The sequence below is a fragment of the Anomaloglossus baeobatrachus genome, chromosome 6 (assembly GCF_048569485.1).
Source record: "Anomaloglossus baeobatrachus isolate aAnoBae1 chromosome 6, aAnoBae1.hap1, whole genome shotgun sequence".
NCBI classification, from domain to species: domain Eukaryota; kingdom Metazoa; phylum Chordata; class Amphibia; order Anura; family Aromobatidae; genus Anomaloglossus; species Anomaloglossus baeobatrachus.
In genome coordinates this window covers 507,989,478-508,277,835 of record NC_134358.1, presented here as the reverse complement: position 1 = coordinate 508,277,835, position 288,358 = coordinate 507,989,478, and the positions used below count along the sequence as shown (strand labels likewise).

Here is a 288,358-nt window from a genome sequence, read left to right as displayed (position 1 = left end):
AAGCTAAATGGGCGGCACGGTGGCTCAGTGGTTAGCACTGCAGTCTTGCAGCGCTGAGTTCCTGGGTTCAATTCCCACCAAGGACACCATCTGCAAGGAGTTTGTATGTTCTCCCTGTGTTTGCGTGGGTTTCCTCCGGGTACTCTGGTTTCCTCCCACACTCCAAAGACATACAGATAGGGAATTTAGATTCTGAGCCCCAATGGCGACAGTGTTCCCAATGTATGCAAAGCGCTATGGAATTAATAACGCTATATAAATGAATAAATTATTATTATTACTGCAATGCCCTGCTCATGAAGTAAGGAACATAATTGATCAGGAGAGCTATATACTACATTTCCAAATGGAGGGATTTACTTTTATAGTTTCGCTGCTGAACGACTAGCAAACATGAGAGTCCGTTATACGCCACAAGAAAACACAACTAAATAGCGAGCTCTGTTGTTAAGTATTCATTCAGCTGGATAACTGGACTTAAAGGGGTATTCCATCTCCAAGATCCTATCCCCAATATATAGTAGGTGGAATAGCAATAATATCAGCAAATACCAATATTTGGAAATGTAGAATAGTTCTCCTGATTAGGCATGCCCTTACCTCATGAGCAGGGCATTAAAGCTTTGGTAGCAACCGTTACGACATGAACTCTGCTGCTGTGGACCCGGGGAGAGTGAGTGCAGATTCATTGCACCCACACTCCTCACATGAAGGGTCTGCACTCCTACAAAATGGGGGATACGTTCCCTGAGTGTCTCCCCCCATATTCTAGTCGGTCCAGAGTCGTCGTGGGACCCCTTTATTTTTTTTCTTACAATAAATTGGTGAAAGAGGGAATGTTTTGGGGAGTGTTTTTTCAAATACATTTTTTTTGTCTATTTTTTTTGTTAGTACTGACAGTTTAGGATGTTGGGTATCTAATAGACACCATGACATCACAAACTGCTGGGCTTGATGTCAGGTGACTTCACAGCTAGTATCAACCCGATTTATTACCCCGTGTGCCACTGCACCAGGGCACGGGATGAGCTGGAGTGAAGCGCCAGGATTGGCGCATCTAGTGGATGCGCCACGTCTGGGGTGCCTGCGGCCTGCTATTTTTAGGCTGTGAAGGCCCAATAACTATGGACCTTCCCACCCTGAGAATACCAGACCACAGCTGTCCGCTTTACTTTGGCTGGTGATCCAATTTGGGGGGACCCTACTTTTTTTTTGTAATTATTAATATTTATAAAATAATTATAAAAAAAAAGAGCCTGGGGTGACCTCCACATTGGATCCCCAACCACGGTAAAGCTGCCAGCTGTGGTATTCAGGCTACAGCCGTCTGCTTTACCCTAGCTGGCTATCAAAAATGGGGGGACCCAACGTCATTTTTTTTTTAACTATTTTTTAAATAGAAAAAAATAATGGGCTTCCCTGTATTTTGATTGCCAGCAAAGGTAACGCCAAGCAGATGGGGGTGGCAACCCATAGCTGTCTGCTTTATCTGTGCTGAGAATCAAAAATACCGCGGAGCGCTACGTCATTTTTTTTAAAGATTTATTTTTACAGCACTGTGATGTCCAGCAATCAAAATACAGGGAAGCCCATTTTGTTTTTAGTTATTTAAATAAATAATTAAAAAAATATATATGGGCTCCCGCTGCATTTTTTGTATTGCTAGCTAAGGGTAATCCAAGCAGCTACTGGCTGCTAACCCCCACTGCTTGGTGTTACCTTCACTGGCAATGGAAAATCCAGGGAAGCATTTTTTATTTTTTTTGCCGAAAAACTTGAGCTTCGCCATAATTTTGTATGCTAGCCAGGTACAGCAGGCAGGTATGGGCTGCCCCCATCCTCCAGCTGCCTATTTGTGCCCGGCTGGGAACTAAAAATATAGGGAAGCCCTTTTTTTAATTATTTATTGAATTTCATGAAATAATAATAAAAAAAAATGATGTAGGCTTCGCCTTATTTTTGTGTCTAGCCGGGTACAACTAGGCAGCTGGGGATTGGACCCGCAGCACAGGTTAGCCCGAGCTTTCTGGCCCCTCTGCTGCGAATTGCAGTCCGCAGCCGCCCCAGAAAATGGCGCTCTCCTAGAAGCGCCATCATCTGGCGCTGTATCCAACTCTTCCAGCTGCCCTGATGCCGGTGGCTCGCTGGGTATTAATGATTTCAGTTGATAATATACAGCTAGCCCTAACCCCATTATTACCCAGCGAACCACCCTTCACCAGGTCAGCTGGAAGAGTTGGATACAGCGCCAGAAGATGGCGCTTCTATGAAAGTGCCATTTTCTGAGGCGGCTGCAGACTGCGATTCGCAGCAGAGGGGCCCAGAAAGCTCAGGCCAACCTGTGCTGCGGATTCCAATCCCCAGCTGCCTAGTTGTACCTGGCTGGACACAAAAATGGGGCGAAGCCTACCTCATTTGTTTTCTAATTATTTCATGAAATTCATGAAATAATAAAAAAAGGGCTTCCCTTTGTTTTTGGTTCCCAGCCGGGTACAAATAGGCAGCTGGGGGTTGGGGGCAGCCCGTAGCTGCCTGCTGTACCTGGCTAGCATACAAAAATATGGCGAAGCCCACATCATTTTTTCAGGGGGGCAAAAAACTCCTGCATACAGTCCTGGATGGAGTATGCTGAGCCTTGTAGTTCTGCAGCTGCTGTCTGTCTGTATGGAGGAGAGCAGACAGCAGCTGCAGAACGACAAGGCTCAGTATGCTCCATTCACTAGTGTATGCAGGAGAGCAGACAGCAGCTGCAGAACTACAAGGCTCAGCATACTCCATCCAGGACTGTATGCAGGAGTTTTTTGCAGACCAAAAAAATGACGTGGGCTTCGCCATATTTTTGTATGCTAGGCAGGTACAGCAGGCAGGAACGACTGCCCCCAACCCCCAGTTGCCTATTTGTACCCGGCTGGGAACCAGAAATATAGGGAAGCCCGTTTTTTTTAATTATTTCACTTATTTCATGAAATAATTAAAAAACAAATGACGTGGGCTTCGCCCCATTTTTGTGTCCAGCCACGTACAACTAGGCAGCTGGGGATTGGAATCCGCAGCACAGGTTAGCCCGAGGTTTCTGGGCACCTCTGCTGTGAATTGCAGTCTGCAGCCGCCCCAGAAAATGGCGCTTTCATAGAAGCGCCATCATCTGGCGCTGTATCCAACTCTTCCAACAGCCCTGGTGACGGTTGCTTTGCTGGGTAATAATGAGTTAATACTGGCTTTGTTTTACTAGCTAGTATTAAGCCAGAGATTCTTAATGTCAGGCACGTTTGACCCGGCCATTAAGAATCTCCAATAAAGGGTTAAAAAAAAGACACCACACAGAGAAAAAATACTTTAATAGAAATAAATACATAGACACATTAGAGACTCCATGTTTATTACTCACTGTTAGCCCTCCACGATCTATGGTCTTCTGTCTTTCTCGTTCAACAAATGCAGCTCTGCTCCATCACTGCTACATGGGGGAAGACGCTGCTTCCGGTGCAGCCTTCACTCCGTGAGTGATCAGTGCTGCTGGCTGTTAGCGGTAACAGCGGTAACGCTGACAGACGCGTTACCATAGCAAAGGTGCTCCGATCATGTGATTCCCGGAGCCGCAGTTAGCGGTGACGTCACCGCTAACTGCGTTGCTATGGCAACTGTGATCTCCGTTAATGACCGGCTGTGTCAGCCGGTCCCTAATGGAACGGGGAATCAGAACGGGGAGTCGACCGTGTGCTAGAGCATGTCACCGGTACACGGCGATACACAAACGTGCACCATGTACCGGAGAGTGCAATGACAGGACCTAGGACAGGACATAACGTCAAAGCCATGTGATCAGTCTGTAGCCAATGAGATAATAGCCACGTGACTGGTCACATGGCTATTTTGACGACGTCACGGAAGGTCCTGTCAGTGCTGGTTATCGGGAGGACGCAGCGATCATTGGAAGGAATAGTGACAGGAGACAGAGTGCAGAACGCATCGTGGGCACCGGTAAGTGTTATGGCAATATTTATTAACTGTATGTGTACATTTATAATGCGTTTTTATGTGTTTGTGTTTGCCTCCCATTGTTTCCTATTGGTTCGTGTAGTTCGCCGAACTGGTTTGCCAAACCGAACTCGAACGGGACCTCGGTTCGGTGAACCGAGCTCGAGCCGAACCGCGGCTGGTTCGCTCATCTCTACTCCAGACTTGTCTCCCATCAAGCACATCTGGGACTTCATTGGTCGGCAATTGCAAAGGGAGCTGCCAGCAGTGGATCTTGATGATGTGCCCAAGGGCATTCAGTGTAGCAGAACAATCCTCAGACAGCCATTATTAGGGCTCGTTTACACTAGCGTTTTAATCGGACTAGGACAAGGTTAGAAAATAGTCAACGTTACAGGTCAGATCTGTAAGTTTTTCCTCAGCTCTAAACAGACTGAGTAACAAATTGCAGCATACTGCATTTGGCAGAGTGCCACAGATCACGCGCAACCGTTCAAGTCTATGGGTGTGTAAGATGGTAGTCGAGTTCCTACCCCTGAAGACAACAAATGTGTTCTGATATATATATATATATATATATATATATATATATATGAGATATAAAGTAATGTTATGTAGGAATGTATAGTGTAAGGTATTGTAATTCATAAGATGTAGCAGAGTTAAGAGTGTTACTATGTAATGTATGTATATTGGTATTACGGTAGGTGTAATGTTATGTAGTATATAATGTAGGATGCTTAATAAGGTAGTAATAGGTGCAGGTGAAGGGTTAAATCTGCCCGGCAACAGACAGGTGATAGTTGGGATTCTTGGATTAGCCTATACGGCAGGAGCTAGTGCTGAGGGAGAGAAACAGTTTCTGTGGGAACGTCAGTTAGGGCCCAGCCTGTGACAGGAACAGACCTCAGTCCTGAGGAGCAGGGAGTCCTGAAGAGAGGGAGACCATTACATAGAATAGTGTGACTGAGGAAAAGACGGAATAACTGAGAAAGACAGGGAGGTGACTGTGACATGGAGTGATCTAGTGCAGCGGACTGACTGAAGGAACAAGTGACCGAAAGAGACGAGTCCTGGTGCAAGACAGAGCAGGACAAGGAATGAATTGACTGTCTTGAGCGAGTGTCCCTGAGACGTCTTCAGTAGCTTATAGCTCTATGCAGACATGTTGGCAACATCCCTTTAAGATGGAAAAGATGTGGAACTGCTTGAGGAGGAGAATGACCTCCCAGGACTGTGATGTAGTATTAGACTGTGGAGTGTTGGGAAGAAAAGGACTTATGGATGTTGGAACAACTGAAGTAAAGAATCTGTGCTTAGTGTATGTTCACACATCAAGTTTTTGCTGTGCGGCACAATCTGGCGCTTTGCGGGAAAAACGTATCCGGTTTTTTTTTTGCCGCCGGGTGCGGTTTTTCCTCATAGACTTTTATTAGCGCCGGATGGTTGTGCCGCATGTACTTGCGTTTGATCCGGTGTTTGCCGGATGCGTCAAAAATCGTCACTCCGGCGGCCGCACAAACTGCATACCGCCGGGTGCGGCGCTGTGCGGCATGGTGCATAATGAAAGTCTATGCGAGCCGGTCATGCTTCAAACGCCGGAAGCATGTACCATATCCGGTTTTTACTTCTGAGCATGCCCAGAAGTGATATAAATTCATTGCTTATCAGAAAATCAATCAATCACTCACTCACTCTCTCTCATTCACTAACTCACTCACTCACTGTCTGACTCACTGACTCATTCACTCACTCTCACCAACTCACCGAGCACCGGCGCGACGCTGAACGGCTGCCATAAAGCTCTGGCGGCTTCTCCTGATTTGAAAATGCCGGTCACCCATTTTTCAATCTCGTATTCACTGCTTTCCCCGCCCACCGGCGCCTATGATTGGTTGCAGTCAGACACGCCCCCACGCTGAGTGACAGTTGTCTCACTGCAACCAATCACAGCCGCCGGTGGGCGGGTCTATATCGTGTAGTAAAATAAATAAATAAATAATTAAAAAAAACCGGCATGCGGTCCCGTCCAATTTTGATACCAGCCAAGATAAAGCCACACGGCTGAAGGCTGGTATTCTCAGGATGGGGAGTTCCACGTTATGGAGAGCCCCCCAGCCTAACAATATCAGCCAGCAGCCGCCCGATATTGCCACATCCATTAGATGCGACAGTCCCGGGACTCTACCCGGCTCATCCCAAATTGCCCTGCTGTGGTGGCAATAGGGGTAATAAGGGGTTAATCATGGCAGGCTTCTATGAGACACCCCCAATGATTAACCTGTAAGTGAAAGTAAATAAACACATACACCCAAAAAAATACTTTATTTGGAATAAAAGACAAAAAAACACCCTCTTTCACCACTTTATTAAAATCCCCAAATACCCCTCCAGGTCCGACGTAATCCACAGAGGTCCCACGACGATTTCAGCTCTGCTACATGAAGCTGACAGGAGAGGCAGTAGAACACCGCTAGTGTCAGCAGGGATGTCACTGAGGTAATGCCGGGGTGTGTGCGGTGATGATGCGTGCGGTAGTGCCTGCGTGTGTGGTGATGATGCATGCGGGATAGTGCCTGCTTGTGCGGTGATGAAGAGTGTGGTAGTGCCTGCGTGTGCGGTGATGATGCGTGCAGAGTAGTGCCTGCTTGTGCCGTGATGATTAGTGTGGTAGTGCCTGCGTGCACGGTGATGATGCTTGGGGGAGTGGCTGCGTGTGCGGTGATGATGTGTGTGGTAGTGCCGGCGTGTGCGGTGATGATGCGTGTGGGGTAGTGCCGGCGTGTGCGGTGATGATGCATGCGGGGTAGTGCCAGCGTGTGTGGTGATGATGCGTGCGGTAGTGCCTGCGTGTGCAGTGATGATGCGTGCGGGGTAGTGCCTGCGTGTGCGGTGATGATGCGTGCGGTAGTGTCGGGGTGTTTGCAGTGATGATGTGTGCGGTAGTGCCGGGGTGAGTGCGGTGATGATGCGGGGTAGTGCCTGCATGTGCGGTGATTATGCGTGCGGTAGTGCCTGCGTGTGCGGTGATGGTGGGGGTGATAGTGCCGGTGTTTGTGCGGTGATGATGGGGTCTCTCCCTCTCTCTGTGCATAAAAAAAACAACCAAAAAAAAAAAAAGGATCTGTTTTTTAGCGGATCCGCCGCATCAGTTTTTTCACAATCTGAGACGGATCCGTTGCATCAGGCACAAACCAGATTGTGCCTGATTGGAAAAAACTGATGTGTGAACTAAAGCGGGCTTTACACGCTACGAGATCGCTACAGCGATCTCGTTGGGGTCACGGATTTTTGTGACGCACATCCGGCCGCTGTAGCGATGCCGTTGCGTGTGACACCTATGAGCGATTTTGCATCGTTGCAAAAACGTGCAAAATCGCTCATCGGTGACATGGGGGTCCATTCTCAAATATCGTTACTGCAGCAGTAACAAAGTTGTCCCTCGTTCCTGCGGCAGCACACATCGCTCCGTGTGACACCGCAGGAACGAGGAAGCTCTCCTTACCTGCCTCCCGGCCACAATGCGGAAGGAAGGAGGTGGGCGGGATGTTCGTCCCGCTCATCTCCGCCCCTCCGCTTCTAAAGGGCGGTGGTTCAGTGACGCTGCTGTGACCTCGCTGTGCCGCTGAACGAACCGCCCCCCTTTGAAAGGAGGCGGTTCGCCGGTCACAGCGACGTCGCAGGGCAGGTAAATAGTGTGACGGGTCTGGGCGATGTTGTGCGACACGGGCAGAGATTTGCCCGTGTCGCACAACCGATGGGGGCGGGTACGCACGCTGGCGATATCGGTACCGATATCACAGTGTGTAAAGCGGCCTTTACCCTTAATGATCCTCTGTGACACTGAAACATTTAAAATGATTTGTGTTCGCTATCTAACATACATTGTTATTAACAGGTTTATGTTCAGTAAAACAACGTTTTTTATGGAATTGTGGTCTCCCTCAATGAGTTGTGTATCATCTGGTCCTGGCCGGCCAAAACAACTGGCAACATGCGGCCTGCCAATGCATATAGCCTCCAGAGTGCAACACCACACACCCAGGCAGGACCTCCATATTTATGTAGTGTGCCGGGATGTGGCAGACGATTACTTCACCCTAGACTACCAGCCCGCGTCACGTTACAGGTGCATGTGAAACATCGGACTGCATTGGGATGCTATCAGTATGCACAGAGACAGACAATGGAGAAGATGAAGAAATTAATCTCTCCATCTCCTCCGCATCTATCATCCCACTCTCTTATGTAAGAGAATCAGATCACAGTGAATGACTGTTGGCTCACACTCGCAGCAGAGTCTGAGCCTATTGTCATTATCATGTCACATCCGATTCTCGCACATTGGATCCTATACATCAGTGTGACCCTGGCATTAACCTAGTTGATAGCAGCTAAGGAATGAAAATGTGGGGATTTCTGCGCTAAATCAAGACGATTTTCATATTCTGTTTCCATTTTTTCATCATTTACAAATCCTAAAAATATACTGTATGCCCCCTTCCAGGATTATTTGTCTCCTTCCTAGAATATATCTCCTCCTCCTGGTATATATGTCTCCTTCCTTGACACCCTCTGATATATATATATATATGTCCCCATCCTTGTTTATTTCTTCTTTTTCTGGTATATACAGTATGTCCTTCTCCTGGTATACATGTCCCATCCTGAGCCCCTCCTGGTCTATATATCACCCTCCTGGGCACATTCTTGTATATATGACCCCATCCTGGTTTCTGTCCCCTTCCTGGTATATATGTCCTCTTCCTGTAAAAAAACCCCAAACATATATCTACTGAACCTGTGAATTTCATAATGCCATGCCTTTTCTTTCTTAGCGTTGCAGTTTCAAAATTTAGAGCTCAAATAGGTGGAATACTTTATTGTTAATAGGTCACAAAAAAGTGGATATAAAGGGAGTCAAGCCACTAGGTGAAAAGATTTAGCATTTTATATCAAAGATGTAATACACATCTAATAGTCTGTACATATTGATTTTAACACATTGATATAATTTAAGGCATGAAGCAATTACATTCGGCCCTTCAATGTGTTTGGTTCCTTCTGATCATTACCGGAGCCTGCTACCTTGCTCACTGAACTATGCTCCAGGCTTGAAATTGTACAGTTTTAGTTAGGCCATGCAAAGTTCATTGAGAATCGTCTGTCCGTGCTAGTGGCCTGCAGATGACCTTCTGTGCACAGCAGATATACTCGTATTTTCCCGAACATGCTAATGATGCTCAAGTTCAGTGAGCAGAGAACACAGGACAAGTGTAGGTGGCCAATTTAATCTGCGTTGTCAACAGACAAATTGGAGTCGGCTTATTCATGTGAAGCACAATGTCACCCATTACGGTTACTCAGCATGAATAAAATAGTCACACCGCAGATTAATTATTCAGCAAATTATTAATTATGGAATTCCAGTCATGTAACATCTTCATTTTCGTTGCAAACAATTTGTTAATTACCATAACAGCAAATACAGTGTATTTAATGTTATGTAATTATGACTCAACCCCTCTGAAACAGGTATCACAGCAGTGCTGATCCATAAATCCAACTTCTAACATTAAAGGGAACCTGTCAGGTGCAATATGGACCCAGAACCATGAGCAGTTCTGGGTGCATATTGCTAATCCCTGCCTAACCGTCCCTGTATCTAGTAGCATAGATAAAAAGATCTTTATAAAAAGTATTTCTAAAGATCGTTTCTTATATGGTAATGAGACCTTGGACTAGTCACAAGGGCGTTAGTTCCCTTGGCTATAAATGCATACAGTTGCACACTGAAAAAATGTACAAGGGAAAATATGGCACTGCATTACTGCAAAAGAGAGATGTTTACTTTATGTATTGGCCAATGCATGTAAGCCCGGAAACCAACGGCAAGGTATATCTCTATAATCCGGGAACCTAACTTAAATGCCACTATCTGGGTTAAAAACCTCCATGTATGGGCAGCTAGGCTCCTGCTATAATGGTTATGAACACAGCCAGGTCTTAGGGCGGAGTGCCCAGTCAGAAAGAGACTCACTAGAAATATCAAAAAACTGACCCGCACATCCAACAAATGTGAACAGGTGCTAACTGAAAAAAACATAGTAACTATAAATGCATACAGTTGCACACTGAAAAAGCCAAAAATGTACAAGGGAAAATATGGCACTGCATTACTGTTTTTAATCTAGATAGTGGCATTTAAGTTAGGTTCCCGGATTATAGAAATATACCTTGCCGTTGGTTTCCAGGCTTACATGCATTGGCCAATACATAAACTAAATATCTCTCTTTTGCAGTAATGCAGTGCCATATTTTCCCTTGTACATTTTTGTCTTTTTCAGTGTGCAACTGTATGCATTTATAGTTACTATGTTTTTTTCAGTTAGCACCTGTTCACATTTGTTGGATGTGCGGGTCAGTTTTTTTCTAGTTCCCTTGGCCAGTCAGCCCCCTTAGTATGTAAGTGTGCCGCCCCCGCGACAGCCGACAGGCTGCTTGGATCTGGATCCGCAGTGGCTCGAGGGGTCTCCGGACCCGAGGCGGGGCCGCGCAGCCTCTCAAAATAAAAAGAGGGATTTTTTTGGATATGGTGGATTGGATAGTGTTTGTGACGCCATCCACGGTGTGTGGTAATGCAGGATACCACCGCTGCTGTGTTTGGAGAGAGAGAGGGAGTGCCCAGGAGCGATGGACTGACAGCTTAAGGTGTTAATCCCTCCGTGGGCAGGGGGGAAGGTGTCCCAGGGCTCGGTGATAGGAATGGCTGGGCACCCATTGGGGCAAAGGGGCACAACGTACTCACACAGTCCAGATACGCTGACACAGACACCGGGTAAACCAAAGTCCTGGAATGTCCTGCTGCTGTTGTCAGAGCACGCTGGGTCCGTGCCCTTTTGGCATTGCTGGTTGGTCTGAAGCCTTGTCCCTTGGCACAGTGTTTAACTCTTTGTGGATCCCTTTTGCCTATGACTACTCGGGTCCCGCTCACGTGTGTGGCTAGCAGGGTGAACTTGCTCTCAGGGTTCACGCTTGGGATTTTCTGGACGGTTTTGGGAAGTCCTATCCCCCTCGTTGCGCTAGTACCCCGATTCTGGAGCGGGTGGAGAACGGCTTGTGAAGACTCCGTCCTCGTCGGGTGAATTACTGGGCTGCGTGAAGCTACTTCCCAGCCTAGGGTCCACGTACCCAGTCGTGCCCTGGCCCCTTGCCCGGTTGTAGCACAAGGCTGCCGAACTGCCCTCCTTGGCAGTACTGTGCCCCTTGCCACTAGCCCCTGCGACCGGGTTTCCAGCTCCTTCTGGCTACGCCAACGTCTGGCACCTGAGACGGGTGCGGGAGCCCAGCTCCACAGCGTGACCACTGTGGGCCATGCCAACATGCTAACGAATGGGCAGAGTCAGAGGCATGGTCGCGCTCACCTCTCTGCTGCCACCGTGCCTAACGCTGGATTTTGGCTCAGTGTGCATGATTCCCGGACTCCCAGTGAGCAGTGATGCTCATGCGACTGCTTTGCATACATAAACCACACAAACTCCGAACCCGAGCTCTGATTTTTTGTAAAGTCTGTGTTTGTTATAAACACTGTACACCAAACCTTGGATTCACTCATCTGTATACACTAGGTTTTTTTTGGTGTGTTTTTTTTTTTTTTTTATAAATGAAGCTAAAGTGTTTTAGTCAAAATAGTGGATGGCATCAACATTGAAATATCTAAAGTTTTTCGGCATTTAAGAACACAGCCATCACAGGCCTGGAGAGTAGATTAGCCTTTATTGAGGAGCTGTATCCCCTGTAGATTTCAGGCACAGTTCATCTCTATAGAAATACTGAATGATTCCCATTGCAGCTCGATAAACTGAATAAAAGTTGTGTTTTTTTAGTATTTTGCATTTTAACTTCCGGCAGAATACAAATAAATGAATATCAATAATAACCCCATGGTATAATGTTCACCTGGTGACCTTTTCTCAAGAATAAACAAGAATTCTCAATACTAGTGAAAAAATCTGGTGTTCCCATGACAACAGGAACTTGTAACTTCCTGACATTTTTTTCTTTTTTGGTATAAATAAACCTTTCAGTTACATCATGTGCGTATTTCTTTAAATTCATAAATAAATTGGGTACGGAAAGCATTCAGACCCCTTTACATTTTTCACTCAATGTTTCATTGCAGCCATTTGGTAGATTCAAAAAGTTCATTTTTTATCTCATTAATGTACACTCTGCACCCCATCTTGAGAGAAAAAAAACAGAAATGTAGAAATTTTTGCAAATTTCTTAAACAAGAAAAATTGAAATATCCCATGGTCATAAGTATTCAGACCCTTTGCTCAGTATTGAGTAGAAGCACCCTCTTGAGCTACCGTGTTTCCCCGAAAATAAGACCTTCTCCGTAAATAAGACCTAGCAGGAGTTTTAAGGGATGCTTAAATATAAGACATCTGTCGTGGGCGGAGGGGACGCGCTCGCCACGCTCGGGTCTGGGGCTTCTACTGCTGCTGCTCGGTGGCTCGAGCGGTGGACCGGACCCGGGGACTCGAGCAGTGCTCCTCACCCGTGAGTGAAAAGGGGGTGGATTGGTTAGTGAGATTGTTCGTGACGCCACCCACGGGTTGTGGTGATAATGGCCCTACCGCTGCTGGTAACGGGGATCCCGGGAGAGATGGTAGGGTGCAGCTGAGATGTTGTCCCCTCCGTGGGTAGGGGAGTTTGGCGTTCCCGGGGCCCGGTGGTGGTGACGGGGAGGCTGGGCGGCTGGGGTGCAGGGTTGTAGAGACAGAGCGGCGCGGTGCCGGACGGCACTGGTGTACTCACTCAGACAATCACTGACAAAGTCTCTGGTAAACCAAAACAGCCGGATGGACGGGTCCCACCGCCGGCTGCAGTGTTGTTGCTTTGCTCTCCCCGGACGGCTGATGGTGGCTGTCTTTCCCTGCACCTTTGAAAATGTTCTTGACTCCTGTGGTTGCCCACCGGTAGTCCGCTCCCCGGCGTATAGGTGCCGTAGGAGCCCGTTTTGCCCGCAGGCGCTGGCCCTTGGATCTCTAGCCTGTGGCGGTGGCTGTATATCCTCTCTGGGTGGACGGTTGCCTTCAATCGGGACTTGGTAGTTGGGAAACCCCTGGGGTTCCTGTCACATTCGGATTTGATTATTGACGGCGGCTCCAAGCCTGGTCGGGGTCCGATGGCCCTGCCTGTGTGCTTAGCTTCACTCCGTTCCCCGGTCCGGTACCAGCGGGCCGACGCCCGACCCCGGTCCTTACGGCTCTGCGGAGTTCCACTAACTCCCGCAGACGGCCACCACCGTCTGCCAACCTTGCTGTCAGTGTCTGGGCTCCAACCCAGACACCCAAGTGTTCACTCCTCTCACTTTCACCTCCAAGACTGAACTGCACTTTTCTCGCCTCCAGGCCTGTGAACTCCTCGGTGGGTGGGGCCAACCGCCTGGCTCCGCCCCACCTGGTGTGGACATCAGACTCTGGAGGGAGGCAACAAGGGTTTTGTGTTTGGCTGCTGTAACTGCCTAGGGTGGGGGTGTGTATGTTGGTATGTTTGTGACTACCTGGCTAGTCCAGGGCGTCACACTCCCCCTTGGTAAAATGCAGACCGTCCGCGGGCTGCCCGTCCATCACCGCTTTTATTTTTGTTCAAAAACTGTAAAGGATAAATAACACATTAAAACTTTCAACATATGCATATTTTTCAAATCTTCCCTGACGGGAGGTGCATTGCTTTAACATTTCAAACATTTTTATTAAACGGACGGGTTCACGGTCATCCGCTCTCCCACCCAAATAACCTGATCCTTGATGCTGCCCCTAAGAAACGGGCAGCACCCCTTTACCCCAGTCCAGATCCAGGTTACCCGAGCGGGAACGGGTATGGTGTCTCTCACCCGGCTGTCACTTCAGGGGACCCCGCGTCCAGGGGCACCCCTGACCCCCGGAGGATGGCCACCGGTCCTGGTGGTGGCCGGGCCCCAGCCTCCTCTGCTGCGGGCCCTTCCTCCAATCTGCCTCTCCGGAGGCGGCACGGACGGAAACCAGCCCACTAAATTATTTACAAGCCCACAAGTTCGTGGGTGGCCTGCCAGTTCTCGGCCATGTCCATGAGCAGTTTCTCATGCATACGGTAAACACATAGGGTCCCACCGGGGACAACTTGCCGGCAACGGCCGGAATAATCAAGTAGACAATCAGATGAAGCTTCGGTTGGATTATTTTTCATTCATTCAGCTATTTACACGTTTAACATACGGCACCCCTAAATGGTAGTTTCCCTGTACCTAAGTGGGGGTCGACCTAGGTTGGGGCGTGTGGACCTTCTGGGCCCAATGTCATCAGTGGAGGGCAAGGGGACAGAGGAAACAGTCAATTCCTCTTCCCTTGGGGCAGGTATGGCAAGTGGAGACCCAAGGGGAGGGGGTATAGGTGCATCCCTGGGCGCTTGTTCGAGCGGCTCACTGACGGGCGTTTCCGTCTCCATTTCTTCCACGTGTTGTGGGAACATTATCACCGGAACAATCACCGCACCGTTTTGCATAGGCCAATCTGCTGGAAAATCACCCATCACCGTGTGGATCACCTTCTTCTCCTCTTCTCCGCTCGGCGTAGGGACTGGAACTTCGTTGGTCACTCTCAAGGGGTGAGGACACTTCTTCAGATGGTCCCGGGAAACCGTAGCGGCAGTCCTCTCCTGGATCGCGACTGATCACATAAGCCTTCTCATTCTCCCACTCAGTGGGCTGTATGACATACGGGGTCTTTTCCCACTGGTCATCCAGCTTATGGGTCCTTCTATTCCGTTTCAGCACGACATCTCCCAGCCCAAAGGGGACAGCTGACGCTCGCTTATTGAAGCGTTGCGCTTGTTTCTCTCGGCTCTGACCGAGATTCTTCTCCACATACTCCTGGACTTGTCGGTATTGGATTTGCCGCCGAGTATCCCAGCCAGCAGTCGAAGGAAGGGCCTCAGGAGCTTCCAAGCCCATTTCTAGGTCCACCAGCAGCCGGCCCGGTCGGGCTCTCATCAGATACGCCGGGGTGTATTTGGTAGAACTACTGGGGATGTTGTTGTACATGTCGACCAGGTCGGGCAGCTTGTCTGGCCACAGGTTCCGCTCTTCCAACGGTATCACTTTGAGGAGGTCTAGGACCAGATGGTTCATCCCATTAGTTCGGGCATGGTATGGCGTGGTCCTGATCTTACAACCGTACAATTGGCAGAACTCCTGAAACACCTCCGCTTCAAAGGCTGAACCCTAGTCCGTGAGCACCCTCTCCGGGTACCCGTGCGGTCGACAGAAGTAGGCCTGGAATGCCGTGGCTGCGGTACGGCCGGTCAAATCTTTGACTGGAACAACCACCATGAACCTGGAGTAGTGGTCCACGATGGTCAAGGCATAGGTATACCCATTCCGGCTGGGTGTAAGCTTGACGTGGTCCAAGGCAACCAACTCCAGCGGTTGGTGGGTGATGATTGGCTGTAGAGGGGCTCTTTGGCTGACTTTATCCTTTCTTCTCAGCGCACAGGGGCCGCACTCTCGGCACCAAGCCTCCACAGATTCTCGCATCCCACTCCAATAGAACCGCTTTCTCAACAACACCTCCAGCTTCTTCCAGCCGAAATGCCCAGCGCCATCATGATATGCCCAGAGAACTTTGGGCACGCTGACCTGAGGGACCACCAGCTGACGAACCTTTTCATGGGTCTTCGGGTTGATCAGCCCTCGATACAGCTTCCCCTCGTGCAGGTACAGCCGGGCTCGTTCCTTCCACAGCCGCTGGGCCTCAGGAGGCGCTGCCGGATCCATTCCGGAGGAGCCTTGCTCAATCATGGTCTTGACCAACTGGACGACAGGCACTTGGTCTTGGGCTTCTCGCCACCCCTGACTGGGTAGCGGGTCCAGGTTCGCCTGCTGTTGTTTGACATGGAATTTTTCGACCGGTGGCTGATGGAACGCGGGCAACTCAATTTCTTCGAGGTCATCGTCTTCTGACCCCCCATCCGGCAGGTGGGGCATCCGAGACAACGCATCCGCGTTGGTGTTCTTGCGGCCGGCTCTGTATTTGATAGTGAAGTCATAATTAGATAGCCTGGCCACCCACCGCTGCTCCAGGGCACCCTGTTTGGCCGTGTCCAGGTGAGTTAACGGATTATTATCCGTGTAGGTTGTGAATTTTGCCGCTGCGAGATAGTGTCAGAACCTCTCGGTGATTGCCCACACCAGGGCCAGGAACTCAAGCTTGAAGGAGCTGTAATTTTTGGGGTTCCTTTCCGTGGGCCAGAGTTTTCTGCTAGCATAGGCGATCACCTTCTCTCGCCCATCCTGGACCTGGGACAGGACCGCTCCCAAGCCCACATTGCTGGCGTCGGTGTAGAGGACGAACGGGAGGCTGTAATCAGGATATGCCAGGATTTCCTCTCCCGTCAAGGCCGTCTTCAGCTGGTGAAAGGATTCCTCATGCTTCTTCTCCCACACGAACAGAGACCCAGGAGACCTGCCACCCCTAGTCTGCCCCACAAGGAGGTCTTGCATGGGGGCGGCCATCTTCGTGTACCCCTTGATGAAGCGACGCTATTAGCCCACCAGGCCCAGGAACTGTCTCACCTCCCTCACTATGGTCGGTCTCGGCCAATCTTAAATAGCAGTAATCTTCTCGGGGTCTGGGGCGACACCTTCTGCGCTCACCACGTGTCCGAGGTACTGCACCCTGGGCTTTAATAGGTGGCACTTGGAGGGCTTCAGTTTCATCCCATACTTGGCTAGGAACGCAAACACTTCAGCCAGATGTTCCAGATGGGCCTCGTACGTCTGGGAGTATACGATCACATCGTCCAGGTACAGTAGGACCGTTTCGAAATTGAGATGTCCCAGGCAACACTCCATGAGCCGTTGGAAGGTTCCGTGGGCATTGCACAGCCCGAACGGCATACTGTTAAACTCACAGAGTCCCATGGCAGTTGCGAATGCAGTCTTCTCACGGTCCTCCGGTGCGACCGCTACCTGCCAGTACCTGCTGGTAAGGTCAAGGATAGAGAAGAAGTTAGCAGTCCTCAGCGCAGCCAGCAACTCTTTGATACGGGGGAGAGGATAGGCATCTTTATGCGTGATCTGGTTGATCTTCCGGTAATCCACACACATTCTCATGGTGCTGTCCTTCTTCTTTACAAGAACCAGTGGGGCTGCCCAGCAACTACAACTATCCTGAATGACCCCTGCCTCCTTCATGGTCCTCAACATGTCTTTGGCGCATTGATAATGTGCTGGCGGGATGGGCCTATATCTTTCTTTAATGGGTGGATGTACGCCCGTAAGTATATGGTGTTGAACCCCCTTAATCCTCCCGAAATCTAATGGGTGCTTGCTGAAAACCTGTTCATATGCCTGCACCACCCTGTATATCCCCTCTTTGTGATGCGTGGGTGTGGCGTCAGTGCCTACGTGTAATTCCTGGCACCACTCCTCTAACTGTTCAGGGGGTGTATGGTTACTGGCAGGAGATGCTGAGGTAGGAGGGACGGCATCGTGGATGGTGTGAGGGTCTAGGGTGAGCAACTTGGCAAGGATAGTGACTCGCCCACCCCAGGGCTATGGGACATCCGGTGCCGGGCCGGACTAGTCCTGGGGTTGTCAGTGGTGGCGGGGCCCGACTCCGTGGCCCTGGTGGGTGTCAGTTTAAATATGGCTGGTGACTTGGGAGCAATTAAAGTATTTGTTTCGTGACGCCACCTGTGGTTTGCGGCTATTAAGCCGCCGCTGCTGTATGAGGCCTCCGGGGTGATGATACGGCAACAATGGTGGTACTGCTCCCCACAGGTGGAGCGATGCCCCGGGGACACTGTTGGTGCTCGTGAAAGTCTATGGTGTTGTGTGGATAACACGGTGCAGGGCCGACAGGCAATGAAAGAACCAGGCACAAACAACAGTCTCTTTACCTTCTCCTCTTTTACTTTAAGAACAGTCCAGTCCTGGGAGACCGTCACAGGTGGTGAAGGGGATCCGGTCGGCCTGGAAGTACTTGGGGTGATCTTTTTGGCCAGCTGAGTATGAGGCCTACTCCTGTTCTTTTCTTTACTATTATAGGACCCTGCTCTTTGGATCTAGCAATGGCCCTCTTGCTGCTGGGACCGGTGGTACGTCCCTTTCCCTCTGTGGTAGGCTGCACAGGCCCTCTCTGGTGCTTCTCTGCTGGAGTCCACACCGGGCCCTGATGATGCAGCTGTACCTTCGGGCTTTTTATGGGCCAGGTGCTTGCAGCTCTCCTGCCCTTCGGATATGGCTACCAGGGAGTATTTTAAGCCCTGGTGGCCACAGACTCCGATGTCCGAGTCTCTTCTCTGCCTCTCTGCTACTCCTGCTTCCCTGGGCCAAGCTGCTCCAGCTCTAGGCCCCAGATCCACAGGACAGCACACTCTGCGTCTGCTTGCTATCACTTCTCTCTACAGACTGAACACTACTTCCTCCCTCAGGTCAGACTTAAGGAATGCTCCCTGGAATTCCAGGTTCAGAGCTCCCCCTGCTGGCCGGAGGGAGAACTGAGTTGAATGTTAAACTTACTGGCCAATAGATCTCCCAATTACCTCCAGGCTCAGCATTAACCCTTTGGGAGGGCAATGCTGTTGTGGCGACCAGGTCCTGGGGCGCCACACTCCCCCTTAGTTAAATTCAGTACTCCCGGACTGTAGAAACAAACATAACATGTTAGAACATTTCAACCCATTATGGGAGGCGCATTACTTAAACGTTACAAACTTAAACACTACTATAAGAGTCCAGTGTGGCTCCCTGCCGGGTGTCCATTACACTGCTCCATGGGGGACCCGCCGCGATCAAACCCCCAATGTAGGCTCTGGGCGTGCGTCAGAGCATTGATGACCCCACTCTATGCACGCCGGACGGGTTTTTCTTCAGGGGTGTTGAGCACACTAGTGCTAACTATGTACAATTAGAGTGTTGGCCACCCATAGTCCAGTGGCCCAACTGTCCATTTACTTACCACCTAAAACAAAACATTACATACAAGACATTTTCACATAACTATTTACACTCTGTTAGGTATTTTACTTTTTATGTTCTATACCTTGGAGGGGGCTGTCCCCGAGTGCTACGTTGGGACCGGCGTAGCTCTGGGGTTTGTCCCTGACTACTTGGAGTGTCTGCCCCACCCCGTGTTATTGGTAGGCCTAACCCTGACAGGGATGCATGTTGGTTGCCTACGGGGTCTCAGATTCGCCAAGGGTACAGCAGGTTCACCACTGGCAGGGGGTTGAGCCTCCTGTTCTACTGCTGGTGTGTCATCTTGTGTTGGAGCGGACGGTTCTTTAGGTGGATCTGGAACCTCTTCTGTTTCTGGCTCGACCAACTGCGGGAACGTCAACACTGGTACCACTATGGCATTGTTTATTCGGGTCCAAGTTTTGGGGAATTTTCCAAGGATTGTTTGGATCATCTCTTCCTCTTTTTCTTGACTTTGGGGACTTTCTTGTACTTCTTCTACTTCTTTTTGGATTCTGCACCATTCAGGGCACGCTTTCAGGCGGTCTCGAGAAACTGCTTGATAGGTCTTGCCTTCATCTTTGCTTATGAGGCATACCTTACTATTGTCAAAGTTGGAGGGAATAATGGTGTAGGGTTCATTCTCCCACTGATCATCTAATTTATGCGCCCTCCGCTTTTTCTTGAGGACCTGTTCTCCAGGTGCTAAGGAAGTTGCTGGGGCTGTTTGATTGTAGTTTTGCTCTTGTCTCGTTCTTGCTTGGGACAGGCTCCTTTCTACGCATTCCTGGACTTTGCAGTACTGCTGTTGTCGTTCCGTATCCCAATCTTCTATCTCCTGAACCGCTTCAGGTGACACAGTCCCCATCTCAAAGTCTACAGGTAACTTGCCAGGTCTTGCTCGCATCAGGTAAGCAGGGCTGCAGTTGGTCGAATTTACTGGGATATGGTTGTACAGGTCTACCAGATCTGGTAACTTCTCTGGCCATTGGTTTCTTTCTTCCAGAGGTAGAGTCTTCATCATATCAATAACCACATGGTTCATCTTCTCACACAATCCATTGGTTTGGGGGTGGTACGGTGTTGTTCGGATTTTCTTACAGCCGTACATGTTACAGAACTTTTGGAACACTTCGGCCTCGAATGCAGGACCTTGATCAGTCAGTACCCTTTCCGGATAACCGTGAGGCCGACAAAAGTATGCCTGGAATGCTCTAGCTGCTGTTCTGGCTGTCTGGTCCTTCACAGGCACTACTACCAGGAAACGAGAGTAATGGTCCACAATGGTGAGGGCGTACACATAGCCTGACCGGCTTGGTGTTAACTTCACGTGGTCCAGGGCCACCAACTCCAGGGGCTGCTTCGTGACAATTGGCTGTAGGGGAGACCTCTGGCTGGCATCATCCTTCCGCCTCAGGTTACACGGACCACAGTCTCGGCACCACTTCTCGATCGTCTTTCTCATGTGCACCCAGTAGAACTGATCGCGGAGTAGGGTCTCCAACTTCTTCCACCCGAAGTGTCCTGCTTTATCATGGTAAGCTGCTAGGACCATTGGAGCATCCCTCTGTGGGACCACTATCTGCCAGACGAGTTCATTCGTTCGCCAGTTGACATATCTCTTGCAGAGCTTGCCTTGGTAGGTGAACAGTCGTCCCCTCTCCTTCCACAACTGCTGGGCTTCTTGTGGAGCGTCTGGACCGAGATGGGTCTCAGCTTGTGCTAGCTTTTCTTTGACCAATCGCACGGCCGGGTCACCGTTCTGTGTCTCTTCCCAATTATGGTGGAGTAATGGGTTGACCGAGACCTCGTGCTGGCTCGAGCGCTTCACTCCTACAGCATGCTCACACTGGGAAACACCTTGGTGATGGAAAGCCGGTAACTCTATCTCTTCGAGTTCATCCAGGTCTTCTCCAGACTCGGGTAAGTGAGGCATTCTGGACAGCGCATCAGCATTGTTATTCTTCTTGCCAGCCCGGTACTTGATGGTAAAGTCAAAGTTAGACAGCCGGGCCATTCATCGCTGTTCCAACGCACTTAACTTGGCTGTTGCCAGATGTGTCAACGGATTGTTGTCCGTGAAGATGGTGAACTTGGCCGATGCCAGATAGTGCTTGAAGCGTTCAGTCACTGCCCAAACAATAGCGAGGAACTCCAGCTTGAAGGAACTGTAGTTTTCTGGATTCCTTTCTGTGGGCCGAAGCTTCCTACTGGCGTAAGCTATCACCTTCTCTCTGCCTCCCTGCACCTGTGACAGAACTGCTCCCAGTCCCACGTTGCTGGCGTCTGTATACAGTACAAACGGCTGGCTGTAGTCAGGGTAGGCCAGAATTTCTTCTCCCGTGAGAGCCCCTCTCAGCCGGAAAAAAGATGTTTCTATTTGGCTGTTCCATTCAAATGGAGGGCTCTGCTTCTTAGCCTGCTTCGGCTGGCCCACCAGGAGATCTTGAAGAGGCGCTGCTATCTTTGTGAAACCATCAATGAACCTTCGGTAGTAGCCCACCAGCCCAAGGAACTGCCGCACCTCCTTTACTGTGGTGGGTCTTGGCCAGTCCTTGATTACGGTGACTTTCTCCGGATCAGGTGCCACACCTTCTGCGCTGACCACATGACCCAGGTACTGTACCTTTGGCTTCAAGAGGTGACATTTGGACGGCTTTATCTTCAGGCCATACTCCGACAGGGACTCAAACACTTCTGCTAAGTGCCTCAGGTGATCTTCGTAGGTCTTGGAGTAGACTATGACGTCATCCAGGTACAATAGCACGGTTTCAAAGTTGTGATGGCCCAAGCAGCGCTCCATCAATCTCTGAAATGTCCCTGGGACATTGCAGAGCCCGAACGGCATACAATTGAACTCGCAGAGACCCATTGGTGTCGTGAATGCAGTCTTCTCTTTGTCCGCCTCTGCCACGGGAACCTGCCAATACCCACTGGTGAGATCCAGGGTGGAGAAATAATTAGCTGATTTTAAGGCCGTTAGTGACTCTTCTATTCTGGGTAGTGGATAAGCATCTTTATGTGTAATGCGGTTAATTTGTCTGTAATCTACGCACATTCTCATTGTACCATCTTTTTTCTTTACGAGCACTAGTGGAGCTGCCCAAGGGCTACAGCTATCTCTGATAACCCCAGCCTCCTTCATTTCCCGTAACATTTCTTTGGCACGCTGATACTGTGCTGGGGGTACAAGGCGGTATCTCTCTTTAATGGGGTGATGATCACCCGTGGGGATTTGATGTTTAACCCCTTTTACCTGCCCAAAATCTAGGGGGTGTTTGCTGAAGACCCGCTCGTACTCCTGTACCACCCGGTAAACCCCATGCTTTTGGTGTGAGGGGGTGGAGTCGGTGCCCACATGTAATTTTTGGCACCAGTCTTCCAGCTGTCCCTTGGAGCCATTGTCTTCCGCCTGGTCGGACGGGATCAAGGGTTCCACTGCTTTGATGGTATTGTTACTGACAGTGTACAGTTTTGCTACAGTGGCGTACCGGGGCAATTTGGCTTCCTCCTCCCCACAATTCAGGACACATACGGGCACTCTTCCCTTGCGGACGTGTGTCACCCCTCTGGCTATCAGGACTCCAGGCCTACTGTCTGAATACACCGGTTCTACCGAGGCCTGGTAATCCTGACCCTTGAGGCCTATTGCTGCCCGACACCATATCAACATTTCACTTCTTGGGGGTATTGCAATGGGGAGGGGGTCACTTACCCTCACACTGCCAATTTCTCCTCCGGCCAGCTCTACCTGCTGCCTCCTCATCAGGGCTCTGATCTCCCTCTGTAGGGCACGCTGCTGCCCGGAGCTGGCAGTTTCAGACGCCTGTTGCAACAAAATTATCAGTTCGGCAATACAATTTTCTATCACATTTGTACCAATGGTTAGCAGTGGGTCAGATTCTTTGCGATCAATATCTACAATTATCATCCCCTGACATGGCAATTCTACCCGCCCCACTTTAATGGTTACTTCTTTATACCCAATTTGAGGCAAGGGCTGACCATTACTGGCCACAATTGTTAAATCATCATCTGGGCCATGGTCAATGTCTGAATCAGCCCAATATCTTTTGTACAGTTTATAAGGGATGGTTGTTACCTGGGACCCCGTATCCAGGAGGGCATTCAAAGGGATCCCATCCAGCACAATAGGAAGGACCGGGCATCCTCCCACATACTTGCTGCGACTGGGGGTTGAGCCGGGCTTCCTTACACCCCAGGCTCGGCCCATTTAAAGGACAGTGTCTTGCTATATGGCCTGCCTGGCTGCAGCGGCGGCAGATTGGTTGTCCCGTTGAATCATACCGGTCTGTGTCTTTTCCTCGGGTCGGCGGAATCCTCCTCTGTCGCATCCATGGGACGTCATCTGGGCTGGAGGCCAACTCGATTCTTGCAGGCGATGGGGTCACTTGTAGAGACTGCACGGTCTTGGCAAGGGCAGCTACAGTCTTGGTCAGCTCCTGGACCTGCTGTCTGAGCTCTGCAGCGGGATCCTTATCCAGGGACTGCGCCTCAGCCCCTGCAGCAGCTCGTGTTGCAGGCACCACCCCGGGGTACGTGATAGCAAGAGGCCGGAGGGGTACTGGGTCATTCGGTGTAGATTCCCTCAGTACCCGGATGGCCTGGTCCTTAAACTTTGCAAAGTCCAGAGCAGGGTTCTGCAGGACCATGATACGCAGCTGGGTCCTGTGGGCATCTGACAGGAACCCCTCTATGAACTGCTCAGTTAGGAGTTTGTCTTCTTCACGTACACTCTCTGGGTCCACCTGTTTAATTGCTCTCAGGGCCTCCTGCAAGTTTAAGGCATAGTCCCGTATGCTGTCTGTGGCCCGTTGTTTGCACCCAAAGAATCTCATCTTTATTTCTGCTGCGGTGCGGGTGTCGAAAGTACTCTTTAGCTTGGCCAGTATCTGGGTTTCTGTCCCTTTATCTGTATCAGGCCAGGACTTCACTTCACGCTGGGCCGCGCCGGCTAGCTGCCCCATTAGTATGCCCACCTTCTGGCTCTCAGTCAGCGGATACAACCGGAACAAGCTGTGCAGCCTTTCTCTGAAGTCGCTCAGGGTATGTGACTCCCCGGAGTACTGCGGCAGCCATTCTGCTCCCGGGATGTACGGCATTGTGATCGGCATTACCGGCGCTACCGCGGGGGCTGGGGCGACGGCGACTGGGATTACATCGGCCGGTGCTGCTGCGTCTTGAACTACTACAGCCACCGGCTCTCCCTCGGTGTCGGACATCTTCCTCCCCCTTAGTGAACCTTACCAGGCTCCGCTTTCTTTTTACAATCTCTTCCGGGTAGTGCGGGGTTAACGACCCTCCGCTCTGATGGCGCGCTCCCTTCGCGCTCTTTTTCGGGCACGCCCCCCTTCTTCCTGCACTCAGCGAAGCTAATGGCGGCGGCAGTCTTCAAACAGTAAACACACAGTCTTTTCAAAGGCGCACAGTACCCGGTGGGCGCCGGGCACGAAATCCTGTTCGTGACGCCAAAATTGACTCGCCCACCCCAGGGCTATGGGACACCCGGTGCTGGGCCGGACTAGTCCGGGGGTAGTCAGTGGTGGCGGGGCCCGACTCCGTGGCCCTGGTGGGTGTCAGTTTAAATATGGCTGGTGACTTGGGAGCAATTAAAGTATTTGTTTTGTGACGCCAACTGTGGTTTGCGGCTATTAAGCCGCCGCTGTTGTGTGAGGCCTCCGGGGTGGTGATACGGCAGCAATGGTGGTACTGCTCCCCACAGGTGGAGCGGTGCCCCGGGGACACTATTGGTGCTCGTGAAAGTCTATGGTGTTGTGTGGATAACACGGTCAGGGCCGACAGGCAATGAAAGAACCAGGCACAAACAACAGTCTCTTTACCTTCTCCTCTTTTACTTTAAGAACAGTCCAGTCCTGGGAGACCGTCACAGGTGGTGAAGGGGATCCGGTCGGCCTGGAAGTACTTGGGGTGATCTTTTTGGCCAGCTGAGTATGAGGCCTACTCCTGTTCTTTTCTTTACTATTATAGGACCCTGCTCTCTGGATCTAGCAATGGCCCTCTTGCTGCTGGGACCGGTGGTACGTCCCTTTCCCTCTGTGGTAGGCTGCGCAGGCCCTCTCTGGTGCTTCTCTGCTGGAGTCCACACCGGGCCCTGATGATGCAGCTGTACCTTCGGGCTGTTTATGGGCCAGGTGCTTGCAGCTCTCCTGCCCTTCGGATACGGCTACCAGGGAGTATTTTAAGCCCTGGTGGCCACAGACTCCGATGTCCGAGTCTCTTCTCTGCCTCTCTGCTACTCCTGCATCCCTGGGCCAAGCTGCTCCAGCTCTAGGCCCCAGATCCACAGGACAGCACACTCTGCGTCTGCTTGCTATCACTTCTCTCTACAGACTGAACACTACTTCCTCCCTCAGGTCAGACTTAAGGAATGCTCCCTGGAATTCCAGGTTCAGAGCACCCCCTGCTGGCCGGAGGGAGAACTGCGTTGGATGTTAAACTTACTGGCCAATAGATCTCCCAATTACCTCTAGGTTCAGCATTAACCCTTTGGGAGGGCAATGCTGTTGCGGCGACCAGGTCCTGGGGCGCCACAGTAGCGTAACGGGGCAGCCTAACTTCTTCCTCCCCCCAATTCAGCACTCTCACAGGCACTCTCCCCTTTTTGACGTCAACCACCCCTCTGGCCGCCATCACCGTGGGCCAGTGTTTGGAAAGCGTGGGCTCCATCATCGCCGGATAGTCGCACCCCTGGGGGCCTACTGCTGACCTTCACCAAATCATCATCTCACTTTGGAGTGGCACTACCAAGGGGGCCACATCCATCACACTCACTCAACCAATCTCTCCACCAGTTGAGTTCACTTGCTGCCGATACAGAAGGGCCCGGATCTCATGCTGCACAGCCCTCTGTCGGCCTCCTCCTGCTGTGGCGGCCAACTGCAACAGATTCAGCACCTCACTCATACAATGCTCCATCACATTGGTCCCTAAGATTACTTTCGGGGTATGATCACTGGGTTCATTCATCACCACAATCATCCCTTGATTCTTTAACTCCGCACGTCCCACAGTCAGGGTCACTTGCTTGTATCCCACCTGGGTTAGCGGGAGTCCATTAGCTGCGACAAGGGTCAGGCTATCATCAGAGGGGGCCAGTTCGTCAGTACCCAAATACTGCTGGTACAGTGTATATGGTATAGTGGTTACCTGTGATCCTGTGTCCAAGAGGGCCATGAGCGGGATGCCGTCCACTGCCAGGGGGATGATGGGGTGAGCTCCGACGTACCAGTCTCGCCAATCGGGGGGGGGGGGGGGCGTTGGTGTCTACTCCTGAGGATTTGCCTTTGGCCCCTGGGGTTGCTCGTTTAACGGACACCGCCTAGAGTAGTGGCCAGGTTTGCTGCACCTGTAACAAATAGGAGGCCCATACCATGAGTCATTGGTCCGCTGCATCCAGGGAACGTCCTCCGGGCTGTCGGCAAGCTGGATCCTCCCTGGGGGCTTGACTGAAGCTGGAGTGCAGCGAGGATCTTGGCTAGGTCTCCATCCATGCGGCGGACCTGGGCAGCTAGCTCCTCCATCATCCCGATGGGCGCTGCAGGGGCCGGGAGAGCCTGGAGAGGAGGTGCCACCGTAATGGGAGCGGTTTCAGCCGGCCATGGGGCCGCCTCAGGAGCGTCTGGCGTTGGGGCCTGCAGGGCCTTGATGGCCCGCACCTTCAGCACTGCAAAGTCCAGATTGGGGTGTTCTAGGGCCCATAGCTGTAGCTGCTTGCGGTCTTCCGCAGACCCCAGCCCTTGCAGGAATTGTTCCACTAGCATCTTATTGCTGTCCGCATCGTTAATAGTGCCCACCCACTTCAGCGTACGGAGGGCGGTTTGCAGGCGCAGGGCATAGTCTCTTATATTATCCGCAGGCCGCTGTCGACACTGATAGAACTGATAGAACTGCATCCGCAATTCCGCTTCCGTGCGGGTCTCAAAAGCGATTTGGAGTTTCTCAAAAATGGTTGTCACTGAGGCCCGATCCGCGTCTGTCCAGGTCTCCGTCTCCTGCTCAGCCGCGCCGGTTAGCTGCCCTAGTACTACCGCTGCCCGTTGCCTGTCAGTCAAGGGATATAAATCGAGGACCGGGCTAATCTTTTTCCGGAACACCTGCAAAGCATCAGGCTTCCCATCGTACTGTGGTAGCCAGGTAGTACCGGGTACATAGGGCAGTGAGAACGGCATTACCTGGGCGACCACTGGGCCCGCGGCCTCTCCAGATCTTGCGGCCGGAGCACGGGCTATCCTGTTTCCATCTACGGGCGCTGCTGCAGCTGCGACCGCCGCTCCTCCAACGGCTCCGTCGGGCGCAGACATCTTTTTCCCGTCCCCCTTGGTTTTTTCTACCACTTCCGCTTGTTGGGGGCGGGACTTCGCTCGGGGAAGACGCTCGAGCGGGAGATTTTTGCGCCAAAGATGGCAGCGCTTTCAATAATTCGGCCGGACGCCGCCGGCGGAGACTGCAAGGCGCACTTCTACTGGTAAGTAGATCATCTCGATCCTGTTCGCAGACGCCAAGTTGTCGTGGGTGGAGGGGACGCGCTCGCCACGCTCGGGTCCATGGCTTCTGCTGCTGCTGCTCGGTGGCTCGAGCGGTGGACCGGACCTGGGGACTCGAGCAGCGCTCCTCACCCGTGAGTGAAAAGGGGGTGGTTTGGTTAGGGATATTTTTCGTGACGCCACCCACGGGTCGTGGTGATAATGGCACCACCGCTGCTGGTAACGGGGATCCCGGGAGAGATGGTAGGGTGCAGCTGAGATGTTGTCCCCTCCGTGGGTAGGGGGGTTTGGCGTTCCCGGGGCCCAGTGGTGGTGACGGGGAGGCTGGACGGCTGGGGTGCAGGGTTGCAGGGACAGCGCGGCGTGGTCCCGGATGGCACTGGTGTACTCACTCAGACAATCACTGACAAAGTCTCTGGTAAACCAAAATGGCCGGATGGACGGGTCCCGCCGCCGGCTGCAGTGTTGTTGTTTTGCTCTCCCCGGACGGCTGATGGTGGCTGTCTTTCCCTGCACTTTTAAAAAATGTTCTTGACTCCTGTGGTTGCCCACCGGTATTCCGCTCCCCGGCGTATAGGTGCCGTAGGAGCCCGTTTTGTCCGCAGGCGCTGGCCCTTGGATCTCTATCCTGTGGCGGTGGCTGTATATCCTCTCTGGGTGGACGGTTGCCTTCAATCAGGACTTGGTAGTTGGGAAACCCCTGGGGTTCCTGTCACATTTGGATTTGACTATTGACGGCGGCTCCAAATCTGGTCGGGGTCCAATGGCCCTGCCTGTGTGCTTAGCTTCACTCTGTTCCCCGGTCCGGTACCGGCGGGCCGACGCCCGACCCAGGTCCTTATGGCTCTGCGGAGTTCCACTAACTCCCGCAGACGGCCACCACCATCTGCCAACCTTGCTGTCAGTGTCTGGGCTCCAACCCAGACACCCAAGTGTTCACTCCTCTCACTTTCACCTCCAAGACTGAACTGCACTTTTCCCGCCTCCAGGCCTGTGAACTCCTCGGTGGGTGGGGCCAACTGCCTGGCTCCGCCCCACCTGGTGTGGACATCAGACTCTGGAGGGAGGCAACAAGGGTTTTGTGCTTGGCTGCTGTAACTGCCTAGGGTGGGGGTGTGTATGTTGGTATGTTTGTGACTACCTGGCTAGTCCAGGGCGTCACACATTCTCTGAAAATAAGACCTAGCCACGGTCAATAATGAAGTGTCATGCAACGGTGAAAAAGTTAAAGACACTGCAGGACACTTCATTATAGACAGTGAGCACGCCTTAAAGAAAGAAGAGATGAGACCCCCCAATCATACTCACCAGACGCCGAAGCAGGTGAGCGCATCAAGGTCCTGCAGCGGAACACACACGCACACAAACGCACACACACGCACACACATGCACACACATGCACACACACGCACACACACGCACGCACACACACTACAGATTGCATCCACACACACACCACATCCAGCAATAACGCTTGCTTCTCGGCGGCGATACTGTGCAGGGCAGTGACCTTCCAGGACCTGCCGGAGGATCACATGGCCGGAAGCATGTGGTACCGTGTTTTTCCAAAAATAAGACACTGTCTTATATTTGTTTTTCCCCCCAAAAAAGCACTAGGGCTTATTTTTGGAGGAGGTCTTATTCTTGGAGAAACACGGTTGGGGGGTAAGTTTACCCCCCAAAAAAGCAGACCCCCCCACTTCCCAGGAGACTCATACTCACCAGACCAGGACGTATGCGTGGTTCCAAGGTCCTCCTGTGATCTCTGGTCGGTGCTGCACGCCGTCCTACCCTGCTGCTAGCTGACACGCTGACACACACAGAAGATCCCAGACACACACAGCAGATCACACACACAGCAGATCACACACACACACACACAGCAGATCACACACACACACACACACAGCAGATCACAGATATACACAGCAGATCACACACAGCAGATCGCAGGCACATACAGCCATCACCGATACACACAGCCGATCACAGATACACACAGCCGATCACAGATACACACAGCTGATCACAGGCACACACACACAGCAGAACGCAGATATACACAGCAGTTCACACACATCCGATCGCAGGCACACACAGCCGATCGCAGGCACACACAGCCGATCAGATACACACATCCTATCACAGGCACACACAGCCGATCACAGATACACACATCCGATCGCAGGCACACAGCCGATCACAGATACACACATCCGATCACAGGCACACACAGCCGATCACAGATACACACATCCGATTACAGACACACACAGCCGATCACAGATACACACAGCTGAACGCAGACACACACAGCCGATCGCAGACACACACACAGCCGATAGCAGAGACACACAGCAGATCACACACACACACGCACACACACACACACACACACCACACCACATCCAGCACTTACGGCAGCAGGGAATGAAGCAAGTCACGTATCTGGCCGCAGGTCCTGTTCGTTGCGCTGCACTGCACTGCCTCTCAGGATTCTCCCAGCGAGAAGAGATCGGTGTCACCGGATGAGGTGAGTGTGTATGCGATCCGATGTGTGTACGATCCGATGTTTGCGTGTGTGATTTGATGCTTGCGTGTGCGATCTGATTATGTGTGCGATCTGACTGTGTGTGATCCGATGTTTGTGTGTGAGATCTGGTGTGTGTGTGATCTGATTGTGTGTGTATGTGTGTGTGTGTGTGAGAGAGCTGATGTGTGTGGGTGTGTGATCACTGCAGGTCCTGCTGTTCGGCGTCTGGTGAATGTGATTGCCGGGTGCCGCTGTGTATAATGAAGTGTTCTGCAGTATCTCTAACTTGTTTAGCTGCACGGACACTTCATTATTGACCTGGGACTAGGGCTTATTTTCGGGGGAGGGCTTATATTTAAGCCTTTCTCCGAAAATGCTAAAAATCCCTGCTAGGGCTTATTTTTGGGGGAGGTCTTATTTTTGGAAAAACACGGTATCTCCGGATGTTGTGAGTGTGTGTGCGCAATTGTAATGGTATGTGCGATATCGTGAGTGTATGCGATCGGATGTGTGAGTGTATGCTTTCTGATGTGTGCGTGTATGCTGTCTGATGTGTGCGTGTATGCTGTCTGATGTATGAGTGTGTGTGTGTGTGAGTGTATGCGATCGGATCTGTGAGTGTCGGCAGGAGGCAGAGGAGGACGGCGTGCAGCACAGCTACTGAGACCGCCCATCGGAGAGCACAGGAATGAATGATGTGAAAGGTGTGTGTTTATGTGTATGCTGTCTGATGTGTGACTGTGCTCTGATGTGTGAGTGTCAGCTAGACGCAGGGGAGCACAGCTGCTGGGAGATCACAGGGAGAATGATGTGGAATGTGATATTGTGTGTGTGTGTGTGTGTGTTATGTGTGTGTGTGTGTGTGTGAGATCTGATGTATGCGAGTGTCAGTCAGATGTAGGGGAGCACAGCTGCTGGGAGATCACAGGGAGGAATGATGTGGAATGTGATGTGTGTGTGTCTATATTAGTATGAGTGTGTGTGTGTGTGTGTGTGTGTGTGTGATGTGAGGTGCGAGTGTCAGCCAGACGCAGGGGAGGCGTGCAGCATACCTGCTGGGAGATCACAGGGAGATCTGGGGGCCATACAGACGTCCGGGGCTGGTAAGTATGACGTTCCTGGGAAGGGGGTCTGCTTTTTGTGGGGGGTAAACTTACCTCCAACGATGTCTCCTCAAGAATAAGACACCCCCTGAAAATAAGACCTAGTGCTTTTTTCAGGACAAAAAAAAATAAAAGACAGTGTCTTATTTTCGGGGAAACAGAGTACTACAGCCATGAGTCATCTTGGGAATGATGCAAAAAGTTTTTTACACCTGGATTTGGGGATCCTCTGCCATTCTTCCTTACAGATCCTCTACAGTTCTGTGAGGTTGGATGGTGAACGTTGGTGGACAGCCATTTTCAAGTCTCTCCAGAGATGCTCAATTGGGTTTAGGTCAAGGCATTCGCAGTTGCTCTAATTGAAAGTAACCTATGTGATTAGTTTAGGCGTTTTCAGATATCACCGTAGAACTCTATGCCATTCAGGCTATGTTTACATGGAGTTTTGATAGTATTTTGGAGCGAACTCCAAAAATCCTCCACAAAAACTGCTTCAAAAACCTTTTGAAATTGCATGTTAGGGAGGGCATGTGGACACGTTTTTAAAACAGCAGCAAAGCTGTCAAGTTTTTCAAGGTGTAGATGTTTCAGAAAAACACCAGGAATCTTTATTCTGAAGCTTCTTTAGTGATTTCACTCATTCTTGAGGTAGCTCCAGTATATTTTTTTGTAGTTTAAAACTTAAATACCAAGTGGTCTTCCAAGAAGAAGCTTCCCAAAGAATGAACATGCTACTTTTAACTGCTTCCCAAGCCTTAAAGGGAATCTGTGATGTCCTCAAATGCTATTAACCTGCAGATATGGGGTTAATCTGCAGATTAATATTGTTCCAATGAACTATATTCCTCCTGGCACCCTCCATCTTTCAGTCATAGGGGCGCAGCCAGTGCAGCTTTAGTCACCTCTCAGTACATAGGGAGTGACAGCTGTAACCACCCCCTGGCACTGACTGACAGCCGGCTCTGTACCAATGCCAAAGGATGCCAAAACAACTCTGCAAGAAAAACATTACAATCAGTTTCCTGAAGTATCTTCTGCTTGAGTTTAAAAGACATTGGGTCTGACTCATGAAGACCAGCTTTGTTCACACTGGTCAAGATTAGGGGCGAGAACTGTAGTCAGAGCCTCGTGATTTATGAAGAGTTGCACACCTCTTCATGAATCTGGAGAATCTGAAAAGTGGCATGCACCTCCGTGCGGTACATTGCAAATTTCATTCCAGCCAGGTACTGAAGTGAGAGTTCTGGTGTAGGGAACACCACAGCTCTTTATGCTGCTTTCACACATCAGTTTATTGCCATCAGGCACAATCCGGCGAAAAAACTGATGCGACGGATCCGGCGAAAAAACGGATCAGTTGCATCAGTGTTTTCCATCAGTTCCTTCAGTTTTTTGACAGATCCGGTGTGATACTGAGCCTGCTCAGTTCAAAAAAACGGATGCGGAGGCCGGATCCGTTTTTTGCCGCATTACGCCGATCCGGCGTCCATAGGTTTCCATTATAAAACGTGCTGTACGGTGCAATCTGTTTTTTTTTGCCGGACACAAAAACGTTCACTTCAACGTTTCATTCGGCTGACGGACAAGTAAATTTTGCCGGATCCGGTAAAAAATGGTTGAAACGCAAGGCCATCCGGCACAATCCGGCGCTAATGAAAGTCTATGGGGGAAAAAACGGATCCAGCGGCAACAGACGCCGGATCCGTTTTTTCATGTTTTTGCCGGATTGTGCCTGATGGCAACAAACTGATGTGTGAAAGCAGCCTAAATTAGCCAGACTGTGACGTCCTGCCCCCACTGCACCAACGTACCTCTCATTTTGTCAGAGCTGGGAAAGATTCATGTCACATTGTGAGTGGGTGTTCGTATTCTTATCCCTGAAGACATCAACGCTGTGTATATAATGTGTAGTGTGATAAGGATGTAGAAATTTAAATATAAAAGGACTGTTATGTCTCAATGTATATTATGAATATTATGTAGGATGTGGTTTAGAAAGGATTTTCCTGGCAACAAGGTGATTGCAGGGGCAGAGAGCGTTAAGTGTGGGACTAGCTCACCAGGGGAGGAACCAGTCACTAGGGACACAACTGCCTCCATCATAAATGTTAGATAGGGTTTTGATTGGAGCTTAGTTTGGACGTGTAGGTCAAGTTAAATAGCTTAGGCTGGTGTTAGTGACTGTGTAACTCCGAAGCAGCAGAATGACTGTGGGGTAGCATTTGTGACGCCCTGGACTAGCCAGGTAGTCACAAACACAACATCACACACACACCCTCCGCTGGATAGCTAACAACAGTCAAACAAAATCCTTGTTGCCTCCTCCAGGGTCTGATGTCCACACCAGGTGGGGCGGAACCAAGCAGTAGGCCCCACCCACCGAGGAGTTCACAGGTCTGGAGGCGGGAGTGAAGCAGTTAGTTCAGTTTGGAGTTCAGTTTTGGAGTTGAAAGTGACAGGAGCAAAACTGTTAGTGTCTGGGTCGGAGCCCAGGCACTGTCAGCAAGGTTGGCAGACGGTGGTGGCCGTCTGCAGGAGTTGGCGCAGGTCAGCGGAACCGTAGGACCGGGGACGGGCGGTATCCCGCCGGTACCGAGCCGGGGAGCAGATCTGTACCAAGCACAAAGGCAGGGCCATCAGACCCCGATCAGGCTAGGAGCCGCCGACAACGGTCAAATCAGATAGTGACCGGGACCTCAGGGGTTCCCTCACACCTAAGACCCGACAGAAGGCAACCGTTAACACAGTGAGGATAAAAAGCCACCGCCATAGGCTAGAGATCCAAAGGCCAGCGCCTGTGGGCAAAAAGGGCTCCTTCGGTACATACACGCCGGGGAGCGGACTACCAGTGGGAAACCATCGGAGTCAATGCATTCTACAACGGTGCAGGGAAAGACAGCCACCATCAACCTGTCCGGGGAGAGCAAAGACACTGCAGCCGGCTGCGGGACCCGTCCATCCAGCTGTTTGGTTTACCAGAGACTCTGTGAATCTGTGCCTGAGTGAGTACAACAGTGCCATCCGGCACCGCGCCGCACTGCCCCGCAACCCTGCACCCCAGCTATCCTGCCTCCCTGTACCACCACCATGCCCCGGGATCACCAACCCCTACCCACGGAGGGGGAACCAACATCCTAGCTGCTCCCTGCCATCGCTCCCGGGATCCCTGTCACCAGCAGCGGTGGTGCCCATTATTACCACGACCCGTGGGTGGCGTCATGAACTATCTCCCCAAACAAACCATCCCTTTTCACTCGTGGGCGAGGAGCGTTGCTCGAGTCCCCGGGTCCGGCTCACCGCTCGAGCCACCAAGCAGCAGCAGCCCAGGACCCGAGCGTAGCGAGCGCGGCCCCTCCGCCCGCGACACATTAAGTCCTCCAAAAGACTGCAACCTTAGAAGGGAGAAGAGACGATTAAATAGCCCCAATATTAGAGACTGAGCAAGTGGCTTACTGCAGGTTGGGCCCTTGACCCTTCATGGCAGGGGTAAGCAACAACTCACGATCCACCTTTCAGTGTGGAACCTTAGGTAGCGACTGCGAGCAGAGAGCTCTTTGCTGGAGCTATGGTGACCCGCTTACCCCCCTCTTGTCTGAAGAGGATAGAGCTTCCAGAGGAACTACCTGAGAAGCTAGAATTTCATTTATATGGGGGCCTGGGTCTTGATACCTGCCATAGTAAGTGGACCCCTTGAAGATCCTTGGGAGAAAGGGAAAGCGAAGGTAGTCCGTTGGGTAGGGAAATTAACTTAAGAGACTTTATTGCTGAGTATCTGAAGTTGTATGAAGAAAATGTACTTAAGCTATGTACGCATTACTTCACATGTCAAATTGAATGCTTTGAACTAAAGAAACTGTTGGTTGAGAACTGTTGGCCTCCATCTCTGTCTTAATTGTGGGTCGGACCTGGTATCAGTGATATGCAACTGCATAAATGGTATGACCTGCATCACACAAAACCTCACACCCAACCAGATCCATCATAACACCAAATTTAGACTTAAGGCCAAAGTGCGTCAAAGCTTTTACTTCAGAATTCTTGCAGGCAAGCTTTGATAAGTCAGGTCCAATGTGTGCACATGTGACGCCCTGGACTAGTCAGGTTGTCCCAGGTAGTCACACACAACACCACACCCCCTCCCGATTAGGTGACATCAGTCAAACTAAAAACCTTGTCACCACCCTCCAGGTTTGATGTCCACACCAGGGGGGCGGAGCAATGTGGTTGGCTCCGCCCACCGATGAGTTCACAGGCCTGGAGGTGGGAAAACAGAGAGTCAGGTTCAAGTTGACGGAGAAAGTAGTCTAGAGGAGGGAGAGAGTAGTCTAGAGGAGGGAGAGAGCAGTCAAGTTCACGGGCAGTCCTGTATCCAGGCCTTCCAAGAGACTACCAAGTGGCTGGGTCAGAGCCCAGTCGCCATTGGCAAGGAGGCAGACGGTGGTGGCCGCCTGCAGGAGACCGGGAAGACGACAGGTGGAACCGTAAGGGATCGGGACAGGGTAGTGGCCCGCCGGAACCGAACAGGGGAGCCAACTGGATACCAGAGCACCAGGCAGGGTACTCAGACCCAGTACAAAGCCCTGAACGGACAGGGCCGAGTCAAATCAACTGATTGCGGACTGGACTTAAGGACCTATCCCACATAAGACCCGTTAGAAGACAACAGCCCAACCATACAGGGTAAAGTCACCGCCAAGGCATAGAGACCCAAATGGCCAGCGTCTGCGGGCAAACAGGCTCCTACATTATATACAAGTCGGGGAGCAGACTACCGGTGTCTAGGCATAGGAGTCAAACATTTACACCCAGAGGTGCAGGAGAAAGGTGGAAACCACCAACCTATTCTGGGAGAAGCTGCAGCCGGCTGTGGGCCCCGTTCAACACTCCGTTTGGTTTACCAGAGACTCCAGTGTGTTGCGTCAGAGTGAGTACACCAGTGCCATCAGGCACCGCACCGCACCGCAACACTCCGCCCTGCGCCTTGGCCCTCGCCAACCGGGCCCCGGGACCAACATCCCCTACCCACAGAGGGGTCAACACCTAGCTGCGCCATTACACCGCTCCCGGGAGCCCCATACCTTCACCGCAGTGGTGGTGTCTACAATCACCACGACCCGTGGGTGGCGTCACAAACTTACATCCCAAACCAAACCACCGCGGTCCCGGCCGTGGAACTCCTCACCCAAGTCCCCGCGTGTAGCGCCAACTCCCTTGCAGAGCGACGTGATCCCCGGGTCCGTGAGAGGCTCAAGCCACCACCCGCAGAACGAGCACGGATCAGAGCGGCTCGGCGGTCGCAGCCGAGCCCGCGGGGCTGTACACATCGACTCTTCTGGCGTCATGAACAGGATAGAACCGTCCACTTACCTGTGGAAGTGTGCCTTGAGATCATCGCTAGAGGCGTCCCGCTGAAAAATTGGAGAATCCGCCATCTTGGGTGCGAAAAGTTCCCGCCCGCGCCGTCTTCCCTGAACAGAAAGGCCGCGAAGGCGAAGCCCCGCCCCCCGAGAGCGGAGTGGAGCAAAAAGCAAGCGAAGTGCTCGGAAAACACCAAGGGGGGCGGGTGAAGATCCGGCCTCATGTGACTGAGGAGATAAAAGGCAGGGATGCCAGGACTCTGCTACTCGTTTGGTTCCTGGACATCCACCGAGCAGCATGTCTGTCCCGTCCGGCAAACCCGAAATCCCGGAGCCCACGCCAGGAACAGTGGCGTGAGTGGAAGCCCGGATGGCGCAGATGTGTCGCCGTCTACAGGCTCAAGTCTGGTTCCTCATGGAAAGGTGGGTGGCCGAAATGGAGGAAGTAGCTGCGGCCGTGCGGATACGCGAGATGGAGGCAGTGTTGGAGGAGCGGGTAGGCGACCCACGTCCCTGTGTCCCCGAGGGAACGGCGGTTGCGGCTGAGGGGCCCGGTCTGCTCCCGCTCACCCTGCTGCTTCCCCCGCCGTCCGTATCATTTGCCGCTGCCCCGCCAATCGGTCCGCTGCCCTCAACACCGGCCGCGAAGTCCACTCCATCTGCCCATGAGGACAAGCTTGTAGACGCCGCCCGTGTACGGCCCTTTGTGCAGCCTGCACCAATCCCGTTGCTGTGGAAGGTTCCCCGGGAGGTGCCCGCCCGCGAGGTGAAGCCGCCGGTCCCAGAAGTGACCGTGCCCAAAGAGGCCCCGGCAGTCCTCCCGGCCACGGAGAAGGTGGAAGCTGCCCGGAAGAAGGCCCGGCAGGTGAGGCCCATCGCTCCCGAACCCCAGGCCTCGGCTGAGGCAGCGCAGGGTTGCCACTGCAGAGCAGCGATACAGGCTACGTCACTGCAGGGCTCCCCAGCCGCAAAGGTATCGGTCGTAGCTGGTATGGGGGATGTCTGGCAGGGCCCGACCCACGCGCAGCGGGAGCAGGCGGATTATTGGGAGTGGCAGCCGAACCAGCTGGGCAGGGAAATAGCAACCCATGAGAAGCGAAGAGCAGAGGTGCTGGCCCGCACCATCCGCGAAAAGGAGAATTTGTGGAGTGCCACCTTCCGGGTGCGGGGCCAGACCTACGAGGGCCAAGTCCAGCAGTTTGACCCCCAGCGTGGATGGGGGTTCGTCTTTGAACCGGGCCTGGAGGCCGAAATCTTCGTATCCCGTCGAGACGTTAACTCCCACCTCCCGATGGGTCACCCGGACCGTGACCTGCTACCCGGTGATCTGGTGACATACACCCGTCATTGTGGGGAGAGGGGCTGGTTTGCCCTCAATGTGAAGAGGTAGGAGAGCCGTAATGTCCCAAGGCGGCCCCAGTCCCCTCCCCCACCGTACAGCTCTGAAGTCACGGTGGACGAAGAGTACGAAGAGGATGATCTGAAGTAAGGCAGCGGAAACCGGTTGCCAAAGTGACACATTTTCCGTTGGGACCCTTACTGTCCATCCCCGTTGGGACTTTTGTTGCCCCTGTTTTAACAAAAGACAAGGCCGAGAACTTGCAGGCTACCCAAAAACTATTGGGTTTGTAAATAATACCTCCCTTAACCGGCCGTCCGGTTTCACCGCCTCCGGAGAGGCAGACTGGAGGATGGGCCTGCAGGAAGCTGTTGGCCAAGGCCCGCCACCACTATAACCGGTGGCCATCTCCGAGTCAGGGGTCCCCTGGACGTGGGGCCTCTGAAAGGACTGTGAAATCATCATCCATCCCGTTGAACAACACCTGGGCCCGTTCCTGGACTGGGGAAAAGGGATGCTGCCCACTTCTTAGGGGCAGTATCAAGGCTAGGTTGTTTAGGTGGGTGACTGACGACCTGGTTCCCATATTATTAATAATAGTGTTTGACGTTCGTAACGTTCAAGTATGTGCCTCCCGTAAGGGAAGATCCAAAAAGTTGAAAATGTTGAAGCTTTGTACAAATGGTAGTATAATTGTATTATGTTCCTGTTTTCTATTTTTCAGAAGCAAAAAAAAATAAACCGGTGATGGACGGGCAGCCCGCGGATGGTCTGCATTAAACCAAGGGGGAATGTGACACCCTGGACTAGTCAGGTCGTCCCAGGTAGTCACACACAACACCACACCCCCTCCCGATTAGGTGACATCAGTCAAACTAAAAGCCTTGTCACCACCCTCCAGATTTGATGTCCACACCAGGGGGACGGAGCCAAGTGGTTGGCTCCGCCCACCGAGGAGTTCACAGGCCTGGAGGCGGGAAAACAGAGAGTCAGATTCAAGTTGACGGAGAGAGTACTCTAGAGGAGGGAGAGAGCAGTCAAGTTCACGGGCACTCCTGTGTCCAGGCCTGCCAAGAGACTACCAGGTGGCTGGGTCGCAGCTCAGTCGCCATTGGTAAGGAGGCAGACGGTGGTGGCCGCCTGCAGGAGACCGAGAAGACAACCAGTGGAACCGTAAGGGACCGGGACAGGGTAGTGGCCCGCCGGAACCGAACAGGGGAGCCAACTGGATACCGGAACACCAGGCAGGGTAGTCAGACCCAGTACAAAGCCCTGAACCGACAGGGCCGAGTCAAATCAACTGATTGCGGACTGGACTTAAGGACTTATCCCACACAAGCCCCGTTAGAAGCCAACAGCCCAACCATACAGGGTAAAGCCACCGCCAAGGCATAGAGACCCAAAGGGCCAGCGTCTGCAGGCAAATGGGCTCCTACGGCATATATAAGTCAGGGAGCGGACTACCGGTGTCTAGGCATAGGAGTCAAACATTTACAGACAGAGGTGCATGAGAAAGGCGGAAACCACCAACCTATTCTGGGAGAAGCTGCAGCCGGCTGCGGGCCCCGTTCATCACTCCGTTTGGTTTACCAGAGACTCCAGTGTGTTGTGTCAGAGTGAGTACACCAGTGCCATCAGGCACCGCACCGCACCGCAACACTCCGCCCCGACCCTCGCCAACCGGGCCCCGGGACCAACATCCCCTACCCACGGAGGGGTCAACACCTAGCTGCACCATTACACCGCTCCCGGGAGCCCCATACCTTCACCGCAGCGGTGGTGTCTACAATCACCACGACCCGTGGGTGGCGTCACGAACTTACATCCCAAACCAAATCACCGCGGTCCCGGCCGTGGAACTCCTCACCCAAGTCCCCGCGTGTAGCGCCAACTCCCTTGCAGAGCGACGTGACCCCCGGGTCAGTGAGAGGCTTGAGCCACCACCCGCAGTACGAGCACGGATCCGAGCGGCTCGGCGGTACACACATACTCTAAAAGTAACTCTTTCTACATCTGTGGTATGTACAATATAGTGTGGATTTATCCTTGTTTAATAGTATTTATATAGAAATTAAACAGTTTTATTTAATTCATTACTTTCTATAATATTACATGGGATCATTCTTTCTTTTTACAGAATGCACAGCCCTGCAGATGGAAATTGCACAATATTTCAACCTGCATGATTAGTAATGTTCTCTATACCAGCTGAGAGTTTGATGCATGTACAGCACTTACATCCACTTAGTGCTCGGACGTCACAGACACTTATGCAAGAAGTCTGCCTGGCAGTACACACGGGCCAGTCACCTCCCTAGCACAGAGTCACACAGCCCCTGTGTGCTGTCATACAGCCCTCTGTTGTGTGCCGTACATACATCGATATCAACTAGAAGGTATTTTCGGGAAAATATTATGGCATGAATCACTGAACTCTGTATCCTCTACTGTATGAGATATTTCTGGACAAACAAAGCCCTACGAAGCCTGTACAGCAATGTATAATTTCTATTAGGTGAGCATTCACTGCTTCTGCAAAAAAATTAAAATATCCCTGACAACCCAATCAATCCTTTACAGAAGTCTTTTATGCGGTAACGTTAACGGGGTTGTCTCATCTTCTTAAATGGGGAAAATTAAAATGTGCTTGTAAAAACAAAGAACAATTATTCGATCTGTTCCTTGCCTGGAGTAAAGGCTGATTTACACGCAGCGACATCGCTAGCAATGTCGCTCATGAAAGAACCCACCCCCGTCGTTTGTGCGTCACGGGCAAATCGCTGCCCGTGGCACACAATATCACTAGGACGTGTAACATGTACTTACCTTCCTAGCGACGTCGCTGTGGGCGGCTGTAACGTTCAGTCAAGATGTGGATCCACAGGACCATGCATCGGACTCCCCCAGAGAGACAACCAGGAGCGAACCCCTATACCCCTATACAGTGACTGTCTGGTGGCCCCCCCCAGAGGGCCTAGATGCACAGCAGCCGTGACACAAGTGAGTTCGGGTTCCGCGTCCTTCAGATGTCCGTATGGGATACGGCTACTAGTCCAACGGTAGTCCTGGGCAGGACGGATGACTGGAACCGGGTACAGGTGCCGAGTGGTAACAACAGATGGAGTCTGGGTCCAGCGAGGAGTGCAGGCTGATGTTGCCAGATGGAATCCAGAACCGGCGACGGGTACAGGCTGGTGGAAGATGATGGGAACCACAGCTGATAGTCGCCAGGGCAACTCCTGGGAAACTGGCAGGCTGGACACACTCAGGTTGGCAGTCGGACACTGTGGGTAGAGACAGGGTTAACCTGGGTACGAAGCACAGAGGGACCTGAATACCTAGCGCAAGAGACAAACTATAAGAACACTTTGAACAGGCACCGCCCACAAGAAAAAGGAAGTCTTATATACCCTATACCTGTAATCAGCCATATCCTGTTTCAGCGACGCTGGCCCTTTAAGAAGAGGTGAGTGAGCGTGCCCACGCCCTAGTGCGCATGCGCGAGGCCCGAGCAATGGAAACCAGTGCAGGACACAGAGGAGAAGGAGGAGATGCAAGGGAGCCAGAAGCAGAGTCCCGGACAGCAGCGGGACGCCAGGACCGACGGGCAGGGAGCACGGAGCACGCACAGGAGGGAAAGCGGGAGTAGCAGCCATGGCCAGAGCGCCCAGGGACCGGATCGGCGAGTGACGGGCGGCGACGGGATCCTGGGAGCGTGACAGCGGTGAACAACCTCTTTTTTAAGGGGGAGGTTCGTGTGCCATCACAGCGACGTCACATAGCGGCCCACCAATAGAAGCGGAGGGGCGGAGATGAGCCGCATTAACGACATGCTCACCTCATTGCCGGAGGACGCAGGAACGCTGCTGTTCGTTGTTCCCGGGGTGTCACACGTAGCGATGTGTGCTGCCTCAGGAACGACGAACAACCTGCGTAAAGCACCAGCAATGATTTTTTGAAAATGAACGACATGTCAACGATTAGGTGAGTATTTTTGATCGTTAGCGGTCGCTCTTAAGTGTCACACGCAACGACGTCGCTAACGAGGCCGGATGTGCGTCACAAATTCCGTGACCCCAGCGATATCTCGTTAGCAATGTCGCTGCATGTAAAGCGACCTTTAGAGTTTGTTCTGACATATGTATTCTCGTTTGGTGTGGTCTACACAGGGACAGCTCACCACCGGCCAATGTTTTTTGTGTATGTGACTGGTCCGAGAAGGGCAGTAATCTTCTGACCATAGTCTAAAACTTTATGGAGTGCATGAACAGCTGAAAAATGTAAATATTGAGGAATATTGGAATAGAGTCAGGAGGTAAAATGTGACAGCCTGCTAGTAATAATACATTAAACACAATATCCACAAGCTGTTAACAGTGCACAATCCATTTTCTACTCCTGAAAGCAGACAGTGAAAAAACAGAAGTGGAGAATCAGTGTCGGAGATTTCCTGAGAGGTGAAAGTGTTTATTGAGAATGTGTTATTTTTAGCAAGGTCACATTCCACTAATAAGCACATAATGTGTAGTTTTCTTAGAACAATTCTCCATGTAACCTAATAAAAAAGAAAGTTCCCAAATGGACTTCAGAAGGTTGGCATTATTCATGAGCAAGCACGCTCACCACTGCTCGATACTCGATCGGGTATTACTGTGAATGGCTAGATGCTTAGTGTCATCAGATCTTAGATAAGACCCAGGGGTGCGATGCTTGGCACAATCGTCTGTGGAATCAGCTCAGGGAGACTTGATCTAGGAGGTAGGGCTTAGATTAGAGCAGGCATAGGCAGGCAGTGTTTACAACCTTCACCACCCAGCGATTATCAATTTTTTGTTTTCATTTTTCCTCTTTTTCTTCCAAGAGTCATTACTAGAGCTGGTCGGACTGGCGGGTCCCTGTTCTCATTTTAAAAAAAATCCGGATCCAGTCGGGAATCCAGCCCCCATATAAGCCTATGGGGATCAGAATCTGAGGATTAAAAATGGTGGTAGAATGAATTGAAGAATGGGAGCGCAAGCAGTGGACTTACCATGGCTGTGGCATGGCTGTACGCTGCTTCCATGCCTTGCATTCACTTCCTGGGGTGCTAATTACAGTCAGATGTGCAGTCAGAAGTGCCCCCAACCTGAGTGTCAGCTGATTGCATCCAATCACAAATGCCAGGACGGCTGGTGGGCGGGGAAAGTAGTGTAACTGAAGGCAGCCATACACTCTAGCATCTACCATGAGCCTAGAATGTATAGGCTCATTTCAGGTTAGTGACTCACTTGGTTGGTGGGCATCGTGATGCTTACTCTCGTCCACCATAATCATGCAAGGGGGTTCTTCACCCCCTGCCCCCTCCATATCTGAGGATCTTACCTCCGCTTATATTCTAAACAGCTCCAAGCAACTTTGAAACCGCGTAGATCCAGACTTTTACAACCGTGGTCTGCCTATCCCTAGCCATTACTTATTTATATTTCCATCAACATACTAAATGAGGGCTTGTTTTTTGCAGGACCAGTTGTACTTTTGAATGAAACCATTAATTTTACCACATAGTGTACTAGAAAACAAGAAAAGAAAATCCAAGTTTGGTCCACAACAGTTTTGTTTTTTACTTTTTATTTAACATGTTTACTATATGGTAAAACTGACCTGGGAATATCATTCTCCATGTTAGTATCAATATGCAGAGACCAAACATGCATAGTTCTTCTTTCAGTTAACTGGTGACAAGAAATTCAGAAGTCTGTAAAAAAATAAATAAATTGCCTTTGGTGCTATTGTCCAGGACCTGTAACGTTTTCATTTTGAATATAAGTTTGTGAACTATTGTGCTGCCTCGCAGGCGAGCCTTTATTTCGCACGCATAAAATTGTTCCAGATCCAAGGGTAACTGATGGCTGGTTTAGACTGCTTCAGTAGGTAAATTTATAGTAAACATAGTATTTACATACTTTGGGGGCACTCAGCTGTGCAGCACAAGGGTCACAGCCTCCCAGCTGAGTGTTTGTAAAGTATTTTGAGTATTTTTTGGAGGGCGCACATTCTAGCAACTTAAGTAAAGTATATTTACTAAGGGGAGTGGTGTTGGAGTCGTATTTCTTGTTTGAGACTTTGCTGTATCCTGAAGATTCCCCTCCCCCTTGGTCCATGGCTTACAACTTGATATAGATGTCAGCATAGAGCTACTGTTATGGACAGTAAGATGGAGGGATGCAATTTCCCAGTATCGGCTCAGGGTACAGTCCAAGGTTCCCTCAGCAGAGCCAACCTGTCCTGGCACAGCTGACGCAACCGGCCCCAGAATTGCCAGAACATCCTGCCCCTGCTGTACTGGACCAGGTAGGGTACTTTCATCAAGGACCCTGCTTCATCACTTGGTTAAGTTTGACGATAACAACATGGGTTTTCAGGATTGGCTAGAGAGCGTTTGGAGTGCAGTTAAGATGTGTAACCTGACTCCAGAGCTGCAAGCAGAGGTAGTTCTGAATTCACTACAGGGTGATGCCAGATGGACATTGATGGTGTGTTCTGAATTTGAGAGACACACAATGGGGCAGATATAACCCCCTGGGAAGGGTTCATGGGACCCGTGTGCAGGTGGTGTAGCTGAGGAGTAGGTTCTTCAACCAGCCGCAGCGCAAAGGGGAGACGCTTATGCAGTACGTGAACACTTCAGGAGGTAATGGAGGAGATATGAAGATGTAATCCAGCAAGCATGAGCGCCTTTCAAAAACTGTACCGGTTCCTAAAGGATCAGTTGTGTTTACTAATAAGTCTTTACAAAACTAGTCTGGATGCATATTTGATTATTTAGGCAGGACATTGGCAACAAGGGGTAGAGCACGTGGTCCATCTGTCCTGGAAAAGATTGTATGTGTTGAGAGACTTAGACCACCCCCTCTATACCAAAGCAGGGCCTAAGTATTGGCAAAGGGCCACCACGTATCAGCTGACCCAGAAGGTTCTGCAACAAATGGTGAGGAGCTATAGATTGCAAAAGAGCACAAGGTGCGGTCAGCCTATCGGATGAGTGAGGGTGCTGCTGAAGGCTCCAGAGAAGATCCTGCCATGACAGGTGATTGGGTGAGATCCTTCCTTGTATTTTGCTAACCAATACACATGTTTTTGCTTGTATGTGGGATATGTATAAATGACGGTATGATTTTTTGTTAAGTCATTTGAATAATTAAGGTTATTTCCTCCCCTGTTTTTGCATACATATGGCATAGCTCAGGACCACTGTCCTTATTCTATGTATGTGGACCACACATTTGATGGTCCTTCTATACTTGGGTTAGCGATTGTCTTTTGTCTTAATACTCTCTTTTACGGTCCAGCCACAGTGTGTGCCAGCTAGGTCCAAATTGTTTGGGCAATTTTGTGTTCACAAGGTTAATCCGGTGGTAATCCTTTTTTTGTTTAGGTACCCTTTTCCAGGTGTTTATTGTTAATTATTAAAAGTTATATTTTAACTACATGTCACACTATTTTCTCTGTAACCTAATCTTATGTTTAGTGTTGTCCAGGAATTCGTTTTCCTTGCTTTTTGAGCTATAGATTGCAAAAGAGCACAAGGTGCGGTCAGCCTATCGGATGAGTGAGGGTGCTGCTGAAGGCTCCAGTGAACACCTGCCATGACAGGAACAAATATTGATACTGCTTAGGGAGGCTCAGCATTGACTGAGTAAGCTGGAAGTCTCTATTGAGCCAGTTACCTAGGGAGAAACGTTGACCCGATCACTGAATACCAGGCTCTCATCACTGTGAAGAATGTGTGTGTACCTGTATGATGCATTAATGTCCTAGACAGTGAGTTAACCATTACTGAAAGTACCTCGACGGAGAGGCTTCACACTACAGCCAGATAGGAGGTTGGCCTGGACCTATGCTGTAGCTGTCCAGCAAAGATAGATACCAAAGGCAGAGTGGAATGGCCAAGTGATCATGGCCCTGATGGGGGTGGACTGCCAGACTCTAAAGCGGGCTTTACATGCTGCGATATATCTAACGAGATGTCGGCAGGGTCACGTCGTAAGTGACGCACATCCGGCATCGTTAGTGATATCGTAGCGTGTGACAGCTATGAACGATCAGAAATACTCACCTTCTCGTTCATCGCTGACACGTCGCTCATTTTCTAAAAATCGCACGTCCTGTTGTTCATCGTACCCGGGCCAGCACACATCGCTCCGAGTGACACCCCGGGAACGATGAACTGCAGCTTACCTGCGGCCACTGGCAATGCTGAAGGAAGGAGGTGGGTGGGATGTTTACGTCCCGCTCATCTCCGCCCCTCCGCTTCTATTGGCCGGCTGCTGTGTGACGTCGCTGTGACGCCGAACGTCCCTCCCCCATCAGGAAGTGGATGTTCGCCGCCCACAGCGAGGTCGTTTGGAAGGTAAGTACGTGTGACAGGGGCTTACAGCATTGTGCGACACGGGCAAGAAATTGCCCATGCCGCACAAACGATGGGGGCGGGTGCGATCGCAAATGCAATCACACAATTAATTGTAACGTGTAAAGCAGGCTTAACTCTGAGGTAACAAAAGCTTCTGGATTATACCTTCTGGTAATTCCGGGAGGCCTTCTTGAGACATGACGAAGACTTCAGGTTTGCTTCTGCTAATGAGAACAAAATCTCTACCAACAATGCAACACTAATCCGGGAACACTACTGGGTTCCCGTCCAAGATGTACCAGGAGGTGAAAGACATGGTGGCCAGCATGTTGGAGAATTATATGATCCAGGAGAGTCAAAGTCTTTGGGCTGCTCCAGTGGTTTTGGTGCAAAAAAAAAGGATGGTCCCTTCGGATGTTGTGTAGACTACCAGAAACAGAAAACTCGGACCGTCCAGATTGCCTATCCTTTTCCAAGAATCGTAGAGTTGTTATCTGCCCTTCTGCAAATTTTTTTCAACTCTTGATCTGGCCACAGGGTTCTGGCAAGTACTGGTGGCGGAGAAGGCAAGGCGAACATGGACTTCATCCTACCAATGAGACGCTACAAGGTTAACATGATGCCATTTGGCCTGTCCAATGCTCTGTGGACATTTCAGCGGCTGATGACGCACTGTCTGGGTGATCGTAACTTTGAATTGGCATCGATATACATGGATTATGTGGTAGTGTTTGGGACCTGTTTCGAGGATCACCTTCAGAAGCTGCAGAAGGTTCTAAGGTAGTTACAAAACCATGGCCTCAAGAGCAAGCCCAGCTATTTCAACACCGATGTTAAGACTTGTGGGATGTCTACATCTGCATGTCACCCCGTGTGATTGATCAGGTGCTCACTTAGTAAGGCTCTTGAATGGGATGCAGGTTTACCTCCATTCTAGTTGCTGTGGTGCAGTGCTCTGGCATTAGCATTTGCCACACCACGTGGATTACGTGTTCTGGGAGGAATCATATGATCTGCTGGGTGGGCTATTTTAGTTTGGAGTTCAATATTAATTTTGCCTGTTATCAGTGTCCTTACCTGACTCAAGCTTCCCTACTCTCTGGTATCAGGTTTGATTTTCCTCCTAGTTCTATTACCTCAGCTTGTTTGACTACCCTTCTGGTGCTAAACCCCAGGCTGGTTTTCCTTCCTTCCAGTTCTGGTACAAGGTGTCTACTCTCAGCCTCCTAGTGTTTGCGTCTGTTTTGTCACTATTAGTTTTTTCTTATTTTCTGTTTCTGTATGACCCAGCACTTAATAAGAGCAGAGACCAACGCCAAGTTGTGGACCTATGTTTAGGGTGGTTCGTGCAAGTAGGCAGGGACAGAGGGTGGTTGGAGACTAACTGTTGCACCTTTCCCTGACTGTAACAACTGGATAGAGTACTTAAGCACTTGGGACATATGATCACCCAAGAGGGGGTATAACCAGCTGTCAACAAGGTGGAGGCTGTCCAGAAGTAGCCCAGACCAAATATCCTCTGGGAGGTGCAGATCTTTTTAGATCTGGTGGAGTATTACCAAAAGGTTCATGCCTAATTTTCTTATCTGGCCGGCCCGATAAACGAGTTACTGATGGGCATGGCTGGAGGTCCAAGACTAGACCAAGGACTAAATGAAGCCCCAACCAGTGCTCTAGTGCTAGCATATGAGCGGTTTGATGCCCTATTCTTGTTGTACACAGATAGGAACAATTTCTTATATTTTTTAATCAGGTCCTACCTTTGCCTGGTGGTCATAGGACTCTTGTTATGCCACTGTATCTGCTCCTTTGTCTTAGCAATCAATGTGGTTCTCTGTACCCACATCCCCATCAAAGACTTTTGTGGCGTGATAGTTTCTTTTTAAAGGAAATTTGTTAATAGGATCCACCATCCTAAGGCATCCACATGGGCATCTAGATCATATAGACCATAGATAGTTGAATAAAATTATATCTTGATATCTGTGATCCAATGTCTTATTTGAAAGAAATCCACGTTTCTCTTAACATGTAAATTAGCGGTTAAGATCTATAGACTGGACATAGATCTCTCTAAAAATCTGCCTCCACATCTTATTTTATATGAAAGGGGGCCATTACCAGTGTAAGACATGTAGCTGAGGAGTGCAGACTGTCAGTCATTACATGTCTCACACTGGTAATGCCCCATATTATTTAAAAAAAAAAAAAAAGCTCTGAGGGCAGATTCTCAGGGACAACCTAGGTGACCAGGTGGTATCTTAACTGCAACAGGTCAAATGTTTAGCCATACCAGTGACACGGAAAATGATAGTCCATGTCAGTCTGAAGCATACGGTAATAGTTGGGTACTTGTGGCACAATCTTTACATTTTGTAAGACATAGGTCTGCTCACTTTAAACCCTCTTTTATTTATAGATATATATATATATATATATATATATATATATATATATATATATATATACATAATAATTTATTCTTCAAAAAGGACAGATACAATACAAGTTTATTGTTCTGTTGACAGAATATTTTCTATTTATTCTCTGAATAGCATTACAAATCCTTTCAGCTATTTTTTTGTGTATTATCACTCATGGATTTAAATAAAAATGACTAATCCCTCGTTTGCTGATTATCTAGAGTATATGCATACTATATATGAAAGCACTTTCATTATACCCAATTCTTTTTTGCTTCTCTCCTACATCCTCCCGAATACAGCTTGATTATGTACTTACTACAATTTTCTTACTGCCGTCTGACTAATCTCCAGGTCTGACCTAAAAGAAACCTTGGCTTCTTTATGTACATTTGCTGGTATTGCTTTACATTTCTTCCTGTACTCTTATCTCAGAAAAACCTGTTCTCTACAATTGATGGTGCACAAAATGTGATCTGAGTACCCCTGAAAATGAAAATCTATTTACTAAATAAATGGAACTATTGTTAATTTTTTAACATTTGTGATAAACAAGAAATCACAGATTTGTTATTTCTTTCTTTACTTTCTTAGATTGTATAAATATTGGAGCAAAGCGAGAAGTGTAACAAACAAATATGTTCCCATGACGTCCATTTGCATCCTGTTGAAAGGAAAAGGTTTTTTTTATGAAAATTAGGATAAAGGTCCTTATAAAAGGGTTATCATTTTGCTTCCCATTGAAATTGATATTTATTCAATTTGGATCCTTTTTCCTTCAATTGGACAGAAAATAATTTTTGTAAAATGTAACATAACAGAATGCAAAAAAGTGGTGTGAACCTAACTAAGCAGTCATTAAATCCATTGGCCACTATATAGATAGCACATGAATCTCGCAGATTTTGATTAGCCAGGATGGTGCAATGTCATCATTGCAGAGTGATGCAAAGATGATATCGCACCATCCTGGCTAATCAAAAGCTGAGCCAAGAAGCTTTAATAGATATTTATTAGAAGCAGTAGCAGTATCTACAGTATATGTATTTGTGTGGATCTTACTGGCTCTGCATCAACTCTGTCTGCCCTTTCCTCATCTTTCTCCTCTCCTCTGCCTGGACAGTTATGAGCATGAACTGTAACCTGATCTCTCAGTGAGATGAATCCTTCTACGCTCTATAGGCAGGTTTTACCAGTAAATTTAGAGTGATGGCTTGTTCAGACGAGTGGATATGTGCAGTCTGAGTAACAATTGGACAGCACGTTGACCAATGTAAGGCTATGTTCACATGTCCTCTAATTGTTTCCATTTTTTGCATCCATTTGGAAAATGTAAAAATGGATTAATTAAGAGATTCATTGACTATAATGATGTCGGATCCGCTAATGGATTGGTGGAAACTTGTCATCCATTAGGTGCAATCCATCAGTCATTCGTTGTTTTGGATGGACGAAAAGTCCTGCATGGAGAACTTTTCTTGTGCGCATCCAAATACGGATCACTAACGAATCCATTAAAGCATAATGGCAGTCTATGGGCAACGGATCCATTAGTAAAGCATCCGTTTACCTATCAGCCAACAGATCTATTGCCCATAACTCCCATTATGCTGTAACGAATCCGTTGACCTTAAATACTAGTTAGATTAGAATAGGATAGGATAAGATAGAGATAGATTGAGAAGATAGATAGATAGATGTGCAACACATATATAAAATTCTGCCCCACTGCATATTGTAAGCATGCACCCTTTAGTGCCTTTCATGTTGCACTAAAGAGTGTTTAGCCTAGTTTTTAGCCCCAAATTCAATAATCATATATATAAAAAAAAAAAAAAGCGTGGGCACCCCTTGTTTTTGGTAGCCAACTAAGGTAAAGCAGACATCTGCCAGCCAGCAGACCGCAGCAGGCAGTTTCACCTTGGCTGGTAATCCATAACAGAGGTCACCCGACGCTGTTACTTTAAATTATTTATTTAAAATTAAACAAAAAGTGGGGTCCCCCCAAATTGGATCACCAGCCAAGGTAAAGCGGGTAGCTGGGGTGTGGTATTCTCAGGCTGGGCAGGCCCATGGTTATGTAGCAAGCTACAGCCATTCCAAGAAGTGGCGCATTCATTAGATGTGCCGAACCTGGTGTTTTACTTTGGCTCATCCCGTTGCTCTGGTGCGGTGGCAATGAGGGTAAGATATGGGGTTGATGCCAGCTGTGAATTGCCAGCTGGCGTCAAGCCCTGGTGTTAGTAACAGGTGGACATCTATCAGACACCCCCTTTACTAATCCAATATTTGTAAATGGTAAAAAAAAACAAAATTTATTTTTAATAAAATCTCCAGACAGAAGCTCTCATTCTCCAATTTAGCAGAAAAAAAATCTATTTAGGTTCGCTTCCATCGCAAGATCCCATGATTTTCCTCCAAAGCGAACCTGAAATACATAAAGAGAGAGAAATATTAAAGAAAAAAGACAAGATACACCCTCATTCACCAATTTATTACCCTTCAAAACCATAATCCAGGTCCACCATAATCCATTTAAAGCCATTTAAAGGTTCCACGGCGTCTACAAACTCACTGTTCAAGCCTATGAAGGACAGAATGTTTCCTATAAGTTGGAATAGCAGCTACTGCCAGCTCTCACACACTGCTGTGAGAACCACAGCTGTGAACTCATGAGGTCCAGTAGTGGATCACACATTAACGTGAGAGCTGCTGGCATTGGCGTGCAGGGACGTCATGGGTTCACCACAGGTCAGTGCCCCCGGCGAACCACACACAAAGTAACGCGAGAGCCATTGGGACTGACCGGCAGTGAACTCATGATGTTACTACATGTCACAGCCCGCTTGCCACTGCACCAGGGCAATGGGATGACCTGAAGCACAGCGCCATCTAATGGATGCACTACTTCTGTGGCAGCTGTGACCTGCTGTTTTTAGGCTGGGGAGGGCCCAATAACCATGGGCCTCCCCAGCCTGAGAATATCAGACCCCAGCTTTCCGTTTTACTTTGGCTGGTATATACAATTTGGGTTGCACCCCAATTTTTTATGTATTTATTTAACTTTAAATAAATAATTGAAAGCAACAGTATGGTGTGACCTCTGTTTTAGATTTCAAGCAAAGGTAAAGCAACAGCTATCTCCTTTACCTTAGCTGGCTACCAAAAATAAGGAAGACAACATGTCAGTTTTTTTTAATTATTGAATTTGGGGCTAAAAACAAAGCTAAACGCCCTTTAGTGCCACCTGAAATGCAGTAAAAGGTGCAAGCTTACAGTATGCAGGGGGGTGGGACATTATATATGTGTTGCACGTCTATTTTTTTCTGTATCTAGACAGCTATATAAAATGATAAAGTATCTGTTATCAGTTCCATTGACTGTAATGATAATGGCTTCTTTAAGGGATTGGTTAAAAAAAAGTGATCCGTTTCTACGGTCTGTTAATGGATCCGTTAACCTCTTCACGACACATGACATACTGGGTACGTCATGGATTGTGTCCGGTTAACCGCTGCCAGCTGCCGCCGGCAGCGATCACTGCACATGTCAGCTGATTTGAACAGCTGACATGTGCGGCTATCAGGCATGAGTGGATTTGCTACCCACTCGCACCTGTTAACCCCTTAGATCGCGCTGTGAAAATGTCACAGCGTGATGTAACAGCGGGCCACGGTAAGCATTCACTTACCTGGCTCCATCGGAAGTCACGTGATGTGATCACATGGATCCGATGGTTGCCATGGTAGCACAGGGTCATGTGATGATTCCTGTAGCTATCATGAGTCACTTCCTCTTAGAGCCAGCAGAGGGCCGTCTGTGAGAGGAGAGCTGCTTTTGTGCAGATCAGAACAATGCTGCTCTGATCTACAAGAAAGAATGAGCGATCAGACTGCTGATTGTTATAGTCCGCTATGGGGCCTAGTAAAGTTAAAAAAAAAGTTAAAAAAAAGTTTTAGTTTTACAAAATTTAAAAAATAAAAAAACCTAAAAGTTCAAATCACCCCCCATTCGTCCCATTGAAAATTAAAGAGTTAAAAAAATAAAAAATATACACATATTTGGTATCGCTGTGTTCAGAAATACCCGATGTATGAAAATATAAAATCAATTAATCTGATCGGTAAGTGGCGTAGCGGCAAAAACAATTCTAAACGCCAAAATTACGTTTTTTGGTCTCCGCAAATTTTACGTATCATCTGCACAAAAATGGAACCGTTAAAAACATCAGCTCAAGACGCAAAAAATAAGCTGTCACTGAGCCATAGATCCCGAAAAATGAGAATGCTACGGACCACAGAAAATGGCGCAAAACGTGCGGCATTTTTTTTGGGACAAACTTCTGAATTTCTTAGTTGAAAGTAAATCTATACATGTTTAGAGTCTACAAACTCGCACCGACCTGAGGCACATCAGTTTTACCATATAGAGAACACAGGGAATAAAATATCTCAAAAACAATCATGCAATCACACTTTTTTTGCAATTTTTTTGCACTTGGAATTTGTTTGCTGTTTTCCAGTACACTATATGGTAAAACTTATGGTTTCGTTTAAAGTAGAACTTGTCCTGCAAAAATCAAGCCCTGATATGGCAAGATTGACAGAAAATTAAAAAAGTTATGGCTCTCGGAAGAAGGGGAGCGAAAAAAAAAAATGGAAAATAGCCCTGAGTGAAGGGGTTAATAGTTCTCCGTCAGATCCGCTACAACCTGATCATTACAGGACATGTGAGCACAGCCTAATTCAATAAAACTGTTCAGATGACAGGATTTTTCATGTGTAAAAAATTGTAATGCACTTATCTCTTCCGTATCTCGGATGAGTCTCGCCTGTTCAAGTCTATAAGTGCACAAAAAAAAATCGGATCCCATATGGAACATTCATATCGCATTCGAGGCAACCTATTCAGAAAATATTCACGAAACCGAATATTTGAGGTATTCGATCATCCCTAATTTTCACAGAGCATCTTCCCTTTTAACTATAAGTTTAAAGATGACCTGTCAGCTTTCTAGTTTTGATAAAAATGTAATTATGAAACAATAATTCTGGATGATCATTTCATAGAACTCTACATTGTGCCGATCCTCAGTTATTTCTCCTAGAAATTTATGAATAAAATGACACCGTGAACCCAAGATTAATTTATTTATTATTACCTATTTCAACTTTTTAGTTTCATCCCGAATCTAATTGAAAAGAAAACTTCTGAAAGGTTTTGTATGAAATTGGGGCACATGGAGAAATACTATGGCATTATTATTATTATTATTATTATTATTTTATATGGGCACTACTAGTGTCATCTCATAGTGCCCTACAACTTTAAAAAAATCATAGTTACATAGGTTAAAAAAACCCCTCGGTCCATCTAGTTCAATCTTCCTCCACCATTTTGTCACTAAGTCACTTATAACCGACAATGTTGTGTGTACTGAGGAAATAATCCAGCCCTTTTTTAAAAGCTGTTATAGTATCTGCCATTACTATAGCTTGCAGTAGGGCATTCCACAGTCTGACTGCTCTAACTGTAAAGAACCCTTTCCTATTTAGCTGCCGGAATCTTCTTTCTTCCACTTGCAGTGAGTCCCTCTGGTCCTTAATATTGTCTTTGGAAGGAATAAGTCATGTGCCAGTCCTTTATATTGACCACACATGTATTTATACATATAAATGAGACCTCCTCTGAGACGTCTTTTTTTCTGCGTTAAACAAATCCAACTATTCCAACCTCTCATCATATGGGCGGCCTTCATACCTTGTAATAATCTAGTTACCCACTTTTGAATTGACTCATTATGCATCGGTGTGCATAAGTCTTGAATACATTTAAAGAGGTTGTCCACTACTTTAACACTGATGGTCTATCTTTAGGATAGGTCATCAATGTCTGATTGGCCAGGGTCTGACACCCGGCACCCTTGCTGATCAGCCATTCTCAGTTAGCAGGAAATGCTCAGTTCCGGAGCTGCCCCGTCTTATGATAGCGGTACTGCATATTTGCCTTCTATTCAAATCAATGGGGGGCGGATGTGCAGTACCCGGCCGCGGCTACTATCAGAAGAAGGAGTAGCTCCGGAACTCAGCATTTCCTGCCGCCATTGGCACAAAAAGCAGTTGATCAGGTGTCGGACCCCGGCCGATCAGACATAGATAACCTATCCTAAGGATAGTCCATCATTGTTAAAGTAGTGGACAACCTCTTTAACACTAGAAGTCCCAGAGAGGGGTCATTTAACATTTCTATCTTTGGAACCCAGAAAAAGGCCGAATGACCTGAAGGATTTTCGCTAAGATCCTATAGTCACCATCCTTTGTTCTGCAATTAAGGCCATTACAATCACACCACAGGAGGTTGTTGTTTTCCAACCTCCTGTGGTGCGACAGTAATGGCCTTAATTACAGTTTGGACCAAGGGTCATTTGACCCTCTTTCGGGACTTCAGGGGGAGCTCGAAATTTCTGGGACTTCTAGTGTTAATACCCCAGTAAGAAAAATAACCTGTGCAATAAAAAGAAAAAAACTAGGAATAGTTCTGCTATAATTTCATTAAAAGAGATCAGACAGTATACTGTAGGTCAAGCGTCATAACTTTGTATTCAGTTTTAATCTTCAATAGTTACAAATTAGGCTTTCAGCTAAAATATTGCACAATATAAACAAGGATTACAAATACAGATACATTCAGAGCCGGTTTCTGCTCCAAGGTTTTGCTACTTAATAGGAGTCCATCAAAGCTATTTTGTTTCTGATCCTGTTCCTGCCCACTCAGGCATTAAAATATGTAATGCATTAGAAAATGAAATCCCCCTACTGCCTGTAAGGATTTTTTTTTCTGATACAGAAGCTTCTGTAATGCTTCAAGTTGAGTTACTAAGTGCAAGGAGAGCCTCGAATCAACAGCTCTAGTGGAGTAGAGGGGAGTTGGTTCTTCTTACATGTGCTGCCTCAATTCACTTAGTCTGCATAGGTGCTGGTGAAGCTTTTACGCCCTGACTACCCAGGATCCGACCTGTGGAAATCATCACTTTTAAGACTTTTTCTTTATTCTTTGCTATAGAGGACAATCTCACTGTTTTGCTATATCATATCCATTGTGATATACAGACTGGACCTCATGCTTTTGGATCTAATGTATACCAATGACCACCCAGGAATCTTCCTAACTTGAACTACTCTATAAAATGAAGAATACTATATCATCTGTGCTCCTTGCAACTTTTCCTCTTCTGGTCTTTGTAAGTATCTGGATTGTATAATCTGTTGTGAATATCTCTTTAATATGATCTTCTTCTGCCTCGTGCCTTTCCAAATATTCTCACATGTTGGATTTCCTCTAGGTATCAGTTTACAATTTAATTAAAAGGATTCAATTAATAGAACCTTAGAATTAAGGGGATACTTGTGTTTTAAGAGCCTTAGAATTGAGGGGATACCCAGGTGGTAATTGTTTATACAATGTTTTAGTTATATATTCAAATTTTATTTCTTACCTTTTTTTTACCCTATTTACTAATATTTTCCCACAATATTTACTCATAACTTATTAGATCTATAAAGTATCAAACTGATTACATTTCAACCTTAAAACAGAAATACTCAATACTAATATATTTTATTTGTATTGCTATCATCAATATTATATAGTATAATATAATATATTCTATATGTATATATATTTTATATATATATATATATATATATATATATATATATATATATATAAAAAAACTATATATATATATATATATATATATATATATATATAGTTAAAATATATAATATATTATTGTTGTGATTACTTCTATTATGTTTACCTGCCCACCTAGTTGTGCCAAGATACAAACCCTTTGCTGATAATTAGTGTCAATGCCAATATATCTACAACTCTTTACAAAGAGTTAATCCATTTATGAGTTTCATTCAGTAAAATTGGAATCATATATTTCCTTTCTATGTAATTTTGGTGTTTAAAGTATAAAGAAAAGACAGACCCATTCCTGACTTAGAATCACTTTGTCCTTAACTCCCAAAACTTGCAACCAGATCTTCAAACTACACTTACAAAAGTGCAAAAGGTTTTTCTGAATTGATTTATCCATATTTGTATAATAAAAACTATACAAATTCATAAAAAAAAACAGCATATTTTCCTTTCTGTTATTAATAGTTTGTTCTACAGACATTATTTATAGAATTCATAGGATTATATACATCATCAGCTTCTATGAAATATAATCTTGTAATATTTGTGAGGGTTTATATCCACATATTCATCTCTAACATCAGTTTGTAAAAAGTTGTGGCTATTCCAGCAGTTTGTCTGTCATGGCCACATGCAGAGGATAGAGGGCGCTATTGCACTTCAATGAATGGAGCATAAAGGTGATCTGGGTAGTGTACTTTGCAATGTTTTATTTCATCATTGTGTCAATTTTACTATAATTGTCACTTTGTTATTCCTGTAATATTCTGTAATCACCTCTCTAGTGTTTGCAGTACAATCTCTTTTTCCTACATTTACTTCCTTATAAATATTGCAGTTTCTGATAAGACAAATGTTACCTGTTTACATAAACAAGGTAATTGGTGTTTTATTAATTTTGATATTTTAGAAAAACTTCCTTTACACAAGTAATTGACTCTTGCAATGCTGGCTCCCAGAGAAGCGAGCGTTCCTCTCTGCAGTGTATTACTCATGCATATAACCTGCTGTCTATCATCTTGTTTCTACAGAGCCAGGCAGTGAAATATACATTCTGGCAGGTTTGCTAAACATAGAATAATCCAGATATGAAAACATTTATGTTTCAGATACATTTGAGTCAGTGGAAGTTTAGAGTCCCGGGTGCTGAGCTCTTAGGCTACGTTCCCACGATCAGTATGTGTTGAGTTTTTGACGCTGCAGAATTTCTGCACCATCTCCGCACCTTAGTATTCTTGCGTTTTTGATGCTGCATTTGTATTTTGTTTTTGACGCTGAATTTTTACCTTGTTTTTGATGGTTCGTTTTTATTTAATTATTGACGCTGCGTTTTAATGTTGTTTTTGACGCTGAATTTTTTATCTTATTTTTGATGCTGCGTTTTTATCCTGTTTTTGACCTCGCGTTTTTATCTTGTTTTTTGATGCTGAATTTTTTATCTTATTTTTGATGCTGCATTTTTATCTTGTTTTTGACGCTACATTTTTATTCTAATTTTGACGCTGCGTTTTTATCCTGCTTTTGACCTTGCGTGTTTATCTTGTTTTTTGATGCTGAGTTTTTTATTGTTCTTGATGCTGCATTTCTATCTTGTTTTTGATGCTGAATTTTTATCATGTTTTTGATGCTGTGTTTTTATCTTGTTTTTGATGCTGCTTTTTTATCTTGCTTTTGACGCTGCGCTTTTACCTTATTTTTGACATTGATTTTTTATCTTGTTTTTGACGCTGAGTTTTTATCTTGTTTTTGACGCTGAATTTTTATTTTGTTTTTGACACTGTTTTTATCTTGTTTTTGATGCTAAGTTTTTATCTTGTTTTTGACACTGCATGTTTTGTCTCTATTTGGTGTGTCATCCTTTAAATAAAGCAGTTTTGTTTTTGAATCATTCTAATATTGACATCATTAGATGCGGATTACATGCATTTTTGATGTGTGAGTTTTACATCCGGAATTTCCGCATCTATTGAAAGCCTATATGGAAATTCCGCACAGGAGACTCAGCGCACCAGCAAGAAAAACTGACATGCTGCGGCTTGGATAAAAGCACCACACACTTTAAAAAAAAAGTAGAAGCAAAAAAAAGAAAGAAAAAAAATTCAGCCTACCATAGAGCCATAATGATCATGTCCTGTGTAGAGGTGGCGCGTGGATGTTGTCCGGGTCAATGAATCCAGAAAGGTAAAGCTTGTAGAAAAAAATCCAGCAACCATGGAAATACTGCAAGAAAAATATTATTTTAAAATACAAAATATATAAATATATTCATCCATTTAAAAGTGTAGGTTTAAAATCAACCAGTGCAGATAATCATAGAGCAGTATTATGATTGTCTGTATTGGTTGTTTTTAAATCTACACTTTTAACTGGATGAATAAATTTTGTATTTTAAAATAATATTTTTCTTGCGGTATTTCCATGGTTGCTGATTTTTTTTTCCTGCTTTTCTACAAGTGTAAAAAAGAAGCACAGTGGGCAGGCGATTTCTATTAATCCCATCCACTTTGCTTGCACCGGAAAATGCTGTGATTATGACGCAGAAAACATATGCAACGTCAAAAACACGAGTAAAGCTCATCATGGGCACTTACCCCTACTGTCAATATACAGCTCTAGAGATGGTTTTCTTTAGTATAGGAGGAATACTATTTATGCTCACTGGAGATTAGATATTATTTAGCCTGAGTTTAAATTTGCATTGGAACATCCATTAAGAGGCTTTGTTGCGAGCTTGTTATATGGCAAAAAAGCATTAAAATCATGACATCCAGAATGTAAACCAAATAAACCCTATTATACTGAAAAAGTCCATCTGACGCCATTTGTATCTGTCATAGGACAAATATGTTTTTTTACACAAGTTCTGTTTTTTATTAAAAGGAGCAAAAAGGAGACAGCTGCACTCTGTAGTGCTATGTAAACAATGAATATGGGAATATAGACAGGCATTGCTGCTATGAAAAACATATACAAATTTTGATACTTAGCATAAAAAAGGCCAGTTTTATGTGAGCCCAACAGCCAAAGTGACCTCTGATTATTGGGTCCCTGCCTATTCTATTGCATCTCTTCGGATTAAAAAACCCTCCAATTTATGGGTGGACAGGAACCTGCGAATAAAGAATTAAAATCGCCTAAGGCTGAAGAGCAGGTTTATTTGCAGGTTCCTGTCCAGCCATAAATTGGAGTTTTTTTTAAACCCAAAGAGAGACAGAAGAGGCAGGACCCAACATTAAGAGGTCACCTTGGTGTTGGCTATTGGGTTCACATAAACTAGGCCATTTTTGTGTGCTAAGTATCTAAATTTGTATGTTTTTCATACCAGTATTACATGTCTATATTCCTACATTCATTGTTCCACATGTCTTAGCACTACAGAGTGCAACAGTCTCCTTTTTGTTACTATGTTTCATGCTCAATAAGCACCTGTTCAATTAGAAAGTTAGGAACTGCCTTTAGCATTTTTCTTATTTTATTAACAGGGACTCTTATCATCCAAAAGCAGCATAATGTAGGGACAGAGATCCTGATTCCAATAATGTGTCACTTAAGCTGGTGTCACACACAGCGACAACGACAACGACGTCGCTGCTACTTCACCATTTTCTGTGACGTTGCAGCGACGTCCCGTCGCTGTTGCTGTGTGTGACGTCCAGCAACGACCTGGCCCCTGCTGTGAGGTCGCCGGTCGTTGCTGAATGTCCAGCTTCATTTTTTGGTCGTCACTCTCCCGCTGTGACACACACATCGCTGTGTGTGACAGCGAGAGAGCGACGAAATGAAGCGAGCAGGGAGCAGGAGCCGGCATCTGGCAGCTGCGGTAAGCTGTAACCAGCGTAAACATCGGGTAACCAAGGGAAGCCCTTTCCCTGGTTACCCGATATTTACCTTCGTTACCAGCCTCCGCTCTTGCTGCCAGTGCCGGCTCCTGCTCTGTGCACATGTGGCTGCAGTACGCATCGGGTAATTAACCCGATGTATACTGTAGCAAGGAGAGCAAGGAGCCAGCGCTAATCAGTGTGCGCGGCTCCCTGCTCTCTGCACTGTGACATGTAGCTGCAGCACACATCGGGTAATTAACCCGATGTGTACTGTACCTAGGAGAGCAAGGAGCCAGCGCTAAGCGCGGCTCCCTGCTCTCTGCACATGTAGCATAGCGACGTTATGATCGCTGCTGCGTCGCTGTGTTTGACAGCTAAGCAGCGATCATAACAGCGACTTACAAGGTCGCTGTTACGTCACAGTAAATGGTGACGTAACAGCGACGTCGTTGTCGCTGTCGCTTAGTGTGAACCCAGCTTTACTAAGCTGCTTGCTGTTATTTAGATAAAATACCTGTGTTATCTCCTACAGTTCTGCCAGTTCTCTGAATAATGTGTATAATCCCGCCCATACCCCTGAGTAGCAGCTTATAGGCAGAAAGACGCCAATCAGTGATGAGGGTGGTGTTATGACAGCTTTTTTGTACACTGTGCATAGGCAAAAAGCTGCAAATCAGTGATAGGAGTGGGGTTATATAAAGCTTATGAATATGGAGGACTACCTGGCAGCAGGTTTACTAGTCATTTAGTGATAAATTCCCGCTGATAAAACGGTGATTTTATCAAAACTGCACTAAGCAGCCCAGTAAGTGACACATCACTGGAATCAGGGTCTCTGTCTCTACATAATACTGCTCTCAGATTAGGTGGCAAAAAGCAATTAACAGATTCACTTTAATAATAGTAACATTGATCTTGACTGTGAGCCTTTGCTAAAGCTGGTATGATCAGACCATATCCCTGTACAGTCAGACACAGCCATTACACAGTACACAGCAGGGGCACAAATATACGATTATCTCAGAACACGGAAATTTTTTTATAAATACATCCAATTGTGGAAATGATTATTATTCCAAGATCAATTAAATAAAATTAACTTTGTTCCTGGGAAAGCCTCTCTAATGATGGCTGTAACATCTCCTGGATACCCCATTACTTTGTAACTAATTATTGTATGTATTTATAAACCAGTGTACAAAATAATTTTGGGGTGGTTTATCTTTAAAATACAATTTTGGTTTTTAATGGATATTTATAAGGATTGTGATTTAGGTATATACAGTATATATATAAATATATGTATAATATATGTATATATTATATATATACAATTTTCAGAGCAGCACTTAAAAATAACTTGGGTGCAAAATCCTACACAACAGCATCCTACCATCCCTTCAATATTTCAAAAAAATCAGAGGGCAGCACTCCACTTATCTTTCAAATAAAATCTTCTTTAATGGCCCATATCACAGGACCGAAACATCCTGTGATATGGGCCATTAAAGAAGATTTTATTTGAAAGAGAAGTGGAGTGCTGCCTTCTGATTTTTTGGAACTGTATATATATATATATATATATATATATACACACACATGTATATATATAAATATATATATATATAGTTATCTATATATATATATATATATATATATATATAAAAGAAATATATCTCTGTGATATTGTGAGCTGTCTAGATATTTAGATATCGCATATACTGTGAATTTCTTCATCTGAGTGACTTTGACATGGATCAAATATTGATGGCTAGAGGATGGTCAGATTCTTGTCTTGTGGGGTGTTTCCAATATGCAGTAATTTTACTAAAGGTGTTTCAATGAAGCATACCCTTAGAGTCCTAGGCGCCTGAGGTTCATTGACACACTCGGGAAGTGGAGACTACCCTGTCTTTTTAAGCCCATTGATTTAGTACAGAAGTACAGTTGCTGAAAAAGTTAATTTGGCTTTGCAGCTGGTGCCATCAGCTTGGGTAGAGCTTCTGAAGTCAATGATTGACTGTAGAACTATACACACATGAGAAGTGCAGAGACTCATCGATAGACCAGGGGAGAGAGAGTAAAGGACAATTAATTTTGTTTTGTGTTTTTTTTTTTAAACTAACTACAGACAAGGAACAAGGGTTATCGAAACCCCCTACCTCCCTAGACATTTTTATAGACCAGGGACATCCCTTCACCACAACTCCATTTCTCAAAAGCCTCTTTCAGCAATAAAATGCACCCTGACATATTACAATGTCAAAGGGAACCTGTCATCATGAAAGTACACAAGACCAATGACAAAGTTTTGTGAAAAAAGTTTCAATATCACCTGGGTTTAACCCTTATTGACCAGGCCAAATTTTGGAAATATTGGCAAGAGTTCTGGAACGCTTCAACAAATCCCAGTGATTTTGAGACTGTATTTTTGTGACGCATTGTACTTTATCTTAGTGGTAAATTTTGGTAATAACTTTGGAGCGCTTCAATGAATCCCAGTAATTCTGAGATTGATTTTTGGTGACACATTGTACTTTGTTAGTGGTAAATTTAGGACGATATTTTTTGCTTTCATTTGTGAAAATATTGCAATTTTGGCAATTTTTTTTTAAACTGTCTCAATTTTCAAACTTTCAATTTTTACGCCCGTAAACCAAAGAGTTATATCACACAAAATAATCAATAAACATATTGCACATGTATACTTTACATCTGCATCACTTTTTTTACGTCATTTTATTTTCTTAGGATGTTAGAAGGGTTAAAAGTGTAACAGCAATTTCTCAATTTTTTCAAGAAAGTTACAAAACCTGTTTTTTTAGGGACCTATTCAGATTCAAATGAACTTTGAGGGGCCTATATATTGAAAACTCCACAAAAATGATACCATTTTCAAAACGTCACCCCTCAAATGCTGCAAAACTATCAAAACTGCTGTTAGGAATTTCTTTTAACCCTTTAGGCATTAAACCGGAATTAATGAAAAATGGAATGAAAGAAAAGAATTTAATTTCCCCTCTAAAATGTTGCATAAGCCCCAATTTTCTCACTTTTACAAGGGATAACACAACAAAATGAATCCCACAATTTGTTTCCCAGTTTCTTCTGACCGTGATGATACCCCACATGTGGCCAGAAACCTCTGTTTGGACAAATAGGAGAGACAAATTTGGCTGAAATAGATTGTGGGCACTATGTTGCATTTGCAGAGCCCCGATGTGTCTAAACAGCAGAAACCCCCCACAAGTGACCTCCTTTTTTAAACTACACTCCCCCACAAGTGACCCCCTTTTGTAAACTACACTCCTCAATGTTTTTATCTTGGGGTGTAGTGAGCATTTTGAACCACAGGTACTACACAGAATTTGGTAACATTAGGTTGTCCTATTGGAAATTTTAAGTTTTTTCATGTTGCTTTTTCCCCAAATTTGTAATTTTCACAAATGTAATAATAGGAGAACGCAGAACCCATAATTATGCAATTTGTCCAGAAGGTGATGTTATCCTTTATGTGGTCAAAAACTGCTGTTTTGGCATATGGCAGGGCTCAGAAGGGAAGGAGCGCTACCGTATATGATTTTCAGTGCCTTAATTTGTCTAGAATAGATTGCGGATGCCATGTCGCATTTTCAGTGCTCCCTCAAGGAGTTCATCTAGTGGTGCACTGTGAATTTTTAGCCTACAGGTGATTCACAAAACTCTGTAACATTTATATGATAGCTTACAGAAGGGATATTAGAAAAAAATGAACAGGGCTATTTGTTCTGCTGTTTTTACTAAACATAGCAGTACCCCATATATGGTTGTACACTCACTACTATTTGAGTACAAGGAGGGGATCAGATGGGAAGGAGCGCTACTTGGCTTTTAGGCTATGTTCACACATTGCATCTTTTACTGCGTTTTTTGCGTGTTTTTGAGGTCACCAAGATGCACCTAAATGCATGAATTTCCTTCCCCCAGCAAAGTCTATGACATTTCTATTATGCTGTCCACATAGTGCATCTTTTTTTGGCTGCATTTTTGAAGATGAAGAATCTCAATTCTTTTTGCATTTTTACCAGTGTTTTTAAGCCTTTCCAGTCAATAGAATTGACTTAAAAAACAAATTGGGTAAAACGCAGTGAAACGTGTAAAAAAATGCTGCATCTTTGTTGTCAAGAAAGATCCAGTGTGTGAACATAGCCTTAGAACGCAGATTCCATTATAGATGTGGCCTCCATTAATAGAGCCCCTGAGGTGCCAGATCAGCAGAAACTCCACCAGTAACCCCATATTGTAAAGTTTACTGCTTATGGAATTCATCTAGGGGTGTAGTGAGTATTTTGATCCCACAGGTGCCTCACAGAATTGTATTAAACATTGAGACGTGAAAATATAACATTTTAGTGGTAAAAGTGATTTTTTTTTTATTAACTGCAAATTTGTATCAGCCCCGAGGAAGGCGCTATCACCGAAACGCGTTGTTGTGCCTCTGAGTCATACTGTATCGTCAGCACTACATGTCAATGCTGTTATGGACTTTTGATATTATTAAATAAAAGCTACATTTTATTTTTTTTTTATCCGTGGATGCCTAGCTGGATTTTTTCTGCATTTTTTGGGTCGATTTTATCTTTGGGTCAATACGGTTACAGCGATACCAGATTTCTATCGCTTTTTTTATCTTTTGCTACTTTTACACACTAAAAACAATATTTTACAAAAATTAATTTGTTTTTGCATCGCCATATTCTGAGAGTTGTAACTTTTTTATTTTTTTTCTGAATGAGCCTTATTAGGGCTTGTTTTTTGCTGGACGTTTTGGCATTGTCATTTCTACAATTTTTTTTATGTTTGACTTTTTGATCTCTTTCAATTTTTGCGGTGTCAGTATGATGAAAAATCAAGTTGTTCACCATTTGGAACTAATATTCTGACAGTTTTATAGATTGGGTTGTTGCGACGTGGCGATACCAGTTATTTGTACTTTTTTTGTTTATTTTTGCTTTAACACTGGATTTTTTAGTGGTGAAACAGGTTTTCCTGATTTTTATTTGCTTTTTTGTGTTGTTTGTTTTTTTACTTTTCTTTTTAGATATTTTTTCTTTTTATTTTTTCACTTAGTCACACTGTGGGACATGAATATTTTTTAGTTTGATCATTAGTTTCTTGCACGGCTGTATTCTTGTATGGCAGTACATGAGACCTGTCAATGATCACTGAAGTCTGTAAGACCCTGCTTATAGCTGGATCTTACCATGGCTTCATCAGATGACATCACTGTACAATAGCAACAATCGACACTCACGATTACCATTAGAGGAGGTCGTTCCCAGCCAAAGGGGGTCTTTTAGCTCCTTTTTAACCACATAGATACAGCTGTCGCGATTGACAGTGGTGTTTAAGGGGCTAATCGGCCGCGATCAGTTCCGATACAAGTGAATGGGGTCCCATTGCAAACCCAAGGGTATTGCGACTGCTACAAGGAAGTCTTAAATATCCTATCTGGTTGTATTTTTTTAGACTTGCTGGCCACAATTTCGGTATCCTAGGGGTCACATTAGGACTCTATGCACTCGTATTGCACTGCAATGATGCAGCTACACATAGACCTGTGTCACGGCCAAAGTCGCTGTGTAGCCTTAGGCTAAGACCGCACTTTGCGTTTCCACCTGCTTTTCAGCTGCTTTTCAGGTCCGTTTTGAACTGCAGCATTTTCATGCCAAAAGGCATGCGTTTTGATTTTCCAGCAAAGTCTATGGAAAATGGGGATTTCTAGTCCGGACTTTGCGTTTCCAAACGCAACGTTTAATTTGCATATTTTGTGGCAAAAACCATGCATTCAAAGAAGCAGCATGTCAGTTGTTTTTGCCATTTTGGCTGCGTTCTACACCCATTGAAATCAATGAGTTGTAGAAAATCGCTGCCAAAATGTTAAGCAGAGCATTTGCACTGCATTATTATTGCGATCCACATGTTTTTTTTAACATAACAAAGGCAGTTCTCTTGTCTTTCTCTCTCTCTGTCAGTCGGTCTCTCTCTCTATGTCTCTATCTCTCTCTCTGTCCATGTCAGTCTCTCCCTCCCACCCGCCTCTCATACTCACCGATCCACTATCACCGGCGCGGCGCTGCACGGCGTTCACACTGTGGCGGCTTCTTCTCTTTTGAAAATGCCGACCGCTCATTAATCCATCACGTATTCCCTGCTTTTCCCGCCCACCGGCGCCTATGATTGGTTGCAGTCAGACACGCCCCCACGCTGAGTGACAGCTGTCTCACTGCAACCAATCACAGCCGCCGGTGGGCGTGTCTATATCGAGCAGTAAAATAAATAAATAAATAAATTAAACAAAACGACGTGCGGTCCCCCTGATTTGGATACCAGCCAGGGTAAAGCCACACGGCTGAAGACTGGTATTCTCAGGATGGGGAGCTCCACGTTATGGGGAGCTCCCCAGCCTAACAATATCAGCCAGCAGCCACCCGGAATTGCCGCATGCATTAGATGCGACAGTGCCGGGACTTTACCGGCTCATCCCGACGAATTGCCCTGGTGCAGTGGCAAATGGGGTAATAAGGAGTTAATGGCAGCAGCCCATAGCTGCCACTAAGTCCTAGATTAATCATGGCAGGCGTCTCCCCGAGATACCTTCCATGATGAACCTTTAAGTTAAAGTAAATAAACACACACATCCAAAAAAATCATTTATTTGTAATGAAAGACAAAAAAACACCCTCTTTAACCACTTTATTAACCCCTCAAAAAACACCTCCAGGTCCGACGTATTCCACGCAAGGTCCCCCGACGCTTCCAGCTCTGATACATCGGAAGCTGACAGGAGCGGCAGTAGAACACCGCTGCTCCGGTGAGCTCCATGCAGCAACTGAAGTGAGTCGCAAGATCAGCTGTGATGTCACTGAGGTTACTCGCGGCCACCGCTTTCCGGTGGAGGACTGCAGCTGTGGCCGCGAGTAACCTGAGTGAAAGCACAGCTGATCGTGTGGCTCACTGCAGTCACTCAGGGGATTTGCGATCACAGGTGAGTCCTTCACTTGTGACCGCAAATCAAGCCGCGGCACACGCACAGAGCCGCACGATCACAATGAAGTCGGGTGAAGTTCATCCGAATTCATTCTGATCGCGTGGCACTGTCCGCAGCCAGCCATGACAGTGACAGTGCAGTCCCACTCGGCTCTGCTGCAAGATTATGGGGATGCTGCAGAGCCGAGTGGGTGCATTCTGTGAAAAATGTGCATTCTGGATTCTTTTCCCACTCTGTCTATGGCAGAGAAAGCATCCAGAACGCATGAATTCTCACCAGGAATGTCCATTTGCGTTCTGCCGAATGCGTCTCAGAACGCAGCTTTTTCGGCTGCGTTCTGAGACGCACACGCAGTGACTTACACGCTGCAGAATTCAACTGCAAAGTGCGGTCTTAGCCTAAGGGTAAGAACGCACTTTGCGTTTCCACCTGCGTTTCAGTTGCTTTTTAGGTCCTGACTCGCCCACCCCAGGGCTATGGGACACCCGGTGCCGGGCCGGACTAGTCCGGTGGTAGTCAGTGGTGGCTGGGCCCGGCTCCGTGGCCCTGGTGGGTGTTAGTAGAATATGTGGCTTGATGAATAAAGTTTGTGTTCGTGACGCCACCTGTGGTCTGCGGCTATTAAGCCGCCGCTGCTGTGTGAGGCCTCCGGGGTGATGTTATAGCAGCAATGGTGGTACTGCTCCCCACAGGTGGAGCGGAGCCCCCGGGACACTGTTAGTGCTTGTGAATGTCTATGCAGCTGAAATAACAGAGACCACTCCAAGGGTGCAGTTCAAGTTCTTTACTCACACTTCTTGTCACAGCGCTGTGGGGACCCTTGGACTGCTGGGACCACTGTCAGGGACCTCCGCCGTTTCTGGGTGATTCTGAGAGTGAAAGCCGGTACCCTTCTCTTAGTGTCTCTTTCTTCTGCTGTCTTCCTTAGCCTTGCCTTTGATAGGATAAACCTGGCTTGGCCTCCACTACAGCCTCCAGGCTGGGGGGTCACCTGTCGGCTGATTACCCCTTTTCTGGAAGTTCTGCTATGGGTTCTGGCCCTGGGAGTCTACAACCTTCCCTGGGCCTCAGTTTTTACTGTTTGGAGATGATCTTTGCACTCCTCCAGTCTCTAGGGACCGTCCCCTGTCGCAGCTTGATCCCTCCACCGATGTTCTTGTGGAACAGGCCACCGTAGCTCTAAACTGCCCCGACAGCTATACAGACTACCCGTGGCCCTGCGACTCCTTCTGTCTCCTACGTGGTGTCACCTGGACCTCTGGGTCCCAGGATCTTCACCAGGAAGCGTCTCCTTCTGTTTCTCTGCTCCTGACTGACTTGGAGCGTTCTTTCTTTCTTTCTTTCTTTCCTCCTCCTTGCCTGCCTCCAGCAGGCCTCCTCCTCCCTCCTTTCTCTCGTTCTTCTTCTCCAACTACATGCTGGCTCCTCACTCTCTCACTCCCTGAGGTAGACCAACTAAACTTGACCTTCCTCTCAGTGTCTGCTCTCAGATGGCTCCTCCCACCTCCCCAGTTGCTAAGCTGTAACCTATAGGAGCAGGGATGGGTCTTACGGCCCCTCCCAGCATGCAGCATGGGGGGGTAACTGCCACTTTCCCTGGTCCCAGTATGTACCTAACAATGGGTGTAGTGTGGATTTACCAGGGGACCGGAGTTCACTCTCTTCCTCTCCCAGAATGGGGCATCACACCGCTGGATGGGGTGCAATGACCTGTGGCGACGGAAGCCTCAGGGGCGCCACACTCCCCCACAGCAAATCCCAGCACGTCCTCGGGCTGAAAAACAACAAAACATGTGGAAGAACTGCAAAACATTTTTGTATGAATAACATAAAACAATAAAACATTTCTTCCCTTTATGGGAGGCATAGGTACTTTAACGTTGCAAACTTCTTATAAAGAAACTATGTGTGCACTTCCAGTTCATTGCACAGTTTGGGCACATCCCCCATAATTCTGGTAGGGGGCACAACGGGTGCAACTATATACATTTCTGGCTACAACAAGTCCAGTAGCCTGGCAGTTCGTTCAGCTTCATTTTAAACGTAAGACACATAAACAACATACTAGCCACTAAGTCCAGTGGCCTGGTAAGACATGACACAAAAACATTCACCGGGGACCACATTCCAGTTCCGTGGCCCGGTACACATACACATGGGGGTGACATCTTCGAAAAGCATGAGGGGCAGTACAGCAGGAAAGGGTGTCATCTTCGAAAAGAACATTAGGGCAGCACAAAAGGGACATCTTCACAAAGAATGAGGGGCAGAAAGGGGCTATTTACAGTTCAGCTGCTTCTTACTTCTTTACTCTTCATTGCTGGAGTCCTTCTTTGGCAGGGCCCTGGGCAGCATGTAGGCCATAGAGATTCTGGTCTGCGTTTCTTGCGTGGCTGTCGCAGGACCTCTGCTCAGTTCTGTGGCCTGGGTTTGCCTTGAGGTAGTGCTGCTGCTAGGGGAGAGGCTGCGCGCTTGCATCGTGCGGCGCCACTCTGGTTCTTCTAGGGCTGTTTCTTCCTTCAGGATTCGCACATGCAGCGCATACCACCCACGGTTCCCCATCAGCCGTGTGTATTCTACCACATCACCCAGCTTCGCATCTCTCCCTGGGTGGCCTCTGGGCAGGTGCTCCTCGATGTCTCGTCGGGCCACAAACACGTCCTTGCCCAGGCCGGGCTCCCTTATGAAGCCCCAGCCGCCAGCTTGTCGGAAGTCAACTACTAGGCCCCGTCTCACTGGGCCCTCGGATCCCTTCAGGGCCTTCCTGACTTCTTCTTTGGAGGCCAGATTAGCGGCTTCTCTGGCCTTCCGTTTCTCCTCCCGGAGTTCCCGCTCCCTCTGGTACTCTACCACCAGCCTCCGGCACGTCAGCTCGTTGGCCAGGGGAGTCTCCTTGGGGAGCAGCGGCCGCTGCAGTCCCCCGCTTTCAATGGGCGCTGCGTCCCAATTCACTCCCGGGGATGCCATTCCCAGGAGGCTCACAGGGGGACTCGGTAGGGGGCCCGCTAGCTGTTCGGGGTCCACCCCTCCCCAGGCTCCGTCTGTGGGGGTCTCAGGCAGGCCTCCGGTGCCCCACCGGGCGTCAGCGGGGCTAGCAGGGCAGGCCAGGGGGTCGGTGAAGGGGCTGGTCGGTGGCGCGTGGCGGGGCCATGGGTCCGGACGGGTCGGGGGTTCATTTAGCTCACCCTGCTGCTGCTCCGCAGCATCCATCCACTGGCCCAGGCCCTCCGGTATCAGCGGTGTTTCTCTCTGCCGGTCCGCTTCCACTTCCACGCTGCTCAGCCTCCGGGCCAGGACTCGCATCTCCTCCTGGAGCAAGTTCAGCTCAGGATCCATTCTTCCGGTCCCTGGTGCACTTTGCTGCAGCTCCTCCGCCATGCTGCCGACCTGGGGAATGCTGACTGGAACACTGCTCGGGTGCTCGACCACGCCACTCGGCTGCTCCCTTTCCCTTCTCGGAGGCGGGGCCGGAAGCTGCACTAGCATCTGGCGCCAGACTGGCGCCCAGCCCATCACGACCAGCATCACTCCGTTTGCGATAAGGTACATTTTCTTTATCTGCTGATCTGGCATTTAGACTCTTTCTGCCAGCCGGCCAGCTTATCTAGTCGCCACTTCTTCTTCCTCCGCCTTCTATGGCGGGCACTGCTTCGCGCTCTTTTCTTGGACAAGGGGGCGGGGCTTCTCTTCGCGCCCTTTCTGCTAGCACGCCCCCCTTCTTCCCGCGCTCAGTGTCTTCAATGGCGGCAGTTTCTCACAGTAAACTCAGGCTATTTCACGATTCTTCAGGCGCACAGTACCCGGTGTGACCGGGCACGAAATCCTGTTCGTGACGCCAAAATTTGACTCGCTCACCCCAGGGTCATGGGACACCCGTTGCTGGGCCGGACTAGTCCGGTGGTAGTCAGTGGTGGCTGGGCCCGGCTCCGTGGCCCTGGTGGGTGTCAGTAGAATATGTGGCTTGATGAATAAAGTTTGTGTTCGTGACGCCACCTGTGGTCTGCGGCTATTAAGCCGCCGCTGCTGTGTGAGGCCTCCGGGGTGATGTTATAGCAGCAATGGTGGTACTGCTCCCCACAGGTGGAGCGGAGCCCCGGGGACACTGTTAGTGCTTGTGAATGTCTATGCAGCTGAAATAACAGAGACCACTCCAAGGGTGCAGTTCAAGTTCTTTACTCACACTTCTTGTCACAGCGCTGTGGGGACCCTTGGACTGCTGGGACCACTGTCAGGGACCTCCGCCGTTTCTGGGTGATTCTGAGAGTGAAAGCCGGTACCCTTCTCTTAGTGTCTCTTTCTTCTGCTGTCTTCCTTAGCCTTGCCTTTGATAGGATAAACCTGGCTTGGCCTCCACTGCAGCCTCCAGGCTGGGGGGTCACCTGTCGGCTGATTACCCCTTTTCTGGAAGTTCTGCTATGGGTTCTGTCCCTGGGAGTCTACAACCTTCCCTGGGCCTCGGTTTTTACTGTTTGGAGATGATCTTTGCACTCCTCCAGTCTCTAGGGACCATCCCCTGTCGCAGCTTGATCCCTCCACCGATGTTCTTGTGGAACAGGCCACCGTAGCTCTAAACTGCCCCGACAGCTATACAGACTACCCGTGGCATGGGGGGGTAACTGCCACTTTCCCTGGTCCCAGTATGTACCTAACAATGGGTGTAGTGTGGATTTACCAGGAGACCGGAGTTCACTCTCTTCCTCTCCCAGAATGGGGCATCACACCGCTGGATGGGGTGCAATGACCTGTGGCGACGGAAGCCTCAGGGGCGCCACAGGTCCGTTTTGAGAAGCACCTTTTTCATGCCAAAAGGCATGTGTTTTGATTTTCCAGCAAAGTCAATGGAAAATGGTGATTTCCTGTCCGCAATTTGTTTAATTTGTATATTTTGTGGCAAAAACCATGCGTTCAAAGAAGCAGCATGTCAGTTGTTTTTGCCATTTTGGATGCGTTTTGCTAACATTGAAGTCAATGAGAAATGGCAAAAACCAAGAATCCTTCAAATTCCTGCGTTTTACCTGCTTTTTATGTGCAGAAAACATGCGTTTTGGACTACCAAAACGCATGCTTTTTGGACATTAAAATAATGATTTCATATGTCCCTTTACACACACACATAGTCTGACAAATTAAATTAAAGAAAAATACTAATTTATTGCTATCTTTCCAATAAATAGTATACTACCGCTATAATTTTATTAAATATTTCAATTTCTGTAATTATTTCTAAAATTCTATATGTGTTCTTTTTTTTGCTCTTTTTTCATTTTGTTTGACTATTTAATCTTTATTTAGCAGTGTCTTGATATTCAAAACGCATCTGTCAATACGCAGGTGGAAAAGCATGTAAAAAGCGCTGAAAACGCATCTAAAACGCGGTAAATACGCATGCGTTTTCAGCACTAAATTTCTGAAAAAGGCAACTTTGGTCAAATCAATTAAGCCCAAAATGTGCGTTTAGAACTGCAAGTAGGAGAACGCAAAGTGCGTTCTTAGCCTAAGTCTAGTTTTTTATTTTTGTTGGTTCCTGTTTATATAAAGCACATACCTTATTAAATATAACTTTCTAAATACTAATCCTGAATTGCAATGTTTTATGATAAGAGTTCACTTCTGATCCAGAGCAGCATTCAGAATTCTGTTCTCAAAAGCCTTGTACAGGACGTTTCGGGGCTCCTTTTTAGCAATGTGTTGCAGCTGTAAACATTTTTTTTTTAAAACTCAGATATACTCATCCTTCCAAAGTCCTGTATTTCTCCTCCAGCACTGTCCTAGTCTTTGTTGACAAGCTGCAGTGGTGACATAATTGACTACAGTGCGCAGGACCACTGCAGACAATCACTGGGCTGAGCGACGTGGGCTCTACATCGGCAGAACATAAAACAAATTTCCAGTACAATACAGAAAAATTCCCCCAACTTGATATTATGCAATAAATTACCGTACACCATGGCAACTAAAATAATTCTGGTGTTCTTGTGTACCTTGTAGTAAATAAACCATAGCAAACTACAGATTTGCTATTTCATGGTTTACTGCATATTCTACTCTGTTAGTAAATAAAAACCAGACATTCATTTAGGAGAATGTGGCCCCCCGAGCAACCCACTCCACATTCTGGCAGATTGTCTTCTTTTAAATTTTATTTTTCATTTTTTTACCTAAACAATGAAGCTTAAACTTAGGAAACCTGTCAGCACGTTTTTACTTATGGAAGTAGTGGTATGTATGTGTATAAGCACTTGCCCCTCAATAAAAAGGATACTTTTTTTTGTAAAGATCTAATGTTACAGTCATGAGAAATCTAGTGTAGAAGCCATATGCAAATCAGGCTGAAAGTGCATTGGGGGAGTGTCAGTCCATTCAAAAGAAGCCGTTTGAGTGCAGTGACACGCCCCCAGAGCACTCACAGTCTGATTTGCATATGCATCAGAGCTAGATTTCTCTTGTCTGGCACATTGGATATATATATATATAAAAAAAGTATAATTTTAATTAGAGAACAAGCACCTGTATACAGCAATACCACTTCCATATATAAAAATGTTCTGGCAGAATAATTCTTAGGCCGGGATCATGCAAGCATACAGCATCGGATGCGATCTGCTAACGACCCTTGGCTCAATCTCTTCTACGAGCGTGAGCCGAACATCATTCACTGGGCTCCGAATCTCACATGTGAGAATACAATCACAGGTGTTTAGTTTGATTCATTAATTGCGGCTTTTTAAAAATTTGCAAAATTTGGAGCTCTACTGCTGTCCACCCGAAGTGATTTTCTGCACTTAAATAAAAAGTCACATCTTGTTGCAAAAAAAGTCCATTAAATATAAACTTGCAAAAATGATAAGTCACAAGAAAAAAGCCCATTTTTTAGTTTGAGATGAATTTCTGAACCAATTGCGTAATTGTGACGCCCCTGGCCTATCAGGTCGTCACAGGGTATTGCACAATCTGCCCTCCCGTGCAGTATCCACCTCCCTCTTGGTTATAGGTCCCTACACCACACCCACCAGACACCCCAGTGGACGGCTTGAGTGGAATAGAGTCGCCCACTTGGCGGGGTCAGGGAGGGAAGGTGAGGAGTGTAGTGAGTTGGTAGTGAGTCAGTTAGTGAGTGGTGGTTGGAGAGTAGCCCTCGAGCTGTGAGGATCTCTGAGGAGGTCAGGAACGGGGACTCCCATAAGGAGACTGTCTAGGTGGCAGATGCTGCTCTGGGCCTAGAGGTGTTGGACCCCCGGTCGCAGGGGATCGTGGCAAGGGGCTCGGGTCTGTCGAGCAGGACAGCTGGCGGCCTTGCACCATCATCGTCCTGGGACCAAGGCATGACGGGGTACGTGGACCCTAGGTCGGGGAGTAGCTGCATGCAACCCGATAATTATCCGTGGAGAACGGAGCCTTCAAGATTCGTTCCCAACCACTCCAAAATCGGGGCACTAGCGCAACGAGGGGATAGAACTTTCCATTCAAAATGGTCCAGAAAATCCCAAGCATGAGCCCTGAGAGCAAGCTCCCACACTTAGCCACAGTAGGGAGCGGGACCCGGCAAGTTTCACACTACCAGGACCACCAGAGAAGTAAATTTAGTGCCAGGAGGCAGGTCACGGATTATCAGGCAGCACCATTGGGGACGGGACCCGAACTAGTGACTCGCCCGCCCCAGGGCCTTAAGTGACTCGGTGTCGGGCCGGACTAGTCCGGGGTAGTCAGCGGTGGCGGGGCCCGACTCCGTGACCCTGGCGGAGTCAATTAAAGTGGCTGATGGGGCAGATGATGATGGGAGTTGTAGTTTATTGAAATTCGTGACGCCACCTGTGGAATTGTGCGGCTATGAAGCTGAAGCTGCTGGAAGGGACCTCCGGGGCTGATGTTGTGGCAGCTGAGGTGTTTCTTGCTCTCCACAGGTGGAGCGGGTACCCCGGGGCAACCTTTGGAAAAGTCTGTGGTGTTTGTTGATGAGGTACGAGACAAAGCAGACGACACGGAACTTGCAGTCAAAATGTTTACTCACTGTTAGTTTCAACACTGTAGCTGACCGGTTGCCCGCGGTATGCCAGGATCCACCGTCATGGGCCTCCGCCGATCCCGAATAGTTCAAGGGTCAGTACCGGTGCACCCCTTAATGTGTCCTTTCTGGCTGTCTCGCTAGCGCCGAACTATACTAGGCTGTCCTGCGCCTCCGCCACTGAGCCTGTCCAAAGGGTGGCTGACCTAGGTCTTTTATTGCTCCCCCTTGCAGGTGATCTGTGGCAGGTTGTGGTCTTGGGCGCCTAAAGAGATCTCCCGGGCCATCGGTTTCGCTAAAAGTAATGTCTTCCTTCTTTCAGCCTAGGGACCGTGGCTGTGTTGCAGCTTGATTCCCCCACCCGATATTTCTAATGGAACAAATCCACGGGGCAGCCGCACATCTGTGGCACTCTGGAATCCCTTCCTTCGGTGTTACCTGGGCCTAGCAAGACCCCAGGATCTTCACCAAGAAAACCTCCTTCTGACTAGGTCTTTCTGTCCGCTGTCGCTTTCCTGACAGCCCACCTCACACACTCTTTGACTCCCTCTCTCTCTTCTGTCTCTCTCTGACTGACTTTCAACTTGAACTGACTGGTTCCTCTCATCACTCCCCTGACTCCTCCCACACTCCCCCTTGCTAGGCTCCACCCCCCAAACCAGTGGATGGGACTTACGGCCCCATGACCAGGTATACTGGCCACTACTCTCAGCATTAATGGGGTCCTGCCTTAAACCCTGACCCGGTGTGTGACCTACCAATTGGTGTGTGCAGATTTTGTCTGTGAGCTGGTAGATGACCCCCTTCCTACTCAGGATGGGATACCACACCTCTGGCTGAGGTGCAGTACCTCTGTGGCGACGGAAGCCTCAGGGGCGCCACACTAGCTCCCCTTGGCGGCAGCGGTGTCTAGAGACTTGGTCTGCCCAGTTGTCGGTGTTTGCTTAATGGACTGAGTGAGTACAAGAGTGATCCCTGCATCCCACAGCCTCTTTCCCCCACACCGAGACCCGGGGCATTCCCCCTACCCGTGGAGGGTTCTAACACCTTTCTGCCCCGTTCCATCATCCCTGGGTACTCCCAACTGCAGCGGTGGTACTCTTAATCACCACACACCATGGGTGGCGTCACGAACTCTATAATCCCTTGTAAATACCCCCTTCATTTGAGTGGCCTCTAGACCCCCGGGTCTGGAGACCCTCGAGCCACTGAGAACCCGGATCCGAGCAGCTCGGCTGCTTCCACGGGGGCGGCACACATGCAGTCTGTGTATTATTTACAGGTGGTTAAAGGTGGGGTAACAGACATCACGACTGGAGAATCGTTCCTCAATGGTCATGCTGCTGCACAATCCATTGCCATAATTACAATGTACAGCAATGGTTAATTGAAATGGAATAGTATGAGCAGTATATTGTTATAGTGGAAAATGTAGCATTAGAGCTGACCAGCCAGTGGAACTTATCTTGGGCACAGCTATTATAGGGGTTTTCTGGTTTCAGTGCTTTCCTTGCTGTAGTTTGTTTAAAAAACAAACAAAACTGTCTTTACTCACCTTCCACAGAACCAGCGCTGAGTCTGCACTGCGCCACGTGTTTGTTATTGCAGCTCAGAGCCGCTGAGCTCACTGATTGACTGACTGCATGGCTGCCGACATGATAGTGCTGCAGGCAATAACAGTCCTCAGGAGCAGCAGGGAAAACTCAGCTCTGGAACCAAGGAGGGTGAGTTGTTTGTTTTTTTTTTCCAAAAGTGAAAACCCTTTAGACGCCCCTTCACACATCTGTATTTCTGGAATGTGTGGCATCCGTTTTCACAAATACCGGAGACACGTTTACACTGATCCTCATTAAAATCTATCTATTAGGCCTAAAACACACTTCCGCAAAAAAAACGTCCGTATGATACGGTCCGTTTTTCGGGTCCGTGTTCCGTATTTTTGGGGCGTTTCTCCGGTACGTATGGCATCCGTGTGATGGCGTATGCGAGCCTTGTGTGCATGTGGAATGTCCGTTTTGACATAAAATACGTACGTGTGCTGTCCGTTTTTAAAGGCCCGCATTCTTACCCAATTAACGATTGTAATCATTCATCATGAGATCCTGGTGTTGTTGTTTGCTTTCAAATGACCTGATAGATTGGAAACAAGTGTTTCAAATTTTGTGATTAAAAACGGACATGGACGATACGTGCTGAACACGGACATACTCCGTGTGCGGTCCGTGCAGGCACGGACCCATAGACTAAAACGGATCCGTGCCTGCGTGTTGCCGGCAAAAAACGGACATGTCGTCCGTGTAGAAAAGCGCACACACGTACTTACGACACGGACACACGTTCCGGGTGATTTTACGTGTGTGTGCCATCTACTATTGAATAACATGGGTCTTCGTGTGTACGTGTATCCGGTACGTGCAAATACGTACCGCACACTACAAAGAAAACGGATGTGTGTTGCGGGTCTTAGCCAAATAAGTACATAATTAAATGAGACGTGGGGCCTCCCTCATTTTTCATAACGAGCAAAGGTAAAGAAGGCAGATATTATCAGGCTGGGAAAGTCCATGGTTATTGAGCTCTTCTCAACCTAAAAATACTAGCCTGCAGCCACCCCAGAAGTGACACATCACATTACATACAGCAATTTTGGTGCTTTACCCCGGCTCTTCCCGATTGCCCTGGTGCATTGGCAATTGGGATAATATTTTGGGGGGTTGATGTCAGTTCTTTAGTGTCAGCTGGCATCAAACTCAGTATTAGTAATGGAGAGATGTGTATCAGACACCCCCATTACTAACCCAGTAAGTGTAAGGCTATGTGCCCACGTTGCGTTCTGTCCCTGCAGAAATTTCTGCAGCGTTTTGAGCACACGTGCGCTTCAAATCGCTGCAGAAACAGTCCATAATGAAAAGCCGATTTCATGCGCTCTGGATGCAGCCTTTCCTATAGACAGAGCGGGGCCTGCATCCAAAGCGCATGAAAGAAGTAACATGTTGCTTTTTAGAACGCAGTGCTTCGGCAGTATAATACGCAACGTGGGCATGGATTAGGCACAATCTTCATAGATTGTGCTGGGGACGCAGGACGCATGCAGTTACGCTGCGGTGTAGAATGCAGCGTAACTGCATGAAAATACGCTACGTGGGCACATAGCCTTAAAAGGAAAAAACAGCCCAAAATATTTTATTTGAAAAAATACTTGCCGAATCTTTCCCTGTTTTATCAGTGATATATAAAAAAATGTAAAAAAAAAAGCTATGCTGGTCTGAAGTAGTCCAAGCATTTTAACTTAGTCCACAAATGGTAATCTGAAAGACATAAAAAGAGAGAATTAAAGAAATAAAGACAGGAGACTGTCCCTCATTCACCAATTTGTTGGAAAGCAAAGTTCCCTGCTCTGATATAGTCCAGCGGTTCCCACAACGTTCCTCGATTGCGACTCTTAAAGGCAATGAAACCTCATTACGAGACTCCATAGCTGTTGATCAGCAATGCATCCTCCAGTCTCCATGCGCACGCTGAATTCTGCATGACCCAGCGACTGTGATGAGAAATTACGTCACCACTCATCAGAATCGTCGGGTCACGCTGCACTCTTTTATTCTTTCAGGTTTTGGTGGTCTTACAATTATGTTTTTTCATTTTATATATTTCTCGCTGTATACATATATATATATATATATATATATATATATATATATATATATATATATATATATATATTATACCAAAATGCTATGTGTAATGAACTTCATTGCATTTGACAATTGCTATTTTGGACACACATCCTTTTTTTAATATGTTTGGTATTTAAACATAAGTATATATTGTAAGTTTTTATTGTGACTGGATTCTGAGGAAGAAGTCAGATTAGTGATGACGAGTGAGCACTAAAATGCTCGGGTACTCGTTATTTGAAACAAGCAGATCGGACTGCTCAGTTGCTTGACTCAAGTAACGAATATAATGGAAGACAATGGGAAAGTCGAGCATTTCTCTGCAAGGCCCACCCAGGAGGTCTGGGGGCTGGCAGGAAAATCGCTGAAATGGGTGGAAACAGTGCTCAAATGGAATGGGAACGGCATGGGGAAGACGTCTGGATGCATCTCTGACTTCGAGCTCATTGTTAGGGATAATGTTGTTAGAGTATTACGACAATTTTACAGAGCGACAATAAAACTTTCAAAACCAGAGATAAAATAGATTGTACAAGAAAAAATGTTATGCAACATTTGTTCCTGTGTAATCACGGGGGAACACTATTCTCCTTATGGAGACTTTGCAAGCCAGTCTGGCTGCTTTCAAGTAAGGGGACTTATAGCTGCCTTGCCCCTCTGCAAAATATTCAAATTGTCTCTCCAGGACAGGAGACAAACTCTAGCGCAGCGCCACCTATTGGAAGTAGCGATCCTAGTTAAATGTGGATTTTTAACAATCCTTTACATATAACTTAAGATATATATGCCAGATCAGAATCCCAATTTGCAGACATGGTGTTTCGGGTGCTTGCCCCTCGTCAGTGCAAAGTATGGGGTGTCTGATCTGGCTCATGACATGTCTGTGTAATGACATGCATAGAAAGCAAATTTAAAAAAGAAAGAATAAAAACGACTTCCTCCACCCCTCAGACTATGTTCACATGTAGTGATTTTGCTGCATTTTTTCACTTTCTCATTGCTTTCAACGGAGAAAAAAAAACATTCACTGGTAAATGTAATTTTAACATTTTACTACCTTATCTAAGCATGTGGTATGCATGACATGGTCAGACACTTCCAGTGTAATTTAGGAGGAACTCTGAACCTCACAAAACCTATGTGGACAATGCAAGAACTGCCAAAATTTTGAATCTCAGAGTCTCATACACATTCTATTAAAATTGTTATGTAGTGGGACTCGTAGACTCATAAAGCCTGGGAAATAAGTTCAAGGGCTGCCAAAAATTTGAAGGCAGGACTAAAATACACCCTGGAAGATATGTAGAGGATGACCTCAGATTATTATTTTTTTACAATTTAGAGGAGGGACTCTGACTACACTTTTAAAAAGACTCTGCCTCCTACCCTGGTAAAGACTATGCACTCAGTGCAACGCCTAGGTAAAATTCAAAGGTGGGATTGCAATACACACAAAAAAAAGACAGACGAGGGACTCTGACTACATTTTGGGGCAATTTTACTATTATTGTAATTGTCAGTAGAATTCTATTAGTCTCTTACTAGTGATGAGCGAGTATGCTTGTTACTACTCGGTACTCGCACGAGTATCACTGTACTCGGGCTACTCGGCGGGGACCGAGTAATCTCGCAATACTCGTGCTGTACTCGTGGTCTTCATCCCTGCATGTTGGCGCTCATTTGAGAGCCAGCCCTCATGCAGGGATTGGCTGGCAGACCACTGCAATGCCACAGCCCTGTTAGTTGTGGAATTGCAGTGATTGGCCGGCCTGCAAAGCGTGACCGAGCCTTTATACCGGCGGGCGCGCTGTGCTCTGCTCACAGCCATCCAGACAGTCAGTGCAGGGAGAGTGTTGCTGCTTCAGGGAAAGGTTTGCGGCCCTTTATAGTTATTTCCGTAGCAGGGCTGCAAACAGTGTGACCAGAAGTCCTTCTCAGGACTATTATAGTTGTATACAGGCAGGCAGGGTATAGCCAGGTCGGAGTACAGTAGAAGAGTCCTTCTCAGGACTATTGTTGCTGCATACAGGCAGGGTATAGCCAGGTCGGAATACAGGCTACTGACCAGAAGAGTCCTTGTCAGGACTATTGTAGCAGTATACAGGCAGGCAGGCAGGCAGGCAGGGTATATAGCCATTCCTAGTGGTGACCGTATACCAGCCTTCATCATATCTGGGGCTGGTGTACACAGTCTAAAACAGTCCTGATAGTGTCAGACTTCTCAGTAATTGTCGCTCCTAAAAACCTGTTAGGTTCTTAGTGCGTCCGTGCTTGCATTTAAAAACCGCACGTGTGTGCCTGTCGGTGGCAGCGTACAGGTGCACGTTTTGCACAAACTATTATATAACGCACAAGTCTAGTGAATAATACACGTCAGTCAGCAGTGTCTGATAGTGTCAGACTTCTCAGTAATTGTCGCTCCTAAAAACCTGTTAGGCTCTTAGTGCGTCCGTGCTTGCATTTAAAAACCGCACGTGTGTGCCTGTCGGTGGCAGCGTACAGGTGCACTTGTGTGCGTTTTGCACAAACTTGGATATAACGCACAAGTCTAGTGAATACACGTCAGCACAGCATTGCAAAATGCGCAAGGGCGTTGGCAACGAACAAGGAAGTGGACGTGATGGTGGTGCAGGCAGAGGCCGAGGTCGTGGGCAAGCTCTAATTTCGCCACAACAAAGGGCCACATCTACTCGCTCGCACGTCCTGTCCCAAATTCTTGGGGACCACAGCAGTACACCGCTCTTGAACCAAGACCAGTGTCAACAGGTTGTTAGTTGGATAGCGGATAATGCTTCCAGTTAGATTGGCACCACCACAAACACTCTGTCTTCCACACGGTCAAGTGTCAGTAGCCGTGATACTGCACCGCACATTTCAGAACCTGATCCTCCTTCCTACCACCAAGCAGAGTACACGTCCTCGGACATTACTGATCCCACACTTGGACACTCGGAAGAGCTGTTCACGTTTCCATTCGCACATTCTGGCCTCTCGCCAGCTCATGTTGAAGTGGGTCATGAGGAGATCGTATGTACAGAGGCCCAAATATTTGAGCAGCCACGTTCTCACGAAGTTGGCAACGTGTCTCAACAAGGGGTGGACGATGATGAGACACAATTGTCAGGAAGTCAGGAGGAGGAGCAGGGTGCGAAAGAGGAAGACGACGTGGTGGATGATCCAGTAACTGACCCAACCTGGCAGGAGGATATGCAGAGTGAGGACAGCAGTGCACAGGGGGAGGGAGGCGTAGCATCCCAACAGGCAGTAAGAAGCAGGGTGGTGGCTCCAGGCAGAAGTCAGGCAACCGTTCCCCGGAACAACAACACGACACAAGGTGCCTGTACAAATGTTAGTTCTTCCCGAGTCTGGCAGTTTTTTAAGTTGGCTCCAGATGATTCTAAAAAGGCCATTTGCAACACCTGCCGTGCCAGCATCAGCAGGGGTACCAAAACTAGCAGCCTGACCACCACCAGCATGATCAGGCACATGTCAGCCAAGCACCCGACTTTGTGGGAAGTACAACAGAGTTGAGGAGCGGTGCTTGCTGATGTCACTGCTACGTCTTCGCTTGTTGTGCATGCGAGCCAATCCCCTGTCCATGCTGCCTGCGAACAAGCCTCCTCCGGTCCTGCACCTGCAGTTGCCTACGCAGAAATAACACCATCATCAAGCACATCCTTGTCCCAGCGCAGCGTTCAGTTATCCATTCAGCAAACCTTTGAACGCAGGCGCAAATACACTGCCAACGCCCCACATGCCACAGTTCTAAATGCTAACATTTCGCGACTGCTTGCGCTGGAAATGTTGCCTTTTAGGCTGGTGGAGACAGAAGCATTCCGCGACCTGATGGCGGCAGCTGTCCCACGTTACTCGATCCCCAGCCGCCACTATTTCTCCCGGTGTGCCGTCCCCGCATTGCATAACCACGTGTCACAAAACATCACACGTGCCCTGAACAACGCTGTTTCACCCAAAGTCCACCTAACCACAGACACGTGGACAAGTGCTTGTGGGCAAGGCCACTACATCTCGTTGACGACACACTGGGTTAATATTGTGCAAGCTGGGACCCAGTCTGAGCGAGGGACGGAACACGTCCTTCCCACACCAAGGTTTGCAGGCCCTACCTCAGTCAGGGTTTCACCCACACTCTACAGCTCCGGAATGTCATGCTCTTCAGCCTCCTCCTCCTGCGCATCCTCATCCACTTTACCCTCCACACCAGTCCCAAGCTGGAAGCACTGCAGCACTGCCTCGGCGAAGCGGCAACAGGCTGTGCTGAAGCTAATCTGCATAGGTGACAAACCCCACAATGCAGAAGAGGTGTGGACAGCTCTGAAACAGCAGGCAGATCACTGGCTCACACCTCTGAACCTAAAGCCAGGAAAGGTCGTGTGTGACAATGGCCGGAACCTGGTGGCGGCTTTGAGGCGAGGCCAGCTGACACATGTTCCATGCGTGGCCCATGTGCTCAACCTCGTGGCTCAGCGGTTTCTAAAGTCATACCCAGAGCTGTCTGATCTGCTGGTAAAAGTTCGCCGCCTGTCTGCACATTTTCGAAAGTCACCTACTGCTTCAGCCGGCCTTGCCGGCTTTCAGCGCCGTTTGCATCTTCCGGCTCACAGACTGGTGTGTGATGTCCCCGCGCGTTGGAATTCAACTCTGCACATGTTGGTCAGGATATGTGAGCAGAAGAGGGCAGTTGTTGAGTACCTGCATCACCTAAGCCGTCGGGAAATGGGTCAAACTCCACACATAACACCTGAGGAGTGGAGATGGATGTCCGACCTATGTACCATCCTCCAAAAGTTTGAGGACTCCACCAAGATGGTGAGTGGTGATGACGCCATTATTAGCGTCACGATACCGCTTCTCTGCCTTCTAAAACGGTCTCTGCTCAAAAACAAACATGATGCATTGCAGGCGGAGCGCGATGAGTTGGAGCAAGAAACAGTAGTGGGTGTGGGTGATAACACACAGCCCAGCCTCGTCTCATCACAACGTGCAGTGGAGGACTATGACGAGGATGAGGATGAAATCATGGAGCAACTCTCCAGCCAAATTGAGGATATGACATGCACACCAGTCATAGCCTCGGTTCAGCGTGGCTGGCCAGAGGACAGGGTAGATGAGGAGGAGGAGGAGGAGGAGGACAGCATGTTCAGTCATCGTGTTGGTCAGGATACTGAAGTACTGGCTGTTAAGAGTCTGGCGCACATGGCTGACTTTATGGTAAGCTGCCTGTCTCGTGACCCTCGCGTTAAGAACATCTTGGCCGACAATCAATACTGGTTGGTAACACTGTTAGACCCACGCTACAAGGAGAACATTATGTCTCTTATTCCCGAGGCGGAGAGGTCAGCCAAAATGCAGCAGTTCCGGAAGGCCATAGTCACGGAAGTAGGCAAAGCATTCCCCTCACAAAACGCTAGCGGCATAGGTCAGGAATCAGTGGACAACCAAGGCGTACAGCCGAGAGGGGCACAAGTCCAATCCGCCAGAGGTAGGGGAACAGTCTTTAAGATGTGGGACAGTTTTCTCAGCCCCTCACGTACCACAGCCCCTGAGGTGCGGGGTAGTGCCACAAGAAATCCTAAGTTTGCCCAGATGCTCAAGGAGTACCTTGCAGATCGAACAACTGTACTCCGACATTCCTCTGTGCCTTACAATTATCCAAGGTGGACACGTGGCATGAATTGGCTCTCTACGCCTTGGAAGTCCTGGCCTGCCCTGCCGCTAGCGTTTTGCCAGTGCGTGTTTTTAGTGCCGCAGGTGGAATCATTACAGATAAACGCACCCGCCTGTCAACTGAAAATGCTGACAGGCTGACTCTGATCAAGATGAACAAGGGTTGGATTGGACCAGACTTCACCACACCACCAGCAAATGAGAGCGGAATTTAAAGTTTGTAACGGGAATTTGCCATGTACCTCCACTCACCCATGGGTACACACTTCTGGACTTTGGATAATCGCTGGATTGCTCCTCCTTCTCCTCATGCGCCACCATGATGACCGTTACAATAGTTAGGCCTTTGTTTCAGGTATACCCCCAGTGGTAAATTTTTTCGCCCATTCTTTCAGAATGGACATTACAACGACAGGAGACCTGCTCCTTTGCAATGGGAACAATGTTTTGAGGCCCTCATGCACGTCTATATCCAGGGACAATGTGGAGCCTCCCAATTTTTGGCTGCCCTGCCTAAGGGCTATACTACAATAGACCCACTTCCTGACAATGGACACTTCAGGTTTACAGGCCCTCATGCACGTCTCTATCCAGGGACAATGTGGAGCCTCCCAATTTTTGGCTGCCCTGCCTAAGGGCTATACTACAATAGACCCACTTCCTGACAATGGACACTTCAGGTTTACAGGCCCTCATGCACATCTCTATCCAGGGACAATGTGGAGCCTCCCAATTTTTGGCTGCCCTGCCAAAGGGCTATACTACAATAGACCCACTTCCTTACAATGGGCACTTCAGGTTTACAGGCCATCATGCACGTCTCTATCCAGGGACAATGTGGAGCCTCCCAATTTTTGGCTGCCCTGCCAAAGGGCTATACTACAATAGACCCACTTCCTTACAATGGGCACTTCAGGTTTACAGGCCCTCATGCACGTCTCTATCCAGGGACAATGTGGAGCCTCCCAATTTGTGGCTGCCCTGCCAAAGGGCTATACTACAATAGACCCACTTCCTCAAAATGGGCACATTAGACTCAAGAGGCCTTCATGTACGTCTCTTCTCAGGGACATCGAAGTGCCACACAATGTTTTCACGTAAAATCTTTCATGTAATCTCCAAAAGTAACATACATTAGCTCTATCTCACTATTGGGTATGTGCCCTTAACATTTCCGCCATGAAAATTCATTTTGGTGTCATTTTGGAAGGTTTTCTGGTGAGTCCGTAAAAATGGCGTAAAACGTGGACAAAATTGTTCACAGCTGTGACTTTTGAGTGATAAATGCTTCAAGGGATCTTCCCCATGCTGTTGCCATGTCATTTGAGCACTCTTCTGAGACTTTTGTGACATTTTTAGGGTTTCTACATGCTGCCGGGGGTGATTTCATAAAAATACTCGGGTCTCCCATAGGATAATATTGGGCTCGGTGCTCAGGCCAAGTACACGAGTATCTTGGGATGCTCAGCCCGAGCCTCGAGCACCCGAGCTTTTTAGTGCTCGCTCATCACTATCTCTTACCAATTAAAAATAGTCGACATCTGAATTCCGTATATACGTATATTTATTTCATGCTATAGCAAGGAGACAAGCATGCCAGAATGTTAGCAAATGTCTGAGTCAATACAATTTTTGATCAGGTTTATATAGAACAAATGTAAGCGTATCTTAAAATAAAACCACATACGGAAAGTCCAAAGCCGGACTTTTCAAAAGACGCTATTTCTTAGAATTATATTGCAAGACATGATAACGGTTTATGCATATTTAGTTGAAATTTAACCACAGTTTTTAACATCTTTTCTCTGTAATTAGACATTGTTACTAAACACAAAATATATCTACAATATCAACTAAAAACAAGTTGAATGTTTACTAAAAGTATAAGGTCATAAGGTCACAAGATTTGCAATGTTATATTAACTGAATAAATTCATAGACATTTAATTAGGATTATTACATCATTACCATTACTACTATATTAATGAATACATTCCTTAAAGAAGTGGTTCACTCATATTTATTATTGGCCACAATTATATTATGTTGAGAAACAAGGTTTCTCTCATATACCTTGTGTTGCCAATAGTGCTTGTGAGCGGAGCTATTGCAGTCCGCTCTTACCCAACGCCTGACTCCTGGGCTCGATGACCTCGGGGATCCGGTGATGTCACGTCAACTTCCTGCTCATCTCACATCACCATAGCCGGCCCCAGTCTCTGTGAGTCACTGGGCTGTGGGCAGAGTTTCACCGCTCATCACAGCGCAGCATCCCTCCTGCTTGTGTGCTCTGCAAGCAAAGGATGAGTGAGCATAGGAATGCTGCACTGTGACTAGCGGGGAAACTCCGTCCACAGCCCATTGACTCACGGAGACCGGCACCGGCCGCGGTGATGTCAGGTGAACAGGAAGTTGACATGATATCACCGGACATCAGAGGTCATGGAGCCCGGGGGTCAGGCGATGGGGAAGAGCGGACTGCAATAGCGCCGCTCACAGGGACTATTGGCAACACAAGGTATTTGAGAGAAACATTTTTCTCAACATAATATCGTTGTGGCCAATAATGAATATGGGTGAACTACCCCTTTAACATATGAAATTATTATGAGAGTAAAGACTACGCATTTAGTTGAAGGTTTAGCTCAAATTCAAATAAGGGATTTAAATACACACAGTAAGAGACGTAGAAGAGGGACAGAATTTTGGGGCGATTTTAAAAAAGATTCTGACTCTTAACCTTGTAAAGACTATGCACTTAGTTCAAGACCTGGCTTAAATTTAATGGAGGGATTGCAATCCACGCAGAAACAAGACGAAGAGGACGGACTCTGACTACATTTTTTCGTATTATTAAGGATTGGAACACCTGGAGTAGTAAAGCCTATGCACTTTTCATGATGATAGGGGAGAGCAGGGGATCGGGGCTCCTAGACTGGCCCTCAGACAATGGGGGCCCTAGCTATCACATATCTCATAGCTACTTCTAAAAGTGAGGATATCTGAGCCACTAGCCTGACCCTGCTCCTGACCAGGCCTACTCTTATACTCCCTTCCTCCCTACCCCAGGGGAGGGCCGGCACAGGAGTGTGATAACACCAACAGAAATAGGCAAACAAACAGGGAAAACCAAAACTCTATCTCACAGCACACTCCCACAAAGGTAAAAGACAATAAGTGGTAAGTAGGAAAATAGAAACAAGGAGGAAACAATTAGAGGACAAGAGAATTCTACAGCAACTCCAAGCACCATGCAATAGGATCACAAGCAAGACTGGGACACATCAGCACACATACCAACACAGCAATAGACTATAGTCAGTATGGGAAGACAGATTCCATCTTTAAAAGACAGGAGTTAAATGTGATAGGTTTCCCACAACATGGGATTCTAGAGGTAACTAGCAGGCGGCTAGCAGAGATTAACTTTGCTAGCCTAATTATTAATGAGCACATAGCTGATTGACGTCTGAGCCTGCCTGTGTAATTCACAAACACCAGAGAAACCATAGTCTGGAGTGTCAGAATCTGAAATGTGAACAGCGTCTGATGCCACCATGACACACGATGGATTTTAAGCAAAACTCTGTTACAGCCCTATGTGGAAGGTCTGCCAAAATGTAGAAGGGGGAACTCCAGTATACCTTGATAGACATGTAGAGGAGGGCCTCAGAAAACATTTTCTTCCCATTATTAAGGAGTGGGACACCTGGAGTAGAAATGCCTATGCACTATTTCCAAGGTGTGCCAAATATTAGAATGACGGAGTACTCCAAAAGACCCCGGAAGAGATGTAGAGCAGGGCCTGAAAAAACATTTTTGCTCCATTTGGAAGGAGTGGAACTCCTAGACTGCTAATAAATCCGATGCACGGGCTGAAAAACATTTACCCCTGTGGAGTGTGTATGTGTATATATAAATGAGTTGCATAATGAATAGAAAATATCGTCCAGACATTGCCTAAGTTAGAAATAATGATTTTTACTTTAAATAATAGTTTTCACCTTCAAACTTTGCTTTCGTCACAGAATTCTCCTTTGCAGCAATTCCAGCTTTGCAGACCTTTGGCATGCTAGCTGTTAATTTGATGAGGTAATCTGGAGATATTTCACGCCATGCTTCCAGAAGCCCCTCCCACAAGTTGGATTGGCTTGATGGGCACTTTTTGCGCACCATACGGTCAAGCTGCTCCCACAACAGCTCAATAGAGTTGAGATCTGATGACTGGGCTGGCCACTCCATTAACAGATAGAATACCAGCTGCCTGCTTCTTCTCTAAATAGTTCATGCATAATTTGGAGGTGTGCTTTGGGTCATTTTCCTTTTGTAGGATGAAATTGGCTCCAATCAAGCACTGTCCACAGGGTATAGCATGGCATTGCAAAATGGAGTGATAGCCTTCCTTAGTCAAAATCCCTTTTACCTTGTACAAATCTCCCACTTTACCAGCACCAAAGCAACCTCAGACCATCACATTACCTCCACCATGCTTGACAGATGGCGTCAGGCACTCTCTTGCATCTTATCAGTTGTTCTGCATCTCACAAATGTTCTTCTTTGTGATCCAAACACCTCAAACTTCGATTTGTCTGTCCATAACAGTTTTTTTCCAATCTTCCTCTGTCCAATGTCTGTGTTCTTTTGCTCATATTAATCTTTTCCTTTTATTAGCTAGTCTCAGATATGGCTTTTACTTTGCCACTCTGCCCTGAAGGCTAGCATCCCGCAGTCGCCTCTTCAGTGTAGACGTTGACACTGACGTTTAGCGGGTACTCTTTAATGAAGCTGCCAGTTGAGGACCTGTGAGGTGTCGATTTCTCAAACTAGGCACTCTAATGTACTTGTCTTGTTGCTCAGTTGTGCAGCGGGGCCTCCCACTTCTCTTTCTACTCTGTTTAGAGCCTGTTTGTGCTCTCTTCTGAAGGGAGTAGCACACACCATTGTAGGAAATCTTCAGTTTCTTGGCAATTTCTCATATGGAATAGCCTTCATTTCTAAGAACAAGAATAGACTGTTCAGTTTCACATGAAAGTTCTTTTTCTGGCCAGTTTGAGAGTTTAATGGAACCAACAAATGTAATGCTCCAGATTCTCAAATAGCTCAAGGAAAGTCAGTTTTATAGCTTCTCTAATCAGCAAAACTGTTTTCACCTGTGCTAATATACTTGCACAAGGGTTTTCAAGGGATTTTTAAACATCCATTAGCCTTCTAACACAGTTAGCAAACACAATGTACAATTAGAACACTGGAGTGGTGGTTGTTGGAAATGGGCCTCTATACACCTATGTAGATATTGCATTAAAAAACAAACTTTTGCAGCTAGAATAGTAATTTTGAACATTAACAATGTATAAAGTGTATTTCTGTTTAATTTAATGTTAGCTTTATTGAAAAAAAAATGTGCTTTTCTTTCAAAAATAAGGAAATATCTAAGTGACCCTAAACCTTTGAACTGTAGAATATATATGAGAATATTGGAGGTAGGCCTCTAAAAATTATGTAGGAAGGCATCATACACACCCTGGAAAAATTAACAGCAAAGGTCGCATCTTGACCCTGTTGATATGGTAGAGGAGGAGGACACAAAACAGAAGAAAACAAGAACTGCATACCCTTGGCAACATGGCGACAACATTATCATGACTGACAGGCGATCCCCGCATGTTTAGTGGATGAAAACTAGATGCAAAACATGTGGGACGGCGACTCGAGCATGTCCTCCGAGCAGAAGGATACTCAATCGAGAATCGAGAGTGCCAAGCACCCCGAAACCCGATCAACTATTGAACTGGGCCAAGCGTGCTGCTCACCTATTACTAACGTAGATCAATAAAACCACAGTTCTATCTTTATCCTGTATTCATTGTTGAGCTACATCACCAGTACTTTAGCATCTCAGGAAAACTACCTTCCCTTACTACACCTTGTACTGTAGAAATTGATGTAATAACTACAGCACATTATGGAAAAGCTCCTTTGACCTCATCCAAGGTCATATAATCCTTCTCTGACTAATGCAGTCTTCTGCAATGTGTAAAATGATAGTGGCTGTATAAGGGAATTTGTGCAAAGTGAATCTCTTATTCAAATATGTCGGCTTTGTAAAATTCACCAGAAAATCAACACAGATTTTAATCAATAAGTATCAATTTATTACTCTGTAATGGATGCTCGAGTTTTCCTTTATTAAGCTACAAATTACTTTTCAAAGCTCTCCTGCTACCGATGTAAGGAACCAAGTTTAGTAAAAGGAAGAGGGTCCAAAATTATATTGAAAATAAATCAATCTGGTAGTTTTAAGGGGGCTTTACACGCAACAACATCGTCGTCGTTACGTGTGAAACGACCGAACGACCGTTAACAATCAAAATTACTCACCTAATCGTTGATCGTTGACACGTCGTTCTAATCCCAAATGTCGTTGCTGTTGCAGGACGCAGGTTGTTCGTCATTCCTGCGGCAGCACACATCGCTATGTGTGACACCACAGGAACGAGGAACATCACCGTACCTGCGGCTGCCCGCAATGTGGAAGGAAGGAGGTGGGCGGGATGTTATGGCCGCTCATCTCCGCCCCTCCGCTTCTATTGGGTGGCCGCTTAGTGACGCCGCTGTGATGCCGAACGAACCGCCCCCTTAGAAAGGAGGCGGTTCGCCGGCCACAGCGACGTTGCTAGGCAGGTAAGTATGTGTGACGGGTCCTTGCGATGTTGTGCGCCACAGGCAGCGATTTGCCCATGACGCACAACCGACGGGGGCGGGTGCTTTCACCAGCGATATTGCTAACGATGTCGCTGCGTGTAAAGCAGCCTTAATTCCTTCATCTTTAATGCATTTGCTGCTCAGTGGTTGTGTAATTTAGAAATTATATAAATGTATTAGGTGATTCTAAGTTAAAGAGATCCTGTCATCAGATTCATGGTGCCCAAACAACAGGCAACATAAATCATAAACCGGGTGCACAATTGCAATTGTGTAAGTTTTACTCTGAAACCCTGCTGCATTTGAAAAAAAAAAAAAAAAATACTGTGAAAAGCCACTCAAGGTCTACGTGTCTAGACTGGATAATCTCAGTTGGATCCCATTGACTTCTTCCTGCTCCAATCCACTTAATTGACAAGTCTCTTCATATGTATAGACCTAACAGCCAACTAGAGCTGGGCAGAGAGAAGTCGGACAGGTCCCCACCTCATTGTAGTCCTGAGAAGCACAGACATTGCTTTTCAAAGTACAGTATGTTTAATTTGAAATGAAACATTGTTTCAGAGTAAATCATACCCGGCAGTATATGGTGTGGGGTAGCATGAATCTGATGAGTCCATTTAAAGAGAGCCAACCACCAGGATTTTCCTATATAAACTAAAGCCAGTGCTATACTAGTGCTATCATGCTGATTCTTTATATACCTTTAGTTGTAAGATCGGATGTATAGTTTCTGAAATACAGGCAAGTAAAGTTTGTGAAATGCACTGTTATTTGATTGATAGGTGCTGCAGAATATCTAATAGATGGTTCAGGTTTTGCTGGTTATTCCCGCCCCTGTCCTGTTATTCTTTTCCCTTTGTTATTTCCAGGGGAGGAAGGAGGGAGGAAGGACAGGCAGGCAGACAGGGGCAGAAAAACTTTACTTGCTTGTATTTCAGAAAGTATACATCTGATCTCACAACTAAAGGCATGTTTAGAATCAGCATGATAGCACCAGTATAGTACTGGCTTTAGTTTATATAGGAAAATCCTGGTGGTTGGTCCTCTTTAATGGCGTACAATCTTGTACAGACTAGAGTGGTTCTCCTCCAGATGTCAGGGAGTGCTGGCAGTAGTACCAAATTAATATAAAGGGATTCTTTTCATCCCCTATACAATTCTCCTATATAGATATTCCAAAATAACTATTAAGAGCAGACCCTTACATATGATGACTGTGTAATTGTGAAACCAGATAACTTTACAAATATTAACAAAATTTAGCAAAATATCAGTGCATTAATGAATGATCATTGATTATCATAGACAACAAGGATGAAAGAAGGATAAAACCAAAAAAAAAAATGCTTTAGATATTTAATCTATGCTTTGATGAGTTTCTTGCGAGTATCAGAATCCTATAAAATATACATTTTGTTCTTATACCAACATCTTGGGGTTTTTTCCTTTTGATTGATTACTTATGACTTTGTGGGCCTCAAAATAGAGAAGGTTGTTAATCTTAAAGATGTGACATAAAAGTAACAGACATGTATACCACACCAACTTCACAACACAGAGATCTCCAGTATTCCTTTTTCCTTTTTGGTTTGCTTCTTAATTCTTTTCATCAGGCATTTATCGGCGTGGACCTGTCTTCAAAAACCAAGATGAAAGTAAACTAAGACCCACTGATTTCCTTGAAAGCTTTACAGAGTTCTAAGTGGAAAGTGTAGAGGACATGTACCTGGCTCTAACTTCAGTTTTCAGATTTCAACAAACAACTGAAGATCATTTAAAGGGATCAAAAACACAGAAGCTTATGATACCTTGTAACAAGTGTTGTATTATGTTAGAAATGTAGCCAGGAATAACATCAAACATGTAGAGAATTACATAAATAACATAAAACTGGCATTCTTTACTTTTCTTCTTGACTCCACTTATCCTGATATATGTAGTTCAAGATGATCAGCTTCGAAAAAAAAACTAATGGGTTGATACTCTGTTGGGAGATGTTTATTCTAAAGCTATCCGACCCTGATTGTCACATTAGGTCTGATAATACACCCAGTGAGCGGCGTAATACAGAGGGAACACCAGAGTAACAATACAAAGGAAGACATTGGCACTAGAGAGAGGGAACCGGGGTCACTCAACTGAGGCTGATCACTGTACTCCCTAACATCCCTAGATGGGTCCTTCCCCCCATACGCCGATCCTGTGCCTAGATCCGCACTGGCCTTGTACTTACCCTGACTAGTAAAGGCCAGCACGATGCTAGTCTCACTACTGCAAAAAGACAACATGAGGTAGGAAAGACAAACAGATGGTGAAAGACACAACAAATAATACTCCAGCAGGAACTTTTCAGTTGCAACTGAAGCAAGATCTCAGCTTCTCCAGAGACTGGCTCCTTCCAAGTGGACAGCATGGTATGAGCTATAGCCGGCATAGAAGGGAGTGAGTAGTGGATGCTTATAGCAGAATGGAGTGGCCACAGCTGATATTACAACTACCTGTTAGATCACAGCAGGATAGAAATAAACCTTAACCTCTTCTGTACTGGAAGGGCTTAAATACGCTCCAACTCAGGGTAAATGACAAGCAGACACTAAAACAGATCTGCGATCGACAACACAATGTGACCTTCTGATCCCAGATCCTCCCAAGATCACATCAGGCCATGACACACTCATGAGTTAACTGTAGGAGATTAGTACAGGAATTCCAAATATAAAGTTAACAAAAACAAAATATTTCTAAAATCACAATTTTATTCAATATTCTTAATAACCATTAAAGAACATAAACACACAAACACTCCCATTAAAATGGTACCCCCCAGTGGGAGCGGGGCTAACGGAGGGGGTAAATGACAGTACTACAGGTTCGGATCAATAATAGGCCTCAAATGTCCTGCCACTGTCCCTAATAAACCACCCTACCTGGGTGCGGAGGTCTGCATCCTATATAACGTAAATGGTGCCCCTGCTCACCATCGACTCACCCTTGGAGTCCCTGAACCTGTCCCTACCTCACCGTATGGCTATCAAACCACCACCAATCCACTAAATAAATACAAAAACCATCATGAACATCTCAGTATGGTGCCAAACGAAATTGCCTGGCCATCACTTAGCAAATAGGTCCCTGACCCTGGTGTAACAGTGTTATTATGCTAATGACCGTTTTACAAAGAGCCAGAGTCTCCACCAGTAACCACCAATAATGTTAAAGTACTTGGTCCATTATACTCTTGAAATAAATATTACTGTATGTGATTCCAAATAATGTAAAACATATGATAATGTCAGATATGTTCAAAAATAGCTACTTCCCTTTAGAAGCCTGATATCATATCTTGGCCAAGATATGATATCAGAAATCTAAAGGGAAGTGGCTATTTTTGAACAACTCTGGCCAAGATATGATATCAGACTTCTAAAGGGAAGTAGCTATTTCATGGTTATCGTGACACTAATTCACCAAATAGTTATTTATAATTTTCTTGAGCAAAACTGCTTAAAATGTCACAAAATTTTGACAACTTTTGTCATTTTTATTTTTATGCCAGATCCTGTAAAACTCTGCCAAAGTTTTGAAAAATGGATAGAACTTAGTTGAGAGGGTACCAAGCACAGCGCTCAAAATTCATCATAACTTAGACTAAAAAAGTGTTGGAAATTACAACAAAATGTATTCCAGTCCCTGAATGGAGTAAATGTTTGCACAGCAGCTGAAAGATGAGACAAATTTATTAAAAAATGTACTCTTCATCAAAACCAGTGTACAAAACACCAGTCTTGTGTCATGCGATGTTCGGTTCCAAACTCATTAGGTATCATGGCGGCATCAGGCTCTGTTCACACTGAAGAGTCTTACCGGCAACCTGATGTCTCCTAGTTGTTTAGCCAGAGCTGGGCGTCGGCTGTTTCATGTGCTCTGTTCCTCAGTCTGGCAAGAGTTAATTACTGCTGACCTGGGGATCTCTGCTAGGAGATCAGGTTGCTAATTAGGCTGGTTTCACATCAGCATTTTTCTGACGCACTGTCAGATCCGGCACAAGTACAGTACAGTTCCATACAGTTCACTGGCAAGCTAAGGTCACATGCAGTCATGTGACCGGAGCATGTGACAGCATGTGACCGGGGCTTGCCGCACTGCCTGTGAACTGTATTGAACTGTACTGTACCGGATCTGACAGTGCGGCAGAAAAACGCTGATGTGAAACCAGCCTTACTAATCCCCACAGCAGTCTCCTTCCTATATAAGATTCTGGACCTTGCAACTCAGAGCCGACAATAGCTTCAGCATAGCTCCAGTGATTCCAGTCTTTGTGGTGATCCAGTCCGTGGTGATCCTTAGTTGCTATTTTGAGTGGTGTGCAAGTTTCCCTGTTGTGTGTTAACGTCCTTCCTTTTTCTTTATTCCTCTGTAAACGTATTGTCTCTCCTTTGTGTTTGAGTGCAGTGTGTACGAGTTTTAATTCTTCCTTATCCATGTCATTTGTGGGGTTTTGTTACTGTGTTTCCTGCCCGCCCCAATAGTGGGGTAGAGGGGTAGTAAGATCAGGGCTCAGACAGGAGTCAGGGTCACGCTGGGGGCTCAAAACTGGCTACCATCAAACCTACCTCTGAGATAATAGACAGTGCAGGTTCTTGAGTCTGAGGGCCAGCCTAGTGTCCCCTGTTGTTTCATTTCATAACCCGTGACATATTGATGAATCGAAGCCTATATGTGGCCATCCAGTGGTTGTCGTGTGAATTGCAATCTTTGCTATGTTTTGCTAGCATGTTGCAAGAATGCATTGAATTTTTTATCGTGAGATTCCTTAAGGAAATTTGCAAAAAAGTAATCGTAAATATATCTGTACATTATAATATATGCCTGGCAAAACTTGTCACAATGTATTCTATACTCTCTCTTTACTGGTGGAGCAATTAATTTGTTTTATTTGTATCCTTAAGGTCCATGGTTTTCATCCAGAGTGTTATCTCCAACTGGAAATTAAGGTTGAAGAAAGAAAATGTCTGGATAAGATGAGCAGGCAACCACATCCTGAATTTAGAGGTATGTTCACAAAAAAAGCTGTAAGGCTGTAAAAGTTTACAAAGCCAGCAATGTTCATTCTCATACATTTGAAAGGGGTTGTATCATCAACATCTACATCGATTTATGAAAGCCCCATTCAGATAAACTGAACAATGGTAGAATTTCCTGTAACTATTCTTCAGTAGATCCTTAAGTGGTTCACGTAGAAGGAAACAGTAGAAAAAAAAGTGGAAACTATAGAAGAAAAGCTCTATATAGAGTGAGTACCTCAATGGATAGAAAAATGAGGCCTGTTTCAGATGTCAGTGAAAAACAAACACGTTTTTCCCTGATGTTTTAAAGGTGCATATGGCCCTCCGTGTGCTTTGATTTTAGCACACGTGTTCTCTGTGTGCTATCCGTGATAGTACACGGAGATCAGGAACTTTATATTCACCTGTCCCGCAGTGTTGCTGTCTGTGGTGCTGATGTCTCTGACACTGCATTTTCCGGCCACTGCTGTCTCTCCGCTGCTGTTACTTCTGGGTCTTGGTGCAGTGAAAATATGTATGAGCATAATTAGCCAGCCTGGAAGCAGGTGAAAGCACCGCCAAAGAGAGCAGCGCTGGAGAAGGTAACAATGAGAATTCATTTTATTTCACAGGCACGTGTTTTTTCTGGTACGTGGCACATGGATCACACCACTGTGTGGTGCATGTGACATCAGTGGTACCGGAGAAAAACAGACTTGTCTTCGTGCAGAACACATGGACACACATGTGCACCACACGGACACACGGTCAGTGAGAAATCACTGAGGTGTGTGCAGACCCATTGATTTAAATGGGTCTGCGTATGTCATTGATTCTGGTACGTATAAAAATGGCAACATACGTACTGGAATCACTGATGTCTAAAAGAAGCCTAAGATAGTGGAAAACATGGTGCTTTTCTAGAATATAATGAAGAAAAGTTGATATGGAAAATGGATGTGATTTCCCCAGAGCCCTTAGGTTTCAGTAGCCAACCTAACCTAGGATATGTGAATTCAGAAAATCAAATGTATAAGCCCCAAAAAGAAAAAAAATAGAACTGCTCAAATTAACTTATTGATCTTTAATGTACAAAATAAATATGTTTATAAATAGGCTACAGATGTATATAAAAGTAAAAAAGGATAAAAGAAATGAATAGGAATAATGTACAAATAGGCAACACATTTCGGGTATGTAGGTCCATGTTTTCAAGCCAACAAAAGAGAGAAAGAGCTCCCAAAAGGCTTACATGCTACATGAGAGACAGAGAGCACCAGCTGGCCATAAGAGCTTTCACTCTACAGGGGAAAGAGAGAGAAAGAAAAAGAGAGAAAGAGAGAAAGAGAAAGAGAGAGAGAGCGAGAGAGAGGTTCCCACTGACCATAAGAGCTGTCACTGTACAGAAGAAAGAGACTTACCCAGTGACTCTGGAGCAGTGGAGGACACAGAGAGGAGGGCTCCAGTGCAGGAGCAATATACGGCCCATCTGCAGTCAATATCTCATCATAATGCACAGCTCTACCTGCTTTGAAGGTAGAAGTGACCACCATACCTCTCGGGCCACAGACTGTACCAATTATTTGTCCGCCACTGTTCTTCAGATGGAAAATGAGTCAGTCATACAAACTGTGCCCCTCTGGGAACCTCAGATCTGCGATGTCAAAGCTGCAGGGCAAAATGACATTAGCCCGCTCTCTGATGCTTCAGCTATGTGGGAAATGGCGAGTTTGGGTTTTTTATTGGCAAACCGATAATCAAATTTTAAAATGCTTGAGTTTGTTTGAAGCCATGAATGTCACGAAATTCGACTCAACCTCTATCCTCCACAGATCAATCCACTCAGCTATACTCATAAGGACTCATTCACATTCCATATTTAAACTCGTTTGTGCAAAAATGGTGTTGACACCATCAGTGTTTTGGATCAGCATGTCATCAATGTACAGTGTCCATTTTTACCATCAGCGGTCATCAGTGTATTTCATGTACAGTGGAACCTTGGATTACGAGCATAATTGGTTCCAGGACTGTGCTCTTAAACCAAGTTACTCTTATATCAAAGCGAATTTTCCCTTAGGAAATAATTGAAACACAGACAATTCGTTCCACGGATTGTACACTGACGTCATCTGTGTGCTGTATGTCTTTTTCATGGATCTAAAGATTTGTAAAAACACGAATATGTGAATAGTACCATAAATTATAATGGGTACATGCGGTATCCATGATAAAAGATAGATACACAATGGTCGGGCAATATGGACGTCTGAATGAGGCCTTACACATACTTGGCTATGTAATGGCCGTGTGTCCCTCCGCTTAACAGTCGTTATAAATTTTTACCTCGTATTATTCATCCTTTCTATACTTTGCTTTTTTGACACTCACATTAGTACCATTATATGTTAGCGGTTATCTCAGCTTTATATATTATTCACTTACTCTGCTGATTCACTAATCATACTGTCATGGTCGTCTCTCCATTTTTAGAGACTAATGACGGATTCAAGGTTGGGATCCGTCATTTCCATCTGTGACTCAACATTTAAACGTGTTTTCATTTGCTTCAGTGCATTATGAGTTAATGTCAGTTTTGTTGTCCAGCAGTCCTAGCTGAGTGCTTCAGCTACTTTATAGCCATGCCCCTTCAGGTTTAAGTAAAGGTGTTACCCAGCATTCTTTGCTGAAGATACAAATTTATTTCTTCTCTGGCCCTTTGGTGAAAGGAGCTGGAAGGAGGTTTTCAGAAGCCGGACTTTAACCTTTTGAGTTGCTGTTTTCCCCTGTTTGTCTCCCCTACCCTCTTGTCTTATTAGTGCAGCAGTGGGTTTAGTGAACCTCACCTGCCTCTCACTAGTCAGGGTATCTATAGGGTCATCCCAGGGACTCAAGGTGCTGCTTGGTGACAGTTGCAGAAACTGTATAGGGACTGGCTAGGAGAGTAGGGACTGCTACAGGTGAGGATAGGATGTGTCCATCTACCCTCTTACTAACGCCAGGGCCCACCATTGTTATTGTGTTCCCGGTGTCCCCCCCTTGTTTGTAGTGTTGTTTTGGGGGATTTTTCATTGTGCGTCAGATTCCTGTTGGTCTGAACGCACCTATCACATGTTAAATGTGACACATACATTGTGGTTACCTTACATTGGACTTTGTGGTGTCCCACTTCCCATGAGCTCCTTTTCTTATTTTAATTATTTATATTATATAATTACTTATATTATATAACTACCGTTATAGTGATGAGCGAATTGTACTATTCCTGTTCGGATAATGTGTCGCGGGCGGGGAGGAGGGTGTCAGCACTGCGCTCACCCCTCTGCTCGGGTCCGGCTGCTGCTGCTCAGTGGTGGCTCGAGCTGTGGGCCGGATCCCGGGGGTTCTCGAGCGGCGCTCCTCGCCCGTGAGTGAAAGGGGATTGGGTTTGGGATTGAGTCTATTGTCCGTGACGCCACCCACGGTTGTGGTGATTTGTTGACACCACCGCTGCTCTGTATGGGGATCCCGGGAGTGATGGTGTGAAGCAGCGAGTTGTTGTGTTGCCCCTCCGTGGGTAGGGGTTGGTGATCCCGGGGCCCAGGGATGAGGTGGGAGATGCAGGGCCTGGTGGGCGCAGGGACGCGGGGGCAGCGCTGTGCCTTGCGGCACTGTGGTACTCACTCAGCCTGAGACGGTGACACAGTTCTCGGTAAACCACACGGCTGGGAAGACGGTTCCCACGGACGGCTGCACTTGCTTTCCCCAGAAGGTGATGGTGATGATCCCTTTGTCCTGCACCTATGATGGTTGTGGTTGCGATGGGTTCCCACCGGTAACCCGCTCCCCGGCTTGGTTATGAGCCGGAGGAGCCCTACTCTTTGCCCGCAGGCGCTGGCCCTGAGAAACTGGTGCCCTGGCGGTGGCGGTGTCTCTCCGTTACTGGTTGGACGGTTGCCTTCAATCGGGACTTGGCTGTTTGGAGACGGTCGTCCCCTTCACTTACGGATTTGGCAAATTATGGCGACTCCTAGCCTTGCCGGGGTCCGAGAGGCCCCTGCCCTGGTGCTGACTGTTCCTTGTACACTGCTCCAAACCGCCGGGTAACCACCCGTCCGCGGTCCTTCCAGTGACCTCCGAGCAGTCACCCCTGCGGACAATCACCGCCGTCTGCTGACCTTGCTGTCACTTAGCCCGGGGTACACACCCGGGTTCACTTCAGGCTTTTCAAACTGTCTCTTGCACCTTACTTCAGCTTTTCTCTTACGCTCCTCTACTACTTCACTTCACTTCACTTTCACTTCCTTCAATTCACTACTTGTTTACTCCTTCACCTCCTAAACTCATCTGCCTGGTGCTTCCCGCCTCCAGAGCTGTGAACTCCTCAGTGGGCGGAGCCAACCGCCTGGCCCACCCCCTGGTGTGAAATCAGCCTCTGGAGGAAGGCAACAAGGATTTTTAGGTTAGCTGATGTGCCTAACTGGGGTGTAGGGTGTGGTGGTGTGATGACCTGTGACCCCTGGCTTGCCCAGGGCATCACATTCCCCCTTAGCAAAATGCAGACCGTCCGCGGGCTGCCCGTCCAACACCGGTTTTATTTTTTTTGAAAAATATATAACATTGTAAAAACAGTAACATATTTACATTTTTATTACTTCTTCCCATAACGGGAGGCACTTTACTTAAACGTTGCAAACGGTTCACGGTTACGGTTTCCGCTCTCTCCCACCCAAGTAACCTGGCCCTGATGCTGCCCCTAAAACCCAGGCAGCACCCCTTGACCCCAAGTCCAGCACACGTTACCCGAGCGGGATCTGTCCTTCCCCTCCAGAGGGTAGCCACCGGTTCCTATGGTGGCTGGGCCCCAGCCGGCTCTACTACGGGCCCTCCCTCCAACCTGCCTCTCCGGAGGCGGCATTGCGGAAACGGTAACGGCAAACAACTTATTTACAAGCCACTTAACGTTTGTGGTTGCCCTGCAAGTTCACGGGCTTGTCCATGAGCAGTTCCTCATGCAAACTTTTTAAACGGTCCCCACGGGGACAACGGTGCCGGCAACCGCCGGTTTTCTCTTAATCATGGTCAGACAATCAGGTAACTGTTCGGTTTTATTTCTCTTATCATCATCTTTTCAACTTGCAAAACTTTTTCAAACATAAACTCAGTGGTGGTCCTAACGGGGACTGGACAACGGTGCTCCGCTGCCCTTACTCTCGGTAGTCGGCATCGGCTTCATCCGAGGGAGGGGGCGCGGCGCTCACTCGGGACTCCTGGCTGCCCCTTAGCTTAGCGTCCAGCGCGAACCACCCCCTCTCCCCACAGTGCCGGGTGTACTGCACGATGTCGCCCGGCATCAGGTTGCGGCCGGGATGCTCTTCAGGCAGGTGGGCATTCACATCCCGCCGGGCTATAAACACTTCGGCCTCCAGGCCCGGTTCAAATATAAACCCATAGCCCCGACAGACATCAAACCGCCTCACCTGCCCCACGTACAGCGGGCCCCGGACACGGAACGTGGCCTGGCGGAGATTCTCCTTCTCCCTTATCGCACGGGCCACCAGCTCGGCCTTCTTCCTCTCCCGTTCACCGATCTCCAGGCCCAGCGGTACCGGCTCCCTGTCCCAATATGGTGCTGCTGCGAGCTCTGGCGCACGGGTCGGGCCCCGCGGGACATCCTGGACGTTGCCCACTGTCAGGAATCTGGGCGGCAGGTCCCGCGGTGTCTTGGCCTTGGGCGCTGCCTTACAGCTACAACCCGGCGCCACCTCAGCCGAGGTGTGGGGGATGGGCACAGGGGCTTTCCGCTGCTAGGCCTTCGGCTCGGAGCGGGTCATCAGCTCCGGCTCGGGGGACTTTTCAGGGGATGCCTCCGGTTCAGTCTTTGGGACCTTCCATGGCAACACCTCCGGTCGACTATAGGCTCCGGCTACAGGTCGGCCCGCCTGGGCGGGGACGCTGGGTATTGCTACCGGTTGCGGTGGTAGCAGGCCTAATGGCGGAGTCACGGCCTCCGGGACGGGTGGCGAGGGAGGCAGCGGGGGGAGAGGGCTTGGACCGGGTCCCGCAGCCGCGATGACCGGCCCTTCCAGGGCATCGGGGCGTGGGTCACTCACCCTCCCTTCCTCCGCTTCCTCCTCGCGTCTCCGCACGGCTGCTATAACGTCCGCCATGTCGGTCTCCCACTCCTCCATGAGGAGCTGCATCTTGACCTGCAGCCGTTGGTAGAGCTGCGCGGTCCGGATCTCCACCCACGCCGCGGTTCCAGGCGCGGGGGCTACGGCGTTGCGGGACGGCATCCACATGTTGCTGGCAGCTTTTCCCAGGAACAAGATGTCTGCAGAGTCCTGGCGTCCCTGCTTTTATAGCTGCTGTTACATGCAGCCAGCCGCCATCGCGTCCCCCTTAGCTTCTCTTCAGCCACTCCTCTATCGGGGCGGGGTTTTGGCCTTCGCGCCTCTGCTACTCGAGAAGACGCTCGAGCGGGGACTTTTCGCGCCAAAGATGGCGGCTTCTGAAATTTTTCTGTCGGACACCTCCGGCGGTAACAAGGCGCACCTCTACCAGACGGCAGAGCGGTAAGATCCTGTTTGTGACGTCAAGTTGTCGCGGGCGGGGAGGAGGGTGTCAGCACTGCGCTCACCCCTCTGCTCGGGTCCGGCTGCTGCTGCTCAGTGGTGGCTCGAGCTGTGGGCCGGATCCCGGGGGTTCTCGAGCGGCGCTCCTCGCCCGTGAGTGAAAGGGGATTGGGTTTGGGATTGAGTCTATTGTCCGTGACGCCACCCACGGTTGTGGTGATTTGTTGACACCACCGCTGCTCTGTATGGGGATCCCGGGAGTGATGGTGTGAAGCAGCGAGTTGTTGTGTTGCCCCTCCGTGGGTAGGGGTTGGTGATCCCGGGGCCCAGGGATGAGGTGGGAGATGCAGGGCCTGGTGGGCGCAGGGACGCGGGGGCAGCGCTGTGCCTTGCGGCACTGTGGTACTCACTCAGCCTGAGATGGTGACACAGTTCTCGGTAAACCACACGGCTGGGAAGACGGTTCCCACGGACGGCTGCACTTGCTTTCCCCAGAAGGTGACGGTGATGATCCCTTTGTCCTGCACCTATGATGGATGTGGTTGCGATGGGTTCCCACCGGTAACCCGCTCCCCGGCTTGGTTATGGACCGGAGGAGCCCTACTCTTTGCCCGCAGGCGCTGGCCCTGAGAAACTGGTGCCCTGGCGGTGGCGGTGTCTCTCTGTTACTGGTTGGACGGTTGCCTTCAATCGGGACTTGGCTGTTTGGAGACGGTCGTCCCCTTCACTTACGGATTTGGCAAATTATGGCGACTCCTAGTGCTGACTGTTCCTTGTACACCGCTCCAAACCACCGAGTCACCACCCGTCCGCGGTCCTTCCAGTGACCTCCGAGCAGTCACCCCTGCGGACAATCACCGCCGTCTGCTGACCTTGCTGTCACTTAGCCCGGGGTACACACCCGGGTTCACTTCAGGCTTTTCAAACTGTCTCTTGCACCTTACTTCAGCTTTTCTCTTACGCTCCTCTACCACTTCACTTCACTTCACTTTCACTTCCTTCACTTCACTACTTGTTTACTCCTTCACCTCCTAAACTCATCTGCCTGGTGCTTCCCGCCTCCAGAGCTGTGAACTCCTCGGTGGGCGGAGCCAACCACCTGGCCCACCCCCTGGTGTGAAATCAGCCTCTGGAGGAAGGCAACAAGGATTTTTAGGTTAGCTGATGTGCCTAACTGGGGTGTAGGGTGTGGTGGTGTGATGACCTGTGACCCCTGGCTTGCCCAGGGCGTCACAAATGCTTCCCGAATACCAAGTATTATTCCAGCATTCATGAAAGCAAGAAAAATGCTTGAGTTTCCCCATTGACTTGCATTAGATTAAGTATTTGTGACAAATACCGGAATAGTACTTTGGCATTCATTACGAATAATCCGAACACAAATAGTTACTATTCACCTATCACTAATTTAATATATAAAGCTGAATGTGTGTATGTGTGTGTGTGTGTGTGTGTGTGTGTGTGTATTTCCGGAATTGGCATCTGCACCGTCGCAGCTACAGCCACAAAATTTTGCACACTCACACTTCTGGACTCCGAGAGTGTCATAGGCTATGTTTTGAGGGGAAATTTTAACCCCGTGCTTTACAGTTAATCGCCAAAAAACCTGCCTCCATTAAAGCGAATGGAGCTGGGAACCACAGTGCAGCCAGGACTTCAGAAGAATGCGCAGCCACGCCCTGATATGGAATGTTGGTGTGTAAAAATGCAGCCAGGGAAAGAGGCAGACACAGACAGGGAAAGAGGCAGACAAAGACAGGGTAAGAAACAGACATAGACAAGGTAAGAGACAGACACAAAGAGACAGACACAGACAAAGAAACAGACTGATAGGGAAAGAGACAGACAGGGAAAGAGAGGGAAAGAGAGAGACAGGTTAAAAGACAGACACAGACAGGTAAAGAGACAGCCACAGACAAAGAGACAGACACAGGGAAACAGACAGACAGGGAAAGAGAGGGAAAGAGACAGACAGGGTAAGAGACAGACAAAGACAGGTAAAGAGACAGACAAAGAGACAGACAAAGAGACAGACACAGGGAAAGAGACAGAGGGAAAGAGGAAAAGAGACAGAGGGAAATAGACAGATAGGGAAAGAGAGGGAAAGAGACAGACAGGGAAAGAGACAGACAGGGAAAGTGACAGAGATAGATAGACAGACAGGGCAAGAGATAGATAGACAAACAGGGAAAGAGATTGAGACAGATGGAGAAAGAGACAGAGACAGTCACAGACTGACAGGGAAAGAGACAGACAGACAAAGAGAGAGAGAGAGATATACAGCGGGGGAGACAGACATTACATTTATATCTATTTGTTTTGTGTTTTTTGTGTGCAGAATACATTTTTGTTAATACATTCTATTTTGTTAACAGCAGTCATTAACCCGGGCGAAGCCGGGTAGTACAGCTATCTAATATATAAAGCTGAATGTGTGTATGTGTGTGTGTCTGTATGTGTGTATGTCCGGGATTGGCATGTGCACCGTCGCAGCTACAGCCACAAAATTTTGCACACTCACACTTCTGGACCCCAAGAGCGTCATAGGCTATGTTTTGAGGGGAAATTTTAACCCCGCGCTTTACAGTTATTCACCAAAAAACCTTCCTCCATTACAGCGAATGGAGCTGGGAACCACAGTGCAGCCAGGACTTCAGAAGAATGCGCAGCCACGCCCTGATATGGAATGTTGGTGTGTCAAAATGCAGCCAGGGAAAGAGGCAGACAAAGACAGGGTAAGAAACAGACATAGACAGGGTAAGAGACAGACACAAAGAGACAGACACAGACAAAGAAACAGACTGACAGGGAAAGAGACAGACACAGACAAAGAGACAGACACAGGGAAACAGACATACAGGGAAAGAAAGGTAAAGAGACAGACAGGGTAAGAGACAGACAAAGACAGGTAAAGAGACCAACAAAGAGACAGACACAGGGAGAGAGACAGAGGGAAAAAGACAGACAGGGAAAGAGAGGGAAAGAGACACACAGGGAACGTGACAGAGATAGATAGACAGACAGGGAAAGAGATAGACAGACAGGGAAAGAGATTGAGACAGATGGAGAAAGAGACAGAGACAGTCAGAGACAGACAGGGAAAGAGACAGACAGACAAAGAGATAGAGAGAGAGACAGAGAGATATATACAGAGGGGGAGACAGACAGAGAATAGGAGAGAAACAGAGAGACAGTTACTATCCCGGGCGTTAATACATTCTATTTATACATTCTATCCCGGGAATGTTAATACATTCTATTTTGTTAACAACAGTTATTAACCCGGGCGCAGCCGGGTAGTACAGCTAGTAACTAATAAAGATTAACATTTTTATATGAAATATCACCTACTTGCAATTTTTCTGGACAGTGTTTGTACATTTGTGTTTTTTGCTGTATGTATCTTTAGTGCAATCCTAGATATTATTGTGGGTATGTTTTATTGAGACTTTTCATATACTATTCTATAGCATATACATTTAAAGGGGTTTTACCACATACAAACTTAATTTTAAAGTTAATTTTAATCAATACATCTTGGACTAATAATTTCCACAATTGGATGTGTTTAAAAAAAATGGTCCTGTGCTGAGATAATCTTATCTATGTGTCCATGCTATGTACTGTGTAATGGCCATGTCTGACTGTACAGGAAAATGGTCTGATCATACCACATCTCTTGAGCAGGGGAGGAAGCAAAAAGTATACAGACATTACAGCATGGGATTGCAAATAATTCTTTCTTTGAGGTAAAACATTTTTTAAAAACAGACAGTGAAATGTTTTACCTCACAAAAAGAATCAGCTGTAATGTTTTTATACTCTTTTGTGTCCTCCCCTGCCGAGTAGATGTGGTATTTTCGAACCATGTTCCGGTATGGTCAGACACGGGCACATTTATATGATTATCTCAGCACAGGAACAATTTTTTTAAACATATCCAATTGTGGAAATTATTATTTTTCTAAGATTTATTGATTAAAATGAACATGAATAGTAACTTTGTTCGTGGGAAACCCCTTTAATCGATGAGAACTCCCAGTGTAGATAACTCTAAATTTGTGAAACTTTTCTTGCATAGAGAGAAATGACAAACAGAAAAGATAAGGACTGAATCTCCCCTGCTGAGATGTGACCTTCACAATGTTGGAAGCATCAATTTTCATCTTAAGGAAAGATCCTTTAAATCCTGAACCATCTATTTACCTGCTTTAGACAGACATGTATTTTAGATTTAATGCCAGCAGATAATGCTAAATTTAATTTAGCAATTTTGTCAATACTATGTTTTCAAGTCATTTCTCACCTGCTGAAGTGAATTGCGGGTTTCTAAAGTGTTTGCTTTTTCTTTCGATAAATGGGAGGATGTTGAATGTCACCGCAGGGAAATAGGAACACAGTTATTTAGGCTATAAAATAAATAAAGCTTGTGTCAATAGCGGCGTCTGGACAATGAAAATAATCATCTTGCCTTTGCTTACCGTGTGCTCTTGCTCCATGTGTAGTGCTGGGATTATGTTTTCTTTCAGCACATTACTCAATCTGTATAAAAGTTATGCGAAATAATCCCAGATTAACAAACTGATTGATGATGAGATTGAGCGGGAGAGCATTTTTTATTTTAACCTAAAATAGTACATTGCATTTGTTTACTTGTTCCCTAAGGCCCCTTTCACACCAGTTTTTTTGCCGTCAGTCACAATCCATTGCCTTGACGGATCCATCGCAGATTGTGGCTAAACTGATGCAACAGATCCTTTTTTCGACGGATCCGACTAGCTGTGGGCTAGATAATTAATTGGAGCATGTTCAGTTAAAATAAACAGAATCCGTCGCCGGATTATGTCATTTGACGGATGACAATGGATCCTGCGCCCATAGGCTTCCATTCTACCAAACGACGGGCGGCGAATGATCCATCGCTGTCCGACAAAAAACTTTACTTTGTCTGTTGTCTGCATTGGCCGGACAAACAATTTGATGGATCCGTCGAACTATGGATGAAACGTGAGCCCATCTGTCGCAATCCGTCGCTAATACAAGTCGATGAGGAAAAACAGATCCAGCGGCAACAGTCACCGGATTCGTTTTTTCAAAATTTGACGGATTGTGACTGATGGCAAAAAACTGATGTGTGAAAGGGGCCTAACTGAGCTAGAATTGTTTAAAGGAAATATGTCACCAGGTTTTTGACACTTAATCTGAGAGCAGCATGTAAGAAACCCTGATTCCAGCAGTGTGTCACTTACTGGGCTGCTTGCTGTAGTTTTTATAAAATCACTGTTTTATCAGCAGTAGATTATCATTAGAGGACTAGTAAACCTGCTGCCAAGTAGTCCTGGCTATTCATCAGTTCTGAATAACCCCACTACTGATTGGCCGCGTTCTGTAGACACTATACATGGGCAGTAAGCTGCCAATAAGTGATGTGGGCAGGGTTATACAGAGCTCAGCATTCAGAGAACTGTTATTAAAATGACAGCAAGCTGTCAAGGGGTGCTAAGCTGGTCCTAAGACTGTGGGCCCTGCGCTCACCCTGACCTTGGAGGTACCCTTGATGGTAGGGAGGTCCAGGTCACCACCCTGGCCCTTTCTCCTGTCTAGCCCTGTCCTAAAACCTCTCCCCATACCACCAACCCCGGGACGGGCATGACACAAAGTAACAACCTTCCAAAGACACAGACAAGGGAATAGAACTGAGGCACACTCACACCACAAATAACCACAGAGGAGAAACAAAACGATACAGGAAGGAATAAACCAAGAAGGGGTAGGAGTAATTCACACCAGGGAACTATCAAACCGAACAAACAATGATTTGCTGGTCATCAAATAGAGGACTGCCACGGACGCCGGAATTTCGCAACTGCAAGCAGAGACTATCTTCAGCGATGGTACAGAGAACTCCCCAGACTTAGGCTGTGTGCGCACGTTGCATTTTTTCATGCGATTACGCTGCGTTTTCTAATGAAGCGTACACGCATGCGTCCTGCGTCCCCAGCACAATCTATGAAAATTGTGCAAATTCCATCTGCACGTTGCGTTTTAGAACGCAGCATTTCGGCTGCTGAAATATTTTGGCAAAATGCTGCGTTCTAAATAACCACAGAGGAGAAACAAAACAATACAAGAGGGAATAAACCAAGAAGGGGTAGGAGTAATTCACACCAGGGAACTATCACACCGAGCAAACAATGATTTGCTGGTCATCAAATAGAGGAATGCCACGGACGCCGGAATTTCGCAACTGCAAGCAGAGACTATCTTCAGCGGTGGTACAGAGAACTCCCCAGACTTAGGCTGTGTGCGCACGTTGCATTTTTTCATGCGATTACGCTGCGTTTTGCACTGAAGCGTAAACGCATGCGTCCTGCGTCCCCAGCACAATCTATGAAAATTGTGCAAATTCCATCTGCACGTTGCGTTTTAGAACGCAGCGTTTCGGCTGCTGAAATATTTTGGCAAAACGCTGCGTTCTAAAAAGCAACATGTCACTTCTTTTGTGCGTTTTGGATGCATTTTCCACCCATTGAAATCGATGTCAATCTCTCTCTGTCTGTCGGTCGTCTCTTTCTCTCTCTCTCTCTATGTCGGTCTCTCTCTCTCTGTTAGTTGGTAGGTCGGTCTCTCTCTGTCAGTTGGTCGGTCGGTCAGTCTCTCTCTCTCTCTGTCAGTCGGTCTTTCCCTCGCTTTTTCATACTTTTTCATACTTTCTACACTTGAGACTCAGCCCTGTCTACTCGTGTGATTGCCCCTGCCCTGGGGGTCAGCTGCCAGAGTCCCGATCCCTGCCCTGGGAGTAGCACCTGGCGTCCGCCCCACGGTGGGTGCTTAGTCAAGCCCCTCCCATTAAAAGTGTAAGCCCAAGGTCCTCCTGTGGTCCAGTGGGTCCATTTTAGCTTGTCACAGCCCCATCTCCAGCGGCGAGCGTTACAAACAGTTCCTAAGTTCCAGCTTTTGGGCAACCAGTCATGAAGAAGCCCCCCCCGTTGCCAGCTAAAGCCTCAATAACCAGAATTGCTATCTGTAGTAATCAGATTCGAATACTATAAATTAATAAATATAATTCTGGATACTGGACAACTGAATATTTTCCATCATGTTCCAAATACGTCATAGCCTTTATGGATGGAAATATATTACTGACTTAGCATTTAATCTATGTGTATTTTATTCTTGCATTAGCAAAACCATGTCTCTGGTGGGTGATGTGTTTGTCTATAATGATCCATTTAGCTCTATATTTATGTTACAGTCAGGCAATTTTCTGCAGTCAAGGTAGATTACATTGATTTACAACACCTCTGAATACACAACATTTCTTCAGTGTTATTAAACCTACATGTCGGTGTATGTAAACTCCAGCACAGCCTGGGGAATTAACCATATGTATAATACATCACGAAAGCTTTATTAATATTCTTTATCCTTTGTTTATAGGGTGTTTGGGAGTTTGGGATAACATTACATGTTGGGACCAAGCTAAATTTGGAGAAACGGTCACTCAGACGTGCCCTAAAGTGCTGAGACATTTTTTCAGCAAGGACGGTAAGTGACGCACAACCTACATGAAAAATTTATTTTATGAACCATTGGAGACCTCATATTGAATTGTATGTTACACTCTAATCTTTTCTGTCATCTTTCTTCTTTTACAATACACATTATGTCAAGTTACTTGAAAGCAGCCAACGTCTCCATAACAGTGATGACCACTGGGCTCCAAAACCTGTGGCAGGACACATGGAAATATATTAAGGCCCTGTGCGCACTGGAAAACAGCAGGGTCTGAAAGATTACCGCATCCGCGGTAAAAAACCGCGGCAAACCACACCCGAAAACCGCATGTGGTTAACCGCGGTTTGCTGCGGTTTTAGATAGAAGAATAGATAGAGGGATAGATAGAGGACAGATCAATCAACAATCGACACTCTACATTTCTCCAGAGCGGTAGTGTGCTCACATTACCGGCCGTGAGAAATGACCTGTGGTTACCCTCTGTAGTCTCGTTGCGAGGCTGCATTCAGTACAGTGTCAGTCGCGGCTGGATGCAAGCGACGTAGGACCTCAGTGGATTACGCCGCAGCTGTGTGTTTGGGAAGGGGTTAAGAAAATGGTGAAAGAGGGTTTTTTTGTGTTTTATTTAAAATAAAAGATTTTTCGGTGTGTGTGTTTATTTACTTTACTTACAGGTTAATCATAAAAGCTGTCTCATAGACGCTGCCTTAAAGCCTGGACTTAGTGGCGGCGATGCGCTGCCATTAACTCATTATTACCCTGATTGCCACTGCATCACGGCAACAGGAAGAGTCGGAGACACTCCGGGACTGCCGCATAATGGATGCGACAGTCCCGGGGCAGCTGCGGCTGATATTCTCGGCTGCGGGAGGGTGGGGCATTAACCCTGATCCTCGCTCTCCCCAGCCTGAGAATACCGGGCCGCCGCTGTGTGTTAACCTCGGCTGGATGGTAAAAATACGGCGGAGCCCACGTGTTTTTTTTTTTTATATGTCCGTTTGATGTGTATTCTATATGTCTGTGTCTGTGTGTGAGTGTGATATGTGTGTGTTCTATGTCTGTGTCTGTGATCTGTGTGTGTTTACTCTGCTCCGCTTCCTCTTCCTGTCATAATGACAACACTTCCCTGCAAACCGCAGGCAGTGATGAATATTATGTCCCGAAACTGAGAAATAACGCAGGGAATAACGCAGGAAAACGCAATGAACCGCACAGAATTTGCTACCTGCGTTATTCCCTGCGGGATTTCACGATTACATTGTAGTCAATGGAGTGAAATGCCACAGCGATGTGCGGAAAAGAAGTGACATGCAATTGTTTTTGCTGCGGGAATCCCGCAGCAAAACATGCAGCTGTCAAAATCCTCATAGCGCACATAGCATTTTTTTTCCAATAGGATTTCCTGGTAAATCACTGCAGAGATGTTATGAACATAACATGCAGCAAAACAGCAAATCCGCAGGAAATCCGCGGCAAAAACCGGCAAGTGCGCACAGGGCCTAAAGGGGTGTGTAGGAATTTAAAAGAATATTGACTGTGAATATATCTCAGCCAAAATGTAATTATATGACATTACTATATACAGTTAGGTCCAGAAATATTTGGACAGTGACACAATTTTCGCGAGTTGGGCTCTGCATGCCACCACATTGGATTTGAAATGAAACCTCTACAACAGAATTCAAGTGCAGATTGTAACATTTAATTTGAAGGTTTGAACAAAAATATCTGATAGAAATTGTAGGAATTGGACACATTTCTTTACAAACACTCCACATTTTAGGAGGTCAAAAGTAATTGGATAAGGGACTCTAAGGGCTGCAATTAACTCTGAAGGCGTCTCCCTTGTTAACCTGTAATCAATGAAGTAGTTAAAAGGTCTGGGGTTGATTACAGGTGTGTGGTTTTGCATTTGGAAGCTGTTGCTGTGACCAGACAACATGCGGTCTAAGGAACTCTCAATTAAGGTGAAGCAGAACATCCTGAGGCTGAAAAAAAAGAAAAAATCCATCAGAGAGATAGCAGACATGCTTGGAGTAGCAAAATCAACAGTCGGGTACATTCTGAGAAAAAAGGAATTGACTGGTGAGCTTGGGAACTCAAAAAGGCCTGGGCGTCCACGGATGACAACAGTGGTGGATGATCGCCGCATACTTTCTTTGGTGAAGAAGAACCCGTTAACAACATCAACTGAAGTCCAGAACACTCTCAGTGAAGTAGGTGTATCTGTCTCTAAGTCAACAGTAAAGAGAAGACTCCATGAAAGTAAATACAAAGGGTTCACATCTAGATGCAAACCATTCATCAATTCCAAAAATAGACAGGCCAGAGTTAAATTTGCTGAAAAACACCTCATGAAGCCAGCTCAGTTCTGGAAAAGTATTCTATGGACAGATGAGACAAAGATCAACCTGTACCAGAATGATGGGAAGAAAAAAGTTTGGAGAAGAAAGGGAACGGCACATGATCCAAGGCACACCACATCCTCTGTAAAACATGGTGGAGGCAACGTGATGGCATGGGCATGCATGGCTTTCAATGGCACTGGGTCACTTGTGTTTATTGATGACATAACAGCAGACAAGAGTAGCCGGATGAATTCTGAAGTGTACCGGGATATACTTTCAGCCCAGATTCAGCCAAATGCCGCAAAGTTGATCGGACGGCGCTTCATAGTACAGATGGACAATGACCCCAAGCATACAGCCAAAGCTACGCAGGAGTACATGAGTGCAAAAAAGTGGAACATTCTGCAATGGCCAAGTCAATCACCAGATCTTAACCCAATTGAGCATGCATTTCACTTGCTCAAATCCAGACTTAAGACAGAAAGACCCACAAACAAGCAAGACCTGAAGGCTGCGGCTGTAAAGGCCTGGCAAAGCATTAAGAAGGAGGAAACCCAGCGTTTGGTGATGTCCGTGGGTTCCAGACTTAAGGCAGTGATTGCCTCCAAAGGATTCACAACACAATATTGAAAATAAAAATATTTTGTTTGGGTTTGGTTTATTTGTCCAATTACTTTTGACCTCCTAAAATGTGGAGTGTTTGTAAAGAAATGTGTACAATTCCTACAATTTCTGTCAGATATTTTTATTCAAACCTTCAAATTAAACGTTACAATCTGCACTTGAATTCTGTTGTAGAGGTTTAATTTCAAATCCAATGTGGTGGCATGCAGAGCCCAACTCGCCAAAATTGTGTCACTGTCCAAATATTTCTGGACCTAACTGTACCTAATAAACCAAAATTCTTATGTCAATGTGTAAATGACCGAGGCAAGTAAACTGACCATAAGAAATAAGTAAAAGATAAAGCCGTAAAGAACCAATGTGTTACCATTCTATTTATGCCACATGTGAATTTGGAGCTCATTTATGAGGCACCTTTTAACATGCTGTTGTACTGTACTTTGTATTATAAATAAACTTTATCTCTAACTTACAGTTCGGGGGTTCTTAGCAGACATCGGGTGTCCGGGGCTTGGACTTGAATAAGGACTTTTTTAAAAAGTCTGTGTCCGAGTTAGGAGTTCAGGTATTGTTTGTATGTTAATAAAGTTTCAAATCAACAAGTGTTATTGCATGTGGAAGATGACTGTATACTGCTGTGAACAATAAAGGTTATAAAAAAATGAAGTGGGCTCTCTCCTATTTTGATGATCAGCCAAGGTACAGCAGATAGTCGGAGGTTGGTATTATCAGGGTTGGAAAGGCCATGCTTATTTGGTCCATCCCAGTCTAAAAAAAAGCCCTCAGCCACCCTAGAAGTGCCACATCCATTAGATGCTCCAATTCTGGGTCTTTACCCGACTCTTCCTGATTGCCTTGGTGTAGTGGCAATTGAGGTAATACTTTGGGGTTGATGTCAGCTGTGAATTGACAGCTAGCATCAAGCCCAGGGGTTAGTAATGGAGAGGCATCTATCAAATACCCTCATTACTAACCTGGTAAATATAGAGTTAAAAAAACACACACAGGTAAAAAAATAGTTTATATGAATAAAGTTTTCCCCCACATGCCCTCGTGCATCAATTTATTACTTCAAAACAAATCCTGGATGATCTGACGTAATCCAAAGAGTAATGTCACACTACGTCCATCGAATTCCTATAGAGCCTCATTAGAAGAACTTTTTCAGAACGGCGGTCCATGGGTGACTGCCGGTCAGTGGCAGCCCGGAATTTCTCAGCTGGCACTATATGGCACTATATAAGGAAATCTGGCTCAGAGATTGGCTGTGTTGAGGACACTGTAAGAATGTGCAATTAAGCATATACTGACACTGCTATGAGGGTATTGGTGTTGGCAGCTTTATAGGAGTAATTTCAGTGTGCAACAATATTGGCTGAAAATGTGTGTGTGTGTGTCTATAAATATACTGTATATGTGTCCCTCCAAGAGGTATGCTCCAACCAGTGCGCTGTATACCTCCCTAGGGCTTCATTCCCACCACCACAGTGCTGTCTACCCTCAGAGCTTTATGCCACCCACCACAGTGTTGTATACCCCCCAGAGCTTTATATCCCCCTACCTCAGTGTTGTATACCCCCAGAGCTGTCCGTCCCCTCACCACAGTGTTGTATACCCCCTAGAGCCTTATGTTCCCCCACCCCAGTGCTGTATACCCCCCAAAGCTGTACGTCCCCCCAACCCAGTGCTGTATACCCCCAAAGCTGATTGTCCCCTTACCCCAGTGTTGTATACCCCCCAGAGCTGTATGTCCCCTCACCACAGTGTTGTATACCCCCCAGAGCTGTACGTCCCCTCAACACAGTGTTGTATACCCCCAAGAGCTGTATGTCCCCCCACCCCAGTGCTGTATACCCCCAAAGCTGTATGTCCCCTCACCCCAGTGATGTAAATGCCCCAGAGCTGTATGTCCCCCCCAGTGCTGTATACCCCCCAGAGCTGTATGTCCCCTCACCCCAGTGCTGTAAACACCCCAGAACTGTATGTCCCCCCACCCCAGTGCTGTATTCCCTCCAGAGCTGTATGTTTCTGTGGCGCCCTGGACTAGCCAGGTCGTCACAGGTAAAACACACACACAACCCCACTAGACAGTTACATTAGCCAAACACAAAACCCTTGTTGCCTCCCTCCAGGGTCTGATGTCCACACCAGGTGGGGCGGAGCAAAGCGGTTGGCCCCACCCACCGAGGAGTTCACAGGCCTGGAGGCGGGAAAAGGAGCAGTTTAGTCCAGGAGGTTGAAGTGAGAGGAGTAAAGTGGAGAGTGTCTGGGTTTGTGGCCCAGGCACTGACAACAAGGTTGGCAGACGGTGGTGGCCATCTGCAGGAGTGGTGGATCAACGCGGCACCGTAGGACCGGGGTCGGGCGGTGGCCCGCCGGTACCGACCGGGGAGCGAAGTGAAGCCAACACACACAGGCAGGGCCATCGAATCCCGACTCGGCTTGGAGTCGCCGTCAACAGTCAAATACGAGTGTGACAGGAACCCCAGGGGTTTCCTAACAACCAAAGACCCGTTAGAAGGCAACCGTCCGCACCATGAGGGTATACAGCTACCGCCAAAGGCTAGAAACCCAAGGGCCAGCGCCTGCGGGCAAACGGGCTCCTCCGGCATCCATACACTGGGGAGCGGACTACCGTTGGGGACCCATCGTAGTCAAGACAGTACACAAAGGTGCAGGGAAAGACAGCCGCCATCACTTGTCCGGGGAGAGACACTGCAGCCGGCTGCGGGACCCGTCCATCCAGCCGTTTGGTTTACCGGAGACTTTGTGCATCTCTTGCTGAGTGAGTACACCCGTGCCATCCGGCACCGCGCCGCGCTGTCCCTGCAACCCTGCACCTCACCTACCCTGCCTCTCCGTCACACCACCGGGCCCCGGGACCACCAATCCCTACCCACGGAGGGGGAAAACAACATCCCAGCTGCTCCCTACCATCGCTCCCGGGATCCCCGTCACCAGCAGCGGTGGTGCCCATCTTCAACACAACCCGTGGGTAGCGTCACGGACTAAATCCCCAAAACAACCCAACCCCCTTTTCACTCACGGGCGAGGAGCGCCGCTCGAGTCCCCGGATCCGGCCCACCGCTCGAGCCACCGGGCAGCAGCAGCAGCGCCGGACCCGAGCGTTAGCGAGCGCAGCGCCCCGCCGCCCGCGACAACTTGGCGTCACGAACAGGATTGAACCGATCTACTTACCAGTACAAGTGCGCCTTGTGGTCCCCGCTGGCGGCGTCCGACTGAAAAATCTGAAGCGCCGCCATCTTTGGCGCAAAAATCTCCCGCTCGAGCGTCTTCCCCGAGCAGGGAAGATGCGAACGCGAAGCCCCGCCCCCAACAAGCGGAAGTGCTGAAGAGAACCAAGGGGGGGGCGGGTGTGTGTCTGCCTAATGTAGCCGAGGCTATAAAAGCGGGGACACCAGGACTCTGCAAAAATTTGGTTCCTGGAACACTGCTGCGCACGATGTCCCGTCCGTCCGGCACCGCTGAAACCCCAGAGCCCACGCCAGGAACAGCGGCGTGGGTGGAGGTCCGGACCGCGCGGATGTGCAGCCGCCTGCAGGCCCAAGTGAAGTCCCTTGTGGAGGAATGGATGGCCGACATGGCAGAAGTGGCGGCGGCCGTGCGGAGACGCGAGGTGGAGACGGAGTTGGAGGAGCGGGTAGGTGACCCACGCCCCTGTGTACCCGAGGGACCGGTCGCTGCGGCTGAGGGGCCTGGTCTACGTCCGCTCACCCTGCTGCCTCCCCCGCTACCCGCTTCGGTCACTGCTACCCCGCCACTAGGCCCGCTACCCCCACCACCGGTAGCAGAGTTCCGGCCATCTGCCCTGGAGGACCAGCCTGCAAGTGATGTCCACAGATGACTCGCACCGCTGCCATGGAAGATCCAGCGGGAGTTGCCCGTCCGCGAGGAAGAGCCGTCGGCACCGGAAGTGGCCGCACCTAAGTCCGTCCCTGTTCTGGTAGTCCGTCCGGTCCCGAAGGAAGCGGAGGCCCTGCCGGCTAGGACCCCTGTTCCCAAACCCCAAACCTCGGTGGAGGCTGCGCCGGGTCGCCGATGTGAGGCAGCACCCCAGGCCATGTCACCGCGGGACCTTCCAAAAAGGGCACCAGTTGTGGGCAGCGTAAAAGAAGTCCCGCGGGGCCCGACCCGTGCACAGGGGCATGCAGACGCCCCTTCCTGGGACAGGGAGCTGACCCCACTGGGCCGGGAAATTGCGGAAAGATAGCGACACAGAGCCGAAGTGGTGGCCCGCACCATCTGCGAAAAGGACAACCTCCACCATGCTACATTCCGGGTACGGGGCCCGGTGTATGAAGGACAGGTGCGAAGGTTTGACCCCCACCGGGGTATGGCTTTATTTATGAGCCGGGCCTGGAGGCCGAGATGTTCATGGCTCGCCGCGATGTGCATGCCCATTTGCCGACGGGCCACCGAGGCCGAGACCTGCTGCCAGGCGACCTTGTGTCCTATACCAGACACTGCGGGGAGAGGGGCTGGTTTGCCCTCGATGTAAAGGTGAGGGAAGGCCGCAGTTTCCAGGTGGAGTCCCAGTCTCCTCCCCCATCTTGCCAGCAGGATGTCAAGGTGGAGGAAGTCTACGAGGAGGTCGACCTGAAGTGAAGGCAGCGGTCCACCGTTGCAACCTGTTGTCCCCCGTTGGGACCCTCAGCAAGATGAACACTAATCAAACCGAAAAAATCACCTGATTACCGTCCGAGAAGAGAACCGTCCCCGTTGGGACTGGAGTAGTCCTTGTTCAGTTAACACCCCCCCATACCCACATGAGAAACTGCTCATGGACACGGCCGAGAACTTGTAGGCCACCCACGAACTGGTGGGTTTGTAAATAGTGTTGTGGGATGGAAACCGTTGCCGCCTCCGGAGAGGCAGATTGGAGGAAGGGCCCGCTGCAGAGGAGGCTGGGGCCTGGCCACCACCTGGACCGGTGGCCATCCTCCGGGGGTCAGGGGTCCCTCTTGGACGTGGGGTCCCCTGAAGTGAAAGCCGGGTGTGAGATACCATACCTGTTCCCGCTCGGGCAGCCTGAACCTGGACTGGGGTCAAGGGGTGCCGCCCACTTCTTAGGGGCAGCATCAGGGCTAGGTTGCTTGGGTGGGAGAGCGGAAGACATCCGTCCGTCCGTCATTATTAAAAAAAATGTTTACATGTGCAACGTTTAAAGTGACCAGAAGAATGCTTATGTTTTATATGTTTACTGTTTACATGTTATTTATATTTTTACAGTTGAAAAATTAAACCGGTGATGGACGGGCAGCCCGCGGACGGTCTGCATTTCACCAAGGGGGAATGTGGCGTCTTGGACTAGCCAGGTCGTCACAGGTAAAACACACCCCCACCCCCACTAGACAGTTACATTAGCCAAACACAAAACCCTTGTTGCCTCCCTCCAGGATCTGATGTCCACACCAGGTGGGGCGGAGCCAAGCGGTTGGGCCCACCCACCGAGGAGTTCACAGGCCTGGAGGCGGGAAAAGGAGCAGTTTAGTCCAGGAGGTTGAAGTGAGAGGAGTAAAGTGGAGAGTGTCTGGGTTTGTGGCCCAGGCACTGACAACAAGGTTGGCAGACGGTGGTGGCCGTCTGCAGGAGTGGTGGATCAACGCGGAACCGTAGGACCGGGGTCGGGCCGGGGAGTGAAGTGACCCCAGCACACACATGCAGGGCCATCGGACCCCGACTAGGCTTGGAGTCGCCGTCAACAGTCAAATCCGAGTGTGACAGGAACCCCAGGGGTTTCCTAACAACCAAAGACCCATTAGAAGGCAACCGTCCGCACCATGAGGGTATACAGCTACCGCCTAAGGCTAGAGAAACAAGGGCCAGCGCCTGCGGGCAAACGGGCTCCTCCGGTATCCATACACCGGGGAGCGGACTACCGTTGGGGACCCATCGTAGTCAAGACAGTACACAAAGGTGCAGGGAAAGACAGCCGCCATCACCTGTCCGGGGAGAGACACTGCAGCCGGCTGCGGGACCCGTCCATCCAGCTGTTTGGTTTACCAGAGACTTTGTGCATCTCTTGCTGAGCGAGTACACCCGTGCCATCCGGCACCGCGCCGCGCTGTCCTTGCAATCTGGCACCTCACCTACCTTGCCTAACCGTCACACCACCGGGACCACCAACCCCTACCCACGGAGGGGGAAAACAACATCCTAGCTGCTCCCTACCATCGCTCCCGGGATCCCCGTCACCAGCAGCGGTGGTGCCCATCTTCACCACAACCCGTGGGTGGTGTCACGGACTAAATCCCCAAAACAACCCAAACCCCTTTTCACTCACGGGCGAGGAGTGCCGCTCGAGTCCCCGGATCTGGCCCACCGCTCGAGCCACCGAGCAGTGCCGGACCCGAGCGTTAGCGAGCGCAGCGCCCCGCTGCCCGCGACATTTCCTCATCCTGGTTGCATTTCTAACCTTAGGCTTATACTCAAGTCAAGTTTTCCCAGTTTTTCTGTGGTAAAATTAGATGTCTCGGCTTATATTCGGGTTTGTTTATACTAGAGTATAATAAATAAATAATTCAGTGTGATGTTTATGTACTTGTGTTGCTGTACCTCCACACCCACTGGAGATACTAGTGTGTAATGTCGGCCATAAATTTGGTTCTACGTGTTTATCAGTACTAGATTGTTGATTTCATACTTGCCAATAATCCTGAATTTAACAGGACTGATCTGTCCAAATTTTTGGGATACAATCCTCCAAAATACTTGGATGACCACAGCTAAAAAGTTCATTGTTGTGTAAACTCATCCCAAGAATAGATGGATTCACTTGGGTTGAGGATGCTCCAAGGTAGATAGGAGACAATCCTGGGTGGGTCTTGGGACTTGATTTAAGCATCTCTATGCTGCTAACAGTATTCTTTTTATAAATTTTGTAACAGCACAGAGTGACAATAATGTAGGTCCATCTGCATAAATGCCCTTTTGCAGGAGAATATTGAATTATACTATGATTTTCACCTTAGTTAGGCATGGTACAATGTTTTAATATATTGATTGGCTAGATCATTAATTGAAAAAGTTGTCTTATGCTGTACCTGGACCTGCACACACAAAAACAGACAGATACATAGTATCATGAAGAACATTTTCCTATTTCCCTTTTGTCTTGGTTCTGTACATTACAATCCTAAAAGAAAAGAAAATATTATATGTTACCTTAGAAAACCAACTGACATTCTGAAGCTGATTCAGAATAAGTAGTTACCAGAGAACAATTTGTCTACGATGTGCTTTCCACTTCTAATTGCATCTTTATATTTACAACTAGCTGTACTACCCGGCTTCGCCCGGGTTAATAACCGCTGTTAACAAAATAGAATGTATTAACATTCCCGGGATAGAATGTATAAATAGAATGTATTGACGCCCAGGATAGTAACTGTCTCTCTGTTTCTCTCCCATTCTCTGTCTGTCTCCCCCTCTGTATATATCTCTCTGTCTCTCTCTCTATCTCTTTGTCTGTCTGTCTCTTTCCCTGTCTGTCTCTGACTGTCTCTGTCTCTTTCTCCGTCTGTCTCAATCTCTTTCCCTGTCTGTCTATCTATCTCTTTCCCTGTCTGTCTATCTATCTCTGTCACTTTCCCTAACTGTCTCTTTCCCTGTCTGTCTCTTTCCCTCTCTTTCCCTCTCTGTCTCGTTCCCTCTCTTTCCCTGTCTGTCTCTTTTCCTCTGTCTCTTTCCCTGTGTCTGTCTCTTTGTCTGTCTCTTTACCTGTCTTTGTCTGTCTCTTACCCTGTCTGTCTCTTTCCCTTTCTTTCCCTGTCTGTCTGTTTCCCTGTGTATGTCTCTTTGTCTGTGTCTGTCTCTTTCCCTGTCAGTCTGTCTCCTTGTCTGTGTCTGTCTCTTTGTGTCTGTCTCTTACCTTTTCTATGTCTGTTTCTCACCCTGTCTGTGTCTGTCTCTTTCCCTGGCTGCATTGTGACACAGCAACATTCCATATAAGGGCGTGGCTGCGCATTCTTCTGACGTTCTGGCTGCACTGTAGCTCCCAGCTCCATTCACTTTAATGGAGGCAGGTTTTTTGGCGAATAACTGTAAAGCGCGGGGTTAAAATTTCCCCTCAAAACATAGCCTATGACGCTCGCGGGGTCCAGACGTGTGAGTGTGCAAAATTTTGTGGCTGTAGCTGCGACGGTACAGATGCCAATCCCGGACATACACACATACACACACACACATACACATTCAGCTTTATATATTAGATATGTTATTTTTAGATGTAATATAATAATAATATAATATAATATTGATATTATAATATACTTATATATATTATAATATTTAATAATATTATATTATTACTATATATTATATAGAAGTGATCACATTATTATTCCTTTCATTAGCTGGCTTTACACATTGATTGAACCATTTCGTACAGTGACCGGCAGTGACTTGTCTTTTAATTTTCAGCCTCTACTTCTGGTTGCTTGATTTGTATCATCAGTGATAAACAGTCAAAGATGACTCCTTTGCAGTCTATATAACACATTTATTTCACATTCTGTAAGAAAGATGACTTCAATGATTAAAACAACCAGAGAGGTGTTTACTTGTAATCTTGAAAATTCATTCATTTTCAATCTATGGCATACGAAGAACAAACTGTTATGGTGTAAGGGGTGCCTTGCCTTGTGCAGTGTGCCCCTTTAAATTATGGATACACTGTACCATGTGTAGTTTTACACTTACAGATGGTGAAAGTAAGGGGTGCTTCACACACAGCGAGCTCGCTGCCGAGATCGCTGCTGAGTCACGCTTTTTGTGACGCAGCAGTGACCTCATTAGCGATCTCGCTGTGTGTGACACTGAGCAGCGATCTGGCCCCTGCTGCGAGATCGCTGCTCGTTACACACAGCCCTGGTTCGTTTTCTTCAAAGCCGCTCTCCTGCTGTGACACACAGATCGCTGTGTGTGACAGCAAGAGAGCGACAAATGAAGCGAGCAGGGAGCAGGAGCCGGCGTCTGACAGCTGAGGTAAGCTGTATCCAAGATAAACATCGGGTAACCAAGGTGGTTACCCGATATTTACCTTAGTTACCAGCCTCTGCAGCTCTCACGCTGCCTGTGCTGCCGGCTCCGGCTCTCTGCACATGTAGCTGCTGTACACATCGGGTTAATTAACCCGATGTGTACAGCAGCTAGGAGAGCAAGGAGCCAGCGCTAAGCAGTGTGCGCGGCTCCCTGCTCTCTGCACATGAAGCTGCATTACACATCGGGTTAATTAACCCGATGTGTACTGTAGCTAGGAGAGCAAGGAGCCAGCGCTCAGTGTGCGCGGCTCCCTGCTCCCTGCTCACACTGGTAACTAATGTAAACATCGGGTAACCATACCCGATGTTTACCTTAGTTACCAGTCTCCGCAGCTTCCAGACGGCGGCTCCGTGCAAGCGCAGCGTCGCTTGCACGTCGCTGCTGGCTGGGGGCTGTTCACTGGTCGCTGGTGAGATCTGCCTGTTTGACAGCTCACCAGCGACCATGTAGCGATGCAGCAGCGATCCTGACCAGGTCAGATCGCTGGTCGGATCGCTGCTGCATCGCTAAGTGTGAAGGTACCCTAATGTAGACAGATGTAACAGTTTAAATGGATTTTAATCCATGGGCTGCAACTATCTTATTTGTTTTTAAGATGTAACAGGGGTAAACATTTCATTTACAGCAAAAAAGCTAAAAGTGGGGACACTTTGCTTGTATGTGCAACAGACTGCTGGCAAACACCTCAGCAGCACCTTCCTCAACCTTTCTCTTTGTTTCTTTTACGAGCATATGGGCTGTGGAAAGAACGCAATAGGGTCTTACCCAATATAAAGGATAGAGGTAGTATTTGGATTGTACTCACCTTGCAGAGTTGTGAGAGTCACAACCCCTTATAGTGCATGTAATAATGGTGGTCAACAGCAGCCCTGATGTTTTGGAGATGAACCATTCAATAGGAAGCATGCTGTTGCTTTTACATCCTGATGAAGGAAATGGATGTCTCTGAAAGGCGTTGACCTGTGAACAAATAAAAAGGAATTAATCAATCTTTTGGACCCTGTGGTTATAGCGCAGCTTAGCCCGTATTCCTTCCTATTGAATGGTTTGTTTCTTTTACAGCACATTACATATCCACAGTACTGGTCACTTACAACCCATTCTCATAGTCATCTCTGGTTACAGCAGTATTCTGCAGTAGCTCTTGTCTGTCAACCTTCACATTCTAGCGGCCTACTCACACAGCAAGTGCCTTACATGTAGACCCTTGTCTCTGACTGTCTCTGATGTGGTATGTGGTATTTCTGTATGCAATTCAGGCCTCAACACTCAGACACTTCTTACGTGGCAAAACACAAAGCCAGGAAGAAGGCTTTTTGCTCCCATCTACTATGGCTAATCTTCACTCTTATGGAGGCTGATCTTTCCTGTCAGAGGATGCAATTTTCATTTCCAGGAATACATCTCTTCTCTGTTGTGTTAATCCTCACTCTGTCTTTAATAGCACTTCTCTCATCCAGGATGGTTAATGTCTTGCTTTTTGGCACAGTTTACATCAATTGAAGTGTAGTATGGAGCTTCTTACATGTTCCTCTTTGGCCCTAACTAGTCCCTTAGGTTGGCATTTCAGTTGGTCAGTGTTACTGACCCCTTACTAGCATTTTATCTATGCTTCTACTTGTTTCTGCCTGCAATTTGCCACCAAATCTGCATCATCTCTAGAAAAACAATATAGGACAGGAGATCTTAGGGGTACTTCTCACATAACGAGATCGCTAGCGAGATCGCTGCTGAGTCACAGGTTTTGTGACGCAATAGGGGTCTCACCAGTGATCTCGTTATGTGTGACACTAAGCAGCGACCTGGCCCCTGCTGTGAAATTGCTGATCGTTACACACTGTTCTGGTTTATTTTCTTCAAAGCCGATGTCCTGCTGGGCAGGACACATCGATGTGTTTGACACCTACCAAACAGCCTCCTATACAGGTCGCTCATCGTTATACAGGTTGCTGATCATTACTGCGTCGTTGGTTAGGTCTGACTGTTTGACATAACACCAGCAACCTCCCTGCGACTTACCAGCGATCGTTATCAGGTCGCATCGTTTTCGGGATCGCTGGTAAGTCGTTAAATGTGATGGGGGCTTAACTCTTTGTAAATACTCATGGGGAGTGGGCACGCATGCTAATGTTAATTCCACATTCCCCATGACTCAGCATTTTACATAGCACCTCTGCATGTTAAAACTATGTTCTCTGCAATGATCAATGTGGACATCAAACCAGTGACATCTTGTACGGGAATGTTAGACCTAGAGCATTTGTCCTAAAATATTGATTCGCCCATCTCTAGTGGTGAAAAAGCATGCTCGCCTCTGCTCGATACTCGATTGAGCATTGGTGTGCTCGGGTAAGCTTGTTACTCGATCGAGCATTGCGTGTGTTCGAGCAGCATGCTTGAGTCCCCACCCTACATGTTTTGCCACTGTTAGACAGAAAATCAACATGCAGGGATTGGCTGCCATACATGATAATGCCGTATCCATGTTAGGTACTGACATTACTGTGATTGGCCGGCCGCATCACGTCTTTGGGTCTTCTATAAGACCTGGGCACACAATGTTCGACACACTTTCCTCTGGAAACAGTTCAGGGTCAGTTGCTAGGAGGGAGAGCTTAGATTATAGCAGGCATAGAGACAGTGTTTAATTGGTATTGCAGTACAGTGTATAGTGCAGACTTGCACCCTGTAGTGCCTTTCATAGGGCACTAAAGGGTGTTTCAGCCTTGTTTAACCTAAAAAATAAATAATTAAAAAAAACACGGGGTCCCCCCTATTTTTGATGACAGCTGCAGGCTGGTATTACCAGGCTGGGAAGATCCATGGTTATTTTGCCCTACCCAGCCTAAAAATAGCAGCCAACAAACACCCCAGAATTGTTTCATCCATTAGAAGGGCCCAGCTTTTCCCAATTACTCTAGTGCTGTGGCAATATCAAGGTAGTATTTTGGGGGGTTGATGTTCGATGTGTAATATCAGCTGGCATCAAGCCCAGAAGTTATTAATGGAAAGAACACCCCCATTATTATCTCAGTAATAAAAAAAACATACACAAGAAAAAATAGTTTATTTGAATAAAGACTCATGCACACTACCCCTTGCTCACCAATTTATTATAAAAAATGTTCCCACAAAGCTCCTCCATCATAGCTAAAGTTCCTTGACAAATTCCATCAACATCGCTGAGTCTCGCTGAGCGCAACAGTAGCTGTACTTTAGACTACCACAGGGGAGCTTTGAGGGAACATTTTTGCTAATAAATTGATGAACGAGGGATAGTTTAAAGGAGTATTTATTCAAATAAAAAAAAAAATTCCTGTGTGTGTGTTTTTTTTTATTACTGGGTTAGTAATGGGGGGTCTCTGATAGACGCCTTTCCATTACTAACACCAGAGAATGATACCAGCTAAGACTACACAGCTGACATAAAGTCCAAAAAATATTCCATTAGCACAGTTCTGTATCCTTCAATGCGTAGCAACAGTCTGTGATAATAGTAATAATTGCTTATGAGTGGAATAGTTTTAACAGCTCTGGTTGAGAGTCTTACATAGGAGAATTATGCTGAGAATTATGCATTGAAACATTAGCAACTTATATTGGCAGTGAATTATTGTGAAATCATAATAATAATTTCAGTACAAAATTTTATATCTTGCAGTTTGTTTCTGCTTTTACGGTTCAGTTGTATTTATTATGAGTTTGAAACAAAAAGTTTCATAGTTTTCAGGTTGAAGGCAGATATAAGTCCATCGAGTTCATCTCATAGCCTAACCTGTTGATCCAGAGGAAGGAAAACATCCCATGAGGCCAATTTACGAGAAAAATTCCTTTCTGACTCCATGAACAGCAATAAGGAGAGTCCACTGAATCAACATCAACATCACAAAATCTAGTATTCATAGCTTTGTTAGAGTTTTCAAAAATACTATCATTACTGTAACCAATAATAATTATCCTCATCACCAGAATTTTGTATTCCTAAAATGCTGGACTTGTAAATTTGATGTTCACCTAAGAATCTTCCAAAAAATGTAAATTTTTGTTTTTTCCTGCAGGAAATATTAGCAGAACCTGCACAGTGCATGGATGGACCGACACATATCCGGACATTTTTGATGCATGTGGGCACAATGAAAATGTTACTCAAGTTAATAAGGTGAGTCCTACTATATTATTAACTAGGACATTATTTACACAAAATAAATGTTTTTTTTATATCCTTCCTGACTACAGAGGAGCCACTTTGTAGTCAGAATTAACTATATACCATATTTTTTATTTAATAAGATGTCCCGCATTATAAGACGCACCACAAATTTAGAGGAAAAAAAAGGTGAAAAAAAAAATTGGGTCTGTTTTATAATCCGGGGGTGTCTTACCAGATGGTGGAGTGGGGTTACAGGAGGCAGGGGTGGTGCTGGAGTAGGCCGATGCGATGGGCGGGTGTCCCAGCTTCTCGCTGCGAGTGCTGTGAGGCAAGAGGAACATCCTGGAGCTGTCGGCAGTGCGGGCTTCAAAGAAATGGCACCTGGCATCGGCGCGTGTGCAGATAGAGCTTTCAGCTCAATGACAAGCTGAGATCTCATCAGTGCATGCGCCAGCTCTGGACACCATTTTCCTTAAGACCGCTGTTGGGAGATCAGTGGGCCGGAGGCGGCGCGTGCACAGATGAGATCTTGAGCTGAGAGCTTTGTATGCACACATGCTGACTCCGGGCGCCGCTGCACCTCTGACATTTTCAGGATGGCTGCCCCTGCCCACAGCACAGCCCGCCTGAATGCAGCACAGCGCGCCCACCCACAACACAGCACCGCCTTCCCGCAGCACAGTACTGCCCGCCCACAGCATGGCACCGACCGCCCACAGTGCACCACCTGCAGCACAGGCCGTAGCACATCCTACAGCGCAGCACCACCTGCAGTGCAGCACCACTTGCTCGCAGCACTCCCCTTGCCTCCAGTAACCAATCTCCACCACCCCCCGATAGGCTACGTTTGGATTGTAAGATGCACCCCTCATTTTCCTCCCACATTTTTGGGTGGAAAAGTGCGTCTTATAATCCAAAAAATACAGTATATACACTGAAAAAAGATACAAAACTTAGGGATCAAAATAGGCATTAAAGATATATCACAATGTCTTACATTTTATATTTTATAGCATTGACCTCAAATAATCCAAAAGTCAACTTGTACTTTGTGCACATTATTTAGATATTTTAAAGGCTTCTGACTTTTGCCTCATCACACACAATACATTTTCATTTCCATCAACAATATCAATAATGAAGATTACTTTATGATTATATAAACTAACATGAATACCATCTGTGATTTGCCGGTACCATTTGCTTTCTCCTTTGCATTTGACCCTTGTGATATTTTAAATTGCAGATTGATCTTTATATTCAGAAATAAGATATAGAGCTCAATAATTATGTTTAAACTGAATCCTCTAATAGGAACCAATGATCCAATGATGTAGACTATAAAGCAAGCAATCTCAAGTAATGAAAAAGTCAATTTAGAAAAGTAAATCTAATAATCTGCTAAAAACTAACCTGAGTATGAATAATCTGTGGGAGTTAACCAATGAAATCTAGAATATCGTCGGAGAAAAGCATTAGCGAAGAAGCATATTTTGTTCAGCAGTTTCTAAGGGAACTGCATAATCAGATTTACATATTGTATGTAAGTATCAGGTATGAGGTCAAGCTGCTTAACTCACTGGGTATTTGTTCTTGGAAGAAATTCAGGTTAAAGAACACTCCATAAAAGTCTAACAGTATGAATAGCTTTAGAGGAGAATGGTGGACCTTAGAGGAGCTCAAAAAATCAACCAGTCTTGCTGCCTCTGATGTACTGAGATGGCCTGACACCCACTCGGAAGAGAATGAGGATCATGCTAGAGACTAATAATAAAAACTTGCAATATGTAATTTGCGCGGGTGCGAGCGGGAAGTGGATCCACGGTGCCACAGCACACACAATACATGAGGAGCATGACTATGGCCCACACCAGGTTTTCACCAGAGCCACTGATGATGGGGGTGTTGCACTGCAGGTAGGAACCAGATGCTACTCAGGGAGACTTGGTGCTGCGACAGCTGGCACCAGGTCACAGGACAATCTCTGATGAGGCATATTTGGCTGCTATAGTATGATGTAGCAGTGGCTGGTATACCAGACTTGGCCAATAGGGTACGATGCAGCAGTGGGCGGTACAGCAGACTTGGTCAATAGAATTTGAAGCCGCAGCAGCAGTTCGGACTATGAAGTAGATAAATGTAAGTAGCATAGCAGCAGCACACAAGTAAGGGACCTGCACAACTTGAAATGTGCCACCCCGGCGCAGACCGGGGTGCTCGGATCCGGGGTCGTCGTGGCTCGAGGCGTCTGGACCCAAGCTCGGCTAACACTCCGATCCTTGAAAAGGGGGATATTTACAGGGGAGAAGTTCGTGACGCCACCTGCGGGTTGCGGTAAGGGGAGTACCGCCGCTGCTGATGGGAGTACCGGGGCAGATGGTGTGGGGTAGCAAGGAGTCAGTCCCTCCGCACGTAGGGAAGGCCCCGGCCTCTGGGGTTTTGGTGGGATTATTGGGAGCGCTGGGTGCAGGGGAACAGAGTACTCACTGTCGGTAGTCGTGGTGCTGGATGAAGATATAAAGCAGACACTCACACTGTAGATAAACCAGAATCTCTGTGCATCACAGTCACTTCAGGGGAGCCCTTCCAGGTGTCCGCTCCCACCGATGTCATTTGATAGCCCGGACCTTTACCTCCGTACACAATTTTTAGTGTCCGTTGTGGCCCCCTGGCGTGAAGCTGTTGGGGCCCCGCTAACTGTGTGTTTGGCAGCTGTGCTCTTGATGGCTGGCACTTGGGATTTCAATTGGGTTGTTTTTCTGAAAAACCCTATCCCCCGCGTTGTGCTGATACCCTCAATCTCTGAGCTCTTGGAGAAAGTTCATAACGAGACTATCCTCCACAGGTTAATTATCAAGGCGCCTGAAGATCTTCCCTGATCTAGGGTCCTGTACCCCGCCATGCTCGGTACAGGTCAGTTCTTTTGGGGTCCTGATGCCAACAGTCCTCCTATGTTCGTCGCACCCGCTCCAATGTAACTGCCACCGGTCACCGACTCCTGTGGTCCCAGACCACCGTCTGTGACCCTACCTTGGTCTCGCTCCCCGGGAGCTACAACTCCCAGCTCCTCACTCTTTGAGGGCTACTCTCAACTCCTCTCACCATGAAAGCTGACTCTAAACTGACTTCCTCCCTCCCACCAGTCTGCCTGACGCCTAGGTGGGTGGCCCTATTCCAGCTTAGCCAATCCCACTGGTGTGTCTGACAGGTTTTATGTGAGGTATGATTGGGATTTGTGATGCTGATGGTGCAACACCGGTGATTGGGAACCTGGACCATGGGGGGTAGGCCCTGAACCCTGGGTAAGGATTGCAGCACCCTGTGGCACCCTGATATATTCAGGGGCGCCACAGAAACACATCTCTAGGAATAGATCACATTGCCCAGGCACCTCCCTTAAGGGGAGGGTGCTTTAAATACCTGATGTTTCTCAGCAATAAGCTAAGAGCCACTTTCAGGTTAGGGCGCACTGAATCTTAAAAAAAAGGTGTGTGCACAGGCCCCTGGAGACAGCGGCAGGGACTGGGGATGGAGAAGCAACCGCAGAGTGGCCAAGAAGGTGAATGTGCTAGCATCACCACTAGGGGAGGAAGACAGGACAGTGCGGTGATGCCAGTAAGGACGTTACATAATAGTGTTATGTATATTGCTGCACAACACTTTATGACTGCGTTTTTACCCGTGTTTTTTTTGCGTTTTTGCTGCAGAAATTTCTTGAGAAAATGGTTGTAACCTTTCTGCAGACATTCACCAGCAAAACCTGTGGGAAAAAAAATAGCTGTGCGCACACGTTTTTTTCTCAAGAACATTCTTGCTGCAGAATTTCTTGAGAAAAAGAATGTGCATGTCACTTCTTTTCTGCAGGCACCTGCGCTTTTTGCCATAGATAATGATAAAAAAATGCAGACACCAACCTGTGGGAAAAATGCATGCGGTTTTCGGTGCATTATTTGTGCGTTTTTTGACCGCAAGTGCGCTAATCTTTCAGACTCAAGAAATTTCTTTAGAAAATCCTTTTTCTAGTGTGAACAGAGACTTAGGCCATACCAGGCATACAATTTAAACGTTGAGCAGCTTAAATGGAAAACTAGTGGAGTTGTCAGAGTTCTAAGGGCTCCAAAACCACATTTGGGGCTGGGCCCCACTCCATCAGCAGCATGATGATTGGATGTGTTTGCACCATTGTTGAATCTATAAATAAATCTGTCTTTCCGCCTTCGTATATATCATTTGACTATAACCACATATAACCAGCATATACAATAGTAACTGAAAAATATTACCCGTTATGGGACCCGTTGAAGCACAGCAAGAGTGAAACGGCTTGCCGTTGTCCGGCGATGTTTGCTCTTCCTCACCTTCCCCAACCACTTGTACCTGCTGCTCACATGGAATAAAAAATCGCATCAGAGTTTCGGTGAGTGCTGCCCTCTTTCTTCCTCCTTACTGGATAATACATATGGAGTGTCTTTTCTATGTGGATGGTGCACCCGATATCTGCTGAACTAGGATCAAATAGCTATTTACTTTTGGGAGTGGCGGTGCCCAGTTCCTTCTTTATTGCTCTTTGAAAAATATTACCATACTGATTAATAATGAAAAGCACTGTATTAAGATCAATAATTCCACCATAAAGTGACTTTATAGTGATACCAATTTACTCCAATTCTCTGCAGATCAATAAAGTGTATAATGTACATATATATCCAATGACTTACAGGTGATATTCTCACTGAGCATAATCATTCACAATCCCTTATCCTCATTCGATCCAGAACACCATGACCATTTCTTCCATCCAAGACTCATTTCAGAATCTAGATATATAATTGCCTTATTCTGTCTGCCTGTCTGTCTGTCTGTCTGTCTTGCTCCAAAATTCTGTCCTTACCGCGACAAGCGTCTTTTTGGCCGCTCGCCTCGGCTCCGCCCCCCGCACGGATTGGCCGCTCGCCTCGGCTCCACCCCCCCGCACAGATTGGCCGCTCGCTCAGGCTCCGCCCTCCACACAGATTGGCCTCTCGCCCCAGCCCCCTGCACGCATTAGCAACTCGGCCACGCCCCGCCCCCCATACGCATTGCACGCTCGCTCTGGCCCCGCCCCGCGCACGCATTCCCCGAAACGACACGGAGCCCCGACTCCCAGGTGAGTGCTGTACCCCCGGGAGCCCACATCAGCGTATGCCGCCAACCCAGCCGTCACATACCCTCGCATTGCTGGGGTTGCCGGCATACGCTGGTGTGGGCTCCCGTGCGAGCGGGGGGCGGGCTACGCTGGTAACCATGGTACACATCGAGTAATATTGTGTAGCATAGTTACCAGCGTACACCGGCTCCCAGGTGAGCGCATCAAGGTCCTGCAGCAGCGGAACACACACACACACGCACACACATAAGAACAGACACAAACACACACACATCAGATCACACTCACTCTCACACACACCTCACACACACCTCACACACACATCAGATCGCACTCACAACATCCAGTGATATCGCTTGCTTCTCGGCGGCGATACTGTGCGTGCAGTGACCTTCCAGGACCTGCCGGAGGATCACATGGCCAGAAGCATGTGGTATCTCCGGATGTTGTGAGTGTGAGCGTGTATGTGCAATATCGTCAATGTGTGTGTATGTGTATGCGATCGGATGTTGTGTGCGTGTATGCGATCGGGTGTGTGCGTGTCAGCAGAAGGCAGAGGAGCACTGCGTGCAGCACAGCTGCTGGGACCGCACACCGGAGGGCACAGGCAGAAGTGGGGTGTGAGTGTATGCGATCAGATGTGTGCGTGTATACTGTCTGATGTGTGACTGTGGAGCACGATGGGGGGTGCACAGCATGGGGGATGGAGCACGATGGGGAGTGCGCAGCATGGGGGATGGAGCACGATTGGGAATGCGCAGCATGGGGGATGGAGAACGATTGGGAGTGCGCAGCATGGGGGATGGAGCACGATGGGGGGTGCGCAGCATGGGGGATGGAGCACGATGGGGGGTGCGCAGCATGGGGGATGGAGAACGATGGGGGGTGCGCAGCATGGGGGATGGAGCACGATGGGGGTGCGCAGCATGGGGGATGGAGCACGATGGGGAGTGCGCAGCATGGGAGATGGAGCATGATGGGGGGTGCGCAGCATGGGGGATGGAGCACGATGGGGGCTGCGCAGCATGGGGGATGGAGCACGATGGGGGGTGTGCAGCATGGGGGATGGAGAACAATGGGGGGTGCGCAGCATGGGGGATGGAGCACGATGGGGGGTGCGCAGCATGGGGGATGGAACACGATGGGGGGTGCACAGCATGGGGGATGGAGAACGATGGGGGGTGCGCAGCATGGGGGATGGAGCACGATGGTGGGTGCGCACCTCCCCCCAAAACACACACACACCGCCACACACGCACTGCACAACACACCACACACACACTGGGAACCACAAACACCGCCCTACACAGACACCCACACACACAGACAACACCGCACACACACAACACCCAACACACAAACACCGCGGCACACACAAATATACGCACATACCGCACAACATACACATTGCACAAAACATACCTCCCCCCAAAACACACACCCCACACCCACACAAACCGTGCAACACACACACACAACGCTACAGACACACAGCGCTCCACAAACAACGCAACACACACAACGCAACACACAAACACCGCTTTCACCCCCCGCCACACCCACACAACACCCAGAACATGTACAGCGCCCTACACAAACACTTGGTAACTACACACAACAACATCTCTATATATATATATATATATATATATATATATAACAAAAATCATACATTAACTACACAATACGTAAATTCTAGAATACCCGATGCGTAGAATCGGGCCACCTTCTAGTGGAAAATATAAACATGTTTGGAACATTAATTTTACAGAACCTTGCCCACTTTTCCCCAGTACTGTGCAAACCATATAGTACCGTCCATAGTGCCTCCGGCTACGTTCACATGTTCAGTATTTGGTCAGTATTTTACATCAGTTTTTGTAAGCCAAAACCAGGAGTGGCTGAAAAATGCAGAAGTGGTGCCCGTGTTTCTATTATACTTCTATCAGAGAGCCACCTCTTTATTTCCAGTACTATGCTAAAAATCAATACATGCATTGGCATAATTGGGGAAGAATTATGAAAAGTAGCGTATGTTCTTTGAAAAGCGTTAAAGGTTTAGGCGACATATCAGATATCAAACTTGATATGTCGCCTATTCATCAGACTATGGGCCCAATTCATCAAGACTGGTATTTTTCACTCTTGTCTTGATAAAGGGAATGCAAGGTGTGTGATTCATGAAAAGGTACACACCTTCTTTTAATCCAGGCAATGCACAAAGTGACATGCACCTCCCCCTGTGTGTGCTTTGCCATAAATCTTATTCCAGTTGAGGACTGGAGTAAGATTTGTGGTGTAAGGAACACCATCGCTCATCATGATGCGTAGGGGTCACCAAGCCTTAGACCCACCCCAGCTCTTTCTACTTTGTCAAACCTGAAGTGAATATAGCAATAAGAGGCTAAAATTTAACTTTTAATTCTAAAATATTAAAAGCCCAAGAGGGATACGTGTAACCATGAAACTCCAGTGCTCTAGGATCTAAGATAATAACTTGTCGTAGCACAAGGAGTCAATAATGTATAACAAACACAACAAAAAAACACAAAATACATAAATCATAAATTGAGTAGATTATATCAACCCGTGGGACAGTGGTCCACTTGCTAGGGAAGAAAAAATAATCAAAAAAACTCAATATACCTAAATCAAGAGCTAGATATTGGTCCTCAGTGGAAAGACCAGTACAATTACTATTGCTCAATATACAAATAAATGGGAACAATCTCACCCATGTTCAGTGGTCTAGGGCAGATCAGGATCTCCTCCGTGTAGGTCCTCTTTATGTCGTCAGGTTGTCACTGACCCTACATAAACCTAGGAGATAAATTAAACCTGTTGCCCAAACTTCTGTCCTGACAAGGACAGACCACAGCTGGCCCTCTCTATATACCCCTACACCGATCCTAGCCACGTCCCGACGCGTTTCATCATATAAGACTCATCAGGGGACTCCGGTGTTTAGATAGAGGCCAGAGGTCCTAAGCCCTCGCTCCCAGAATAACATAAGGGAACCAGAGCCACAGTGATACAGGGTATATAAATGGTAACGGTCCAATAAGGATTACAGGTCAATTAAGAGACTCACCAGTGGTGATTCAGTTACGCAGGTGGATATATATCTAATATGATGCATATTGATGTCCCATGATGGCGCCACCTCCTGCATCAACCTCGTGTACACGTGGAACGCAAACAGCGTCCACGCTACGATCCCACCGCGCACTTCCGGTCTCGCAATGATAAACCGGAAGTGCGTCATATCGAGGGCGGGACCGTTGCTACACGCTAACGTGCACGCTCCAAGCCACAGGCCCAGGGCGGCAATCAATCCGCCTACCGGAAGTGAGGTAACGCGATCAAAAGGCGGTGGGAGTGGCAGGTGCGTCATGCAGACGTCAAAACGCCCACCGCCCATTCAATGAGATCCCGGATCATAATGACACGCCCTACACTCCCAGCGCTCAGGATGCATGTAGGGAAGCAGATCCCGGTCCACTACACATCCCGTGCACCGGATCAAGTCACAGTCTCGCATTCTAAGCAGAAAGAGGCGCAAAACACATCATCCTAAGGATGGGGGCACCATGCAAATCGCAGTGCTCATACCCCAATAACAAACACAGAACCCACCAGATGGGGGGTACCTCATTAGCACATAAAGGACGGGATCATGGGGCAGGGTCACATTGCTGAATGCACCTATCTGAAAATCACCACACATCCTATTATGAGTCATCTTAATAATCTTATTCAGTGTATTCAGCTTTCATCACACATAAAGTTATAGTCATGTTACCCAGATATTACAAATGTGCACAAATCCAGGGTTCCACATATATGGAGGGATTAGTCACTGTATTCACTGTCCCTCCATGACTATACAGGTTACATCTACTTCAAAAGGTTGGTCAAGGTTATCATTGGCTAGTAATTCTCCTACTGTCTAGATAAAGCTGGCAAATTGAAGCTGTTCATTTAGGCCCCCCGGGGACGAGGTGCCTAGTCTAAATATCCATTTTGTTTCTTGTTGGAGAACCCGCCTGTCCCAGTCGCCACCCCGCTTTGGTCTGGGGACGACATCAATACCCACAAAACGGATAGCAGTAGAATTACCACCATGTTTAGCCCAAATGTGTCTGGCTAGTGGTTTGTCCCTCTTGTGTTCGATGTCGCCAAGGTGGTCTCCAATTCTTCGCCTAAATTCACGGATCGTTTTCCCCACATACTCTAAGCCACAGTTACAGGTAGCTTTGTAAATCACTCCTTGAGTGCGACAATTTATGAAATGACGTATTTCAAAATTCCTGTCCAGCACCATACTTCTGAACATTTTCCCAACTTCCAGGTAGGGGCATGCTATGCATTTGGAGCATCTAAAGCAGCCCTTCACCTCCCTGGACAGCCAATTGGTCTCCTGATGTCGTTCAAAGTGGCTATGCACCAGCCTGTCACCAAGGGATCTCCCTTTTTTGTAGGTGATCAGTGGTCGTTCAGGCAAGGAGGGGCCCACATCTCTATCCATTAAAAGAATAGGCCAATGGTTCTCCAGTATTTTACGAATTTCAGTGGCTCCGTTGTTGAAAGTTGTGATGAAGCGAGAGAAACCATTCTGCTCCAATGGTCTCTCCCGGTCCATCAACAATTCCATTCTGGGGGTGTTTTTCGCTTCATTATAGGCTCTCTTGAGAATCTCCCCAGGGTAGCCCCTCTCTTTGAAACGGTCACGGAGCTCCCTTGATTGGCTTTCAAAGACCCTTTTATCCGAACAGTTCCTCCGTAAACGGAGGAACTGTCCTTTAGGGATCCCCCTCCTCATGTGGAAGGGATGACAGCTCTCCCACATGAGGAGGGAGTTGGTGGCTGTGGGTTTACGGTAGGTTGAGGTGGAGATCTCACCATTCCCACTTTTCTGGATAAGAATGTCCAGGAAGGGGAGATTGTCTTCCCCAATGACATGTGTAAAGGTCAGCCCAACATCATTTTGATTAAGGCCCGCTACATAGTTAGACAGTTCCATCCTCGAACCTGTCCATACAATCAGTATGTCATCTATGTAGCGGGCCCATATCTCAAATTTAGATGTAGATTCTTCCATCCCTTCCACAAAGATCCGCGTCTCCTCCCACCAACCCAGGAGCAAATTGGCGTAGGAGGGAGCACATGGGCTCCCCATGGCCGTGCCCCTGAGTTGGTGGTAGATCCGCCCATCGAAGGTGAAGATGTTTCTCGTCAAGCAAAACTCCAAAAGTTTCAGGACAAATCTGTTGTGCTCCCTAAACTGACAACCCCGCGTATTCAGAAAATAATCCACCGCCTCGAGTCCCTTCGTATGGGGAATAGAGGAGTAGAGAGCTTCAACGTCCACACTCCCAAGAAGAGTGCCCTCACTAACTGATATCCCGTCTAGTTTCCTCAATAGATCTGGTGTATCTTTCACAAATGAGTTTCTGGGATCAACAATCTGACCCAAAATTGTGGAACATACTTGGATAGGATTCTTAAGCCATTTGTTGCAGCCCTACCCTCATTTGTGAAAGATACACCAGATCTATTGAGGAAACTAGACGGGATATCAGTTAGTGAGGGCACTCTTCTTGGGAGTGTGGACGTTGAAGCTCCCTACTCCTCTATTCCCCATACGAAGGGACTCGAGGCGGTGGATTATTTTCTGAATACGCGGGGTTGTCAGTTTAGGGAGCACAACAGATTTGTCCTGAAACTTTTGGAGTTTTGCTTGACGAGAAACATCTTCACCTTCGATTGGCGGATCTACCACCAACTCAGGGGCACGGCCATGGGGAGCCCATGTGCTCCCTCCTACGCCAATTTGCTCCTGGGTTGGTGGGAGGAGACGCGGATCTTTGTGGAAGGGATGGAAGAATCTACATCTAAATTTGAGATATGGGCCCGCTACATAGATGACATACTGATTGTATGGACAGGTTCGAGGATGGAACTGTCTAACTATGTAGCGGGCCTTAATCAAAATGATGTTGGGCTGACCTTTACACATGTCATTGGGGAAGACAATCTCCCCTTCCTGGACATTCTTATCCAGAAAAGTGGGAATGGTGAGATCTCCACCTCAACCTACCGTAAACCCACAGCCACCAACTCCCTCCTCATGTGGGAGAGCTGTCATCCCTTCCACATGAGGAGGGGGATCCCTAAAGGACAGTTCCTCCGTTTACGGAGGAACTGTTCGGATAAAAGGGTCTTTGAAAGCCAATCAAGGGAGCTCCGTGACCGTTTCAAAGAGAGGGGCTACCCTGGGGAGATTCTCAAGAGAGCCTATAATGAAGCGAAAAACACCCCCAGAATGGAATTGTTGATGGACCGGGAGAGACCATTGGAGCAGAATGGTTTCTCTCGCTTCATCACAACTTTCAACAACGGAGCCACTGAAATTCGTAAAATACTGGAGAACCATTGGCCTATTCTTTTAATGGATAGAGATGTGGGCCCCTCCTTGCCTGAACGACCACTGATCACCTACAAAAAAGGGAGATCCCTTGGTGACAGGCTGGTGCATAGCCACTTTGAACGACATCAGGAGACCAATTGGCTGTCCAGGGAGGTGAAGGGCTGCTTTAGATGCTCCAAATGCATAGCATGCCCCTACCTGGAAGTTGGGAAAACGTTCAGAAGTATGGTGCTGGACAGGAATTTTGAAATACGTCATTTCATAAATTGTCGCACTCAAGGAGTGATTTACAAAGCTACCTGTAACTGTGGCTTAGAGTATGTGGGGAAAACGATCCGTGAATTTAGGCGAAGAATTGGAGACCACCTTGGCGACATCGAACACAAGAGGGACAAACCACTAGCCAGACACATTTGGGCTAAACATGGTGGTAATCCTACTGCTATCCGTTTTGTGGGTATTGATGTCGTCCCCAGACCAAAGCGGGGTGGCGACTGGGACAGGCGGGTTCTCCAACAAGAAACAAAATGGATATTTAGACTAGGCACCTCGTCCCCGGGGGGCCTAAATGAACAGCTTCAATTTGCCAGCTTTATCTAGACAGTAGGAGAATTACTAGCCAATGATAACCTTGACCAACCTTTTGAAGTAGATGTAACCTGTATAGTCCTGGAGGGACAGTGAATACAGTGACTAATCCCTCCATATATGTGGAACCCTGGATTTGTGCACATTTGTAATATCTGGGTAACATGACTATAACTTTATGTGTGATGAAAGCTGAATACACTGAATAAGATTATTAAGATGACTCATAATAGGATGTGTGGTGATTTTCAGATAGGTGCATTCAGCAATGTGACCCTGCCCCATGATCCCCTCCTTTATGTGCTAATGAGGTACCCCCCATCTGGTGGGTTCTGTGTTTGTTATTGGGGTATGAGCACTGCGATTTGCATGGTGCCCCCATCCTTAGGATGATGTGTTTTGCGCCTCTTTCTGCTTAGAATGCGAGACTGTGACTTGATCCGGTGCACGGGATGTGTAGTGGACCGGGATCTGCTTCCCTACATGCATCCTGAGCGCTGGGAGTGTAGGGCGTGTCATTATGATCCGGGATCTCATTGAATGGGCGGTGGGCGTTTTGACGTCTGCATGACGCACCTGCCACTCCCACCGCCTTTTGATCGCGTTACCTCACTTCCGGTAGGCGGATTGATTGCCGCCCTGGGCCTGTGGCTTGGAGCGTGCACGTTAGCGTGTAGCAATGGTCCCGCCCTCGATATGACGCACTTCCGGTTTATCGTTGCGAGACCGGAAGTGTGCGGTGGGATCGTAGCGTGGACGCTGTTTGCGTTCCACGTGTACACGAGGTTGATGCAGGAGGTGGCGCCATCATGGGACATCAATATGCATCATATTAGATATATATCCACCTGCGTAACTGAATCACCACTGGTGAGTCTCTTAATTGACCTGTAATCCTTATTGGACCGTTACCATTTATATACCCTGTATCACTGTGGCTCTGGTTCCCTTATGTTATTCTGGGAGCGAGGGCTTAGGACCTCTGGCCTCTATCTAAACACCGGAGTCCCCTGATGAGTCTTATATGATGAAACGCGTCGGGACGTGGCTAGGATCGGTGTAGGGGTATATAGAGAGGGCCAGCTGTGGTCTGTCCTTGTCAGGACAGAAGTTTGGGCAACAGGTTTAATTTATCTCCTAGGTTTATGTAGGGTCAGTGACAACCTGACGACATAAAGAGGACCTACACGGAGGAGATCCTGATCTGCCCTAGACCACTGAACATGGGTGAGATTGTTCCCATTTATTTGTATATTGAGCAATAGTAATTGTACTGGTCTTTCCACTGAGGACCAATATCTAGCTCTTGATTTAGGTATATTGAGTTTTTTTGATTATTTTTTCTTCCCTAGCAAGTGGACCACTGTCCCACGGGTTGATATAATCTACTCAATTTATGATTTATGTATTTTGTGTTTTTTTGTTGTGTTTGTTATACATTATTGACTCCTTGTGCTACGACAAGTTATTATCTTAGATCCTAGAGCACTGGAGTTTCATGGTTACACGTATCCCTCTTGGGCTTTTAATATTTTAGAATTAAAAGTTAAATTTTAGCCTCTTATTGCTATATTCACTATTAATTGTTAAGTGGCCTCCCTCTGTTTGAGGTTTGCTGACAGCACTTTGTCAAACCTGGGTGAAAAATGGCATGAAAAAAGTTGAAGAATTTTCCCGCAGCCTAGTGTTGCGCAAAAGTTTTGCAACTTGTCAGCTTTTTAGCTTCGTTTTCTCGCATAAAAGTTTGATGAATCTTCTATTAGTGAGTATGGGCTGCCAAAGACTTTGAGAAGGCAATTCAGACATCCAAGAGTGGCTGCTATAATATCAATAATGTGCACTACAGCACTAACCTTCTCATGTTCTCACATTCTTTAGACTCAACTTTTATAAATTCCTTATATCAATAAATGGGTTATCATTTTTGTTCAATTTATAAGAACAAAGAATAAAAATTAGACAACATATATATAGAATATGTATATAATATACTCCACACAGCTCCACCCAGTCTCACATCATTACTGTTACTAGTCTGCAAAAGCAGAAACTGCAAAACTGATGTAGGACTTTGGGAAACCATGACTCATTGACCATGGCATACCTTATCCAAATTTGGTGTCTATATTTCTTGGGCATAAATGCAATAATTCCATTCAGCCATTAAAAGATTGACAACTTAGTCTGAAGGTTCAGTATAGTTTACTGGATTTCAGTCCAAATAATGGACATAAAGAGCAGAAATGATCCAAAAGCAATGTAGTCATAAAGCATGTATACGGTAATAAAGAAAAATAGGGAGTGTTCGTGCTTGCAACAGTTTTAAAATGTCCTCGTCATCTAATGTACACATGAACATTTAATCTACCCTATATATTATTTCATATTAATGCACAAAACACTGATTTTATATATCTATATATATATATATATATATATATATATATATACTGGAGATCAAAATTAGAGAACAATGTATGATCATTTGTTTTTTTCAAAAATAATGTAATCGAGATTGATGAACATTTGAAGGTTTTTTGTAAAGGGCGCACCATATCACTAGAACAGTGTTTTACAAAAGATCCAGCCTATCAACATACAGTTAGGTCCAGAAATATTTGGACAGTGACACACGTTTTGTTATTTTAGCTGTTTACAACAACATGTTCAGAAATACAATTATATATATAATATGGGCTGAAAGTGCACACTCCCAGCTGCAATATGAGAGTTTTCACATCCAAATCAGAGAAAGGGTTTAGGAATTATGATTCTGTAATGCATAGCCTCCTCTTTTTCAAGGGACCAAAAGTAATTGGACAAGGGACTCTAAGGGCTGCAATTAACTCTGAAGGCGTCTCCCTCGTTAACCTGTAATCAATGAAGTAGTTAAAAGGTCTGGGTTGATTACAGGTGTGTGGTTTTGCATTTGGAAGCTGTTGCTGTGACCAGACAACATGTGGTCTAAGGAACTCTCAATTGAGGTGAAGCAGAACATCCTGAGGCTGAAAAAAAAGAAAAAATCCATCAGAGAGATAGCAGACATGCTTGGAGTAGCAAAATCAACAGTCGGGTACATTCTGAGAAAAAAGGAATTGACTGGTGAGCTTGGGAACTCAAAAAGGCCTGGGCGTCCACGGATGACAACAGTGGTGGATGATCGCCGCATACTTTCTTTGGTGAAGAAGAACCCGTTCACAACATCAACTGAAGTCCAGAACACTCTCAGTGAAGTAGGTGTATCTGTCTCTAAGTCAACTGTAAAGAGAAGACTCCATGAAAGTAAATACAAAGGGTTCACATCTAGATGCAAACCATTCATCAATTCCAAAAATAGACAGGCCAGATTTAAATTTGCTGAAAAACACCTCATGAAGCCAGCTCAGTTCTGGAAAAGTATTCTATGGACAGATGAGACAAAGATCAACCTGTACCAGAATGATGGGAAGAAAAAAGTTTGGAGAAGAAAGGGAACGGCACATGATCCAAGGCACACCACATCCTCTGTAAAACATGGTGGAGGCAACGTGATGGCATGGGCATGCATGGCTTTCAATGGCACTGGGTCACTTGTGTTTATTGATGACATAACAGCAGACAAGAGTAGCCGGATGAATTCTGAAGTGTACCGGGATATACTTTCAGCCCAGATTCAGCCAAATGCTGCAAAGTTGATCGGACAGCGCTTCATAGTACAGATGAACAATGACCCCAAGCATACAGCCAAAGCTACCCAGGAGTTTATGAGTGCAAAAAAGTGGAACATTCTGCAATGGCCAAGTCAATCACCAGATCTTAACCCAATTGAGCATGCATTTCACTTGCTCAAATCCAGACTTAAGACGGAAAGACCCACAAACAAGCAAGACCTGAAGGCTGCGGCTGTAAAGGTCTGGCAAAGCATTAAGAAGGAGGAAACCCAGCGTTTGGTGATGTCCATGGGTTCCAGACTTAAGGCAGTGATTGCCTCCAAAGGATTCGCAACAAAATATTGAAAATAAAAATATTTTGTTTGGGTTTGGTTTATTTGTCCAATTACTTTTGACCTCCTAAAATGTGGAGTGTTTGTAAAGAAATGTGTACAATTCCTACAATTTCTATCAGATATTTTTGTTCAAACCTTCAAATTAAACGTTACAATCTGCACTTGAATTCTGTTGTAGAGGTTTCATTTCAAATCCAATGTGGTGGCATGCAGAGCCCAACTCGCAAAAATTGTGTCACTGTCCAAATATTTCTGGACCTAACTGTAACACTTTTATTTTACCCAGAATGTGATGATCACAACCAGAGAATAACAGTGACTGTAGCATAGTGAAAGATGCTAACTATATTTTCTGGAAGCAACAACAGTCACAAATCAGTAGGACATGTACAGGCCTTTGCTTTGAATGACGTCAGCACATCTGCGGTCACAGGACATCACTAGTCTCTCACACTGCTCTGCTGTGATTTTGGTCCACTCTTCTTCCAATCTCTTCCACAGTTCTTTGACTGTTGTGGGTTTCTTGGCCATAATTTTGTCATCAAGGATTTTCCAGAGGTTTTCTATTGGGTTTAGATCAGCACTCTGAGCTGTGGCCATTTCATTGTTTCAATGTTTTCTGTTTCAAGGAACTGCTTTGCATTGTCCTGCATGAAAATTTCTGGCTGATTGAGTGATAAGCAAGTAAGGAAGCACGTGTTGTTGTTGAAGGTTCTGATACACACTTGCATCACTCTGTCATGTAGCTGTATGAGAGAACCAACTCCTGCTGCAGAACACAGTCCCCAAACCATGACACTTCCTCCACCACCTTTCACTGACTTCTTATCATACTTTGGGTTCAGTCTTTCCCCAGTTTGTCGACGAACATAATGTTTCCCATCAGACCTAAATAAATTAAACTTGCTTTCATCACTATAATGAACTGGGGACCACTTCTCTGTCCACACAACATGCTTTCAGTCCAAATGCTCTTAAACGTCATGACAATGTATGACGAGACAGATCCTTACCCTGTTCAGTGGCGAGCAATTCCAGTTGCAGTGTTCAAAGAATTACTCATGGTGATTCCCTGCATTATCCTGTCCTCTCTAGCATTTGGGTTTGAGGGTGATCACCCTTCTTGGGGGACTTGAAAGAGTTTGTGATGTTGTAAAGACAATATTCTCAAAATCACAGACTTGGAACGACCAACTTCTCTTGCTATGGCTAATAGGTACACCCCTTTTGGCCTTCATCTGGACAACCTCCTGCCGGAGGGTTTCAGTCACTTTGGAACGGCACACCATTTTTGAAAAGTCAGTGCAAACTTTAAAGTTAGGCTGCCAGTTACATAGGGTTTGACAGATAATTAAGGAAATTAGCACCAGGTGCCAGATTAACACCAATAACTTGCAGTTACTTGAAAGTGTTCTCTAATTTTGATCAGTGTTCTCTTACATTTATCTCATTTACATTTTTATTATGTGCTTTGGAATAAACTCAATTTATAAAAATAAGCTTAAAATACTGCGAGCTTACTCATGTTAGGATATAATCACATAGGAGAACACAATGACCTTAATATTTAGGAAATAGTGTGTTGTTTCTTAATTTTGATCTCCACTGTATTTTTTAAGGAACTTTTGATATTTTTTATGGCATAATTTTCAGTGTACCTTTTGCTTTGCAAGATATGTTTTAGATTCTTTGAGTGACTGATATGTTTAGCTGTACAAGCCAACAGGGTGTAGTTGCCCTTCACAGTACCAGGGAATCATAAGGTAGGAGTTACGCGGAGAGACAATTGGAGCAAAACTAATAATACCTCAATCGTCTCCCGAGCTTCTCTGAGCAGATGACAAAGCCACAGAGAGACATGTGGCCGGACGGCACAACTTCAGGGAGACACAAAAATGAAAAACACAATCGGTGATGTTCACAGCACACCACCGAGCACCGGACCTCCCTTGTTTACGGCACAGGAACGCCAGAGAACACTGACCATGTGCATAGGGGGCACAGATGGTCAGCTGGAGCAGCTCAGTTAGAAATCACTGAGCTGCTGCCGCACTACAGGAACGGTAGGACTGGAGCGGAGTAACTGGCCCTGGATGTGCCTTGCCGAGAATTTTGGTGCGACAGGCACTGGACGCCTAACACTGCCTACCACTCATATTACCATATTACCACATGCAAACCTGCCTCAGACATTGCAGTACTATTGGCGCTATGGCTGCTATAACTGCACTGCACAGCCTGTCACCAGTGCGATAATGACAGTCGCGCAGCCATGGGCGTTGTCCAGGGTCCATTATAGCCTAAGTCCTGCCCCAAGCCAGACGCCAGATGGCAATGACGCCGGCCGCGGCCAATCAGCGGCCGCATTGTCACCAATGACATCATCGATGGCCAATCCGTGGCTGCCACGTCACCGGTGACAGTATTGACGGCCAATCAGCGATCGCTGCATCACCGGTGACGTCCGCGACTGCCAATCAGGAGCCACCGCGTCACTGGTGACGTCATGCGCATGCGCAGTAGCGGGAATCCCGCATTTAGAGCCTTGAGAGGCAGCGGGAACCCGTGCATGCGCGGTAAGGCAAAATAGGGACTTAGGCTCAGGATGACCCAAGACCCTGGACACCTGATGCCTAGCAGCCAAGCGCCTGGAGCAACGGACAAGTGGCACAGAGGAGTCAGCCGACACCAATGTAGGAGATGAGGATGGGGCAGGAGCGGTTCGAGACTCGGGGGCACCCCGAACCGTAACAGTAGGCTCAGGCTTTAACAAAATAATGCGCCCAAAAAGTCCAGTCGGAGGCAGCGGTACTTTTGGCTGATTTTGGGGATAATCAGTTGACACTCAAATGTATGAAATGTGGAGTATATTCTTAAATTCATACTGCTTCTAATCTGTTACCAGGAGTCAAGGGTTAGTTATAGGATACATGTTCTCAAGACTATTTTCAAAGTTGCTTCATTTTTTACATTCTTTTAGATGTATTGTAGTAATGAAAAAGTAGTAAGCGTAATGGTTATATTATTGATATTGCGTTTTTTATTCAAATATTATTCAATTATTTTTTACTTTACTCAGTTCAGAAAGACAAAGCATCACTTGTGCTGCTGATGTCACTCCACCCCTGGGAAGAAAAGTGTAGCGCGCTTTATCCCAGATCACGATGGCGCACCACAAGGCCGGGTTTGCAGAACACATTTTGCTTCATCATTTTTGCCAGTAGTAATTTTAAGTAATAAGAGACCTGACAATTGATATTAGGAATAAACCGGTAACAACATGTAGATAACTTGAAGCCAACTCATTGCTGTGTTTACTTTCCAAATGCCTTTCAAGACTGAAAGTGAAAATGTATTTATGACTTGTTACTTAATTTTCCCTAAACAATAATGTTACTGGAGTAACTGTGAATAACACAGAGCCTGAAGAAGTCAGCCACAATTACAGAGAGGGAAGGGGTGACTCATTCACTTCTATATTTGGAGTACAAATTTTGGACTAGATGTGAAAGAAACCACTAAAGTGATACTACTATACAATGTTTGCTCATAAACAAATAACACTAACACAACACATAGAACATTGAGGAGCAGCCGAGTACACATTAATATTAAAGGGAACCTGTCAGGTCCAATATGCACCCAGAGCCATGAGCAGTTCTGGGTGCATATTGCTAATCCCTGCCTAACCGTCCCTGTATACACTAGCATAGATAAAGAGAACTTTAGAAAAAATATTTCTAAAGATCTTTTATCGTATGCTAATGAGCGAGGGGACTAGTCACCTGGGCATTAGTTCCCATGGCTAGTCGGCTGCATTAGCATGTTAGTACACCCCTGTGGGTGTGCTAACATGCTAATAAATTAGCAGCGTCAGAGGATGATCTCACTCACCTCTCTGCTGCTATCGCGTACGATGCTGGATTTCGACTCAGTGCGCATGACCCCGGAGTTTCGTTCATGCGCACTATGAAGCCGGGTGTATGCATCCTGGCTTCAAACTGAATTAGTGCGCATGACCAAACCTCCGGGGTCAAGCGCACTGAGCCAAAATCCATCGTCGGATGTGATGGCGGCAGAGAGGTGAGTGAGATCATCCTCTGACAATCTTGCTATGTGCAAAAACTACCAATGTATAAGACATAATGGTGGGCCTCATACATATTTTGTTAAAATTGTTAGGTAGTGGGACTCCTAGACTCGTAAAGCCTATGCACTATGTGCAAGGACTGCCAACATTTAGAAGTTTGGACTGCAATACACCCTGGAAGACAAGTAGAGGATGACCTCAGAATATTTTTTTTCCTATTAATAAGGAGTAGGATTCCATGACTAGTAAAGCCTTTGCACTGTGTGCAAGGACTGGCAAAAATTAGCAGGAGAGACTCCAATACACCTCGGAATACTTGTATAGGAGGGCCTCAGAATACAATTTTTTCTCTTTATTAAGGAGGGGGACTCCTTGACTAGCAATGCCTATGTACTATGTGCAAGGGCTGCCAAAAATTAGAAAAATGGATTACAATACTCCGAGGTAGGGACTTATGAAAGATAGGTCTCATAGATGAGCTTGTTTCTTGTGCTCCTGCAGAAGGCGCATTTGCAACCGGCCCACGGCCTCGGCATCTGCAGCACATCCACTTCCCCATCCCTTATTGCATGCCTTGCGCATATTAAATATAATGATCATGCCTGCAAACGTTACGGTATTAATAGGGATTATAATAGATGTAGCCCTGACAAAGGATTTTTGGTTTTAGGGTGCAGCAGCAAAGATTGAAAGGCTATAATCACTGCCCATATGCCTGTATCCAAACCTAACCCTCCTCCAGCAGCTCTCTCTACACTGAATACGACAAATAGCACTATTTATAAGGATTTAAATAGATGTAGCCCTGACAACGGAATTTTGATTTTAGGGTGTAGAAGCAAGAACTGTAAGGTTATAATACATGCCCATATGCCTGTAATTATAACCAATCCAACCTCCAGCAGTTCTCTCTACAATTAATGCAGAAAACATTGGTATTAGTAGGGAATAGAATAGATGTAGCCCTAACAAGGGACTTTCGGTTTAATGGTGCAGCAGCAAAGACTGAAAGGCAATAATTCCTGTCTATATTTTTCTAATCCAAACCTATTCCTCCTTCAGCAGCTATCTCTGCACTGTTTCCGGGGTATAATGTGCCAAACATTGCATCGCCAGGTCTTGTATAGACCCATTGACGTGATGCAGTCAACAATGCTGCAGCATTTTCGTGATTGGCAGGCAAAACCCACATGTTTAGTAGAAATTAGGCAACATTTTTTACCAGGCTCTAAAAAGTACCAAAACCTATTGAGATGGTTCATTGGCAAATTTTTAGCAGGCACTAAAATGTAACAATTAGAGATGAGCGAACCGGTCGCGGATCGGCTCGAGGTCGGTTCGCCGAACGGAGCTCCCGTTCGAGTTCGGTTCGTCGAACGTTCGACTAACCGAACTCGAACCAATAGGCTATAATGGGAGGCAATCACAAACACATAAAAATGCATTATAAATGTACACATACAGTTAATAAACATTGCCATAACACTTACCGGTCCCCGCGATCCCTCCTGCACGCTGTCTCCTGCCGCTATTCCATCCGATGATCGCTGAATCCTCCCGGTGACCGGCACTGCCAGCAGAGATGCAGGACCTATCGTGAAGTCAAAATAGCCATGTGACCAGTCACGTGGCTATTATCTCATTGGCTACAGACTGGTCACATGACTATGACGCGTCATGTAGGACCTGCGAGTGCATCTCTCCGGTACACGGTGCACATTTGTGTATCGCCGTGTACCGGTGACATGCTCTAGCACACTCCCCATTCCGTTAGGGACCGGCTGACACAGCCGGTCATTAACGGAGATCACCGTTGCCATAGCAACGCAGTTAGCGGTGGCGTCACCGCTAACCGCGGCTCCGGGAGCACCGTTGCTATGGTAACGCGTCTGTCAGCGTTACCGCTGTTACCGCTAGCAGCACTGATCACTCACGGAGTGAAGGCTGCACGCTGCTTCTCGTGCAGCTTTCACGGAGTGAATGCTCCACGGGAAGCAGCGTCTTCCCCCATGCAGCAGTGATGTAGCAGAGCTGCATTTGTTGAACGAGAAAGACAGAAGAGCAGGATCGTGGAGGGCTGACAGGGGGTAATAAAGATGGAGTCTCTAATGTGTCTGTGTATTTATTTCTATTAAAGTATTTTTTCTCTGTGTGGTGTCTTTTTTTTAACCCTTTATTGGAGATTCTTAATGGCTGGGTCAAACGTGCCTGACATTAAGAATCTCTGGCTTAATACTGGCTAGTAAAACAAAGCCAGTATTAACTCATGATTACCCAACAAGCCACCCGGCTCCAGGGCTGTTGGAAGAGTTGGATACAGCGCCAGATGATGGCGCTTCTATGAGAGCGCCATTTTCTGGGACGGCTGCGGACTGAAATTCGCAGCAGAGGCGCCCAGAAACCTCGGGCTAACCTGTGCTGTGGATTCCAATCCCCAGCTGCCTAGTTGTACCTGGCTGGACACAAAAATGGGGCGAAGCCCACGTCATTTGTTTTTTAATTATTTCATGAAATAAGTGAAATAATTAAAAAAAACGGGCTTCCCTATATTTTTGGTTCCCAGCCGGGTACAAATAGGCAACTGGGGGTTGGAGGCAGCCCGTGGCTGCCTGCTGTACCTGGCTAGCATACAAAAATATGGCGAAGCCCACGTCATTTTTTTGGTGGGCAAAAAACTTCTGCATACAGTCCTGGATGGAGTATGCTGAGCCTTGTAGTTCTGCAGCTGCTGTCTGCTCTTCTCCATACAGACAGACAGCAGCTGCAGAACTACAAGGCTCAGCATACTCCATCCAGGACTGTATGCAGAAGTTTTTTGCCCCCTGAAAAAATTATGTGGGCTTCGCAATATTTTTGTATGCTAGCCAGGTACAGCAGGCTGCCCCCAACCCCCAGTTGCCTATTTGTACCCGGCTGGGAACCAAAAATAAAGAGAAGCTCTTTTTTTATTATTTCATGAATTTCATGAAATAATTAGAAAACAAATGACGTAGGCTTCGCCCCATTTTTGTGTCCAGCCAGGTACAACTAGGCAGCTGGGGATTGGAATCCACAGCACAGGTTGGCCTGAGCTTTCTGGGCCCCACTGCTGCGAATTGCAGTCTGCAGCCGCCTCAGAAAATGGCATTTTCATAGAAGCGCCATCTTCTGGCGCTGTATCCAACTCTTCCAGCACCTGCCTGCTATACCTGGCTAGCATACAAAAATATTGCAAAGCTCACGTCCTTTTTTTGTAGTTTTATGGCAAAAAAAATAAAAAATGTTTCCCTGGATTTTCCATTGCCAGTGAAGGTAACACCAAGCAGTGGGGGTTAGCAGCCAGTAGCTGCTTGGATTACCCTTAGCTAGCAATACAAAAAATGCAGCGGGAGCCCATATATATTTTTTTTAATTATTTATTTAAATAACTAAAAACAAAATGGGCTTCCCTGTATTTTGATTGCTGGACATCACAGTGCTGTAAAAATAAATCTTTAAAAAAATGACGTAGCGCTCCGCGGTATTTTTGATTCTCAGCGCAGATAAAGCAGACAGCTATGGGTTGCCACCCCCATCTGCCTGCCGTTACCTTGGTTGGCAATCAAAATACAGGGAAGCCCATTAATTTTTTCTATTTAAAAAATAGTTAAAAAAAAAAATGACGTTGGGTCCCCCCATTTTTGATAGCCAGCTAGGGTAAAGCAGACGGCTGTAGCCTGAAAACCACAGCTGGCAGCTTTACCGTGGTTGGGGATCCAATGTGGAGGTCCCCTCAGGCTCTTTTTTATAATTATTTTATAAATATTAATAATTACACAATAAAAGTAGGGTCCCCCCCAAATTGGATCACCAGCCAAGGTAAAGCGGACAGCTGTGGTCTGGTATTCTCAGGGTGGGAAGGTCCATAGTTATTGGGCCTTCACAGCCTAAAAATAGCAGGCCGCAGGCACCCCAGACGTGGCGCATCCACTAGATGCGCCAATCCTGGCGCTTCACCCCAGCTCATCCCGTGCCCTAGTGCAGTGGCAAACGGGGTAATAAATCGGGTTGATACTAGCTGTAAAGTCACCTGAGATCAAGCCCAGCAGTTTGTGATGCCATGGCGTCTATTAGATACCCAACATCATAAACTGTCAGTACTAACAAAAAAAAAAATCGACAAAAGAAATTTATTTGAAAAAACAGTCCCCAAAACATTTCCTCTTTCACCAATTTATTGTAAGAAAAAAAATAAAGGGGTCCCACGACGACTCTGGACCGTCTAGAATATGGGGGGGAGACACTCAGGGAATGTATCCCCCATTTTCTAGGAGTGCAGACCCTTCATGTGAGGAGTGTGGGTGCAATGAATCTGCCCTCACTCTCCCCGGGTCCACAGCAGCAGAGTCCATGTCGTAATGGTTGCTACCAAAGCTGCAATGCCCTGCTCATGAGGTAAGGGCATGCCTAATCAGGAGAACTACTGTAGAGGAAGCTCTGCTCACTGGTATATAGGTGCTCAGAGGTAATAATAGATAAAATTAGTGAGTAACCTCGGCACTCTAAATCTCCCAGACTAAGTCAGTAAGTCACAACGGATAGTAATGCAAAATCACTCTTTATTGGTCCGTATTAGGAAAAAAAATTTTTCATAAGCATATATGTTTTTGTCCAAAACAAGTTACAAATGACGTTTCGGCCTGAGCCTTCGTCAGATTGGACTTATCTGCATGTAATCATGAAAAATGACAATAATCAGTATCACATAAGAGTGAGAGAACAATAACATAAACTCGAACAATGTAGAGGTACAATTGGGATGCAGCAAAAAAATTGCAACACAGCAAGAAATGAAAAACATGATACAAATGTCATAATACAGTACAAGGACAATATAGTAATGACAAATATGGGGTCAGAGTAGGCTTAGACAGCTCTGGTACGAAAGAGATGTCAATCATAAAGTAACATGTGCAGTAGGTGTAGAGCTACACTATGCATGGCAGAGCTAATGGGTAGACCGATCATAGAAAAAGAACGGAGAAAAAGTGGAGAAAAAGTGGAGAAAAAGTGGAGAAAAAATGGAGAAAAAGTGGAGAAAAAGTGGAGAAAAAGTGGAGAAAAAGTGGAGAAAAAAATGGAGAAAAAGTGGAGAAAAAGTGGAGAAAAAGTGGAGAAAAAGTGGAGAAAAAATGGAGAAAAAGTGGAGAAAAAATGGAGAAGAAGTGGAGAAAAAATGGAGAAAAAGTGGAGAAAAAGTGGAGAAAAAATGTAGAAAAAGTGGAGAAAAAGTGTAGAAAAAGTGTAGAAAAAGTGGAGAAAAAGTGGAGAAGTGGAGAAGAAGTGGAGAAGAAGTGTTTGTTCATGCCAGATGGGAGATAAATAATTTTTTACCGGCGCTGTCATTTACTGTAACGTGATCATCGGTGTACGGTGTATACCTGTGATCACGTGAGCGGGGACCGGAAAAACCGTCCTGAATCATGATCTCCAGGGTCTCAGCTAGCCCTAAAACACCGGAGATTTTCTGATGCTGGGGGGCGCTATTCACTTATTTCTGCCTGCTGTTTATAAACGGCAGATCAGAATAAGGCGACATTAACACGACCGATCCATTTTTGCGGTCTGCAAAAAACAGTCCGTTTTTTTTCACGGGTGCATCCGTGTGGCATCCGTTTCCGTTCCGTAGACGGTCCGTATGTCATCTGTTTGTCATCCGTGTGCCTTCCATTTTTTTTGTGTACTGCAAAAAAACTGAAGGAGGGTAAATGCATAAATTTACCCAGGATCCATAGCTTCATCCTATATGAGGCAGTCACATGTTCACTCCAGTTAATGAAAAAGGAAAGACCTCGCATCACCTCCCATAGGTGCTCAGGAGAAATTAGACAGTCACTTAGAAGGTTATCTCCGGCACACTAATAATTTCCAATAGACCAAAAAATGAACGCAGTAGTTGGATATCAAAATCTCTTTCTTTTATTTTGTTAGTGCAAAACGTGAAAAAAAGGGGTGCTGTACAATTGTCCGCCAGGTGTCGACGTTTCGGCTAACAAGCCTTCATCAGGTCGGACAGGCTTGACCTATACTGGAGTAATAGCTTGGTGAGTGTGTAAGATGGCTGCCAGGATATGGAGACCTCCGTGTGGAGACAACCTCTATGGGGTCCCTTGGTGTTGCCGGTGTACAGGGTCAGGTCTTAAGAATATGTGTGGTTTCTAATGAGGAGATCCTGGTAGTAGTATATGTCTCTTGCTGGAGCGTCCAGGTATTTAGAAGGTATGGCAACCAACCAGAGGTCAGGTAGCTCTGTTTAACTTTGGTACTATGGTCTGGTATATGGTCCGTTGGACTCAGAAGATGTTGGTCTCTTGGGATTATTGAGGGCAGATCCTGTGGTTTGGAGGCAGGGTCCACAGCTCATGCTAGGAATCAGGGGATTGCGCCTGATTGTTATTTGGCTAGTGACTTCGGTGGTATAGCCAGGAAAAAGGTCCGTAGGATTAATAATCATGGGAGAGTCATGTAGGGTGCAGCTTCTGTAGTATAGGGACAGGGTCCAGGACTCACGTTTACAATCAGGGTGATGAGGCTATCAGGCGCGGGAGAATCCGCCTCTTAACCCCTTAGATCGCAGTGTCAAAATGTGACAGCGCTATGTAAATGGCCGCGTTGGGTAAATCGCCTTTCCCCGCCACCATCGGAGGCCCCATGACATGATCACAGGGAGCCTATGGTTGCCAAGGTAGCACAGTGTCATGAGCGCTGGCTGAACAGAAGATGAGCATTTCTGCACGTCTGAGCTGTGCACCTATAATCAGGAGAATTAGCAATCAGGCTGCTGATCCTTTAAGTCCCCTAGGGGAATTGATAAGATAAAAAAAAAGTAAAAAAAAAAAGTTTTACAAAATTAAAAAGAAATAAAAAAACCTAAAAGTTCAAATCATCCCCATTCGCCCCATTGAAAATTAAAGGGTTAAAAAACGAAAAATATACACATATTTGGTATAACCACATTGAGAAATGTCTGATCTGTCAAAATATAAAATCAATTAATCTGATTAGTAAATGGCGTAGCAGCAAAAAAATTCTAAACGTCAAAATTACATTTTTTGGTCATTGTTAATTAAATTTTGCTCAAAATGTAATAACAGGCGATCATAACATAACATCTGCGCAAAAATGGTACCATTAAAAACATCAGCTAGACATGCAAGAAATAAGCCATCACTGAGCCCCATATCCTGAAAAATAAGAATGCTACAGGTTTCAGAAAATGGCACAAACAGTGCGCCACTTTTTTGGGACAAACTTCTGAATTTTTTAACTCCTTAGATAAAAGTAAATGTATACATGTTTAATGTCTGCGAACTCGTACCTACCTGAAGCATCACACTGACACATCAGTTTTATCATATAGTGAACATGGTGAATAAAATATCCCAAAAATAATCATGAAATCTCACTTTTTTTTTTAATTTTTCCTCACTTAGATTTTTTTTTTTCAGTTTTCCAGTACACTATATGGTTAAACTCATGGCTTAATTTAAAAGTACAACTCATCCCACAAACATTAAGCCCTTATATGGCAAGATTGACGTAAAAATAAAAAAAATTAAGGCTCTTGGAAGAAGGGGAGCAAAAAACCCCCCAGAGAAATGAAAAATCGCCCGGGGGAAGGTGATAAATACATTCCTTGTTCATCATGCAGCACCAAAATCCTATTCAAAAGCATGATATGTTATTAGAAAAGCATTTTGGAGAAGGAACATAGATGATCATTACCAGGTTTTCACAAAATGCTCGGGTACACAACCTGGAACCTGATAGGGAAATGTTCGCACCGAATTTGAACTTGGTGAACGCGAACTGAACAAGTTTGCTTATCTCTAATCAGGAACCATATTAACTTATCCTTACAAACTGCCATAGCATTGCCCAATTCTGTTTTGTTTTTGGAATTCCAAGATTTAATCTTATTAGGGATGATCGAATACCTCAAGTATTCGGCTTCACGAATATTTTCCGAATAGGTCACCGCTATTCGACTATTCGCGAATATTCGATGCGCAATGTAAGTCTATGGGAAACCCGAATAACAACTATTCGGAACTATTCGGGCTTCCCATAGACTTAAGGGGGCTTTACACGCTGCGATATCGTTAATGAATTATCGTCGGGGTCACGGTGTTTGTGACGCACATCCGGCGTCATTAACGATATCGCAGTGTGTGACAAGTACGAGCGACCTTAAACGATCACAAAAGCGGTCAAAATCGTTTGCCGCGGAGAGGTAGTCCTGAAACTAAAAATCGTTCTCTGCTTATTAGCGATGTTGTTCCTCGTTCCTGCGGCACCACACATCACTGTGTATCACACCGCAGGAGCGATAAACATCTCCTTACCTGCCTCCAACGGCTATGCAGAAGGAAGGAGGTGGGCAAGATGTTACGTCCCGCTCATCTCCGCCCCTCCGCTTCTATTGGACGCCTGCCGTGTGACGTCGCTATAAGACTGCACGAACCGCCCCCTTAGAAAGGAGGCAGATCGCCGGTTAGAGCGACGTCGCAGGGCAGGTAAGTGCGTGTGACGGGGGTAAGCGAGGTTGTGCGGCACGGGCAGCGATTTGCCCGTGTCACACAACCGACGGGGGCGGGTACAATCACTTGCGATCTCCCTAGCGAGATCGCAGCGTGTAAAGTACCCTTTACATTGCACATCGAATATTCGCATAGCGGCGACCTATTCGGAATATATTCGCGAAGCTGAATTTTTGAGGTATTCGATCATCCCTATCTTATGTTTAACCGACAATAGACTAATATTCTTTGTTGCTACACCCTTCCTTTCTTCAGGGGATCTTTTATCTTACATGAATATCTCAACCATCAGGTCTTCTATGACTGCTGAATTATGAACTGAAGTTTCGCTTGTTGGTTTATATTATAATTTCTCTCAGCAGAAGCAAAACTCTTAGGCTATGTGCGCACGTTGCGTACAAGCCCTGCAGAAATTTCTGCAGCGATCTGAAGAGCACATGTGCGCTTTAGATCGCTGCAGAAATGTCCGTAGTGAAAGCCGATTCCATGCGCTCTGCCTGCAGCCCCTCCCATAGACAGAGCAGGAGCTGCCGGCAAAGCGCAGGAAAGAAGTGACATGTCACTTCTTTTTGCGCAGCGCTTCGGCAGTAGCCGAAGCGCTGCGCTCTTAGACGCCACGTGCGCACGGCCCCTGCACAGTCTCCATAGACTGTGCAGGGGACGCAGGACGCATGCAGTTACGCTGCGCTACAAAGCGCAGCGTAACTGCATGTTTTTACGCGACGTGCGCACATAGCCTTATACACAGTGCCTTAAAGTGACAAGTGTAGCTTACGATCTGGGCTTCAAGCCAGGAAATGTTTCAATGTGTACTGGTGTGTTTCTGATAAAGATGAAAAGAGGTCACCTTCACTTCTCCAACGATAGATAACACAGAGCTCCATATTTAAAGCTTGCCCTGGGAAATTAGATACTTCTTAGTTGAAATTAAAAAGTATGCAAAAAGCATAACAATATAATTAATTCTACTCAAACATTAAAGAAAACTGAAAAAGTGCACTTTTTTTTTTGTTTGTGTGGGTTTTTTTATATTCTGAACAAAGTATTACAATCAGTGGATTTCCACATCTACGTATACTAGGGATGATTGAATACCTCACATATTCGGCTTCGCGAATATTTGCAGAATAAATCGCCGCTATTCGACTATTCGCAAATATTCGATGCGCAATGTAAGTCTATGGGAAACCCCGAATAACAACTATTCAGAACTATTCAGAACTAGAACTTCGGGCTTCCCATAGACTTACATTGCGCATCGAATATTTGCATAGTGACGACCTATTCGGAAAATATTCGTGAAGCCGATTATTTGAGGTATTCAATTATTCCTAATCTTTACCATATATTTATCGAGCAATGTATCCATTTAAGTCATAACAATTAAATACATTTCTTCTGTCTATACAACCAAAAAAAAAATTATGCTGCATCAGCTTCAGAGTTGATGGGATGGGCCGAAACACAAATATATTAAATCCTTATCTCTTTAATGCCATAATCTTATCTATTTTTAACATACTTTAATTAAAAAGACCCTACTGTTCCCTCCCTTCTTTATCTAACTGACTACTTTCATTTTTGATGACGCTTTATTTCAAAATCCCCAGTGCATGCAAGGATGCTCAAACAAAGCGTCATCAGTCACTGATGCAGCCTGTCCCCTCCGTGAAACAAAGTTTCATCAGTGACGCCTATTTCAAGGCTGTGCTGCTCAGTTGGTTGACATTTCCGATGGATGCTCAGTAGATTCTTGTCACTGTGCAATATGTGTAAGAAGATGGACATACTACCCACGTGCCCCCATGCTACCCATGTGTAATGTGAATTGTGATATGTGTTATATTGTGATAGATGATATTTTGATTGGCAGTAGGGAAAGGTAGAGTGAATGTTTGGGACTAGCTTGGAGTGGGAGGGGCTAAAGTGAATGGACCGAGACAGTTTCCAGTTAGGAGCTCAGACAAGGCCCAGCATGATGGATGTCCCTGATGTGAGAGGAGATCAAGATCATGGATAGCATGATCCTGAGTAGAGAGAGAGAGAATTCACTGAAGCACAAATTGGAGAAGGGTCCTATGACAAGACGCATAGCAGTACGGCCCTGAGTATATAACTTGGAAAAATAATGGACCAGGACAGGACAGATAACGTGAGACAAAGTGAGTGCCCTTGGCTGGAGTTCCAAAGGATCAGTAGGAGAGAATCTAAGTACAGGCCATATTGGCAAACTAATTCCTTTAAAACAAAGAACATACATATTAAGATGAGGATGCCAACAATTTTGTCCATTAGAATAAAGGGGTGTGCACACTTTTTTAAGGGAGGGTGAGGTGCTAATGAATGGGGAAATCCCACTAGTATAAATATAGAATTACACTGCACACTCAATTGCAAAAAAATGTATAAATTTTATTCAAGATTCAAAAAGCCATGCAAAGGAAGATGAACTAAATGGCAAAAAAATATTCTACTCTGATGTTTCAGACTCTGTGAATAAGGCCGGAGGCCGAAACGTCAGAGTAGAATTTTTTTTGCCATTTATTTCATCTTCCTTTGTATGGCTTTTTGAATCTTGAATAAAATTTATACATTTTTTTGCAATTGAGTGTGCAGTGTAATTCTATATTTAACAATTTTGTCCAGACAATTTTTGGAGTTTTGGGTGAAATGATGTTCAATTTGCCTTTTTTTCCAGTTTATTTGTGTTGTTCCAATACATACAAAGGAAATAAACATGTGTATAACAAAATGTGCAATTGTGAAAATTTTCTGTGTGAAATACTTCATTTTGTGGAATAATTGAAAGGTTGCCAAAACTTTCGTCCATGACGTTATGCCTTTTTGGTCTCGATGAGAATGAAATCATGGCTGTGCCAAGATGTAACAGTGTTGGTGTGGACCGCTTAGCAGGAAACAAAAGATCGGCTTTATTAACAAACAGACAAATATTGGGCCGGGAAATGCAGACAACGGTGGGTATAATTCGTAGTAGCAGTACAAACATTCGGACGATTAGCTAGAACGTGGCCAACCGGCTGCACTCGAACTATAACACTTGAAGTTTACTGTTAACAATGAAAACATTACCGTCGGCTACTATTTCCTAATCCCTAACTATCCTTTTCTACTTAGGCTGCTCTACTGCAGTGCTCCTTAACTACTGTGGCCTTTGCTAACTCTAACATGGACATGCCCCAATATAGTACTCACGGTACCGTAGGAAAGAACAGCATCTCTACTTTAGTTCAGTCTTAAGATCATGACGTGGACTCTGTGGCGAGCATTTCCTGAACAACGAGGATTCCCGTCTATCTCTTCAGACTGCAGGCGTCAGGGTAAACCACTTCGGATCTGCTATACAAACATTCTTCTTCCCTCTCTCGGTCCGGCTAAACAGTCTCCTAGTAGCTGGTTGTCACGTTCTGTCTGAGGGCCACTAGTCCAACTCCCTTTGCACCGCGCACCCTCTCACCTCCTCTTCCTGCGTGTGCACCTTTTTCCCGCTGTCTCACACCATACCCCAGCCCTCCCTAAATCAATATCAGGACACAGGGGGCTGGGCCATTCTTAGTAGACACAGATCGGAGGGAACATGGTTGTTAAAGTCACCGAGTCATTTAATTCTTCACAAAAATGGCCCCCTACAAGGACACAGGATCTTTTTTCTGGTATGAGGGTCATAATACTATATGGACAACAGTTTTGAGGCACCTCTTGGTTATTGAATTCAAGTTTTTCATTTAGTGTCATTGCTACAGGCATATAAAATGCAACAGAAAAAAAAAGGGAACAACCAGCTCAACAATGCAACAAGACATCCTCTGAAGTCCGGAATATAGCCAATGCCATGGACATCGGATGGATAAAGATATAGAAGAAATCCAATTCAAGATAGAGTAAAATATTTTTCCAAAATTCATTAATGTGCATTAAAAATGGTGATAACATCAGAAAAATGCACCGATCAGAATGTAGTACCTGCACATTTCTCATGCCAAAAATGCGTAGGTGCTACATGCTGATCAGTGCATTTTTGTGAGCTTATCACCATTTTTAATGTAGATCTCCTCTATATCTTTATTGAATCCAACCCCTTGCTGAACTCAGTTTCTGAAATATCTTTCCTCCTAATTATTCCACAATCATCTGTGAGTGGTAGTATTGAAAAGAGGAAGCATTTAGGAATCAACCTAGTCACTAAGCATCTGACCATGTAATGTTACAAAGTGGGGTCACTGAATGATGACTGTCATAGTGCTTAAAAATCATCAATACTCTGCTGAATCAATAATTGCAGACGCCAAACCTCCTCTACATTAACATCCGCACAAAACCTGTGCACAGGAAACTTTATCGCATGAGTTTCAATAACCGAGCAGCTGCCTACGAGCCTTACATCACCAGGCCCAATTACATGTGTCGTATGGAGAGGTGTAAAGCACAATGCCACTGGACTCTGGAGCAGGGAGATGTGTTCAGTAGATTAATGAATTGCACTTTTCTATGTGTTATCTGATGGATTAGTCTGTGAGAATGTTGCTTGCTTGAAAGGAATGCACAGACCCGTGTAAGGTTGGGTTTGTCAGGTTCAGACGTACTTTAGTTAAAAGTTTGGTCCAGGACCCGGACTTCACCAGAACTTGACCCTGGACCCCAAGCCCCATGTTAGTCAATGGAGACCCAAACTTTGGTGCTGTAAAATGGCTCTAAAAAGGTCATAGTAAGGGCAAGGGGGCTGTAAAAGGAAGCAAAATGGGGAGTAAGGGCAGTACAATTGTACTGTAAACAAATGTAGATAGGGAATAAATAAATAAAAAATTAAGTGGGGTTCCCCCTGTTTTTGATAAATGGTAAATGGCAAAGCAGACAGCTGGGGGTTGCTATTATCAGGCTGGTAAAGGCCCATGGTGTTTTGACCCTTCCCAGCCTCAAAATAGCAGCTCGCCGTCACCCCATAAGTGGCGCCTCCATTAGATGCGCCAATTCTGCTGCTTTGCCTGACTCTTCCCAATTGCTCTGGTTGGTGGCAATCACGGTAAGACTTTTGGGGTTGATATCAGCTGTGAATTGAGAGCTGGTATCAAGCACATGGGTTAGCAATCAACAGGCATCTGTCAGACACCCTCATTGCTACCTCGGTGTTATTAAAAAAATATATATTTTTTTTTCCTTTTCTTTTTTTTAACTGTACACTTACGGGATTAGTAATGGGGGTGTCTGATAGACACTTATCCATTAATAACCCCTGGGCTTGATGCCAGCTGTCAATTCCCACCCGACATCATCCCTATGGGGTTGTCCTCTGCCCCTGAGTCTCAGTAAAAGGAAATCTTAATGCTTCAGATTACCAAGACATTTTGGAAAATTGTAGCCTGCAACTTTGTGGAAATGGATTAGAGATAGGCCTTTTCTCCCCCAAAGCTTAAAGAAAGGTCCAGAAAGCCATGGTAGGATGCCTTTGAGTGGAAGAACTTGACATGTTGCACAGAAACCTGACCTCAATCTCATTGAACACTTTTTGGATTAACCATAATGAAGAATACAGGCCATCTTGATCAACATCAGTCTCTGATATGACAAATCCTCCTCTCGAATGGAGGATAATTTCCCCAGACATTATCTAAAATCTTGTGGAAAGTCTTCACTGAAGAAAGAAAGCTGCCTTAGCTGCAAGTAGGGAGGGAACCAATATGATATTAATGTATGGAAAGAGAATGGGATGTCATAAAATCTCGCATTGGTGTAATATGTAGGTGGCCCAACACCTTTGTCCATATAGTATGTATCAAGCGTTAACCATAGCATTAATTTTTATTAATAAAGAATTACTAGGACAGTGTTTCTGTATTATTGAGCTGCAGTGTCTTTACATTAATATGAGTGATTGGTACACATCATACATATTTTCCTTCCTGCTTTTACCATCACTCTTACCAAGCACTTAGTACCCATTTTACCCACTAAATGTAAATTCTAATTTAATAAAAATCATTTTTAATGGAGCAATGCTATTTTAGCAGTGGAAAGTTAATGAGTATATTCTTAGTAGGATTAATTATAGACAGCCGTGTAGAACAGTAACAATAAATCAGATATAAAAGTGCTACAGTCATATCTATGGTGCAAAGTAAATGGCATAGTAAGAGACTGATATTACAAATTAGGAATCCAGGAAAAGTATTATATGTAAAGCAAATGTCATCATTTTATACAAATATATGTAATATGCAGATAACCTGAGAAAACACACAACAAAGTTATAGTTCCAAGTAATTGCACCCACCTGTTATAGCAACAGTGACTAACCACTTCTGATAACGGAATGCGATTTTATAGTGGCTGCAAAGTGGAATACAACTTTTGTTTTATTTAGACTTTTTTATGAAGATATTATCATATAAAGTGTTTGTGTCACACTGTACTAATGGAGATACTGAAGCTACAGTGTAGCTTCAGAGTGCAGTTAGCAGGCAAACCACCAGAGCACAGTAGAGTAGTTAGTAAACCAGGTCAGCAGTAGGAGGTCTCGTCAATAGCACAGGGATAATCAAATCATGGTCAGGTGATAGCCGAAGGTCGGAAGCTGGGAAGTCAAGTATTCAACAGAGGGGAGAGACGGAGCTGAAGTTAGGAACTAGGATACAGGTCAGATTCCGGGAAGTCCAAGTAAAAACAATGGAGGAGGACAAACAGGTCGGGACCAGGATAAGACAGACAGGGAAGGATACACAGTAGACAGGAGTGGGTAGTCAGGGACCGGGACAGACGGACAAACAAGGTGAGTACGGTTCAGAACAAAGTAAAGGGGAGGTAGGAAAGATCAGGTAACTCACCAGAGCCAGTAACACACCCTGCAGAACATAAACTATCACTGACACTGAACCAGAGGTGCAGCACCAGGATATAGAGTCTCGGGAACCAGAGCCAGGCAGGGAGGAGTTAAACCCTGACATGACCAGACCGGAGATGGGTGAAATAATCAAACCACAGTGGCCAATACAGACCTGGATCATGACAGTTTGGCACCTGGTAAATTAACATGTTTTTAAATCCAAGTGGGTGTTATCATACTGATTTCACTGGAGGTTTGTACTTCACCCTGTATGATGTTGGCCAATCATAACAAGGCATCAACATTCAGGAGAAAGAACAAACCCCTAAATAGATTAAAGCAGGTTTCTCTGTGTTAGGGCTCACTCACACTGACGATGATGCTTTCATACGAGAGAATTGGATGCATTATGCAAATCACACTTGCCTCAATCTCTGCTCTGAGTGTGGTCCAATTGTCATTCACTGGGCTCTGATTCTCTCCCATGCGAGGATTGGATGAAAGGTGTGGGGAAAATGGAGAACTTAACTTAATTTCTCAGTCTTCTAAATTGTCTGCGTCGGCGTATATCGGACTGCACATGAATGACATCTGAGTGCAGTCCGATGTTTTGCACGCACTCAAAGACTTGTATGCTGTACACTGTCAGATATACTCTGCCAATCGCAGAATGCAGTAATTTTTTTTGTTATACACACTCGGCATGAGAAAAAGTGCTGGTCGGCATTGGCCTATAATATAACATTGAGCTGAGTGCTATCAGTCAAATACATGGATAGCAGTCAGTGTGTTACATGGCAGTGTGAATGAACCCTTAGATGCATGATAGTCTGCATGAATCAGTGTGAGAAGAGAGTCAGCATACCTGAGTTTATCTGTGCCACATTACAAACCTTTCCCTTCTAGTCACTAATGATGTACTGCCCCTCCGCCTACAATGTCTGGAAATGTGTTATTAATCACACTTATGTCTGATGTCTTCAACTTATTTTGCAGTGAGATCAGATCTGTCATTAAATATCTCACACAGGTTGACACATCCGGCCCTCTGCCAGTTCCAGTCCGTCTCCCAGACCAAGAAAGCCAAAGGGCTAAAAATAGTGGACCATGGGTCACACCATGCACTCCACTGTCTAGCCGCTGCTACTGCCCACCGTCCATCATCACCGCTATCTGCATCCTCAGGATAACTTGCAAAAATGGCAGTGTGTCAAATACTTATTTTCCCCACTGTAGATGATTATCCAGAGTAGAGTAACTCCATATTTTTCTTAAAGTAAAAAACACCTTTATACTACTCACCTAGGAAGCAGTCTGGCTTGATGGCTATCGCTGCTTGTGGGTCCAGCACCTCCTGCCTGCTATGATCGCCATCCTCCTTCTTCTCAGCCCAGTGTGCATGACAGGTCTAACATCATCCACACAGGCCGGCATTGCGGTCCTGCACAGGCTCACTTTGATCTGCCCTGCTGAGGACAGATCAATGTACTGTAATACGCAGACGCAAGGAAATCTTACAGACCACCCATGTATGCACACTACAATACTTTGATCTGTTCTGTCCTCAGCAGGGCAGATCAAAGTGTCCCTGCACTGGACCTCAATGCCAGCCTCTGTGGATGATGTAGGATGCGTCATCCACACGGGCCTCAGATGAAGGAGGACAGCGATCGTGCAAGATAGAGGAGGCGCTGGACCGAGACCAGCGACACCCATCAGACCAGACCACCCCCTAGGTGAGTAATATAAAGGTGTTTATTACATTCTACAGAGAGGCCTGGGCTCTTATATACAGCATTTTGGAATACTGTATATAAGAGCTTATTGGTGGTGGCTGAAGCTCATAGGGAAAAAAAACCCGGTGACAGGTTGTCTTAAAAAAGGAACAAACCGCACTGTGCTCACCTTCCCAGTGCTCTATGATGAGTCTCCTGGTATCTGGCACTGATGTCATGCCGACATTCTAGGAGCCAATCAGTGAGTTCAACAACTGTAAAGGGGGTGTTCTGTCTACATCGGCAGAGCTGCTAAAATCACTAATTGGCTGCAGCGCTGTCAACGTGATGTCAACTTTTCAGTCATTGCCGGACATCCGGAACAGTGGCAGAAATTCCTCAGTTGACCTAGGAAAGTACATCACAGTTTGTAATTTTTTAACAAAGTGCGGCGAAGGACAAAGACTATCTGAAAGGGAACAACGACTTAAGAGCACATAATGTAAGAGCAGATGCTGTCCTTTGTCCTGTGCTGGCGTTAAGTAACTGTATAAGGAAAGTTATGATTTGTCACAGATTAATGAAGGGGCTTTAATATTGTATTTCTTCATTTGAGACAAATGCAACATCTGATGGAGACTAATTAAACCTTATAAGCATATGAGACGACAAGGCGCCAAGCTTGTCTAATCATGACACTAAGTAGTGAACACAAAAGTGCTATACGAATCTGCACGGTAATCTTCCTGCAATTATTCTTATGTGAACATTGGTTTGCCCTGGGCATCTAGTGCCATAAACGCATTTCTGTCATTCTAAGAACGTACTGAAATAAATATGGAAATTCCACTCTAATAATAACAGTACTGATTACTGTTTAGTTTGATAGTTGAAATCTTACCAGAAAGAAAGCAGTTTCTTGGTCTATAAATAAAAGGATTGAGTATCGGATGATTTATGTTGTTACTTTTTCTTTTTAATTCCTTCTTAAAGGAAACTCAGTTGTTATATACAAGTACCATGGCCTTATACTCACAGCAATAATATGACTACAAGATACACTAGAGCCATAATATTGCACCTATAGAGTGGCACGGGAAGGTAATAGAGGGCGAGGGATTGACTCCGGACGCCCCGGCATGCTATATGAAATATCTGGTCCTGACTGGGTACGTGGACTTCGGCTGTGTGGGCCTGGAACCCCTGCAGGCCACATGCTGCATCTGACGTTGGCTGGCCAGGACCAGATGATGGCTTACACACACAAGGAGACCAAGAGTTCTCTTTAATGCATAACTGTTTACTGTAAGGTTCATTCATAGCTTTGCATTCCTGGTAGTGAGCACATATCTTCCTACACATTACAGTTTTACTCAGCATTAACAGACACAGTGGGTTGCATCCAATCTAACTGGGCTGATGAGTCTCAGTGCAACCCAGTCCAGCATTACAGCAGACACTATGACAGTCACCTTCCTTTCCTGTAGTCCCATGTCCAGTTTCATAGGAGTCCCATATTGACTGGAAAGCCTTGCGCTCCCGAATGTCTAGAGGGTACCCATTGATCAGTTGACTACGTCACATTCCATTTGAGGTTAACCCAGTACCCTGACAGGGTCTGGTCACTAAAGTCCTCCACCAGTAGTAGTCACCCACTACCTTGACAGTTTAAGGGTCTGGTGTCTAGGGTTTCGTCCTTTGACTCCTATCGTCTGCGGCCATTCCGTTTGAGGATCAGTCTATAGTTACAATGCGGCTCACACCCTGTGTCTCTGTTCACTCTTGAGTTTCACGTTCACTCACAAGGCCTTTACCGACTCTTTCTAGAATGAACCGTCATTCTCCCTCTCAGTTGACCCTTCCCAGGATGGGCTAATCCCAATACCTAACTACTTTTGGCTCTGTAGTCCAGTAACATCCTCACTAAACATCGTCAATATATACTATACATTACATTATCACACACTGCATCACAATATATCACATTATATAACAATTGATATGACACAATATTTGCAAAAGGCGCAGAACATTATTCACATTACAAGACAAGACAATACAATGACACAATTGGTGTCTTCAGGGGCAGAAACACAATCACCATCGTTCACCACTCTTACACACCCAAATAAGTACAATACGTCCTTCCATATGTACAGTGCCTACAAGTAGTATTCAACCCCCTGCAGATTTAGCAGGTTTGATAAGATGCAAATAAGTTAGAGCCTGCAAACTTCAAACAAGAGCAGGATTTATGAACAGATGCATAAATCTTACAAACAAACAAGTTATGTTGCTCAGTTAAATTTTAATAAATTTTCAACATAAAAGTGTGGGTCAATTATTATTCAACCCCTAGGTTTAATATTTTGTGGAATAACCCTTGTTTGCAATTACAGCTAATAATCGTCTTTTATAAGACCTGATCAGGCCGGCACAGGTCTCTGGAGTTATCTTGGCCCACTCCTCCATGCAGATCTTCTCCAAGTTATCTAGGTTCTTTGGGTGTCTCATGTGGACTTTAATCTTGAGCTTCTTCCACAAGTTTTCAATTGGGTTAAGGTCAGGAGACTGACTAGGCCACTCCAACACCTTGATTTTTTCCCTCTTCAACCAGGCCTTGGTTTTCTTGGCTGTGTGCTTTGGGTCGTTGTCTTGTTGGAAGATGAAATGACGACCCATCTTAAGATCCTTGATGGAGGAGCGGAGGTTCTTGGCCAAAATCTCCATGTAGGCCGTGCTATCCATCTTCCCATGGATGCGGACCAGATGGCCAGGCCCCTTGGCTGAGAAACAGCCCCACAGCATGATGCTGCCACCACCATGCTTGACTGTAGGGATGGTATTCTTGGGGTCGTATGTAGTGCCATCCAGTCTCCAAACGTCACGTGTGTGGTTGGCACCAAAGATCTCGATCTTGGTCTCATCAGACCAGAGAACCTTGAACCAGTCTGTCTCAGAGTCCTCCAAGTGATCATGAGCAAACTGTAGATGAGCCTTGACATGACGCTTTGAAAGTAAAGGTACCTTACGGGCTCGTCTGGAACGGAGACCATTGCGGTGGAGTACGTTACTTATGGTATTGACTGAAACCAATGTCCCCACTGCCATGAGATCTTCCCAGAGCTCCTTCCTTGTTGTCCTTGGGTTAGCCTTGACTCTTCGGACAAGCCTGGCCTCGGCACGGGTGGAAACTTTCAAAGGCTGTCCAGGCCGTGGAAGGCTAACAGTAGTTCCATAAGCCTTCCACTTCCGGATGATGCTCCCAACAGTGGAGACAGGTAGGCCCAACTCCTTGGAAAGGGTTTTGTACCCCTTGCCAGCCTTGTGACCCTCCACGATCTTGTCTCTGATGGCCTTGGAATGCTCCTTTGTCTTTCCCATGTTGACCAAGTATGAGTACTGTTCACAAGTTTGGGGAGGGTCTTAATTAGTCAGAAAAGGCTGGAAAAAGAGATAATTAATCCAAACATGTGAAGCTCATTGTTCTTTGTGCCTGAAATACTTCTTAATACTTTAGGGGAACCAAACAGAATTCTTGTGGTTTGAGGGGTTGAATAATAAATGACCCTCTGAATAAACTTATCACAATTTAAAAAAAAAAAATAAAAAAAGAAATAACATTCTTTTTTGCTGCAGTGCATTTCACACTTCCAGGCTGATCTACAGTCCAAATGTCACAATGCCAAGTTACCGTATTTTTCGCTTTATAAGACACACCTGATTATAAGACGCACCCCCAAATTTGGTGAAGGAATAGAGATTTTTTTAATAAATGGGGTCCGTCTTATAATGCCAGTGTCCGTCTAACAAATAATATAGAGCATATGTCCCTCATAGCCCCCTCATCCTAAAATTAGCCACCTTAATCTGGATATGGCCACCTTATATTGAACACATCCCCCAGTAAGGCCCACAGGCCCACTGTGGCAGGCCCACAGGCCCACTGTGGCATGTCCACAGGCCCACTGTGGCAGGCCCACTATGGCCAGGCCCACAGGCCCACTGTGGCCAGGCCCACAGGCCCACTGTGGCCAGGCCCACTGTGGCCAGGCCCACAGGCCCACTGCGGCCAGGCCCACAGGCCCAGTGTTTGCAGGCCCACAGGCCCACTGTTTGCAGGCCCACAGGCCCACTGTTTGCAGGCACACAGGCCCACTGTTTGCAGGCATACAGGCCCACTGTTTGCAGGCACACAGGCCCACTGTTTTCAGGCACATAGGCCCACTGTTAGATATCGCCCCCATGTTGCTGCTTTTAGTAAAATAAACTCCTTACCTTCTGCAGCAGTGTCCTGTCTGGTGTCACCCTCTTTGGGGTTGAGCTCCTCCAGTGTCTCCTGCACTTCCTACTTCCTGGTTCTAGTGCCAGTCATGTGATCGGGACAGCAGAGAGAGATATCTCTGCGTGCAAGATCACAGCAGCAGGAGGGAAACCGGGCAGACACGCTGGAGGAGGTGAGTAAAGAGTTTATTATTTTACTATGGACAGCAGCATGGGGGCTAACACAAGGGGAGGGGGCATGTGCGATCAAAGGTAAGCACAGGCAGATAACATGCGCAGCTCCCCCAGCCCATCGCCGCGGTGCAGTTTCAGCACCATGGTGGTGGACAGCGGCTGTGCATATTATATGAGCGGGTGCAGGAGATCAAAGGCTGCTGCCCGCAGCTTCACAAGTCTCTACCAACCCACCCAGCCCCCCCAGCACCGCTCCAGAGCGGCCTCCACCTCCCCTGGACCCTGCAGTATATAATCTGTATATTCGGTTTATAAGACGCACCCCCTTCTTTCCCCCAAAATTTGGGGGAACAAAAGTGCGTCTTATAAAGCGAAAAATACGGTAATTCCGAATGTGTAAACCTGCTAAATCTGCAGGGGGTTGAATACTACTTGTAGGCACTGTATGTACTCTGCTGGATTCTGACTGCCCAGGACACAGGCTGCCTAAATCTATGCAGTACAGCTGTTGAAGGTTGAAGCCTAAAGGGTCTCATTTCAGCCATTTCCCTCCATCATGAAAACTTTCAGCAGCAAGTGAGGTCATGTAAAAGAAAAAGTGTGTCCCATGTTAACCAATAAGTGTGCAGCTGTTTAAAGAGTAACTAAACCTTTTTCTTTTTAATTGAAAGGTACATTTGGTGTGCCCTCTAAATAACTCAATACATAGCCATTAATGTCTAAACCACTGGTAACTATATTGAGTACACCCCGATGTAAAAATGGTCAGCTTGTGCCCAAAGTGTCAATATTTTGTGTGGCCACCATTATTTTCAAGCACTGCCTTAACTCTCTTGGGCATGGAGGTCACTAGAGCTTCACAGAAGCCACTGTATCCTCTTCCATCCTCCATGATAGCATCACGGAGCTGGTGGATGCTAGAGACCTTGCGCTCCTCAACCTTCCATTTGAGGATACCCCACAGATGCTTATAGGATTTAGGCCTGGAGACATGCTTGGCCAGTCCAGCACCTTTACCCTCAGTTTCTTTAGCAAGGCAGTGGTCGTCTTGAAGGTGTGTTTGGGGTCATTATCATGTTGGAATACTGCGCTGTGGCCCAGTTTTTGAAGGGAGGGAATGATGCTGCAGTATGTCACAATGAATGTATGTTCCCTCAATGAACTGTAGCTTCCCACAGCCATCAGCACTCATACAGCTCCAAATCATGACACTACCACCACCATGCTTGACTGTAGGCAAGGCTTACTTGTTTTTGTACTCCTCACCTTGTTTCCCCCACACACGCCTGACACCATCTGAACCAAATAAGTTTATCTTGGTCTCATCAGACCACAGGACATGGTTCCAGTAAGCCATGTCCTTAGTCTGCTTATCTTCAGCAAACTGCGGGCTTTCTTGTGTATCATCTTTAGAAGAGGCTTGCTTCTGGAATAACAACCATGCAGACCAATTTGATACAGTGTTTGGCGTATGGTCTGACCACTGATAGGATGACCCCCCCAACCTCTTTAACCTCTGCAGCAATGCAGGCAGGAGTCATACGTCTATTTTGATGAGGCAACCTCTGGATATGATGCTAAGCACGTGCATTCAACGTCTTTGGTTGACCATGCCAAGGCCTGTTCTGAGTGGAACCTGTCTTGTAAAACCACTGTATGGTCTTGGCCACCGTGCTGCAGCTCAGTTTTGGGCTGTTGGTAATCTTCTTATAGCCTTGGCCATCTTTATGTATAGCAGCAATTTTGTTTTCAGATCCTCAGAGAATTCTTTGCCATGAGGAGCCATGTTGAACTTCCGGAGTGTATGAGCGATAACACCAAATGTAACACACTTTCTCTTCACATCTTGTAACAATAATGAGTTATTGGATACCAGGGAGGCAAAATGGCTAATTCGGCACAATTTGGACATGTTCATTTAGGCGTGTATTTGGTTTTGTTACCAAAGGTTTTGATATTAATGGCTGTGTGTTGAGTTATTTAGAGGGCACGTCAAAATTGCACTGGTATACAAGCTGTACACTGACTACTATACATTGTATCAAAGTGTCATATCTTCAATGTTGTCCCATGAAAAGATATAGTAAAGTATTTACAAAAATGAGAGGGGTATACTTACTTTGAAATACTGTATACAAGGGTCTGCCATGTGCATGGAATATAAAACTAAACCGTTGAGGTAAAGCGTCAATGTTCAGTTAGGAAGCATTGATAGGAAGATTTTTTTTAAAATAAAATGTTACACCTGTCATTTCCATATCTTGCTGTTCTAGATGTATTGTCTCTCTGTCACATTGCTGTCATACTTGATAACCCTATCAGTCAATCACGAGTCGTTGTAATTTGGATGCTTGAATAGAAGGGGAAACTACAGACATAAAAATGTTACTGCTTCAAAATAAAGTTTATTCAGTCTAAAATGGAATCTCAAATGATGGCACATAATTATAATGTATCTATATAGTTTCATTATATACAGTAAATAAGTAGAGCTGTAGATGCAGAGTCAGATATACATATAAAACTCATCCTATGACATTTAATTTAATTTTATGACATAATTCAAAAATTTAAGTGACCCAACACATTAAATAAGATTGTGTTGCCACAAGGCTACTTTACTGTTTTTATTAACAAGGCCAATCTAAATCAGTATATAGTTTTATATGGGCATCAAGGTAGAGAGAGGGTCTTCATTTCTAAAACTACTCCCCTTCTAGGAGTCAAAATGTGAGGATATGAGATGCCTGTGTTTGAGGTCCTCTTCACAAGGGAAAAGCACGGAGTTGACTATGTGCTCCTTGCTTTTTCCTTTGGATGTTTTAAAGACTTCAAAAAATGTCCACATTTTTTATGGATGGTGAGTGCCACTACTATTTTTTTGCTTCTATTTGTTGGCTATACTGGAGACAGACAAAAGTGCAGCACCATGTACATCCTACTGTGTAAGGGTGAGCTCAGTGTGGTACACATTTTTATGTAAGTACTGTCGAAGTTGGCTTTGCCTTAATTTGCATATGTCAACAGTGTTTTCCAACAGTGTATCATTCATGTTTTTACAGTTTGGATAAATATAGAATGAAATTACAAAGCTTCTCCTATATACTTTGCAATGTTAAAGAGGTGGTCCACTTTTCTCAAATACCTTGTGTAGTACATTCTACCTCTGAGTGGCTCTATCGTAGTCCGCTCATCCCCATCACATGACCCCGGGGCTCCATGACCTCTGAGATCCGGTCATGTCATGTCAACTTCCAGTTGACCCGATATCACCAAGGTGGGCCCCTGTCTCCCTGGTTGACTGGGGTGTGGGTGGAATTTCACCACTCATCACAGCCCAGCATCGCTCCTGCTTGTGGCGCTCTGCAGCAAAGGAGACAGCGTGAGAGATGCTGGGCTGTGGCGAGCGGTGAAACTCCACCCACAGCCCAGTCACTCACGGAGACTGGGGCCCGCCTCGGTGATGTCGGGTCAACTGGAAGTTGATGTGACATCACCAGATCTTAGAGGTCACAGAGCCCGGGAGTCACGTAATGGGGATAAGTTTAGAGGCACAACTAACTACACAAGGTATTCGAGAAAAGCCTTTTTTTAGCTTTACATCAATGTAACAACTAACGCTGAGTAGTGGATCACCCCTTTAAACATGGACGGCATCCATGGGTTGTACATGTTTTTCACAGACCTATAGACTTGTATTGGCCCTCATCATCTGTGCTGCCGAAAAAAACGGACATGTCTCCATGTGGTTGGTTCACACAGACCATGGTCCGTGTAAAAACTCAGACTTCTAAAGATTACCGCAGGTAGTAAAGGCCACAGTTTGTAAAAAAAAAAAAAAAAAACAGATGCCACACGTACCAGTAACATTTACATGTGAAGAGGGCTTTATACTGTCTGCACACTTTTTTTTCCCAAGTTTTGTCACAAAACCTGAAAGTGAATGAGAATCCTGAAACCTCATGAATATGTTAAAGGGAACCAATCACCAGATTTTTCGTATATAACCTAAAGCCAGTGCTATACTGGCAGTATCAGGCTGATTCTCTACATACCTTTAGTGGTCAGCTCAGATGTTTAGGTTTTGAAATCCAAGAAAGTAAAGTTTATAAAATCGGCAGCTTTTTGAGTGACAGCAGCTGAGGATCAGATAATATCTGGGGGGTATTCATAGTTATCCCCTCCCCCTGTTAGAATTAGCATAAATATTATATAATTGATTTACTTTTTCACTAGCAGGACCTGTGTGAGGTCATACCCATGTGACCAGAAGGGGTGAGGCCTCAGCAAACAGAAATATGTTGCTTCGTGGTATCAGCTTTGTATCAATTGTATAACACTTTTGCTAATTCTAACAGGGGGAGAGGATAACTATGAATACCCCCCAGATATTATCTGCTCCTCAGCTGCTGTCACTCAACAAGCAGCTGCTGATTTTATAAACTTTACTTTCTTGGGTTTCAAAACCTAAACATCCGAGCTGACCACTACAGGTATGTATAGAATCAGCCTGATATTGTCAGTAAAGCACTGGCTTTAGCTTATATACAAAAATCCTGGTGATTGGTTCCTTTTAAGTATTTTCTCTTTGCAGATTTAAAACAGGTTTCAATCTGCACTCATGCCAAGTCTTTCAGCATTTTTGCAGATTTCACTCATACTAATAAATGTGAAAAACCTGTACCAAAAACGCATGCCAAAAATGTGGCAAAAATGTATAAAAAAAAAAACCCCGCCAATAGTGTGCGTTTTTGCAACTTTTTTTGCTGCCAAAACTTGCAGAAATGGTGCAGAAATTTCTGCACCCAATATTTAACATGTGCAGATAGCCTTACATGAATAGTTATACTTGATTTACTTGCATTTCTCCTAGGTAAATCAAGTCAGTATTTAGAAAACACATTTGTCAGCAATTGTGGATAGACTTCTGAACTTAAACATTGCCAGAATGTGTTACGGGGGGACCTCCTGGTATAGGAATAAATGAAGATATACTACTACCAGTGGTCAGGGTCCACCGTGCAGTGATGGCAGAACTGCAGCTGGTGGCACAAGGCCCTACTGAAACCCAACAGTAACCCGGTAACTAAGGTACTCTATGTTACAGGTCACACAGAGGTACCAACAGATGTAAAGAGACTCTGTCCCGTCACAGAGGACCTGTGTATGCAGTAACCGTGTTTTAAGCCACACGATACTGCAGTATGTATACTGAACTCTATTAAATGACAGAGTCAGAAAAGGAAATAATATTATAGTAAATAAACAGAACTCTGTTAACTCATAGAGTCTATATGGCGCATTACACTTCTGTTCCTTCACAGAAGGTAATATATATGTAGCATACACGGTATGTATAGGAGCGGACAAGCAGAACACTAGCCGTATCCTGCTAGCAGGGTTCAGGGTATATGCAGTGGTGATTGTACAGGGTACTGCTCCTATATCGGCTTGCTGCATGGTACAGCCGGTTAGCCACCGGTCCCAAAGCTGCCCAAGCCCGATATTACTGGAGCCTAGCTTTGCCCTAACTCGGTTAACAGATATCACCGCAACGCCTCACCCTAACCTGCCTCCTGACCCTCAATCAGTCCAGTGGGACTTCGCCACCTAACCCTATCTAAGATGTGTACAGCAGTATGCACAAAGATGAGTGCGCACCTCCATGTGGGCGTCAGGGCTATTTATCACCTCTGTACCACCTACAAAATGGAGGAACCACGCGTAGCCAGCCCCTTTGGCCAATGGGAGCCCTACACATCACTGATGATGTCACGGTGACCAATACGTACGTGCCACATCACCGATGATGTCACTGTGGCAAGAAGGAACATGCCACATCACTGACATGCTCAGATAGTGGCAAAACACCCATAGGAATTCCACACATGCTCAGTGGGCTCTTTTTGACACTTAGGGGTACTTTGCACACTACGACATCGCAGATGCGATGTCGGTGGGGTCAAATCGAAAGTGACGCACATCCGGCGTCGCTGTCGATATTGGAGTATGTGAATCCTTTTTACTACGATTAACGAGCGCAAAAGCGTTGAAATCGTATGATCGGTGTAGCGTCGGTCATTTCCATAATTTCAGAAGGACCGATGTTACGATGCTGTTCCTCGTTCCTGTGGCAGCACACATCGCTGTGTATGAAGCTGCGGGAGCGATGAACATCCCTTTACCAGTGTCCCGGCTGCAATGAGGAAGGAAGGAGGTGGGCGGGATGTTTACGTCCCGCTCATCTCCGCCCCCCTGCTTCTATTGGCCGCCTGCCGTGTGACGTCGTTGTGACGCCGCACAACCCACTCCCTTAGGAAGGAGGCGGTTCGCCGGCCAGAGCGACGTCACAGGGCAGGTAAGTGCATGTGAAGCTGCCGTAGCGATAATGTTCGCTACGGCAGCTATCACAAGATATCGCAGCTGTGATGGGGGCGGGGACTATCGCGCTCGGCATCGCTACCATCGGCTTGCGATGTCATAGTGGGCAAAGTACCCCTTAGTGTCAGAATGCCAAAAAGTCCTGGTCAGCATCCGTGGCTCAGAAGACCGGACCAAGCGACTTCGGGTACGGGAAGGAACTGCTCCAGAAGGCAAACGAGGAGCCCCCATACCCCGGTTCGTGACAGAATGTTAATATTATTATCTTACAGCAATGATTCCCTTATATTTAGGAGGGAGAGTTTTTCCCAAAATAATTATTTGACATATTTACACGACCAAATAAATTGGTCTGAGATTGAACTGCAATGTTCAGACTGGCCGCACGTTTCCCCACCCGGGCGTGATAGCTGCATAAATATATATGAAGCCCTCACGCTTGTGCCGGGAGACCCACGGCCATTCCGAGCATTGTGGTGCGAATACAGACCAATTTATACGGACGTCTGAATGCACCAAGTGTAGGTTTTCCTCGATGGTTGCGGTTTATATTTTACCCTCTTCTTTCACAAGCCTTTGAGTTCACAAATAGCATTTTTTCCTGAAGAAAAGAAACTGCATTTTACATTATCAACATAAACTATGAAATTTCAGAAATCTCATGCACACATACTGTAGTTTTTTTTACTTTTCTGAATTTGATTGTCAGTTCTTTTTTCACACATAGAAAGCAATGAGAATTTGCCAAAACATTGCAAAAAAAGCCCCATTTTAGTTATGTTTTTGCAGCATGTTTTTTTTTACTATGTTTTGGTGAACAAAACTAACTTTACTAACAATACTAATGTATTGTAGACAAAATGCATATGTAATCCTGCTGAAAAATGCTGCAAAAAAACTGCACCAAAATCGCTGTTATTTGCGGCACCATTTTTATTGCCAAGAGAGAAGTTTTTGACTGCAGAAAAAAACTCTGCAAAAACACCACCATCAGATATCACTGTTTTTTTTTCTGGCGTCTGCAATAGGCAAACTTGTATATATATTTTTGTATGGCTGACCTCGCTGCACTCCAAAAGCAGAGTAAAGAGGCTGTACAAAAGTCCAGTCTCTGCGGTATAGTGCTTTTTATGATGACATATTACAGGGTTATGATACCCTTAGAAGAAAAAGCTTTTGGAAGTCAATAGTTCTGTTATTCTGGGATTTCAGAGAATCAAATAGAAAGAGAAAACTCATGATGCATCTATAAGGGATAAAGCAGGTTACAATGCTAAAACTCCCCCTCCCCCCGTTACATATTTACTTAAAGTCGATAACCACGACTTTATTGCACGAATGGCCACAGCTTTATTTAACCGTATATATGTATACCAAACTCGTGGCTCAACATGCCACCCATTGTTAAACATAACCTTATACATATATACCCTTATAACCAAACCACCGATAGATCCGTCCGAGAGGCCAACCATCATTCTTAACCCCCCGGCCGTAACCTCCAACCGGCCCAGAGGACCACCTCGGCTGTGACCAACCGGCCCGAGGTGAGGGGTAATAACGTTCCATCGTTAATTACCCCTACCCAGAACCTGCAGGACCTCCGCCCACAAGTTCCAATCCAATCCGAAGCCACTCCCCTTGAGCGACTTCGTACCAACAAACCGACTGTCGGTACTCCCAACCTCTCTGACGGACCTATCACCCCTCTGTGACAACAAAACAAAACCATCCATTTTTTTTTTTTAAAAAAGAACCATCACCCTTTTCTTTCTTTCTTTATTTATTTATTTATTTTATGTATTTATTTATTTATTTATTTTTTAATGGCGGGCGGGTGGGACAAAAATTACCAGCAACAAAAGGGAGGTAACTTAGGCACATCCCCTTTTATACCTCCTACAACACCCCCACCCCTTCCCTGCTCTCCTCCAATCCCCCATGCAGTTCTTTCTACCAATCGTATGACCCCATATACCACCCCATCCTAACCAACCCACTTAACCCCTTACTACCCTGCACCCTCCCGATCGTCATGGCGCCTGTTCACCCCTATGGGGCTCACTGCCCATCTTTTTGCCTCCATATATATTCAGAAGCACTCTGGGCTACAGTCAGGCCCCAGTGTGTAGGTGTTGTAGCCCTTACTGCTCTGTATTAAGAGGTGTGAATATTATGAGTCAATTAAATTAATAATTATTATTTATTAATTATTATGAAAGGTAACTTCATTAAGAATTATCCATTTTTTTCTGCTGATAGATGTCTTTAAAGTGTTAATATAGTAAAGGGTGCTTTACACGCTGCGACATCGCTAACGATATATCGTCGGGGTCACGGTGTTTGTGATGCACATCCGGCGCCGTTAGCGACATCGCAGCATATAACACCTCTGAGCGACCTAAATGATCGCAAAAGAGGTAAAAATCATTGGTATTGGAGAGGTCGCTCCAACACCAAAAATCGTTGACAGGTGAGTAGCGATGTTGTTCGTCGTTCCTGCGGCAGCACACATCGCTATGTGTGACACCGCAGGAACGAGGAACCTCACCTTACCTGCGTCCCGCCGGCAATGAGGAACGAAGGAGGTGGGCAGGATGTTACGTCCCGCTCATCTCTGCCTCTCCGCTTCTATTGGGCGGACGCTTAGTGACGTCGCTGTGACACCGAACGAACCGCCCCCTTAGAAAGGAGGCGGTTCGCCCGTCACAGCAACGTCGCTAGGCAGGTAAGTATGTGTGACGGGTCCAAGCGATGTTGTGTGCCACGGGCAGAGATTTGCCCGTGACGCACAACTGACGGGGGCGGGTACGCACACTAGCGATATTGATACAGATATCGCAGCGTGTAAAGCACCCTTTAGTGTAAGGGCGAGGGGTCTATAGTGTAACTGCATTTTCAAATTAATGACCCATAAAACCAGGCGCACATTAGTAATCAATTTCAAACCACACATTACTGTCATGCTGTCATTTTGCCATACACCGGCTGTGCCATAGCCACAGTGAGAAACTCACCCTTAGGCCCCCTTCACACGTCAGTGATTTTGGTACATATGTTGCAGTTTTTATACGTACTAGAATCACGGACATCTGCAGACCCATTAAAATCAATGGATCTGCACACATCAGTGATTTATCACTCACGTGTTTCCATGCGGCGTACACACGTGTCCCTATGTTCCGCATATAGCCAAGTCTGTTTTTTTCTGGCATCACTGATGTCCCACGGACTACACAATGGTGTGATCCGTAAAACATGTACCATAAAATTCCGTACATTTAAAATACAAAGCTTTTTAAACTCACCCGTCTCCAGCGACGCTGTCTTAAGCCTCTGCTGTCTCTACATCTAGGCTGGCCAATTATGCTCATGCATATCCACTGCACAGCCGACCTGGAAATAGCTGCAGAAGGGAGACAGCGGTGGCCGTACACAGCATCGCGAGAGACTTCAGCACCACGGACAGCAAGAGCTCGGACAGGTGAGTATAAGTACCTGATCTCCGTGTAGTATCACGGATAGCACACAGAGATCACACGTGCCAAAATCACAGCACACGGAGGGACATACGTGTGGGTTTTTCACTGACGTGTGAAAGAGGTCTTATCCTTAAATTGGCTTCTTTATTGATCAAATTTAATCTGGGGGTCAAAAAACAATCTCTGATTGCAATTTAAGGTAGTTTTCATGGGTAGATATTTCTTTACTGGGGTGATAACTTTATTTCGTGTTGCTTGCATAATGTCATAATTTTGTGTAGATAGCTGAATGTTATTTATTGAATGGCAGGTAAATCATAGATACAAAATTAAAACAGATGTCTGTGATTAACAATCAGAGTATGGAATACATTTTCCGCACAAGATGAGGGTCTACTGACCTGAAATCATCAGCCTCATTTGGGCCCCCTACTATTTAATATATTTATTAATGATCTGGTGGATGGTTTACAGAGTAAAATATCAGTATTTGCAGATGATACAAAACTATGTAAGGTAGTTAACACAAAGGAGGACAGTTTGCAACTACAGATGGATTTGAGTAAATTGGAGAATTGGGCTGAAAAATGGCAAATGAGGTTTAACACAGATAAGTGTAAGGTTATGCACATGGGAAGGAGAAACAGATGCTACGATTACTTACTAAATGGGAAACTGCTGGGGAAATCAGACATGGAAAAAGACTTAGGCATCTTAGTGAATAAGAATCTAAATTGGAGTGCCCAGTGTCAGGCAGCAGCCACCAAAGCAAATAGGGTGATGGGATGCATTAGAAGAGGTCTGGGGGCACGAGATGAAAACATCATTCTCCCTCTGTACAAATCACTAGTCAGACCACACTTGGAGTATTGTGTGCAATTTTGGGCGCCGGTGCTGAAGAAAGACATTACTGAACTTGAAAGGGTTCAGAGGCGGGCTACTAAAATAATAAATGGAATGGGTGCATTACAATACACGGAAAGGTTATCAAAATTAGGTCTCTTTACTCTAGAAAAGAGAAGACTTAGGGGAGACCTAATAAATATGTACAAATATATCAGAGGGCCATATAGAGATCTCTCCCATGATCTGTTTGTACCAAGGACTATGACAAGAACAAGGGGGCATTCTTTTCGATTGGAGGAAAGAAAATTCCTACATCAGCATAGAAGAGGGTTCTTCACGGTAAGAGCAGTGAGGCTCTGGAACTCTCTTCCTGAGGAAGTGGTGATGGCCAACTCACTGAATGAATTTAAGAGAGGAATGGATGCATTTCTTGTTAGCAAAAGTATAGAAGGTTATAAATAGCATAATCTTACAGGTAGATAGAAGAGCGACCTAGATTATTAGAGGAATGGGGGGGGCTGCAATACCAAGACAGGTTATTAAACTTGGGGTTAGTTAGTTAGGAAAAACAAAGGCTTAGGGGGATCTAATCACAATGTATAAATATATGAGGGGACAGTACAGAGACCTTTCCAAAGATCTCTTTACACCTAGGCCTGCGACTGGAACAGGGGGCATCCGCTAAGTCTTGAGGAAAGAATGTTTAATCATAATCACAGATGAGGATTCTTTACTGTACGAGCAGTGAGACTATGGAACTCTCTGCCGCATGATGTTGTAATGAGGGATTCACTAGTAAAATTTAAGCAGAGCCTGAACGCATTTCTTGAAAAATATAATATTACCAGTTATGTATATTAGATTTTATGACAGGGTGTTGATCCAGGGAACTAGTCTGATTGCCGTATGTGGAGTCAGGAAGGAATTTTTTTCCCCATTGGAGCTTATTTGACACATTGGGGTTTTTTTGCCTTCCTCTGGATCAACATGTTAGGCGACAGGTTGAACTAGATAGACTTAGAGTCTCCCTTCAACCTTAAAAACTATGAAACTATGAAACTATGTACGCCTATGAAGCTGTAAAGTTTGGGTCAAGATACCCACTCGCTGTCTGGGAAATTAATTGTACTCAGACCATGATACCTGGACTTCTGTATTCAACCTAAAGGCCACGTCACACTAAGCAACATCGCTAGCAACATTGCTGCTGATGGACAACTTTTGTGACATAGCAGCGATGTTGCTAGTGATGTTGCTGTGTGTGACATCCAGCAACAACCTGGCCCCTGCTGTGAGGTCGTTGGTTGTTGCTGAATCGCCTGGACCATTTTTTAGTTGTTGCTCTTCCGCTGTGAAGCACAGATCGCTGTGTGTGATAGCGAGACAGCAACAACTAAATGTGCAGGCAGCAGGAGCCGGCTTCTGCGGACACTGGTAACCAATGTAAACATCGGGTAACCAAGAAGCCCTGTCCTTGGTTACCCGCTATTTACCTTCGTTATCAGCCTCCGCCGCTCTCACGCTGTCAGTGCCGGCTCCTGCTCCTTGCACGTGTAGCTGCAGTACACATCGGGTAATTAACCCGATATGTACTGTAGCTAGGAGAGCAGGGAGCCAGCGCTAAGCAGTGTGCGCTGCTCCCTGCTCTGTGCACGTGTAGCTGCAGTACACATCGGGTAATTAACCCTATGTGTACTGTAGCTAAGAGCAGGGAGCCAGCGCTAAGCGGCGTGCGCTGGTAACCAAGGTAAATATCGGGTTGGTTAGCCGATATTTACCTTAGTTACCAAGTGCAGCATGCTTCCACGCGTCGCTGCTGGCTGGGGGCTGGTCACTGGTTGCTGGTGACAGCTCACCAGCAACCCGTGTAGCGATGCTCCAGCGATCCCTGCCAGGTCAGGTTGCTGGTGGGATCGCTGGAGCGTCTGACTGTGTGACCTCTCACCAGCAACCTCCTAGCAACTTATAGCGATCCCTATCAGGTTGTATCGTTGTTGGGATCGCTGGTAAGTTGTTTAGTGTGACGGTACCTTAAGCGAAAAGACCCTGCTTGCAAGAAGCTTTAGAGCAGATCTGTCACCAGATTTCAGAAGACAAACTGTGTACATCACTAAATAAATCTTTTAGCCCTGATAAGAATTTACTTTGAAAATCCATGTTAGATTGGCTGTTTAAGCCTGTTTGAAAGTTTAAACAGAACCAACCATCAGAATTTTTCAATATGAGGTAAAGTCAGGGCCATACAGGCAGTAAGATGCTGAATCCAGGCATACCTGTTATAGAAAGACGGGATGCTTGGTTCCAGAAATATATCTTGATAAAAATATCTTGAATCAAAGTTGCATAAATTTACTGCACTTTCATTGGTTGCAAAGGGGCGGATCTTTGTGTGTCGGGTTCTCGCTGCAATGTCCTCCTCCAGTGTCCTCTATGACGTGACCCCTTTTCTTTATTTGAATCTTGCACCGTGCCACCATTGCTGTTGTTGGCGCGCATGCGCATTGCCACAGTGATTATATCTTCATTAAAATGACACTGGAGTCCAAGTATGCGCGAATCGCAATCTCTGGTGCCATTTTATTGAAGACACTGTGGTGAAACTATGAGAGGCAGCATGTGCGCAGAATTTATTTCTTTTATATCTGCGTACGTGCCCCTGCTGCTCATAGTCTTCAACGCAGTGCTTTAAATAAAATGGCACCAGAGATCGCTGTTCGCGCACGCGCTGACTCCAGAAAGCTGGAGGAGGACTTGGAAGATGGTTGCTGATATCACCTTACCGTTTGTGGCATATTAGTATATGGGAGGGGCAAAACATTTGAGGCCGGGTGATGCCCATGGCTGCCCTCTGCAAATCCGCCATTTTGAATTCAACTTTACTCTTTTTTATCAGGGTGTATTCATACTTACGGCCCACCCAGGGTGTATCCATACTTCTGGCCCACCCTGTAGTTTCCAGGGTCTGTGCTCTACATGGAAGCTGAAATATTGGATGGCTAAAAACCACGTGGTCACTTGAACATTCTACCCTTTCTTTTCCATCATTTACCTCAGTGGGTCATGGTCTGACAATAACCTAAATTTCTAGCATAATCTGAACATGTCTTACAATTGTAAAACAAAATTGCCTCTACTAAATCTTTTTTATTGTATTTACAGCTTTCGTTCTACGTAATAGTGAAGGCCATCTACACACTTGGGCACAGTGCCTCTCTGATAGCTCTCACCATTGGAAGTGCAATTCTTTGTTTATTTCGGTAAGTACCCAAATACGTAATTTCAAGTGACATTGTAGAGAAAATGTTGGGCTTATTTAGCAAATGTTTAAAATGGATACAACTAGGCAGCAAAAGCCATTGGTGGCGGCAGCGACAGAATGGTACCTACAAGAGATCGTTAAAGGTTTTATTATTTAAGGCCTCTGCCACACTCACGTGAAATTCACGCACGTGCCGAGAGACACGTATTTTCCCTGCGTGTTGCGTGCAGGTAAGTACGTGTCTCTGGTACGTGCGGGACACGTGTGTTCTACGTGTGCTATCTGCGATAGCACACGTAGAACCGGTAATTAACATACTCACCTGGTCCTTCCTGATGTCCGCGCTGCTGTCCGTGGTGCTGATCCTCGGTCTCCAGCCCTCCCGTCTCCCCGCTGCAGAGACAGGAGGGCTGGAGAAGGTGAGTTAATGTTTTGTTTTTTTTCACTGACATGTGTGTTTTCTCCGGCGCGTGTCACACGGGACCGCATCCACACTACACCCGTGTGGTACGGGTGCGGGCCGTGTGACACCCATGCTGCGGGAGAAATCACTGACATGTCAGCGCTTTGAAAAACGCACACACGTACAAACGCACACGGACACACGTTCCGTGTGGTTTTACGTTTGTGTGCCTGCTACAATAGGGTAGCATTGGTTAACGTGTCTCCGTGCCGCCGGTACGTGTAAAAAATGACAAACACGTGCCGGCAGCACGGATGTGTGTCGCAGGCCTAATATAGTTTCCCAGAAAAATGCCATTAATCCTCTTATATCACTGGACGTAATACTACTTCTGTAAGATCCCCATGTATGGAACACATTCTGATCATTATCATTTAACCATTTAAATGTTGCTGTCGGTCACTGACCATTGACATCAAAAAGAAACAGAACTTACTGGTGTATTATCCAAGTGGCAAAAGCCTAAGGACTAGATCCAAACCAATGAGTCTATATAAAATCAATCCACTTAATGCAAGAATCCACTGTCTGCTATAACCTGCAGCTATCAGAGAGTCCATGTTTATTGCAGTCAGGGGTAGACTGGCTATTTTGGTAGCAGTGCATCACCCAGAGGTCTATAGTCAAAGTGGGCATACATCCATTGGGTCAACACTCCTCAAATGCAGGGCTGAATAAAGGGCAGGTGTACCCTGTAAACATGTAAACATGGTGTAACATGGTGGCCAGTATGTATCACAATCACAGAAGTGATGTAAACCTGGATGTCCCTTCTGGTACTTGTAGTGCCATGAGTCTTGTTAGGGCATACCAGGACCAGGTTTTACAAACATCTTGAGAGATAGGCAGGTCTGGCTATCCATAAACCTCCCCCCATGGGTGTGTCTCATCAGTTAAGGTGGAGACTGTTTGTTTGCCACATGGTAGGTCTGAGGAGACTGATGTCTTCAGTAAGGAATCTTCTGAGAGAAGGGAAGATTCGCTTGTTCTGACTGGGACTGTGTAGAGAGGTTGTGAAACCTCTCGAAGGCATCCGCTAAAGGAAGAGAGGGTTTGCTTTGTGTGACCGAGGTCAGTGTATGGAGGTTTGTGAAACCTCCGGAAGGTACCTCTGGAGAGGGGTGTGTATACTGACCGGGGTCAGTGAGTGGAGGTTGAGATGTGCATACTTTGGAACTCCATTCTATGTCTGAACTGGGTGCAAAAAACCTAAAAAACATCACTATGGGGAGATAAGGTATGCACACCAGTGACTATGGAAGGGGAATACATGGAATAGCAGAAACTGCTGTGTGAATACTGACATGAAAAATTCAATAGCTATTTGTAAGAATGAAATGTGAAAAATGGAACCTGCATTACTGCCATGAATATATGAATAAAGAGAAATTTAGCTACTGAATTGATCAATGCAGAAGAGCCCCAACACTACGCCAAAGTATTTCTCTACGTTGGGGTCCCTAGCTTGTGTGTGTCCTCTCATGCAGTTAAAAAACTTACCGTGTATGGGACGCTGAGACCCAGGCTATATATGCGTATAATGTGGATTGGCAATAGGTGTGTATGGGGAGGGTTCACAAACGAAAAACTACTAACATTAAGGAATAACGTTTGGAACTCCATTCTATGTCTGAACTGGGTGCAAAAAACCTAAAAAACATCACTATGGGGAGATAAGGTATGCACACCAGTGACTATGGAAGGGGAATACATGGAATAGCAGAAACTGCTGTGTGAATACTGACATGAAAAATTCAATAGCTATTTGTAAGAATGAAATGTGAAAAATGGAACCTGCATTACTGCCATGAATATATGAATAAAGAGAAATTTAGCTACTGAATTGATCAATGCAGAAGAGCCCCAACACTACGCCAAAGTATTTCTCTACGTTGGGGTCCCTAGCTTGTGTGTGTCCTCTCATGCAGTTAAAAAACTTACTGTGTATGGGACGCTGAGACTCAGGCTATATATGCGTATAATGTGGATTGGCAATAGGTGTGTATGGGGAGGGTTCACAAACGAAAAACTACTAACATTAAGGAATAACGTTTGGAACTCCATTCTATGTCTGAACTGGGTGCAAAAAACCTAAAAAACATCACTATGGGGAGATAAGGTATGCACACCAGTGACTATGGAAGGGGAATACATGGAATAGCAGAAACTGCTGTGTGAATACTGACATGAAAAATTCAATAGCTATTTGTAAGAATGAAATGTGAAAAATGGAACCTGCATTACTGCCATGAATATATGAATAAAGAGAAATTTAGCTACTGAATTGATCAATGCAGAAGAGCCCCAACACTACGCCAAAGTATTTCTCTACGTTGGGGTCCCTAGCTTGTGTGTGTCCTCTCATGCAGTTAAAAAACTTACCGTGTATGGGACGCTGAGACCCAGGCTATATATGCGTATAATGTGGATTGGCAATAGGTGTGTATGGGGAGGGTTCACAAACGAAAAACTACTAACATTAAGGAATAACGTTTGGAACTCCATTCTATGTCTGAACTGGGTGCAAAAAACCTAAAAAACATCACTATGGGGAGATAAGGTATGCACACCAGTGACTATGGAAGGGGAATACATGGAATAGCAGAAACTGCTGTGTGAATACTGACATGAAAAATTCAATAGCTATTTGTAAGAATGAAATGTGAAAAATGGAACCTGCATTACTGCCATGAATATATGAATAAAGAGAAATTTAGCTACTGAATTGATCAATGCAGAAGAGCCCCAACACTACGCCAAAGTATTTCTCTACGTTGGGGTCCCTAGCTTGTGTGTGTCCTCTCATGCAGTTAAAAAACTTACCGTGTATGGGACGCTGAGACCCAGGCTATATATGCGTATAATGTGGATTGGCAATAGGTGTGTATGGGGAGGGTTCACAAACGAAAAACTACTAACATTAAGGAATAACGTTTGGAACTCCATTCTATGTCTGAACTGGGTGCAAAAAACCTAAAAAACATCACTATGGGGAGATAAGGTATGCACACCAGTGACTATGGAAGGGGAATACATGGAATAGCAGAAACTGCTGTGTGAATACTGACATGAAAAATTCAATAGCTATTTGTAAGAATGAAATGTGAAAAATGGAACCTGCATTACTGCCATGAATATATGAATAAAGAGAAATTTAGCTACTGAATTGATCAATGCAGAAGAGCCCCAACACTACGCCAAAGTATTTCTCTACGTTGGGGTCCCCCTAGCTTGTGTGTGTCCTCTCATGCAGTTAAAAAACTTACCGTGTATGGGACGCTGAGACCCAGGCTATATATGCGTATAATGTGGATTGGCAATAGGTGTGTATGGGGAGGGTTCACAAACGAAAAACTACTAACATTAAGGAATAACGTTTGGAACTCCATTCTATGTCTGAACTGGGTGCAAAAAACCTAAAAAACATCACTATGGGGAGATAAGGTATGCACACCAGTGACTATGGAAGGGGAATACATGGAATAGCAGAAACTGCTGTGTGAATACTGACATGAAAAATTCAATAGCTATTTGTAAGAATGAAATGTGAAAAATGGAACCTGCATTACTGCCATGAATATATGAATAAAGAGAAATTTAGCTACTGAATTGATCAATGCAGAAGAGCCCCAACACTACGCCAAAGTATTTCTCTACGTTGGGGTCCCTAGCTTGTGTGTGTCCTCTCATGCAGTTAAAAAACTTACCGTGTATGGGACGCTGAGACCCAGGCTATATATGCGTATAATGTGGATTGGCAATAGGTGTGTATGGGGAGGGTTCACAAACGAAAAACTACTAACATTAAGGAATAACGTTTGGAACTCCATTCTATGTCTGAACTGTTTTTTAGGTTTTTTGCACCCAGTTCAGACATAGAATGGAGTTCCAAACGTTATTCCTTAATGTTAGTAGTTTTTCGTTTGTGAACCCTCCCCATACACACCTATTGCCAATCCACATTATACGCATATATAGCCTGGGTCTCAGCGTCCCATACACGGTAAGTTTTTTAACTGCATGAGAGGACACACACAAGCTAGGGACCCCAACGTAGAGAAATACTTTGGCATAGTGTTGGGGCTCTTCTGCATTGATCAATTCAGTAGCTAAATTTCTCTTTATTCATATATTCATGGCAGTAATGCAGGTTCCATTTTTCACATTTCATTCTTACAAATAGCTATTGAATTTTTCATGTCAGTATTCACACAGCAGTTTCTGCTATTCCATGTATTCCCCTTCCATAGTCACTGGTGTGCATACCTTATCTCCCCATAGAGATGTGCATACTGACCGGGGTGTGAGTGGAGGCTGAGATAGCCCTACTGGGATAATTGTTAAGTGGTATATTAATCTGTGCAAGCGTACTGCGAATATTACTACAACTCATGCAAAACTACAATAACTCATCGTGAAAAAAATAAGTCCCCATGTTAACAATATGTTGAAAGAAAAATGAAGTTCTGGCTCTTGTAAGAAGGTGGAAAAAAATGAAAGAGAAAAAAAAATTGGCCTCAGTGGGAAGGGGTTAAGACTTTTTGCATGTGTAGTAAATCCAGAGCTGGAATTATTTCAGCAGTTTGTGCCCTAAAGCTGTTTTTTTTTCTGGCAACAGAAAGTTTCAATCGCTAGCAGTGACTGAAAGAATTGTCGATGGTTATGGTCGTCCACACGCAAACAATGTACATAATGTACACAAACAAAAAATACATTGAGATTGAGCTCTATTTTCCCCCTCCTTCACTCCATGCTGGAAAGTCTCCGGACCGTCCTTGTGACCACTCACACACTTGAGCTACAATGCCAATTCCTCTTTAGTCTACATTTCAATAAGACAATAAAATCCAGATTTGGATAAACAGCTATGACATGACCTGCAATATTTAATTAAAATTTCACTATTTTATTAATGTATTCGAAGGCTATGGGCAATCATTGCATAAATTAAAGGTTATGTCCAGCCAAAAAATGTTCTATTTACACATTGGAAATGAAATGCACACAAATGGTCGTAATTATAAAACAATCTACCAGTTTTTGTTTACAGCTACTCTTCCTTCCTAAAGATCTCTCAAACTATGAACTGAGCCATTCGTTTTACTAACATATAATTGATGTTAGGAAAAAGTACGGATCAGATGAAAAGACGCAAGAATGCAGCATCAGTTGCCCCCTCCCCGCCCGCCCCCTCTCCATTCATTATACTACTGTCCCCCATCCATTATGTACTACTGTCCCCCATCCTGTACTAATGTCCACATCATGGGCCACTTTTTAGTGAATATGTCTCCCATCCTGGTATATATGTCCTCCATCCTGGTATATATGTCCCACATCCTGATAAATATGTCCCCCGTGCTTGTATATATGTCCTTATCCTGGTATGTATTTCTCCCATCCTGGTATATATCTCCCCAGCCTGGTATATATGTCCTCATCCTGGGCCTATTCTTGTATATATATCCCCATCCAGGTATATATGTTTCCCATCCTGGTATATATGTTCCCCATCCTGGTATATATGTCCTCATCCTGGTATATATGGCCCCATTCTGGGCCCATACTGGTATACATGGGCCCTGTCCTAGTACGGTATATATGGTCTTCATCCTGGGTCCATTGCAGAAACGCCTTTAGACATATGGAAGAAGGCAACAAATTTATCAACCACCCTGCAACATTAAAGCATTTTTGTACATGACAGGTTCCCTAAAAGTCAGTTTTTATAGGGGTAACATTGATGTTATTTGCTTCAAATTTATTATAAGTCATCTATGATAATTAAGCTAATTACACCCGGCGCTAACTCTGCTGTGAGTGTGAGCTGAGTGTCAATATACTGTGATTCAATTCGCTCACATGAATGTGACCAGAAATATTAAAATATCTCTTGTCACCAGCACCAGAGAATCCTGACAGTGTGTGGTGTGCTCGCTATGAGGATTTCAAAGTCAGCAGTCACATAGGGTAACTGCTGACTTTCATCCCAAACCTTGACAACCACTTTAAGGTAAAATTGAAGCAACTAACATCAATAATACATATATTAACTCTATTGGCTATGAATACACAGGAAAGTGTGCATTACATATACAGTTTTCATGATAATTTCTGAACCAAAAGCTGGAAGAGTATCCATGAAAACAATAAGACAGAAATATGATGAAGGCTAAAGGCTTAATTCATCAATTGTGTTTATTAAGTCACTTTTTCTTTTATCTTGTTTCATTTTCAATTTTTACACCATAATTCTTCAAAATGGTACATATAGGTTCAATGCTGCAAAATCAAAAAATGCTTTTTATTTTTATATTTTACCTTTTTTATTTTATTTTTTTCGGAATGTGCACAAAAAATGCTCAAAAGAATGAAGCTTTTTATGTAAAAACAAATTGCAGTTCATGTGTTTAAATGTCTTTTAGCTGATTCTGGTTTCTAGAAACGTCAAGGGGTTAAAAGAAGTGACATATGCATTCTTCTGGTGTTTTCCACTCAGAAGACGCTCTGTAATTTACATTGCAAGTCAATGGGAAAGCTTAAAAAATGTCTAGAAGACACTCGGACGTCTTCTAGTGCGTTTTGCCTAAAACGAAAAACCTCTAAAGAAGACTATAGCAATCTCTTCATTATTCAATGGAGTGAAAGAATGACCACAAAACAAGAGAATAACAAATGTCACAAAAACCACGGGAAAGCCATCCCAAAAAAAAAACCTCAGAAAAAAGCTCAGGAAACAACAGTAAAAAGAACACAAAAGAAGCGTTTCTTGAAGTGACTTCTGCCAGAAAAAATCAGCAAGTTCACCTGAGTTTAAAATAAAGCATGTGCAACCTTAGGCCTAGGACACATGGCGAGTAATATGGAGCGAGTGGAATGCGATAAAAAAATCGCATTCCACTTGGACCAACTGTATGGGACAGCACCCATGAGCGATTATTTTCTCAGCCCTAATCGGACCAAGAAAACAGTCGCAGCATGCTGTGACTGCAATGTGCGCTTGTTTCACTCGCACCCATTCAAGTCTATGGGGCGAGAGAAACTTTGCATTGCTCTCGCATTACACCAGTGTAACGCGAGAGCAGTGCGATTCTTGTATCAGCCGGCAACGGAGGAGATAGGGAGATAAATCCCTCCCTCTCCTTCACAGCACCAGCCCTCCCCTCGGCAACTGTGGTCTGATCGCACGATCAGACCACAGTCGTATGACACTCACATGACACTCGGCTCCCGCTGTGCTGCGAGTGTGAACTGAGTGTCATGCAAGGACTCGCACAAATCCCCGGGTGGCCTCAGCCTTAGAGCAAAAGTCACGTGTTCTGTTAAGGCCGGAGTTACACTTGCGAGTGACTCTCGCAAGTCTCGCATCGCATCACCCGATACGATTGCGCACTCTCTTTATAGGAGCGGGTCAGCTGCATAGAAATACATGGAGCTAACCCGCTCTTGTCAGGACAGTATGCGGCGATGCTGGGTGATGTGATGCGAGACTTACAAGAGTCACTCACAAGTGTAACTCCGGCCTTCATGTCATTCACAACTCTAACATTTGCACACAAAAAATCACACCGGGGAAATAGAGTATGTTTGTGCAAAATTCTTGGAATTTTTTTTAAAAAGAGGCAAACAATAAATTGGTCGCTAACATCTGAAATGCAAAAATGGATTTTCTAAATCAAATAACACCTGGAATACAAAAGACAACAAGTAGTAAATAGATTTCATAATAGGCCCATGTTAAAAGAAAACCAAAAAATAGGCTCAAATGCAATAATGAATTAAGTCCTCAAAAAAACTTACACAAAAACTGCATGTGTGGCTTCAGGATAATATATTAATGTATTCACAATCATAGAAACATTGTGAATGAAAACTCTATTGTATACATCTCAGTGTGGTTGCTTCTATTACAAATGTAGTTGTTTCTGCTGCCCGAGAATTTATCTTAATAAATCATCATAAATTATATTTTAACCAAAACTATAATTTTGATAAATTTTGTAGAAAAGCAGAAACCCTGCATCAGGCTACTTTCTTGTATGTGCTATTATGGACATGCTGGTAGCTGTTATGCAATAACTATTGTTGTGTGGAAAATGTTAGTGTGTTTTGAATTATCTTTTATGTCCTTCAAGGTTGAAAAGAGACAGACATGCTGAGAGGCAAGTTAACAATTAAATATTTTACACCATCTGTACAACAGCATTGGGAGCAGCTGAGCTCAGATGAGCTTTTCACTGTGTTTTCCAAATGATTAATTAATGTCCATAAGATGTAGAAGGCCGTTTAATTTATTGCAATGAATCCTGTCTAAGGCCCCTTTCACACGTCAGTGATTCTGGTACGTTTGTGCTTTTTTTTAAACGTACCAGAATCACTGACATACGCAGACCCATTATAATGAATGGGTCTGCTCACACGTCAGTGATTTTTCACTGCACGTGTCTCCGTGCAGCGTACCCGCGTGTGCGTGATTGCTGCACGGAGACATGTCCATTTTTTTCTGGCATCACTGATGTTCCACGGACCACGCAGTGGTGTGGTCCGTGAAACACGTGCCAGAAAAAAACGTGCATTTAAAATAATAAACATTTTAACTCACCCGGCTTCAGCCGCGCTCTCTGCAGCCCGTCCTCCCTGCTGCTTCTAAGCCGGCTGATTACTGTCGCGCATCTTAATGATGCACGACACAGCCGACCCGGAAGCAGCTGCTGCAGGGGTCACCGCCGGCCGGATGCTGCATCGCGGGAGGATTCAGCACCACGGATAGCGGGAGCGGGCACAGGTGAGTTGATTTCTAAGTGCAATCACGGGCCACGGAGAACGGAGCCCGGATTGCACTTAGACAACCCACGTGTGCCGTGATTCACGGCACACGCAGGGACATGTGCGTGTTTTACACGCCAGTGAAAAACGTCACTGTTTTTCACTGACGTGTGAAACGGGCCTAAGGATGAGCGAGCCCCTCCTGTAAAATTTGGACTTTGTACTGGACAGCAAGTGTCCAGGGCTCGTACACAGACTTTTCATGGAAGATCGGAGTTTGGTTGCTGGTTAGATGCTGAAGAAAGTTTGTTGAAAGGCTTGGAAAAGATGCCTGAAAGCTTCTTTGAACAAAAAAAAAATTACATGGGGTCCCCCTTATTTTTGATAATCAGCACAAGCAAAGCATACAGCTACGGGCTTCAGCCCTCAGCTGTTTGCTTTACCTTGACTGATTATTAAAAACAGAGGAGACCCACTTTGTTTTTTTAAATTATTGACTTAAATCATTTTAAAAACCAGTATGGAGTCCCCCCTATTTTTAATAACCTGCCAAGGTAAAGCAGACAGCTGAGGGCTGGTATTATCAGGTTGGGAAGGCCCATGGCTATTTGGTCTTTCCCAGCTTAAAACTAGCAGCTCGCAGAATGAGGCTCTGCAGGATTCGATGGATGTCATCCCTCAGGGGATTTGAAGCTGAGATCATCCAATAGCTTGTGCTAGCACAGCAGAAATGATTATCGATTATGAATGCTGACTCGCATTCACAAGAATATTGTCATGTCAGACATAGGGGTCCTCAGCTGACCCCTGACTGTTATGATAACCCATCTATGCATTGCAATCAGATCACGGGAGCGCCAATAGGAGCAAGGAATGACTTTCTACCTGCCGGTGTGTTAAATCCCACTGTCAGAGATTGATCGTGGGATTTAACTGGTTAACAGCCATGGGTCGATCTCCGATCCAGCCGCAGCTGTTGGAGGCACATGACTGCTGATCAGATCAGCTGTCATATACAGGAAAAGAGGCTCAGAATGTAAGCCTGCATCAAAGGCAGGGATACGACCTTTAATGTAAATATACGTAAAAGGTCATTAAGGGGTTAAGTGCTCACTTAACATTTATTAATGTCTCCTGAATCCCCCATATATAACTACCCCCACAGCATTCCCCCATGGCTCCCACGTACACAGCATGATGGACACACAGCTCCCATATACACAACATGATATATATACGGCTGCCTAAACAGCGTGATGGGTCCCACAGTAGCAGCTTCCCACTGTATGATTGCCTGCATTAGCCCTACTCACACTCAATGAAGCCCTGAATAGTCCCATCACACTGAATGGATGTCCCCAAGTATGTCCCCCACACTGTAGGGATGGCCACAAATATTTAGTCCACATTGTATGATGGCCCCCAGTATTTCCCTCACACTGTAATTGGCCCCCAGTATTTCGCCAATACTGTAATATGGCCTCCAGTATTTCATCCACACTGTAATATGCATCCCCCAGTATTTTCCTCACACTGTATCATAGCCCCCAGTATTTCCCTCAAATTGTATTATGGCCCCCAGTATTTATCCCACACTGTAATATGGCCCCCAGTATTTTCCCAAAACTGTAATATGGCCGCTAATATTTCCTCAACACTGTATGATGGCCCCCATATTTCCCTCACATAAAAATATGCGGCCCCCAGTATTCCCCCACACAGTAATATGGTCCCCAGTATTTCCCTCACACTGTAATATGGCCCCAGTATACCCCTCAAGTTGTAATATGGTCCCAAGTATTCCCCTAAACTGTATGATGGCCCCCAATGTTCCCACCACACTGTATGATGCCTCCCAGTATTCCCCCTCCCACACTGTAATATATAGAAGCAGTACCTCCATGTTGGCCCCTGTAATCTCGGGGACTGGGGCGACCGCACCCTCTGTTACCTTGGTAGCTACTGCACATGATTTATTTTTCAGGAGGATTCTGCCCGGAATGTTCCTGAAAAAGTGCCCACAATAATCCCGTAAATGAAACATAATACACAGCAATATCAAATCAACATTGCTGAGCACATGTTCCATCTTATATATCACTTCTTTTAACCTCTTCAGGGTTCGGAAACCCTAAAGAATTGAAAAGTGGCATGCTCATTCTATGGGCAACTTCTGCTTGAAAACCACCCTTACACTTCACAATACAGAACAAAAAATGCCAGCTACGGAGCTCCACTGCAAGAACAATGGCAAAAAAATGCCACAAATCTGCTTCAGCAAAAACAAGCACCAGCATTTTCCTGAAGCAGCTTCGCCTGGGAAAAGTCAGCAGCTGTTCCAGTGTATAAAAATGCTGTGTACACAGCCTTAAACCTTCTAATTTTTAGACACAGCTTAAACTTAGGTTATACTGTGTGATTGGGAACCTGTCACTTGATTCATGCTGCCCAAACCACAGGCAGCATGAATCTGAATTTGGCTGCATGAACGCTCTTGGTTTTCATAGAAAATATAGTTTAATGATCCATGTGGGGAGCATATGAGTAGACGAAACAGGTCCTGCAACGCCTCCAACTAGTTTATTATGCGCACTGAGCTAGTTGATTGACAGGTCTCTATCATATGTGTGTATAGGGAACAGACCTGTGAATTACCTGGAGCAGTGCAAGAAGAAGACAGACAGGGGCAAGACTGGGCTAGTGTTTTCTCACCCTGTGGGTCCTGGCTGGATCTTTAAACTATGTTTTCTCTGAAACACTTCAACAATCATGCAGGTAAAGTCTGATTAATGCTGCCCGTGGTTTGGGCAGGATAAATCTGATTATAGGTTTCATTTAACATGTGCCAAATTTATCACATTAGTTCATACTGGATAGTAAATTGAGTGTAACTTTAGACTCTCCTATCTAAGTTTAGACCATTCAGAAGCTGACCTCACTCCGTACAGATCAAGTGCCAGATGTGTTATACAGCTGGCACCTGCCTCTGACCCTGCTGTTTGTTCACTTAGGCCATGTGCCCACGGGAGAAAGTTACTGCAGAATTTGCTGCGGAAAACCCACAGATTTTCTAGATTTTCCAGATAAATCTGCAGGTTTACGCAAGTGCAGACACTCCCCATGTTATCCTATGGGATTTGGGGAGTGCTATATCAATGCTGCAGTATTTGCGGCTGCGGAAAATGCTGTGGATTTCCCGCAGCCGCACATAACTTCATGTCCATTATTCATGCAGAATTATCTGCGGAATTCCTGCCTTTCCACTATGGAGATACAGGGCGGTAAATCTGCAGGAATTCTGCACAACATCCACACGGTTTCCGCAGGTTTAACGCAACAATTCCACAGAAATACTGCAGCAATGGATAGCTGCAGATTCCGGGGAGTTGCTGCGTGAACCTGTGGAAATACCTGCAGAAAAGTCCGCAGGTACGATCTCCCATGGGCACATGGCCTTAAATTCCACCATCAACTCTAACATTTAAGTGGCCAACCCCCCCCCCCTCCCCCAATGCCACTAGGCTTTGTAGTAGGCCCCTGGCACGATGATTTTGGTGGTTTTATGAAGCCTATGGAACTGTTGTTTTTATTATATACTGCAAACTAAAGTATGTGTGTATTAAAGTATAAAATATTACAAGCCATCATACCATCATAGGTTCAATTCCCCTAAGGGGACTAAAAAAAAGTGCAAAATAAAAGAGATAAAACATTTAGATTCAAATTCCTTCTTCTTTCATCCAAAAGCAAAGACATTTTAAAATAAGCATATTTAATATCACAACATCCTTAAAAGTCCGATATATCAAAATTATTATTTAACCTGTAAAGTAAAAAAGTAAATTACTATTTTTCAATCACTGCATCTACCTAAAAAAATGTAGTAAAAAGTTATCACAACTTAATATGCAGCCTGCAATTATACCATTAAAAACTACAGCATGGCACAAAAGAAATAAGCCCTTATATAACTAAATTAATGTAAAACTAAAAAGTCATGAGTTTTGTAAAATGTCAACACTAGACAAATTGCTTTTAAAAAATTTACTAAAGGCACTAAAATAATAAAAGAAAATATTCATTTTTGATAAAGACATAATTGTGCTGACCTTACATTTTTATTACACCTTTTCATCTGACTTGGATTTTTTTTTTCCTATTCTTCAGCACTTTAGATGTTATGATGAACTGGCGTCATTCAAAACTACAGGTTGTACCACAAATAACACTTACAACTCTGTCGATGTAAAAATAAAAAAGTTATGGCTCTTGGAAGTAGGGAAGAAAATAAAGAAAACAAAACATCATAGCAGAAAGAAATAATTACAAAGAGTTTTTCCAATCCTAATCAGTACTTATGTTATTTTAAAAAAATGTATTCATGATGATTATTGTTCGAATAAACAAAAGAGCAGATGCCAATTTTTCATTTTTTAATTCCTCTTTATACTCTTTTTATACCAAAATACGTCCAAATTTTAACAACTTTACTAAACTGAACCCAGTCCTTATGTAATTAAGTTAATCTCCATAATAAAGTGATCATACCAGTACTCAGAGCTTTGCAGTTTTCACAATCATCCTATTTTTGCCAATTTTATATATTAAAAAAACAGAGTTCTAGGCAGTGAACAATAAAAAATGCATACAATGAAATGTTAGCAATACACCCTCCACCCCCTGTGATATGGACTCGCCTGAAGATCCATTTATTCTTGCATTTAATTATGACATTTCACCAAATATCTCTTGTTGAACTGGACACAGGATGTATTAGTAGGTGCAGAGCAGAATAAAACGTTTCTTTGTAAAAAAAAATATTGATATAGTTTATACATTGCAGTTTTTCAGAAAAAAAGTATTTGACCCATCATGAGTTAGGTTTTGTTAAGTACACGTGGGTTTTATCAGATAGTTTTCACTGGGAGTATGTACTTCTTCCCCTGTATGATGCTGACCAATCATATCAAGGCTATATCATTACATCTCACACACTGAGAAACCTGCTCTATTCTATGGTGTGGGCGTGTTCTTCTTTCCCCTGACTGTTGCTAGCTGCTTTTGATTGGCCAGAGTCATACAGGGGGAAGTACACACCCCCAATGAAAACTGTCTGATAACACACATTGGGACTTAATAAAATTTAACTCTTTTTAAGGAACAAATACTTGATTGCTAATATCTCAGTAGGCAAAATAAGAAAGAAACAAAACACACACATTTTATATATACAGTACAGACCAAAAGTTTGGACACACATTCTCATCTCTAGAACAACTGTTAAGAGGAGACTTTGTGCAGCAGGCCTTCATGGTAAAATAGCTGCTAGAAAACCACTGCTAAGGAAAGGCAACAAGCAGAAGAGACTTGTTTGGGCTAAAGAACACAAGAAATGGACATTAGACCAGTAGAAATCTGTGCTTTGGTCTGATGAGTCCAAATTTGAGATCTTTGGATCCAACCACCGTGTCTTTGTAGAAAAGGTGAACGGATGGACTCTACATGGTTGGTTCCCACCTTGAAACATGGAGGAGGAGGTGTGATGGTGTGGGGGTGCTTTGCTGGTGACACTGTTGGGGATTTATTCAAAATTGAAGGCATACAGAACCAGCATGCCTACCACAGCATCTTGCAGTGGAGTGCTAATCCATCCGGTTTGTGTTTAGTTGGACCATCATTTATTTTTCAACAGGACAATGACCCCAAACACAACTCCAGGCTGTGTAAGGGCTATTTGACTAAGAAGGAGAATTATGGGGTGCTACGCCAAATGACCTGGTCTCCACAGTCACCAGACCTGAACCCAATCGAGATGGTTTGGGGTGAGCTGGACCGCACAGTGAGGGCAAAAGGGCCAACAAGTGCTAAGCATCTCTGGGAACTCCTTCAAGACTGTTGGAAAACCATTTCCGGTGACTACCTCTTGAAGCTCATCAAGAGAATGCCAAGAGTGTGAATAGTAGTAATTAAAGCAAAAGGTGGCTACTTTGAAGAACCTAGAATATAAGAATATAAGACATGTTTTCAGTTGTTTCACACTTTCTTAAGTATTTCATTCCACATGTTTTAATTCACAGTTTTGATACCTTCAATGTGAATCTACAATTTTTCAGAGTCCTGAAAATAAAGAAAACTCTTTGAATGAGAAGGTGTGTCCAAACTTTTGGTCTGTACCGTACTAATATATATATATATATATATATATATATATATATATTATTCTGCTTTGCAACCATTTCAACATAAAAAATCTGGTGAAAGTGTAAGAGTGGTGGGCATTGGAGTTCATGTTCCTACCCCTGACCTGAAGACAGTAATTATGTCACTGTGTTGTCATTTTGTGTAATGTGAGTTATGGGATGTGTCTTTTGTAAATATTGTGGTATGTGTAGTATGATATATTGTATGTGCCATGTGAAATGTAATGTGTTCCTGTATAGTGTGTTGTGATAAAGGAATATATCATGTAGGAAGTGATAATGTAAGGTATAATATATATATGAGAAAGCAGTGTTGGTAATGTGTAAGGAATTATAAGAAATGTAATGTTTGTGTATTAGAATTGTATAATGCATAATGTAGGTGAAAGATTAAATCTGCCCAGCAACAGACCTCAGGGACAGAAACAATAACAAGTTGGGAATAGCCCACCCTGGGAAAGGTCAGCTGACAGGGAAAGGACGGTTCATTCTAGAAAGAGTCAGTGAAGTGAGCGAACATGACAGATGTATAGTCGGTTGGTCATGAAGGTCGCATATAGAGTGTGCTTTGTGGCAGTGGAACAAAGAAGATAGAGGGAAGATAGCGTTATTCTCAAGAGACACCAGAGACACAGGGTATGAACAGCGTTGTAGCTAGAGGACGGTCCTCGGATAAAGTGGGTCCAGATTATAGGCGTTAATGGACAGATACCTTACATACAGGCCCCTTAACTGTCAGGGGACCAGATAACTTCTACTAGTGCGGGACTCAAGTGACCAGGCCCCTCCAGGTACTGGCATGTCACGTAGTTAAGCAACCAATGGTTTCCCGCTAGACATCCAGGTGCGCAAGGCTTTACTCCAGTCAATATGGGACTCCTGAGGAAACTGCTCATGGGACTGCAGGAGAGAGGTGACTCACTTTGTGCACTGTAAAGCTGAACTGGGTTGTGCTGAGTCTCACCGGCCCAGTTAGATCTGACACAACACAGTGGGAAGTTGAACTGTATTTGTTAATGCAAAGTAAATATGTAACGTTCTGCAAGATACATGACGGCTATCTGGACTGTAAAGTTGTTAACAACAATATACCGTCTAATACGGATTTGTAGTTTATAGCGCACTGTTGGTCTCTGTAAGTTGTCATTCGGTTCTGGACAGCCGACACCAGCGGCAGTATTCGACCTACATGGGTTCCCAGCCCGCACAGCCAAAGTCCAGACACCCAGCTAGAACCAGCTAATTAATGTAGTGTGCCGGGGTGTCCGGGGTCAGTCCCTCAATCTTAACTACTGTCTCGTGCCATTCTCCAAATAATCCTCTTATTTTTCAAATCAGTCCTCAGCAGTGCTACATACCATTGGCACATTGTTAATTTTTTCATTCCTCTCCTATAGTTTATTACATTTTCTACAAGATTATTTTTCTAGAATTTTTTACATTACTGTCTTTTATATTAGATTTCACCAGTAACGCTAAGCTCACATTGCGACTGTCCACTTGGCCTACAGCTATGTCAGGAGCTTTCCTAGTTGTATATTGTAATGTTTCCATAGGCGTCCATTCACCAAATAGAGGCCAAAAGTGTGTTCTTTCGGACTCCATCTGGCAGGTATGTGTCTGCATACCGTTTGTTTTACTGTATAGTTAAGCAGAAAAACTTTTTTTTATGAGGGTACAAGTTGTGAAAAAGAGACTGTGTGGAAATGCTTCGTATCATGAAGGAAATGTTCTTCAGCTGTGTAGCCGCTATCTGCTATGCAAAATTCCCACCAAGATACTGTTTTGTAAAAAGTTTATTTTTAAGTGGTGGTCTTTGCTATAGGGGCGGTCGGATGCCATGGTAGCCACAGCAGAGATCGCTGTTTGGCCGCAGCATGGCCCAATGGAATGTCTCTGCACCACAATCGCCTCTTTAGTGCAAGGAGATTTATGCTGGGACTTGTAGTGCGCTGTACTCACTTTTGGGCTGGAGGCCAGGGCTGAGTCATTCTTCTGGACCACTTTCAGGCTGCCGGCTGCAGGAGGTCTCAGTACCTTCAAGCACCCCACAAGGACACAGTTCTCTTTAGCCACCAACATTTCTTTACTAAACAAATCATCATAAAGTATCTCATTTCATCTGCGGCGGGCACATTCCTTCTCAGTTACAAGGGTCATTCATTTTCTACTTCTTAGCACATTAACCACATGCTCCGGTTCCGCAACGGGGTTACCAATAGCTGTCGCGGGCGGAGGAGGGGACGTTGCGGTCTCCCACTGCTCGGGTCTGGCTGCTGCTGCTGCTCGGTGGTGGCTCGAGCGGTGGGCCGGATCCCGGGGACTCGAGCGGCGTTCCTCGCCCGTGAGTGAAAAGGGGGTTTGATTGTGGGGATTTGATATTGTCAGTGACGCCACCCACGGTTGTGGTGATATTGGTGACACCACCGCTGCTCTGGACGGGGATCCCGTGAGCGGTGACAGGGACAGCTTCGATGTTAGTTCTCCCCTCCGTGGGTAGGGGGTTGGTTGTCCCGGGGCCCGGTGATGGGGTAGGGATGGATGGCAGGCGGGTTGCGGGGCCTGGTGAGGTGCAGGGTCGCGGGGGCAGCGCTGTGCCGTACGGCACGGTGGTACTCACTCAGCCAATGATGAGGACACAGTTCTCGGTAAAACACACGGCTGGATGGACGGGTCCCACAGACGGCTGCGGTGTTGTTTCTCCCGGCAGGTTGATGGTGACTGCCTTTCCCTGCACCTATGTATTGTAAACGGTTCCAATGGGTTCCCACCGGTAACCTGCTCCCCAGCTTGGATATGGGCTGGAGGAGCCCCTTTTGCCCGCAGGCACTGGCCCTGGGAACTTCAGCCTCCGCGGTGACTGTGTTTCCCTCTCTCGGTTGGACTGTTGCCTTCTGTCGGGACTTGGCTGCTGGGAAACTCAGGAGGTTCCCTTCGCTAACGGATTTGGCAAATTCACGGCGACTCCTAGCAGGGCCGGCTCCAGGTTTTTGTGGGCCCTGGGCGAAAGAGTCTCAGTGGGCCCCATCCACACATAGACATGCACAGATACATACACATACAGGCATACATACTCATACATATTTAAAGAGAAATTCACAAAAACACATAAATAGACATAAATCTAGACACGTCATATACACTGACATACATAGATACACATCATACATACACACACACACACACACACATTATTTTTATATATTTATCCTGTATATATATTTCTAATATTGGGAAGCCGGCAACAGCCTCACTCACCTCCCGGCTTGTCTAACAGACATGGCCGCACATAGAGCACACTAACACTGCTGTATATACATCACAAGAGAGGCTGGGGACAAACACATTACTGGGGGAATATATATTACTGAGGAAAGGGGTATGCAGCAATGGGGGGCATACAGCTCTAGAGGAGGGCAGTGACTGAGATGGGGGGGACAAACAGCTGTGAGGTGGGGGGGTGACATGCAGCTCTGGGGGTATACAGCTGTGGGGGGGGACATACAGCTCTGAGGGGGTATACAGCACCTGGGTGGAGGGGACATACAACTCTGGGGGTATAGTAGTTTGCAGCCCCCATATTGTGTTATGAAGCCCCCATTGTCCTCCATATAGTATTATGTAGCCCCCATATGCACTATGCAGCCCCCATATAACATTAAGCAGCCCCCATATAGCACAATGCAGACCTAGATAGCATTAGGCACCTTCATGTAGTATACAGCCCACTTATAGCACAATGCAGACCCAGATAGCAATAGGCACCCTCATGTAGTATACAGCCCACATATAGCACAATGCAGACACATATAGCATTAGGCACCCTCATGTAGTATACAGCCCCTAAATACCACAGTGCAGAGCCAGATAGCATTAGGCACCCTCATGTAGTATACAGCCCCTAAATACCACAGTGCAGAGCCAGATAGCATTAGGCACCCTCATGTAGTATATAGCCCCTATATACCACAGTGCAGAGCCAGATAGCAATAAGCACCCTCATGTAGTGCAGAGCCCCTATATAGTACATTGCAGAGTCAGATAGCATTAGGCACCCTCATGTAGTATACAGCCCCTATATACCACAGTGCAGAGCCAGATAGCATTAGGCACCCTCATATAGTACACAGCACCTATATAGCACAGTGCAGAGCCAGATAGCATTAGGTATCCTCATGTAGTACACAGACCTATATAGTACAGTGCAAACCCAGACAGCACAGTGCAGAGCCAGATAGCATTAGGCACCCTCATGTAGCATACAGCTTGTATATAGCACAGCCTGTATATAGCACAGTGCAGAGCCAGATAGCAATAGGCACCCTCATGTAGCATACAGCTTGTATATAGGCTATATACAAGCTGTATGCTACATGAGTTTGCCTATTGCTATCTGGCTCTGCACTGTGCTATATACAGGCTGTGCTATATAACAGCACAGCCTGTATACAGCACAGTGCAGAGCCAGATAGCAGTAGGCACCCTCATGTAGAATACAGTGATTAATACTCAGTGGCGTAACTAGAGTTTGATGGGCCCTGGTGAAAAATTTGGACCAGGGCCCCCCTCCACGTACACCGACACTTAGGGTACGGAATAATGACACTGACACTTGGCTCTTACCCTCAGCACCCAGGTTTCCCATGATCTGAAATCCATCTTGTCCTCAGCACCCAGCTTCCCCATGTCAGAGCATGGGAAAGCTGGGTGCTGAGAGATGTACAGCAGAGCATGGGAAAGCTGGGTGCTGAGGGAAAGAGCCTTTTTCCCTCAGGACAAAACATTTCCATCCCATACTTGTATCTTTGTCCCCCCTTGTATATAGATCTCCAAATACTATAATGGCCCCCACATAGCCTTCCGTATAATATAAAGGGTCTCACATAACCCTTGATATATTAGAATGCACCCCCATAGTTCTCCATGTATTACAATGCATTTCCCCAAAGTTCTCCATGTATTATAGTTCACCCCATAGTTCTCCATATGTTATACTGCACCACATAGTCCTCCATATATTATACTGCACCACATAGGCCTCCAGTTTTATAACGCACACCCATAGTCCATGTATAAGGTAGCCTCCATATTCCTCCATATATTATAATGTAGCCCCCATAGTCCTATATGTATTATAATGTAGCGCCATAAATCATATTGTATTATGCAGCCCCATACTCCTCCATGTATAATGCACCCCTATATTCCATGTATAAGGTGTCCTTCATTTTGTATTATGCAGCCCCATACTACTCCATGTAAAATGCACCCCTAGTCCATGTATAAGGTGTCCTTCATGTTTATTATGTAGTCCCATAGACCTCCATGTATCATGCAGCCAGCAAAATAAAAAAAACAAGTACCTCTCTTCTCCTTCCGACCCCTGCGACCGCGGTAGTTACTCCCCTGCCCCCATATCTCACACACCCTGCTCCCCATACAGCCTGCACCCCCCAGATCACACACTACACCCCCATATGTCACACACCCTGCTCCCCATACAGCCTGCACCCCCCAGATCACACACACTACACCCCCATATCTCACACACCCTGCTCCCCATACAGCCTGCACCCCCATATCACACACACTACACCCCCATATCTCACACACCCTGCCCACATATCTCACCCTGCCTGTACCCCAACTTACCCCTCTCAAACACTCTGCACCCCTTCACATCCTTCTGTCACAGTCTGCAGCCCTCATATGCCACTCACCCTGCAGCCCCCTTTCCCCTCATGTCCCCTCTTTTCTTATTACCAGTCATCATGTGTCCAAATCTCCGTCAGGATTCAGCATCTCTTGCTTTCTGCCGGCATCCTGTGTCTCCTCACACACAGTCACATGGGTGTGACATCATCGCAGGTCCTGCAGGATGGAGTATTCCGTCTGCTGTGCAGGTCAGGAGCACTCCTGCAGCTCAGAAACGGCTGGTGGGCCTCTCCAGGTCAGGGGCCCCTCTACTGAAACTGGGCTCCCCTGACTCACAGGCCGGCCACTACACAGCTGCACTACACATAGGGGCCCGGCAGCCGGCTCTGCAGAGCGGCTGCCGGGCCCCTATGTGTACTAGTGCCGCTGTGTAGTGGCCGGCCTGTGAGTCAGGGGAGCCCAGTGTCAGTAGAGGGGCGGCTCACTTCTCCGCGCGCAGTAATGACGTCCGGGGGGGGTCAGGGACAGCGCGGCCACCGGGCCCCCCTGAGTAGCGATGCGCCACTCCTGCCACCGCGAGTGGGCCCCCCCGGCAGCTCAGGGCCCCGGCATTTGACCGGGTTTGCCGGGTGCTGGTGCCGGCCCTGACTCCTAACCTTGCCGGGGTCCATAAGCCCCTCCCGGATGGTGCTGGCTTCTCTTTGTGTACCGGTCCGGTACCGCCGGGCCACCGCCCGTGCACGGTCCCTACGGTAAACTCCGATAGGCCACTCCTGCAGACGGTCACCACCGTCTGCCAATCCTGCTGATCCGTCCGGGCCACACACCCGGACCAACTTCAGGCTGCTTAACTGCCACTTTCCTCCTTCCACTTCCACTTCCAACACTAATCTGCCTGCTTTTCCCGCCTCCAGGACTGTGAACTCCTCAGTGGGCGTGGCCAACCGCCTGGCCCACCCCCCTGGTTTGAACATCAGCCCCTGGAGGAAGGCAACAAGGGTTTTGTGTCTGACTTTGGTGTGCCTGACCGGGAGTGTGGGGTGTGTTGGTGTTGTTCTCTGTGGCATCTGGCTTGTCCAGGGCGCCACATAGCAACCGGAGTTACACTTAATTTGCAGGCCAGCCACTTCCCTGGTACTCGGGCCTCTGGTAGAGCTCCTAAGCCCCTCATCCTGTCACTCATCTTCATACTGCTGGGTAGGTTTAAATAGTCCTCCGGGTAGACCGTCGTCCCACCCACAGGTAGTTTCAGCTAGAAGCTAGGATGGGCCTTTCGGGACAGCACTCCTCTGCTCGGTTCTGTCAGGACCTACTCCCATTGTTGGAGCCTACTGACCTTCCTCTGACTGAGTCGGTTCATTGAGTATCTGCCAGGGGGTGGTCACCATCCAGACTGCCGGACTTCACCCACACACTGGGACATGGTCAGCACAGCCCTCTCCACACTAGGGCCTCATGTGTCCGGAACCGGGATTTGCCACAGAGGGTCACTCTTAGAAATGTTGGGGTCTGTTACTTGTTTCACTCCTCTCCTACCTCTTTCTGCCTTACAATCATTTTTAGTCCCTGAACTCCTCCATGCTATTAACTCTCCCTAGCCTGAGAGTACCAAGGGAAGCAGGTAACCCAACGTGGCCACCTAGTGGCCGCACACACATTACACCTTTATGTTATGTCAACAGTATATAACATATACCACATCCTACACATAATGAATTTGTAGGTCTGGGGTGGGCTGAGCCCTACACCCCCTTACCTCTCTCTCATTGAACTGTTCAACATCTGGTCCTGGCCAGTTGAAGTCACTGGCACCATACAGCCTACATGGGTGTAGCACCCCCATAGAACAAGTCCACACACTTAGACACGACCTCCACCTTCATGTAACGTGTTGGGACGTAAGAGACTAGTAACTCGCACATGGAAACCATCATGTTAAAGCCTGGTATTGCTTTTCATTGTGGGTTTTTGAGAGATAACACTGGTTAATGACTGCAAAGTTAGAACATGGTTTAGCTTCTATTGGTTTATTTAAAAAAGGTATATTCTATTCTTTGTAATTTTTATTAATAGTGTTAAATTAGTATACTTACTGTAATTATTACTTTTATATATCCGGTAGATGATTTGTTTGCCAACTATTTACCATATGTATTAACGCGCATAGTTCCTGACTCCAGTTAGCCATGTGCCTAATAACTCATATACTGGGTAAATACATAAGGTGAACATATTATCCCTTCCCACATCTTATTTTTTTTTTTTGTGCACCATATCATACTTACTGTATATTTTACAGCAATTGGTCTCACATACTGTAATTTCAGATCTGACAACTTTTGAATATTTACTTAATTTTTATTTTACCAATTGTAGAAGTAAATTGATAATGACATTTTGAAATGTTATTGTTGACGATATGAAAAGTGGATTCACTTCAAAATTAGAAACTGATAGTGAAACTGACACCGTTAAGGTGGCTTTACACGCTACGATATCGCTAAAGCGATCTCGTTGGGGGTCATGGAATATGTGACGCACATCCGGCCGCTTTAGCGATGTCGATGTGTGTGACACCTATGAGAGATTTTGAATCATCGCAAAAACGTTCAAAATCGCTCATCGGTGACATGCCCCCCTATTCCCAATTATCGTTGCTGCTGCAGTAACGATGTTGTTTGTCGTTCCTGCGGCAGCACACATTGCTATGTGTGACATCGCTGGAACGACAATCATCTTCTTACCTGCGTCCACCGGAAAAGGAGGAAGGAGGAGGTGGGCGGCATGTTCCGACCGCTCATCTCCTCCCCTCCTTTTCTATTGGGCGGCGGTTCCATGACGCTGCTGTGACGTCGCTGTGACGCTGAACGAACCGCCCCCTCAGAAAGGAGACAGTTTTCCGGTCACAGCGGCGTCGCTGCACATGTGCATATGTGCGTGTGACGCTGCCGTAGCGATAATGTTCGCTACGGTAGCGATCACCACATATCGTTACAACGACGGGGGCGGGTGCTATCGTACGCAACATCGCTAGCCGATGATAGCGATGTCGCAACGTGTAAAGTACCCCTTAGTCTAATTTCAAACTAGCGTTTTTCATCCAGAAAAAATTGTTGATTTTTCATATTGTCTTCCATACAGCATTACGTTTTGGTCAGTTTTTTCCACGTTGAGCACTCAGGCCAAAAATATGTTCATGTGAGCATACCCTTATAAAGAAAAAAAAATTGATGAAATTAGGGTTCATTATCAGTTTATAATAATACAATTATGAGTGACTACTAATATAGCTGCAGTTTTGGAAAATATGCTAACATCCCTTTAAATTGACAAACACTGGTAATTTTTCTCATATTAGCGTTTGTCCAAAAGTATATTTTGTCTGGAATTTCAGTCTTGCACAATTATGAGTTATCCACAGGATATGCCATAAATGTGTGATGGAAATTAGAGTCACCAATAGAATACGCATCTATCTCAAGAATTGGGCCGTATCTCATGCCGCAGGAAATGGGAAGGTTGGCCGCACATGTACATCTCTCACCAATCATGGTCATACCCATATTTGTCAGATATTTATGGCATATCCTACAAAAATGCCATAAATTTGCAAGATTGGAATACTTGTTCCAGGATAAGGTGATATCCTTCTGTGCAATTCTGATTTTTGTTCTTTTCTTTTCAATCTAGAAAACTTCACTGTACAAGAAACTACATCCATCTGAACTTGTTCCTCTCTTTCATTTTGAAAGCTATCTCAGTATTAATGAAGGATGATTTCCTCTATTCCGGTTATTATGGTTGTCCAGATTCTCTGGTAATTATATTTTTTTCTGCTTTATATGATTTGTGTTTGCTGCTTCCAACAATCGATTTACTACAATATACAGAATCAAAATCACCATGGGTTATTTACAGATGTCAGCCAAGGATGAACATCATCCATATGATTGTTTTACAGAAATGTATTGTCTAATGATCCACCAAATATTTGGTATGTTCCCCAGAAATGATAAAATTCATGATCCTTCGAGTTTGTGTGCTAAGGTGTATGATTTATACATTGGAAAATTGCTGTGTCTACAGTCATGGCCAAAAGTTTTGAGAATGCTACAAATATTAATTTTTACAAAGTCTACTGCTTAAGTTTTTCTAATGGCAATTTGCATATACTCCAGAATGTCATAAAGAGTGATCAGCTTAACAGCAATTACTTGCAAAGTCAATATTGGCTAAGAAAATGCACTTTAACCCCCAAAACACATTTCAACCGCATTGCATTCCTGCCTTAAAAGGAGCAGCTAACATTGTTTTAGTGATTGTTCCATTAACACAGGTGTGGGTGTTGATGAGGACAGGGCTGGCGATCAATCAGTCATGATTAAGTAAGAATTACAACACTGGACACTTTAAAAGGAGGCTGGTGCTTGGTGTCATTGTTTCTCTTCAGTTAACCATGGTTATCTCTAAAGAAACACGTGCAGCCATCATTGCTCTGCACAAAAATGGCCTAACAGGATAGAGTATCACAGCTACAAAGATTGCACCTCAGTCAACAATCTATCACATCATCAAGAACTTCAAGGAGAGAGCTTCCATTGTTGCCAAAAAGTCTCCAGGGCGCCCAAGAAGGACCAGCAAACGCCAGGACCGTATCTTAAAACTGTTTCAGCTGCGGGATCGGACTACCAGCAGTGCCGAGCTAGCTCAGCAATGGCAGCAGGCTGGTGTGAGTGCTTCTGCACGCACTGTGAGGCGGAAACTCTTTGAGCAAGGTCTGGTTTCAAGGAGGGCAGCAAAGAAGCCACTTCTCTCCAGAAAAAACATCAGGGACCGACTGATATTCTGCAAAAGGTACAGGGAGTGGACTGCTGAGGACTGGGGTAAAGTCATTTTCTCAGATGAATCCCCTTTTCGATTGTTTGGGACATCTGGAAAACAGCTTATTAGGAGAAGAAGAGGTGAGCGCTACCACCAGTCTTGTCTCATGCCAACTGTTAAGCATCCTGAAACGATTCATGTGTGGGGTTGCTTCTCAGCCAAGGGAATCGGCTCACTCACAGTCTTGCCTAAAAACACAGCCATGAATAAAGAATGGTACCAGAATGTCCTCCAAGAGCAACTTCTCCCAACTGTCCAAGAGCAGTTTGGCGCCCAACAAGGCCTTTTCCAGCATGATGGAGCACCTTGCCATAAAGCAAAGGTGATCACTAAATGGCTCATGGAACAAAACATAGAGATTTTGGGTCCATGGCCTGGAAACTCCCCAAATATTAATCCCATTGAGAACTTGTGGGCAATCATCAAGAGACGGGTGGACAAACAAAAACCAACAAATTCTGGCAAAATGCAAGCATTGCTTATGCAAGAATGGACAGCTATCAGTCAGGATTTGATCCAGAAGTTGATTGAGAGCATGCCAGGGAGAATTGCAGAGGTCCTGAAGAAGAAGGGTCAACACTGCAAATATTGACTTGCTGCATTAACTCATTCTAACTGTCAATATAACCTTTTGGTACTCATAATATGATTGCAATTATATTTCTGTTTGTGATGTAAACATCAGACAAACACAATTAAAAACCAGAGGGCAACAGATCATGTGAAAAAATAATTTTGGTGTCATTCTCAAAACTTTTGGCCATGACTGTACACTTTAGGTAAAAATCAGTCAAACCGGCAATTTCTAATTGGTCTGAATTAAATTGAGTCCAAATGCAATGTGCCCCAAAAAGAGGTTTATTATGATTTAAGATTTTTCCAAATCCCAAAGGATAATAATTGGAGGATCGGAAGTGGTTAATAAAATAACATTTTATACCCAGATGTCTTAAGCAGGCTTTACACGCAACGACATCGCTAACGAGATGTCGTTGGGGTCACGGAATTTGTGACGAACATCCGGCCTCGTTAGCGACGTCGTTGCGTGTGAAACGCACGAACGACCGTTAAACGATCAAAATTACTCACCTAATCGTTGATTGTTGTCCTGTCGTTCTAATCCCGATTATCGTTGCTGTTGCAGGACGCAGGTTGCTGGTCGTTCCTGCGGCAGCACACATCGCTATGTGTGACACACCAGGAATGACGAACATCACCGTCCCTGCGGCCGCCCGCAATGAGGAAGGAAAGAGGCGGGCGGGATGTTCGGCTCGCTCATCTCCGCCCCTCCATTTCTATTGGGCAGCCGCTTAGTGATGCCGCTGTGACGCCGAACAAACCGCCCCCTTAGAAAGGAGGCGGTTCGCTGGCCACAGCGATGTCGCTAGGCAGGTAAGTCCGTGTGACTGGTGTTAGCGATGTTGTGTGCCACGGGCAGCGATTTGCCCGTGACACACAACCGGCGGGGCCAGGTGCTTTCACCAGCAACATCGATAGCGATGTCGCTGTGTGTAAAGCCCGCTTTAGGCTCCTCATCTGTCCTACTTCCACAGCTCCCTGCCCCAGCATTTGCTAAGTTCAGATTGGTCTTTGGAATGATGTTCTGAATGATCTTGGGTCTGGATCTTCCAGCACTGACTTGACCTCAAGTGGTCTTGACTCGAGGTGCGATAATGTGACCACTTGAGGCCTAGTCAGCCCTGAAATCAGACTGAAGAGTAATCCAAAGCTATCGGAGGACCAGGCCATTTGAGAGGCTAGTCTAGGACAGGTGAGGATATTTAGGTTTTTAACCACTTTGTGATTCATTAAATGGGCTGTACACTATTAGGACAACGCTTTCTGATTCCACTTGTTTCCCCCAGTTAAAATAAGAGGCCTTGTACTCAACTCCCGTTCTGGTCATGTTCCAGTGCAGTCAGTAATTGCGGTTCGGGTCTCACGTGATATTATGATGTCACACGAGCACTGCATACAATCACTGCCATCTGTTCTCTCCCTCCCTTCACACCAAATTAGTTAATCAACAGGAAGTTATGATGCAACTGCCACTCACTTCCTGTTGATTGCTCATTTGATCCAAAGGAGAGAAGAGGCAGTGATTAGACACGGGGCTCCGGTGACGTCACAATGTCATGTGAGCCTGGAGGTGCGATTACCCATAGCGCTGGAATGGCGCCAGAATGGGAGGTGAGTACAGGGTCACTTATTTTAACTGGGGGAAACAAGTGGAATCAGAAGGGGTTGTCCTAGTAGTGGACAACCCCTTTAAAGAAAACAGCAAAATGACAGACAGCCAATTGGCCTCAATTTTTGGGAGATTCATGCAAATCGAATATCAAAAAAATTCAGATTCTTGTGAGTTTTTCAGGAAGTACCACCATACCAATGTCCTTTTTTAATGTTCCACTGAGGATAAAAAGTGCATATAGGGTCTTACAGAGTTTTACCAGGACAGATCATCAAAAAAGGACTCACCTTGTAAGGTTTTGTCAGTCGCAAACCCCTTTACAAACTGGAGAAATGGCGTCTGGCACATCTCCACATGGATTAAACTTTAGTACTGGAGATAGGGTTAATGCCAAGCTGTCAACGAAAAGAATGAGTAGTTGATTAAATGTATATTCTTCTCATTCTAGTCAATGTGTTTTGGAGAATACAGTCTCCTTCATCAGGACTAGGAGAAATCAACAAGATTGTTGATTTCTCCTTGTACTGATGAAGGAGACTGTGTTCTCCGAAATGCGTTGACTGGAAAAAAAAGAATAAATATTGTATCAAGCACTCATTTATTTTGTTGACAGCGTGCGTGGCATTAACACTGTCTCCTCTCCAGCATAGAAACTTTTTTTTTTAAGGATACCATTTTGCAGTTGAAAGGTGGCCAAACAGAGTCGAAAAGTTCAGTGGATTCCATTTGCTTCATTTGATTGATTTGACATGTCAGGGGGTTACAGCTGAATAACGTTTTTCGGTATAAAACCGTAACCCACTGACAGAGTGCTGAGCATAGTGCACTGCTCTACTGTGAATGTAGCTTCATGGTGAAATTACAAGAAGAAGCTGCCGAGTGAATGAGCGGTCTGCTGACATCTTATGGGTATGGTATGCTTTGAAGTAGGTGATGTAATCTTACGGCCTAGAGTCGTGGAAATGGCAACAGAGATTTAAGAGCTTAGGATAGGTATTAGTAGTTATAGCATTACAAAAGATGGTCAAGACATCAAGTCTGTTCCATCGTTCTTCAATATGTGATGATCTTTGTCTTCTGTTGCAGACCGGCTGTAAAATCATGTTAGCATTTGTTCATTACTGTGTAACTGCAAATTTCTACTGGTTATTGGTAGAAGGACTGTATCTGCACACCCTGCTAGTGGTGATATTCTCTCCGAACAGACATTTTGTAATATATCTCCTCATCGGTTGGGGTAAGCTTGTATTTTTATTCTCTTCTTCTGTCCAGTTATTTTTCCTTGGCTGCTTTCTCCTTCTGAGCTTAACACATATAGTACCGTATGTTAGAAATAGAAACTTCTCATTTTTGTGTCTCTGATGAAAGCAGTGCTGTAAAGCGCTGACCGAAATGGCTGAGAAGATTCTGACCTGTCATATCCAGTGGAGCACAGGAAATATAAGAGGTCCCGAGAGCTGCGGCGGGGCTACGTGTAAACATTTCTTCCGAGTCTGCTCATGCCATGTCACCCACTTTCAGAAGTTTTGCTCATTAGTTGTATATTGAGCCTGACAACAGATATCTGCAGAGGTTGCACATCTTGTGACTGTTGCTTTTTCTGTGGATAATATGATAGACATTTACATTTATTATTCTGTAAGATATTCTAAAGTATATGTCACAAACACTGCTTGAATTAGTAAAATAAGTCAACCTCACACGTAATTATGGAAGATCTAGGTAGGGCGGCAAAAAATAGATGCAAGGAACACACGGTGCAGGAAATTTTGCAGTGTTTGATCACGGTTCTCACTTAAAAGGGATTGTCGACTTTAAAAATCCTAATTTGATCTATGCTATTATATATTTCTGGTTTAATAGAGGGGGTTCTTTGTTGAAGACCTCATCATTTAGGCAGAGTGGAGATTACAAAGAGATTCTCTCACTGGGATGAACTGACTTGTCCTATATTACATAGCAAGCTTAATGTGAATGTGCGTAATGCCTCATTTTCCCTTGGGTGGCGCTACAGGGAAAGTGAACAATCACTGCTAGGTTCCTAAAAAGACACATATAATAAGTGGGGGGGGGTCCAACAAAGGGACATCTTGGATCAGTTATATAACACGCAATCCTACTATCAAGTAGAGATCGTCCAAAGCAAAGGACCCCTTTATATATTTATGCCACAAAGTAAAAAAAGAAGAAAAATAATATTAGATCTTAAAAATATCTAATCACACCGTTAAAGTGATCCTGTCAGGTCCCCTATGCCCTCCAACCCTGTAGTATTCATTGCCCAAATTCCCTCCCTAACTCGCCCTGTATAACGCTATTCACTAATATGAATGTTTAAAAAAACGACTTCTAAACCTCACTGTCCCTATGCTAATAGGCCTTGACTAGTCACATGGGCGTTAGTTCTCCTGACTAGTTGGCCCTTTTCCATGTTATCACCCCCCTATGAGTGTCACCGCCATTTACTGCAAATCTTGTGCATACACATGGCTCTTTTCTGCCACATCAGTATGCCTTTGAAGCTGAGTGTACACTTCCCTGTATTCATTAGGCACAATGTGGATGACCAGAAGTTCAGAACACGGCTCACACTCTCGTCTTCTGAACGTCTGGTCATTCGCAGTGCATCTAATGAAGTTGGGAAGTGCACACACAACTTCAAAGATGCACTGACACTGCCAAAATGAGCCACACGCATGCGCAAGATTTCCAGCTGCTGGCGATGACACCAGTTTGTGGAAATCATGTTACCAGCACCCAGGGGCATGATATTATGGAAAAGGGGATGACTAGTCAGGAGAACAAACGCACCTGCGACTAGACACAAGACTAATTAGCATAGGATCAGCAAGATTTTATAAGTAGTTTTTTTTCATGCATTCATAGTAGTGAATAGTGTGAATAGCATTATACAGGGTGGGTTAGGAAGGGAATGTGGGCATTTACAGTAGGTTGCAATGCTGCTAGATTGGGGGGCATAGGGGACCTGTGAGATTCCCTTTAGGGACAGATGTATATTATACAGTGACCAGTGGCGTAACTAGAGTTTGATGGGCCCCGCTGCAAAGTTCAGACCTGGGCCCCCCTCCACGTACACCGACACTTAGGATACAGGATAATGACACTGACACTCGGGGTACAGGACAATGATGCTGACACTTGGCTCTTACCCACAGCACCCAGATTTCCCATGATCTGAAATCCCTCTATCAGCACCCAGCTTTCCTATGTTCTGATATCCATCTTGTCCTCGGCACACTGCTTCCCCATGCTCTGCTATACATCTTTCCCTCAGCACCCAGCTTTCCCATGCTCTGCTATACATCTTCTCTCAGCACCCAGCTTCCCCATGCTCTGCTATACATCTTTCATGGGAAAGCTGGGTGCTGAGAAATGATGTATAGCAGAGAATGGGAAAGCTGGGTGCTGAGAAATGATGTATAACAGAGCATGGGAAAGCTGGGTGCTGAGAGAAGATGTATAGCAGAGCATGGGAAAGCTGGGTGCTGAGGGAAAAGAGCCTTTTTCCCTCAGCACAAAACGTTCCCATCCCATGCTTGTATCTTTGTCCCCCCTTGTATATAGTTCTCCAAATACAATAATGGCACCCACATAGCCTTCCAAATAGTATAAAGGGTTCCACATAACCCTTCATATATTAGAATACACTTCCATAGTCCTCCATGTATTATAATACATTTCCCATAGTTCTCCATGCATTATAATTCAACCCATAGTACTCAATATATAATACTGCACAACATAGTCCTCCATATATTATAATGCACCCCCATAATCCTCCATGCATAAAGTAGGCCTTCAATTATTATCATGAATTTCTCATAGTTCTCCATGTATTATAATTCACCCCATAGTCCTCCTTATATTATACTGCACCACATAGTCCTCCATATATTATAATGCAGCCCTATAGTCCTCCATGTATAAAGTAGCCCTCCAATTATTATAATGAATTTCTCATAGTTCTCCATATATTATACTGCACCACATAGTCCCCAATGTTTTATAATGCACCCCCATAGTCCATGTATAAGGTAGCCTACATAGTCCTCCATATATTATAATGTAGCCCCCATAGTCCTATATGTATTATAACGCAACCCCATAAAACTTCATATTGCATTATGCAGCCCCATACTCCTCCATGCATAATGCACCCCTATATTCCATGTATAAGGTGTCCTTCATTTTGTATTATGCAGCCCCCCCCGACCTCCATGTATAGTAATGCAGCCAGCCTCATCAGGCCTCCATGTATAATGTAGCAGCCAGCCTCTCCAGGCCTCCATGTATAACAATGCACCCAGCCTCCTCAGGACTCCATGTATAATGCAGTATCTCCAGGCCTCCATGTATAATGCAGTATCTCCAGGCCTCCATGTATAATGCAGCCTCTCCAGGCCTCCCTGTATAATGCAGCCTCTCCAGGCCTCCCTGAATAATGCAGCCTCTCCAAGGCCTCCATGTATAATAATGCAGCCTCCCCAGACCTCCATGTATAATAATGCAGCCTCCCCAGACCACCATGTATAATAATGCAGCCTCCCCAGACCTCCATGTATAATAATGCAGCCTCCCCAGACCTCCATGTATAATGCAGCCTCTCCAGGCCTCCATGTATAATAATGCAGCTTCCCCAGACCTCCATATATAATGCAGCCTCCCCAGACCTCCATCTATAAAGCAGCCTCTCCAGGTCTCCATGTATAAAGCAGCCTCTCCAGGCCTCCATGTATAATAATGCAGCCTCTCCAGACCTCCATGTATAAAGCAACCTCCTCAGACCTCCATGTATAAAGAAGCCTCTCCAGGCCTCCATGTATAAAGCAGCCTCTCCAGACCTCCATGTATAATAATGCAGCCTCTCCAGACCTCTATGTATAAAGCAACCTCCTCAGACCTCCATGTATAAAGCAGCCTCTCCAGGCCTCCATATATAATGCAGCCTCCTCAGACCTCCATGTATAAAGCAGCCTCTCCAGGCCTCCATGTATAATAATGCAGCCTCCTCAGACCTCCATGTATACAGCAGCCTCTCCAGGCTTCCATGTATAATAATGCAGCTTTCCCAGAACTGCCTTCCCAAGCCTCTGGCCACCGTTTACTCACTTATATTAAAAAAAAAACAAAAAAAAAAAACAAGTACTCACCTTCTCTCTTCCTTCCACCGCTGCTGTCCTCCCCACTGCTCGTTCTCCTGGTGCTGCGGTCGGCGTCCTCCCATCCTGCACTCTGTGCACTCAGCACAGCAGTCACTCGGGAGTGACGTCACCGCACTGGGGGAGAATGGTGATGCATAGCAAAGCTATGCTTCATCATTACTGTGCGCGGTGACGGGGGAGACGCCGCAGCCGCTGACACCAGGCAGGGGGCCCCAGTGCCGCCGCTGACACCAGGCAGGGGGGCCCGGTGTCTGCGGCGGCAGCGGGTCAAATAGCGGCCACGTGGTCTGAGACAGATCAGCGCGGCTCCTCTCACACTGACAGGAGCTGGCTGCTAATCTGCCTGGCGGCCGCTGGGCCCCTGTCCGGGTCATACCTCCCAACCGTCCCGGATACAGCGGGACTATCACGATTTGCATTGTTTGTCCCAATGCCCCGGGCGGGAGGGCCGTATCCCGGGCTCCGCCCACCCACTCTCTCCCTGCCTCACTGATTTTCTCTCCTACCATCCTAACACGTGACGTGGCATAACAGAGCGGAGCGCGCTGCCCGAAACTAGTCTCTGTCTGCTCTGTGCTGCTGCTAAGGTATGAAAACTGAATCTCCCCAGCGCTGATTCCCCTCCCCCCCCCGCCGGAGCGTGAGATCCTCTGTTTCTCTGACTCCCTGTGTCCTTATCTATCGTGTGTGCCTGCCCTGTAGCATTGAGAATCACACAGTGTTTGCTTCTCAATGCTGCAGGCACACCACGGTAGATCAGGACATTGGGGAGAGGACAGTGTACTTACCACTTGTGTCCTCTCCTGCAGGTGCACAGCACTGGCCGGTAATATGCAAAGATAGAAGCATTGCCAATGCTTCTATCAGCTACCGACCACTGATCCCCTGCCTGGCAAAGCTGCTGTTCACACATCAGTTTTTTCCCAATCAGGCACAATCTGCTTTGTGCCTGATGCAACGGATCCGTCTCAGATTGTGAAAAAACTGATGCGACGGATCCGTTTTTTTTTTGTTTATGCTGAGAGAGACCCCACACGCACACACGCAGGCACTACCTCGCACGCATCATCACCGCACCCGCCAGCACTACCCAGCAGGCATCATCACCGCACACGCCAGCACTACCCAGCACGCATCATCACCGCACACGCCGGCACTACCCAGCACGCATCATCACCGCACACGCAGGCACTACCTCGCACGCATCATCACCGCACCCGCCAGCACTACCCAGCAGGCATCATCACCGCACACGCCAGCACTACCCAGCACGCATCATCACCGCACACGCCGGCACTACCCAGCACGCATCATCACCGCACACGCAGGCACTACCTCGCACGCATCATCACCGCACCCGCCAGCACTACCCAGCAGGCATCATCACCGCACACGCCAGCACTACCCAGCACGCATCATCACCGCACACGCCGGCACTACCCAGCACGCATCATCACCGCACACGCAGGTACTACCCAGCACGCATCATCACCGCACACGCAGGCACTACCCAGCACGCATAATCACCGCACACCTCTGCACTACCGCACGCATCATCACCGCACACCCCTGCACTACCGCACGCATCATCACCACACACCCCTGCACTACCGCACGCATCATCACCGCACACCCCTGCACTACCCAGCACATATCATCACCACACACGCCAGCACTACCCAGCACGCATCATCACCGCACACCCCTGCACTACCGCACGCATCATCACTGCACACCCCTGCACTACCGCACGCATCATCACCGCACACGCAGGCACTACCCAGCACACATCATCACCACACACGCCGGCACTACCGCACGCATTATTACCGCACACACCGGCACTACCCTGCACGCATCATCACCGCACACAACCCGGCATTACCTCAGTGACGTCACCGCTGACAGCGCGACTCTCTTCAGTTGCTGTGTGGAGCTAATAGAGAGAGGCGGTGTTCTACTGCCTTTGCTGTCAGCTTCATGTAGCAGAGCTGAAATCATCGTGGGACCTCTGTGGATTACGTCGGACCTGGAGGGGTATTTGGGGATTTTAATAAAATGGTGAAAGAGGGTGTTTTTTTGCCTTTTATTCCAAATAAAGGATTTTTTTGGGTGTATGTGTTTATTTACTTTCACTTACAGGTTAATCAATGGGGGTGTCTCATAGACGCCTGCCATGATTAACCCCTTATTACCCCGATTGCCACCACACCAGGGCAATTCAGGAAGAGCTAGGTAGAGTCCCTGGACTGTCGCATCTAATGGATGCGGCAATTCCGGGCGGCTGCTGGCTGATATTTTTAGGCTGGGGGGCTCCCCATAACGTAGAGCTCACCATCCTGAGAATACGAGACTTCAGCCGTGTGGCTTTATCTTGGCTGGTATCAAAATTGGGGGGGAACCGTACGCCGTTTTTCTTTTAATTATTTATTTATTTTACTGCACAATATAGACCCGCCCACCGGCTGCTGTGATTGGTTGCAGTGAGGCAGCTGTCACTCAGCGTGGGGGCGTGTCTGCCTGCAACTAATCATAGACGCCGGTGTGCGGGGAAAGCAGGGAATACGAGATTGAATAATGAGCGGAGCAGTGTGACAGCCATGCAGCCCTGCGCCGGTGATCGGTGAGTGGGTGAGAGTGAGTGAATAAGTCAGTGAGTCAGTCAGTGAGTGAGAGAGTTTGAGAGTGAGTGATTGATTGATTTTCTGGCAAGCAATGAATTTATATCACTTCTGGGCATGCTCAGAAGTAAAAACCGGATACAGTACATGCTTCCGGCGTTTGAAGCATGACACCGAATCCGGCTCGCATAGACTTTCATTATGCACCATACCGCACAGCGCCGCACCCGGAGCTATGCATTTTTTTGCCGCTGGGAAAAAAAACATTCCTCTCTGCGTCCTGTGCGGCCGCCGGAGTGACGTTTTTTGCCACATCAGGCAAAAACCGGATTAAACGCAAGTACATGCAGCACAATCCGGCGCTAATAATAGTCTATGAGGAAAAACCACACCCGGAGGCAAAAAAAAAAACAGATGCGTTTTTCCCGCAAGGCTCCAGATTGTGCCGCACAGCAAAAACCTGATGTGTGAACATACCCTTAGTTGCACACCCTGTTCAGCTCTCCTAGGTCCTAGCTGCCTGCACACCCTGTTCAGCCCTCCTCCTGGGTCCTAGCTGCCTGCACACCCTGTTCAGCTCTCCTCCTGGGTCCTAGCTGCTTGAATACCCTGTTCAGCTCTTCTCCTGGATCCTAGCTGCCTGCACACCCTGTTCAGCTCTTCTCCTGGGTCCTAGCTGCCTGCACACCCTGTTTAGCTCTCCTCCTGGGTCCTAGCTGCCTGCACACCTTGTTCAGCTCTCCTCCTGGGTCCTACCTGCCTGCACACCCTGTTCAGCTCTCCTCCTGGGTCCTAGCTGCCTGCACACCCTGTTCAGCTCTCCTCCTGGGTCCTAGCTGCCTGCACACCCTGTTCAGCTCTCCTCCTGGGTCCTAGCTGCCTGCACACCCTGTTCAGCCCTCCTCCTGGGTCCTAGCTGCCTGCACACCCTGTTCAGCTCTCCTCCTGGGTCCTAGCTGCCTGCACACCCTGTTCATTGGATACTGATATTAACTTGCATATATAGTGTAATTTTGCAGGTTAACAGTGTTAGGAATGTGCCTTACAAGAATACTGAAAGTGCAGCACATATCAGAAATTGAACTTTATTCTTCCCAGGAACCAGCAGCTTTCAGTCATACAGGCGTGCTTGGAGTGGCTACAGAAGCAGTGACTGTGTGCCCTCCCCAGCACCTTGACTGAGAGCCAGCTCAGGCTAAGTGTCGCGGGCGGGGAGGACGCCGCTGCTGCGCTCGCTAACGCTCGGGTCCAGCGCTGCTGCGGCTGCTGCTCGGTGGCTCGAGCGGTGGGCCGGATCCGGGGACTCGAGCCGCGCTCCTCGCCCATGAGTGAAAAGGGTGGTTGGTTTGGGGGATTTAGTCCGTGACGCCACCCACGAGTTGTGGTGAACATGGGCACCACCGCTGCTGGTGACGGGGATCCCGGGAGCGATGGTAGGGAGCAGCTGGGATGTTGTTTTCCCCCTCCGTGGGTAGGGGTCGGTAGTCCCGGGTCCCGGTGGTGTAACGGGGAGGCAGGGTTGGTGAGATGCAGGGTTGCAGGGACAGCGCGGGGCGGTGCCGGATGGCACGGGTGTACTCACTCAGTAAGAGATGCACAAAGTCCTCGGTAAACCAAACGGCTGGATAGACGGGTCCCGCAGCCAGCTGCAGTGTCTCTCCCCAGACAGGTGATGGCGGCTGTCTTTCCCTGCACCTTTGTGTACTGTTTGACTACGATGGGTCCCCAACGGTAGTCCGCTCCCCGGTGTATGTGTGGCGCCCCAGGACCTGGTCGCCACAACAGCATTGCCCTCCCAAAGGGTTAATGCTGAGCCTGGAGGTAATTGGGAGATCTATTGGCCAGTAAGTGTAACACCAACCGCAGTTCTCCCTCCGGCCAGCAGGGGGAGCTCTGAACCTGGAACTTCAGGGAGCATTCCTTAAGTCTGGCTGGAAGGAGGAAGTGGTAGTTGTTAGTCTGGACACAGGAGTGAAAGAGTGCAGACGCAGAGTAGTGCTGCCTTGTAAACTGGGGCCTAGAGCTGGGATAGCTTGGCCCAGTGAAGCAAGGGGAGCAGAGAGGCACAGCAGGGACTCGGACATCGGAGTCTGTAGTTGCCAGGGCATAAAATCTATCCCTGGTAGCTGAATCCGGAGGGCAGGAGAGCTGTAAGCCCCCTGGCCCAGAAGCAATCTGAAGGTACAACTGCATCCCAAGGGCCCGGTGTAGACTCCAGCAGAGAAGCACCAGAGAGGGCCTGCGCAGTCTACCACACAGAAAAGGGGACGAACAACAAGTCCCAGCAGCAAGAGGGCAATTGCAAACCCAAAGTGCAGTGTCCTAACACAGCAGAGAAAGATTAAGGAGTAGGCCTCATACTCAACTGGCCAAAGATCACCCCAGGCACTTCCAGGCCGGCCGGATCATCTTTACCATCTGTGACGGTCTCCCTGGACTAAGTTTCTGCCGAGTAAAAGAGGAGAAGGTAAAGAGACTACTGTTTGTGCCTGTTTCTTTCATTGCTGGTCGGCCCTGCACCGTGTTAGTCACGCAGCACCATAGACTTCCACAAACACCAACCGTGCCCCGGGCATTGCTCCACCTGTGGGGAGCAGTACTACCATTGCTGCCATAACATCATCCCGGAGGCCTCACACAGCAGCGGCGGCTTAGTAGCCGCATACCACAGGTGGCGTCACGAACACAAACTTTAATTCAAGCCACATATTCAACTGACACCCACCAGGGCCACGGAGCCGGGCCCAGCCACCACTGACTACCACCGGACTAGTCCGGTCCGGCACCGGGTGTCCCATAGCCCTGGGGTGGGCGAGTCAACTTTGGCGTCACGAACAGGATTTTGTGCCCGGTCACACCGGGTACTGTGCGCCTGAAGAACTGTGTAAAAGACTGTGTACTGGTTGTAAATTGCCGCCGCCATTAGCCGTGCCGAGCGCAGGAAGAAGGGGGGCGTGCCTGACAAAGAGCGCGAAGGGAGCGCGCCATCAGAGCAGAACGCTGTTAACCCCGCGCGACCCGGAAGAAAATTTGAAAAGTGAACGGAGCCTGGTAAGGTTCACTAAGGGGGAGGAAGATGTCCGACTCCGAGGGAGAGCAGGTGGCTGCCATCGCCCAGGGCGCCGCAGCACCGGCCGAAGTAGTCCCAGTCGCCGTCGCCCCAGCCCCCACTGTAGCGCCGGTAATGCCGATCACCATGCCGTACATACCAGGAGCAGAATGGCTGCCGCAGTACTCCGGGGAGTCCCATACCTTGAGTGACTTCAGAGAAAGCCTGCACAGCTTGTTCCGGGTGTATCCTCTGACTGAGAGCCAGAAGGTGGGCATAGTAATGGGACAGCTAGCCGGCGCAGCCCAGCGTGAAGCGAAGTCCTGGCCTGATACAGATAAAGGGACAGCAGCCCAGATACTGGCCAAGCTAAAGAGTACTTTTGACACCCGCACCGCAGCAGAGATAAAGATGAGATTCTTTGGGTGCAAGCAACGGGCCACGGACAGCATAAGGGACTATGCCTTAAACTTGCAGGAGGCCCTGAAAGCAGTTAAACAGGTGGACCCAGAGAGTGTACGTGAAGAAGACAAACTCCTAACTGAGCAGTTCATAGAGGGGCTCCTGTCAGATGCCCACAGGACCCAGCTGCGTATCCTGGTCCTGCAGAACCCTGCTCTGGACTTTGCCAAGTTTAAGGACCAGGCCATCAGGGTACTGAGAGAATCTACACCGAATGACCCAGTACCCCTCCGGCCTCTTGCTATCACGTACCCCGGGGTGGTGCCTGCAACACGAGCCACTGCAGGGGCTGAGGCGCAGTCCCTGGATAAGGATCCCACTGCAGAGCTCAGACAGCAGTTCCAGGAGCTGACCAAGACTGTGGCTGCCCTTGCCAAGACCGTGCAGTCTCTACAAATGACCCCCTCGCCTGCAAAAATCGAGTTGGCCTCCAGCCCAGAAGACGTCCCATGGATGCGACAGAGGAGGATTCCGCCGACCCGAGGCAGAGACACAGACCGGTATGATTCAACAGGACAACCGATCTGCCGCCACTGCAACCAGGCGGGCCACATTGCACGACGCTGTCCTTTAAACGGGCCGAGCCTGGGGCCAGGAGCCAACCCCCAGGTGTGAGGAAGCCCGGCTCAAACCCCAGCCGCAGCAAGTATGTGGGAGGACGCCCGGTCCTTCCCATTGTGCTGGATGGGATCCCTTTGAATGCCCTCCTGGATACGGGGTCCCAGGTAACAACCATCCCTTATAAACTATACAAAAGATATTGGGCTGATTCAGACATTGACCATGGCCCAGATGATGATTTAACAATTGTGGCCAGTAATGGTCAGCCCTTACCTCAAATTGGGTACAAAGAAGTAACCATTAAAGTGGGGCGGGTGGAATTGCCATGTCAGGGGATGATAATTGTAGATATAGATCGCAAAGAATCTGACCCACTGCTAACCCTTGGTACAAATGTGATAGAAAATTGTATTGCCGAAGTGATAATTTTGTTGCAACAGGCGTCTGAAACTGCCAGCTCCGGGCAGCAGCGTGTCCTACAGAGGGAGATCAGAGCCCTGATGAGGAGGCAGCAAGTAGAGCTAGCCGGAGGAGAAATTGGCAGTGTGAGGGTAAGTGACCCCCTCCCCATTGTAATACCCCCAAGAAGTGAAATGTTGATATGGTGTCGGGCAGCAATAGGCCTCAAGGGTCAGGATTACCATGCCTTGGTAGAACCAGTGTATTCAGACAGTAGGCCTGGAGTCCTGATAGCCAGAGGGGTAGCGGACGTCCGCAAGGGGAGAGTGCCCGTCCGTGTCCTGAATTGTGGGGAGGAGGAGGCCAAATTGCCCCGGTACGCCACTGTAGCAAAACTGTACACTGTCAGTAACAATACCATTAAAGCAGTGGAACCCTTGATCCCGTCCGACCAGGCGGAAGACAATGGCTCCAAGGGGCAGCCGGAAGACTGGTGCCAAAAATTACATGTAGGCACCGACTCCACCCCCTCGCACCAAAAGCATGGGGTTTACCGGGTGGTACAGGAGTACGAGCGGGTCTTCAGCAAACACCCCCTAGATTTTGGGCAGGTGAAAGGGGTTAAACATCAAATCCCCACGGGTGATCATCATCCCATTAAAGAGAGATACCGCCCTGTACCCCCCGCACAGTATCAGTGTGCCAAGGAAATGTTACGGGAAATGAAGGAGGCTGGGGTTATCAGAGATAGTTGTAGCCCCTGGGCAGCTCCACTAGTGCTCGTAAAGAAAAAAGATGGTACGATGAGAATGTGTGTAGATTACAGGCAAATTAACCGCATTACACATAAAGATGCTTATCCACTGCCCAGAATAGAGGAGTCACTAACAGCCTTAAAGTCAGCTAACTATTTCTCCACCTTGGATCTCACCAGTGGGTATTGGCAGGTTCCCGTGGCAGAGGCGGACAAGGAGAAGACTGCATTCACGACACCAATGGGCCTCTGTGAGTTCAATTGTATGCCATTCGGGCTCTGCAACGCCCCAGGGACATTCCAAAGGTTGATGGAGTGCTGCTTGGGCCACCACAACTTTGAAACCGTGCTGTTGTACCTGGATGACGTAATAGTCTACTCCAAGACTTATGAGGACCACCTGAAGCACTTAGCAGAAGTGTTTGAATCCTTGTCGAAATATGGCCTGAAGATCAAGCCGTCCAAATGTCACCTCTTGAAGCCAAAGGTACAGTACCTGGGTCATGTGGTCAGCGCAGAAGGTGTGGCACCTGATCCGGAGAAAGTCACTGTAATCAAGGACTGGCCAAGACCCACCACAGTGAAGGAGGTGCGGCAGTTCCTTGGACTGGTGGGCTACTACCGAAGGTTCATTGATGGTTTCACCAAGATAGCAGCGCCCCTTCAAGATCTCCTGGTGGGCCAGCCAAAGCAGGCTAAGAAGCAGAGCCCTCCATTTGAATGGAGCAGCCAACTGGAAACATCCTTTGTCCGGCTGAAAGGGGCTCTCACGGGAGAAGAAATTCTGGCCTACCCTGACTACAGCCAACCGTTTGTACTGTATACAGACGCCAGCAACGTGGGACTGGGAGCAGTTCTGTCCCAGGTACAGGGAGGCAGAGAGAGGGTGATAGCGTACGCCAGTAGGAAGCTTCGGCCCACAGAAAGGAATCCAGAAAACTACAGTTCCTTCAAGCTGGAGTTCCTCGCTATTGTTTGGGCAGTGACTGAACGCTTCAAGCACTATCTGGCATCGGCCAAGTTCACCATCTTCACGGACAACAATCCGTTGACACACCTGGCAACAGCCAAGTTAGGTGCGATGGAACAGCGATGGATGGCCCGGCTGTCTAACTTTGACTTTACCATCAAGTATCGGGCTGGCAAGAAGAATAACAATGCTGATGCGCTGTCCAGAATGCCTCACTTGCCCGAGTCTGGAGAAGACATGGATGAACTCGAAGAGATAGAGTTACCAGCTTTCCATCACCAAGGTGTGTCCCAGTGTGAGCATGCTGTGGGAGTGAAGCGCTCAAGCCAGCACGGGGTCTCGGTCAACCCCTTACTCCACCATAATTGGGAAGAAACACAGAACGGTGACCCGGCCGTGCGATTGGTCAAAGAGAAGCTAGCGCAAGCTGAGACCCATCTTGGCCCAGACGCTCCAGAGGAAGCCCAGCAGCTGTGGAAGGAGAGGGGACGACTGTTCACCTACCAAGGCAAGCTCTGCAAGAGATATGTCAACTATCGAACAAATGAACTTGTCTGGCAGATAGTGGTTCCGCAGAGGGATGCTCCAATGGTCCTAGCAGCGTATCATGATAACGCAGGACACTTCGGGTGGAAGAAGTTGGAGGCCCTACTCCGTGATCGGTTCTATTGGGTGCACATGAGAAAGATGATCGAGAAGTGGTGCCGAGACTGTGGCCCGTGTAACCTGAGGCGGAAAGACGATGCCAGCCAAAGGTCTCCCTTGCAGCCAATTGTCACAAAGCAGCCCCTGGAGTTGGTGGCCCTGGACCACGTGAAGTTAACACCAAGCCGGTCAGGCTATGTGTACGCCCTCACCATTGTGGACCATTACTCTCGTTTCCTGGTAGTAGTGCCTGTGAAGGACCAGACAGCCAGGACAGCAGCTAGAGCGTTCCAGGCATCCTTTTGCCGACCTCACGGCTATCCGGAAAGGGTACTGACTGATCAGGGTCCTGCATTCGAGGCTGAAGTGTTCCAAGAGTTCTGTAACATGTACGGTTGTAAGAAAATCCGAACCACACCGTACCACCCCCAAACCAATGGACTGTGCGAGAAAATGAACCATGTGGTTATTGATATGCTGAAGACCCTACCGCTGGAGGAAAGGAACCAATGGCCAGAAAAGTTGCCAGATCTGGTAGACCTGTACAACCACATCCCAGTGAATTCGACCAACTGCAGCCCCGCTTACCTGATGCGAGCCAGACCAGGCAAGTTGCCTGTAGACTTTGAGATGGGGACTGTGTCGCCTGAGGCGGTTCAAGAAATAGAGGATTGGGATACAGAACGGCAGCAGCGGTACCGTAAGGTCCAGGAGTGCGTAGAGAGGAGCCTGTCTCAAGCAAGAACGAGACAAGAACAGCATTACAATCAAACAGCCCCAGCAACTCCCTTAGCACCTGGAGAACAAGTCCTCAAGAAGAAGCGGAAGGCGCATAAATTGGATGATCAGTGGGAAAGCGAGCCCTACACCATTATCCCCTCCAACTTTGACAATAGTAAGGTATGCCTCATAAGCAAAGATGAAGGCAAGACCTATCAAGCAATTTCCCGAGACCGCCTGAAAGCGTGCCCTGAACGGTGCAGAATCCAAAGAGAAATGGAAGGAGTACAAGGAAGTCCCCAAAGTCAAGAGAAAGAAGGGGAGATGATTCAAACCATCCTTGGAAAGTTCCCCAAAACTTGGACCCGAATAAACAATGCCATAGTGGTACCAGTTTTGACGTTTCCGCAGTTGGTCGAGCCAGAAACGGAAAAGGTTCCGGATCCACCTAAACAATCGTCCGCTCCAGCACGAGATGACACGCCAGCAGTGGAACAGGAGGATCAACCCCCTGTCAGTGGTGAACCTGTCATACCCTTGGCGACTCTTAGATCACAAAGGCAACCATCACGCTTACCTATGGGGGTTAGGCCCACCTGTAGTGCTGAGATAGAAGACGCACCACGTAGTCAGGGGCAAACACCAGAGCTACGTAGGTCCCAGCGCAGCACTCGGGGACAACCCCCTCTAAGGTATAGGGAGTCAACTGTATAAGGGAAAGAGTACTTATTAGAATGTAAATAGTTATGCAAAATGTCTGTCATGTTGTGTACAAAATGTTTTCTTTTTCTGTGATTGCGAAAATGGACAATTGGGCCACTGGACTATGGGTGGCCAACACCTAAATTGTTCATAGTTAGCACCAGTGTGCTCAACACCCCTGAAGAAAAACCCGTCCGGCGTGCATAGAGTGGGGTCATCAATGCTCTGACGCACGCCCAGAGCCTACGTTGGGGGTTTGAACGCGGCGGGTCCCCCATGGAGCAGTGTAATGGACACCCGGCAGGGAGCCACACTGGACTCTTATAGTAATGTTTAAGGTTGTAACGTTAAAGTATTTGCGCCTCCCATAATGGGATGAAATGTTCTAACATGTCATGTTTGTTTCTACAGTCCGGGAGTACTGAATTTAACTAAGGGGGAGTGTGGCGCCCCAGGACCTGGTCGCCACAACAGCATTGCCCTCCCAAAGGGTTAATGCTGAGCCTGGAGGTAATTGGGAGATCTATTGGCCAGTAAGTGTAACACCAACCGCAGTTCTCCCTACGGCCAGCAGGGGGAGCTCTGAACCTGGAACTTCAGGGAGCATTCCTTAAGTCTGGCTGGAAGGAGGAAGTGGTAGTTGTTAGTCTGGACACAGGAGTGAAAGAGTGCAGACGCAGAGTAGTGCTGCCTTGTAAACTGGGGCCTAGAGCTGGGATAGCTTGGCCCAGTGAAGCAAGGGGAGCAGAGAGGCACAGCAGGGACTCGGACATCGGAGTCTGTAGTTGCCAGGGCATAAAATCTATCCCTGGTAGCTGAATCCGGAGGGCAGGAGAGCTGTAAGCCCCCTGGCCCAGAAGCAATCTGAAGGTACAACTGCATCCCAAGGGCCCGGTGTAGACTCCAGCAGAGAAGCACCAGAGAGGGCCTGCGCAGTCTACCACACAGAAAAGGGGACGAACAACAAGTCCCAGCAGCAAGAGGGCAATTGCAAACCCAAAGTGCAGTGTCCTAACACAGCAGAGAAAGATTAAGGAGTAGGCCTCATACTCAACTGGCCAAAGATCACCCCAGGCACTTCCAGGCCGGCCGGATCATCTTTACCATCTGTGACGGTCTCCCTGGACTAAGTTTCTGCCGAGTAAAAGAGGAGAAGGTAAAGAGACTACTGTTTGTGCCTGTTTCTTTCATTGCTGGTCGGCCCTGCACCGTGTTAGTCACGCAGCACCATAGACTTCCACAAACACCAACCGTGCCCCGGGCATTGCTCCACCTGTGGGGAGCAGTACTACCATTGCTGCCATAACATCATCCCGGAGGCCTCACACAGCAGCGGCGGCTTAGTAGCCGCATACCACAGGTGGCGTCACGAACACAAACTTTAATTCAAGCCACATATTCAACTGACACCCACCAGGGCCACGGAGCCGGGCCCAGCCACCACTGACTACCACCGGACTAGTCCGGTCCGGCACCGGGTGTCCCATAGCCCTGGGGTGGGCGAGTCATATGGGTGCCGGAGGAGCCCGTTTGCCCGCAGGCGCTGGCCCTTGGGTCTCTAGCCTTTGGCGGTAGCTGTATACCCTCACGGTGCGGATGGTTGCCTTCTAACGGGTCTTTGGTTGTTAGGGAACCCCTGGGGTTCCTGTCACACTTGGATTTGACTGTTGACGGCGACTCCAAGCCCAGTCGGGGTCCGATGGCCCTGCCTGTGTGTGCTGGCTTCACTTGTCAGGTCACTTGAACGTTACACATAAAAACACTTTTAATAATGACGGACGAACGGATGTCTTCCGCTCTCCCACCCAAGCAACCTAGCCCTGATGCTGCCCCTAAGAAGTGGGCAGAACCTCTTGACCCCAGTCCAGGTTCAGGCTGCCCAAGCGGGAACGGGTACGGTAACTCGCACCCAACTGTCACTTCAGGGGACCCCACTTCCAAGGGGGACCCCTGACCCCCGGAGGATGGCCACCGGTCCTGGTGGTGGCCGGGCCTCAGCCTCCTGTGCTGCGGGTCCTTCCTCCAACCTGCCTCTCCGGAGGCGGCAACGGTTTCCATCCCACAATACTATTTACAAGCCCACAAGTTCGTGGGTGGCCTGCCAGTTCTCGGCCATGTCCATGAGCAGTTTCTCATGGGGGTATGGGGGGGGGTGTTAACTAACAAGGACTACTCCAGTCCCAACGGGGGCGGTTCTCTTCTCTCGGACGGCAATCAGATGATTTTTCGTTTTGATTTATTGTCATTCACTCACATATTTAATGGTGCTGGGGGTCCCAACGGGGGGCAACGGTATGCAACGGTGGACCGCTGCCTTCACTTCAGGTCGACCTCCTCGTAGACTTCCTCCACCTCGACATCCGGCTGGCAAGATGGGGGAGGGGACTGGGACTCCGCCTGGAAACTGCGGCCTTCCCTCACCTTTACATCGAGGGCAAACCAGCCCCTCTCCCCGCAGTGTCGGGTATAGGACACGAGGTCGCCTGGCAGCAGGTCTCGGCCCGGGTGGCCCATTGGCAAATGAGCATGCACGTCACGGCGGGCCACGAACACCTCGGCCTCCAGGCCCGGCTCATAAATAAAGCCATACCGCCGGTGGGGATCAAATCTTCGGACCTGTCTTTCATACACCGGGCCCCGTACCCGGAATGTAGCATGGCGGAGGTTATCCTTTTCGCGGATGGTGCAGGCCACCACTTCGGCTCGGTGTCGCTCTCTTTCCGCAATTTCCCGGCCCAGCGGGGTCGGCTCCCTGTCCCAGTAAGGGGCGTCTGCTTGACCCCACGCACGGGTCGGGCCTCGCGGGACTTCCTTTACGCTGCCCACAACTGGCGCCCTTTTTGGAAGGTCACGCGGTGACATGGCTTGGGGTGCTGCCTCACAGCGGCGACCCGGCGCCGCCTCCACCGAGGTTTGGGGTTTGGGTACAGGGGTCCTTACTAGCTGGGCCTCCGCCTCCTTCGGGACCGGACGGACTACCGGAGTCGGGACGGATTTAGGTGCGGCCACTTCCGGTGCCGACGGCTCTTCATCGCGGACGGGTATCTCCCGCTTGATCTTCCACGGTAGAGGTGCGGGTCATCTGCGAACATCATTTGCAGGCTGGTCCTCCATGGCGGACGGCTAGAACTCCGCTACCGGTGGTGGCGGTAGCGGGCCTAGTGGTGGGGTAGCAGCAACCGAAGCGGGTAGCGGGGGAGGCAGCAGGGTGAGCGGGCGTAGACCGGGCCCCTCAGCCGCAGCGACCGGTCCCTCGGGGACACAGGGGCATGGGTCACCTACCCGCTCCTCCAACTCCGTCTCCACCTCGCGTCTCCGTCTGCCACCGCCACTTCTGCCATGTTGGCCATCCATTCCTCCACAAGGGACTTCACTTGGGCCTGCAGGCAGCTGCACATCCGCGCGGTCCGGACCTCCACCCACGCCGCTGTTCCTGGCGTGGGCTCTGGGGTTTCAGCGGTGCCGGACGGGCGGGACATCGTGCACAGCAGTGTTCCAGGAACCAAATGCCAGCTGCAGTGTCTTTCCCCGGACAGGTGATGGCGGCTGTCTTTCCCTGCACCTTTGTGTACTGTTTGACTACGATGGGTCCCCAATGGTAGTCCGCTCCCCGGTGTATGGGTGCCGGAGGAGCCCGTTTGCTCGCAGGCGCTGGCCCTTGGGTCTCTAGCCTTAGGCGGTAGCTGTATACCCTCACGGTGCGGACGGTTGCCTTCTAACGGGTCTTTGGTTGTTAGGGAACCCCTGGGGTTCCTGTCACAATCGGATTTGACTGTTGACGGCGACTCCAAGCCTAGTCGGGGTTCGATGGCCCTGCCTGTGTGTGCTGGCTTCACTTCGCTCCCCGGTCGGTACCGGCGGGCCACCGCCCGACCCCAGTCCTACGGTTCCGCGTTGATTCACCACTCCTGCAGACGGCCATCACCGTCTGCCAACCTTGTTGTCAGTGCCTGGGCCACAAACCCAGACACTCTCCCCTTTACTCCTCACTTCCACCTCCTGGACTAAACTGCTCCTTTCCCGCCTCCAGGCCTGTGAACTCTTCGGTGGGTGGGGCCAACCGCTTGGCTCCGCCCTACCTGGTGTGGACATCAGACCCTGGAGGGAGGCAACAAGGGTTTTGTGTTTGGCTAATGTTACTGTCTAGTGGGGGTGGGTGTGTGTGTGTGTCACCTGTGACGACCTGGCTAGTCCAGGGGGCCACACTAAGCATCAGTGCAAAGCATGCTGTCAGTCAAAGTGCCAGGGCGTGATCACAGCCGCCACTCTATGCTTTGAGCCATAACTATAGCTGCGCCAGCATGTCTAAAGGACAGAAAGTCAGCATCTCCCAGGAGGAATAAAATTAATTTTCTCCTGGGTGCAACACTTTCTGACCTTCCAACAGGCACCATCCTAATGATAATAAAGTGAAGATTGGCCCTATATCTGCAGATTAAAAGTATTAACCATTATTTAAGATATGTCATTGCACACTAAAAAATGCACTAAAATTGTGGCTCTCATTTTTAGCACAAAGTAAGCCAACTAATAGGTGGTGTAAACGCGGACTAGACAGGGTTAAAATTAGATTTAACAAACAATATGAACCACTTTGATCAATGTGGCACATTTTAAGACTGTCTAGCCTAAGTTTCCACTGTCTCAGAATTAGACAGTTTTAATAAATATGAACCCAGCCTGTCTGTGAGACTGGAAAGAGCAAGGAGGCTCTGACATCACCCAAGACAGCATCCGTCCACTCACAAAGTATCGAGAGGAAAATGTGCAGTAACAGAAATAAGTATAGGGAATGTGTAGGTTTGAGTAGAAATGTAGATTTTGAGGATATTTTATTGTTTGTATTGATAGGAACACTTCTAACAGCAAACAGTTATTACTAGTGATGAGCGAGCGTGCTCACCACTGCTCGTTACTCGATCGAGCAGGATCCTGTCACCAGATTTGGCGACTATAAGCTGCGGCCACATCGCACGGGACCCCGAGGGATTGGAGTAGCTCAGTTCGTTCCCTGTGCACCCGTCGCTGAGCCAGTGGTTGTACAGTTGTGGCCTGGACCGGTTCCATGGCCCCATGGTGCGCAATAAAAAGGGGTTAATTTAAAGGGGATAGTCTGACTACACCAGTTCCCCCGAGCTTTGGTGCCCCAGAGCAGTTCGGCCCGAGACGCTCGGATCCGGGTCTCTGTGCCCTGGGGGAGGCTCGGTGGAACAAAAGATAAAGGAAAGAAAATAAATGATGCAATGTCCTGCAGATGAGGTAGAGGTGATGGACAATAACTGAGATCCACACAAGTAACACAGTCCAAGTCTTTTACTGGTGCAACTGGAAATGGCTGCCTCTGGACGTGCTGGCTGCTCTGGTTGCTGAACCCACCACCTTTACTGTGAACCTGGCCACACTCTTCCTGGCACTCCTGAGGTTTGTTGTCCTCCCTGGCATGGAGCCGTTGGAGAACTGGTGTTTCTCTGGTCCTGCCGCTGAGCAGCTTGAGCTAATTTTAGCTCTCTGTGCTGCCTATGCCTCAGACTCTTGGGGTCGACTGTGGGCGCTGAATTCCTTCGGCCGTGCAAAACTCGACAAGTCAACCTGTATTTGTACCTTGTCCTGGGGGTTTGCTCCCCGCTGCATGCCGAGTCCCGTGTTGAGCCCCGGGTCCTGCTTCCAAGGGATCCCTCTGTCCACGAGTCTGGATCACCTCCACTCTAACCGGGCACTCCTCCTCCTGTTGGTGGCTTGCATACAGGCTCCAGGTGGCTTCAGCCTCTCCACACTTCACTCTTTTTCTGCCTTCCTTTGCTGCTCTGCATGCAGCAGCTTGCTTGCTCCTCTCTCTCTCTCACTGTCCCTTACATCACCACCTTCACACACTTCTGCCACATGCTGACTCCGCCCACTCACACCCTCCGCACTCCCCAGGGTCCTAACTACAGGGGGGTTGGATTTATACTTCCACAGACCAACCCTGCTAATCCTGTGTCTCTGTCAGTGCCCTCTAGTGGTGTGTAATATTGTGGTGTGGGTGTTGTTGGTGTGACATACTGGTGTGGTTTGGCACAGATGATAGGAATTCAGCTTGCCACTACTGGAGGTCTATTTGTAGCGGCACCAGTTTACCGCAGTGGCGCTACATAGAGCATTCTAGAATACTGTATATAAGAGCCCAGGTTGCTTTGTATATGGTAAAAACACTTTTATAATACTCACCTAAAAGGCTTTCCGGTCCGATGAGTGTCGCTGTTCTCCGATCCGGCGCCTCTTCTCTCCAGTCCGGCGCCTCCTCTCTGCGACGATCGTCGTCCTACTTCTTCTGAGGCTCGTGTGCATGACACGTCCTACGCCATGCACACTAGTTGGCATTGAGGTCCTGCGCAGGCGCACTTTTATCTGCTCTGCTCAGGGCAAATCAAAGTATTGTAGTGTGCATGCATGGTCGGTCTTTAAACTTTCCTCGCATTTGTGCATTACAGTACTTTGATCTGCCCTCAGCAGGGCAGATCAAAGTGCGCCTGCGCAGGACCTCAATGCCAACTAGTGTGTCGGCCTGTGTAGATGATATACGCATCAACTACACTGGGCTGGGAAGAAGGAGGACGGAGATTGCAGCACAGAGGAGGCGCCGGACCAGAGAGAGGAGGCGTCGGACCGGAGAGCGACGACACCCATTGGACCGGAGCACCCCCTAGTTGGAGTATTATAAAACTGTTTTTATGTTATATGGCGTGGGCTCTTATATACAGTATTCTAGAATGCTGTATATAACAGCAAAGTGGTGGTGGCCGCAGCTTATAATTGCCAAATCTGGTGACAGGTTTTCTTTAAACAAGCTCCAGTTTCCCATTGACTTCCATTATACTTGGTACATGAATTGCGCCCAACCACCCCAATCCTCAATCAAGTAACGAGTACGCTCGCTCATCACTACTTAATACCTTATGTCATTTTCTTTTTTTAGGTATTCCTACCATATGTATTATTGTATGGATATTCACTAGAATTTATTTGGAAGACACCGGGTATGTAAAAAAAAACCTTCTGACTTATATATTATATACCGTATATACTGTATATACCATTTATTTATATTTTTTTTATGTTTCTTCTCATTGAAGATGCTGGGATACTAATCAGCATAGCATTCCTTGGTGGGTTATAAGGTCACCGATTATTCTCTCCATTATTGTGAGTATACTGTCACGTAGCTCTGTGTGGAATATATTTCCTCTTGGATTGTCATGAATGTTTTCTACTGTTTTCTCACGTCATAGATTTCTATAATAGGAGGAATTTTGGGGTCAGGGCTGTTTATCTTCAGCCAGAAAATTCATAAGACATGATCGATTTACAGAATTATTGAGGAAGATAAAAATATCTATGGCAAAAATGTAATTCTATTCTTCTGAATGGGGTTGATTTGATGGAAAGAGTTTAGATTTCTACTAAACTCACTTTTCTGCAACAAATTTTCTGCATGAGACTGAATCTATAAAGTTTCAAGGGGGAAGTAGGTGAATATCTACAAGCATTAAGATTTCAGTTGGATACCAATTGCAAAATTTGAAGGTAGGTCCAGGCACAACTAATCCACTGGCAGTTGTTTCAATAATGTTTCAATACGGAAAATCCTCAGCAAAATGTGCAATGCAAAAAATTCTGCACAGCATGTGCTCGGATTACCTAAATTGCTGTCCAAAATACTGATACTGTAATGTACTGCCGAATTTCCAAAATGATTTGCGGTGTAAAGTATGCCACAGGCAGTCATAACCCTGTTCCACCCATATGAGCAGAGCTTGGAAAAACTAGTATGGAAACTCTAAATTTTGCAAATTTACACAAAAATATTGCAACTTTTCAAAGCGATTTACAGAAGAATTCTGGCATAATCACCTTGATGAATCGGGGTCATAAGGAAATTAAAGTTGTTGTCTACTACTTCGACATTGATGGTCTATTCTTAGGATAGGTCATCAATGTCTGATTGGTTGGGGTCCGACACCTCGCACCACCACGATCAGATGTTCTTGGTCCCGGCGGCAGCAGGCAGCCATAAATACTCAGTTCCGGAGCTATTCCATTTTCTGATAGCAGCCGTGGCCGGGTACTGTACATCTGCCTCCCATTCTAATCCATAGGAGGCGGACGTGCAGTACCCGGCAGCGGCCGTTATCAAAAGTCGGAGCAGCGGAGGAACTGAGCATTTCTGGTTGCCTGCTGCTACCGCTAGGACCGAGAACAGCTGGTCGGCAGGGCTACAGGATGTCGGACCCCGGTCAATCAGACATTGATGACCTATCCTACGGATAGGCCATTAATGTCAAAGTAGTGGACAACACCTTTAACTGATTGCAGTTAAGTGTCCCTATCAATACAAATAGGCTCTGTTAACATTATAACCAAAGCAGAAGAGTCTTTAAATTTGCCCAGTGACAGAGACACCCATACAAGCCACAATTATAAATGTATAAAACATTTTATTTTTATAATGCTGTAGGGTATATCAAAACATATAACAAACGACATAGAAAAAGGACCAAGGAGAAGAGGTGCTAGAGGGGAGACACCCCACGTGTCCCGGAAACAAATAAGGGAGAAAGAAGTCTCCAAGGGATCTGAAAAATCTTCCCAGGGTTAAGTAACCACCAAGTAGATGATAGCCCAGAAATGCAAAAAATAGCCTAATGAACCAAAAGTGGTTCAAAGTATAGCCTGGGGGGAATACACTTACCAGGAAGACAGATCACCAGAGGGCCGGGGTAGCACGTGGGGACCGGCGTCCCAACACGTGTTTCGCTGGATGTGCTTCGTCGGGGTACCCGGTGGTTACTTAACCCTGGGAAGATTTAAAGACTCTTCTGCTTTGGTTTTACTGTCATTTTGAGTTGTTGCCTTAATACATTTCTTATGTGGTCCCTTTATCTTTATATTTCTGTTCACATTATGTATAAATTGTCTGACTTTTACGTTTGGAAGCAGATGGAAAATATCTACCCCTGAAAATGTATGCAATACAACAGCATACTGTGCCCATTGATTGCCATAACAAAAATGCACACACTGCACAAAAAAATTTTTTTTATGGGATGCCGTTGCAAAGAAAGGCATAGCTGTCTATGTATATAATTAGTAAGAGGCGCATAAAAGGGAGTGGGACTGATGGATCAGACTATGCTTGGATTGTTTGTAATAGGAGACCATTTGTTCCGCATACAAATATTTTTCTATTTTGTGTATATCGTTCTATGCGTATCTATAATTCTCTCTTTAGTCTGCTCACTCCTTTACTTACATACCAATAAATTCCCTTACAGTGCGATATATCTATCCATTAATGCATTCTGAACGCTGTTTGTGTTCTTAAACCTGGTGGTGCACTAGGAATGCATGCAGGATTGAAAACGAGCTGGTGGTTAACTGTACATCACTGTAAATGGAAATTAGTGATTTCTGAAGGGAATCTGACAATCTGCCACCCCCATCCACCTTCACCAAACTGCTTATATGGGCATGTAGATCATTGAACCATAAGACAATCTACAACGTTACTTATACAATCCATTGTTAAAAAATGATTTATGCCTCATACAAATGAGGCTGAAGTGCTCTAAATGTGCCAAAGCACTTCCCAAACCTCTGCCTCCCCAATTCTATTCCCCACCTAGTGACACTTTCTTCTTCTTGAGCAGACTTCTTGAGCAGTGAAAGAAGCAAAAAAAGAAGTGCCAGCCGACAATTCATAAATCGTGGAAGGTGATGGTAGAAATGAGGAAACTTACATGGCATGGGGAGGCAGGTGGCCCCCAACCCTTGTATCTTGGTGCAAGGAATGCCACTCCCCCCTGGTGAAAATTAGGATTAAGACGCACTAGGATTATAAAACTGATCCTCATTTTAACATTAAAAATTATTTTATCCTATTTTCCTTCTCTAAATTTGGGGTGCATCTTATAATCCGGTGCGTCTTATAAAACAAAAATTATGGTACATTTGGAACAACTGAAAGAATTGGGTGAACTGGTACTTTCTATACATCTGTATTTGAGTCCCAATTTTTGCTAGGCTGCAAAATATATAAGAAACAAGGAGCGCAGAAGTAGACACTAGAGGCAAAATTCTACAAGCTTGTGTCACTCCCTTGAATTTGTTCAAGTTGTAAGTTACCAAGATGCAGAGGTTTATTATATTAACAAAAAGAGTAAGCTCGGCTTAATGACTTATGTGCTTTTTTATTGCAGGTAAACTTCTGTCTTTTTATTAATATTATTCGTATTCTACTGCAAAAGCTGCGGTCTCCTGACGTGGGCGGCAACGACCAGTCACAATTCAAGTAAGTGTTACTATGAGCGTCACGCGTGAAAGACACAGTCACACGATATTCCATTTTCAGTTGTATCATGTAACTATACTGTGACTATTAAAGCATTTTAACATATAGGACTATTCGAAAAAATTTGCCTACATTACTTTTAAGTTCAGCAGGCTATAGAGTGGCTTTTGGGGCATTACTACAAGAAGGGAACCAAGATGAGGCATTACTACAATGGGACCAAGATGGGGCACATTACTACAGGATGGGGATCAGGATGGGCACATTACTACAGGATGGGGATCAGGATGGGCACATTACTACAGGATGGGGATCAAGATGAGCACATTACTACAGGATGGAGATCAGGATGGGCACATTACTACAGAATGGGGACAAGGATGGTGTATAAATAAAAGATGAGGACTAGGATGGAAAACCTAATACAAGATATTGGCCAAAATTACTATATCGTGCTAATTGTAACTATGTAACTTACAAGAAGGGGATAAAAAATGTAAAAAAATAATTAAAGATAAAGCATGATTTTTTTTCCACCATTAAAAATGTGTGTACATACATATATATATCTATATATATATATCAACATATACATAAAAAAGTGCACGTTCATTGTAATAAATAAGCAAGATCTGTTCAAAAACAGTGATCCAAACTTGTAAAGAAAAATAAATGGTACTACTAAAAACGCTGCTTCGACCTGCAAAGAATGCGCCCCCCCCAAATTATTTTTTTTTCTATGTGTGGCCCATACACCCAGCTGATTTTGAGACCCCTGCACTAGACAGTAGATGGATGCATCAAAAATGTCGTAATTATGTTTGCTTATCTACCAATTAACTTGGTCTATATGTGTATAAAATGATGATCAAAAGGTGAAATTAACACTTTTAGAAAATCCATTTCATTTACCCTTTTGGGATTTCTGAGTTAACAGTGTATGGGGGGCGGGGGTCCGCGGTGCACAGTCCTCATCTTTTGGGAAGAGTAGATGGACTTTCTCACTTTGGAGGATCTGTCCTGTCACATTAGATGGACAGTCTGTTGATTTGAATGGACAGTGTGTATTGCTTTATTTACCCTTTGGTGGCGCTCTAGGAATGTTGAAAACCATTCATGATTGCCAAGGAACCTTTCTATGATCCTAAACTTTACAATACCAGGCTTGTCCAATGTTGGGAACATTTTTTTTTTCTTATTTCCATTTATGTTATTTTGGCTAAGAAAAAGTATTTTTTAGCCCCAAATTCATACATTTACATAAAAAGAAAAATTCCCAGAGGCGATCAACTCCTTTAGGCCTCCGACACACATCCGTGCCGCCGGTACGTGCTTGCCATTTTTTGCACGTATCGGCGGCACGGAGACACGTTCAGCAATGCTACGCTATTGTAGCAGGCACACACACGTAAAACCACACGGAACGTGTGTCCGCGTGCGTTTGTACGTGTGTGCGTTTTTCTACACGCTGACATGTCCACGTTTTCTCCGGCAGCACGGGTGTCACACGGCCCGCACCCATACCACACGGGTGTAGTGTGGATGCGGTCCCGTGTGACACGCGCCGGAGAAAACACACGTGTCAGTGAAAAAAAAACAAAACATTTACTCACCTTCTCCAGCCCTCCTGTCTCTGCAGTCACATCCTGCCGACCGCCGCTCATTATTCTCATTTAATATTCACTTCACTTTGGCTGGCAGCAGCAACGGGGAGACGGCAGGGCTGGGGATCGAAGATCAGCACCACGGACAGCAACGCGGACCACGTGAGTATGCAAATTACCGGTTCTACGTGTGCTATCGCGGATAGCACACGTAGAACACACGTGGACCGCACGTACCCGAGACACGTAGTTACCTGCACGCAACACGCAGGGTAAATACGTGTCTCGCGGCACATGCATGTTTTTAACAGAAGTGTGTTTCAGGCCTTAAATATGATTAAAGCTCATTTATTTATACACCACTATAACAAGAAAATCTGAATATGTTGTGTTTTCATGTAACTTCCCGCTTTATTACAGGCGACTCACAAAATCGACTCTTCTGCTCATTCCTCTGTTTGGAGTTCACTATATGGTGTTTGCTGTTTTTCCCATATCAAGTTTTAATGACTGTCAGATTTGGTTTGAACTTTGCATTGGATCATTTCAGGTAACACAAGAGTAATGAAATATTTCTGTAAATTCTTTTACTTTATCAGTTATTTATTCATTTAATCTGGAAATCTTTATTTTCTAGGGATTGGTGGTGGCCGTTCTATACTGTTTCCTGAATACAGAAGTAAGTACAATTTGTGCTGGTGATGGTTAAGTACAGGAATGATTACTCACACATACAGCTATGTGCATTACCACCACACATGTACATTACTGTGACGCCCAGGACTAGCCAGGTAGTCACAGATAGACCCCCGCACAACACCTGTCCCCCAAAAAGGTGTCATCAGCCAACCATTAAAACCTAGTCACCTCCCTCAGTGCTTAATGGACACACCAGGGGGCGGAGCAGTGGAGGAGGTCAGGCCTGTAGGACATGCCTATGACAGTCTGACAGGAGCCGGGGTTGGAGCCCGGGCACCTTTTGCTAGGAGGCATACGGTGGCCTTAGTCTGCAGGAGCCGGGAAGACGGCTCGGTGGAACCGTGGTGGACCGGGACAGGGTAGTGGCCCGCCGGTACCGACCCGGGGAACTGACTCGGAAACCGGAGCCCTCAGGGGGGTACTCAGAAACGAGATCCAGAATCCACTGGACTGAGTAATTAACTGATTGCGGTCTGGACTATAGGTTCTTTCCCACCCAAGTCCCGACTGAAGACAACAGCCCACCGAGGGTGATAGAAAGCCACCGCACAGGCAGAGAGATCCCACGGGCCAGCGTCTGCAGGCAAAAAGGCTCTCCCAACATACACAAAGCCGGGGAGCGGACTCCCGTCGCTGAAGCGCAGGCAGTCCACAGTTACATAACACGGTGCAGGAGAAAGTCCAAGACCACCGAACCGGGTGGGGGACCAGACGCAGCCGGCTGCGGGCACCGACCACCATCAACTTGGTTTACCAGAGACTTGTGTGTGTGTCAATAACAGTGAGTACAACAGTGCCATCCGGCCGCGCACTGCCCTGCACCGCCCAGCTACCCCCAACGGGTCCCAGGGCTACCATCCCTGCCCACGGAGGGGTTAACAACTTGCTGCATAAACATCTCCCCCGGGTGCCCCATAACTGCAGCGGTGGTGTCTACCTTCACCACATCCCATGGGTGGCATCACGAACTCAAGCGCGGCTCCGGCCGTGCACCTACCTAAAAGCGCCAGCATCCCCTTTCAGAGCGAAGTGACCCCGGGTCCGGAGGCGCTCGAGCCACCGACCAACGAGCCCGGATCCGAGCGGCTCGGCTGCATTACCACCACACATGTACAGCTATGTGCATTACCGCCACTCACGTACATTACCGTCACACATATACATTACCACTACACATGTATAGCTATGTGCATTAACACTGTGCACATCACTTGTCATTAACGATGCTAGCCCTAGTTCCTAAACCGGTGGAAAACCCATTGCACAGAATACAGTTTCACTTCATAGTTTGTTGATTGAGTTAGGGGCGGACATATCATTGGTGCAACCTCGTCCACCCCACAGAGGTCTAAGAGGTCAGGGGGCCCATTTTTACCTTCAAAGCAGATGGGATTGTGCGTTATGTTGAGATTTTGGACAGAAAAGGGCTCATATATTGTTCTTGCAATGGGTCCTCTTCTGTCTGTGTCCATTACAGTATTGAGCAGTCGTATTTCAGTTAAGGGGGTATGGGTTTTTTTTTTTTTTACTTAAATGCTTGTATTTTGAGTGAAATAGCCATACTTTAGATAAAGATGAAAAGATATGAAGAAGAAAACGGCACTTCCTTCGTATATATTTTCAAAAGATGTTGGGGTGCACTTCAGGTTCCAAAGCCATAAAACAAGAAGTAACAAGGCACTCCCAAAGTGTGATGAAAAAGTGTATTTATTGTGCTTGAAGAACGTTTTCGGTCCAAATTGGACCTTCCTCACCGCAGCCCCCATGCAGCGGTGGATTCCGCGCCCGCAGTCCATGCCACATCACTCCTCACGTTTGTGCTACTGAGGAAGGTCCAATTTGGACCGAAAACGTTCTTCAAGCACAATAAATACACTTTTTCATCACACTTTGGGAGTGCCTTGTTACTTCTTGTTCATACTTTAGATAAAGGTCTGTTCTGGACCCGGACTTGACCTGAACCTCATTTGAAGTCACTGATTGGGCAGTTCTGGTCTCTGGAGATTAGGAAAGAAAGGAATGGGCCCAGCACCAATTCAATAAAATATAAAAAAAAATTTTTTTCTTTTATTGGTATCCAGTTAAAACAATGTCGGGGAACTCACTGTACAAAAATATGTATAGCAGGTGAAAATTTACGCGTTTCGGACGAAAAAATTATCTAACATCAGAAGAGTCCTTAGTCATAGTAACGCGTAAAGTTTCACCTGCTATACATATTTTTGTACAGTGAGTTCCCCGACATTATTTTAACTGGATACCAATAAAAGAAAAAAAAAAAATTTTATATTTTTTTATATTTTATTGAATTGGTGCTGGGCCCATTCCTTTCTTTCCTAATCTCCTGTTACACGCACTGGTATGGACTGACCGGCAGGCCTCGTGCACCTTGGAGGGGAGTATGGACTCTAATAACAGGTGAGCTGGATACACTTTCTGCCTTTCACGTGGATCGATCACAGTTCTGGTCTCTGCCCACATACAGCCAGTCATGAAACAGATCACAGATCACTTCCGGGGTAGTGCGGAGTTTTATCCTTTTTTTGTGGGGTGCCGATCACACTCTTGTTACCCTCACAGCTCGCACTGGGCTGAGCACCGAGCGTACCCGAGCACAGCGATGCTTGATCGAGTGGTCAGCATACGTAAAACACCCGAATTCCAAACCCGAACACTGATTTTTTTTTTGTAAAGTCTGTGTTCAGTTCCAAGACTGAACTTTAAAGTTTGGGTAAGTGTGTAAGTGTAATGATGGTAGTAATATACTCACTCGTCACCATCCTCCTCCAGTGTCAGTGGTGCTCCTGTCCCTTCTAGTGTCATATCACCACACCAGTAACCTACCGGCTCATTGGGAGGAGAAGAGACCACTTTCTCAATATTAGTTTATGAGTCCTAGAACAAGGCTCTCTTTGGTTCTCTACCTATGTTCTGAGTCTCATACACTAGCTTTCTAGAAATTCAAAAAGTCACCTTTGTTCCCCACAACAACTGCCGTGTTATTCGCCAGATCATTTATGCAGTCACAAGACACCGATGCACTGCTGAAAAGGTCAGAAGACGACGACCAGTGAATAAACTGTATTACTAGAGCATAATTAAATGTCAGATGTGAAAAATAAAGAAAATACTTATTCTAACTTTACCAGCCATGTCTCTTGCCCTTCCACTACTCACCGCCACCCAGGGCCGCCACTAGGAAATTCAGGGCCCCATACTGGCAAAATTTTTGGTCCCCCTTGGGACTCCGCCCAGGCTCCACCCCAGCTCAGCCTCCACCTATCAAACCTCCTACAGTCTCACTGCCACTCTTGCAAAAACGTGTGATATATATATATATATATTATATATATTTTTATATATATATATATATATATATATATATATATATATATATATATATATATATATATATAACACACACATATATGTCCTCCTGGTATATATGACCTCTTCCTGGGCTACTCATGGTGTATATGTGTTGCTCCTGGTATAGATGTCACGTCCCAGGGGCCTCCTGGTGTGTGTGTGTGTGTGTGTGTGTGTAGATTGAGATATATATCAATGTGGCTCCCTGGACTAGCCAGGTAGCCACAAACATTACACCACACACACACCCTCCCCTGGGTCGGAGCCAGGCGGTTGGCCCCACCCACCTAGGAGTTCACAGGCCTGGAGGCGGGAAAAGTGACAAATTCGTTTGAGAGTTGCAAGTGAGAGGACAGAAACTGTTAGTGTCTGGGTAGGAGCCCAGGCACTGTCAGCAAGGTCGGCAGACGGTGGTTGCCGTCTGCAGGAGTTAGTGGACCTCTGCGGAACCGTAGGACCGGGGTCGGGCGGTGGCCCGCCAGTACCGAACCGGGGAGCGGAGTGAAGCTAAGCACAAAGGCAGGGCCATCGGACCCCGACTAGGCTTGGAGCCGCCGACAACGGTCAAATCCGAGAGTGACCGGAACCCCAGGAGTTTCCTAACACCCAAGACCCGACAGAAGGCAACAGTCCACACCGTGAGGATACACAGCCACCGCCATAGGCTAGAAATCCAAGGGCCAGCACCTGCGGGCAACACGGGCTCCTTCTAAACAGTGAGCCGTGATGCATTTCAGCACCCTCCCATGCATCTACACCAGGAGTGGGGAACCTTTTTTCTGCCGGGGGCCATTTGGAAATTTATACCACCCTTCGGGGGCCCCAAAAAATTATCAGCTTGACAATTACCCTTATATATTTGGTCAATTGATTAATTAACCCCTACTGTGGTGGCTGGAGCTGCTTCTCTTTGGTGCGGCTGTGGTGTTCGGTGAAATTAATCATGTGCCTTCTCACAACTGCTTTTCCAAGTTTGTCTTGGTCTGGAGCGCAGTCAACAGATTGGTAAATCATATACATCATGTAGGAGATGTTGAAGGCACATACATCACAGGAGGGGCTGAGCGCATATGTATATATCACAGGAGGGGCTGGGGACATATACACACATCACAGCAGGAGAGACTGGGGGCATATATATATATATATATCACATGAGGGGCTGGGGCCCGGACAGTACTGCTGGGCACAGACAGCACTGGTGGTGGCACGAACAACACTAGAGGGGCACAAACAGGACTGGAGGACATCAACAGGACTGAGGGAGCACAGACAGCACTGGAGGGAGGCACACAGCACTGCAAGGGTGGCACACAGCACTGCAAGGGTGGCACACAGCACTGCGAGGGTGGAACACAGCACTGCGAGGGTGGCACACAGCACTGCGAGGGTGGCAGGAGGCTCCCAGCAGAGAGGCAGGAGTCTCACAGCAGAGAGGCAGGAGTCTCACAGCAGAGAGGCAGGAGGCTCACAGCAGAGAGGCAGGAGGCTCACAGCAGAGGGGCAGGAGGCTCACAGCAGAGGGGCAGGAGGCTCACAGCAGAGAGGCAGGATGCTCACAGAAGGGAGCAGGAGGCTCACAGCAGAGAGGCAGGAGGCTCACAGCAGAGAAGCAGGAGGCTCACAGCATAGAGGCAGGAGGCTCACAGCAGAGAGGCAGGAGGCTCACAGCAGAGAGGCAGGAGGCTCACAGCAAAGAGGAAGGAGGCTCACAGCAGAGATGCAGGGAGCTCAAAACAGAGAGGCAGGAGGCTCACAGCAGAGAGGCAGGAGGCTCACAGCATAGAGAAAGGAGGCTCACAGCATAGAGGAAGGAGGCTCAAAACAGAGAGGAAGGAGACTCACAGCAGAGAGGCAGGAGGCTCACAGCAGAGAGGCAGGAGGCTCACAGCAGAGAGGCAGGAGGATCACAGCAGAGAGGCAGGAGGCTCACAGCAGAGAGGCAGGAGTCTCACAGCAGAGAGGCAGGAGTCTCACAGCAGAGAGGCAGGAGGCTCACAGCAGAGAGACAGGAGGCTCACAGCAGAGGGGCAGGAGGCTCACAGCAGAGGGGCAGGAGGCTCACAGCAGAGGGGCAGGAGGCTCACAGCAGAGGGGCAGGAGGCTCACAGCAGAGGGGCAGGAGGCTCACAGCAGAGAGGCAGGAGGCTCACAGCAAAGAGGAAGGAGGCTCACAGCAGAGAGGCAGGAGGCTCACAGCAGAGATGCAGGGAGCTCAAAACAGAGAGGCAGGAGGCTCACAGCAGAGAGGCAGGAGGCTCACAGCATAGAGAAAGGAGGCTCACAGCATAGAGGAAGGAGGCTCAAAACAGAGAGGAAGGAGACTCACAGCAGAGAGGCAGGAGGCTCACAGCAGAGAGGCAGGAGGCTCACAGCAGAGAGGCAGGAGGCTAACAGCAGAGAGGCAGGAGTCTCACAGCAGAGAGGCAGGAGTCTCACAGCAGAGAGGCAGGAGGCTCACAGCAGAGAGGCAGGAGGCTCACAGCAGAGGGGCAAGAGGCTCACAGCAGAGGGGCAGGAGGCTCACAGCAGAGGGGCAGGAGGCTCACAGCAGAGAGGCAGGATGCTCACAGAAGGGAGCAGGAGGCTCACAGCAGAGAGGCAGGAGGCTCACAGCAGAGAAGCAGGAGGCTCACAGCATAGAGGAAGGAGGCTCACAGCATAGATGCAGGAGGCTCACAGCAGAGAGGCAGGAGGCTCACAGCAGAGAGGCAGGATGCTCACAGCAAAGAGGAAGGAGGCTCACAGCAGAGAGGCAGGAGGCTCACAGCAGAGAGGCAGGAGGCTCACAGCAGAGATGCAGGGAGCTCAAAACAGAGAGGCAGGAGGCTCACAGCAGAGAGAAAGGAGGCTCACAGCATAGAGGAAGGAGGCTCAAAACAGAGAGGAAGGAGACTCACAGCAGAGAGGCAGGAGGCTCACAGCAGAGAGGCAGGAGGCTCACAGCAGAGATGCAGGAGGATCACAGCAGAAAGGCAGGAGGCTCACAGCAGAGAGGCTGGAGGCTCACAGCAGAGAGGCAGCAGGCTCACAGCAGAGGGCGGCAGCAGGCTCACAGCAGAGGGCGGCAGCAGGCTCACAGCAGAGGGAGGCAGCAGGCTCACAGCAGAGGGAGGCAGCAGGCTCACAGCAGAGGGAGGCAGGAGGCTCACAGCAGAGGGAGGCAGGAGACCACAGGTTGGAGGTTCCCCACCCCTTCTCTAGCTGAAGCAAGACAGGGGCAGGGGTTGGCGGGCCTGCGGTCGGCGGGCGGCCACGGGCAGAGATCAGTGGGCCCGGGCAGAGATCTGCAGCGCCCCCCAGCAGAGATCAGCGCCCCCCCAGCAGAGATCATCAGGCCGGGGCAGAGATTAGCGCCCCCCCAGCAGAGATCAGTGGGCCCAGGCAGAGATTAGCAGCTCCCCCCAGCAGAAATCAGCGGGCCCAGTCAGAGATCAGCGCCCCCCCCATCAGAGATCAGCGGGCCCAGGCAGAGATCAGCGTCTCCCCCCAGCAGAGATCAGCGAGCCCGGGCAGAGATCAGTGCCCCCCACCTCCATCAGAGATCAGCGGGCCTGGGCAGAGATCAGCGCCCCCCCAGCAGAGATCAGCGGGCTCCCCCGACGATCGTCTTCAGCTCACAGCACTTACCTGTCCCCGCTGTCTGCCGTGTCCTCTACAGCTCAGCCGCTGTTGCAGGAGTGTAATGAGATCTCAGAGTGATGACCTCACCACCCTGCTGCACGGCCCAGCGATGACGAGCTGGCGCCCTGCTCTGCTCCAATCAAACCTGCCTCCACTACAGCATATGGCTAATTTGCATGTGCCGCCCCTTTTCATGCAAATTAGTCATGTCTGGTAGTGAAGGGACACTGCAGGGCCCCTCTGCTGCTTCTGTGACTGGGGCCTGGTGAAGAGAAGGGGCCCGTCCTGCCTGGGGCTTAATAAAGATAAGTATTTACCCTGGGCCTGGCCGGGCCCCTTCTCTTCACGGGGCCCGGTACACCAGTCACAGTAGTAATGCCCTGATAGCGGCCCTGCCGCCACCTGTCTGGTCCTTGGTGCATCTCACTAGCGGACACAAAGAAGACCTTAGTGCAACAGTAACTCCAAACCATCAGGGTGCTACAAGGTTCTGCATCCCCACAAGGATGCAGGGCCTACCCCCTTAGGGACCCAGAACTCCAGTGCCAGTACCAACCAAAATCCAGGTAATCCCAGTTTTCCCCAACAATTCCCCTATACTATGGTACCCAGCTAGGGTGGGACCAATGGATGGCCGTCTAGAGGTGGAGCCAATCCAGTCCACTAATTGACCAGGTGGGAGGGGCGGACTGTGGACAGAGGAAGTCAGTAGTCAGTCTAAGAGAGACAGAGGAAGTGGAGTGGAATAAAGGTGGACGTGAGGAGACGTTCTGACTCGGGTTAACGGTGACCTGGTACCTAAGAGAAGTGGTTGCCGGTGGAGTACTCCCGGAACTACGCACCGACAGGGTACAGGACCCTAGGACAGGAAAGAGCTCCAGGCCGACCTGTTAACACCTGCACAGCGAGGGGACCATCAAGGACCTTGCTGACCCTAAAGAATCCGAAGACTAAGTAGCAACCGGAGAACCGGGGACACGACTAGAGACTCCAACCACACAGGGTTCACGCTACCGTCAGGCGGACAGAAATGGACAAACCACAGAATGGGGACCCCCAGTTGTTCCATAACACGGGGACCCACTTACCAGAGACAGGTGCAGGGGAAGAAGGTACCAGAGAACCAAACTGGCACTGGGACGAAAGGGACCTGAAGGCGAAACCAGCTGGCCTCGGGCAACCAGTCGACATCTACCAGCAGTCAGTAAACCAGTTGCACTGAACACCTGTGTGGACTACCTTCTTCCGACGCCCACTGCACCATACACCCTCTGGGGCAAAACCCTACTTGCGGAGGGAGGGTCTACCATTCTAGCTGCCAATACCACCAGCCCCAGTAGAGACATTCGGCAGCGGTGGCTCCCTACACTTAGCTGCAACACCGTAAGTTGCATCACATGTGAACATTATCTTATTCTCCCCTGTAAATATCGCCATTACAAAAAGGGCCCAGGGCATGGAACCGGGTAACGGGCACTACGGTTACTTCCCCAAAACCTGTACTACCCGGAACCGAGTATCCCATATACCTGGGTGTTACATAAATGTGCCTTTTCCAGTCCAATGGCTCATCATAATAATACACAATCACACCTGCTTTGGAGGTAAAAATAGGCCCCCTTACCTCTTGGACCCCAGTGAGACTGCACAGATTGCACCAATGATATGTCCGCCCTTGGTGCGTCTGCTTACCACTGCTGATTACACTCAAATTCCCGGATCGCTGATGCTAGGCAGGGACTTTCGGCTCTGACAAGGTCTGAAATGGCTTCTGTACAAGCATGCAAAACATCACGTCATGATGACCTTGCGTTTGCATCTTTACAATCATCCTGGGCCTCATCAGAGCTAGGAGTCTTAGCTTAGTGTGAGAGGCCCGAGGATTGGCCAGATGGCGGTGAGCATTGGAAGGGTGATCTATTAGGTGAGTATACGTATTTTTTTTTTAATACCAGATGTAGTCCATGGACAGGCTTTTTGAACATTTAGTTATAAATTGATCATTCTTAATTTGGGCGGTTACATTAAAATGCACTTTGGTGATAAGATCTCATAAAGGTCAGAATTAGAAAAAAATTATAATTTTCAATTTCGTTTCTCAATTTCTTACATCTCATTGGAATTGGAGAGCTAAATATGTTCTGCTTTCACCATGATTACTGATGGAATAACATATTGCTTTCTTGTTACCCCATACAAAATATGTGTTGTTTTTTTTTTGTTCCTCTTCCAGGTTCAAGGAGAGATAAAAAGAAAATGGGGGAGTCTTTTTTTGAACACTTACTTAAATCGAGACTTCCGCCTACACAGTCTGTCTATATCGCGTAACGGCTCCGAATGTGCATCTCAGTTTAAACGAAATTCAAGGGCGCCATCAATTATGCAAACTGAAACATCGGTCATTTAACACCTAAAACTCTAACAGGCAAGCAACAAAGGACTAACTATAGCATGCGGCTATAAATGGCATCAATTGATAACATTTTTGCAGTGAGTAAAGGCTCCTGCACCCCAGATGACCAATGGACTTCTATATCGACTTTAGGACTTCATTTTAGCACTTTCTGCTCTTTAGGCTCTTACCACCAACCTTTTATTTTAATCTAATTTATTATAACAATGTATCTTTTGTATGTTTTTGTGAATGTATTTAGTTAATTTGAGCATTAAAGATTATATTTGTATGGAATGGTAAAAGCGGGTACAGAATTCTATGTTTATGTATATTTTGGTAACATTTATCAAACTTATGAAACATATCTAGCAAAAATTATTTTGTTATTCATATGAGCTGGAAAAGAACAGACAGGCTCAGATGGGTATTGTAAAAATGTGAGATAGAACCACATTGGTGGGTTTATTGTACATGCCTTGAATATACTACATTCACAGTCAATATTCCAACATTTTAAAAAACCTGCTTGTCCCTTTTCTTTGTTTTTTTATTTACTTTTCTCTACAATTTAAAGGGGCTGTCCACTACTTTTACATTGATGGCCTATCCTTAGGATAGGTCATCAATGTCTGCCAGGGTCCGACACCCCACACACCTGCCGATCAGCTATTCTCGGTGCCGGAAGCAGCAGGCGGGCAAAATTGCTCAGTTCCGTAGGTGTCCCGTCAGCTAATAGCGACCGTGTACTACACATCCTCTTATTGATTTGAATGGGTGGCGGATGTGCAGTCCCGTCCAGGGTCACTATCAAAAGACGGAGCAGCTTCGGAACTGAGCCGCTGCACCAAGAAAAGCTGATGGGCGGATGCGGGGTGTTGGATAGGCCATCAAGGTAAAAGTAGTGGAAAACCTCTTTAAGAATCTTTTTATATGCATAAGTTAGAAATATTAAAAAAAAACTTTCTGTATTTTTGCAAAGAAAAATAGGTGTATCAGACTCTGGCCAGCAGCCCTTCTTACCTCTTTATACATTCCTACAAGGGTTTACAATTATATTTCTCTCTCTGTACTGACACTGTAGAAGCTAGGCAGTATACTGGCTGCTTCTGCAGGAAAGCTTTTTTCTAAAATGACACTTATGGCCACCAAAAGCTATGGAGGGAAGCAGTGTAGAAATTGGTCAACGCATGCAGACCACACATGAGCGCTCATACCACCTGACACCTGACAGGACTGTGACACAGGGTATCCTGACAGTGAGTACATTACACACTGTTAGATTCCACTTATTAGACACGCTAATTTTTTCCATGGCTGAGACAATTTCTGTTATACAGCAGGTTTAGGATTTTTGAGAATTTTGGTGCAGATTCCACTCACATTTCACATTCAGTGTTGTGAAGGAAGTTTTTGTAGCCCCATCCTCATGCCTTGGAAATTTTCTCTGCAGATTTTTGCCTACGCTGCTGGAAAAAAAAGTAATAAATCTTTGGAAATAATGAGCATGCGCAAATTATTTGTTTCTGTATTTATTTATTTTTTTATTCTTTTGATGTGCTGCAAAAAATGATGAAAGAATTGGCATGCTGCAACTTTGAAACTGCTTCCAATCTGCATGGAAAGATATGCAGCATGTGCATGAGATTTTAGAAAGCTCAATCACTTTTGCTTGTACAGTAAAATGCTACAATATGCGCAAAAAAATAAAAACCGGGGGCAATACCGCAACATGTGAACAAGCCCTAAAGTGTAGAATGACTGAAAAGAATGTGTCTCTTGCTGAAGGAAGACCCCAAGATGTCTGTGCCCAGACAAGAACTTTCCTTCTTTGCATGTGAAATCATTGTGTAATACTTCAATTACCAAATGGTGGCTCTGTAGGGAAATGAAACACTTGCTTCTCTCAGAAATCATTGTTGGGTCCCAAAAAGGACAATCCTGCAATCACCATCAGAGGAGCCTTCTAAATAAAAAGAACTGTCAAAATCAGTCCCCAAAGTGAGGGACAGGTCTCTTTATTAGGTTTATATTCAGTGTATTTAATGTGATGCTTTTTGTGCATGTGATGAGTTCAGCGGTGCTTGTTATATTTCTTATATGTACTGTATATACTTTATATGATCCTGGAGACACAGGTAGTATAGTGTCACACTGTACTGCTGGTAAACTGATCTGTAGCTCTTTCTTCCCTTATTTTTCCCTGTTCTCTTCTAATTATCTCATTATTACAAATATTGTTTAAATATGTATTTCATAAAAGTTTAAACTAAAAGGTCTGCAGTATCATGCAGACATTTTAAAGGGGATGTTCCTTTTCCGATGATTAGCTGATCTGCCAGATTCAGCCCTTGCAGTAGATATACAGTACTGTACTACCAGTCATTCAAATGAATGGGCAACAACTTGGCCACGAGAGACTCTCTACGTTAGCAGTTTTCTGCTCTACCTACCTGACGTAAGATTAGAGAACATAATCCCTAAAAGCCAATGATTTCATCCATAAAACCTATCCAAGTCAGATGTGTAAATAAAAGTACAGCAAAAAAATTCTTATAGTATGCAAAGAGACGGCCATAATGTTGGTTGGATGACGCTATGCCTGTGTAAATAATTATAAAATACAGTAGAGCTTTGCTTTAGAGTAATTCCCCCCCTCCCCCATGGCATAGCAGATGCAATGCAGACAGGCACAGGGGGCAGCTCAAGAACAGCTTTACTCACAAGAGGCAACAAGATTGAGAGTTATAGTCTGTCAAGAGGCGACGTGCTTGGGGGTTACAAACAATATAAGAGAGAGCTGCTTCAAGTAGATGGTTCATATTACAACAATGTTGGGCTGCTATTTGTGACACCTCAGTTTATGACCTGCTGGTAATCTCCTGTTTTAGCATCAGAGCACAACTATGCTGGTCTGGTAATCTTGTGTTCCCATGCTGTCGACTCTCTCAGTTAATACAGAACAGACCCTCAAGGGTGCTTTACACGTTGCGACATTGCTAGTGATCTCGTTAGCGATGTAACACGCCAGATCGCACATACGATTTGCCGAGATCGCAAATGTGACCGGCGCTAAAAAAAAACCAAACAAAAAAAAACTAACCTATGTGCGATCTTGGCAAATCTTATCTGCGGTCTGGCGTGTCACATCGCTAACGAGATCGCTAGCGATGTCACATCGTGTAAAGCACCCTTTACACTTAGCCACCATCTCGTACTTGTAACATCTCTCCATAGTAATGTTCCAACTCCCTCTAGTGAGACTTTCTTCTGGATCCTGATGGGATGCACTGATCACTCCATAGGAATAGGTCTCTGTGTTCCCCTCTTTGGGGCAGTCTCCACCCTACTTTCTGTAATAATGGCATTCTTATACAGGTCAGCTGGACTTCTTCGCTGACAGAAGTGCAATCTGGAGCTTCCATGACTTTCTGTGCTACACTCTCTCACTTTCTATAGCCCTTGAGTGGGACACTCCCACTCACCCCCACTTCTAGCTAGCTGGGCATCACAGCTCTTTTCCTTCTGCCAGGCTCGCTGTCTGTTTGAGTATGACATTTGCTGACAAGAACCTTTTTTGCTATCTTCCATCTTTCCAAGGAAATAGGTGTGCAATTCGAATGCCAACTCTGACACTACTCTGACCAAGCATTTATCACAGCCTTTTCTAATGAGTGGCACCTTAGACTTTCTACCAATGGCATCCTGTTGGCCATTCACTTGTATCATTCATGTAATGTTTCTCCTAATTGTAGCACACTATCTTGAGCATCTTTTGCACTCCAATAACATTACCAAGACTGCCGCGACCCAACAGCCCAAACCAAAGTCCCATGTAATAATAACCACACCACACATGTGTAACTTTAACCGTAACTTTTACTGGAGAGGTAGATAAAACAATAACACTCTCATCTTTTGTGGATGGGGTAGGTTACAGCTCTCAAAATTAGGCAACCAACCTGGAAAACCATTAGCGAGGAAGCGGTGTGCTCTGACCGGACTCCCGATGCACGAACATCTTCATGTTTAGCCTAGAAACCGCCATGACTTGATAAGGCACAATAGTAAACAATTAAAGAAAAGAGGGAGGGTTTGTGGGAGATGAGCTCCGAGTCTCACAAAGCAGGAGAGGCCGGAACAGGAAAAGGCAGGGGAATTTAAGAAGCATGAACTAGGAGGGGAAAGTGTATCATAGAGGAGGAGGAAAAGGGGATATTACGTGGGACAGGCATTACCCATTTATTAACCTACATATGGCACAGCAGTCAGGGGGCACGCAGGTGAAAAACCTGGATGCACCGCATCCTCCCAAATGGCAATAATATACTTTAATATGTACTTTAGCATGGTGTTACAGGCACAATACTACCTTCTTAGTGACATGCAGTAGTGGAATACAAAACATAAAATTAGCAGAGATCTGACATTTGCATGATGTATAGGCAACTTAGTTTAATGGTATCTCCACTGCAATAGTAACCTATCATAACCAGCAAAGGAGTCCTTGACAGTCCAGAATGTAACAATGAGGTTCTTGTGGCATAGGTCCTGAATTTTTGTGAGTGTGCTCTGATTTTTTCTTGATTTTGGAGGCTTTGAATGAATACACAAAATCAATGTCTAATGGTGAATAGAAACTTTTTTATATTTTCAGAAATAGCATGAAATGTCATCTATTGTACTGAAAAGTAGCTGAAAAATAAAGTCACTGTGCCAAGAAGTTAAAATTGCACACAATTCTTCATGACTCATCCAATAAATATAACTTATGTGTAGTTCTATTTTTAACAACATTTTAAAACCTAAATCTGAAGACAAGGTTGAGCATTTTGTTATTTCCTTTCCCTGTTACAATGTAGAAAGCCTAAAACTTAAATCTTGCTGCCTTAGTTTACCATCCATATTCAGCAATCGGAGCTCTGCTTTCATTTCTTCAACTGGTTTTGGAAAAAAATATGAAACCAGCACTGGGACTGGTCACTAAAGGAATTGTGGTCAATGTTTAAGACAATTATATTAAATAATACTATAAATTAAAAGGAAATCACTATTTCCCATAGAAACAGAGAAATGTTTTTCTCTGCTTTCTTATCACACATGTTAATTAAGGTTTTCGACTATTAATGTTACCCCCTTTCATTTGTCCTAACTATTCCCAACTAACACATTCCTAATATACTTCTGCTACCTACCCTGATTTTGTAATCTTATCTCTCTGCTGCACGTATATACTCTCTTCTTAGCTGCTTTACAGTACGGTGCTTTCATGTGACAAGTGCTGCAGTTTGCAGATTGTGTGATGTATAGTGGGTGCGGAAAATATTGAGACCACTTTAAATTTTTCCCTCTTTGTTTCATTGCAGCCATTTGGTTAATTCAAAAAAGTTCATTGTTTTTCTCATTAATGTACACTCTGCACCCCATCTTGAAAGAAAAAAAATAGAAATGTAGAAAATTTAGCAAATTTATTAAACAAGAAAAACTGAAATATCACATGGTCATAAGTATTCAGACCCTTTGCTCAGACACTCATATTTAAATCACATGCTGTCCATTTCCTTTTGATCATCCTTGAGATGGTTCTACTCCTTCATTGGAGTCCAGCTGTGTTTAATTAAACTGATATGAATTGATTTGGAAAGGCACACACCTGTCTATATAAGAACTCACAGATCACAGTGTATGTCAGACCAAATGAGAATCATGAGGTCAAACAAACTGCCCAAGGAGCTCAGAGACAGAATTGTGGCAAGCCACAGATCTGGCCAAGGTTACAAAAGAATTTCTGTAGTACTCAAGGTTCCTAAGAGCACAGTGGTCTCCATAATCCTTAAATGGAAGAAGTTTGGGACCACCAGAACTCTTCCAATACCTGGCCATCCAGCCAAACTGAGCAATTGTGGAAGAAGAGTCTTGGTGAGAGAGGTAAAAAAGAACCCCAAGACCCCAATACCACTGTTGCTGAGCTCCAGAGCTGCAGTAGGGAGATGGGGGAAAGCTCCATAAAGTCAACAATCACTGCAGCCCTTTACAAGTCGGGCCTTTATGGCACAGTGGCTCGACAGAAGCCTCTTTTCAGTGCAAGACATATGAAAGCACGCATAGAGTTTGCAAAAAAACACACGAAGGACTCCCAGACTATGAGAAATAAAATTCTCTGGTCTGAGGAGATGAAGATAGAACTTTTTGGTGATAATTCTAAACGGTATGTGTGGAGAAAACCAGGCACTGCTCATCATCTGCCCAATACAAGCCCAACAGTGAGACATGTTGGTGGCAGCATCATGCTATGGGGGTGTTTTTCAGCTGCAGGGACAGGACAACTGGTTGCAATTGAAGGAAAGATGAATGCAGCCAAATACAGAGATATCCTGGAAGAAAACCTCTTCCAGAGTGCTCTGGACCTCAGACTTGGCCAAAGGTTCACCTTCCAACAAGACAATGACCCTAAGCACACAGCTAAAATAACAAAGGAGTGGCTTCAGAACAACTTTGTGACCATTCTTGACTGGCCCAGCCAGAGCCCTGACCTAAACCCAATTGAGTATCTCTGGAGAGACCTGAAAATAGCTGTCCATCAATGTTCACCATCCAACATGATGGAACTGGAGAGGATCTGCAAGGAAGAAAGGCAGAGCATCCCCAAATCCAGGTGTGAAAAACCTGTTGCATCATTCCCAAGAAGACTCATGGCTGTACTAGCTCATAAGGTTGCTTCTACTCAATACTAAGCAAAGGGTATGAATACTTATGACCATGTGATATTTCTGTTTTTCTTGTTTAATAAATCTGCACAAATTTCTACATTTCTGGGGGGGGAGTTCTGTCAAGATGGGGTGCAGAGTGTACATTAATGAGAAAAAAATGAACTTTTTGAATTTACCAAATGGCTGCAATGAAACAAAGAGTGAATAATTTAAAGGAGTCTGAATACTTTCCGTACCCACTGTAATATACCATCTAAAGACCAGCACATCGCAGAGATTGTCACATGAAAGCCCCACACTATAAAACAGCTGAGAGAAGAGTGAAGTGTGGCATGGACATGGGTGCCCAGCTTGCTCACAGAGCAAGTCACAGAGGCACTGGGCCCCGACCAGTGATGTGCCCTGCTCAATTTGTCCGTTTTCGGTCTCCAGACCAGAAGGATCACAGCCAGGACATCAAAAAAGGAATATAGAAGCCTGTTAGAGATCATGTTACAGGAGCAGGAGTAGCAGAAGTATATTGAGAAAGTGTTAGTTAGGAATAGTTAGGACAATTGAGTAATGGAAAACTTCTTTAAAACCCTAACGTGTAACTTTCACTTCACGTCCTGTGTAATTATTATACAGTGATACTAAATAGAATTTGATGGATGAGATGCATTTCTGTAGATACTGTAAACTCCTTGTTAACGTGCACACATTAGCCATATATTGCATGGGATATTTTCATCTATTAAGCAAGCAAAGTTATATGACAGGCGCCTCATATATACCAGAAAATACATGTTTACAGTAGTGATTAAAATATGTAACAATTCTGCTTTACTTAGATGGAAAAATTGTTTTTTTTTTGTTTTTTTCATCAAGGAAAAATAGTTGATTTTCATCCATATAGCATTCGTATGTCCGTTTTTATACATTAATATTTAATAAAGTGACAAGTGCAAATATAGTTTCCTGTTTTAAAGACTGCAATGTTTTCATAATAATCAGATGCCATACAGATGATCCGCATGGGTTTCTTTTTTATTTGTGCACTCATAGAGTAAAGAGGTGACTTTCATCTCAGATATGTTAGAGACCAGTCCAGGTTGTTATTTTTTTCCACTTACACTCAGTCAAGTGAATAAACTCATCGTAAGGCCACATTCACACGTTCAGTATTTGGTCAGTATTTTACTCTTTTATATTATTCTTTGTAAGTCAAAATCAGGAGTAAAACAATCAAATAAATTATGATAGAAACACAGGCGCCACTTCTGCATTTTTCCCCACACTCCTGATTTTGGCTTACAAATACTGAGATAAAATACTGACCAAACAATGAATGTGTGAACGCGGCCTAACAGCCCTATTCAATAAAATTGGTGAATGCGATATATGATTTTTACACGGACAGCACACGTACATATATGTTCATCTGAACGATCCCTAAAAGATATGACTAGTACTACTATTCTACAATTGCCAGCAGTCTCAAATTTTCTGCACAATCCCAAAAGTGATAGGACCTATAAGCCCCATTCACAAGTAGCTGTTTTGAGAGCATTAGTCCCAAGCATGGTGCTCAGCATGTTTTTGTAATGTAAAGTAAACACATGTCTGTACTGGCTCTGAAAAACTGATCAAATTGATACCTTTGGTGAAGAAATCAGCTTTGTTGTTGTTCTTTAATCACCATTAGGGATGATCGAATACCTCAAATATTCGGCTTCACGAATATTTTCAGAATAGGTCGCCGCTATGCGAATATTCGACGCGCAACGTAAGTCTATGGGAAGCCCGAATAGTTCCAAATATTTGTTATTCGAGTTTCTCATAGACTTAAGCTGGTGTCACACATAACGACGACGACAACGACGTCGCTGCTACGTCACCATTTTCTGTGACGTTGCAGCGACGTCCCGTCGCTGTCGCTGTGTGTGACATCCAGCAACGACCTGGCCCCTGCTGTGAGGTCGCCGGTCGTTGCTGAATGTCCAGCTTCATTTTTTGGTCGTCACTCTCCCGCTGTGACACACACATCGCTGTGTGTGACAGCGAGAGAGCGACGAAATGAAGCGATCAGGAGCCGGCACTGGCAGCTGCGGTAAGCTGTAACCAGCGTAAACATCGGGTAACCAAGGGAAGACCTTTCCCTGGTTACCCGATGTTTACGCTGGTTACCAGCCTCCGCTCTTGCTGCCAGCGCCGGCTCCTGCACTGTGACATGTGGCTGCAGTATGCATCGGGTAATTAACCCGATGCATACTGTAGCAAGGAGAGCAAGGAGCCAGCGCTAAGCAGTGCGCGCGGCTCCCTGCTCTCTGCACTGACATGTAGCTGCAGCACACATCGGGTTAATTAACCCGATGTGTGCTGCAGGAGAGCAAGGAGCCAGCGCTAAGCGCGGCTCCCTGCTCTCTGAACTGTGACATGTAGCTGCAGCACACATCGGGTTAATTAACCCGATGTGTGCTGCAGGAGAGCAAGGAGCCAGCGCTAAGCGCGGCTCCCTGCTCTCTGAACTGTGACATGTAGCTGCAGCACACATCGGGTTAATTAACCCGATGTGTGCTGCAGGAGAGCAAGGAGCCAGCGCTAAGCGCGGCTCCCTGCTCTCTGAACTGTGACATGTAGCTGCAGCACACATCGGGTTAATTAACCCGATGTGTGCTGCAGGAGAGCAAGGAGCCAGCGCTAAGCGCGGCTCCCTGCTCTCTGAACATGTAGCACAGCGACCTTATGATCGCTGCTTCTGCTGTGTTTGACAGCTAAGCAGCGATCATAACAGCGACTTACAAGGTCGCTGTTACGTCACCGAAAATGGTGACGTAACAGCGACGTCGTTGTCGCTGTCGTTTAGTGTGACACCAGCTTTACATTGAGCATCGATTATTCGCAAATAGTCGAATAACGGCGAGCTATTCGGAAAATATTCGCAAAGCCAAATATTTGAGGTATTCGATCATCCCTAATCACCATTTCATGTTTTCTGTTAAATAGCTTTCGGTGCACAGGGGCCGGACTGTACACTGAGTCTCCCCCTCCCTGTCTGTGATTCCTCGGCCCCTCCGTCTGCCTTCGGTCTGTGAATGACAAGTCAATGCTGAGATGAAAAACAGCTCAGATCATTCACAGAGTGGAGACAGGTGGAGGGGCCGGGAATTATAGACAGGGAAAAGAAGACCCAGTATACAGTCTGGCCCCTGTGTACCAAAATGTAATGTAATTAGCAGAAAATATCAACTGGTGATTAAAAAAGAATAACAAAACTGATTTCTTCTACTAAAGTAAATCTGTGTTACAGCACCAATAAAGCCATTTCTTTACTTTACATTACAAAATTGTGTTGACAGGTTACCTTTAAATATCCAGCTTTTACTTCCACACTAAAACACTATGTATGATATGAGTCAATGCTTTCATTATGATTTGCAAAATATCTCTACTCAGCAACTTTGGAAAAGGAAATCTACGAGACTCTCAAGTACAAATTATTTTCCATATGCATTGGCCAATTTATGGCTTTTCACTCCCAAGTAGAACATATTACCTAATTCTTCACACTTCAAAATTAATATATACAAAATTTCCTAATGAAATTAACACACAGAGTCACTAAATATGTTAAAGGTAGATCCTTTATATAATAATAAGGGTTAATAGTTAAAAAATAAAAGCGGACACTGTATATAGTAATGAGAGTCAATACTTTATATAATAAAAGAGGACACTGTATATAATAATAAGAGTCAATGCTTTATGTAATAAAAGAGGACACTATATAATAATAAGGGACAATGCTTTATATAATAAAAGAGGACACTGTATATAATAATAAGTGTCAATGCTTTATATAATAAAAGAGGACACTGTATATAATAATAAGTGTCAATGCTTTATATAATAAAAGAGGACACTGTATATAATAATAAGGGTCAATGCTTTATATAATAAAAGAGGACAATATAATAATAAGGGTTAATTCTTTATATAATAAAAGAGGACACTGTTTATAATAATAAGGGTCAATGCTTTATGTAATAAAAGAGGACACTGTATATAATAAAAAGAGTCAATGATTTATATAATAAAAGAGGGCACTGTATATAATAATAAGGGACAATGCTTTATATAATAAAAGAGGACACTGTATATAATAATAAGGGACAATGCTTTATATAATAAAAGAGGACACTGTATATAATAATAAGTGTCAATGCTTTATATAATAAAAGAGGGCACTGTATATAATAATAAGGGTCAATGCTTTATATAACAAAAGAGGAGACTGTATATAATAATAAGTGTCAATGCTTTATATAATAAAAGATATATATATATATAATATATTATTTCATAATAAAGGAGGACATTGTGTACAATAAGTAAGGACAATGCTTTATGTAATATTAATGCAGGACACTGTACAATAACAATGGACAATACATTATATAATATTAATGGAGGACACTTGTTTCTCAAGGAAGGGTGTTATCTCTTATCAATTTTCAGAACATAATGTGACTACAGTACTAATCAGACACCTTCAAAATCATTCAGTGCCATCTACTCTGATTTTGAGTTATTCTCTTTCTTTTTTTCTCCATAGTCTCCGGACAATCATAATGATTTCTTCCAGAATTTAGCACCACAGTGCCCCCCAGAAAATAATAATGCAGCAACATACAGTATATATACCCAAAGAATATAAAAAATGTGCACACTGTGCCTCTAAATATCACTGTGCCCTTCAATGTGTCATTGGCATTAAAAAGTTCCCCATATTTTGCTTGTGAATAAAAAGAATCCTAGTCATTTTTCCACCCAAAAAGAAAATTAGCCCCTCCCCATGCTCAATAATATAATCATTCAATACACTCCGGATAATAAAATAGCCACTGTGCACTGAGATAATAAACACTAATCGCATGAGTAACAATTAAGCCACTGTGCAACCTAAAATTTAAAAAAAATCACCTTGCAGCCAACGTTTCTGGCTACCTTGGTCTCTACTGGCCAGGCTGTTGGGTAATGATGTAGGCTGTACAATTAAAGCATTTCATTACTTAGAGAAGATACCAAGCAGGGATGCAGGGAGAGGGTCATGACTTTTTATAGAGCTCCTGATATAGTCAACTGCATCCATGTAATGACATGCATGTATTAATGTATCAATAGTTTGACAAAAAGCCATGGATGGCCCCTCGATTTGCTGTTCTTCACCAAAATGGCAGTATATATGGTAAGTACAATATGCTGTTTGTGTCTTATTAGTTTGATTAGATTGCGTTTTTCTTACAATTGTGAATTAGATTGCAATCAGGCCACATCTTTTTAATAATTGATGCAAAAATTCAGGTAATTCTCAATGGTTCACTTACTTTTTCCTGCATCTGTAGCTGCGAGAACATATGAGATTCAATCCTGACTTCACAGTTATACTTTTCTGCAGTGACCTTTTTTGATAACTGACCACTTTGTACTAAGTGAAATAATATTTGGCCGGGTTATGAGAAATGTATAAAAAATTAGGGCTATCAAGTCCGCAAATTATGATGTGCATTGTGGTTCCCTGTACTTGTCCCCATCGCGATGGGTGTAGAGGGTGACTTCTATTACACTCGCTTTATAAAATGATCAAAATTCATGTATACTGCAATTTTTCCACTCGGACCATCCATCTGAGAACATACGGTCCTGAAGCGGGCTTTACACACGATCGAATCCGCCCCCGTTGGTTGTGCGACACGGGCAAATCGCTGCCCGTCGCGCTTAACCTCGCTTACCCCCGTCACACGGACTTACCTGTCCTGCGACGTCGCTCTGGCCGGTGATCCGCCTTCTTTCTAAGGGGGCAGCTCGTGCGGCGTCAAAGCGACGTCACACGGCAGCCATCCAATAGAAGCGGAGGGGCGGAGATGAGCGGGATGTAAACATCCCGCCCACCTTCTTCCTTCAGCATAGCCGGTGGAGGCAGGTAAGGAGATGTTCCTTGCTCCTGTGGTGTCACACACATCGATGTGTGCTGCCGCAGGAACGAGGAACAAGATCGCTAATTCAAAGAGAACGTTTTTTTTGTTTTAGGACGACCTAAACGATTTTGTCCGCTTTTGCGATAGTTTTAGGTCGCACATAAGTGTCACATGCTGCGATATCGTTAATGACGCCGGATGTGTGTCACAAACAACGTGACCCCGACGATAAAACATTAACGATATCATAGCTTGTAAAGCCCGCTTAAGTCTGTATGGTTCCCAGATATTCCTGATGGCATCCATGTTTCTAATAGAAAACATATCCTGATTCCTGATTCAACATAGATGTAAGCCAGATTTGAATTTACATGTAAATGTCATTAGTCAGTAATATTGTCTGTGTTCATCTACAGAAAAACAAAAAAAATAAGGTTTTATTTAACAAAACTCTGATAGAATCTGCCCTTCTTTCTCAAAGGAACCAATCAGAGATCAACATTTATTTCTACAGTCGCTCGTAGCTGTGCTGTGATTGGTGGATGATTAATTAGTTTTCTATTATTCAGTTTTGATACATTTTGTAAATATGTACATATTTATTATTTTTGTGTTGTCATAATATTTTGTCTTTACAACTTTTTTTGTATTTACAAATATAGTAATGACATGAAAACTTATCATCATGCTTAATGAATGCCTTTTACTGTTTCTGAACGCATAAGGATGGTTTGTTTTTTTAATAAATTTATTTCTTAAGAATACGGCCTGCTTTTTATTTACTCTCACGGTAGTACCATAAGCTAAATCTGAGGGAGTGATGGGTTATTAATATTTCTGGGAAGACAGATAATAATCTAAGAACTCATTACGAGTAATTCTGTTTTTAGATTGTCTTCATTTTCTAAATCTATAATCTTTTTTATTCAGGGAATTATCAAAATGCCTATCACCTGTAAATTCCTGGACAGGCCTTAAGATATGGGACTGTGTTTAAGCTTTAGTATTTTGTACACATTAGTATAATTGGAATTAGAAATTAATGATGGGCAGACTCGCAGATAATCAGGATCGCTAGACCTAACCGGATTTAACAAAAAAAATCCAGTTCCGACCCGGAATTTATCCTGGATATCGGCCTGGATGCCAGTCCACATATAAGTCTATAAGGACCAGAATCTGAAGAATTAAAATGGTGGTACAAGGAATAGAGGGATTGGAGCAAGCGGGCTGTACTTACCAAGGCTTTGACATGGCTGTACACTGCTTCCAGGCCACTCATTCACTTCTGGGGCCGCTCATTACCTTCATTGCATATGCACTGCTTTCTCCGCTGTCATTGGTTGCAGCCAGATGCATCCCCACCCTGAGTGGCAGCATGTCTGCTAACTGCTTCATATGCAATGAAGGTAATGAGCGGCCAGGAAGCAGTTACAGCCAGGTTGGAGCCTTGGTAAGTATGAAACACTTGCTTCATTCTTATTTTCTTTATATTTCCTTTATTTTTTTACTAGAAGGTGGCCCGATTCTACGCATCGGGTATTCTAGAATTTACGTATTGTGTAGTTAATGTATGATTTTTGTTATATATATATAGATGTTGTTGTGTGTAGTTACCAAGTGTTTGTGTAGGGCGCTGTACATGTTCTGGGTGTTGTCTGGGTGTGGCGGGGGGTGAGAGCGGTGTTGTTTGTGTGTTGCGTTGTGTGTGTTGCGTTGTTTGTGGAGCGCTGTGTGTCTGTAGCGTTGTGTGTGTGTTGCGCGGTTTGTGTGGGTGTGGGGTGTGTGTGTGTGTTTTGGTGGGAGGTATGTGTTGTGCGGCATGTGCGTATATTTGTGTGTGCCGCAATGTTTGTGTGTTGGGTGTTGTGTGTGTGCGGCGTTGTCTGTGTGTGTGGGTGTCTGTGTAGGGCGGTGTTTGGACAGACAGACAGACAGACAGAATAAGGCAATTATATATATAGATAGATACCCAATGTTGCCGGATCCAGATCTCTCGGGTCAAGAACTCTGGTATGTTTGAAACTGAACAGATCCGGACTTTTATAGTCCAAGTCTGCCCATCACTTTTATCAATATTTTAAGTCAGAAAAAAAAGAAGAAAAAACTCTTGGCACTGCCCTAGATCCAGTCAATGTATTCAAAGAAAAAAAACGTTCTCTGTGATAAGGAGGTATACCAGTCCATGAGGAGGTGCTCAGCCATTAAGAAAGTATTCCAAATATTCATATCAAGGGTGCAAAATTTCCAGGGGCACCCTCCCAATCTGGTAAAAACTCTTCTTTATTATGTCACATAAAAAGCAAAGTTACAGGCAAAGGAAGAAAATACAAAACATGTGCGGGTGACCGCCGTTTCGCAGTCACTAGTGCTTTTAAGGACCTGAATCAGATTTGGAGAGTGCGGCTGGAAATTCCTTACCCTTGATATCATTATTTTGCAGTTCACTTTAACCGCTGCTCAGGCTGAATATACTACATAATGGATGTAAACATAAAATATTCCATTATGCATTGACCTCAATGTAAATAAACAGTTGATCCTTTCTCTCTGCTAATGGTTTTTATTGGAAAAAGGAAAAAGTTCTGCAGGTGGAATAGAGACAAACACAGGCACACTGATGCTTCTAAAGTATTCATTTAATGAAAGCATAATTTTCTATTTTTCTGTTCTTTAGATAGAACAAACAGGAAATAAAAACACAGAGCCTTGAGTTATCACAATAATATTCTAAGTAGAGATGAGCGGACCTGTGGATATTTCAGTTCGTCAAATTTGCACGGACTTGACAAAAAGTGGGACCTGAATATCTGTGCTGAAAAATGGCTGTAAAATGGTCCTACTTAAAGTCTAGAGGGCTGAAAATGGAACCAAACAAGGGGTAAGAGCAGGATAGTTATGCATACCGTGTTTCCCAGTACTTCCCAGAAGATAACTCAGCAGTCAGACTCTTTTCTTATCTTCATGAATATTCACTGCTTCCCCCACCCACCCTCTGAGCCAGTATCTGTGATTGGTTGCAGACAGCTATACATGCCCACACCCTCAGTGTTGGTGTCTGATTTGCTGTATGGTAATGCAAAAAGAAAAATAATGTTAAAAAATGGCGTGGGCTACCGCCCTATTTTTGATAACCAGCACAGGTAAAACAGACAACTTGCTGGCTGAAGTCCCAAGTGGTCTGCTTTACCTTGGCTGGATATCAAAAAAATAGGGAATCTCACACCATTTGTCTTAAGTATTTAAATAAATAATCTTAACAACTGGTGCGGGGTTCCCCCCTAATTTTGATAACCAGCCAAGATAAAGCTGACAGCCTGGGGCTGCTATTATCAAACTGGGAATAGCTATGATTATTGGTCCCTCCCAGCTTGAAAATAGCAGCCCGCAGCCAACCTAGAATTGGCGCATCCATTAGATGCGCCAATTCCGGTGCTTTGCCAGCTCTTCCTGATTGCTCTGCTGCGGTGGCAATCAGGTAATATATGGTGTTGATAATAACTGTGATTGATTTATAAAAAATCACAGCTGCCATCAAGCTCAGGTTAGTAATAGGAGGCGTCTATGAGACATCCCCATTACTAACCGTGTAAGTCAAAAGAAATAAACTCAAACACAGACACAGAAAAATCCTGTATTTGAAATAAAAATATACACACCTAATTTCACCCCTTTATTAACCCCCAAAACACCCCTGCAGGTCCAACGTAATCCACATGACATCTCGCAACGATCCTTGCCTCTGCTATATTCAGAGGCTGATGTGACAGAAAACGCGACACCTCACTACAGTCTTTGGGACACACTGAGGGCAGTAGGAAATGAGACTTATATGGTACCAATTGTGACCGCCAGTGAAGTCGCTGCCAGATTACACAACTGCTCTGACGCCGTGGCACGCAATCTAATAGTCCAGCAAATCGGCAGCTAGTTCTAGGACACAGCAGGTTGTTCCCACAGTACCCTCTGTGTTGTTGAGCCACCAACTATGACTTCAGTATACTGTATATGGTATATATGTGTTAGTTTTTATACGTACCAGAATCACGGACATACGCAGACCCATTATAATTAATTGGCCTGCTCACACAACAGTGATTTTTCACTGACCGTGTCTCCATGCGGCATACACACTTGTCCGTGTGCTCCGCACGGAGACATGTCCATTTTTTTCTGGCACCACTGATGTCCCACGGGCCACACTATGGCTTGTTCCGTGAAACATGTACCAGAAAAAAAAAGGATATTGAAAACAAAAAGCTTTTTAAACTCACCCGTCTCCAACGACGCTGTGTTCTGCCTCTGTTCTCCGCAGCTTTCTGCCTGGCCAATTACTGAAATGCATATTCATTTATGCAGGCACAGCGGACCCGAAAGCAGCTGCAGAGGTCAGACAGCGGCGGCCAGCTGCTGCATCGCGGGACTCTTCAGCACCAAGGACAGCAGGAGCGGGGACACGTGAGTTTATCTCCACGTGCAATCACATATCACAGAGCATGGATCACAGATAGCACATGGATAACCCACGTAAGCCGTGAATCACGGCCCACGGGGTAACATATGCGTTTTTAACATGTCAGTGAAAAACGTCTGTATTTTTCACTGACATGTGAAACAGGCCTAACAATGTGAACCCTCTCCGTCTCTAAGAGAGGATGAGCTGGTGAGTAAGCACACTGTCAGTCAAAAGCCTGCAAGAGAGTGCTGTCATCACTTCTTTTTACAGCGCAATGTCAGTGTGCTTTGAAAGTCACACAGTGGCAAACAAGGACACCATACTGAGCATGCATCAGTATTGGCCTCCAGTATATGCTTAGCATAGGAGAAAAGATGATAAATATGTGATTCTTTAGATCTTAGGCCTCATTCAGACCTTCATGATTTTTCTCATAGGTAAAAGCATATACCATTTTTCATCATTGTTTTTTTCCAATTTTCATTAATGTTTTTCTCAGTATTTCAGTTTTTACTATCAATGTTTCATCAGTGATCTGATGAAAAAAGGTACAAAGCTTCTTCTCTCCATTACAGTGTTAATCTAGGACAGCACACGGACTGTACACTGATACCATCCATGTGCGTTACTGACATCACCTCTCATGAGACATTCCGGGGCTCGCGCTGCCCTCTATGTGATCCAGCGAGAGTGGTGAGGAGCGGTAACATTACTGACGTCATCACCACTTGTCACAGTCACCAGGTATCTCAGAGCGCAGCCTGACTAGGAGTGACCTATAAACTAGCCGAAATGTCTTTTTAATTATGTCTCAATAAAGTATCAAGAATTTTAATATGGTCTCTCACATTTTCCTTTTTGGAACTCTTTTTGTGACCTATGAACCATCGATTTAATCAGTGGATGTCGTGGGAATGCCATGGACTACGTAGAAGCTTCAGGGATAATTTTTTTAAGAATTGATGAACGTGGGACAGTATCTTTTTTTCTCTCTCTTTTTATGTCTTTCAGGTTTCTCTGAGGACTACATCGGATTCGGTGGACTACTTCAGCTTCAGATCTGCATGGCTTTTATTTTTTTAATAAATTGTTGAACCACAGCTGGGGTCAGGTTGTATGTTTTAAAATAAACCATTTGTGTGTGTTTTTTTGTTTTAACTTACTGGGTTAGTAATGGGCATCTCTGATAGATGCCTCTCCATTACTAACACCAGGGCTTGATGCTAGCTGACACTACACAGCTGACATCAACCCCAACTACCATTACTTCGATTGCCACTGCACCAGGTCAACCAGGAAGAGCTAAGGCGAAGTGCCAGAATTGGACCACTTCTAGGGCAGCTGTGGGATATTATTTTTAGGCTTGGAAGGGCCCAATAACCATGGATCTTCCAGCCTGAGACTATCAACCTACTCATGCCAGCTTTACTTTGGCTGGTTATCAAAATAGAGGGGACCCCACTTTGTTTATTTTAATTTCTTATCTATTTAGTCATAAAAACAGGTCCAATAAACAGGGGGCAATATTATTATTATGTTTGGCGGGCTGTGCAATTATTTGTCAATCTGTCTATATGTTTGTATGTGTATATATCTGCCTATCTATCAATATATATCTATTATTTATCACTATAGCATTCATTAGTGTAAAAAAACACTAAGAAAAATGCAGGGTACAAATGCAAAACGCTATTTTGTCTCTGCTTTTTTCCTGCCAGGACATGCAGAAATTTCTGCATCCAAATGCTCAGTATGTGCACATACCCTAACACTATGACAACATTGTTCATTGTTCCGAGCAGCGAGCTAGGAGTCAGAGATGCATCTGTGGCGCCCCTGACCTGGTCAGGCACCACTGAGTACTGCACCCATGCTGGGGACAGTACAATACAGGTAATCCAGAAGGCTGACCGGGGTGTGGAACACAGGCGCATAGTGATCAGGTCTCACACATGTACCTATGAGAGGACCCCTGGGGATCCCAGGAGGGGGAAAAGCCTTCACCTTCACTGGAATAGTGGAGGGGGCCAAAAGCCTCCATCTCCTCTCAAGGGGTGTGGTAAGAGAGTCTGGTTGCTATGTGGCGTAGGCAGGCACAAAAGGGAAAAGAGAAGGAGGAGTCTAGAGTCTGCAGCAGAGTGTGGAGGAGTGAGGAGCAGGAAAGTGAAGCTCTGACAGGAGCAGCAGTGAAGGTCCCAGATGTGAGCCGGTTCAGAGCAGAGTCCAGGGAGCTCCGAGGAGAGCTGACCCCTTCCCCTGGGCTGCTGTAGTCTGACAGCGTCCGCGCAGTGGCTACCGACGGGGGAGAACGGTCAACTAGGAGTGCTACCCGAAATCCATCTTCAGCTAGAGAGAGAGCAACGGAGTGGGAAGTAAGGAGACTGCTAGAGAGTACCAGGCCCAAACGGGCGGCAGATCCCGAAGCGGAGATAGATCCAGCTTTCTTTTGCTAAACCTGCCGGTGTGGGGCTCTCAAAGCCCACGCCACAACACCACAAAAGCCGCAGCCACGTAGCCACAGTTAGGGCCCATAGGTCACAGGAGGCAAGCAGCTGGAGTGGCCTGGTCCAGGCGACAAGCAAACGGCAAACGAAGGGGAGAGAGGCTGCAGCATCTTCCCTGGGTGACCCCCATAGGGACTCAAAGTCGGGGTTACCCCAAACCACCAAGGGCTAAGGAAGGCGAGTTAGTAGTCACCCTCACAAGTCAGCCTGAAGGACACCTGGTTCCCACTTGGTTCATCCCAGCTACGCCCGGGTCACTCACCCCGCCATCAATTGTGAGTAAAAACCCTGAAAGACATCCTGCCTGTGTTGAGTCATTCTGCGCCTTGTAGTTCTACACATCTACACAGGGCCCTGGGGCTTGCCTCACTCTCAGGAGGCTACTACAACTGGCTGCACCCACCATCAGCCCCAGGCATCCCTTAACCTGCAGTGGCGGTCCCCACTGACCGCAAATCTGAGAGTGGCGTCACGACAAACTACATAGAAGATTCTCCTACCTGTGACAGATCCATCTACGTGGAGTCCCTGAAGGTAATGCACCGACACAGCGTTTGCGGGGCTTCACATCTGGCGTCACGAACAGGATAAGGACTAGACCTGTCTAGACAGGTGACCATGTGCCTGGGCGGCCCGCTTGAAAAATTGGAAGCGCCGCCATATTGCCACCATGAAAAGCGCGCTGAAAAACAACAGCAGCCCGCGCTGGGAGAAGTTACCGCCCATGAAGAGGTGTGGCTACCCAGAGATCCCCTGCAGAGTTCTGACCTCGCTTGTGAAGAGAGCGGAAGCGTCCAGAGACGGCGGGAAGGAAAGAGAGCCACAAGCCTGCTGCTGCAGAGAGAAGAAATGGAGTCCGGACGTGGATACCCAGAACCAGGCTCTGCTGCCTGGTGGTGCCGGGAGCTTGCTATCTTCTGCGATCAGCTGGAGGCCAGGATTATGCGACAGCTCAGAGAGGAACGCATGGAGCTTCTGGAGATGGCTGCGGCGGTTCGGACCTACGAGGAGGGAGCCGCGCGACGCCTGCCAGATCGAGCGGCGACGGCTCAGATCCCGATGGTGCCACCGGTGGGTGAGTCCAGAGTTGCCCCGGCCAGCGCAAGTGCTCCGACCCCTGCTGCTACGACCGCGGTCCCAGAAGAGGCGCCTGGCGCGGCGACGCTGAGCGAGGCCGCAGCCACGCTAGGTGCGGCCCGCCAAATCCAGGCCGCCGCAGCGACACCCCGCCTGGCCCGCAAAGGTCCGACTGCCACGGCGATACTCATCCGTGCCGCAGGTGTGACGCTGACCCAGGCTGCCACCCTGCTGAGCCCAGTCCGCCAAGACCCCACCGCAGCAGCGACGCTCGTCCGAGCCGCAAGTGAGATGCTGAACCAGGCCGCAGCCCCGCCAGGTGCGGCCCGTCAAGCCCCGATCACTGCAGCGACGCCCAGCTCCACCTGCACGGACCCCATTGGGGATGCGACGCCAATTCAGACCGCGGCTGCAATGCCCAGTCCGGCCCGCCAAGAACTGGCCGCAACAGCGACGCAGATCCAGGCCGCCGCCACGCCAGGCTCGGCCCGCACAGACCAGGCCGCCGCCACGCCAGGCTCGGCCCGCACAGACCAGGCCGCCGCCACGCCAGGCTCGGCCCGCCAAGACCAGGCCGCCGCAGCGATGCCCTGCGCGGCCCGCCAAGAAAAGACTACATCACCATTTACCCCGGCCTGCAAGGCCAGAGCAGACACCGCTCCCCAGTCTAAGGAGGTCCCTGCAAGGAAATCCCTGATAGGTGAAGACCCCGCGTACTGGCAGCTGAAGGCTGACATGGAGGCCAAGTTTCCACAGGAGATGGTGGACCAGTACATGCTCCCTCCGCACACCCCTAAGGCAACCCCTGCGGCAACCACGCCGAAGAGTCCACCGCCTGGGCCAGCTGAGGAACACTCATCCCCGGCGCTGCCACGACCAGAGTGCAGCGAAGAACTAAGGGGGAGAGGAGGGCAAGAAGCTGAGGAGTTGCCCCCGGAGCCAGCAGCAGTGCTAGTCCCAGAGCCGGAGATGCTGCCATATTCCCGCTGGGACGAGGAAGACCTGACACCTCCTGCTGACGAAGAAGACCTGACACCTCCTGCTGGCGAAGAAGACCTGCCCAACCGCCCTACCTGGGAGCTTGTAAGCTGCACTTCGCAGAATACAGCCCGCAAGACGCAGCGCCGCAGCAGAACTCAGTTTTTCCCTGCACCGCCATCCCCAGAGCAGAGAGAAGTCACGGCCAGAGACCTACAAGAAAAACGATTCCTGAGAAGGTCCAAAGCCCAGGTCAGAGGACCCCTTTGTAAAGGAGTAGTGGAGGACTTCAGCCTAAAGTCAGGATACGGGTTCATTGTTGCACCTGGTATCAAAGAAGGTATCTTCGTCAATAGGAGAGACGTCAGAGCTAATCTGCCCAGAGGACACCCTGGCAGAAACTTAAAAATGGGAGACTCCGTACAGTTCACCATGCACCAAGGAGAAAGAGGGTGGTACGCGCTAGATGTAGTGCCATGTCCCAAAGAAGAAAGGAAAGACAGTAATAAAGAAAGAAAAGACCAAAGACCTAATGATGAGACCACTACAGATGAGGAAAAAGGTCAAGAAACCAACAGGTGCCGCAGCCCTACAGGCCCAAGCCCTGGTGAAGAGGAGTCTGCATAAGTTCAAGTAAAGTACAGCAAGTTTTGACCAGTTTGGAAAGTTTGTTTTGCAACGTTTTAAAGTTCAAGAATGTGCCCACATAAACTATTGTGAAAAATAAACCTTAAGGCTATGAACTGGCTATAGCCACAAACTCTCGCAGTGTAAATAGTTACACCAAAAGGGCACCACCACCACCAGAGTCAGCCTGTTTAGGGGCTTGGCTCGTCTGCAACCAGGAGGAGCCCGTCCGTATATAGGGCCTTGGCTCGCCTGCGACCAGAGAGCATGCCTGTTTATGGGGCCTGGCTCTCCACCACAAAGAGGGTACCTGGTCAGCACCAACTGTGGAGGCCGCCTCTACATCCTGCCAGAAGCGGCTGAAGGCGCGGATCCACCAGGCTAGGTATACCCTGAAGACCACCAGCCCATGAAAGCCGCCTCTACATCCTGCCAGAAGTGGCTGAAGTCGCGGCCAACGTGAAAGGGTTTTGGGTGGGTTAACGGACTTGTGGGTGGAGGGTGGTGATGTATGGTACCTGGTGCTTTTAAAATGTTTTACATGTTTTAATGTTTTATGCATTTTAAAATGTTGTCTTGCAGCCCGAGGACGTGCTGGTGATAACTAAGGGGGAATGTGGCGCCCCTGACCTGGTCAGGCACCACTGAGTACTGCACCCATGCTGGGGACAGTACAATACAGGTAATCCAGAAGGCTGACCGGGGTGTGGAACACAGGCGCATAGTGATCAGGTCTCACACATGTACCTATGAGAGGACCCCTGGGGATCCCAGGAGGGGGAAAAGCCTTCACCTTCACTGGAATAGTGGAGGGGGCCAAAAGCCTCCATCTCCTCTCAAGGGGTGTGGTAAGAGAGTCTGGTTGCTAGGAGGCGTAGGCAGGCACAAAAGGGAAAAGAGAAGGAGGAGTAAACAGTCTAGAGTCTGCAGCAGAGTGTGGAGGAGTGAGGAGCAGGAAAGTGAAGCTCTGACAGGAGCAGCAGTGAAGGTCCCAGATGTGAGCCGGTTCAGAGCAGAGTCCAGGGAGCTCCGAGGAGAGCTGACCCCTTCCCCTGGGCTGCTGTAGTCTGACAGCGTCCGCGCAGTGGCTACCGACGGGGGAGAACGGTCAACTAGGAGTGCTACCCGAAATCCATCTTCAGCTAGAGAGAGAGCAACGGAGTGGGAAGTAAGGAGACTGCTAGAGAGTACCAGGCCCAAACGGGCGGCAGATCCCGAAGCGGAGATAGATCCAGCTTTCTTTTGCTAAACCTGCCGGTGTGGGGCTCTCAAAGCCCACGCCACAACACCACAAAAGCCGCAGCCACGTAGCCACAGTTAGGGCCCATAGGTCACAGGAGGCAAGCAGCTGGAGTGGCCTGGTCCAGGCGACAAGCAAACGGCAAACGAAGGGGAGAGAGGCTGCAGCATCTTCCCTGGGTGACCCCCATAGGGACTCAAAGTCGGGGTTACCCCAAACCACCAAGGGCTAAGGAAGGCGAGTTAGTAGTCACCCTCACAAGTCAGCCTGAAGGACACCTGGTTCCCACTTGGTTCATCCCAGCTACGCCCGGGTCACTCACCCCGCCATCAATTGTGAGTAAAAACCCTGAAAGACATCCTGCCTGTGTTGAGTCATTCTGCGCCTTGTAGTTCTACACATCTACACAGGGCCCTGGGGCTTGCCTCACTCTCAGGAGGCTACTACAACTGGCTGCACCCACCATCAGCCCCAGGCATCCCTTAACCTGCAGTGGCGGTCCCCACTGACCGCAAATCTGAGAGTGGCGTCACGACAAACTACATAGAAGATTCTCCTACCTGTGACAGATCCATCTACGTGGAGTCCCTGAAGGTAATGCACCGACACAGCGTTTGCGGGGCTTCACACATCCAGGTGTTTTCCCCATGCTGTTCCCATTCCGTTTGAGTGCTGTTTCCATCCATTTCAGAGATTTACAGCCTTACTGTTAGGTGGGCTTTGCACACTACGACATCGCAGGTGCGATGTCGGTAGGGTCAAATCGAAAATGACGCACATCTGGCATCGCAGTCGATATCGTAGTGTGCAAATCCTTTTTGATACGATTAACGAGCGCAAAAGCGTCGTTATCTTATCATCGGTGTAGGGTCCGACATTTCCATAATGCCGGTGCAGCGACAGGTACGATGTAGTTCCTCGTTCCTGCGGCAGCACACATCGCTGTGTATGAAGCCGCAGGAGCGAGGAACATCTCCTACCTGTGTCCCGGCTGCAATGCGGAAGGACGGAGGTGGGCGGGATGTTTACATCCTGCTCATCTCTGCCCCCCCGCTGCTATTGGCCGCCTGCCGTGTGACGTCGCTGTGACGCCACACGACCCGCCCCCTTAGGAAGGAGGCGGATTGCCGGCCAGAGCGACGTCGCAGGACAGGTAAGTGCATGTGAAGCTGGCATAGCGATAATGTTCGCTACGCTAGCAATCACAAGATATCGCTGCTGCAACGGGGGCGGAGACTATCGCGCTCGACATCGCAGCATCGGCTTGCGATTTCGCAGCGTGCAAAGTGCCCCTTAGGGCCTTTGGAAAAATATTCAATTTTCCCATTGACTTCCATTATACCCGGTACTCAAGTTGACCCATCCAACCTGTTCGACTCGTGTACCGAAAAATTGAGCATTTTAGTGCTCTCTCCTCACTAGTTTGTACATTTTGACTAATGAACGTAATTTACAATGGCGGTTGAATAGTTTTGATTCTAACTGTATCTATGAATTAATCTATATATCTATAAATTATGTCTGTAAAACTGCACATTACAACACCTTTATCATTTAGTGTGGGTGGTAGTCACCTTCACATATTTTATTAATATTTACATTTTTTCACTCGGCTACATCCAAACCTTTTACATCAAATGTCCCGATACTCTTGCTGCAGTTTCTCTCTGTTTTGTGCCCTTGGCTTTTGCTCTGAATACAAGGATTTGGTTTAGCATTAATATCAGGCTCGAGGTCATGCTCATTTAATTGCTCTTAATTCAATTGATTTTATAGAAATGTGAACACAATGCTAGTCCCGCTAAGTGGCAGTAAACATGCTGATGTCACAGTTTCACCCTTTTAACCTCTGTCTTTCTCAACCTGAGGGTATGAATACAGATATTCCGAAGTTTATGTTTCTATGATTACAAAGGTTGACAATCTTTGCTATGAACATCCTGAATTGTCTAAACATGTTGCTGACTTTTAAATGATGGCTTGCAAGGTCGCACTAGGGAACATAGAAGTGTGACTTTACAAGAAGTGTTCTCTGGCTTCAACTTTTGTATATGTTACCTAAATCCAAAACTATGAAACACTGGAATAAGAAAAAAGTGTAAGCTATAGAGATTTATAAACCAAAAATGTAAGAATAAATTATAAAACTGAACTACAGTTCTATGCCCCAAAAATGTAAAACTTTACACTCTTGTATCATATGTTCCATTTGTAATACTGATTGTTTCTCAAAGTTATAATCTCGTAGTTGTGATACCTTTTAATGGCTACCTAAAATAAAATAAATAATTTTACAGAGCAAGCTTTCGAGACTCCTTAGGTCTCTTCATCAAGCAGTCTTGAAAGCTTGCTCTATAACATTATTTATTTTATTTTAGTTAGCCATTAAAAGTTATCACAGCTACAAGATTATAATTTTGTTTCTCTCACTGAGAGCAATCAATAATTTTTTAACTGCCTAACAAAACTGTTTTCTTTTAACTATTTGTAATACTAGTATCCTTTTGTGTGTCAGATGGATCCATCTTCTACTTTTGCATGACCTATATGTAACGCTTGTCACTACAATACAGGGTCGCATGAACGGAAGGGTAGTCAGGAGAGTCGGGGTCTGATAACAGGAAGTCACGTATAATCAAAAGGGGTAAACAGAGACGTAGTCAGGACAATATCATAAGGGGTAAACAGAGAAGTAGTCAGGGCACAATCCGAGGGTCATAATACCAGAATAGCATGTAGTAATAAAAGGGAGCAAGAAAAACATAGTCAGATAACGGTCCCGAGTCCAAGACAGTAATGCATGACAGGAATAGGGAATAGGGAGCGGGCAGAGGGAAGTATAATAACAGTCCAGGGTCAGAATACCAAGATCAGAATACTAGCAGACAGACAAATTATGTCAACACAGCAGAGCCAGAGAATACAACTAGCAGAGTCGGGGGAGCATGCTCAGTAAAGAAGCCTGAGCAATTACCCGGAAGAAGGAACAGCTGAGTAACCAGCACCTCCCAAAACCAACCTGGACTCCAGTAGCAAACAAGCTACTAGTTCATTAACAAGGACGGTGCCATAGAGCATCTCGAAGGGCAAGATGTTCTGCACAAAGGAGTAGACACAGTGCGTGATCTGTAAGTGCCACAGAGCGTCTCCAAAGTCAAGATGCTCTGCACAAAGAAGGCACACTGTCAGATCTGTCAGCACCGCAAAGCATCTCCAGGTCTGTGAGATGCTCTGCACAGAGAATTGTGACACTATAGCTACGTCTGTGCTCTGGCCATACAGAGGAATATTTATGCCTTGTACATAATTTACAATTTTTTTACTTTGTTGGTTAATATAAAGCATCAAGAGGCTGTTGTAGTCTTCAATTTTTATAATATATCAATTTAGTTGGAGTTATGGGACATCAAGCTAAGTTAGATGACTATTTTCGATTGTCAGTAGTGATGGGCGAAATAAGAATAATTGTGGAATTGCACCTTTTTGCAATTTCGCCTCTCTTAGAATTTCTTTCCCCATTTTCTACTACACTAAATGGTAAAATTAATAGTTTCAATAAAAAGTACAAATTGTCCCTCAAAAACAAATCTTCATATAGCTATATTGACAGAAAAATAATATATTTAATAGTAATAATAATAATAATAATAATAATAATAATAATAATAATAATAAAATTTATGGCTCTTGGAATAAGAGGAGTATATAGCAATAACACAAAAAAATGGAAAATCATCGGTTGGTGAATGGGTTGAAAAAGTGATGAACTCTGGTATGGTCACCACACGGCCTGAACAAATAAACAGCACGTCATCCAATTAGCGACCATACAAAAACTCATTGTTCAGTAATGGATTGTCATTTTTGAAAATAAATGCCTTTTCCCACCAAGACAAATAAAATTGCTAGGATGGGGATAATTTCGAGCCCATTGGGGCACCCTCAATTTACAAATAAAGTTGGGAAGTCAACATAAAATAATTATGGGTTAACAGATATTGAATAACCATAACAATATACTGTTTTAATTCCATTGAAAATATCGATCAAGATAAAATTGTATGTCTTGCTGAGCTAAATGATGGGAGGGATAATGGAATAGAGGTTTACAACTTCACATGGAAAAAAAACTGTAATTTCCCAATGAAAAAGGAAGAGACTTCTTACAAGAGGCCTTAGTAAGAAATTGATAAAGTCTGCCTTCAAAAAGGTGTGTAAAAAACAGATAAACATGATATTACAGAACATAGTCAAAATCAAAAATAAAGTGATAATTCTTCTTGAACATTCAGTACATCCCACAGTTTACAGTTTAATGATACTGTGTTTCCCCGAAAATATACCTAGTTGCAGTTGAATAATGAAGTGTCCATGCAGCTAAAAAAGTTATAGATTACTGCAGGACACTTCATTATAGAAAGCAGAAACCTCCAAAAGAGAAAAGAAAGAAGACAGAAGACCCAGCAATCATAATCACCAGATTCTGACCGAAAGCAGTGGAACGCATCAAGGACCTGCGACGGAACGCACACCCATACACATCAGATCACACACACACATGAGATCGCACAAACACACAATCACACATCAGATCGTGCACATACTCACTACATCCAGTGATATTGATTGCTTCTGTGGGACATAAAGACCTGGGACACTGTGCAGTGGAGCACCAGGATCTGCAGGCGGTAGACATGGAGGATCGACCGGTGGAACGCATCATAGACACAAGAGAGCAGAGAGTCCCCTGCTGGCTGGAAGCAAGTGGTATCACTGGATGTGGTGAGTGTGTGTGTGCGATATCTTGTGTGTTTGATTTGATGTGTGAGTGTGTCGGCCAGCAGTAGGGAAAGATGGTGTGCAGCACAGCAGCTGGGAGCACCTCCCGAGGATCGCAGAAGGACCTGAGAGCCATGCAGACCCCCTGGGTCTGGTAAGTATGACAATCCTGGGAAGGGGGATCTGCATTTTTGGGAGATGTAAGCTTTCCCCAACCATGTTTCCCTAAGAATAAGCATTTCCCCAAAAATAAGACCTAGCGCTTTTTCGGGGCAAAAAAAATATAAGACAGTGTCTTATTTTCATGGAAACAGAGTATTAAACGTATTATTTCAAAATACCTATCATTAATCAATATTCCATTGCGAATTATGTAATAAAAGATGGATGTAGGTATGTTTCCAAGAGAGGCAGAACTTTTAGCAACATACTTTCTCCCAGTCTATTTTGGTCTTGTACTATAAATCACACCTGAATATCATCCATAGGTTTTCTTAAATGTGAGGGTGTCCGATGTAACGTTTGCATTCATCCCATGAATAGAAAGGATAATTTTTTTTCTTTTTAATGGTGTAAGTCACAAAATAGATCCCTTTATTAATTGTGACTCACATCATGTGATATACTGTATTGAATGTGATATCTGTTGCAAACGCCATATTGGATGTACTGGTGGAAAATTAAAGAGACGTATCGCAGAGCATCTAGCAAATCTAGCAAGTAGCAATAGTTCGTCCTCTGGTGCGGATCGGGACTTCATTAAATAATGCAGATATTTGCAGCTTAAAATTCTATGGTCTGGAAAAGGTGGAACGGCCTAAAAGAGGACGGGAATGTCAAAAGTAGCTTGTGCTGCGGGAAACATTTTGGATTTTAACATTAGACACAAAATCCCCATAAGGCATGAATTCTAAAAATTATCTTTTTTATGTATATTCTAGCTGTAGTACCCGGCGTTGCCCGGGATAGTAATTAAGTGTCTCTCTATCTCTCTCCCATTATCTCACTTTCCCTTTCTATCTGTCTGTCTCACTCTCTCTGTCTCTCGGTCTGCCACTCTCCCTGCCTGCCTTTTTCCATTTCTCTGTCTGTCTCTCTCTCTCTCTATCCATCTCTGACTGTCTGTCTCTGTGCCGGTCTTTGTTTCTGTCTTTTTGTCTGTCTTTTTGTCTGTCATTGTGTCTGTCTCTGTGTCTGTCTCTGTGTCTGTCTCTGTGCTTGTCTTTCTCTGTGTCTGTCTTTGTCTGTCTGTCTCTGTGTCTGTCTCTGTGTCTCTGTGTCTGTCTATTTCTGTGTCTGTTTCTGTCTGTGTCTCTGTCTTTGTCTCTGTATCTGTCTGTCTCTGTCTGTGTCTCTGTGTTTGTCTCTGTATCTGTTTGTGTCAGTCTCTGTGTGTCTGTGTCTGTCTCTGTGTTTGTCTGTATGTCTGTCTCTGTTTTTGTGTCTCTGTGTCTATCTCTGTTTCTGTATCTGTCTCTATGTCTGTCTCTCTCTGTCTGTCTCTTTATCCGTCTCTCCACCGACATCATATTAACTCATGCATAAGCTTCTTGTTCTAACAATGTCCTTCGTTGCCTATAGCAACCAATCACAGCTCCTACTAATGACCTGTAGCTCCCAGCTCCATTGACTTTAATGTAAGCAGTTTTTTGGCAAATAACTACAAACTGCAGGGTTAATTTTCCCCTCAAAACATAGTTTACGACATTACCTGAGTCAAATGAGGTGTCTGTGCAAAATGTTTTGATTGTAAATGTGACGGTGCGGATTTCTTTAGAGGACATACACACACACATACATACATTCAGCTTTATATACTAGATATGGAATATAATTGCAAAGAGAAGATCTTTTGCTTGGGTCTTTCTTCTGTGTAAAGATTATTTTTACATACCGTATTTTTCGGATTATAAGACGCACTTTTCCTCCCAAAAATTTGGGAGGAAAATGAGGGGTGCGTCTTAAAATCCGAATATAGCATTACCTGGGGGTCCTGTCTGTGCGGCGATCGGGCTGCCGGATGCCTGTGGCTGCGTGCAGGTGGCAGCCGGGTGTCCGTGGCTGCGTGCAAGCGGCCGGGTACCTGTGCTTGCATGCGGGTGGCAGTCGGGTACCTGTGACTGCGTGTGGGCGGCAGTCGGGTGCCTGTGTGCGGGAGGCAGCCGGCACCGACAGGCACCCGGCTGTCGCCCTTACACAGGCACCCAACTGCCGCCCGCACGCAGCCACAGGTACCCGGCTGCCACCTGCATGCAAGCACAGGTATCCGGCCGCTTGCACGCAGGGTGTGCAGGCCGCCTGCTGGCTGCCACTGTGCGTGCGGCGGGCGGCTGTGCAGCAGGTTACCCAGTTTGTCCGCGGTCCAAGTTTCAAATGATGGCGCCGGGAGCGGGCACGTGCGCAGATGGAGCTCTTGGATGAGAGCTCCATCTGCGCACTCGCCGATCTGGGAGTCAGCGCGTGCGCAGATGGAGCCCTTGTATGAGAGCTCCATCTGCGCATACGCCGCTCCAGGCGCCATCATTTGAACCGGGACCGCGGACACTGGAACACTCACCCGCCGCCTCTGCCGCCGCCACCACGGACGCCGCTGCTGCCGCCACCACGGACCCCGCGGCTCCTGCCACCACGGACGCTGCGGCAACTGCAACCACTGACCCCGCCGCCACTGACCTGCTGCACCTGCCAGCACAACTTCTGCCTCTTGAGAACACCGGAGTATAAGACGGACACCATTTTTATTTTTTTACCTTTTTTATGTCTAAATTTGGGGTGCGTCTTATAATCCACTGCGTCTTATAAGTCAAAAAATACGGTATATTCTGTCTTCTCCTGGTTATACTGTTTATATATACATTTCAACCAACATTGAACATGTGTACATGCTCAATAAAGAAGTGACAACGTTAAAGAGTTTAAAAACAGTTTTTTATTGATATATAATAAAATTCATAAATAAGCGCAAGAAGAAAGTGTTAAGTGATCGATATAACATACAGGGTCACGGACAGAAAAATAATTATTTTTTAGTGTTTTTATTAGTAAATAGCATGGTCCCACATATATCAGTTTTTTAGGAACTTAAATTGTTACTACCTACATGTATAAATATTGCATGTATAAAATAATGCCTCAAGAAAAATTACTACAATTATGGTGCTGATATGCTAAAAAAGCCAAGGGGCATCCAGAATAAATAATCAATAAATAGATAAATACTATATAAATAATTAGTCAGATATCCAGGTGAATATTTCACCAGATACAGCCCAGCACGGCTGTTCAGCACAAGAGATTATAACCATGCATAGGAGGCAAAAGCAAAACATGTAATTAATAGTATATTTACCAGTGTTTATGGTGGTAGAAAAGACCGTCCGTGACCCCTCACTCCGACACGTGTTTCGCTCTGTTGCTTTCTCAAGGAGCGTGACCGAAGTGGGAGATGTACCGCCCTGAGAGGGGCCCGGCCGCTTCTCCGCTGCTCAGGCCGAGCCGCTCGAGGTCCGGGCTCGGATTGTCGGTGGCACAAGCGCCACGTCGCTCTGCTAAGGGGAAGGCAGTAGGATGGTGGTGCTGGTGTGGGACGAGGAGCGCAGCGTTGTCGTCCTACGGGTCATGACGCCACCCACGGGTCGTGGTGACGGAATGAACCACCGCTGCGGCTTGAGTGAAGGTGGGCTCGTCCTTTTGTTGAAATGTGATTGGCTCCTTTTTTCGCTAATGTGATTGGTTCCCATATATTTAAATAGAGATATGTTATACTACAACTATTTGCATTTACTGCCAGAAAATAGTCAGTTTCTATTTGTATGGATGCAGCCACTGTTTTTTAACATTTTTCAATCAAATAGTACTTTTTATTACCAAGTGGCTATGCCTCGAACTTCCAAATTTCCCTCTTATGATCAGCTGCACCACATCAACGGAAAGGGCATCCATCAGACTTCAATATCTAGCAATACCTCCAGGCCTGAATATCAAGGAAATGTGGTGAGCTTGGTTCTACTGTTCCCTACATACACTTATTATTGTACTACTCTCCAGACCTTTGGCAAACAAATTGCCTTCTGTTACAGGCACATATTCCAAATTTTGACTCAGCAGTAGTGATGGGCGGACTACCGGGACTGGTGGACCTAACCAGATTAAATAAATCCGGTTCCAGCCCAAAATAGATCCCGGATATCTGACCGGATATAAGTCTACGGAGACCAGACTGTACTTACCAAGGCTTCGGCATGGCTGTAACTGCTCCTAAGACCACTCATTACCTTCATTGCATATGCACTGCTTTCCCCACCCACCGGCGTGTGTGATTGGTTGCAGTCAGATGCACCCCCCCCGAGTAGCAGTCTATTGTGGTAGAAAAATAAATAAATAAAATATCCACTACAGATAAAGCCTACGGCTACAGGCTGCTGCATCCCGGCCATGCGCTGATCTTGGCTGTAACATCAAGAGAAAATCAGATCTGTGGCTGGCCGCTCAATTCCTTTTGATGTTCCCCAAAAGTGGTTTCTATTTGATAGCTGGAGATGAGTCATTGAACCAAATAATTTCTTTTGATTGTAAATTTTTGATTGGATTTTATTTTGCAAAGAATTCTGGGTTTTGCATTTTTTGGATCAAAATTGCAGAATAACAGGTTGACATGGATGAACTTATATCTTTTATAGTCTGAGAAACTACAGTATATTACTATCTCATCTCAAAGGTCATTCAAAGTGTGTTTTTTTTCATTATGTAATTGCCTAGAAAATACTGTATCACAATTGTTTTATCAGACTCAGGCAGTGTCCCAAAGTAATGCATAAAATATGACATAATACAGAAATGTGACTTTGTACAGAAGTAACACATTATCAACCAATCACTCTTTGAAATGCAGCTTGGAGAAGAATCCAATATAAAGATCTCTGCTGCATTGTAACATGTATTTGCACTTGTGTTTGGTATCATTTTTTTTTTCAAATGTGTTTCAGATTCAGAAATAATATGCTTTCCAGTATCTAGAGACTTCACACATATGTTTACTTCCCCACCTACACCATCACCTCTTGGGAGACTAAAAAATACATAAATATAGGTGTGAGGTGGAATTTCATTTTTTATGCTATCGGCATTTTCATAACTGTAATAAGTGCATAACGAAAAATGTTGCAAGTTAATCTTCTACCATCTTCAAAGACAGAGGTTGACTTAAAAGAATGAACTATAGGAGACTCAATATCATCAATGCCTTTTTAGTATATACTTCCAGTGGTTGTAAATATCCCGCAAACACTTTATTGTTTACATAGAACAGTAAAAGTATACTTACTGTTAATTTACAGACTAAGCCAAAAATAACATTTCTTTATTGTATATTTGTCTTTTTTTCATCTCTATCTGTCCCACGGTGCATCCAGCTTCACATTGGTGAATGAGCTATCCTATTTCTATATGCTAATATAGCACTTGCTTCCCCTCAGTTCTGCAGACCCCTCCCCCTCTCCTATCTGTGCCTGTCTAGCCCCACTTCTCTGAGTTATTATCAAGCTAATCTAAGTATAGAATTCACCATTTTCTTCTGTACACTGTCTGCTCTTATACATTATACTGCTGGGAGGATTTTACTTTCTGCCATCTACATCAGTATTTCGGCCATGTAGTTTTACATTATTAGCTGGTGCAAGCAGAGCTCAACTCTCCTGCAATCTTTTACAACTGTACTGCAGAGTCGTATTTGATGCTTGTTACTGATCTGTCAGTTTTGTGAAACCACATATGCTGCATTTTTTATGCATATGGCAGAAAATAATGCTATGTCATATGCATCATCAGAGTGGAATTGTCTGCTTCACATCACTGAACTCTCAGCACCAGGCAGCAAATTCGGCTCAATTAATGTCAGCCCCTAAATACAGAGCTCATCCTGCAGTATATCTCTCCTTTTAACTTCTCTATAGAGATTCCCATAATGTAGAACTTCACTCCTATCACCCCATCCAGCATTATATCTCTCCTTTCAGCCCCACTATAAAGAGCACCATCATCTCATCTCAATGCCCTGAATATACTAGTACTGGTAACTGGAAGTTCAACAGGGCACCCAATATTGGTGTCGGGTTTCCAGGACTCATGTGATTTTGTTATGCCATGTGAGCAATACAACTAATCAGCGGTTCCTAATGGGCTGCACTCCTCACACTTACTTAACATCTCCAAGAATTGTCCAGAGGAAAGGTAAGAAAAGTGGCTAATTAATGACCGTAGACTGGCTTCAGTGCTCTCAATATCAGATGAGCTGGAACAGCGCCGATGCTGCAGGAAATATTATGCCCTATAGATGCAAAGAGGTAAATTAATGTCAATAACCTGGATAGAAGTAAGAAGTTAAGTGCATACATCATTTGCTTGTGTACACAAATGATGTATGCACTTAAACGTCTATCCAAGTTACTGTAATTAATATCACCTGCAGCATCGGTGCTGTTCCAGCTCATATGATATTGTGAGCAGTGAAGTCAATTAGGATCAATAATTATATCTGAACGTAATGGGAATTTAACTTATAATGAGTGATTGCGCACCCTTCGGGCGCGTGGTGGGATTACGAACCATGCAATGGGGTGTAACCACGCATCAGACTGACCTCGTAATGGGGTGTAACCACGCACCAGACTGGGTATGTGCAGACTAAAAGCGAACATAAATACCTGGTGTACGTGTCCTGCCACTCTTACCTTGTGTATAAAAAAGAGAGGGAATAGTGCTATTAGTGCTTCTTTTTTCCATAGCGCTATCCGGATAGCGCTATCCGTTCTCTAGGAGTGATTTTCGCTACGCCAGCTATCACCACATATCGCTGCTGCGACGGGGGCAGGGACTATCGCACTCGGCATCGCAGCATCGGCCTGCGATGTCGCAGTGTGCAAAGCCTGCCTTAGAGTTAGACTCATTGCTGTAGTCAGGTCCACTAGCACTGTGCTGCTGCCGCTGTCTCATTGTGCTAGCTCTGTTACTTAAGTAGTAAAGAATGGAAGCACGGTCTGATAGAGCGCTAAGGAGGCCACATTATTAGATTCATTTTTTAGAATTTATTGTTTTCTATCAGCCATAGTGGCTTCCATCTTTACTGCTGATCTTCCCCTCTGTGGGTTCACGGCAAGAGCTACTTGATACGGAGGTCAGATGACCAGAGAAGCCCAGTGATCTGTCATGTGACCAGCTCTTCAGGAATGTGCTTCCCTGGATGGACATCGTGGGCTAACAGGTTAGAAGATTACTGAAACCATACTCCCGCCTTATACCGTGGTTGTGCGAGGGCTGCACAACCACATCAGGTGAGCAGATTCTTTTTCTCCTCCTCACCGCTACCTTCCAGACCCTTCACATGCGCTCCCTTGTTTAATTTTTTATCCAAGCTCTGTTACTTACACCTGTTTAAATTACAGAGTGCTGCTGCCATCACCTAAACCTACTGCTGCTGCAAGCCGCTTCTCCAGCCTCCATTACCTATCCAGCCGCTGCTGCCGCAAGCTGCCTCACCAGCCAAGGGCCCTGCTGCCGAAAGTATCTCCACCAGCTGCTGCCGCATCCATCTTTCTGTCTATCCATCCACCCTGGATGGATCCTCTACACCTGCTGCTGCCACAACTGTTTGTCGGAGACTGTTGCTCCCGTACCCCTGTGTCCAGCTGACACAGCACCAGTCCTCCTGAGTGGCAAGAGGACCAATACCTGCAGCGTAACACCTTTTAGGGCTCTGAAGAAGACCAGGCTCAGGTTTGTACACTGTGTGCAGAATTATTAGGCAAATGAGTATTTTGATCACGTGATTAGAGATGAGCGAACCGGTTGCGGTTCGGCTCGAGGGCGGTTCGCCGAACGGAGCTCCCGTTCGAGTTCGGTTCGTCGAACGTTCGACGAACCGAACTCGAACCAATAGGCTATAATGGGAGGCAATCACAAACACATAAAAATGCATTATAAATGTACACATACAGTTAATAAACATTGCCATAAAACTTACCGGTCCCCGCGATCCCTCCTGCACTCTGTCTCCTACCGCTATTCCATCCGATGATCGCTGAATCCTCCCGGTGACCGGCACTGCCAGCAGAAATGCAGGACCTATCGTGACATCAAAATAGCCATGTGACCAGTCATGTGGCTATTATCTCATCGGCTACAGACTGGTCACATGACTATGACGCGTCATGTAGGACCTGCGAGTGCATCTCTCCGGTACACGGTGCACATTTGTGTATCGCCGTGTACCGGCGATATGCTCTAGCACACGGTCGACTCCCCGTTCCGTTAGGGACCGGCTGACACAGCCGGTCATTAACGGAGATCACCGTTGCCATAGCAACGCAGTTAGCGGTGACGTCACCGCTAACCGCGGCTCCGAGAGCACCGTTGCTATGGTAACGCGTCTGTCAGCGTTACAGCTGTTACCGCTGACAGCCAGCAGCACTGATCTCTCACGGAGTGAAGGCTGCACGCTGCTTCCCGATTGTAGTGAGGATTGTAGTGAGGATGAGGTGCCCCAGCTCATCAAGTGATGAGCTGGGGCACCTCATCCTCACTACAATCCTCACTACAATCCTGAAGTGCAGTTTCTTCAAATTCATTTAAAGGCACTTGGAACGCTGAAATTGCTGCTTATAATTTAAGCCTCTATTAATAACCTTTTTGCTTATGGATTGAAAAAAACTCTCCAGGTATCTGAAAAATCATATTGCAGTGATAGTTTCAATTGGCATTAAATATCATATGCCTTGAAGCATCACTTAATATACTATACTAGATTTAATAATTGCTCTACTACCGGCCGGGGTACTGCAACCAGACACCTGGTATCTGTTTGCTGCACTATCAATTACTTATTCTTTATTTTTACTTTTATTTTTATTTCTACCATATGTGGTTTATTCTTTTTTCTTTTTCCTTGTTCTATTGTGTGAATTGTTTTGAATAAATTTGTGTCTAAAACAAGGATAGCAATAAAAAGTATAAAATATTAATAAAAAAACCTCTTATCAGCGCTGGTTTATTGGGGATTTATTGGGCTGACAGGGGGTAATAAAGATGGAGTCTCTAATGTGTCTGTGTATTTATTTCTATTAAAGTATTTTTTCTCTGTGTGGTGTCTTTTTTTTAACCCTTTATTGGAGATTCTTAATGGCCGGGTCAAACATGCCTGACATTAAGAATCTCTGGCTTAATACTGGCTAGTAAAACAAAGCCAGTATTAACTCATGATTACCCAACAAGCCACCCGGCTCCAGGGCTGTTGGAAGAGTTGGATACAGCGCCAGATGATGGCACTTCTATGAGAGCGCCATTCTCTGGGGCGGCTGCGGACTGAAATTTGCAGCAGAGGCGCCCAGAAACCTCGGGCTACCCTGTGCCGCGGATTCCAATTCCCAGCTGCCTAGTTGTACCTGGCTGGACACAAAAATGGGGCGAAGCCCACGTCATTTGTTTTTTAATTATTTCATGAAATAAGTGAAATAATTAAAAAAAACGGGTTTCCCTATATTTTTGGTTCCCAGCCGGGTACAAATAGGCAACTGCGGGTTGGAGGCAGCCCGTGGCTGCCTGCTGTACCTGGCTAGCATACAAAAATATGGCGAAGCCCACGTCATTTTTTTGGTGGGCAAAAAACTTCTGCATACAGTCCTGGATGGAGTATGCTGAGCCTTGTAGTTCTGCAGCTGCTGTCTGCTCTTCTCCATACAGACAGACAGCAGCTGCAGAACTACAAGGCTCAGCATACTCCATCCAGGACTGTATGCAGAAGTTTTTTGCCCCCTGAAAAAATTATGTGGGCTTCGCCATATTTTTGTATGCTAGCCAGGTACAGCAGGCAGGTACGGCTGCCCCCAACCCCCAGTTGCCTATTTGTACCCGGCTGGGAACCAAAAATAAAGGGAAGCCCTTTTTTTATTATTTCATGAATTTCATGACATAATTAGAAAACAAATGACGTAGGCTTCGCCCCATTTTTGTGTCCAGCCAGGTACAACTAGGCAGCTGGGGATTGGAATCCGCAGCACAGGTTGGCCTGAGCTTTCTGGGCCCCACTGCTGCGAATTGCAGTCTGCAGCCGCCTCAGAAAATGGCACTTTCATAGAAGCACCATCTTCTGGCGCTGTATCCAACTCTTCCAGCACCTGCCTGCTATACCTGGCTAGCATACAAAAATATGGCGAAGCTCACGTCCTTTTTTTGTAGTTTTTTGGCAAAAAAAATCCAAAATGCTTCCCTGGATTTTCCATTGCCAGTGAAGGTAACACCAAGCAGTGGGGGTTAGCAGCCAGTAGCTGCTTGGATTACCCTTAGCTAGCAATACAAAAAATGCAGCGGGAGCCCATATATATTTTTTTAAATTATTTATTTAAATACCTAAAAACAAAATGGGCTTCCCTGTATTTTGATTGCTGGACATCACAGTGCTGTAAAAATAAATCTTTAAAAAAATGACGTAGCGCTCCGCGGTATTTTTGATTCTCAGCGCAGATAAAGCAGACAGCTATGGGTTGCCACCCCCATCTGCCTGCCGTTACCTTGGTTGGCAATCAAAATACAGGGAAGCCCATTAATTTTTTCTATTTAAAAAATAGTTAAAAAAAAAATGACGTTGGGTCCCCCCATTTTTGATAGCCAGCTAGGGTAAAGCAGACGGCTGTAGCCTGAAAACCACAGCTGGCAGCTTTACCGTGGTTGGGGATCCAATGTGGAGGTCCCCTCAGGCTCTTTTTTATAATTATTTTATAAATATTAATAATTACACAATAAAAGTTGGGTCCCCCCCAAATTGGATCACCAGCCAAGGTAAAGCGGACAGCTGTGGTCTGGTATTCTCAGGGTGGGAAGGTCCATAGTTATTGGGCCTTCACAGCCTAAAAATAGCAGGCCGCAGGCACCCCAGACATGGCGCATCCACTAGATGCGCCAATCCTGGCGCTTCACCCCAGCTCATCCCGTGCCCTGGTGCAGTGGCAAACGGGGTAATAAATCGGGTTGATACTAGCTGTAAAGTCACCTGAGATCAAGCCGAGCAGTTTGTGATGTCATGGCGTCTATTAGATACCCAACATCATAAACTGTCAGTACTAACAAAAAAAAAAAATCGACAAAAGAAATTTATTTGAAAAAACAGTCCCCAAAACATTTCCTCTTTCACCAATTTATTGTAAGAAAAAAAATAAAGGGGTCCCACGACGACTCTGGACCGTCTAGAATATGGGGGGGAGACACTCAGGGAACGTATCCCCCATTTTCTAGGAGTGCGGACCCTTCATGTGAGGAGTGTGGGTGCAATGAATCTGCACTCACTCTCCCCGGGTCCACAGCAGCAGAGTCCATGTCGTAATGGTTGCTACCAAACCTGCAATGACCTGCTCATGAGGTAAGGGCATGCCTAATCAGGAGAAGTACT

General features: G+C 46.3%; 1 protein-coding gene across 1 annotated transcript; it reads left to right on the top strand.

The window, feature by feature from the left end:
• The first annotated feature begins 55,519 nt into the window (after positions 1–55,519).
• Positions 55,520–251,742, top strand: VIPR2 (vasoactive intestinal peptide receptor 2). Its single transcript, XM_075315457.1, has 13 exons — positions 55,520–55,894; positions 96,234–96,336; positions 110,324–110,431; positions 126,495–126,595; positions 182,260–182,357; positions 207,134–207,260; positions 211,602–211,752; positions 233,537–233,597; positions 233,694–233,763; positions 236,817–236,908; positions 238,933–239,062; positions 239,150–239,191; positions 248,438–251,742. Exons 1-13 carry the CDS (start codon positions 55,841–55,843, stop codon positions 248,609–248,611), a joined length of 1,311 nt encoding a protein of 436 aa, XP_075171572.1. The 5' UTR covers positions 55,520–55,840; the 3' UTR covers positions 248,612–251,742.
• The last annotated feature ends 36,616 nt before the right edge of the window (positions 251,743–288,358 follow it).

Coding starts and splice junctions, on each gene's coding strand:
- VIPR2 (XM_075315457.1), top strand. CDS start 55,841: ATGAAGAATACTATATCATCTGTGCTCCTTGCAACTTTTCCTCTTCTG. Junction 182,358..207,133: donor GCAATTCTTTGTTTATTTCG/GTAAGTACCCAA, acceptor TTTTCAATCTAG/AAAACTTCACTGTACAAGAA. Junction 236,909..238,932: donor AACGACCAGTCACAATTCAA/GTAAGTGTTACT, acceptor GCTTTATTACAG/GCGACTCACAAAATCGACTC.